The following is a 288358-nucleotide window of genomic DNA, read 5'->3' on the forward strand; positions in this document are numbered from 1 at the left end:
AGGGTATTGGATATAGTGCCCTGTGCTCTACAGTAGGACCCTGTTGTCTATCCATCCTCTATATAATAGTTTGCATCTGCTAATCCCAACCTCCCAATCCTTCCCTCCCTCCCCCCCTCCCCCTTGGCAACCACAAGTCTGTTCTCTATGTCTGTGAGTCTGTTTCTATTTTGTAGATAAGTTCGTTTGTGTCGTATTTTAGATTTCACATATAAGTGGTATTTGTCTTTCTCTGACTTACTTCACTTAGTATGATAATCTCTAGGTCCATCCATGTTGCTGCAAATGGCATTATTTTACTCCAAAAGCATTTTCTATATGATCAGTAATGTGTTAGGCACTCTACATGAATGATCTCACTTAATTCTCACTGAATGTCTAAGGTAGGCTCTATTATTACATTCACTGAAGTTGAAGTTCTAAAAGACCCAGTGACTTGCCTGAGATCACTCTGCTGACTAGTCAGCAGAGAATGGGGATTTGAACCCAGCACACCGATTGCAGGGTCTGGGCTTGCAATCAGGATGGTGCTGCTTTCTTCAAAACCTGTGTCCAATGAGTGACCTAGGTTGGGAGGAGAAGGTAAATTAAGAAATATTTATAGAGGGGACACAAGAGGGCAAGAGACAAGAGAAAGCATCTCCCTTTTGTCTTTAGAAATACGTGTGGTTAAGAAAACAAGAAGAGTTTTTTCCTGGTAGGAACAGGCCACAGTAAGTGTGGCTGAGGAGAGTCAAGCACTTTATGAATAAGGCAGCTGGAGCTTTTCATTTCCAGTGTTCATCTCCATCAGCACTGCTGCGACTGACCGGAAACGCATTCCCCAGTGAAACATCAACAAGGTAGGAAATGTCATAATTATATTTTCTATTATTCCCCAAAGAATACATTAGCATGGCAGACATGGCTAAAATTTGAAAGAAAAGTGATATGTAGCAAACACAATTGCTGATTAAACAAGCTGAGTTCTTAATCCTCTGGTATGAACAAAAAGGCCAAGATAAGAAAGGGAGTCTCAGTTTTTTCTGTGCCTGTTCTCATGTGTAGTTGTAACTGGGCAAGAATCATGCTCAATTGGTTTGCTCTATGCTTTTTTCTAATGAGTAAACGTATATTCATCATGTTCTGGACAACCCCCTGGAGGTCAGGTTGACACCTGAATGGTCCAAGCAACGATTTGGGTGCCACCACCTACCTGCAGTTCAAACGAACCAACAAAGAGAAATCCAGACATTGTTCTTGACTCAGCCCTTCTCACACTTACTTTTCCACTAAGTTTCCAGTTCTGTCCCCAGAACCGTTCTCAAGTTCACTTATTTCACTCTCTACTGCCATCCCACTTGTCTTAGGCAAAATTATCTTTTGTCAGGATCAGAGACAGAAGCCTTCTAAAATCAATCTCTAAAATCAAAATGCTTTAAGCAAATACCTATAAACCACGTGCCTGTTTGAAACCCGCCGGCCATGGCTTCCTAAGTACTCCAGAAACAGAGTCTAAGCCTTCCTCCGTGTGCCCCAGCCATGGAAGCGCCTCATTCCTCAAAAGGCTCAGGCTCTCTCTTTAGGCTTTTCCATTTTCTGAACCTTCTGCCTGGAGACTTGTCTTTCCTCCTTATTCTTTATGCCTCAGCACTGACCTCCTCTCTCCTGGAGTCTTTCTTGGGGTGAGACTGGCAACCCTCCCCAGCCACCCTCTTCATCCTTGTTTCGTTCATAATTCTCTTCATAACATTTATATGGTGTCTCGAGCCATTTCTATTTTCTTTTTATCTTCTTAGTCAGAAGGTAAGCTCTATAAGGGCAGGATTCTCAAATGGATCTGGCACATTTGTAGAAACATTAATGGATAGGCTATTATTTATTTATTTATTTATATTATTATTATTATTTTTTTTTGCGGTACACAGGCCTCTCACTGTTGTGGCCTCTCCCGTTGCAGAGCACAGGCTCCGGACGCGCAGGCTCAGTGGCCATGGCTCATGGGTCCAGCCACTTCGCGGCATGTGGGGTCTTCCTGGACCGGGGCATGAACCCGTGTCCCCTGCATCGGCAGGTGGACTCTCAACTACTGCACCACCAGATAAGCCCCTGGATAGGCTAATTATTTTGAGACATTCCTCTGGATGGGAACGTGCAGGAATTTCTTCTTAATAACACTGAGGCAAAGAGCCTAATAAACTTGGTGTGATCTTTTCTGTCTCAATCATTCATAAATCTTTGCATCTTTGGAACCCTAATGAGACTAAGAGAGGGGAATAAATAGGAAGTTTTTTGTAAATACGTGAAGATATTCTTGTAAATCTTCATTTCTTATTTCATATGGTCAGTCATTTATAAGCAGGAAGCGAAATTGATGAGTTATCCTTTAGTAATCAAATTTATTGCCATCAATTACATTTTCCAATAGCTTTTATCTAAATGGAATGATTATGTATAGGAAGCATGAGGTTTGTATAGGGAAGGGCAAGACTTCTGTTCCGTCTGTCTACGATGATCATTGCAAAGATAAAGCTCGCGTCTAACGTGGTTCTGCCATGCGCACAGCGGGACCCCTCTCTCAGCTATGCATCAAGTCTGTTCTCTTAGTTCCCTTTAAAGATGTACGTATCAAAACCATCAATACTTTTTGGTCACGGATTCTTCTTTATTCTAGTTTCAATTTTCATGCCTGTACCGTCAGGTGTGCGGCCCCACCTTTTTGATGAGTCAGCACAGTCTGGATGTGTTAGTGTCATTGTGTGTGTTTCTCAGGATGTAGGGTCTGTGCTCATTTTGGGAGACTTAGTCTAAAATTTGGCAATGAATACCACTAGTGTCAAAGGGGTAAACTTTTTTTTTTATCTTTATGGTGAAAATGAAGATGAAATAAGTCCAGTCCTGAGTTGATTCAATATTAATACCAAATACTTCTTTTTTTTTCTGTGATACGCGGGCCTCTCACTGTTGTGGCCTCTCCTGCTGTGGAGCACAGGCTCTGGACACGCAGGCTCAGCGGCCATGACTCATTGGCCCAGCCGCTCCGTGACATGTGGGATCTTCGTGGACCAGGGCACGAACCTGTGTCCCTTGCATTGGCAAGTGAACTCTCAACCACTGCGCCACCAGGAAAGCCCAATACCAAATACTTTTAATTATTTCTGGAAATATTTACAGAATTTATTTCTGTATATCAAAGCAAATATTATATTCTTAGGCAATTTGCTTCTTATTTTGTATTATAGCTTCTTGTACATTTTTGTAATAAAGGGTTTCTACATACTGGATTTTCCTAAAGAGAGGAACATGGCTTGTATTTCTGATTTAGTTTCTTGGGATATAATAACCATGCCATGGGTTTTGTTATCTTTAAATAAAAACAACTTGTCTACAATACATAGATTTGTTAATATTATATCCTCAGTTTGCCAAAATGATGTAAAATAATTTGATTTTATGTATTTTTCTGATTTTCCTTGCTACTCTTTGAGCATTAGAATGCCATGGAGATTTTATTATACAGAGATTTTCCGTAGTCTAACCTCAGGGAAAACTTATTACCTCCTTTATAGTTACTCAGTGGGTATAAGAAATACCTGCTCAGTGATCCATCTCATTAATAGATCTTGTCTTGACTCACTTGAAAAGAACCAAGGAAAGGATTTGATGGATTTGTTCAGTCAGGTACTGTCCTTGATTTCTCTGAGTGACTTTCTCTCCTCTCCACCCCCTTCTACCTGTGCTTATGCCCAATAATGAAAAGCTCTTACCTTCATTGCAGAGGAGACCGGACCTTCCATACGGACAGAGGCAGACAATGTCTGTCCCGGATTTAGGAACACAGGTGGCACCATTTCTACATGGGTTGCTTTCACAAGTTGCAAACTGGCACTGCTTGCCCGAGTACAGCCTTGGACAGTCACAAAACCAAGTTTCACTATCACTGAGAAGGGAAAAGCAATTTTCAAACCAATAAGAAAACAAAAAATGATCTTTTACACACACACATACCCACACACACATACTCCCCCACACACAAATAAAATTAACAATTGTGTCTTGTCTAGTAAGTGGAGTTTTTTCTTCTCTCTTTCTCTTTCTGTGATTTTAAACTTATGAGTATTTTTAGCTGTGTACTTTACATTGAAAGAAGATTAATGGCTTTTTAGGTTGTCCAAAGCCATACATTCTATTTTAAGCAGTCTATTTTTATTTTTTATTTAAATCATCTTTTATTTCACCTAAGTGCCTTTTCAGGGCTTCATTAAATAGGTGTGGTGTTGCCTCAATAAAGTGCTTCAAATATCTACTAGAAAAATCCATTTTAGGCTCCAAGCTCAGAGGAGAATTTCAAGCTGGGGCTAACCTTCTCCACAGAGGACAAGTCCTCCAAGAGACACCATTCTGGTAATTAGGAAAGAAAAGCACAGTGGGGAGCTGTAATGACTGCACAGCTCTCCAGCTTAGACTTTGGTTTGGTGGCCCCAGGCCCAGAGTCACCTGTGAAAGAAAAGCTCAGGAAAAATACTCCTCTCACCTGCTGAGGAAACACTCTCCAGAGGGGAGAGTGACTTAAATCGGTGGTTTCTGCCTTCCCTGCATCTATTCCCCTTTTAAAGTAACAGTAGTTTTAGTTTTCCCTTCCAGACCCCCAGCCCTCAAGAATCTCAGCCCCCTTATTGGGAGGGGCAAACCACCTCTTGGTGTTCATCACAGTGATTAGTGCAGGATGGACCCCAGGGCCAAAGTGCTGGTCGCATCTGCCTATCCAGAGGGCTGAGAATAAATAACTAATATGTAGCAATGAAAATATTAGAGACTGGGGGAGACAGATAGATTATTGATGATATTAGTTGGGTATTAGATCCAACCAATACACAACAGTTCTATAAGCTAGGTATCGTAACCCCCTTTTAGCTTTTAAGCCAATATGAGTTGTGGTTTAGTCACTTGCAGTAAAATGAAGTCCATTTAATATTGGTGTCCTTTCCTTCCATTTTTTTCCCTTTCTCCTTGTTACCTCGGTCCACCACGTACCTTGCCATATATGGATCTAGGTTTTTATCTTTCCTGCTTTCATCTTATCTTCTAAACATGACTGTTAACTCTTAAGGGTAGGTGCCAGGACCACCCTGAAAATTAGTTAACTAACATATTTTGTCTTCATGACTCAGACTCCTCCCAATCTGGTTTTAGATTTTACCCACACTATGGAATTGTTCTCTTGTCCTTCTCATCTTTCTGGTCTCTCGATAGCTTCTGTACAGCTTTTAATCCCCTTAGTCCAAAATATATTTGCTCACAGGAAAGTATCATATTCTTTCATACTAATGAATACCCGACTTGGAAATCTGGTGAGGTTTCCCTTTCCTAAAATGTCTATTCTTTATATTATTTATCAACTTTAATGGGGTGAAGCACTATGGAGAAGGTATGTATCATGTAGCTGGTAAAGTTGGCTTTGGTGGGGTGAGGCTTTGAGACCTTCAGATTTTGCCAACACATAGGTGATCCTGTAAGTGATCAGTAATTTACTCATTTTATAACTTTCAGGGCAACTTGCTTAGCAGTTTACAAATAGTAGAAAATAGTAGAGTTGGGAAAAAAATTAAAAATCAATGTCACCACCCTAGACAAACTCTTCTGTTTGGGGGCGACAAAACAAAGTTTTGAGGACTCTTGAGCCAATATTGTGTCTTCTTGCCTGATAATAGTGGTGAAAGAATAGCCAGACCACCTGGCAGGTACAGAGATGCCTTCTGGTGTGACTTAAAGGTTAATTAGGAGCTTAATGTTGTTTGGGGCTATGGATAAATCTAATGTAACTTTGCCCCCACCCACCTAACTTGGAGTTAAAAGCTCAGCATTAAGCATATGTTTTCTAGGACAAAGTGTAGGAGTATAACACTCTTGAAAGCTGCATTCTAGATCAAATTTTTCTTTCTATAGTAAAGGAGAACACCACATATATGAAAGTCAAACAAATCTAAATACTGATTGATTTAATATAATCAATCATATAGACTTAACCTAAGATGCTTTTATGTTAAACCAAGGAAAACACTAATTTTAATCATGTTCCATTGATAAATCAAGCCTCATTTCCTTTTTGTTTTCATCAGCTGTTAGGAGAATTTGCTTGTATAAGTTCATGGGAAGATGACAATTGTGTGCATTGTACATCAGTAGACAGCTAGAGCAGAGAGTGAACTAAAAATTCTCTAGAAAACAATCTATGAAAGGGGAAAATGCCTCCTCTGGCTAACCAAGGGCAAGGGTCCAAAGCCCTCTGGCCCATCTTGGTATTTCATTACTACGTTATTAGAAAGTGTCAGCTTTAACAAATTGAGATTTTGCCAGATGATGGTACCTGTATAAACTTCACTTCAAATTGTACCTTCAAATCCCAAAAGATTTCCTGGAGAGCCGGATACTTCACCAATAGTTTTAATAAAATAGATCTTTGCTACCAGCTGTGTTACACCAGAATCTAAAGGTTACTCCTATTTAGATCTTGCCAAAGATCTCATTCCTAAATCCCAACTTCTTCAGAAGCCAGAAAGTCAGCTGTTTTTGCTGTCATGTAACTCACTTCAGTGCCTCTCTATACCCTGAAGCAAATGGCAGTGTCGACCAGGAAAGTGAGTGCCCTGAGGTTGAAGGACCCTATGTAACAGTCGAGTTTTGGATAATGATTAAAACAATGTCACCCTCCCTCACTCAGTTTACTCCAGATGTTGTAATGTTGCTGTGAATTTATTGGGCACTGTTTAATTAGTTATGGAAGAATTATCCACATGGAATATGCAAACCATCTAGAAAACTGCTTTGCAAATCTTCCTCTAAGGAAGCCAGGACATTTTCTGAATGGAAACTAGCTCTGGGAGAGAACTTAGATGTTGGGGAAGATTTTACCTGTACTCCAGAATACCGTATTTATTGCCAACTGCTGTCAACCAGTATCTTCTGTCACTGACAGAGCCATGTGCCATGGGATAAATAAGCGTTACTTCTGCTCTTGTTGGGGAGACAACATAAGTGCATATACTAGTCTCTGTAAGACATAGCATGTGTATGTGACAAGAGAATTTAGGCAGTAGCAAGGATTTTAAAGTCTTAGTTCTGTAATGCATGGATTCAGATGTCGGTGGCTTCTAAAAGCTGGCCTGAACTGCATAATGTTACCAGTGAATCTCCCATGAGATCTTAAAATGTGCATTCCTGAGCTCCCCTTGCTCTCTGAGATTCTGATTTAGGAGATCTGGGGTGAGGTCGAGATTCTGCAGTTAAAAAATGTTATCAGGTGATCCTCTTGCATAGCCTATTTGAGCTTAAACCAGCTCTCCAGAGACTAATTTTCTCTCCAGAGTAAAAGCTTGATGGGCACTAGTTACTACTGTGTTCTTAGCAGGATGCCAGGGCATTATAATTTTCTTTCTTTTTTGGGGCAACATTTTGACTTTTGACTAATGTACATCTGAAAACATGATATTTACCCATCAAAGTACAAAGATTAGAGGGTTTTTATTTTACTAATGCCATATAGGGTCTATTGCACTTATATTTTACACTTGACAACAACATGAAGCAGAAAAAATTTCACTCATTTTAAACGTTAAAAAAAAACACCCATCTAAGTGTATGCAAACATCTGTATATTTTGCACTATAACTGCTACAATGTATTTGATTACAAGTCACAATACAGTCAGCATATCAAATGATTGTCATTAAGTTTCTATGGTTATTAAAAATTACCTTTAGAAAATTTAGCTGACTAACAAAATCAAAGACGCTGACTTGAAAAGGATGCTCCCTATTTACATAGCATAGCCAGATGCCTGAAAACCTTCTAGAACTAAAAGGACTCCTCATGTATTAACTTAAAAAATAAATAACTCTGCACTCTCTGTATCTCACAGATCATTAGTGGATTTCAAAGCTGACCACCCACAGTGTCAAGAGAGGGAGATTCTCAGCAGGAAAGTGTGCAGGAATGAATCCTTATGAATAATGTCTCTAGACACTTCTGAAAAATAAAATGACTCTTGGCAAAAAGAGCCCATCCCTCTTCATAGGCTCTTCTATTTATAGCACACATCACAGGCTTAGGGAAGAATGCAAAAGAGATCCTGAGTAGCTGTGGTTCAAGAGGGACTGCCATTCTGCTTTCAGGAATTTCCCAAACTACAACCACAGAGCAATCCCCCCACCCCCAGAATTCCTTCACATTTTTGAATTCCTTTCAAAGAAGTTTTCAGCTGTGTGTGGAGACTTGCTGTCCCAGCACCACACATAGTTGTTTTGTCTGTCTCTAAGACAAAGCTGCCTAAAAGATGCTATTTCTTGCAACAAGGCATGCCATCATACTGGACATTTTTCATTAACTTTTGCTTTTTAAAAGTAGCCAAACCTGAAAATAATAGAAAAAAATCAAAATGAAAATTATCTTAAGGTGGTCTGGAAAGTGAACTAGGAGAAACATCGCCTGTATAATCTACCCATGAACAGAGAGGCCGGAGAAAATGTCCTTCTGTTTCAGGAGCTTTTTACTTTATATGGAAAGAATTTACTAAAGGCAGAAACAAAGAAAATGGAAAATGATAAGAACAATAATAAAAGTCACAGACTCACATGTGAAGAAAATATAAAACATACCTAAAACAGGAATAATTCACAAAAGATGTAAAATATTTTTGTTTCTTCCTGTTCTACGAGCTACAGATTCTATCTCATGGGTATTTTGTGAAGAAAATTTGAATTTATGTTATAATCTCTCTCTTTTTCTCCCTCTTTCCCTCCTTCTCTCTCTTAAAACCATGGTTCATTTTACAAAAGTTCTTCATTGATAAAGAAAAATGATCAGAAATTCCTTCCCAGCAAGAGACATCTTTTCCATTTCTTTTGCTTTGGACCCACTTGTCCTTATGAAATGGAGTTAAAGCCCTGCTTCCAAGGGAGGAGACTCAGAAAATATCAAACCCCAAACAGAGAGCTAACATAGTAAAAGTAGCCATAAGCTAAATAAACTAAATGAGATATGCGTGAAAATGTGCCTAGCACAGTATGTGACACTGATCAGCTATTCATTATATTTTAGGGAAAAGAGGGCGCACAGGTGAAACATAAAATTAATTGAGCCTGAATCAGTTAATGATGGCATAGAAGCTATAGAATGGAATCTGATACAAAGAGAAGTGGTCTGATTTGACCCAACAATTTGACTCCTAGGCAAAAAGCCAATAAAAATGAAAACATATGTCCAAACAAAAACTCATAATGAATGTTCATCGCATACTCATGATAACCAAAAAGACAACAACAACCAAATGTCCATCAACTGACAGAAAACAATTTATATGAAATTTTCAGAATAGGGGAATCTATAGAAACAATAGATTAGCGATTGTCTAGGGCTGGGTTGGAGGTGGAAGGATTAGGAGGTAATAGCCTAACAGTACAGGTTTTCATTGTTGGGTGATTTTCAAGTTCTGAAATTGATTGTGGTGATAGGTATACAACTCTGAATATACTAAATATTATTGAATTGTCCACTTTAAATGGGCAAATTATATGTGAATTATATCTTAATAAAGCTGTTACCAAATATAAAAAAAAAAGATGCAAAGAAGTAGGGAAAAAAACAATAAAGAGAAATGGGCTGGGAAAGAAGGATATTGATGGGTGAGAAAATAAAATAGTGCATTAGAATGCATCATTTCATACATCCCCCAATTAAAAAAAGTATCTTGGGGTCTTGAGATTAGACTTTGTGTCCAAGAAATGATTTCAGACTAGTTTTCTTACTCTGTGTTCATTGCAAAATTAGCCAGTTTCCAGTCCCGTGCACCATACGGGCACTTGGGGCAGGATTTAATGTAATGTTATCAGTAAATGCAATGTTTATGAAGCTCTGGAGTTCTCAGATAATTTCCTGTAAAGATAATATGCCTATTTGGAGGCTATTTAAGGCTAGGAGAGTTGGTATAAGCTTTTAAAATGCTATTTTAACTCCTACTGAAAAGAAACAAAAAATTCTCTTAAAATGTTTAAACCAACAAATTGTTGTTTTACGTGCTCCCCTGACCTCAGTCACGTTCACACACATACAGTTTCTACTCAGCTATTTCCATAGTGAGTTCAACTGTTGTCGGAAGGTGGAAGCATGGCCTGCAATGTTGATGGTTGTTCTTTTCTAATGTTAAGGACTATTTACAAAATTGCTGTAGGGGAGGATTTATTCCTCACAAACATAAGGAATAGTAAATAACAACTCTAAAGGACACACATTTATGAACACTGAAACATTTTTATGAGCATTGCTACATTGTTGAATCTGTAACAAGAAATGTAATTTTTTTTTTTCAGTTTGTCACTTATTTCAGGTCCTCTTTTTCCTCAAATCTTTATGCCCTAATTTTGGGTTGGGAAAAAAAGCAAGAAATTTAGAGGAGTTCTTCCCTTTTATACTCCTATACTTATGCAGGCTTGCACTTATACTACAGTTTGCATCTCTGCCACTAGAGCAAGAAGGTGATGTCTGGAACTGTCCCAGATCTCCTTATGCAGTCAGTGTCCTGAACCATACAGACCAGATATTATTGACTGGCAAGATGTTTAGTGTCTATCTCTTGAATGACATGGTATATTAGCTCATAATTCTGAAGGTCATATACAAAGTTGGGCACACAGTTATGAGGAGTTTGCCGTTCACTACTGACTCTGTACAAGAGGTCATTTCCTCAGTCCCAAGCCCAGTTCAAGTCTTTGTCTTTTGCAGCTCCCTCGCTGTAGCATAGCCTGCACATTTACGTTAGTCCAGATCACATTCTCTGTTCATCTGACTCCTTTCCTCCTTCCACAAAACGGTTGTTCAGATCTTTCCCAGTCTCTAAGCCCTGTAACCCATACTCACGTGAGATGACTTCGTTTCTGACTCAATAATTAAAATTTCAGATATCAACATCAGTGCTTGACTTTCCACATCATCTCCTGCACTTACTTCTCCACGCTTCTCTCCTTTTACCCAGTTGAAGGATTTGGGGCAGGGAAGTAATCATATTATACTTTAGAATTTTTATTCTAGGGCTGTTACTGTCCCAAACGTGAAAGCCCATCTACTGACACTGGGTTGTGGTGAAGGAAAATGCAGCATTTGTTGCAGGGCACCCAGTCTGGCACCAAGCAAGGAGAATGGGCAGCTCATGCTCAAAAGACCCAAATTCCCTGATGGCTTTCAGGGGAGGGTTTTTAAAGGCCAGGTGAAGGAGAGGATTGTGGGGTGTGTGATCCATTTGCATACATCCTTCTGATTGGTTGGTTGTGAGGGAACAGGATGATGTGTTGGGAATCTCGATCATCAGCCTTTTGGTTCCAACCAGTCTGGGGTCTCCGTGCTGGTGGTCAGCAGGCAGTTAACTTCTTCCACCTGGCGGGGGTTTTAGTATCTGCAAAACAGCTCAAGGACATGGCTCAGGATATTATCTATAGCCCTTGAGGAGAAACTAAAGGTTCTGGACTTTGTTCTATGATGAAACTATTATTAATTTGTCTTGTTTGAAAATTTTCCTTTGTTTCTGCATTTTCTCACGTCTCTGATTAACCTTGCTCTTTGGAACTCGGGGAAGGCCTAGGAGGCTAAAGCTTTTCTACAAACAAGATGTGGGGGACATGGAGGTCTGTCCCTGGGAAGGCCCACAATCCTGCTAGGTTTCAGGGCTACAGTGTGGAAAATGTACTGGGGGGACACTGAGGGAAAGAATTTTTTTCCCCTCGTTCTGATGTGCTTTCTTCTTCTTACTCCGGCTGGGGGCACCCAGTGGTGCTCACTCCCAGCAAATTTCAGCAGTGCTTCTAAGTATGGTTTTCCAGTGAGTTCTGCTGGCCCTTTGGTGTTGTGGGCAGCACCCTAGTGACTCAGCAGCAGCCCTGTGGGTGGCTTCTCGGGGAGGTCCTCACATCCCAGAGGATGAGTCAGCAGTGCCCCTGCCTGGTTTCCTGGGAGCCTCTTTAGCACCCAGTGGGTAGCTTCCTCTCTCATTTCAGGTCTGTGGCACCTTTGTGAACTTTTCTACATCCAGTGGCCACACTCTCTGGAAGGTGGTCTAAATACCCGCCAGTGTGTGTTTGTGTGTATGTGTGTGCTCCAAATTTGTTCCTTCCCTGAGTATTCTTCCTCAGACCTGGAAGAAGGGAGTGGTCCCTACATTCACTATACCTAAACTCTTTAATGCACTGTTTACCTTTTAGGAGTTAATACTCTGTTATTTGTTAATAATTCTTCATATTCAACTTTCTTAAGTTAGTATATGGCTTCTGTCTCCTGCCAGACCTCGAGTTATACACAGATTAGCCAGTTGTGTAGGTTATTAAAGAAATCCGAGCAGAAGTGTAGATAAACCCAATGGAAGTGGGCATGGAGAGAAATGGCTTGATACATGCTTAGAGGAAAAATATTTAGCTAACCTGATGATTGGTTTCTGGTTTGGGCAATGGCATAGATTTTGATGCCATTCTTGGAATTGAAGTATACAAATTTGGAATATAGAGGGAATATATAATGAGTTCATTTTTACCTGTATATTATTTGAAGCATCCATGGATATCCTAGTGAATATATGATGTAGTGTCAAAATAAACTATATGAATGTAAAAATAATTTGAGTTTTATTAAAATTAAGAGAACCTATGGATTACAATGTTAGTTGGTGTTGAGGGAGAGGCAGCTGAAGGAAAATAAATTTTGACTTAAACACTTAAAGAATTTAAAGTGCTGGATCAGCTACTTACCATGTCAGTGAAATGAGAAAGGTTGCACTAAAGTATTTGTCCATTTTACTTTTGTTATCACTGCATGAAAAGATACCCGTGTGTGTGGGAACATGGTATGGGAAAGTTCTTTTTAAGCTTGAATGGACACATACTTTTTTCTTAGAGAGATACAGTTAACATACATGAAAAAGCTGTTGTTCCCAAGATCAATTTGGTGAGCTTATTGGGGATAATTGTGAAAGTGAAAGCTATGCCCGTAGGAGAGAACTGACCAGATAGAAAGCATTGCAGCTCCTTTTCACACTACTGTTCTGCAGACAATGGTGATGATGATGATAATTCATTATCAAATGAACCATCTGGGAGGAGTACTAAGAGGACAGCAGGAGTAAACAGAGACTGACCCTAGCAAAGTGTCTTTTGTTTGGGGTCATAATATTTCACCTTAGCTTATTGTTATACTGAATGTATGATTAAACATAAAGCGTTCTCACCTTAAACTAAGTCTGAAGTAGAAAGGCTGTGGTTCTATTTTAACTGCAGTACTATCTGGAAACTCATTCTATTAGGGTTCAAATTTACATATATTTAGGGCATGATTATAGAGTATTATTTTGTATTAAGTTGATAAAACTGAGATAAAAAGGTCAGAGAACTGAAAACAGCTTTCCTGAAGAAAGAACTACTGATAATAAATCACTGCTTTGCTACCTTTGATATAAGTGTGCTTCTTTTCTTTTTCTTTTTTCCTTTAATCCTGAAAAGGATAATTTGAGTTTTAAATACAAGAGGTTGAAAGTGGCTTCAGGCTTTTTCAATTAAAAGTTTAAGTTTTCAAGTTCTTTGTCCTGGAAAAGACTAAATCTCTTCTTGGAACTGGTTGACACATTAAATGGACTATTTCTTTGAAAACCCTGTACAATGGCCAGCCTTCATCAAAAGGTGCTTCAGCTAGAGGCGAGCTTCTCAGTTCAGTGACCTTACGGACGGTAAAGGGTAGTTTTAAAAGGAATTGATGCCTAGTTAACACTTTTTTTGGACACTCTATTAGATGTAACAATTTTCTTTTACAGTAAATGGATAAAAAAACAGAACAGTCAACTTTCCTGCTGTTTCAATAGTTTCAATTAGTTTCTCCTCCTCAATTATTCCATCAGATTGGCTCCATAACATTTTGCTATTTGGGGAGATCATTTTAAGCCCCTTTCCCAGGAGTTTATTATTTTTAAAACAATGATTCACCATAAAATGCATCTCCATCTGCAGGAAGCAATTCCTAAATTGCTTCACTTGACAAATCCAAAACTGCTAGGCTCACTATAGCACAGAAATAGAACTGGTTTGGAAAGGGATTACCTATTGGGTTCAGAAAACCTTCTTCTGACACAGGTTATGGCACGGAGCAGATCTCTGAAAGCTAGAGGCTACTTTTCTTTTTATTTTTTTAGTACAATTTATTTGAAGTTTTGTTTCATTTGTTTGAAATATTTCCTGGTAAAAAAAGTTAGATTTCCTGGTGACTAACATATATGAGTTATTTAGTTGGTGCCAATTCTCCATTTAGTTCAAACTGAATGACATTTTTCTATGCAACTTAAACTAGATTTGAATCGACACATATTTTAATACTTTTTTTCTCAGAATGTATAAATCTTGAATTCAATTCCAAATTCATTTCATTTAAAGTTAATTCCTCCCTCTGCTCCTCCATGGCACATATATGCAAAGTATTAGTCTTCAGTGTGAAGTTATTTCTATTACTCATATAATAGAGTTATATTTTTGGCATAGGTTTTATTTACAGGAAAGTGTACAATGGGTTAGAAAATCTTCATTTATCTTAGTTGTTTTAAGTCTAATCAAAGTAAAATAGAAGCCAAAAAAGCAGGTCAAAGACTTGTTTGCTAGTTTAATCACATGTAGGAAGCTATTGTTCTCCTTGGGACTTAGAGAGGTTGATTATTCTACAGGATTTTAAAAGACAAGGCACAATTTATCTTAATCCTATGTCAGCATGTTCCTGAAACTGATTAGCCTTTCACACTAGAAAGAAGAGACACATTAGAACTTTCAATCGAAAAATCCTGCAGCTACTTTCAATCTCTGATATCTAAAATCAAGTTATCTGTTTTTTTAAAAAGTGAAAAGAACTAGCTAATCTGTAAATTGTTCAGGAGTCATTTGTTATCAAAAAGTATTGTTAGTGACTATCCCAATTCCTTCATGAAACCTCTAGGTATGAAGGTGTATTGTAATATATAAAACAGAACTATTTAAGGAATGCTTTGTTTTTTTTTACAAAATGTGTCACTCTTCTCCAATAAAAAACTTCATACAAATATTTTTCAGAGCTATCCCATCTGCCAAAAGCAAGGCTGTCACATTGTGTTTGGTTTTGCACTGAAGTTCCTTGAAGACAGTCCATAAGCCTCCTTGAAGGGCAAAAGGACAGGCCTTTTACCCAGTCTGCTGCACCTCAGCCAGAGTTAGTTTGTTTTCATTTTGAATCATTCATTTATTCACTCACTCAACAAATATGAACTCTCTATGCCAGACATTGCTAGGCACTGCGGGGAATAAAATAGATCTTGCCCCACTTTGTATTGAATTTACAATCTGAATGGGGAGACAGGAATTAAGAAATTAAGTATAAATTTACAAATTATATTAAGTGCTAAGAAAGATGATCACAGATGCTTCAGGAGAGGACAGGAGGAGGCTTTTTTTAGATGAGTGATCAGAGGGGAATTTTCAATAAAATTAATAATTAAAGAGAAATATAAAAAATAAGGAATTGGCCTAGGTGAAGAGTGGGGTGTGTTTCAAAGAGTGAACAACATATATGAAGGCCAAGATATGAGCAACAGCCTGACGTATCCCAGGACTCAAAAGCAGCCATTTTTGTCTAGAGTTCAGAATAGGGGAGGGGGTTTGAAGAACCAAGCAGAGGCTAGATCCTACAAGGATGTCTCTGATTTTATATCCAAATATACACAACATTTAACTTAAATATAATAGTGTGAAGTTTTTCCCCCTCAGTTGAACAAGGTGATACTCTGTAAAAAAAATCCTGCTGCACATCATAACATAATATTCATCTTTCTCTCTTCAATGGATTCCTTTAGCTAGTAATCAGTCACAACCCTCCCCAGCTTTTAAAGCAATGGCTTCCTCTTATATGTGGAACAAAATTCAACCTTTTTTTTTTTTTTTTTTCTTTTTAACCAGAGCTCACAGGTCTGGACATGATCTGGCCCCTCTTCCCTCTGATTCATTGTCCTCCTACTTTAGCCGCCCTGGACATGCCATGTCAAGTCCCCTGGACTCCACTGACTGGAGCAGCTATCCTAGGCAGCTCCCTGGGAGCCCAGGGTCACCACACTCTGCCAATTTCTCACCACAAGAGTGCAAATCATTTTGCCTTGGGCTCAGAGGTTCACACAGGCTCCTTCTTGCCCTGGGCAGACGCAGCCTGAAAAAGCAGCATTAACGCCTCTGGGACAATCTTCAACCAGTGGTGGTTGGAAGGAGTGGAAAAATGTTTCTTCCTTTCACCCTTCAGTTGCCCACTTCTTGGAGAGCTTCTGTGGGCTTCTCAGGAGGCTCCAGCCGAATTGAGCCCCTGTCACCTACAGCAGCGATGCAATAACTTCCCCTTCCCTTGACCTTGCCCTGCTCTGTCTCCTGGTCCCCAGTCCTTCGCTGGCTCCTTGCCATCACTTCTGATAAGTTGCTTGTACCTAAGCCTGTGATACAACCTCTGTTTTGGGGGGAACCCAAACTGTGGTCCTGACTTTGCAAACATTCTGTGTTTGCTCTCCATTTAGGCTCTTTGTGCTCTTCCTGGAACTCTCTTCCTCCTTTGTATAGCTTTACGTGGGTCTTCTCATCATCAAATTTCAGCTGGAATGTTATCCTCTGACAGGAGTCTTTAATCTAATGCTGCCCCCACACTGCTCATTTCTGTTCATTACATTACTCTTAATATGTTTATTACAGCTGATCACTTTTGAAATATTCTTATTTATTTTCTTATTAATTTAGTTGATTATTTACTGTCTACTGCCTAGAACGTAAGCTCCAGGAGAGCAGAATCCTTATTACACTACGAAGTTGTGTTCTCAGAGCTTAGAACAATGGCTGACATGTAATGATTACCCAATGAATGTGTGTTGAGGAATTTAAAAATAAAATTTTATGCATTTTCAAGGGGAAATAAAATATAGAATGTAATATTTTTCTTTTAAGAACACACGCCTGAAACAACCTCCTAAGTGTTTCTATTGCTTAGGAGAGATATGTAAAACTTGTATCAAGTAAATGAAAAGATCTGAGTTGATCTGAGTTGTGAATACTTGTGTGTATACATATGTGAAGATTCATTGAGGGCACACTTGAGATGCATGTGCTTTACTGTATGCAACTTATCTTTAAATATAGATTTTAAAATGTTTTGACCTGGTTTGGTGCTTGGTGAACAAAAATATAAACCACTTCTGCATTATTAAGAATATAAAGGCTACTTTCCTGTCAATTTATTTTCAGATAGTCCATCAAATTCTGATTTTTGAAATCTTAGTAATCAAAGAATACTTTGGGTACATTTTTACATTTAAACGATCAAATTCACTTTATTAACATAGCAAAAGATCAATCTATACCACATAAATTCCCGGAGAGAAGGAGTCTTTCTTCCATGAGGACATTTTTAAAAAAATAGGACTTTTGGGGCTTCTCTGGTGGTGCAGTGGTTGAGAGGCCACCTGCCGATGCAGGGGACACGGGTTCGTGCCCCGGTCTGGGAGGATCCCACATGCCGTGGAGCGGCTAGGCCTGTGAGCCATGGCCACTGAGCCTGCGCGTCCGGAGCCTGTGCTCCGCAACGGGAGAGGCCACAGCAGTGAGAGGCCCGCGTACTGCAAAAAAAAAAAAAAAAATAGGACTTTTGATAGTGGAGAATGCATATTAATTTAAATTACTTTGTCAGCGGTTATGAAAATGATATATCTTAAAGTCCTTAGCGTCGGTCCTATGAGGAAATGCTCTATTGGTTATGTGGACCACTTCTATTTTTACTAAATTTGTATTTGCCTGTTCTTTCTATGTGTGTCTCATGCTAAATTACATGGCTAAATTAACACCAATTTAAGCGTAGTGTCAAAATGGAAATGTAATATCCTCCAATATCTTAATCACAAATTGTATGTTTTATAAATGGCAATTAAGCTTTTTTGTGGTACAGTGGTGATGCACATATACCACGAGGCACTGCAAGCCTCAGCGTAATTCAGTATCACTAGGGTCGACCTCAATTGCTGGCTGAATAGGCTGATAATTTTGTGGTATGGACTGAGAGGCTGGATGTTTTCCAATACAAAAATTTCTGCCCATTTTCCTAGAGCTACTCCATGAAAATCTACAATCAGTGCTTCATTCTTTTTGGGTGGAGAACTAAACATTCCTCTCATACTTTAAGGACTACTTCTATGCCACCTTCTCAGTGATATCTATGACCAGAAGTCATTCCTATTTCATTGATACATTGATGCCATTCTCTTATCCATTCAGACATTCAAGAAATATTTATGAAGTCTTGACATGTGTCAGGCACAGAGTAGCCTTGAGAATAGAAAGACACATAAGTCTTGACTATACCTTAGTTTAGATTAGCAGTTTTTAAAATTAGTTTTGCTATAGTAGCTTGTCAAAAATAAAGATCCATAGACTCCACCATGAAGCCTTTGGATGCAGAACTTGTGGGTGTGGGAATTGGGCTTGTGTATTAACAAGTTATTAGATGATTATGATACACATCTCTGGTGACCTGGTTTCCACATTTTCACAATATTTCTACTGTACAAACCTAACCCACTTTGGGAGTAAGAAGATAATATTTTGAATGAGTCTGTCCAACTTTTTAAAAATGGAAGCATTGGTTATGGTTGTACACTTTGGGTGGAATATTCTTCTTCCAATGTGAATGATCTATAGTTATATAAATATTTGTCCATCAATAAATGATGACTGACAGTCTTTGCAAAGTGAGCTGTCTTCAAACAAAACATCTTTTATATGGCATGGCTTTAAGACCTAGAAATAAACTTAAAAGTTAGCATCCTAGGGCTTCCCTGGTGGTGCAGTGGTTGGGAGTCCGCCTGCCGATGGAGGGGACGCAGGTTTGTGCCCCGGTCCGGGAAGATCCCACATGCTGCAGAGCGGCTGGGCCCGTGAGCCATGGCCGTTGAGCCTGCGCATCCGGAGCCTGTGCTCCGCAACGGGAGAGGCCACAAGTTAGCATCCTAGATTCCTAGTTTCTAGGTAAAAAAGGAAAAGATGCTCCATGTTTCTTGTCATGCCTTGATTTAAGGGACTAAATAATCTATACACTTTTTATTGAATAAAAGAAAACAGCTCTTTATCTACTGTCATGGGTCATACAAGGATCATCTTATGCCTGTTTGATTTCAAAGTGCATTGAATTTTCTTTTGAGTACATTTTACAGGATTAAAACTTGACGTGTTTTAAGTTTGTATTTTAAGATATCTTGTCTACAAAGACCTATTCTCCAGTTTGTATGTTAGATAATATGAAATCAAGTCACAATTGGAAATGCCATAGTCTGTATAGACAAAGCAAAAAGAGAAAAAAATACATACATACATATATATATATATATATATATATATATATATATATATATATATATATATATATATGGTTGCAGTGAAAAAAAATGGTATTATTTTAGGCTAATGTGTTAAATATTTAGAAGATTCCAGAAGTAAGTACTGTCATGGAAACTGCAACATACTGCATTTTGAAAATGATAAATTCCTTAGGAATTTGGTAATAAGGTGATAAGAAGATGATGAGGTGTTAAAGAAGTTAGTTTCTGCTATGATTTTTTAAGTCCATTTTATATTTATTGATGGCTTATAAGACTTCAATCTATATACTGACCTTTTATTCTGACTGCTACCTTAACTGTGCCTATCACACAATTTTGGGAGATGAGTATAAATAATGAAAGGTTGAAAGTGCCCTCAAAATGTTATAAAATTGAGGGTTGACATTTTTCAAAAGTGCAAGAGTGAGAGTTTCAAAATGTTGAATATTACCATGGAAGGAAAGTGTGCTTGGGAAAATTAAATCTGAGTGCAGAAAGTGAGACAACTTTTATATTTGGCAAAAAAGGTTGTTTTCTTACTTTTGGTAATGGAGTATAATTAAGCACTTAATTGTTTTATTTTCCTTCAAATTCAGACATTGGGGGGCAGGTAGGTCAGGACACTGTCTGGCTCATTTATTGCAATAAAATACAAACAGTTGACACAGCAGCAAATTGATGAAACAAGCAAGGGCCTATGAGTGAGACAGCAACTGCAGGTATAAGAACAAATTAGATATTAACATAAGCTTGAAATATGTAAATGCACTACCTTGTTCTAAGGAAATGTCAATACATTTTTATTTATGCTGATTCTTGGGTATAATAAGAATATATCCAGACTATTATGCAGTCCAAACTGAGAGGACCTTAACTAACTAAAATGAGATTAAAAACTATTTTTGTTGGATTTTGAAAAAAGAACAGGGGTGTTGAGCATAAATATTTGAAGATATATCCTATTTAAAATTTAGATAACATCTTTTCCCACAACGTCAGTGATTTCATTTTGCTTCAGTTGTTAATCAAATCAATTAAAATTGTACCAAGCTATTGTAATATGAATTGTATTATCATATTCATTATTGAACGATATAAGAGAAAATGGAGGCATAATCATTGAATCAGTAGTTTGGATTTTGGAGTCATAAAAATTCATTTAATACATGTTTTATCTTAGAGATGAAGGAAATAAGAACTATGAAGTCTTTACAGCTTGTTAGCATCAGAGTTGGAACCAGAAACGAAAGCCCCTACGAATAAAAGCAATAACTTTAGGACATAGTTGGTTAACCTGTCCTAATCATTCTATGAATCTCCATCCTGTCTGAATGACCTTAACAATAATGTTGGTATTTATCTATTCTGATTTTAATCCTATTCTGCTCTCAGTCTCCCTGGCATCTTTCAGTAAGATGCATCTGCCAACCAACCTGTCACTTACAAGGTAAAATCTAGTCTGTCTGCTTGCCCTATGCACTTCTCAACCTCCAACTCTGCTACCTTGAACCAGACCCTTAATTTACCATCAGTGACAGATTCAACCGGGGCAGTTCCTTGGACTTACCCCCACCTTTGCACCTTTTAAAAAAATTAATTTAATTAATTTTTTTATACAGCAGGTTCTTATTAGTTATCTATTTTATACATATTAGTGAATATATGTCAATCCCAATCTCCCAGTTCATCCCTCCACCCCCGCCTTGCCCCCGCCTCTGCACCTTTTCTACTGAGCTCTTTCCTTTGCTTAGTTTTCCCTTCCCCTAAACCCTCCTCTTCTTGACATGAGTAATTCTGATTTAAGTTTCAAGGATGAGATCAGCTTTTCCCTCCAGAGAAAAATGTTCCATAAGCTTGACAGGCCTTCTGTTTGGAAAGGCTGTCTCTTCAATGCGGTCTTTCAGCTCCCACGGGGCTGCATAAAAATGGGCCCTGGGCCTGGAACACCTCCTTTCCTAGAGGTAAAGAGCTCACATAGCCTGTGCTGGGCACATCACCTCCTGGGAAAGTGTTTTTCTCTGTTTCATGCTTAATGACTGCTCTTTTGTTCTGTTGAAGTGTGTGTCAAGGACCCATAGGCATGTATTTCAGATGTTGTGGGGAGGAGTTGGGTCCTGTTGCAGAAGCACAGGAGAGGTTTGTAGGCCAGTTGCCCTGCATCAGCTGCCGGGGTCGGGGGAGAGGGACTTGGTCCACGAGAGGAGGATGTGCACCATGGGAACTGATTTTGTTCTGTCTCTTCTATGGAGGAGAGTAAGGAAAGAACAAGTAAAGCCCTATTCCATCCAACACAAGGACTGTTGTGTTGTCCTTGGCAACTCCAATACGAGATGCCACGGGTAGAAGTGTGTAGAGTCCTCCGTGGGATTGGTAGCTGGTGTACCATGTTCTGCTCCCCTGGGACTGGTACTCGGTGTAAGGCGTTCTGCTCTAAACTTCCATGAACTTGGGGTAACCGTGTCTCTCTCTTACCTTAAAGCCTTTGGTGCATATTTCTATGTTAGTCTTCATCACATTACTGGGATGTGTGTCTGTTGGTCCAACTCCAGTGTAAAATACTTGAAAGACCATGTACGCTGGATTGGAACAGCTACCTTCCCTTATCTGTTAAACTGTCTTCATATTTTCATAACTCTAACCATTTCCTACTTGATTATGAACCCCAAGTCTATATGTCTATTCTGGATCTTTCTTGTGAGTACCAAGGTTTTATTACAACTGTACCTTCTAAGCAGTTCTTCTGTCGTTATATGTATCACAGTGTGTTGAATCATTTGTCTGTAGGTCAGGCCTCCCAATATCAAATACTGCATCTTAAATCATTTTGTATACCTAATTCTTATGTACTAAGTAATTATTAAGTGCTAAAACTGTTTGCTTAGTTATTTTTCTCATACTTTATTTTTTAAGGCAATTTTAGGTTCAGTGCAAAATCGAATGGGCAGTACAAATAATTCCCATATACCCCCTGCCTCTACACTTGCACAGCCTTCCCTGTGATCAACATCCCACACCAGAGTGGGACATTTGTTATAATTAATAAACCTTCACTGACACATCATTATTACCTAAAGTGCATAGTTTATAATAGTGTTCACTCTTGGTGTTATACACTTTATGGTTTTGACAAATGTATAATAACATATATTTACCATTACTGTATCATACAGAATAGTTTTGCTGCCCTAAGAATCCTCTGTGTTCCACCTCTTCATCTCTCTTCCTGAATTCCTGTTATTAGACTGTCATATAGTTGGAATCTTACAGTGTGTAGCCCTCTCAAATTGCTTCTTTTACTTAGTAATACACATTTGTTTTCTCTATGTCTTTTCATGGCTTGATAACATGTTTCCTTTTAGCGGTGAATAATATTTAATTGTTTGGATGGACAAATTTATTTATCCATTCATCTGCTGAAGGTCATTTTGATTTGACAATTATGAATAAATCTGCTATTGCTTGGTTATTTTTCATAATGTAAAAAAAGTGTCTTTGCAGATATAATTAAGTATCTTGAGATAAAGAGATTATATCTTGGATTATATGGGTGGGCCCAAAATGTCATTACAATTATCCTTATAAAAGAGAGGCAGAGAGAGAGAACTGCCTCAGACAGGAGAGGAGAAGGCCATGTATCCATAGCAGTAGAGACTGGGGTGATGCACACAGCTGAGGAATGTCGGAAGCTGGAAGACACCAGACACAGATTGTCTTCTACAGCTTCCAGAGGGAGTGTGGCTAGGAGCTGTCCTTGATTCCAGCCCAGTGGTCCTGATTTTGGACTTCTAGCTTCCAGAACTGTGAGAAAATAAATTTCTGTTGTTTTATGTCACTAAGTTCATCGTGATTTGTTGCAGCACTCAGAAGAGATGAATATAAGGTCTTACTGTGTTTCTGCACTCGGTCATATGGTGCAGGTAAAAAGACAAATAGGACACTGGCCTTGACCGTGAAAAGTGGGAGTGGGGTCTGTAGGATAGGCAGGCTGTGACGTGAAGGACTATGTGGGAAGCAAGGTGTTTTCATTTCCCAGAGACAACAAGAATACAGTAGACTGTTAAAGTAGGGGAGTGACACCATCACCTTTGTCCTTGAGGGAGATGGAGAACCTGGAATTAAGAACACTAACTAATGAGATTGTTACTCTGATAAGAGTTTGAACTGCACCGAAGAGGAGAGGTTTGAATTTAAGAGATTTCTCTGAAGTGGTGTTGGAGCTATTTGGTAATTACATCATTTTTGAGACATGTTGCCATCTGGGCTCAACATTAGAGACAATTCCCTAGTAATGGTTTCTGCTCAGAAATTTGGGATTTCCCTACTTAAATCATATAAATTCTTCTGAAAAATGATTTATTATTTTGAAATTATTTTTTATCAGATATAATAGTCTTTTAAAAATGTGCCTCTAAACAATTGTTTCTCACATTCTTGATAGTTTTTATAAAAGTGTGAATGAATCAACCCAGAAATTTATACCACACACTACTTCTAGTAAGTGAAGACTACTAATTAATGTAATTATTTAATTTTAAGTGAACTGAAATATCACTTGAATGATGAATCAAATTATTGTGAATTGACATAACTATCTTTTCAAGTATTAAGTTCCAGAAAAAAATGTAAGATCAAATAAATAGCATTCTAAGTATACATTGATGTAATAATTTTGCTAATAATAAAATAGGTTAGTCAGATTAGGAAGCAATGAGTTTTTAATACATCATTCTGAAGAATAAGTTCAATTCTTACATAAATGAAGTGAAAAAACGTGGAGTCACTGCCAGGTTGCTCTGTACTAGCAACAATTACTTTTTAAAACGTTAATGAATGTCAAGTAAAATCAGTTATGACCTGCCTAAGGGTTAAGCTGAAAACAGCTAAAATTAAAAAAAAAAAAGGAAGTGCAAATGATTACATTTATTGACTGACATTGACAGAGAATAGACAATTCTGGAATGATTAATTGATAATTAAATCTCAAACAGGTATCTTTAACCTCTAAACATGAAGATAATTTAAGGTCCCTACAAGACTCTTTCTGTCCAGTAATATATTTCCTTTCCCCCTCCTTCTAAGGATCAACAAAATCAGTGGCTAGTTTCATTTCTAAGTATCTTCATCATATGTGTTGAGTTAGTGGAGAAGATATCCACACCTGGCACAGGGGTAGGGGGGCAGCACCCTGAATGTCACTCTCCTCTCCAACATCCCCCATCAGTATTTTACAATGTGGTCCTGCCTCTTTTGCTCTTCCTCTCACCACTTCAAAATCACATGCTTCAGCTGGTCAGCAACATGCAGTTCCCCTCCTCCATTCCTGCCCCAATACCCAGCACTTTTGACTATACCCAGAGTACCCGCTCCCTTCTTCAAATGGTAGCTAATTCCTATTCATGCTTGAGGACCCATTCATGTTCTCTCTTCTGGGAAGCATACATGATCTCTCCAGATGAGATTCCTTCATCATAGTATTGACTACAGTGAAGTCACATTGTGGGTTTACTCATTACACCCCCTTGCTCAGCTGTAAGGCTCTTTGTGATGCAGAGCCTAACTCATATGCTCTATACCCAGTACTTAGAGTGTCTGCTCCAGAGCAAGTACTCAACAAATGCCTGCTGAATAAACACTCGAATTTATAAGGGGTAAAGACTATTTGGTGACAGAAGTCTAGACAGGTAGACTTCTTGTTATCTTTGGCTGAAATGTACATTTTATAGCCTGGAGTCATGAGAATGACTCAATATGTTTATCTATTTTTGGTTGATTTTAGCCTTTCTTTCTCCTTATTGCAATAGTCAGATATAGCTATGTAGCTCTATACCCTTCTATGAAATCATACTTGTTTAGATTTTTATCACCTGCTACTTCCTCCTGAATGGCTATTTTAAAAAGTCATAATGGTTTTATGACACTGAACAGTCTTCAGAGGTCATCCATGTTTCTTTGTTCTTTTTATTTATTTTTTCTTAGCACAGAATAACAGCATTAATCAATGTATCAGTCTCCTCTTGATGTAAACATTTACCATACTAAAATATACACAGTTTTTGGTGGTGTCCTGTTGTAAAATGCCCTTGCTTGGTAATTAGCTTTATTATCTGTCCAAAAATTGTATAATGGGAGGTGTGTCATGAGAAATCAAATTACACTTAATCTGTCTTAATAGAAAATAAGAAAATTCCACTTTTGTATAACATACAACTTTCTCATATGTTCAGGTCTCAGACAGACTTAAAGATTAAGGCTGTGTACATGTGCAGCAGTGATCAGAGAGGTCCCAAGTCACCCACCTGTCCCTGGCTGATACAACATGCACATAGGTGCAGAAGTTATGTGAGAGAACGTGGTAGAAATTTAAAAGCAGGGGAAGAGTTGAAAATGATCTAAAGGTTTAATATTTTCTCCAGAGCACACACAGATCTATCAGCAGAAAATGGAAACCTTAGTAACTTGAGGTGTTGGAGAACAACCTTTGTACAATCTTTTACTGGATGCTAAGCTATGCAAATGTAATCTCTAGGAAGGCAAGCTTAAAAATAAAAACAAGGAAAATAATAATTGAACAGAGATATCAGTGGCTGTACATTTTCATATATTTAGTCTAGGCAGGTTTACTAAGCAAACATAAAAAAAAAATGACCCTCAGGGAGAAAATAGTCAGAATCCAGGGTTGCTACAATGTATTATCCAAAAAGGCCAATATTTAAAAAAAAAATGAGACATGCAAAGAAATAAGAAAGTACGAAAAAAAATAGTGAATAGAAGCTATCTCAGAATGTCTTCAGATGCTGGATTTAGCATAGAAAGAACTAAAAACAGCTTTTATAATTATGTTCAAAGAACTAAAGGAAACTGTATCAAAGAATTAAGGGAAAGTATGATAATCATTCAGTGTATAGAAAATCCAATAAAGAGATAGAAACTATTTTAAAAATAGAGAGCCAAATGAAAGTTCTGTAACTGAAAAGTACAATGACTGAAATGAAAAATTTACTAGAAGAGTTCAACAGAAAACTTGAGATGCTGGAAGGAAGAATCAATGAGCTTGAAGATAGATTAATAGAAATTATCCAAACAGAAAAATAGAGAAAAAAACAACACAGTCTCAGAGACATGTAGAGCAATATAAATCATACAGACATATGTGTACAAAATGAGTCCGACTAGGGGAACAAACAAAGGGGCAAAAAATATTTGAAAAATTGGCAAAAAACTTCCCAAACTTTATGAAAAATATCAATTTAAAAATCCAAGAAGCTCAGTGGATCTCAAGTAGAATAAACAGAAAATTACCATACTTAGAAACATAATAGTCAAACTTTTGAAGGTCAAAGCCAAAGAGAAAACAACTCATCAGATACAGCCGAACAAGAGTATGATATTTAGCTGACTTCTTATCAGGTACAATGGAGGCCAGAAGACACTGGAATAAGATATTCACATTGCTGAAAAAGCAGCCAACCAAGGATTCTACCCAAAGAAATTTAATTGGTACACTGAGAAATAATTATTTCCCATAGAAGATGTCAGTAAAGGAGAAATAGAGGAATAGTTCATCTACTGAAAGAGGAGGGTGAGAGTACATGGGTAAAGAGTGTGTTGCTTGGAGAGGTTTAGTGGTACAAATATGTGTGAGTTCTCTTCTAATTGCTTCTGTCAGGGTAATCTGCTAAGCATTAAGCAGGGGAAGAGCTGCTAGATATTTCAGGAAGAAAGAGGAAAGTGAAATGTCACCTAGGAAAATAAAAGAGTGAATAGAGTTGGGGAATGTGGTAGGATTTTGGAGTTGCACTAAGGAATTGGAAGTTAGTGATCATGTTTTTAAAGTTTAACCAGTCATAATGGTCCTATGTTTTGCCTGATCTCAATTATACCCCTCTTTCTTTTTTCTTTTGCAGTTTTTTCTTTTTCTTTTCTTAAATTGGAATATAATTGCTTTACAATGTTGTGTTAGTTTCTGCTGTAGAACCAAGTGAATCAGCTATATGTATACATATATCCCCTCCCTCTTGAGCTTCCCTCCCACCCTCCCTATACCACCCCTCTAGGTCGTCACAGAGCACTGAGCTGAACACCCTGTGCTATACAGCAGCTTCCCACTAGCTGTCCATTTTCACATGGTAGTGTATATATGTCAATGCTACTCTCTCAATTTGTCTCACCCTCCCTTTCCCACTGGGTCCACAAGTCTGTTCTCTACATCTGTATACCACCTTTCTAATCTGGGTCAGCATCCAAGTTACCCACTGAAGTTTCAGAGAAAAAACTATTTTCCCTTGATTTTAGTGAGAATGTTTGAAAATAATATGTTCTCTTCTAAATTCCTGGGGTTCATTTGAAGTCTGCTTTCATTTTTAAAAAGCTGTATTTGCTGCCTACAGGTGAAAAATAAATGCTGTGTTCACCAGTGTTATCACTATACTGCCAACATTTAATTTGTTATAAAGTGTTAGAGAATATTCTGAGTAAGAGAGATTCTATATAAACAAAGTTATATCTAATTTTTCCTGTTATGAAGAAGAATTACTTTACATAGCTATAAAATACCATGCAGCTTTTAGTAATTTCTTTGGCATTTTGTTGACTATTTTTAGTCTACTGTACTGAGGTGCCATACACAAATCACTGCACCCACTATGCAAATGATGCCTGCAAAATAAGTCTGCTGCTTTTATATTAAGGTAGCCTATCAGCACTCTGTTTGATTTTCTTACACTTTGCTGCTTACCTCTGCCCATAACTATGTCCATTCTCAGAGAGGTTAATATAATCTTCCTGTTTATTGAAACCAGATAGTCTCTAAATACATATCTTTTGGATTAAAATGGTGGCTTTATTTAGTCTTCTGTTGTAAAATTTTATCTTACTGAATTCTTTTGAAAAGCTTTTAGGTCTAATGTTATACTTAAACATTATTTAATTTCATTACATTTCACTTACACATAATTTCAAAAATATTCTGACTTGCTTGGGTAACAGAGGTGTGCTAATAAAATCAACCCTTGTTTCTCTGGCTCATGTACTCTCAACAGGGCAACATTATTCCTAATGGGTGAAAATTGTTTCTCAGGGGTGGCAAAACTCTTACTCATCTATGTATAAAGCATAGATATACATGCATTACATAAAAGATACACAGTATATCCACGGTATTAAAATTTCATGGATGGGGTCATTAGGAAAAAGATGTCTGAAAAAGCACTTGGGGGCAATATTGAAAATGTGACTTGAGAAACACTGTTCACGTGGACTGGGGCTCGGTGAGCTCTTCCTCATTACCTGCCCTTTCAGGACTGACTCATAAATTAACAGAATGTATGTCCCCAAATGTAACAAATTTATTCACAATTTCCCTCTTTCTGTCTAGACATATACCTCTCCCTTGTCTTAAGACTTTAGACTTACTTGGGCCATAGACAAATAAAAGTGTAGAATCAGGGTTGGGAGGATTGTTTCTCATCCCTGTGATCCAAACCACTCTGGATCTAGAGGGTCAAGGATTCCTAAAGCTTTGAGGTATCCAATTTCTGTCTGCTTTTCATCTTTCTCACCCTCAAGATCTATTAAGTCAGCCTCTGATTTTAGTAATATGGGTTCTAAGAAACCATAGGTACTGGTCTTTCTCTGTATTCATGTTTATCAAGCTCCAAATATCTCTAAGAATCTCTTCCTAAAGTAACTTGGATATATTAGTGCTAAAAACGTTCATTTTTTAAACTACTATTTTCAACCTAAATGGCAAGTACCATCAGTGCTGACCTCACTGCTCAACTAAGGGCAGAAAAGGGAGCAGGAAAAGATATTTCCTGGAATGAAAGAAAATTTCTATTTTATATAATTTGTTAGAAAATAAGAGACAGCTCCAGAGGACTAAGGGGATCATTGAAGACCATTTTTTGGAGAGAGGAAGAGATTATAAGATGTGAACACCTTATTATTGACTGTGCTTATAGTGGGAAATGTGAGGTGGGACATGGGGGGAATGAGGCTGAAAGGCTTCGTGTGGTCAGGTTGTGAAGAGGATGCATAGAGGGAAATGAGAAATACGGGCTTTGTCTGTGGGTCAGTGATTCTTCAGATGCCCTCTTTGTAGCCTTCTGGTATCCATGGAAGACCTTTAGATAGCAGCACCATGGGGGCAAGCAGAATAGCCAAGTGGATGAGATTCTCTAGCTCATTTTATCAGAGACATTCAGCTTGTGTCTGTTTTTCTATCTATCTATCTATCTATCTATCTATCTATTGATCGATCTATCATCTATCATTTACCTATCTTTAATCAACTGGCTTCTATGTAACACTATTCTTTTTTTTTAAAACAAAGGATAGTTTACTACTCCCAGAAGTAGCATGATCCAGAGGAGAAATATTTTTTTAACAACTTTATTGGAGTATAATTGTTTACAATGGTGTGTTAGTTTCTGCTTTATAACAAAGTGAATCAGTTATACATATACACATATCCTCATATCTCTTCCCTTTTACATCTCCCTCTCTCCCACCCTCCTTATCCCACCCTTCTAGGTGGTCACAAAGCACTGGGCTGATCTCCTTGTGCTATGCGGCTACTTCCCACTAGCTATCTATTTTACATTTGGTAGTGTACATATGTCCACGCCACTCTCTCACTTTGTACCAGCTGACCCTTCCCACTCCCCGTGTCCTCAAATCCATTCTCTATGTCTGTGTCTTTATTCCTTGCCTGCCCCTAGGTTCTTCAGAACCATGAAAGACTATCTTTGAAGAGGAAATCTATTGACACATGTACCCCAGTGAGCCATCTGGCTAATGTATCAGGAGGAGATTGGATACAATAACACCCTAGTTCCAGTGTGTGCTGGAGTTGGCTCAGTCCATCTTGTTAGTTGAAATTCAAAAATTCTGGTTGAATTTCAGGAATTGGGGAGCTGGTTGATATCAGATTTATAGCTTGAAATTGATGTGAATCTTCAATTCATGAAGCTTCAATTCATGGTTGGGGTATTAAACCAGTGAAATCAGCAAATGCTACAAATCAGATTCTCTGACCCCCTCCCCAATCCCTGCAGATAGCTTGTTTTTAAATGTTGACCAGCGCATCACTGCCAGTTCTCAAACTTTAGGAAACATTAGAATTTATCTGGGAAGATGTAGAAAATTCTCATGCCTGGGCACCACTTCCAGGAATTTCAATTAAAATGGTAGAAGATGTCATCTGTGTATCAAGACTATTAAAATATCCTCAGAGGGAGGACCTTCAAGACGGCAGAGGAGTAACATGTAGAGATCAACTTCCTCCCCACAAATACATCAAGAATACATCTACATGTGGAACAACTCCTATAGAACAACTACTGAATGCTAGAGGAAGACCTCAGACTTCCCAAAAGTCAAGAAACTCCCCACATACCTGGGTAGGGCAAAATAAAAAAGGAAAAAACAGAGACAAAATAATAGGGATGGGACCTGCACCAGTGGGAGGGAGCTGTGAAGGAGGAAATGTTTCCACACACTAGGAAGCCCCTTCGTAGGCAGAGACGGGAGTGGGTGTGTGGGGGGGAAGCTTTGGAGCCACAGAGGGAAGCACTGCAAAAGGGGTGCAGAGGGCAAAATGGAGAGATTCCCTCACAGATGATCAGTGCTGATCAGCCCTCACCAGCCTGAGATGCTTGTCTGCTCACGCACCAGGGTGGGTGGGGGCGGGGAGCTGAGGCTCAGGCTTCAGAGGTCAGATCCCAGGGAGAGGACTGGGGTTGGCTGTGTAAACACAGCCTGAAGGAGGTTAGTGTGCCACAGCTAGCTGGGAGGGAGTCCAGGAAAATGTTTGGAGCTGCCAAAGAGGCAAGAGACCATTGTTCTGGGGTGCGTGAGGAGAGTGGATTCAGAGTACCACCTAAACAACCTCCAGAGTTGGGCATGAGCTGTGGCTATCAACACGGACCCCAGAGATGGGTATGAAAAGCTAACACTGCTGCTGCAGCCACCAAGAAGCCTGTGTGCAAGCACAGGTCACTATCCACACTTCCCCTCCTGGGAAACTGTGCAGCCGGCCACTGACAGGTTCCTGTGATCCAGGGACCACTTCCCCGGGAGAACACACAGTGCACCTCAGGCTGTGGCAAAGTCATGCCAGCCTCTGCCACTGCAGGCTCATGCTGCATTCATTACCCCTCCTTCCCCGTGGCCTGAGTGAAGCAGAGCCCCCTAATCAGTTGCTACTTTAACCCCATCTTGTCTGGGTGAAGAACAGATGCCCTCAGGTGACCTACATGTAGAAGCGGGGCCTAATCCAGAGTTGAACCCCAGGAGCTGCGCAAACAAAGAGAAAGGGAAATCTCTCCCAGCAGCTTCAGGAGCAGTGGATTAAATCTCCACAATCAACTTGATGTACCCTGCATCTGTGGAATACCTGAATAGACAATGAATCACCCCAAAATTGAGGCAGTGGACTTTGGGAGCAAGTGTAGACTTGGGGTTTGCTTTCTGTATCTAATTTGCTTCTAGTTTTATGTTTATCTTAGTTCAGTATTTAGAGCTTATTATCATTGGTAGATTTGTTTATTGATTTGGTTGTTCTCTTTGTGTGTGTGTGTGTATATATATATATATATATATATATATATATATATATATATATATATATATATTTCCTTTTTCTCTTTTTGTGAGTGTGTATATGTATGCTTCTTTGCGTGATTTTGTTGGTATAGGTTTGCTTTTACCATTTGTCCTAGGGTTCTGTCTGTCCATTTTTTTTTTTAGTATAGTTATTAGCACTTGATATAATTGGTGGATTTTTTTATTGGTTTGGTTGCTCTCATCTCTTTTTCTTTTTTAAATTACTTTTTAATTTTTTATATTAATAAGTTTATTTTATTTTTTCTTTCTGTCTTTTATTTTTTCTTTTCTCCCTTTCCTTCTGAGCCATGTTGCTCCAGCCTGGTGACAAGCCTGAGCCTCTGATGTGGGAGAACAGAGTTCAGGATATTGGTCCACCAGACCTCCCAGCCCCTTGTAATATCAGTTGGTGAAAGGTCTCCCAGAGATCTCCATCTCAATGCTAAGACACAGCTCCACTCAAGGACCAGCAAGTTCCAGTGCTGGACATACCATTCCAAACAACTAGCAAGACAGGAATACAACTCCACCCATTAACAGAGAGGCTACTTAAAATCATAATAAGTTCACAGATACCACAAAACACAACAGCAGTTGTGGTCCTGCCCACTAAAGAGACAAGATCCAGCCTCATCCACTAGAACATAGGCACCAGTCCCTTCAAACAGGAAGCCTACACAACACACTGAACCAATCTTACCCACTGGGGGCCAACACCAAAAACAACAGGAACTATGAACCTGCAGCCAGTGAAAAGGAGACCCCAAATACAGTAAGTTAAACAAAATTAGAAGACAGAGAAATATACAGCAGATGAAGAAGTAAGATAAAAACTCACCAGAATGAAAAGAAGAGGAAATAGGCAGTCTACCTGAAAAAGAATTCAGAGTAATGATAGTAAAGATGATCCAAATTTTTGGATATAGAATGGAGAAAATACAAGAAACGTTTAACAAGGACCTAGAAGAATTAAAGAGCAAACAAACAATAAGAAACAACACAATAAATTAAATTAAAAATTCTCTAGAAGGAATCAATAGCAGAATAACTGAGGCAGAAGAACTGATAAGTGACCAGGAAGATAAAATAGTGGAAATAACTACTGCAGAGCAGAATAAAGAAAAAAGATTGAAAAGAATTGAGGACAGTCACAGAGACCTGTGGAACAACATTAAAGACACAAACATTCACATTATAGGGGTCACAGAAGAAAAAAAAAAGAGAAAGGACAGAGAAAATATTTGAAAAGATTATAGTTGAAAACTTCCCTAATATGGGAAAGGAAATAGTCAATAAAGTCCAGGAAGCACAGAGAGTCCCATACAGGATAAATCCAAGGAGAAACACGCCAAGACACATATTAATCAAAGTATCAAAAATTAAATACAAAGAAAAAATATTAAAAGCAGCAAGGGAAAAGGAACAAATAACATACGAGAGAATCCACATACAGGATACAACTGATCTTTCAGGAGAAACTCTGCAACCAGAAGGGAGTGGCAGAACATATTTAAAGTGATGAAGGAGAAAAACCTACAACCAAGATTACTTCAACCAGCAAGGATCTCAATCAGATTTGAGAAATTAAAACCTTTACAGACAAGCAAAAGTTAAGAGAATTCAACACTGCCACACCAGCTTTACAACAAATGCTAAAGGAATTTCTCTAGGCAGGAAACACAAGAGAAGGAAAAGACCTACAATAACAAACCCAAAACAATTAAGAAAATGGTAATAGGAACATACATATTGATAATTACCTTAAATGTAAATGGATTAAATGCTCCAACCAAAAGATGTAGACTGGCTGAATGGATACAAAAACAAGACCCGTATATATGCTGTCTACAAGACACCCACTTCAGACCTAGGGACACATAACAGACTGAAAGTGAGGGGATGGAAAAAGGTATTCCATGCAAATGGAAATCAAAAGAAAGCTGGAGTAGCAATTCTCATATCAGACAACATAGACTTTAAAATAAAGACTATTACAAGAGACAAAGAAGGACACTACATAATGATCAAAGGATCAATTCAAGAAAAAGATATAACAGTTGTAAATATTTATTAACCCAACATAAGAGCACCTCAATACATAAGGCAAATGTTAACAACTATAGAAGGGGAAATCGACAGTAACACAATAATAGTAGGGGATTTTAACACCCCACTTTTACTAATGGACAGATCATCCAAAATGGAAATAAGTAAGGAAACATAAGCTCTAATAACACATTAAACAAGATATTATTAATTTCTATTTATAGGACATTCCATCCAAAAACAACAGAATACATTTTCTTCTCAGTTGCTCATGGAACCTCCTCCAGGATAAATTATATCTTGGGTCACATATCAAACATTAGTGAATTTAAGAAAATTGAAATCATATCAGGTATCTTTTCCAACAAAAATGCTATGAGATTACATATAAATTACAGGACAGAAACTGTAAAAAATACAAACACAGGGAGGCTAAACAATACACTACTAAATAACTAAGAGATCACTGAAGAAATCAAAGAGGAAATAAAAAAAAAACCTAGGAGCATATGACAATGAAAATACGATGACCCAAAACCTATGGGATGCAGCAAAAACACTTCTAAGATGGAAGTTTAGAGCAATACAAATCCTACCTTAAGAAACAAGAAAAATATCAAATAAACAACCTAAACTTACTCCAAAAGCAATTAGAGAAAGACGAACAACAACAACAAAAGAAACCCAAAGTTAGCAGAAGGAAACAGATCATAAAGATCGGACCAGAAATAAATGAAAAAGAAATGAAGGAAGGAATAGCAAAGATCAATAAAACTAAAAGCTGCTTCTTTGAGAAGATAAACAAAATTGATAAACCATTAGCCAGACACATCAAGAAAAAAGGGAGAAGACTCAAATCAATAGAATTAGAAATGAAAAAGGAGAAGTAACAACTGACACTGCAGAAATACAAAGGATCATGAGAGATTACTACAAGTAACTATATGCCAAAAATTGGACAACCTGGAAGAAATGGACAAATTCATAGAAAAGGACAACCTTCCAAGACTGAACCAGGAAGAAATATAAAATATACATAGAACAATTACAAGCACTGAAATTGAAACTATGATTAAATTCTTCCAACAAACAAAAGCCTAGGACCAGATGGATTCACAGGTGAATTCTATCAAACATTTAGAGAAGAGCTAACACCTATCCTTCTCAAACTCTTCCAAAATATAGCAGAGGGAGGAAAACTCCGAAATTCATTCTACAAGGCCACCATCACCCTGATACCAACACCCAACAAAAATGTCACAATAAAAGAAAACTACAGACCAATATCACTGATGAACATAGATGCAAAAATCCTCAAAAAAAGACTAGTAAACAGAATCCAAGAGCACATTAAAAAGATTATACATCATGATCAAGTGGTGCTTATCGCAGGAATGCAAATATTCTTCAATATACACAAATCAATCAATGTGATACACCATAGTAACAATTGGAAGGATAAAAACCATATGATCATCTCAATAGATGAAGAAAAAGCTTTTGACAAAATTCAACACCCATTTATGATAAAAACCCTCCAGAAAATAGGTATAGAGGGAACTTACCTCAACATATTAATGGCCATATATGACAGTCTCACAACCAGCACCATACTCAATGGTGAAAACTGAAACCATTTCCACTAAGATCAGGGGCAAGGCAAGGTTGCTCACTCTTACTACTATTATTACATAGATTTGGAAGTTTTAGCCACAGCAATCAGAGAAGAAAAAGAAAAAAAAATGAATCCAATTCGGAAAAAGGTAAGTAAAGCTGACACTGTTTGCAGATGACATGATACTATACATAGAGAATCTTAAAGACTCTACCAGAAAACTACTAGAGCTAATCAATGAATTTGGTAAAGTAGCAGGATTCAAAATTAATGCACAGAAATCTCTTGGATTCCTATACACTAATGATGAAAAAGCTGAAAGAGAAATTAAGGAAACACTCTCATTTACCATTGTAACAAAAATAGTACAATACTTAGGAATAAACTTTCCTAAGGAGACAAAAGACCTGTATGTAGAAAACTATAAGACACTGATGAAAGAAATGAAAGATGATACAAAAAGATGGAGAGATATACTATGTTTTTGGATTGGAAGAATCAGCATTGTGAAAATGACTATACTATCCAAAGCAATCTACAGATTCAGTGCAATCCCTTTCAAACTACCAATGGCATTTTTCACAGAACTAGAACAAAAAAATTCACAGAACTAGAACAAAAAAAAATTCACAATTTGTATGGAAACACAGAGAAACCTGAATAGCCAAAGCAATGTTGAGAAAGAAAAATGGAGCTGGATGAATCAGGCTCCCTGACTTCAGACTATACTACAAAGCTACAGTAATCAAGATATTATGGTACTGGCACAAAAACAGACATATAAATCAATGGAACAGGATAGAAAACCCAGAGATAGACTGCCACAGATATGGTCACCTTGTTTTTGATAAAGGAGGCAGGAATATACAATGGAGAAAAGAGTACCTCTTCAATAAGTGGTGCTGGGAAAACTGGATAGTTACATGTAAAAGAATGAAATTATAACAATTCCTAACACCATATACAAAAATAAGCTCAAAATGTATTAAAGACCCAAATGTAAGGCGAGACACTGTAAAACTCTTAGAGGAAAACAAAGGCAGAACACTCTTTGATATAAATCACAGCAAGATCCTTTTTGACCCACCTCCTAGAGAAATGGAAATAAAAACAAAAATAAACACATGGGACCTAATGAAACATAAAACTTTTGCACAGCAAAGGAAACCATAAACAACACAAAAAGACAACCTTCAGAATGGGAGAATATATTTGCAAATGAAGCAACTGACAAAGGATTAATCTCCAAAATATATAAGCAGCTCATGCAGCTCAACATCATAAAAACAAACAACCTAATCCAAAAACGGGCAGAAGACCTAAACAGACATTTCTCCAAAGAAGATATACAGACTGCCATCAAATACATGAAAAGATGTTCAACATCACTAATTATTACAGAAATGCAAATCAAAACTACAATGAGGGGCTTCCCTGATGGCGCAGTGGTTGACAGTCTGCCTGCCGATGCAGGGGACACGGGTTCGTGCCCCCAGTCCGGGAAGGTCCCACATGCCGCGGAGCGGCTGGGTCCGTGAACCATGGACGCTGAGCCTGTGCATCCGGAGCCTGTGCTCTGCAACGGGAGAAGCCACAACAGTGATAGGTCCGCGTACCGCAAAACAACAACAACAACAACAAAACCTACAATGTGATATCATCTCACACTAATCAGAATGCCCAACATCAAACGAATCTAGAAACAATAAATGCTGGAGAGGGTGTGGAGAAAAGGGAACCCTCTTACACTGTTGGTGGGAATGTAAATTGACACAGCCACAATGGATAACAGTATGGAGGTTCTTTAAAAAACTAAAAATAGAAATACCATATTGCCCAGCAATCCCACTACTGGGTATATACCCTGAGAAAACCATAATTCAAAAAGAGTCATGTACCACAATGGTCATTACAGCACTAATTCCAATAGACCGGACAAAGAAGCAACCTAAGTGTCCATTGCCAGATGAAGGGATAAAGGAGATGTGGCCTATATATACAATGGAATATTACTCAGCCATAAAAAAAGACAAAATTCAGTTATTTGTAGTGAGGTGGATGGACATAGAGTCTGTCATACAGAATGAAGTAAGTTAGAAAGAGAAAAACAAATACCATATGCTAAGACATATACATGGACTCAAAAAGAATATATACATATATAGTTCTGAAGAACCTACGGGAAGGACAAGAATAAAGATGCAGACGTAGAGAATGGACTTGAGGACACGGGGAGGGGGAAGTGTAAGTTGGGACGAAGTAAGAGAGTGACATGGACATATATACACTACCAAATGTAAAATAAATAGCTAGTGGGAAACAGCCACGTAGCACAGGGAGATCAGCTCAGTGCTTTTTGACCACCTAAAGGGATTGGGACGGTGCGAGGGCGATGCAAGAGGGAGGGGATATGGGGATATATGTATATGTATAGCTGATTCACTTTGTTATAAAGCAGAAACTAACACACCATTGTACAGAAATTATACTCCAATAAAGATGTTAAAAAAGATAAAATGAAATATAGGAATAGCTGGATGGAAAAAAAAAAATCCCCATAAAGGACCTTAGGAGAAACCGCTGTTTAAGGTGTGGATCAAAGAGGTGGAGGATCTTACACAGCCTGGGAAATGGGAGAAACAGAAGAAAAAATATTATAGAAATCAGTGAATTAGGGTTTCCAGCTCCATGAAGTAGAATTAGAGCATGGCAGGAATATTCAGTCTCACTATTACGACTTTCTCAAATAGATGGACCACTTTCAGGGGACACCTGGGACCTGGGTGATTAAATGTCTGTGCTGTTGTTAAAAACATCTCTCATTGGAGGGGGGTATTGGGTCGACAAAGAATCTTTAGATGAGAGGGATACTAAAATTTAATGACTATCCAATTTGGATAGTTATTAATTAGATTGAGACATCAGATTCTGATTTAATTTATGACAGAATTCCGTGTACTAAAATAATCTTGCTAAAACATGGGAAAAGAATAACTATTCAGATCTTTTGGATTGCATGTTCTGGCTTTCTGTAACTAAATACTTCTGCTCATATGGTCCCCAGGAAAGCCTTTTCCTTTGGATCAATGTAGTTAATACTAGTTTTTATAGTTTTTGTGCCCTATGGTTTTACTATCATTGTTCTTATGTTTTTAATTGTACTATCATACAGAAGAAGCTTCGCCTCAATATCAGGACTAAAATGCTTTTAAAACATGTTGATAGTTAAAATATGTTTAGAAACTTTAAAGAATTGTTCTGCTACTATTTTCTACATTTGCTTGATTTATTGGCTTAAAGTTACGGTGAAATTATTTTAAATTGCAACTGTTAGTTACTCAGCATTGATTGAAGTGAAAAAATAAATCAGTTGTATTTCCCAACATGATTTCTGCTCATGGCAGGTTACTTGATTCTGATTTCCCCAAATAATATGCAATAGCAGTAAGAGAGGCACGCAAGCACATTTGGTTTGAACTTGACTGTTCACAGATTATGATTTTGCCTAGCAAAGCAAAACATTCTGAAATCTAGGTTGAAGTCATTGGTTAAAACAAGTCCTACTGTAAATGCATCTGCACACATTTCAATTGCAGCCAGTTTCCCCACAAATCAGCCTTATCAATCCCACTGGCACTTGAAGCAGATAAAAATCTGAAGACAACTTCCTGCTGCTTAGTATCCTAAGTGTCAGAAATAACATACTCTGTGTCACAAGTGTCCAGGGGGTACACATGTCTGCTGCTCCCAACACAACTATAACTTATCCTCCAAGCTAAACATCTGTCTTTATGCTCATTAAAAATTGCATTTTAAAAATAGGACATTGAGTAAAACAAACTAATAAGTGAACAGCTTGACACAGGCGAATTGCCAAGAACAGATTCATTCTGTATCCAGAACTCCCACTGATATCAGACTTGACTTGGCTGGTATTCATATTATTTTCCATTCACTTACTTATTTGGTCTTTTACATCATAATGGATAACCCTTGAACAGTAAGACTAAAAATTACTGAAACTTTGGCCAATATGACCCTGAGTTATTCCTTTGCTTGTTATTATGATTACCTTTTTACTTTCTTCATGTGAAGACACATTCTGACATAGATTCAATTTTTTTAGGTTGGACTAAAGATCATTTTTTATTTGAAAAATGTTTATTTTTCATTGTACTCTTTGGAAATAACATGGGGTTTTACAAGTCCACATTTAGAAAGAAGTAACATAACAGCTGATGAGGAAACACAAACCGAATAGTGTGTGACTGGCCAACTATGTTCTTTTCTATATATCTCAAATTTAGCAAGTATTTATTGAGCAACTACTATGTGCTGGGTGTGTGCAGAGATTAATAAAACATGTACACTGTCCTTAAGGAATTAATAGTTTAATGGAGAAGGTAGATGTAAACTAAAAATTCTGATCAGCACAATCATAGAGATATTCAGAAAGCCCAAGGTTTAATCAAGGTACTATTAATGCAGGTCCAAGAAACCGTACAGCAAAGTGTGTCTCTTGGGATTTGCAAAGTTTTAGAGATGAAGGGAGAGGGAAAGGGTGGGGGAGAGAAGGAGTAAGAGCACCAGCGACAAGCTTGACTTACTGTTTCCTACCTTTCTCTACCTCTATTTTGGTACCTTAGTGGTGAAGCATTCTTTTTGTTCCCTGTCTCTCCATGCTGCTAGGATTTTTGATTGGCCAGTCTTATAGCATCATTTAGTATTCAAGGTTCTAGATCAGGGCTGCCCAATATAAATATCATCTGAGCACATATGAAATTTAACAATTTCTAGAAGCCACGTTATAAAAAATAGGAAGAAATAGTTGAAACCAATTTTAATACTATGTTCTATTTAATCCAGTATATCCAAACCATTATCACTTCAAAATATAATCCATATAGAAAAATTTGTTTATGAGGTATTTTACTTTTTAAGAAAGTCCAGGTGTATTTTGTACTATAAAGCACAACTCTGTTCAGATTAGTGGCATGTCAGGGCCTCAGTAGCTGCTAGGGTGTTGGACAACCCTTGCAGATGGCTCACTCTTTAGGGTTCTGCTTTATCCACTCAATCCTGTGTGTATAAGAATCTTGAAAACTTATCAGATACTTTTGCTCAGGCTGAACCAGGGCAAGTCATTTTTTTATTATACCCTCAGGGCAACCAGAAAGCAACTCTGAGGGAGTTATAGATGGCTCAGTTGTTTTAACTCTAAATTCTTGCAAACACTGGGGAGTTTTCATATTTCCGTTTCCAAACCATGAGATTGCTCTAGGGACTTGAGAGTGAAGGAAGGAAGAAAACAGACAGGTGAGTCATTCGTTAAATATATATATGAATATATATATATATATATATATATATATATATATATATATATATATAATGTATGTATATAAATAGCTTTACTGAGAGGTACTTTATATACAATAAAATTCACTCCTTTGAGGTGTATAATTAATTCAATGATTTTTAGTATATTTTTTAGTATATTTACAAGTCTGTGTAACCATCACCACAATTCAATTTTATTTTTAATTTAATTTCTGGTTAAATGTGACATTAAAACCATATAGTTCTTAGGAGTATTTAATATTTGCCATTTTCCCCAAACTCAGGACTGATAGTCTATCACTACATATTTCAATATAGTTTAGTTACACTTGTCTGTATTTTTTTTTAATAAGTACTACTGGAGGAATCTCAATTAAATATTTTTCTAAGCAGTCAGTTCTGGGCTTTGCCTGAACATGGATATTGAGCTGAGGTGAAACACAGGATATAAAGCCAAGAGGACACTGAGTGGGGCTTCTGAATCATCTTGGGGCTCAGCTGCTTACAATGTACAGCTGGTGACCCTGGGGGGCAGGGCCTACCTTCCATGGCCCACAGTGCAGAATGCCCTGCTTTCAAGACTTTCCATCCTCTCCTTCACATCTACTCTTTAAAAATGTTTTTTTTCGATTTATTTAAAGAAAAACAAAACAGTTCACCCATTTTTCCCACCCCTCACCTCTTGCAACCACCAGTCTGTTCTCTGTATCTATGAGCTTGTTTTTCTTGTGTGTATATATATATATATATATATATATATATATATATATATATATATATATACACATATATACATTTATTTTGTGTGTGTGTATATATATATACACACATTTAGATTCCACGTATAAGAGAGATCATATAGCATTTGTCACTCTCTGTCTGGCATTTCACTTTGCATCATGTCTTCTATGTCCATCCATGTTGTAGCAAATGGCAGGATTTCATTCTTTTTTTATGGCTGAATAATATTCGTTATATATGTACCATGATTTCTTTATCTATTCATCCATCAGTGGACACTTAGGTTGTTTCTATACCTTAGCTATTGTACACAATAGCTTTAGAACATTTTAGAACCTTAGAACTTTAGAATATTTTCATCACCCTGAATAGAAACTCCATTTCCGTGAGCACTAACTACTCATTCTTTCTCAATTCCCCAGTTCTAAGCAACAACTAATCTATTTTCTGTCTCTATAGATTTGCTTAATCATGATATTTCTAATAAATGGAATCATGCAATATGTGGTTGTTTGTGACTGGCATCTTTCATTTAGTATTACATTTTCAAGTTCCATCCATGGTTGTAGCATGTGTCAGTACTTCACTCCTTTATATGGCAAAATAATATTCCATTGTATGGATATACCATATTTTGTTTGCCTATTCATCAGCTGATGGACCTTTTCACTTTTTGGTTATTATGCATAATGCTGCTATGAATATTCTTGTACAAGTTTTTGTGTGGACATATGTTTTCATTTCTTTTGGATATAAACTTTGCAGTGGAAAGTGTTCTCCAAAGTGGCTGCATGTTTTATATTCCCACCAGCAATGTATGAGGACTCCACTTTCTCCACATCTTCACCAACACTTGTTATTTCTTATCTTTTTACGATAGCCATCCTAGTGGGTTTGAAGCGGTATCTCACTGTGGTTTTGGTCTGCATTTCCTAAATGCTAACAATGTTGAACATTTTTCATGTGCTTATTGGCCATTTTTGTATCTTCTTTGGTGAAATGTCTGTTTAAATTCTTTGCCCATATTTAATTGAGTTATTCATTTTGTATCTGTTGAGTTGTAAGAGTTTTTTTAAATAAATCTGCATAGATTCCTTATCAGATATCTGATCATTTTCTCCCGTTTTATGTTATCTTTTCATTTTCTTGATGGTGTCCTTTGAAGCACAAAAGTTTTTAATTTTGATGAAAAGCAGTTTATATTTCCTCTTCTTATTTTTGCTTTGGGTGTTGTAGCATGCATTATATTTTCAACACCTTTGTCAGTGAACAAAATTAGGTGTTGCCTCTGTTCGCATAGAGCCATGTGGTGGGAGGCCAGAGAAGGTTTTAGAGGGAACTATGTAGAAACCAAGAGGTCAAGAACTGTGACTTAACACCGAGGGGAAGAAATAATCCATTCATGCTTGTTCATAGATGTCATTTTTAAAATACTTTGAATTTGATGAAATTCTCAGATTTCTGATACAAGGCAGAGTGTCATGTAACATGTTTATGTGTGTTTAGAGATTACACACTTTAGGATCCTGCAGCCTACCTTAGGCCATCTTTCTGGAGGTCAGTTATTACCTGGCTAAGCATAGAAGTGCTGACTGATAGAGGCTGCTAGTTGATAGAATGGTGGATAAGGTCATACAAGGACAAAGCTACCTAATCAGCTTGCACTGTGGTTAAGTCCTTAATATTTAGACCAAAGCCAACTGCAAACAACCTCTGTATTCAGAAAAAAATATACTGAGTTCAGGAGTCTCTTGAAGGCTTTGCAGATTCCCTCTGTCCACACCAAAGAGAAATGGCAACAGGAAAAAGAACACTTTCAACTTCAGCTTTTGCACTTGACCAAGCCCAGTTCTTACCTTTCCTTTTGTATTTTAAAGTCTTTTTTAGGTAAATGGATAACTTATCATGAGCACAGTGCAAAATGGTAGGTAAAGTGTTCTTAAAATTATTGCTGGTACCAAATGTCAAACAGCAGGAATTGAAATTAAAGCAGACATGAAAGAGGTAATAAAGGTAAAATCAATAAAGTTGATTTCACAAAAGCCTGAGTTACACAGCTTTTAGGACGAGTCCAGGTTTTAGAGTAGACTGAACCCTGGAGATGGATTCTCCCATCGGTGTGCATGCCTCATTCCTATTGGCTTCAATGAGCCTTATCTGTTGGAAACAAGGAAAGATGGATTCTCCAGCTCTCCTTTCCTGTTCCTGGCTCCAGAGAACTTCACAAAGCACAAGGCACGCATTCGTTTTACATACTATTCCGATAAGGAATACCTGACTAAGAAAGTATTCGAAATTCTGATCAGTCTTTGTTCATATTGTCCAGGAGTTCTTGGATAAATGATGAGAATTACCAGATAACGGTTACGGGATTCATACAATCCTTGGCAACCTGGTGCTCTAGGATGCCAAGAGAGTTTGTGATTTGCTTGAATTAGCAGAATTACTGAAATATTTTATAGTTGGTTACCATAGAAAAGGGAAATGGTATCCTAAAATCTGGTATGGCCTATTAAATATGAATGCATTGACTGTAATTTTGGATATTGTATGGTGTGCCTATTTATTTATTTATTTTTTTGTTTGTTTGTTTTTTATTTTTTGCAGTTCGCGGGTCTCTCACTGTTGTGGCCTCTCCCGTTGCAGAGCACAGGCTCCGGATGCGCAGGCTCAGTGGCCATGGCTCACGGGCCCAGCCGCTCTGCGGCATGTGGGATCTTCCTGGACTGGGGCACGAACCCATGTCCCCTGCATCGGCAGGTGGACTCTCAACCACTGCGCCAACAGGGAAGCCCTGGTGTGCCTATTTAATACAGTAATTCCTCTTGCTTCTTTGACTGCTAGTTTAATTCAACAGTTGAAAATTGTGTCTCTGCCATGGAACATAGATACTGTGTTAATTGCTAAGTCATGAAAATAACACTATCCTGGAAATATTTTCGGATGTGTGTAGGAGTCCAGAGAGGGACACTTGGCTCAGGAAAGAAGGGTAAAGCATTAGCAAAGGCTTCAAGGGGCCGAGTGGATCCCAGCCTTCAAGCCTAAGGAAGGCTTAACCAGGAGGCAGGAGGGGTCTTCAAGGCCAGAAAAGCCACCTCAGTTATTATAAGTGCTGTATGTAACTTTTAGCTGAATAGTACTTTTGGAAGAAAGAAGAGAAGCAGATAATCATTACTCTCTTTATTAAATCATATAGAAGCTCTCAGAAGTGGCTGCTACAGTCCATTTCCCAGCGTTTGCAGAGAAGCTTCCTGTGGGCCACTGGGTTCCTAGGGCTATAACTACACTGAACGTTAGGTGGTTACTTTCTCTGAAGCTGTGCTCTGGGACCATTTTTCCACTCCAAGCAGACTAGGTGGAGGGAAAAACTACCTTCTCGGGAGAAAGGAGCCGAGCAGGCTGGCAACCGTTGTTCCAGTGGAAGGTGGCCATGAGGTTGGTGGGGGGAGACCACAGAGGGGTGGTGACCAGAAGTGGGCATGTGAGGGGGGCTCAGAGGTGGGGGGAGGAGGGAGAGAAGGAGCAGAGATTCTTGGTCCCAAATGTCAAGTTTCAGAAAAGAGAGTTTGGAAAATAGGCATAAAATCTTATCAAACGATGACATAGACTTAATCTTTTCTTTGTCCTGGGAGGAACTGGTGGAAGGTTTGAGCATCTTCATCTTGGTCATCTTGGTCTGGTCAGGACCCTGTGTCCTGGGATGAGTCCCTGAGGTGAAGCGAGAATGTCAGAGGCACGGCTCGCCATCAGACGGTCTCCTCTTACCACGCTCGTCCGCTCTGTTTGCCCTACATGCATCCCAGGGCCTTTCACTTCCCGTAGTTTCCCGTGTGTGGCAGTGGCCTATCCTCTTTGCTTAGCAAGGATCTACTGTGTGGTCGGTCAGAATCCACATTCCAGGGAAAGGTGCAGCCAGATATCCACGTTTCTAAATATATGGATGCTTGGTGCTAAATAAATTGGGTAAATCATTTTTGCTGCTTGTTTGCTGAATCCTCTGGCAAACATACACCTGTTTTATTCTTTACTAGTTACCACCTGAAGAAAAGTCTATCGATCTATACCTATACCTCTCTCTCTATCTCCCCCTATTTATCTATATTTTGTGTGTGTGTGTGTGTGTGTGTGTGTGTATAAAATCACTTCTACTTTTAGTAAAATATGGAATCACTAAAGGTTTGATTTGTAACTTTCCAAAGCAGTCCATTTTGTATAGAAAGTACTCTCAGATGCCAAAGACGAGGGGTGCGCTGGCTTACTGACCCCCTCTCGCCCCTCCCCCTTTTCCTTCTCAGTCCTGCTCAGTGTGCAGGAGGCTGGCCCTGCTGGCTCCGCCCCCTGGGAACTCCCTGCTGGGTGCCTTCTGATTGGGCTTAGTTAATGGGAAACACGGCAGAATCCTGGGGGGGTTGAGGAAAAAGAAGGCGGGGCATCCATCTCCTGCTTCGGCCACACTCTCGGGAGGGTGCTGACCCTCTGGACAGTGCCCCCTTATCAGCGCCAGGTCTCACGGGGCTCCTGAAGACAGCCCCCCACACACACACATCCTGTCCTCAGGAGGCAACAGTTTCCCTCTTGATGGCCTCCAGGTGCCCAAGCCTTCATAGCCCTTCTTGGTTTTCTCAATGCCTCAACACCTCTGAAAATAAAATCCATTAGAGTCTCTTGAACCAGCTGATTTGGAATCTGTTTCCCGCCAGGATCCTGACTGATATAAGGGAGGAGTTTTCCAAAAGCATACTTTCTGAGCTTTCAGAAGAGAATCACTTGTTATGTTTTTTAATAAATAAATAAATAAATAAATAAATAAATAAATAAATAAATTTATTTTTGGCTGTGTTGGGTCTCCGTTGTTGTGCCCGGGCTTTCTTTTACTTGCAGCGAGCGGGGACTACTCTTTGTTGCCGTGCGCGGGCTTCTCATTGCGGTGGCTACTGTTGTTGCGAAGCCCTGGCTCTAGGCACGTGGACTTCAGTAGCTGTGATGCATGGGTGCAGTAGCTGTGGCTCACGGGCTCTAGAGCACAGGCTCAGTAGTTGTGGCGCACGGGCTTAGTGGCTCCGCGCCATGTGGGATCTTCCCGGTCCAGGGCTCGAACCCGTGTCCCCTGCATTGGCAGGCGGGTTCTTAACCACTGCGGCACCAGGGAAGCCCCACTTGTCGTGCTTTTAACTGTGGGGGAGCTCTGATTTTCCTTTGGAGACGGCTGGGACAGACTGTGGCCTGTCCCAGTGTGAGGAGTGCTGGAAAGAGCGTGGGAGGAGTCCTTCTGTAGCCTCTGGACCCAAGAGCGCGGGAGCTGGGTGCAGTCCTTTGAAAGCTACGAAGCTTTTGGGCGCGACCCCGATGTCCTGCCTCCAGGGCTGCTTCCCATCACGCGGCCTATCCCATTCTCTTCTGCCCCCTTCCATCTGCTGCTCTTTATGATTCTGTGTTTTCATTTGTCATTAATTAATGTTTAGATTCTTAGTTTTGTTTAAATTAACTATGAATATCCTGGTGGTGGGTGTCTGTGGTTGGATGACGGGGTTTGGATGTATCTGGTGGACATTTCTGTTGGTTCACCCTTCTGCTCACATATTCACAACTTGACCCTCGGACTTCAGGGCCCAGAGGAAGCTGCATGGCCTCCGGGGGTTTCATTTCCTTGTTGATGAAATCATAAAGTAACATCTACCAAGCCTTCCTCACCAGGATAACTAAAAACATAATGAAAAAACATGGGAGCATTTTTAAAATCAATAGGAACAGTTTTATTACTATGAGCCTCCGTGGGTTTCAGTTTCCTCTTCTATAAAATAGGAAATACTGGAATGGGACTGAATGGTGTTTAGAGGCTAATTCAAACTTCAAAAGTTTTTATTTCTAAGAATTCATATGGAGCCTTAAAGCCAAATGAAAAAAGAAGATTTGTGTCCTACATTTTGGAGACAGTTTTGCCCAAGACTAAGACTAGATTTAACACACATCTTATACTGGCAGTGCACAGAAGAGGTAGCTCTTGGAAAAGATGAGAAACAACTCTAAATAAAAGGTATTAGAGCGATGAGTCTGAATATTATTATTTTCCCTGTCAAGTGAGTTTGTAAGGTTCACAAGATTTCTAAGTTACCTAATTTGGACAAACCTCTCAAAATCATATATGGCATAGCAGTGTTTTGAATCAGTTAAATAGTAGTTTTTCACTTTAGAGAATCAAATACTTGATGCTATGGACTGAATTGTGTACCCCCAAAACATATATTGAAGCCGTAACCCCCAATGTAATGTGTGTGGAGATTACCTAAGAAGTAAGTAAGGTTGAGTGAAATCATAGGAGTGGGGTTCTAGTCCAGTAGGGCTGTGGCTCTTTCCACGAATGTACATTGAGGAAAGGCCAGTGAGGATACAGCAAGAAGGTGGCCGCCTACAAGCTAAGGAGAGAGCCCTCACCAGAACCTAACCATGTTGGCACCACGATCTTGGACTTCCAGCCTCCAGAATTGTGGGAAAATAAATTTCTGTTGTTTAAGCCACCCAGCATATGGTATTTTGTTCTGGTAGCCCAAGCTGACTCATACACTTGAATCAGCTTTAATTGTGACTATCATAGAGTATGGACAACTGGTAACCATAATGAAATTCTTTAGGTCTAAGGAAGGAAGATAATTAAGCATGGCCAAAAAAGATAAAGCACTATGTTTTAGAGAGTTTAAATAAAAATATAACTTTTCCTGGGCTTCCCTGGTGGCGCAGTGGTTGAGTCCGCCTGACGATGCAGGGGACACGGGTTCGTACCCCAGTAAGGGAAGATCCCACATGCCGTGGAGTGGCTGGGCCCGTGAGCCATGGCCGCTGAGCCTGTGCGTCTGGAGCCTGTGCTCCGCAACGGGAGAGGCCACAACAGTGAGAGGCCCAATTAGCTAAAATATATATATATATATATATATATATATATATATATATATATATATATATATATATATATATATATATATAACTTTTCATACCTTACTTAACATGGTCCTTCATAAGAAGCATCATCATTGACTGCTCATTGTGGAAAAATCTGTTAAATTTTGTGAACAAGTAGAAATTTGAGATAGTGATTTTATAAGGCAAAATAAAGATAATTTTTCTGTTAACCTAGCATTGGTCATTTTACAACATTAATTCTGACATCTACTCATAAAAAAACAGTATGTATGGCACATGGCACCCTCTATAGGGAGCTGGATGACCTCCTTTCTAGTCCTGTCTTGACAAGTAGCTGGCTCTGTGACTTTGAATAAGTCATTTTATCTCTCAGTGTCCTCATCTGTTTTTAAAGAAGGAGAATGGTGCTAGAATAGTGTCTGTGATCCCTTTGAACTCTTACACTTTATAGATGTATTTGCCAATGTGTTGTAAGTTTGCTAAACTTTCATTTATTAGTCTGAAAATTCTATGTAGGCTGTTAGAGAATGCTGCTAAAACAGCACTATTAAATCTTTTAATGATAGGCAAATAAACTTACTATACTCTTAATTTTTCAGTGTGGTCTTTTCTTTCTCCCCAGTGTAGAAAATAAAATACTGTGAGTTTTAAATAACAAGACAAATAAAATGAACAAAATATGTGTGTTATAAAAACCAAGATTCTCTTTCATAACATTTTATGCAAATAGGCCATTTAAAAACTTGTTATACTAGCAAAAGTACACTAGGTGGAAGCAAAGAGTAAGATAAGAAAAGTTAGAAAATGATATTTCCTGTGGTGAATGAACCATACTTTTCTGGATAGTAAAGGTCATTAAAATTATAGGTTACATTCCTTTTGAAAAGACACTAATTAGAGAAGAAAATAGCAAATAACACTGCCTATTAAAAGCATTGAAATGATACTAAAATGGACCACTGTTTAAACCTAATCTTTACCCTCCTTCTTATAGACTTTTGCTCGTATCATGAGAAATCAAATATTGTATCATTTCTCTCAATTTCTTGGATCTGATCAATCTGTTTGCATAATACAATAACCAAGCTGTTCATAGACCTCTTTTTTTCAAAAACTTACAGGGGTAAAATATGATAAATTGAAAAACTTGTTTAAAACATGTACTATTTTGAGCTCAGCGATGTGAAATTTACATTATTGCATATAATTTTACATGTCACTTCTTTTAAAATTGTATTTCTTTTCCTTCCTTTCAAAATTAATTGGGTCCTTCACAGACATAGAAAACAAACTTATGATTATCAAAGGGTTGGGGGAGATAAATTAGGAGTTTGGGATTAATATATACACACTATTATATATAAAATAGATAAACAACAAGGACTTACTGTATAGCACAGGGAACTATTCTCAGTATCTTGTAATAACCTATAATGGAAAATAATCTGAAGGTGAATATATATATTGGGTTGGCCAAAAAGTTCGTTTGGGTTTTTCTGTAAGGTGTGTATATAACTAAAATCACTTTTCTGTACACTTGAAACTAACACAACATTGCAAGCTAACTATACTTCAATAAAAAAATTAATTGGGTCTTATAATTCAGTTCTCAAATGTGAAATGATGTGATTTCCATGTCTAGGCTTATAACAAGTCACAAGTCACTTTATTACCATAGATTTTATGCGAAGCGAATTGCTTAGCGTGACTCTTGAAATGCACTGCATGGAGAAGGAAAAGACCTTTTATTCTAGAAAGGCATTTTGAAGTTGTTAGTGTAGGTGGTAAATCACAAGGGATACACTCTGTGCAACGATAATGCCTATACGGTGTTTTAGACAGAATCCATTGTTAGATCCGAGATGGCACCAGGGCTTGAGAAACACCTGACGATAAATGCGAGGTGCAGGAAATGGTGGTGAAGCTGAGGCTGAGGAAGTCTGGGCACTGAGAGAATGCTTTGAGTCACCATCAGTAAAAGCAGCCCTTCACAACCTTTGTAATCTTAGGGGCGATCTTTTAACCTTTACTGGGGAGCAGACTTCTGGGGAGCAGTCGAAACTATGAAGGTGAGCTCAGACAGTCTGGATGCTGCAGTGGTCACTTGGGAAGATTCTATGACTCGTTGCACTAAGGCCAAGCTCGAATGAATTAGGCCTCCTGCATTAGAATTTCTGTTCTTAGCTTTGCTTATTTCCCGCCATGGCCCAGACAAGTAAGAACAGAAAATCAATGATATATATGCAGAGGTATGGGCCATCTCTATGTTCTTTGGCTAATGCTGTCACTAACTGCCTGCAGAACTGGAAAATGAGATTTTCTTCTCTCACCCACACTCCCCACAATGTTGACACAGGACCTAAGGGAATCGGCCACCATGATCTGTATGTGTGTTTGGGGTGACAGCAGCATCAGGCACTGGGCATGTAAACATGTACCATGCCACATCTGCATAGCGAAGATGTCAATGACTTAAGAAAGCAGTGTAGAAGATTAAACAAAAGATGCAAATGTTCACTAACATGCCCTGGGTGTTAAAGGGAGAATTTCTGGCCAGAGTTGTCAAACACCTCTGAAAAAAAGTATGTTTCCATAGGAAAATGGCATCCCCACAATGTATTCATGTCCTCCAGGTGTAAAATGTCATCTAATCTGTTCATCAGCAAGAACAGTAAGAGAAAAAGAAGGAAAATATAATGTCAGATGGAAGAAAATGAGCACATTTTACCCACCCTGGGCAGTAGATAAATCAGAGAATTTTTCCATGAAATAATTAGACTAATTTTACTGGCCTGGATAAAATAGAAGTTGAAATACTTTTCACTTGGTATGAACTACTTTCACATATTTCTAGCATCTCTGTCGTTGTACTTTATCCACATGGATCATCTCACCAGAATGGACATGTCAACAGGTACATAATTCTTTCAAAGTTCCCCTTAGCTGTCACCTTTTAACATGTCTAGTTACATTCTGTGGAAATTGGGAATTAATCTAGTCAATCATATTCTTAGCTTTCAATAACTCCAGAAAAACGTTATAGAATGAAAGAATCCTCACCACATGCTATGACAACCTGTATAAAGAGAACAATTGGATTTTTCTTCTTAGAGTGTAATGGCCTCACAGAAAGGCCTTTAACATTTTTATTTTCTGTGCAGTTGGCATACGGGATGTAAAAGTTAAGTATTAACACCATCTGGGACTTTCCCAAAGTCTATGTTGGGTTCAGCACGTTTTACACCTCATCCCTGAAAGCTGAGGCATCTCAGGACACACCTCATGGAGGGTTAGCCTTTCTCCATGATATGAAGACGGATGGACAGGGTAAGAGGCTTATGAAGGATTAACAGGACTGGAATTAGTATGAAAACATGGCTCACATTTTGACAGCCCAGAAACTAAATCACAGCCTTTTGGGTGAGCGTTGATGCCCAGGACAGTGACAACTTCCTAGTAACATCACGGGTATCATGAGTACCTAGTGGTACCGCTGCTGGTAATACTTCTAGAGACCTTGGATACTTAAAACATTAGCAATGTGTAGAAACTGACAGTGACAATAGCAACCTACACTTGGGCAGAGGCTGTACCTTATACTTTGTAATTCAACTATTATATAATACTTAGCTCAGTACTAAACAGAAATAAGATTTCAATAAATATTTGTGTATTTGCTAAAATATTATTATTATTTTTTTTTGTGGTACGTGGGCCTCTCACTGTTGTGGCCTCTCCCGTTGTGGAGCACAGGCTCCGGACGTGCAGGCTCAGCGGCCATGGCTCATTGGCCCAGCCGCTCCGCGGCATGTGGGACCTTCCCGGACCGGGGCATGAACCCGTGTCCCCTGCATCGGCAGGCGGACTCTCAATCACTGCACCACCAGGGAAGCCCAAAACATCTTTTGAAATAAATATTAGCTCACTTCATTTCACAGAAGCTCTCTGAGAAAGATTGGATGGGTGTCATTATGTGCATTTGGCTGTGAAAAAGATGAAGACCAATATAATAGTGAGGGATTGTGGAGTCAAGTGACTTGGGTTCTTAGCTTGGCTCTGCCCTAACTAGCTGTGTGATGCTGTGAAGCTTACCTGAACTCTCTGAGTCTCAGTTTTCTTAACGGAGAAGTAGGGATATTAACACCAAAGAGTTATTGTTAGGAATAAATGCACTTATGCACACAGTGCATCTGGCCCAGTGTTTCTGATGTGGGTCCTGCACTTGATGAGAGACAGAAATGACATGAGAGCTCAGGCCTCCTGACTTTGGGTCATATGCTTTTTGCATTAAGTCAGATTTAAGACAACCATCTACCAGCAAGTATATCGTGAGCCATGACCCAATCACCTGACAGACAGGCTTGGAAGATTTGTTATTACTTTGCCTGATGGAAGCTTAAAGTCACGATCATAAAACAGTTAGTGATTCTGCTGATCTGGAAACAATGTCATTTGAATTGAGATGGATTTTCCTCTTAAGTTTTTTCCCTTGCAGGCTGAGTGTGGTCCCCCTGAGTCTTCTGAGGTGACATTTCTTAGATATCACTTCAGCTCAACAGTCTACATCCCTCCTGTGGCCAGAAATGCCCAGTAGATTCTTAACTTTAAGTCTGACATATTATCAACATCTCACAACTGAAACCGGTTGCTGCAGAATCTCTGGCACAAGAGAGTGTTAAGCAGAAGCTAGAAGTAGAAGCTAGGCTTCGTGGTAGATGCCACGCTGGAGCCACTGCAAACTCCTCACTGGGGGTAGGATGTCTGTTAGGTCATGTGCAGGTAGTGGTGAAGATATCATTTTTTTTCTAGTTGTGATTGTTGAAGGTCATCTCCATGCATGAATTTAAATGAAAACATATGAATTGTGGCGGTTATAATAAACTGCCTGGACTTTTGTTCTTTTGATGCTCAGACTGGTTTCTCTATTCTGGATTGAAGTGTCACACATTTGCCGCTGATTTTAGGAAAACAGCATGGCACAATGGAAAAAGCACAGGTCTCTGATTAGGTGGGTCACTTACCCCCTCTGTGTCTTTTTCTCAACTGCATAATGGGGAAAATAAGAATACAGAGGTTGAGAAGATCAATTTGTGTTGACGTGTATGAAATGCTTTGAAAATTTAAAGTGTCAGGCAATACTGGTTCGTAAAATAACTTTCATTACTAGTAGAAAGGGGAGGCCCATGTTGATGGCTTGGTTGATGGACCCCATGCCTCTCCCTCAGTGCTGACTGTCCACAGCATGAGGTGCATGCCCATATAATACCTCCCAACTTCACTCTCCACTTTGCTCAGGACTACATTAGAAAGTAAGCTCCGTGAGGGCAGGAGTTTTTGTATGTTTGGTTCACAGAGGTTTCTGAAGCGCCTATGACAGTACCAGAGAGACAACTTGTGCAATTGTTTGTCAAATTACTGAATGATGTAAAGCAGGGAGGCACAGGTATCTGCTTTTGCTCACCTTTCAGCTGAGTGTATGTGTGTAGAAGGGAACTGAGGAGAGCTCGGCAGTAAGTATACATCTTATGTATATTCCACAACACCTTAAATGGTAAACATTTACCTCCTAATTTCCAGTTTGGGGTCAGGTAGTATCTGCTTAAGGACACGTTTCCTCCTGACATTCCAACTCAAGTCACAATTCAAATCCCACTGGCTCAAAGTTTTCCTGGATCAACACATTAGTGCCTTCAACTTAATGATACCTCACCAAACTCCAAGGGTCTTAGAGAGATACACAAACCCACCAAGGAGGCCAGCACATTCAAGGAATCACTAATGGGATTCAAGAGAGAGTGTTGGCAATAAAATCAGTCTTTAAATGAAGAGTTTCTTACGTCGGAGCTAAATCCAGACAGAGAAGCAGGGAATGGCTTTATGATTTATACAAATCTACAAGTACCTCAGTACTTATTTGAGGCTGGCTGAAACATTGAATATCCAATTTCTATTGAGTCCTGGAAAGATGTTACCTGGATGTACTAGGCAAGCAGGCGGGGTCAAATGGGATCCAGGAGCTTGTCATCAATGATGTTTACTGATCTGTTATTTAAGGGATTTTAATGAAAATGAAGTCCGATGAAGTGAACTGTTTGTGATCTGATTTCACTGCATGAAGCTAAACCCTGCTCTACTAAACCAAAGCCCAGGGAATCTAACAAAAAAAGCGAATAAGTGGTGATTGCAGATTGTGGGGAGATGCAGTCTGCAGGCCTGTGTCAGCTGCTAATTGAGCTGGAGCCCTTGCTTTTCACTCGCTGCCGCCAAACTCAATGCTGTTGTGTCCCTAGGAGAGAAAGCCACGGACGGAACTCTCTCTGCTTAGATCAGAAAGTAGATCTAAAGACTGGACTTATCGAAAGGGATGCGTATCCCTCTAATCTTGTAGAATCATTTACTTCTCCGGGTTACTGAACGTAAGATTTTGTACAAATAAATTCTGGATGATTTTAGCACGCATGACTTGGAATCCTAAAATCACAGACTGCAGCAGGGTGACACTCTCTCAACTGCTTGGAGAGGAAGAGAGTTCTGTCATCTGCTATTACTATTAAGTTTTTTCTCTGTTTAATATTTTATCAAAGTAATACGTGCATAGGGTAAAAATTTAAGTAGATTAGAAGGACTTATAATGAAAGATAGCAGTCCCTCACTCGTCGTTTCCCACCCTCTTGCTCATTTCCCACAGAAAGCAGCTTGTTCTGCTGTTTATAGTTCATCTGGTCTTTTTCTCCCATCGTATGAATATAAGGTTGTTTCTTGATTAATCACATGCAGACGTGACCTGTTATTTCTCTACAGAGAATTAGGGTTTAGTTAATTTAAACTACTCTCTTCCAATATTTGTGCCTTGTGCTTGACTTACCGTATGTTATCTTTATACCATTACATTATTCACCCAAACCTATGTTTCTTTACATATCTAATTTACCCAGTATCTCACCTTCCTGCTCTGTTAGATTAAAATACTAGCGCCCTGCCCACTTGCTTTCCTCCATGCTCACAGCCAGCTCCTGTCTCCAGTTAGTTCCACCTTGACTTTAAAAGTGTCAAGGTTGATCCTAGTACATTCTGTTTTGTAACCATGTTTCAGTTTTATATGTTTTACTGAGAGGCAACTTCTAAAAATTGGACACCAATAGGCCCTCATTACATCACTATTCAAATGTGTTCCCTGCACAGATTAGCAGTGTGCTAGGATTCGAGTTGTCAATGGAGGACCAGTGCCACAACCTCTGTTCAAACTAACATATCAAAGGGGTCTTCATGACCCAAAGCAACAAATAGATTGATTTCTAAATAATTGTTTAAATCTTATTATCAAAGCAATGCTCCTTCAGACAAAGCATGTGAAAAAGAAAAGTGTAAAGGATTTAAAAAATTAAAAAAAATTCCACTTGATAAAGGTATATTAAGGGCTTCCCTGGTGGCTCAGTGGTTAAGAATCCACTTGCCAGTGCAGAGGACACGAGTTCAAGCCCTGGTCCGGGAAGATCCTACATGCCGTGGAGCAACTAAGCCTGTGTGCCACAACTAGTAAGCCTGTGCTCTAGAGCCCGTGAGCCACAACTACTGAGCCCGCGCACCTAGAGCTCATGCTCTGCAACAAGAGAAGACACCGCAATAAGAAGCCTGTGCACTGCAACGAAAAGTAACCCCTGCTCACCGCAACTAGAGAAAGCCCATGCATAGCAATGGAGACCCAATGCAGCCAAAAATAAATAAATAAGTGAATTTATAAAAAAAAATATGTCAAAATCTTAACATGAGTTATTTATCAATCTGATTTTTTTTTCTCCACTGAAATAGCAGGTGAATGAATCACACTGGTCACTCCAATTCAGCTTCAGAGCTCAACAGGGAAATGGTGGGTGTTCCCAGTTATTACAGGTACACCTTAAAGAGGCTACTTTCCCAAAGCCTGCAACCCACCCCTTTATCCTATTCCATATGCTATTGACTGAGTCCCTAAGCACCTTTGATCATATCAACATTTCTTCATGTCTTCATCAAATTTCTTCCCCTTTCTTGCTGTCTTAGAGAAAGAGTGTTCATCCTTTGCCTTGCCAGGCATTACCAAGGGTATTCTGCTAGCTGCTTATATTTGAGGAGTGAAAGGGTGGCCTTTAATCATTCACCTGAAGCAACAAATATAACTGGGTTGCTCGAGATCAGTCTCGTTAAGGAGCCCTTAACAAGATCACTGCCAGTGTTACACTGGTGCTCTCCACCCTGTCACTTCTTTGAAGAAATCTGCTTCACCAGCTTCCTAACCTCTCATCCCTGTGCCACCCTATCCTTCTGCTTTCTGTGGTCTCCCTTATAAACTTACTTCCTTGAGAGTCACAAATAGATTCTTTGAGATGCAGGAGTAATAGCCCTGTCCATCTCTTTTCCCCACTCACTGCTCTGCAGCTTCTTCCTCACCTTCCTGTCTGTCCCTTTGTTTCTGACGCTTTGCTTTTCTAGGTCTCCTATGGTCTTAGTTAGCTCAGGCTGCTATTGCAAAACACCACACACTGGGTGACTAAAACAACAGATATTTATTTATCATAGTTCTGGAGGCTGGCAAGTCTGAGGTCAAGGTGCTGGCAGAGTCAAGTGTCCTGGTTTGTAGATGGCCACCCTCTTGCTGTGTCTTCCTGTGGTGAAGAGCTATGTTACTTCTCATTATATCAAGCTATGATATACCACTCACGAGAACCCCACCCTCACGACCTGATTATCTTCCAAAGTCCCCACCTCCAATTACTATTGAAACGGAGCAGGACCCTATGTTCTTTGCCCCCCGCCTCCCATGTCCTCTGCCTGTCTTTTGTCTGTGGAAAAATTTAGCCAAAGAATAAGTTTAATCAGAGAAGTGTGAAAATGCAGAAATAAAGGAAAACAGTCAAAAGAGACCAAATAATATTAGTTTATTCATTAAGCAAAGTCAAGGACCTTTATTTCCTTCTCAAGGGCTATAGCTAATATTCTGAGCCGTATCCTGTGAGCTGTCTTGTAGATACTGAAACCCCCACCAGGTGGAAGAAGTTAACTACATGATGACCAGACTGTAGCCATGACATAAGCTGTCACAATTCTAAGAACTGGCCTTAAGGAAATGGGAACAAACTGGCCCTGGAACTGAAGATTAACTGTACTTAAAACAATCAAGATGATGCTGGTCAGACCACCAGTGACCAAATTTCAAGATGACTGTCAGAGCTGACTGTACCATTTCTGCATGCAGCCCCCTACCTCTGTCTATAAAAGCTCTTGTCCCTGATTTTTGGGGGCGGTGGGGAATTGGCCTTTTGACAAGTACCTTCCCTCCCCCTCCTGGATGCCAGCATCCAAAATAAAGCAAACTTTCCTTTCCACCAACCTGGCCTCTTTATTGTCTTTTGAGTGGTGAGCAGCTGGACCCCACTTTTGGTTACAGTTCTTGGCATCCAACATGGGTGGTTTCTGCACTCTTGTGACATCTGGGTTCCCTGGGTTTTCCAGAGTAGAGTCATAGCCATGACAATGCACTGGGATGGCTGTGATAAGCCTGCTGCTCGTAGCTACCTGGCCCTGAGAAGGGGATTTTGGGAGACGTTCCTAGCAGCTGCCAAAACCATTTGTTTTGGGTATCCTCCCTATTTCTCCCTTGCTCAGCACCAGCTGCCAACTTAAGCTTTTCCTTGGTGGAATGGAAAAATGCATCTGGATGAGCTGACAAGCTTCAAGACCAAGTAAGTCCACCAGTGTGCACCCGGGAAAATATCTCTTTTGAGCATGAAATGCTCCTTGGGCATTTTTCCAATCGGTTCTTATGTCTATCTGCCATTGAGGACCATTGTCAGCATGAAGTGCTATTTGGACATTTTTGCCAATTGGTTCTGAAGTCTTTCTACCGTTGAGGACTGTGTTGGAGAGGTGTTTGTTTGGGACTCCATATTGGTAATCCTCTCACAGGATTTGTGACAGTTCTGTCTTCTGGTGTGTGAATATGTATTCCATTTGTGTGATTGGTATTCTTATTGCCTTTTGTAAAATGGGAAATTCAGTTTCAATTCATTAAGAAAAATTTAAGCTATAAAACTATGATTAAAGAAAAAGAAAGGTTTTTTTTGGACAATGTATGGCAACAATATTCTTTAGACTCTGGAGAAAATTGGTTAAGATGAAACTCTTTGGAAACTCCAAATCTGATTCTTTTTGCATATGCATTTAGAGAAAGCTAGTTAGATAAAATACTGTTTTCAGAATTCTGACCCTGAGAGAACAAAAATAAGCATAGGAAAAAGCTCGAAGTTAACTCTTATCATGCCCTTGAAATACAAACACAGCCCACTTTGCCTGGGACTTCAGCCTTGGATTAATTAGTAAAAAATTCAAGCCAAGGGGTAGGGGGAAGGAGGAAAGAAAAAGAAGCCTTTTAAAATCAAGTGTGTAAATTTGGCTATTCTTACTGTTATTCATAAACTGACAAGTTTACTTGCAATGCCTAATTCATGAAATGTAAAAAGATGAAAAAATGAGATCTCTGTTTGTCTGGATGTTTGTATGTCTCAATATGTGTCTTTGTCTTTGGATAATATTGCTGAGGTTAATTTGTAGAGGAGCTCTATTTAATTGGCTTAAAAACATAAGTGCTTACAAATCAAACAAATCTAAATTTACCTACTTTTGTCTTCTTGCAAGAACAAGAGGGAAACTAAAGATGTTGTGTTTATTAAACAAACACACATCTTGTACTACATTAAGAAAAAAATGTGCTATGAGAAAAATGTATGTTTTTAGAGGTTATGGAATATGTTTTTAACTTTGTCAATCAGAAAATACTGATATAACAAACAGCTCAATTACTGGTTTCTTGGTTTTGTTAAGGTTTTCAAGGGTTAAAAATTGTAATATGTAAAAATGATAAAGGAAGAATTTTGATGTGTAAAGCAAGTAAGATATGTGTTGTTGGTGAAGGGAAAGTGTAAAGAATGGAGATATTTTTGTTGAGGGAAAATGATAATAATTTTGTCCTACAGTTGGTTGTTTCTGGATAGGAAAGAAAGGGACAAATTTGTATGGATCCAGAAAGTGATAAAAGGTTTGTGAAAAAGGAACTTTGAGAAAATAATTTTGTACATTGCCAGGATTAAGGTTAGACTGAACTGAATTAGGTAAATGAATTTTGTTATCAACAGTAAACTGATGCAAGGCTGAATTTGTTTTTTTCTCTCTCTGTTAAGAAAACAAAGTTCTCCTGGAATATTGATCTGATTTTGATAACAGAATTCTAAGGAAAGTTATCATTTTGCTTCTAACCACACTTTTGTTTTTTTAACATCTTTATTAGAGTATTATTGCTTTACAATGGTGTGTTAGTTTCTGCTGTATAACAAAGTGAGTCAGCTATATATCTCCATATCTCCTCCCTCTTGCATCTCCCTCCCATACCCCCATCCTACCCCTCTAGGTGGATACAAAGCACCGAGCTGATCTCCCTGTGCTATGTGGCTTCTTCCCACTAGCTGTCTATTTTACATTTGGTAGTGTATATATGTCTATTCCACTCTCTCACTTTGTCCCAGATTACCCTTCCCCCTCCCTGTGTCCTCAAGTCCATTCTCTATGTCTGTGTCTTTACTCCTGTCCTGCCCCTAGTCTAACCATACTTTTGACCCCAATGTTCAGGATGGAAATAATTGTTTAATAAAGTTGTCACAGCATATAACTACTAATGATCTGTATCACTGCTGGCTTTAAGTTTACTGCTTAAACCACATGTACAATGTTTGTGTGACAATTAGGTGTAAGTGATAAAATGTATGGCCTATAAAGCATTTCCCCATTAACATACCTCAGCCTGTTCATGATATCTGATTAGTTTTCCCCCAACATGGACAACTAGGCCAAAGAGAGAGAGAGAGAGAGAGAGAGAGAGAGACCTTGTACCGAGGGACATGAATGGACCCAGAGCAGGCAACTGAGCCACTCTGGCAATACTGGAAAATATACTGATTATCAATGCTTTCTATGGAAAGATTTGCAATTAAAAGGGAAAAATGATAGAAAATTTCACATATTGAGGTATGGAGAAGTCATTCTGGTTTATACATAATTTAACTTGAATTTTAGGCTAACCAAAACTGCCTGTTTGTGGCCTATTAAACATGCATTGTACATCTGCTTTAATCATTAAAAAATACATTCTGGGAATAATACAAAGATATATTTTGATTATTATCTTCCTTGTAATACATCTACTAGTTTTCAAACGTTTGTCCAAGTACTATGATAAAGTAATCAAAGAGAGAGGTAATGTTTCCATAATACAAAATATTGATGCTAAGCTTGGAACTCGAGCTTATTTCCAATTCTGTGTCCATTCCCCAAATTAGGCAGCACTGTATCCCACTTCAGCAGGAAGTAGCCAAGAGCTGTTGTCACCCCATTCCCTCAAAGAGTTGGGGAAAATTAGAATAGAAATGGAACTAAAACCAAGTTCCTCTGCCAAGTTTATGATTAACCTCTCTATCCAAACCTTTATTCCCTTTCTTGTTCTATACCTGTCTCTCCTCAAGATTCTTCTCCCCAAAAAAGGGGAGATTGAGACAGAGCAGGCCCCTGTGGTCCTTGTCCCCCACCATGTCCTCTGCCTGCCTTTTGTCTATGGAAGAACTTGAGCCAAAGAATAAGTTTAATCAGAGAATTGTGAAAATGGAGAAAAAAAGGAAAACAGCCAAAGGAGTCCAAATAATGATAGTTTAGTCATTAAGCATAATCAGAGACATTTACTTCCTTCTCAAGAGCTATAGATAATATTTTGAGCCATATCCTGTGAGCTGGCTTATAGATATTGAAACCCCCACCAGGTGGAAGAAGTTAACTACATGATGACCAGACTGTAGTGATGACATAAGCTGCCACAAATCCAAGAATTGGCCTTAAGGTAATGGGAACAAACTGACCTTGGAACTGAAGATTGACTGTACATAAAACAATCAAGATGATGCTGGTCAGATCACCAATGACCAAATTTCAAGATGACTGTGAGAGCTGACTGTACTGTTTCTCATGTAATCCTCTCCCTCCGTCTATAAAAGCTCTTGTTCCTGATTGTCAGGGGAACGGGGGAGTCGGCCTTTTGACAGGTGTCTGCCCTCCCTCCCAGTTGTTGGCATCCAAAATAAAACAAGCTCTCCTTTCCACCAGCCTGGCCTCTTTATTAGATTTTGAGTGGTGAGCGGCTGGACCCCACTTTCGGTTACACTGTCACATTGGGCTTACAGTTTGGGGGACACATTTGGTTCATAACACCTACCTCTGATGGCCTCCTTCATCTTTTCTACTCCTTTTTAATTGCTCTACTACTCACTCTGCTCCCTTCCCACAACAGCAGAGGTAACTTCTACAAAATGCCTGCTTGCTCTACATGCTTCTCTTTTTGTTTCCTTTCACTGATTGTGTGGTTCAACATTAAGCTCTACATAGTTGACCCCACATCTGTGAGTTAGCCCTGACTATTGTTAACATTTGCACCTGTTTCTGGATATCCTCCTTTGGAGTTTTTTTTTTTTTTTTTTTTTTTTTTTGCGGTACGCGGGCCTCTCACTGTTGTGGCCTCTCCTGTTGTGGAACACAGGCTCCGGATGTGCAGGCTCAGTGGCCATGGCTCACGGGCCCAGCTGCTCCGCAGCATGTGGGAGCTTCCTGGACCGGGACATGAACCCATGTCCCCTGCATTGGCAGGTGGGCTCTCAACCACTGCGCCACCAGGGAAGCCCTGGATGTTCTTTTGACCGCTGAGGACACAATGATCCAAACTGCACTCATCCTCTTGCCTCTTCCTCCTGCAGTTATTCCAGCCTTCTGGTGACCTGGTTCAAAACTCAATAATCATTCTTTAACCTTCCCTTGCTCCCTGACTTCAGTGAATTCTTCAGTCCTGTTCTTTCTGTCTCATAATATCTGATGTTCTTTCTCCTCCTCTCTCTGCCCACTGCTGCTATGTTTTCTTAGTTCTGATTCTAGGAAAAATTCTAGGATAAAGGGTACAATACTCTGTGTGAAGACTTGAGAGAGAGACACACTACGTCATACTGTGATATAATGAGCTGTCTCATCTTAATCATTTTATTAACATGTACCTGCTCTTTCCCTGAGCTCCTCTGGAAGCATAGTTCCACATTTTTCCTTACTCAGAAATATACATTTCCCTTATCATCTCCCTTATCATCGAATTAATAAAACCCAAACGTCTAGATTAGTGTTTATATCTATATTTAAACCTTATATTCTGCTACATATGCAACAGAAATAATTTTTCAGTAGTTTGTCTGGCTTTCCCCTCCCAACTCCTCACCCAGAATGGAAGTGGCTGAAGCTGGAACTTGGCTGCCTGTGCTTTGCTGTATTTCCGGTGCTGAGTAAAGGACCTGACACATAGTGGCTCTCAATATTTGGGGAACAAATAAATGAATGAGTGAATGGATGGATAGTACTGTCCTCACCTTATGCTTTCTGGCCTCTGTTCCTTTCTGGACAACTGTCATATTTATTGAGTACTTACTGTTATGGACTGAATTGTGTTGCCCCTAAATTTATATGTTGGAGCCCTAACCCCCAGTACCTCAGAATGTGACTGGTTTTGGAGATAGAGCCTTTAAAGAGGTTATTAAGTTAAAAGGGGCTGTTAGGGTGGGGCTTATCCAATCTGACTGGTGTCCTTATAAAAAAAGGAAATTTGGACACACACAAAAAAAGAGACACCAAGGAGCTATGCCCATAAAGGAAAGGCCATGTGAGGACATAATGAGAAGGTAGCCACCTGAAAGCAAAAGAGAGAGCCCTCAGGAGAAACCAACCTTGCAGACACCTTGTTCTTAGACATCTAACCTCTAGAACTGTGAGAAGATAAATTTCAATTGTTTAAGCCACTAGGTGCTCTTTTTTTTTTTTATGGCAGCCTTTGCAAAGTAATACATGTAGTCTTGTCACATAACCTGTTAATTTTTATTTATTTTTTTGATATGTGGCCCTCTCACTCTTGTGGCCTCTCCCATTGCAGAGCACACACTCTGGACGCACATGCTCAGTAGCCATGGCTCACAGCTGCAGCCACCCCGCGGCATGTGGGATCTTCCCAGACCTGGGCACGAACCCGTGTCCCTTACATCAGCAAGTGGACTCTCAACCACTGCGCCACCAGGGAAGCCCCCCCTGTTAAAATTTTTACATGTAATGCTAATAAGAACCCTGTGATGTAAATAACTGGAAAGGTATCTCTGAAATATCCAATTCTGAGAAAGTAGAATAAATCAGGAGGCATCACACTTCCTGATCTCAAGCTACACTATAAAGCTCCAGTCATTATAACAGTATGATACTGACATAGAAACAGAAAAATAGACCAATGGAACAGAGAATCAAGAGCCCAGAAATAAACTTAAGCATATATTATCAGCTGATATTTCACAAGGGAGCCAAGAATACTCACTGATGAATAGACAGTCTCTTCAATAAATGGTGTTGGGAATAACTGGTTATTCACAAGTAAAAGAATGAACCTGGACCCATATCTTACACCTCTCACAAACTTAATTTGAAATGAGTTAAAAACTTAAGTTTAAGACCAGAAATCATGAAACTCCTTGAAGAAAACATTGGAATAAAACTTCTTGACATGGGTCTTGGCAATGATATTTTGGATATGACACATAAAATACAAGCAACAAAAATAAAAAAAAATAAACAAGTGGGGCTACATAAAACTAAAAATCTTCTGCACAGCAAAAGAAACAATCAGCAAAGTGAAAAGACAGCCTACAGAATAGGAAAAATATTTGCAATTCATATATCCGATAAGGGATAATAATCCTAAATGTATAAAGAACTCATACAACTCAATAGAGAAAAAACAAATAATCCAATTAAAAAATTCAAGCAAAAGACCTGAATAGACATTTCTCCAAAGAAGATATATGAAAGGCCAACAGGTACATGCTTAATATTACTAGTCACAGGAGAAATGCAAATTAAAACCACAATGAGATATCACACCTGTCAGAATGGCTGCCATAAAAAGTTAAATGCTGGCATGGATGTGGAGGAAAGGGAGCCCTTGTGCACTGTTGGTGGGGTCGTAAATTGGTTCAGCCACTATGCAAAACAATATGGATGTTCCTCAAAGAATCAAAAATAGAACTACCATATGATCCAGCAATTCCACTTCTAGGAATCTATCCAAAGGAAATGAAAACACTAACTCGAAAAGATATCTGCAGCCCATTGTTCACTACAGCATTATTTACAATAGCCAAGACATAGAAACAGCCTGAATGTCTGTCAGTGGATGAATGGATAAAAAATTGTGAATGAATTCAGCCATAAAAATGAGGAAGTCCTACCATTCGTGACAACATTGATGGACCTGGATGGTATCATGTTAGTGAAACAAATCAGTCAGAGAAAGACAAATACTGTATGATCTCACTTACATGTGAAATCTTAAACAAAACAAAACAAACCAATAAAACCTGAACACATAAAAGAAGAGATGAGATTACCAGAGGAGGAGAGTGGGGAGGAGGGGGAACTAGAGGAAGATGCCCAAAAGGTATAAACTTCTAGTTGTAAGATAAATAAGTCCTAGGGATGTAATGTACAGCATGGTGACTATAGCTAACACTGAAGTATGGTATGCAGGATATATATATTTTTTCTTTTCTTATTGCTTTTCTTTTTATTGTATGTATATGAAAAGATGGATGTCAGCTGAACTTATTGTGAAATAATTTCACAATATATATAAGTCAAATCATGATGTTGTTTGTCTTAAACTTTTACAATGATGTATATCAATTATTTCTCAATAGAACTGGGAAAAATAAGCTAAAAATCCTGATTCTGTGATGTAAATATTTTTTATGATTTCTATTTCACAAATGAAGAAATGAAAGCATTGAGATGTTAATTAACTTCCTTATAGTCAAACAGCCAGGATTTGGAATGTAGGTAACTTGACTCATGCTATTCCTTCTGCCTGGAGCACCGTTCTCATTTCTGAACATTCAAACTCTAACCATCTGTAAAGCCAGAGGAAATGTCTTTTCACTGAATTCCTGTACTCTGGCTCTGAACTTGCATGCTAACAATTGTTCTTCTGCTTTATCTTCTGCCTTATGTTCTACGTGCCTGCTGGGAACCTGCCTAGATCCCCAGGACTAGGGTTCTACTTTATTCATCACAGTCCTGTGACATTAAACCTGGACCCCTTTTGGGATGAGAGTCTCTCCACATACCTGGAGCCTGGCTACTGGCTGACAGGTGCCCGTGATGATAAACACATGCCAGTTACTGTATACTTATAAATCCATTTGTCTCAGAATTCCATGTTGCTATTCTCTGTTGGATGCACAGGAATTCCTGCTAGCCTGACATCGATCACATCTCTGCATCACCACTCTTTATAGTTCCCCATCACCTTCATATCTGGTGTTCTACCCTGTATGTGCACCTTTCCCCAGAATCAGAGGCTGAATCTCTCCTAAAGCATCAAATTACCATTGAGTCATTTCTCTTTCTGTGTTTCTGCTTATCCTAGAAATGATAACTGTCCAACAGGGTATATCCAGGCATGATCTGTGATAGATGATCCTTAGATTCTTGCCAATGATCCACTTATACATGTGTGATTCATTCATACATGCACCCATTGGTTCTTTTACTTGTCCATCTGATTGAGAACTGTTTATATTCCAGTCATCATGCCATGTGGTAGGTACACAATCTCTTTGATTTGATACTAAAAACAGCTACAAGTTTTGATTCTTCTAGTAGCCTATAAGGAATCTTCCCCAGAGTAACCTACACTAAAATGCAATTTGAAGACATGTTACCTATGAGATTCCGTTGTCTTCCTGCATGTCATCAGGAAGCAATCTAAAATAAAATCAATGAAAACTAAGCTTCAAACTGGAAAATTGTAACATGTCATGAGGATATGTTAAATTAAGCAAAGTGATGGCACAGTGATGGGAAAACTGAAATGTCTGAGGGGCTGGAAGGAATGCTGAAAAAGGACGTGGCTGAAAGGGATCCCATGAGTGCCACTTTAGTACTGCCCACAAGAGAGGAACTCCAGCCAACACTAGGGTGTCAGTAAAGAGTGTCATCTTAGAATAATTAGTCTGGTTTGGGAAACCTTTCTCAGTAACCACTACATGCCAGATAGTTGTAGGAGTACAAAGGTGAATCAGATGTGGTCCCTGCCCAGAAGGGGTGAAAAGAACAGACCCAGGACACCCTGACTGTCCTGTGGGAGGGGTGAGGCTGTCGTGGCTGTCATCCACTCTTCAAGGGCGTGTTATCCAGCGGAGTTCCATCAGGCACTGCCAAGCCCTGGATTTCCTATTCTCTACTCCTAATGAAAAGAAACACTTGGCCCAATTCCCAGAATTCTGCTTCAGGGTGGGGGACAGAAAATAGAGACCAATCAGTTTTGATGAGTGACAGGGGAACTGTACTGGATATTTTACATTTTCCTCTCCTAACCTACTCCATTTTTCCTCACCCTCTCTCTGCTGTGAAAGGTGACCACTGTGAAATACATCAATCGGTCTTCCTTGCTCTTGGGCTAAGGAGGAACCCCCCGAAGAGGATCAAAATGAAGGAAGAGATGACATCTGAATATTGTTCCCCGGCTCCTTTTTGCTAGGTCATGATAAAATGGTTACATCCCTCCACCACAGTTTACCTCTTCTCACTTTACAGCTCTTTCCTGCTTCATCTCTGCCTTTCTCTGGCCTTAGAGTGGTGACAGCCCTGCTCTCCCTGCCTTGGGTCCTGCACGGTCCTTATGGCTCCCCTACACCCTGCTCATATCTTTGTATGTAGTCCCTCTGTCAAGCCTTCATTGCATTATCCCAATTTGAGAGCATATTCTTTTTCTTCTTGAAATTCTCACCTGATTCAGGAACCCATCAAAAGGACTAAGATGGGGAGGATTAGAAGCAGGACTCTCAACCTGATGATGAGACAATGTGGAGATGGTGGTCTAGAAAGATAAGGAGGTCTGTGGCTCAGGCACTGTCCAGATCCCTGGGGTTTATCTCTGGATGCTGCATTGGGAGCCCAGAACCTGAGAGACCACTATTCATAGGCCTGGAATTTGGTGATGCCACTGTTTTACCTTCCTGGCACCACAAATTACTTCAAATCTCACTAACAAGAGCTGTCAGTGTTCTGGCTCTTTCAAAGGCCATGGGGTAACTTAAGTCCTTAAACAGGGACCCACAAATGGCATCAGCTTTTAGAACCAGATGAAAGCAGGAGAAGTAAGACAAGTTCTCAACTTAGATGGAATAACCTCAATACCATTTAATCTCCTTTCTAAAAGTTTCTGTATTCAGCATACCATCATCTGAATTTAGTTGGGCTTCTACTGTATGTCTATGTTCTGACTAGCTGATAAAATTACTACTATATAATTGGAATTAAATTTCTCACTACAAAATAAAGAGATGGAAATCTGATTGATAAATCAGTCACATGCATTTAGACTTCTAAATCAATTGATTGTCTCAGGGAAAACCAATAAAATCAGTTTTCTGAACTCTGCATGCTTGAGATGAGGCTAGCAGAAGGCAAGCAGGTGACCAAATTCAGCTGGCACGTCACCCGCTCTGTGGGAGTCCACGTGTTCAGAACTGCTTTCCAGTAGTGGCCATGCTCACCCAGCCACAATGTAATCGCAAGGCTGGGAATGGCATCTGCCACTGTCTGAGAAATACAGTTAAAATAACTCGTCCTTACAGGGTTTCAGGATTGTTAGTCCTGTGCTGAAACAGGCATGTCTTCCAGGTGTTAAGCAAACAAGGCTCTTGTAGAGTTATCACTAAGTTCCAGAGGGGACCAAAGGTTGTAACATTTAAAGATGACATTGATCAACCTTGTCAACTGTTCAGGCAGTCCCATTGTCCAAAACTTATTTTCTTCAATATGTTTTCTAAAATAGCTTAAACTTGATAGAAATATTGAAATGTGGTTTAATTCTCTTGGTTGAAAGAGGAAATGTATGTGATCTATAAGTGATTGTGACATAAATTACTGACTTTGTTTCCCTTAATTTCTCTCCAGTGTGTCAGATATAATTTATTGGTTTAATTTATATGCTTTGTGAATTAACACACCTATTTCATCCAAATATCATAGCAGAATGTGTTGGATATGAAAGCCTTGACAAGCAAGTGGATTCAGTAAGGAAAAGCCTAATGTCTAAGGTGCACACGTGTACCCAGCAGTCCTGTGTAGGATGAGCACATATTTTACAAAGACCCAGACAGTTCTGGCCCTTGTTTTATCAAAGGTCATGAGCACAAAAGTGAACTAAATAACAGAAATAAAAAAACAAACATTAACATGGGAAGCTCTAAAGACTTAGCAAGAAACACATTCTAAAAAGTCATTAAACAATTTTGAAAAGAAATTCAAGCTGTGGGGACTGAGCTCTGTGATCAGAACAATAAGCTCCATGAATTGGAACAGAGGCTTTCTGAAAGAAATGTCTGCAGTTTTGAAGAATACTTTCCCAGACAAGCTTCTTTGTGAGTTTTTTTTTTTTTTTTTTTTTTTAACAAACATGCCTATTTTTGACTTGGCTCAGAAATGAAATATTTCAAAAGCTCTTTCAAGCTCAACATCTCTAAAATTACTCCTTCAAAGTTACACTTTAAGGGGCTGCAGAGTAGTGAGATTAAGAGGAAGACCAAGTTTGTGAAATTTTCATCCGTGTGATAAAGACACACAAAAATCCTCTCCACCCCCATTAATTTCTTTAGTGTAACAAAGAAACAAAATAAAAATAAATACCATTTGGAAAAGATTATAATATTAGCAGGACTGGGAAAGTGTTTCGAAGTTTGCTTTTTTCTAGATTTAAGAATTTTTTTTTTTTTTCAGTATGCGGGCCTCTCACTGTTGTGGCCTCTCCCGTTGCGGAGAACAGGCTCCGGACGCGCAGGCTCAGTGGCCATGGCTCATGGGCCCAGCCACTCCGCGGCATGTGGGATCTTCCCAGACCAGGGCACGAACCCGTGTCCCCTGCATCGGCAGGCGGACTCTCAACCACTGCGCCACCAGGGAAGCCCTAGATTTAAGAATTTTAAAGGGGACTTTTTATGAGAAAATTTTTTATGAATTTTGTTTTGAAATAACATTAGTTTTCCATAATTAATCGCAGTGAGGGTCAAAAATTATCTCCAAATAAAAATACTTTCTAGAGAAATGAAGTCAAGCCCAGTCAAACTCAGTATTAATTTATTTAGTTAGGTAACCACTGACGGGCTGACCCACATGTCCCAGTTAGACTTAATCATTCTAATCATAGGTTTAGTGGGTTTGATTTTCATCATGTGCAAAAATGCCAAGTGAGGTAGTTTACACCAATGACTCAGAATCAGGGAAGGTTTAGTCCAGCTTGATTCTGCATGGACATACAAAGAAACCTGTGAAGACACATATTCATATATATCTGTGAACTAGAACATTATAAATATGAATTAAGCAAGTTCTTTTTTCGTGATTAGAAGACTATGCAAACAAATGATATGATTTTTGAACAATTCCATTCCAAAGTTCAAATTTAATTAAAACTATGAATTAGACCAGAATGGTCTTTTGTTTTGAAAAGCTAGATTTAAAGTGGTTCAAGCTTGTACTGTTCCTATTTTGGAAGGTACCACTTCCCACTAATTCTCAGGGTCCACTGTTCTCATTTCCCTGCAGTATTTTGTGTTCTTGAGCTAGTGACCCAACCACATCACTCTTCTGTCCATGGATGGACCACATGTGTTGCTTTGCATGCCTGGTCCCCTTCTTTTGTGGATACCAACCCAGGACAGCCAATCAAAAAAATCTACCTTGCCATAACAGGATTTCAATCAGTGTTTTCCCTAACATTTGAAGAGTGGATGGAGAAAAGGGAGAATTTTATCTTTGTCCTGGACCACACGCTGTGAAGATCATCTAGCTGGAATGCCAAAAGCCTTCTTTTCTAACTGCATGGACAAAAAGCAGCAGGATGAAGCCAGAGAGAAAAGCAGAGTAAAGATGGCGTGGGATGCAGAGCCATGACCATCCCAGCCCGAAGCCTTGGACTTTTTAATAAGAGACAAAGAAAGACTCCCTTTTTTTTTTTTTTAACCTAGTTTGTGTTGGATTTCTGTCCCTTGCAGCCAAAATAATCCTGGCTAATCCAACAAATAAGCAATAGAAAAAGCTGGAAAGGAATAACTTACATCAAATTGTAAGACAGTGCCTCTTGTTCTTACAAACATCTGGCAAAAATGGGCTTTTTATGTGTCCTCACGTACATAGGGAGAGAAAAATAAGAAATTTTTCCTGTGATATATCTTGAATTCAGAGACTGTTAGTATATTTTACAGAATGTGTTGGTGGGTGATGTGCTTTACTCTGCTAGTTAATTTATAAGGATGATAAAAAGAGCTACAGTTACATATTAAAGGCATGATCATCTTAGCAAAACAATATAGTTAATGACGCATATTTTCGCTTATTTGACTGAATTATTTAATGACGCTTAGTATGATCTGGCCATATTGATGGGCAATGGTAGGTAAAGATCAGAAGTTGAGGGAGGTTCTGGGCAAAATATTCAGAGTAATTTATTTGACACTAAACCATCCCCCACCTCCTCACTACCTACACAAAACACATGCAAATACACTTAATTACTGTACATTACAAATAACATAATTACTGGGTTAACTACAAGTTTATAGTCAATAAACCAAGAAAATTAAGTTGGGTGAATATGTTCGGACATAACTGTACATCCATTGTAAGAAATCCTTGGATCTCCGGCTGTGTCTCTGCAGCAGACTTGTTTGACTCTTTCGACTGAATTGAATATTAGCTCAATTTCATCAGAGTATTTGTCTGAACTAATCTTTTGAATGCAGAAATCAAGTGAGGTGAACTGGTTTGTACAAGTAAACACCACCTCAGTACTCAGAATAACATATCCATTAGATCCTCCTGTAATGGCTTTATACATATTTGCAGCAACTGCCCTTTAGAACTGAACCCAGAAACAGATCCTGAAGCCTTTGACTTTGTGTCTGCTGCTCTGCCTAACTGTTCAGTGTTCTCTTTATAATTCAAACTTTAACTTCAGATAAATCCAAGAAATGTAGAATTTCACAGTTGGAAGGGATCATAAAACACCTCCTTCACCTACCAATGGAAACTCATGTTCAGAGCTCTGATGTATCTGTCCAAGGTCTCAAGTGGCAGAGTTGGGCCTGGACACAGTTGTTAGAGGTCTTCTATTGGGAAGCCATTCTTCAAATACTCTGCAAACCACTTGGCACTTTTTATTGTAGTGATTTGGTTTTATGCTTGATTTTATGTTTCAACATAGTATTATAAATCTGGACTAGATACTCAAATTATCTCAATAGATTATTGTACTAAATAATTAAAAAGTAAATATTATTGAAGAAAAAGGATTCTTTATTGAGTTTTATTTCCATTAAGTAGTACAAAATATACTAATGATTCTAGATTCTTTAGTATGAAATCATACTAATCATTCTTCCTGGTAATCTCATTTATTTTTCATTAAGTTCTTTTTATCTACAAGGTATTGGGCTACATTTTGTGTGTTTGCTTGTTTGTTTTTGAATTAACACAAGTAAGATGAACTGGTTGTAGAAGGAAACATCACCTCAATAACATATTAGACATAGTAAAATGTGTTAAACAGAATAAAGAGTTTTGTGTAAAGTCCTGAATATAGTTTAGTTTTATTTGTTACTATTCTATTTGGCTACATGAGAGAGTTAGAAGGAAGTCTTCTGTTTTCCACAATAAAATACTTTTGTAAAAACTGTAAAGCAATAGACTTTCAAGAATTCTGAATAAAAATGTTTGTAATGGAAAACCAAGTGTGCCCTAAAGGTAAAAGTTTATTAAAATTATGAAATATAACTTTGTGGTTTTTAAAAATCCTTATTTTTAAAGATGAGGATGATGGTACTCTGCAACATGATTTTTGAAGAAAATCTATTGAGTCTGACCAAAATATTATAATAAAATTAATGTATTTTAGCAGCTGAGAGCTTGCTGATGGAACCATTTGGGCTTAAATCTCATTTCCCAAATTTTCTATCTTATTTGATCTTGGCAAAAATATTTAACCTTGTTGTATTTCAGTTTTGTCATCTAAAAAAAAAGGAGATAATAAACAGTTTTTATCTCAAAGAATTGTTGGGAAAGTTAAACAAATTAATGTATGAAAAGCACTAAAAATACTCAATAAAAATGTTTGTTATTTTTATGAAAAAAAGAAAATTACTTCATATTACTCTTAAAAATGACATAATTACTGCTATCAGCTTCATTTGGCTGTGTTTCTACTGAATTGTTTGAAGCAGAAGTGATAATCTTTAGAGAACCAATGATTTTTCTTGATAAAAAAAGGTCTGTGATTTACTATTAGGACTGTACATGTACGCGTGTGATTGGTCTGTGAATGCTGCCTTAATATTTTTGAGATTTGCTTGATGTGATTCAAAGGTCTAGTCTCTTGCCTTTTCCTACTCTTTTAATCAACTCTTTCCTGGATACCAGCAAAGATGTTAATCGGTAATATAACAAGCAGGAATATTGTCATAACAGCATAATAAGCAATTAATCAGGAAAAAATGCCCCCTGCAGAAAGCACACCTTGAGTATGTTTTTTGTTCAGCTCTTCTGTTTTGTGGAATTGATTAAATGGTTCTTTTCTACTGAGTCACTAGAGAGAAAACAGACCTGTTTTGAAGTGAGGGTTGTGACATATGTTAGTAGTTATTTAGGCGAACATGGTAAAGTTTTCAGCAATGGGTCTTATATAGAATGTTCATTCAAAAGTGCTTTCTTTGCTCACTTTGCATCCTCTTGTGGTTTCACCAAGATGGAGTGTTTAACAGAGTACTAATGACTCAGGAGTAAAAACACATTAATCAAATGGTGCAAAAAATGCATCGACATTTGATTAAAACAATGTTAAATACATACGCTCAGCCCAAAGACCAAGAGAAAATGCAAAAGGTCTTGCTTTTATATTGGTTTAGAGTTTCCAGCCTTCTCCTTTCATTATTAATCCTCCTTGGCTGCATAGAACACGTGTGCTCCGTCATTTCTTTGTAGTAGCTGCCATTGTGTGAAGATGGATATGCTTTTGTCCTCTCCTCCCCAGAGATGAATTCTCAACCTCAATCTTTTCCTCTTAGCTTGTGCACTTGCCTTTGCCGTTTGTGCACTGGAGGAGAATGTGCTTCTCCATTTCTTTGTCTCTCAGAAATGTGAGACAAATGTCTTTTTCTCTATCATGCACTTTCTCTTTACAGTGACAGCCACACTGGCATGTGGCCTCCAGAAGCAAGCTAGTGACACCACAGACAAATAGCTCCCAACGAGGTGTTGTGCACCTGTGTGCACTCTCTCTCATTCTCTGTCTCTCTGTCTCTCTGTCTCTCTCTCTCTCACCCCCCTCCCAACTCTCCCTCCTTCCTTCCCCTCCCTTTTCCCTCTCTCCTCCTCTCTGTCTCCTGAACCAAGCTTTCAATTAAGACCATACTGTTAACTTAGTTCCAAACAGAGACAAAATCACACAATGTTGAAGGGGCTAGAGAACTAAGGGGCTAGAGTTAAGCTCTTTACTGGTTAAGGAGAAGATCTTTCTGCATCTGGGTATTTAAGTAGTGTTCCGTAATTCCTAACATATATGCAAATATATATGTATGTGTGTGTGTAGATATGTATATACACCACATATTTATATGTATACACATTCTCCTCTTCTACTTTTTATGGTGTATCTATCATCCCTGCTCTCTTATTAGTTCTGTATTTTCAGAATTGTCCAATGAGAACAATGTGCTACCTACAGTAACTCGGGTTTTTTAAAATATACTAAAATAAAGTGAAGTATTTTAAATTATACTCCTAGTGAAGGTTCCATACAAATATATCTAATCAATGAAAAACTAAGGGCTCATCAATGGATTCTTTTACAACCAGACAGAAGTAGATGCAGTTCCATTAGAAAAAGAGAAGAAAATATCTATGTTTTACACATTCCATTTCCCTATTGCCTTCAGCACACAATTTAAACTCTATTGTCTGGTCCCTGACTCCTCACTTACACCACCCTTGTCATTCTCCTGCAAGTATCCTATATTCTAGCCAAACGAGAGTTCCTTAAACTTTCTAGTTAACTTCCTTCCATACTTTTGTACATGTAGCTCCTTTATTTTTTATTTATTTACTTATTTTTTGTGGTACGTGGGCTTCTCACTGTTGTGGCCTCTCCCGTTGTGGAGCACAGGCTCTGGATGCACAGGCTCAGTGGCCATGGCTCACGGGCCCAGCCGCTCCACGGCATGTAGGATCTTCCTGGACCAGGGCACGAACCCATGTCCCCTGCATCGGCAGGTGGACTCTCAACCACTGCGCCACCAGGGAAACCCCATGCAGCTCCTTTTTTTAGGTAAATTTTTTTGTCTGTAAATATTTAGGAAGATATTCTCCATTTAGTTCTCAGGCTAGGTTAGGTGCCTCCTACTGCTGTTATCTTACCCATATTTCTTTCATTTCTTTCATTGCCTTTCTATTCACTCACCCACTCATTCAGTCAACACATATATATTCCGTGCTTCATGGATGCCATTTATATAATTGTCTACAGACATGCCTCTCTCCACTAGACTGTGTCCTCTTAAAGGTAAGAGACATACAGTTGATTCTTTTTATTTCTGGTTCTTATGTTCTATAAATTTGCTGTGAACTCTAAATTAGCAAATACTGACCTATTGCTCCTAAGGGAAATAAAACGTTAGGTTCCTGCAAGGCTCTGGTCACATTTCCCTTAACCAAAACACCATTTACATTATATAGATTCATTTGTTAATGTCCTTGTAAAATGAGCCAGTCTTAATAGTGTCAAAAACTTGCTCTTCCACATAAACCTTTTCCTAACACTTAGTGGTTATTTAAACAAATCATTCCACAGCTTCCTGATCTGCAAAACCTGTCTTGCCTGCAAGTTTAAATATTTTCCGTGTGTATCAAAGGTGATATGTGTACCCGAAGTCAAATGTGCAAGCCAGTCAGCACAAGTCGGAGAAGGCCTAACGTTTTCTGACCCTGGATAAAGTGACTAAATTTTTTTTGGCTTTCCGCCTTATAACAAGGCTGTTCACTACACTTTTTTTAGTGATCATCATCCCATGAATCCACATAGTCACATGTCCATCTTTTTCATAGCTTCATCACGCCATATAGCTGTTACTTTAGCATTTTCTGGAGTAGCCCTATGTACAGATCAATGAGTTTCCTCCTCTTCTTTCTGGATGTGTTGATCCATTAACAATTAGCTCATGACCATCAGCACTCTAACTCATATCTGAACAAAGCTTATCTAACACATGACCTCCTTGCACTTAGGAATACTAGGCAGTGTGTCAGCACTATGCTTGTGGGCCCATGTAAACAGTGAAATCACCAGCAAAAAGTGCAAAAAATGTGACACTAAATAGACCACAAAAAATACATTTGTTTATATTATGAGAGCCGAAGCAAGAAGGCAGAGGGTCACCTTGTTTGGGCTTCAGCTGAAGTGTGCACATCAAGTGACTCACATGTTTCACCACTCTGCATATGTTGGTGGATGACTGTGAAAATGCCACCAGTGTTGATTTTGGGGTTACAAATAAGTTTTACTGAATAGATGAATTTGCAAATATGGAATCCACCAGTAATGAGGATCAATGCTATTTTTCTTCTACTAAATAGTGGGAGCTCAATAAATGTTTGCTGACAGGATGAAGAGTGCATGCTATGTGTGAAGCTATTTCTCAAGGTGCAATTAATTAAAACTACTTATTAGAGACTATAAATTTGACAAAATTTTATGCCAAAAAGTCTAAAATTCAGAGAAAAATCCTGTGTGCATACTATATATATATATTATGCTCCCCACTTACAAGTTTCTTAATGCTTTTTTCAAGCATGGTCTAAGCAATCTTCATTCCATATATTAAAGGATTTGTGTGTGTGTAAAACTATAGGATATATCTGTAAGTGGCAATCACCTCTGAAAGAAAAGCAAACTAACAATGCCAGCGCTTTCTGCTGCAAACTACCAAAAGGTCCTGTTTTTAATAAAGAAACAAAGACACTTGAAGGTCACCATATCCACAATGTACATTTACCATAAAATCTAATTAAGACATATGGAGAAACAGTTCTTTACCAAGGACAGTGTGAAATTTTACCCAGAAGTCAGCACAACTTGCTGACATATGTACACTTCAGGTTACTTTTCAATTAGCAGATACTTTGAATAGACCCACACTTACCCTCTTGCTTTGTTCTCTTTGTGTCAAGGACAAAACCTTTCAAATGTTTGTAGATCTAGTGATATGGTCTAGAAACATGACTAAATAGCAAAGCTAATGTTCTAGTAGGGGTACTCAAATCTACTGTCATCACCAACTAATATAATTTATTTAGTCAACAAATTTTCATGGAGTGCAAATATTCATTGAAAACATTCCAGGCCTGTATTAAGTGCCAGGAATAATTAGTGACTAATACAGGTATAGTTCCATCCCTACAGAGTGAGTAGTCTACCAGAAAAGACATACCATTAACAAGTAAAAAGATAAATAATAATATAAATATAGATTGTAAGGGGCATCACAGAGGAAGTAAGTCTAGAGAAGGGAGAGAATAATTGTTGTAGCGATGTGGGGGCAGAAGTTAGATGGATTTCTGTAGGAGCTTCGTTAAGAAGGGGATTTTTTGAACTGAAGTTTAACAAAAGGATCCTCCTATGGTAAGAGTTATGGGAAGCCTACAGCAGGTCCAGGGAACAGCAAGTGGGAAGGTTCTGAGGTTGCTGTGAACTTGCCTTGTTTTAGCAACTGCCAAGCAGCCACAGTGAGCAAGAGTAGTTGACACAAAGAGCTGCCGGAGATTTGGCCATTGGTAGACCACACAGGGCCTCTCAAGACACAGTAAGAGGTTTGAAGCTGATTCTAAGTATATTTGGAAGAGCGTTAAAAATGTAGTTTAGGGCTTCCCTGGTGACGCAGTGGTTGAGGGTCCGCCTGCCGATGCAGGGGACACGGGTTCATGCCCCGGTCCGGGAAGATCCCACATGCCACGGAGCGGCTGGGTCCGTGAGCCATGGCTGCTGAGCCTGTGCGTCCGGAGCCTGTGCTCTGCAACGGGAGAGGCCACAACAGTGAGAGGCCCGCGTACCGCAAAAAAAAAAAAAAAAAAAAAAATGTGGTTTAAAGAGACTATTTAGGTTGCTGGCTGGACAATTCATGGGAGGGTGCAAGTTAAGAGTCAGGGAGACCAGTTAGGAGCTGTTGCAGTAGTTGAGGTAAGAGAATATGGTGATATTTTTCCTGATTGTCTCCAAAATGATTTTTTAAAAATTGAAGTATAGTTGATTTATGATATTTTATTAGTTTCAGGTGTATGGCATAATGATTCAATATTTTTATATAATATACTACATATAAAGTTATTACATGATAATGGCTATATCCCCACGTGGTGTACAGTATATCCTTGTTGCTTATTTATTTCACACACAGTAGCTTGTGTCTCTTAATCCCCTACCCCTATCTTGACACCCTCCCTTTCCCTCTCCCCACTGGTAACCACTAGTTTGTTCCTATATCTGTGAGTTTGTTTCTGTTTTGCTATATGTAATAGCTTCATTTTGTTTTATTTTCAAAATTCTACATATATGTGATAACATACAGTATTTGTCTTTCTCTCTCTTACTTCACTAAGCATAAGACACTCTAGGTTCATTCACGTTGTTGCAAATGGCAGAATTTCACTCTTTTTTATGGCTGAGTAACTTCCATTGTATATATATTCTTTAATCATTTGTCTGTTGATGCTGCTTAGGTTGCTTCCGTACTTTGGCTATTGTAAATAATGCTTCTATGAACATTGGGGTGCATGTACCTTTTCTAATTAGTGTTTTCATTTTTTCAGGTATATACCCAGTAGTGGATTTCTGGATCATTTGGTAGTTCTATTTTTAGTTTTTGAGGACCCTCCATACTGTTTTCCACAGTGGCTGCACCAATTTACATTCCCACCAACAGTGCGAGAGGGTTCCCTTTTCTCCACATCCTTGTCAACATTTATTTGTAGACTTTTTGATGATAGCCATTCTGACAGGTATGAGGTGATATCTCATTGGGGTTTTGATTTGCACTTCTCTAATAATTAGTGACGTTGAGCATCTTTTCCTGTGCCTGTTAGAGAGGATGGTGATCTTTTTTTTTAACTGAAGTATAGTTGATTTATAATGTTGTGTTAGTTCCTGGTGTATAGCAAATTGATTCAGTTATACATACATACACATATATATATATACACACACATATATACACTCTTTTTCATATTCTTTTTCATTATGGTTTATTACAGAATATTAAATATACTTCCCTGTGCTATACAGTAGGACCCTGTTGAATGACCTTGTTTACGAAACAGAAACAGACTCACAGACATTGAAAACAAAGTTAAGGTTACCAAAGGGGAAAGGGGGTAGAGGGGGTATAAATTTGGAGTTTGGGATTAGCAGATACAAACTACTATATATAAAATGGAAGATGGTGATCTTGACTTCATTCATGGCAGTGGAGGTGAAGAGTGTGCGGCCTTTGATATATTTTAAATGTTGAATGAAATGGATTTACTGCTGGATTTCAGTGGCAGAGAGAGAAGGAGAGGGGATAGAGGGTTACTCTTAGTCTTCTGGCTTGGTTAGCTGGGAAGATGGTGTTGCTATCTACTAAAGAAGGAAGATAGCAGTCTGCCTTTCAGACATCCAGCTCAAGTTGGCAATCAGTTTATACAACAAGGATGATCAAAATGGGCATTGCGAGCAGGTAGGTGACTCTTGCACTTACAGGAATGGATGAGATCATCTTGGAGAGGAAGTAGGGCATAATGAGAAGAGGACCTAGAAATAGTTCAGAGCAACTTCAAAGTTTAATAGAGAAGAAGGATCCCAAATAGCCATGGGAAGCTGAAACAGAGGTATAGGAGCAGGATGGTATAAAGGAAAGCGTTTCTGATTCCACTAATTGTTTGGCAGTCTGAAATTGAGTTCTAGCCTCATCTCTACCATGAACTAATGAGAAGCAATGAGTTCTAGATGGATCGTCTGATTTGGAGTCGTGTAAATCTAGGCTCAGAATCCAAAGCTAAAATTTACTGGCCGAGAGCAAGTTTTCCAGCTTTCTTAGTCTGTTAAACTATAGGTTTTACTTGCAGGATTGTTATAAGAGGTAGATACAATGAAGATAATTCTCTTACTGTGGTGTTTAGCACATAATATGTCCTAATTTTTTTTCTCTCTCTCTCTCCCTTTCTTTTTCTTTCTTTCTTTCTTTCTTTCTTTCTTTCTTTCTTTCTTTCTTTCTTTCTTTCTTTCTTTCTTTCTTTCTCTTTCTTCTTTCTTTCTTTCTTTCTTTCTTTCTTTCTTTCTTTCTTTCTTTCTTTCTTTCTTTCCCTCTTTTTTTCCTTCCAGTTTTATTGACATACAGAACTCTATAAGTTTAAGGTGTTATTCTGTTCTCAGCCATTACCTTTTACTTCTTAGATGATCTGCAATGTTTCCTCAAAAATGTCTCCCTGTATATTCTATTTATCTGTTTTTCAACTCAACATTTAGACTTGGAAAAATGTAATAAATACTTGTTTGAAATGCAAAGCACCAAGTGAAATAGCAAAGCCATATGAACTGATTTTATGAAAGGAAGTGAGTGATTAAATGGACTACAAAATAAGAGCAGGGATATTTTATACAAGGGAAAAGAAATGTTCCAATTAGTTACACACTGAGAAGTGTGGGCAAGGACGTCTGCGATACTTCAAATATGACCCCCCAAAATTATGAGTATGTGGCTCCAAGGAGTAGTGACCCAGAGATGGCACAACCCTGTGCCCCAGAGCAGCCTGTCCCCAGGGTGGAGAAGCAGCATTCTGACTGTGGCAGAGGTGACAGCTTGCTGCAGACGTTGGCTGGCACAGGGCTTGTCACAGATCAGAGGTTTCCTTCCTCTCCTGTAGTAACTAAAAACTCACAGCCATTAAGAAAAAACCTTTAGGAGAAGAAAATGACTTGAACATACTGTTGGAGAATCTGCTTTTTAGTAGCTCTGATTTCATTTAAATCTCATAAACTACAAGCACAATCCAATTACCATGAGTGGGGAAGTATTCATCTCCTGCACCTCATACCTGTGAGATCTTGTTCTGTGACGTGTGAGGTTTCAGTGTGAACCCCAGGCTCACCTTTTTTGCTACCAGCAGACTTATCTCCCATCTGTAGGTGGCAATAAGTTATTGCCAGTTTTGTTACTCTGCTCAGTGGGAGATTCAATCCAGTTTAGAGAAATAGAATATAAAGAGAATATTGTTCTACCTTTGGGCCAATTTAAAAAACAATAACTCTCAGGTTTTTTTCAAGGGAAGTTTGGTTCCTTCTCCCATTTTAATTTGAGGTAAAATCGAAGTACTTATGTACTCTCAGTGGACTCTTTCTCTAGAATAAACTTATGTTCACATCAGGTTAAACAAACCTAAAATGAGAGAGTAAAGCTCAGCAGCTCAGGAAACCCACTGTTTCTTAAGGTGATGTGTCGAAGCAAGATTAGTTCAGATCTAAAACCTGTTGTTACATTAAGCAAAAGCATTTTGCTTTTAAGCATATGAATATAGAACATCAAATAATCATTCTTCCAATTCCATAATAAAAATAATTTCTTTCTAAAGCACTCACTGATTTCCATACTCATTGTTTAAAATAAACAAAAAACACCACGCATGAAAAAGAAAAGGGATTGTTGAATTGCCTTCCTTTTCTGCTTTGTCCTCTGCCCTGTGGTTGTTCATGTGCAAGGCCTGCTTCCTCTCAGATGGAATCCACCAGTCCTGCCATTCAGGGGGACACAGCAGGACCTGTACAGGATTTGTTGAAGCTGAAACCGACTTTACAATGTAGCTCTGAGCCTTGAAGCAGCATAAGTCACACCAGAAACACCAGATCCACAAGTATAAGGCAACTAGAGTGAAACATGAATTTCCCACTCACACTTCTCCTTTTGTTAGTACAATTAAAACTACAACCAGCTCCTTTATTGCTTGTGATTTACCAGTTAGCCAAGTAAAGTGACAATTTCAGGCTACAGTAGACAGAGCCATAGAAAAAAGAAAACACAGCCAATCAGGTGAGGCAACTGCTGTCATGTTATGCCAGCAGAGGCTGCCAGGTTTCTAAAGGAAAAACAATCTTTCCAGCACAGTGAATACCTTGCACTTCCACTTAGCTTAGCTTCATGGACACTTCCTATTCCAGTAAGCCTGCTTGTATTGCTTTTATTACCTGGTTTTGGATCCTTCTAAAAGCATTTACTAGGGTTGGCTATTTTTTCTTTTTAATGGCTTGGGGATAAATACTTAGCATCCCCTTGCCTGGGCTAGCAGAATGCCTATGAGAGCCTTTCTATTCATGTATTTGCTACGTATAGTGTGGGATTCTTCCTTTGTACTGGGTAGCTACTGTCACAAGCTTGGTTCCTGTACAAGAGTCAGGAAGACAGGAATTCTGCCATTTTCCAATCTTTATTGCAGCAACTGGAAGAAGACAAGACAGGGTGATACCTATGTGTTCAAATGTAGGCTTTTCTGCCCCAGCAATCTAACAGGTAACATTTATGCACTGTTTTAATTCTTATTTTTAAGTGGTTTGTTTTTCATTTTAACAGAATGGTTCAAAAGTTCAAAATTCATTTCAGTTTTGATGAGAAGGGAAGGCCTGATCTTTTACCAAGCACTCAGGCACCAAACTGTCCTTCTTTCTTAAGAGTCGACTGGTCACCACAGGGGTCTGCAGGGCAGTGTGTAACTACCCGTTCACACTTGGAACATCTAGTCATCCCAGCTCCAACTACTGCCTAAATCGTTTTCTTGTGGAGAAGATCATGGTAGCTGTGTCAGTTAGATTGATTGATTGACTTCAATAAAAATGTAAATAACTCCATGTTTTAGCTTTTGGAACTGCCTTGGTGTTTGTATGATCCGAGGAAATAGCCAGAATCTTCTTGTCGTAGGGAGCTAGGAAGATGGGGTACGTTAGATCCAGAAGATGGAGCTCGTACAGAAGCTGTCATGTGTACCACGTGAAAAGGATCATGAGGATTTAAGAAAACATTATTGAAAGAACAAGTGGCATAGGATTCAAACAGACTTGGGCCAAAATCCCAGCTAAGTCACTTATGACACTTATTCTACAAACTTCAACAAGTTGTTTAACATCTTTGAGCTTCAGTTCCCTTATTTTGTAAAATAGAGGCTGTAATGTCTCCTCTAAAAAGGTACATCAACTAATGAGATAGAGTACCCAGCACCATTCACAAAACATAGTAAAGCATTTCAAAAGTGGTAGCTGCCCAAACAACAGCAACAGCAATGAGTCATTTCAGTAGAACCTCTCATTGGCTGCAGTGTAGAGCTGAGGCTAAGAAGCCTGCCTGAGGCAGAAACCCACCTCCACCACTGGTGTGACCTTGGATAGATGACTTAACCTCCCTGTGCCTTAGCTTTTGCCATTAATACCATGGAGAAAACCATAGAAGGAACTTTAGTGCATTATTGCAAAGGTAAGTTGAAACAATGCATATAGAATAATTAAGACAGTGTAAGCAATTAAAGATGCCAGTTATTTTTACTATTATTCCCTCTGCCCCCCAACCTCATGGTCATCTGGAAATAGTATAGAGGTAATCCATGTGGTGGGAGATGACAACAGGATATGTCTTTAAAACCCAGGTGTAGCCACACCCAGGGATTCCTCTGGAGGGAAGAGAGAGGCAGTTACTCAATGACACAGGTGATATTCTAGGAATCACAGGAAACTACCTTGCTCTGAATATTTGCATCAAAGCATGGATGTGAGTCTGACACAAGTGAGTTTTAAGCAAGGCTGGATAAGTTTTTTGGACTTCTGAACAACTCACTATGTTTCAGTAGGTTCTGACTCTCACTATTTAACTAAATCTGTGAATATTTGGAGATGTGGGAAGTCTGTAATTAATCCCCATGGGCAGCATAGAAGCTGCTTGTTCAAATCAAAAAGAGTCTTCACATTCTCTCTTTTTCAGCATCCTACACCTATATAATAAAATGTCCCTGCATCTGGATGAGGCTTTGCAGTTTAAAGCATTTCCACACATGTAACTTTGTTTCAGCCTCTTATAGCTCTGGAGAGTTGACCCAGCCAGCATTTAGATCTTCTTCATCTTATGGGCAAGAAACTGAGGATTTGGGAGGTGAAATGACTTGCCCCAAATCACATAGCTTTTAAGCAGCAGAATAAGTTAAAAAATTCCTCAGTAGCTTTTGATGAGATTGATTTGGTTGTTTACTTTTAGGTTATATAAGATTGTATTGTCACAAGTGCCATTGGAATTACTGCCACATTCTATTTCTTTTTTTAATTCTGCTTTCTCTAATTATAATAAAAGGAGACTTTTCTAATGAAGAGACGTGCATGCCTTCTATACATATCTTCCATATTTATATCTGCTATTTGGTGCTATTTCAGTTTGACATTTCTCTGTTTTCTTCTAGGAATATTCTCTGAAAAAGACTCAGATATCAGAAAAATATTATGGATGCAGAGATTAGACAGGAGCTTTAGTTTAAAACAAAGATGTGGTAGCTCACACCATCATATTTTCAAGGACAAATAAAATCCTTTATTTTTGTAGTCTTGCTTGTAGCTTATTTGTCTACATCTGAGAAATAACAAAAGAATTACAGCTGGGTTTGCAGATGCATCAAAAAGGGGAAAAACATACGGGTATATATGGAAGCATTTTTTTTTCTTATTCTAAGAAGTGAATGAAAAAATAAAAGCACCTATGTTATTGAGATGGGAGCAGGAAAAGCAAGTGTGGGAGGATGGATAACCTTTGATGTCAAGTTGATTTCTCATATCTATGTGGTCCAATTTCAGTTTGAATATTAGCTGTGAGATCTGCAGTCCCCTGTTCTATAAGGGTAGAAAGATGAAGACAGAATATTCCAGAGGTTTCTCAAAACTTTAATAAATATCTCTCCTGCTAGATGACCCCTGATAAACTGCAGTCTTCCTTCCAGTAAAAAGCTCCCCAAGATGGGCTCAGAAGGGATGATGTTCACCACTATTGAGTCTCCAGTCAGCCATGCCAGCCAGTTGAGAAATTTCATTGGAGTTTTTCCTTACTTGGCAGTTTTAGATGTTTTTGTCAGTAATGTAAATTGAAGAGGAGAGGAACTCAGTAGGAATATGTGAAAACTAAGTCTATATTACATGAAATGTGCTTTGGGTTGTGCACGAGTTACACATAACAGTTACCTAAAGGTGCAATGTATCAAAACTGAGCTTGCTGTGAAAGTGTACAGCATGAAGTCCATGTATTCCACTTCTGTTTATGTTGTGCTTGTGCCGTGGCTTCACAGTGACACATTTCTCAGTAGCATATCAATATGCACAGTTCTTGATACCAGCACTTATACATTATATTGTGGCATTTTCATCCCCTTAAACTTCTTGAGTGTTAAGGTTTATGATTTATTTATTGTGCTACTTTTTTTTTTTTTTTTTTTTTTTTTTTTGCAGTACGCAGGCCTCTCACTGTGTGGCCTCTCCCATTGCGGAGCACAGGCTCCGGATGCACAGGCTCAGCGACCATAGTTCACGGGCCCAGCCACTCCGTGGCACATGGGATCTTCCCGGACCGGGGCACGAACCCATGTCCCCTGCATCGGCAGGCGGACTCTCAACCACTGAGCCAACAGGGAAGCTCCTATTGTGCTATTTTTTGATGTCTTGCAAGATGAGTAGCATATAGTAGTTGCTCTGTATAGATGCTTGTTAAACAGAACTGTTCCTTGTCTGAGAACAATTTCATAACACAAAATCCATGAAAACTTCAGAAAAGGAAATTTAAGATATTTCTAACTTGGTTTTTATAAGTCTGGGCTTTAAAAGAGAGCCTGAGGATTTTTTTTTTTTTCCATTTCTGATATTTAAGTTCTGGGCAAAAAGAATATCCCAATGGTTTTGGTATTAACTAACAGAGGGTGATAAATATTCTTAATCCCTTATCCCTTTCATTGTTATGGGCTCCTTAAATTACCTCATGCAGAATTATTTGAATTTATTTTGTTCTCTAAGCGGTATCATTATGATAAAAAATAAAACAAAGATTTGAAGCTAAACAAAGATTGGAGGATCAATGACAAGTGGAAAACCCTGCCTTTCCCATCATTCTTGGCTCAGTACATTTGCAGCGGTCACTCCAAGTATGTGGGGATTGGACACCAACCAGCGTGTCTTTGAGAACCCCATACCTCACTCCCATAGGGCAGCCACAAAATTTGTGGGGTCCTGTTCAAGATGAAAAGGCAGAGAGCCTTGTTCAAAAAACAGAAAAAGAGCTTTGCACTTTCTCTGGTAGACTCTCTCTTGCGGTTACCATGTTCTCTGCTGTCTAACGCTGTTGTGTACCCAATCCTGATGCTCCCTGCACCCACACCCAGGGCCTTGCCAAGAGTGGAGGCGGTGGGGACCGGCTGGACGGGGACCGGGAGTCAGGTGCTGGAGAACTCTTCCTGGAGACCTGGGGAGTGTGGAAATGCAGGACTCCAGGGCCCTGGCACATGCCCTGCTCTCTCTCCTTACTTCACTTACAAAAGCCAAAATCAAAAACAATATGTGGAGAGTTTCAAGACAGCAGCATCAGAGCATCAAACCTCTGGTGCAGACCCTGTCCAGCGTGCAGCTTGCTGTGCAAATGCCATGGCCTCACGCCTGGGATGCGGGCTGTACGGCCCCCAGGAGAAAAGATCTATGGGATGATTAGCACAGCTTGCTAGTAGGAAGAAGAGATGCTTCTCTCCTCAGTCCTGGGGCAGGAGGGTTGACATTGCCTTTCTCCTTCTTCGTTGTGACTATTTCCTTTGTTGGTCTCCATTTTCATCTACTTTGTTTTCTATAAAAATGATGAGGGAAAGGAAAGTGAACAATTCTGATAAAGTATAGTTTATACCAGTGAAGTTATGACTCTCATGTTAATATAATATGAATTCATGCCAAGGTTTTCTTTAACTCAGTTATTAATAAGGGAATCAGTAAGGTATCAAAACTAAAGAATATTTAAGAAGCAATATTAAGGTAAGATTGCTTGATTAGATATGAAGCTGGCTAATGTCCATTTAGAGTACTTTTCCGTTGGAAAAAAAATATTTTCATCTCTAGCTGACAAAAATCTACAAGTTAACCTCGGCCCCTACAAAGTTGTAAAATAAGACCAGACAATAGAAAGTCAAGTCCAGCACTAGCAACTGAACTCCCAGAACATCCAAATAATCTTTTCAGCTGTTCAACATTGAGGATGACTTATCTGTCAATGTAACTTGCCCCAACCTAGCATTACCTGAATTTTTACTTCATCTGACCACAATATTTAAAGATCTTCTTAATTGTCCTCCATCTGCACAGAAATAGATGTTCAACATACACAATGGTAGATTATAAAATAAGAGAATATTTCTCAATATAATTAAATCAGCAGGCATTTAGATTTCCCTTAATACTTAAATTAGGTATTATACTTCTAGACTTCAAACAACAGCATCAGAAAGACCTTTAGATTCTTAGACAAATTTTACTTAGAAACGTCTGGGTGATCTCTAGTCAAATGAGAAAAGACACTCAGGGAAGATAAATGTACACACATCACACAGAAGAGCAGATATGAAATTGAGCCTTGGGGTTAGGCCCCCCTGCTCCTAGTACAGGGGTGACCCAGTGGCTCTGAGCAGTTCCTCCTCATCTGGACATCAAGTGTCCATTCACGTCTGCATCCCTGTCCAGGTGTACAAGTGGTTCACCCTCTGCTCAAGGGAAATTTCAGGCTCTCAGGACCCCTGAATCTGATAGTTGGTGGTCCACACCCAGGGCCAGTGAGGCACTGAGTCCCCTCCACTGCATCCTGACACTTCCCTCCCCACTACCCTTCCCCAGTGCTGTCCTCTCTCCATCTTGGGAGCAGAAAATGTTGCTCTGCCATCATGGATATAAATGTTTATGGCTCACATTTAAGACTAAAACAATTTTGAGGATTTAGCTTTTATTTCTGTGTGGATGGGTAGATTAGGGAAGGAAATAAAAAGCCCCAAAACATTTGTGAGAGAGCAGAGGGGAAGGATATGAGTTAGGTGAGTATTCAGGTGTGATCTTACTAGAGAGTTCTAATGGATAATTTCCTAACTCAACACTTAAACTCCAAAATTTAGACATGATTTTCTGTCAGTCCTATTGAATTTAAACTGTATTTATCATTAGACCTATTAATGCCAGACTAAAAAGAGAAAGTTGCATACATTGAAACCTATGGAAAGGTGAGTTAGGCATGAATAAGGATTCTTGGTATTGTAGCATACAAAACCTACTTATAGTCCCAACTATTGTGCAATCTTCTGCTTTGGAACTCTTTGAAGAGTAGAAAAAAAAATCCCACTTGTTGAACATTGTATCATCAGGCAATCACATTGCTTCTAAGAAAGAGAATGTACTGTGTGATGGGAATAGGTATTTCTGGAAAAAAATATTTTTGGGGATGAAATTATTTTAGAAACTTCTATGAAGTAGAGTTAAATGGGCTATATTCCATAGGACTTCTTTAACATCTTTAAATATGTTGTGAAACTCCAAGAGGGGAATATGAAATGGGATATTTAATGAATGTATCTTAAAAAAATGCTGTCTCCCCTTCTTTTCCTAAGGAATGCTTATTAGTATATCTTGAAAAATACTTTTGGAAATTCCCATCAGGTTTAATCCCTTCTTTACAAAAATGATGGAAGTGATATCCAGAAATGCTTGATGGCCTACTTAAGAGTAACGGTGAGACACAGACCTCCTGCCTGTTGGGCTGGTTTGCAACGGGGAAGCTGTAATTTTTATAGATAGCTGAGACTTTAATTGTAATTCTCAAGTCAGAGAACTGCTGAAAATGGTAACTGAATCACTTAATTTGGACAACTATGTTTTTTGTGTGATGGAGCAGGTAGTTGATTTATATTGCAAAGCTTGGGACAGAGCATTGATTTAAAGTCTAGATGGTTGTGATTTATCCTGTCTCTATGATCAATGTTGTCTTGAACAAATCTCTGAACTCACATAACATTTTTCCATTTGTGAAACAGAAATCTAAATCTATCTTCCAAAGATACTTTAAGTATTAACATCATTTTAAAATGAAATCACATCAGAACAATGCCATTATATCATTTTCCAAAAGAAAAAAAAAAACACTTGGTGATTGTTAAGTTAATGGCAATTAGCAGTGTTAATATGTGGACAGTACTTTCTTGAAGCCACTATTGCATTTTAATCTCAATAAACAATAACCAAATTTATTTCCCAGTGTTTTTCCATCTAGTCTTTATATTCTCAAGTCTTTAGCAAGTTTTAACTTTCGGCTCCAAATCACTTGGGGTTTAGGTAGGCAGGTGGGAAAAAAGTTTCACTTCATTTTCTTAGACTAAAGGTTAAGCAATTTTCCTAAGGTACATAATGTGTCAGCAAATGGGCCAGGAACAAAATGTAAGGCTTGGAACTTTGTCTACTGTTGAACCAAAAGGATTGGTTTGTTTCTTTCCTAAATTAATTATTTAAAGCATTTTGTAAATCTAAGCCAAGGGAGTCTGGAGCTCTCACATTTGATTCCAGCTTTAACTTTACTCTGTTTTTATTTTGTTTGTCAAGGTTTTCACACAATTTTAAGTGTGATATCTAATTATATGTAAAAATCATAGAGATTAGCACAGTTTACTAAATCTCTGTGTGTGTGTGTGTGTGTGTGTGTATGCATGCACGTGTGTATGCATGGATGCAATCTGTAAGGATGCAATCAATCTGTAATCTAAACCATGTAGATTTAAATAAGAACAAGTACTTCTAGTTACAAAACAAACAGGTTTTAACACAAAATTCCCTACTAAAAACTCATTAACAAATAGTTATTTTAAGTAGAACAGTCAAGGATAGCATCTTAGCAGCTCATATTTTGCTTGCTGTTGCTTGAAGTAGAGAAAAAAATGTTAGTATTCTATAATAAAAGGAGAGGAAAGATGGTTTTCAGATGGGATTTAAGCCAGAGAGGTCTCTTTTGCCCAAGAAGATCAATCAGGGTAAATGAATTCTCCATGTATTGTTACCTAAAGGTAGAGAAAATTGAAGATGAGATTTTTTTCCCTCTACCTGTTTGACCTTGCTGCATAAATATGATGTAAAAACTATGTGTGGAATTTGATAGTGGTCTTTTCCCATTGGTCAAACCTTGAAGCATTTAACTCTTTGAGACTTTTCAAATTTAGTGTAAATGATACAATTTTTTCCATGTTTAACCTTACTTGTTCTCATTTAAATACCATTGTATTTGGAATCATGACTTTAATGAAACTCTGCGCAGGACCAAAATGCTTTCTGCCCCAGAAAAGCAAATGCCCAACCCTTGTTGCTACACTCAAGGATGGCAGTAATAAAAGTGGTTAGAAAATCAATTTAAACTGCATTTGTACTTTACCAAGAAACCTGTGACACTTACAGTGGTACATTGGCGAGAGTTATGCTTTCCAAATACGTGATTTACTTTTGTAAGCAGCTAAAAACCCTGCAGCTTCAGTCACACTCTCCAAGCAAAATAAATGACCCCAAATCAATCCATTTTCACTATACCTGGCACTTGTAGAGTGGGGGAAATAAATGATATCAAAAAGATAAACAACAGGCTATGAAACCTGGGCTCTTTTAACCTAAGATTGCACTTTGTATGTATAAGTGAAAAAACTCATTTTATTCCACAGCCCTTAGCATAAGCAAAAGAGTATGTAGACAATGATACCATGTCTTATCCTTCTTTGTAAATCCCATGTTCACACTACTTCACACCAAAGAGGTGCTCTGCCATGCTGGTGGCGTGAAAGAGACACAGATCATATTTTAATCAAGTAGACTCAAATTAAAATAACTTCTAAACATGGGTATTCCAGGAAAAAAATAGAAAAATAATTACCAAAATACTATGTTGTGATGCATTACATTTAGTCTAAGTGATAAGGAGACTGTTTTTTCTTTTTTCCTACTCATAGCATTGGTATATTTGCTTTTCATGTCATGGAAGACTAAATGAGTTTATTCTTCTTAATACTGTCTTGCTTATGGTCACCTCCAGCTTGCTGAACATTCAGGATAGTGGGGGGGTAGTTAACACTGAAGCACCTGTGACTCCCATCTCTTGGTGATGTGGAAAGGGGCTGGTGTTTAGAAAATGTTCAAAACTTAGAAATAAAGCAAAAAGATAACTACACGTTCTATTAATATCATACTAGGGTGTTTTATAATAGGCCTGCTCAAGGATTATGTAATTTTCTAGAAAAATGAATTTTTATTTGGCTCACTGTTTACTATTGATTAGGCCCAGACTCTGGGAAGTTACATGCTAACTTGTAGAATTATGTCTGATGGAGATGCAAATGAGTACAGATTGGTAGAAAAGACAACCACAAATTTACACTTTATTCCTTTGTAGGATACTAATGAGTTTTGTCTCTAACCTAGTGATCTTATTTCAGCTTTCATTCTGTGCCTATATATGCTCAGCCTCCTGAATTCTCTTTGAATCAACCTTACCAACATACTGGGTTTGTCATTAATGAGATAAATAATTTTTGGCATGTGTTCACTATACACTTGTATGAAAGTCAGGTTTATAACTTTTTGAAAATTAAGCTTTGTTACATACCTTGAGTTACCTCCTTAGCCAAGACCCTGCCTAAGAGGGGCAAATGTTAGTGTAGATTTTATGGGGCACACAGCTTATATAATTTTTGATCCTTTATAACAAAAAGGATTCAAAAATACATATACAAACTTATGTGTAAAAGAGAATATTTATTTACAGTGAGAAAAGAAATCACAGTGAATTACAGGGAAACAAAAAGATTTAGCTCTCTCTCTGAAATCTCCTTAGGCTCTTCATAGGAAATGCTTACATGGAAATGGTTCCTGATTGCAGCCTGGTTTCTGCTCTGAAAGAGGACTATAAAAACGCCCCTGCAATTCCTAGCAACTCTTAGGTCTCAGAAGGACATGTGCAAGGGTGGAAACCTCTATGCTTCATTAGCTTCAGAGTAAACCAGCTCTGCTACTGGGCAAGGGAGCACCAGCAGGTAAAATGTAAGTCTGGGAGGAGCAAACCAGAGAAATTTGCCCCTCAGGAAGCTGTGCCAGGGAGTGGCCCCTTGGGCAGGGCTTGATGAATACTCACACATGTGTGTCAAGAGAAGCAGGACTGAACTTCTGTTATAGGGAGAAGATACAAAACCATAATGGCACCAGTTAATCAGAAAACGTTTGTACATTCTTGCCTCCTTTGTCATAGATTAATTGACCATAAGTGCCTGGGTTTATTTCTGGGCTTTCTATCCCGCTCCATTGATCTCTATTAATTTTTGTGCCATTAGCATACTGCTTTGATTACTGTAGCTTTGTAGTATAGTTTGAAGTCAGGGAGCCTGATTCCTCCAGCTCCATTGCTCTCTCTCAAGATTGCTTTGGCTATTTGGGTTCTTTTGTGTTTCCAGAAAAATTTAGTATCTTCAATAAGTGGTGCTGGGAAAACAGGACAGCTACATGTAAAAGAATGAAATTAGAACATTCTTTAACACGACACACAAAAATAAACTCAAAATGGATTAAAGACCTAAATATAATACCAGATACTATAAAACTCCTAGAGGAAAACATAGGCAGAACACTCTTTTTTTTTTTTTTTTTTTTTTTTGCGGTATGCAGGCCTCTCACTGCCGTGGCCTCTCCCATTATGGAGCACAGGCTCCAGACGCACAGGCTCAGTGGCCATGGTTCACGGGCCCAGCCGCTCCGTGGCATGCGGGACCGTCCCAGACCGGGGCACAAACCTGCGTCCCCTGCATCGGCAGGTGGATCCTCAAACACTGCGCCACCAGGGAAGCCCCCAGAAGAGTCTTTGACATAAATTGTAGTGATATTTTTTTGGAACTGCCTCCTAGAGTAATGGAAATTAAAACAAAAATAAACAAATGGAACCTAATGAAACTTAAAAGCTTTTGCACAGCAAAGGAAATCATAAACAAAACAAAAAGACAAGCCACAGAATGGGAGAAAATATTTGCAAATGATGCAACTGACAAGGGATTAATCTCCAAAATATACAAGCAGTACATACAGCTCAGTATCAAAAAATAACCCAATCAAAAAATGTGAAGAAGATCTAAATAGACATTTCTCCAAAGATGACATACAGCTGGCCAAAAGGCACATGAAAAGATGCTGAACATCACTAATTATTAGAGAAATGCAAATCAAAACTATAATAAGCTATCACCTCACATTGGTCAGGAGGGCCATCATCAAAATGTCTACAAGTAATAAATGCTGGAGATGGTGTGGAGAAATGGGAACCCTCTTACACTGTTGGTGGGAATGTAAATTGGTACAGCCACTATGGAAAACAGTATGGAGGTTTCTTAAAAGACGAAAAATAGAGCTACCATATGATCCTGCAATCCCACTCTTAGGTATATATCTGGAGAAAACCATAATTTGAAAAGATATGTGCACCCAAATGTTCATTGCAACACTATTTATAATAGCCAAGACATGGAAGCAACCTAAATGCCCATCCACAGATGAATGGATAAAGATGTGGTATACACACACACACACACACACACACACACATACACATACATACAATGGAATATTACTCAGCCATAAAAAAGAATGAAATTATGTAATATGTAGCAATATTATGGACTTAGAGATTATCATATTAAGTGAAGTAAGTCAGACAGAGAAAGATAAAAATCATATGCTATCACTTATATGTGGAATCTAAAAAAAATTATACAAATAAACTTATATGCAAAACAGAAATAGACCCACAGGCATAGAAAACAAACTTATGGTTACCAAAAGGAAAAAGGAAGGGAGGGATAAATTAGCAGTTTGGGATTAACATATACACACTTCTCTATGTAAAGTATATAATGAACAAGGACCTACTGTATAGCACAAGGAACTATGCTCAATATTTTGTAATAACCTATAAGGAAAAAGAATCTGAAAAAAAATCCCCAGATATATATGTATGAATAACTGAATCACTTTGCTGTACACCTGAAATTAACACAACATTGTAAATCAACTATACTTCAATAAAATAAGCTGAATAAAAAAATAAGCAAGCCCTTTAATCCTTAAAATTAAATCGCTTCTGCCCCAAGACAGCCCCAAATCTGGAGAAACTGGAAACAGAAGAGGGATAGAGAGGCATCAGGCAGAACACATCACATTCTTTCCCTGTTCAATTTCTTAAGCTGGGGGTCCATCCAACTAGGCAGGGGATAGGAGACAGCCCAACTGGATATGAGTTAGAAGTTTTAAACTGGAGGAGGTTGAACCATATGCTTTTAATATGTGAACATGAACCTGCATGATATTCTGTTAAGGGAAAGTAAAGAGAACCCATAAAGTACGTTTGACATCAGTGAAAGGAGAAAAATGAAACTGTTTATATTTGCACCCTATAAAGGTTAAACTGCTTTCCATGAATGGAGTACATGGATAAATGTTGTAAATGCACAACTAATTAACACAATTAAAGAAATGAGAACACCACATATGCTTCTAAGTTTTTACCTGAAACTTGGTGGGACGTTTTCCCTTTTCCCCTTGTTTGAGCAGTAGGGGTCACCTACAGCTGAGATGTTTTGATGCTCAGCAAACTTTTACACATGAGAATAATCTAACCAAATACAAAGTAGTCCTCTAGTACAAGAGACATTTAAATACTGAGGACAATTTCAAACATGTTGAATGCAGACAGAACAGCAACTAAGAAGAGGGGTTAAATATTTGAAGATGTTATTAGTCTAAATGTGGGGTGAGAAATTGTCATGAAATAGGCACTTTTCCCACTTGGTATTTAGAGGACTTGGGTAGACTGCTGGACTGGATTAGAGGTAATCTTTCGGGATACAGAGTATTAACTAAAAGTTCTCAATAGTGTTGCCTAGTTACATGTCACTGTGACATGACGGTGAAGACAAGTGGTCATTCGTGGGGTGTCATCACTCACTATATAACAGATGCAAATATTAGTACACAATACCCAGATTCATTGTGTTCTATAGTAGTTGTCACTATTGCAATTTCAAGTTCAATTTATGACTCCTACCTCATTTTGAAGTGCTTAATGATTTGAAAACTAAATAACTCAGAAATCATGAAAAATGACTTCTTTTCACCTGACAATATAAAAAAAAGTCTATGAAATGAGATAATAGGGACAAATGTATTGAAAGAAAAGAATGAAAGAAACGAGCTTTTACTTCTATTCTCACTGGACACGGAGGGCAATGAAAGTTACCTAGTGTTAAGAAACACATATACATTTTTCTGAGATTCTTGTTGCAGTTAATTTTATGTGTCAGCTTGATTGGTCACAGGATGCCCAGATAGCTGGCTAAACATTATTTCTGGGTGTGTCTATGGGTCTGTTTACAGAAGACATTAGTACTTGAATTGGTAGACTGAGTAAAGCAGATGGCCCTTCCCAATGGGGTGGGTCTCACCCACCCCCTGAGGGTCTGAGCAGAACAAAAGTGGAGGAAGGCTGGGATTTCTCTCTGTCTGACTCTGAGCTGCGACTTTGACCTTCTGCCATCAGCACGCTTTCGAACTCAAACTGGGATCTACACCACCAGCTGTCCTGGTCTCCAGCTTGCCGGTGATATAATGGGACTACTCAGCCTCCATAATTAAGTGTCAATTAATTGACTAAAACTCTATTATCCATCTGTTGGCATAGTGCAGTGATCTGCAAACTATGGCCTTTGGACCAAATTTTGCCAGACACTTATTTTTATAAATAAAATTTTATTGGAACACAGCCACGTACATTTATTTATATATAGTCAATGGCTGCTTTGATGTTATAGTAACAGGGTTGAACAGTTGTGAGGCAAAGTCTAAAATATTTGCTATCTGTCCCTTTACAAAAACAGTTTGCTGAACCCTGCCCTAGCACATGGAGGGCAGTACTGGCTAGTGATGAATCAAAGCTAAGAGAACAAGTAGATCCAGAAAGATCACATTCATTCACATCTAGGGGTTATTGACTTTCAAGGCATGGTCAAATCCATTCCTAAATTCTTAGCTCCTGGCATGAATTTAGACTAAGTCTAAAATTCATGTCTCAATAATTATTCACTATAATATCAGTGACATACATTCTTGGTGCAGTTGTTATACAGGGTATATTCCCAAACTTGATGCTCCATTTTAATTATTGTTTAAGCTATTTTAAAATATCTGACACAGAAAGGAGAAAGTGATTTAAATGTCATCTGTTTAATTTGCTAACCTTCCCTTGCCTTTTGGAAGCAGCTTGTTCAAAGTCCACAGAGATTTGGGTACTCAGAATTACCCTTCCGTATCACTTTTCTAAAGTGAATTTTGGTACATGCAATTTGGATTTCTCTGAAATGAGCAACCCCTGGGGTTTGAAAATTCTAACACAGATTTATAACAAAATGAAAAACACTGGATACTGTCCAGAAACATGTGATGGTACTCAAAGCAGAATGACATTTGCTCGGTAAAGCTGCTGAAGTGTCACTCCCCTTAAGACTTTTCAACGTGAAATTTGTCTCTTGTAAGCAGATTATTTTCATAGACAATGTACGATAGAAACAGCACTTAATAACAGCAAATTATATTAACCAAGCTGCTAAAATTAGTGAAGATTTTGTTTATAAATAGCTATATTGTTGTGTTTTATTTTGTGAACCCTAAAGTTTAGCTCTATCTGGTACTGAGCCTTTGTTCACTCACCATTTTACTCTTGTCTAGAGCACACTTTTTTTAGGGTTATCTGTTGTTAAACCACTATTATTCTTTACATGTTGGGAAAAGTGGGCTTGTATTCCCAGAAGACACCCATTAGAATGCTCAGTGTGTGTGTGTGTGTGTGTGTGTGTTTGGAGACTGAAACACTTCTCCCTCATTAGGATACATTCCCCAACCTTTAGATGAGAGTCCCTGGACTAGAACAATTAAACAGTGATGAGAAATTATTATTTACATTTTCAACTGAATGCATCATGTGCACATGCTAGAGTCTTAAAATACTGGTGTCTTTATATCTTGAGACAAGAAAGCAGAAACTTACAAGTCCTTTCTTCTTGTCTTTGTAATAATGACTCTTTTATTATGAACATAGATGATTTATTACTTTGGAAATAAAATAATAAAACTTGTAGACATAAAAAGAATTCCATCAGGTCATTTCATCCATCCCCTTTGAATCCAGAAATGTTGAATACTAATATAACTTATATAAATTGCTCTGCTATTTGGAAAGCTGTCTTGAATCTAATCTCCCTTTCTGGGAAAGTAGGAGAAGAGAAGGGAAGTTTAGAAGCCTGCCTGGCTAAGCCCAGGAGTGGGATCAAGTCAGATGGTGTGGACAGACTCAAAGGGTGAAAAGGTTTGGAAGAGAGTTTGGAAGATGTTGGAGAGATTCATTTTATCATGTGGCAGCACACAGAGGAAAGGAGCCTTTGGCTTTGGCTGGCAACATAGATGAGAAGTAAGTTTCCAAAGACATTAAGCCAATTCAGATCCATGTTTTCTATGCTAGAAAACATGGCTCAGTAGCAGTTTCTCTTGGTTTTTTGGCTGGAAAACTTTACACCACTCATTGTATTCCAAGTGTGAGCAGGCTTCTGCTGGGGGCAGATTGTTGGTTGTGGTAGTGGTTCTTAGGACCTACTTCTTTGATCTGTGTTCTTCTCGTTGTATGGAACATACTCACAGCCTCTCAGAGATCTCCTTCAGTACATATTCTGGTTCTCTTTTTGGGTTGCTGCACAGACTGCTGAACTGCTCTGCTATGATTGTGTGCTGATGTTTTAGACAGAACAGAAGGAAAGCAGCATTCTCGTTCTGATGACCTTCCCTGTGGACCTATAACTATCTGTGCTCTTTGCTCTTCTTGTATTAAACTTTTGACCTCCTAGGGGCTGTTCTTATGATCCTTCTGAGAAGTCTTTTTTTATTATTGTTGTTTGGGAACTGACCAGCTCCAGTGTATGATGGTGTTGGCATGTACAGGGAGATGCTGAAATGAAGTCACAGTTACCATAAATCAGCATGTTCTGGATGCAGTGATTTAAAGGGTGGGTTATGGAAGTTCAGCATTGGCAACCAAGATAGAAATCTTGTTGTTCATAGAAAAGGAAGAAGTGTTTTATTTGTTGGGTACACAGCTGGTAAGTCTCCATTTTACTGGCCATAAGAAAGCACGTACAGATCTGGAAGACCTTAAATAGTGTTTGCCAAATTCTGTTGACATTTGAGTGGATTTCTCTAGAGTAAAGTTTGAGAGTTTGAAAGATTGAGAAATGGATATGGAAAGCCAGAATAATGTATGTGACTGAAGAGAGATACATTTCTGTGGGACGTTTCACCCTAAGGTTTGAAGAGCTGGTAAACTTCTACGCTAGAGTGAAAACTCCTTGTGTGCAGGACAGTCTTGACCTCACATTTTTGCTTCACAAAAACCTTGGTTATTAGTTGTCCCTCAGGAAATATTTGCTGAAGGACATATAAGAGAATGACAGGCAAAGTATAATTCAACCTAGGACTGCTTATAACTATCTTAGTAGGATGACTATCCTGACTTTTATTTTCAAGTATATATTAAATAACAAGATTGGAAGTAATGTGAGGTTCTTTTAATTTATGAAAATGAGAGGTTTATTTAATTTAACATGTACCTGGTTTACAATATCTGAGACAATTAATGTTCTAAAATAAAACAAACCCTTCCCTACTTCTCCAAGTTAGTAATGTTAGATATTTATGCAGAAAATTAGAGGGTATTTATTTTCTATGCTGCATAACAAAAAATTACCACATAATCAGCAGTTTAAAACAACACACATTTATTATCTCATTGTTTCCGAGTGAAGAGTTTGGGAAGGCCTCACTGGGTCCTCTGTATAAAGCCTCACAAGCTTAGTCAAGGTGTTGGTCAGGTTGGGGTCTCATCTCAACATTCAGTTGGGGAAAGACCTGCTCCCAAGCATATGTGATTCGTGGTGAAGTATAGTTTCTTGCAGTTATAGGACCAAGGACTTCAGATCTGCTGGCTGTCAGTCAGTGGCCATTCTGGTTGCTGCTGCCCCCACTGCCTTGTCACATGGACCTTCCCCAGATTGCTTCACACTTTGTCAAAGCTGGCAAGAGACAGAGTCTCCTTGCTCACAATCCTGTGTGACATAATCATGGAAGTGACATCTCATCACCCTATTTTATTGGTTATTCTGTTGATCAAAGGCAAGTCACATGTTTCAGTTATTAGAAAGTCAAGAGGAGAAGACTTTATCCTGTTTCTATTTCACTTAGTTAGGCAAAAATGCATTTTTTTTTCTGCAGAGTTCTGAAGTTTGTCCTGCTGGATAATTTTTGCATTATTACAATTAAAAAATAATCGCTATTAATGAGTTCCTTATAAAACAGAATACTTACTAAGTAAAGGCTTGATTTTGTTTCCTTCAGACAAGCGAACATAGCCAAGTAAATTTCATTCATTTAAAATCCTTTAAATCTTTATCTGTTATACTTTACCTATGTGAGATAGGTTGTTATTTTACAAATGTGTAAATTAAGTCACAGACTTAGACACAGTTAATCAGAAGCAAAGGTTTTAGACACTCTAAGAGCTGATACCTTCCTTTCTCACTATGTGTTTTCTTCAAGCTTATTATGGTCAGTTTGTGATTGTCTGGTAAATATATCACCCTGACTTTACCACATCTGTCCATTCCTCTGTCTTGCCTTGCCATTTTGTTCTCTCCATCTGTCTATTTTCTTTTTCTAATTGAGTGATTACTTTCAGATCCCGTCTCTGTGTACCATTTCCTATCCTACTTTTTTGATAGAATTTTTCTCTTCGTCACATTATGCACATAGATATTTACATTTATAGTGTCATTAACTACTTGATAACTTGTCCCTTAGAAACACTGACGTGAATTAATTAAGATAATTCCTGTGAGATTTGGTCAATTTCTCCTTGACTTGAATTATTATAATCTGTACATGTTTCAGCTTCCACTCTGTCATTATTTGTAGCCCTGAAATAAAGATATCTCAGAGGATTGAAGAAATTGGAGAATATTTTCTACACTGCCCAAATGAGACTCCCTCAGGGTCAATTCACTTAAGACATGTTAGTGGAACAGAAAGTAATTTTAATTAAGATCTTCTTAAGCTTATAAGCATCATGAATCTTTACTTCCAGGTGGAAAAAGTCTATGTAAGATATTTCCTCCTTGAAGTAAAAGTTGCCAATACAGAGAAGAAATGGATATAGGTATTCTTTCTCCATCTCTAATCTTAGAGACCTAAGTATATTTATTTTTAAGATGAAGCAAAAACAAACAATAAAATTAATGCATCAAAACCATTATCAATGAATAATCTCTCATTCATGTTTTCAAAGAGCAGAACACCTTGGTAAAATTACACTTAGATCCATTTAAAATTGCCAAAATCAGGTCTAGTTACCTAGTGTTTTCAGAGTTCAGAAATTTCTGACATTGGAGCCACAATATATAAATTTCTTTGAGCAAACCTCATTGTCTAGGTGATGTATACAAAAACTTGGAAGTTCCCGACCTTTCTTTTCTATCACCCAGATGACAGTGCTGCTGGTTTTGTTGTTCTAAGAATTTGGCTGGAGGGCAGGAGGCTAGTACATACCTGACACAAGTACCATTATTGCGGCACAGATGATGCTCACATCGAGGGATGTGGCAGTTCTCAATGTTTTTCCCACTCAGGGCTTCATCGATGAGGAAGAATTCTTTGTTGTTTACTTGAAGCTCTTGAATGCAGCCCTTGAATCCATAAACCTGGCCTGCATTGTTAGGAATCTTAACATTTGCAGGGATATGGCCAAGGAACAATTTTTCAAAATATACCTTTAGGAAAAATAAAAACAAAAAATATTTTTATGAAGTGTTATCAGATTATATGGGAAATACCTAGATGTTTTGTTCTGTAATTACATGTATTGATGTGTTTTTCTGCATAAAACAGGCTGTAATTTCTGCTTAATTTTGTCATCACTAGTAAGTGGTAGGATAAGTTACTTTAGAAAAGGGCATTTATTTTGCAAGTTTTTTGTACCTCTCACAGTATCTAATAAAATTTAGTAAAAAAAAGAGGGGTATTGAACAAACCTTGCTGATTGATTACTTTGAAAGGTAGTTTGAAATGCAAGGTTTTTGCATTGAAAGGTATTTTGTTTGCATTTTAATGCGAACATTACCAAATAATAATGGATAAGGAAAATGAAGCGTTGTTAGTTAACTACTGTTAGGGATTGAATTTTCTCCCCCTAAAATCATATGTTATAAAGTCCTAACCCCCAGAACCTCAGAAGGTGACTTTGTTTTTCTTTTTTAAATTTATTTTATTGAAATAGAGTTGGTTTACAATGTTGTGTTAATTTCTGCTGTACAACAAAGTGATTCAGTTATACATATATATACATTCTTTTTTTTGATAGTTCAAAAAACTATAATAGCAAAATTAACTAACAACTTAATGTCTATCAAAAGAACAGTCTATTTTTCATATTTTCTTCTATTATGCTTTATCACAGGATATTGAATACAGTTCTCTGTGATATACAGTAGGACCTTCTTGTATATCTATTCCATATGTAATAGTTTATATCTGCCAATCCCAAACTCCCAATCCATTTCTCCCCCTTAACCACAAGGCTGTTCTCTATGTCTGTGAGTCTGTTTCTATTTCATAGATAAGTTCATTTGTGTCATAATTTAGATTCCACATATAAGTGATATCACATGGTATATGTCTTTCTCTTTCTGTCTTATTTCACTTAGTATGATAATCTCTACATCCACCATGTTGTTGCAAATGGCATTATTCCAGTCTTCTAAATGGCTGAGTAGTATTCCATTGTATATAGGTACTGCATCTTCTTTATCCAGAATGTGACTTTATTTGAAAATAAAGCTTATGCTCATTGGCTAGAGTGATGATAAAGTCATTTGCACAATGTTACTGCTACTTGATCTCTCCTTTCCCTCCCCGCAGCAACATATATAAATTGAACTCTCATCATTTAGATGTGTGTAAAATGCAACTCCCCTCAGTAGGAATTTATGAGCTGCAATTAGAGTCTGGATGGACTGGTAAATGAGACCCTGACCTTCAAGGCTGTTGGGCATATGACAGACAGATGTAGCAGGATTTGTGCATTTATATCTCTGACATCTTTATCTCTAAAGCACACTAAAACACTCCAAGCTGATGTCTGAAAAGTATTTAAATTGATATTACAGATTCATTAATATGGAAAAGCATGATTCTAAGAATTAAAAAACTAGAAACAAATAAATAAGTTAGGCCACTAGGGGGAGGAGAGAATGGGAGATGCCCAGTAATACCACTTAATATTTACACTAATATGTGCTGGTTTGATGTACGTGTGTTTTTAGAGAACAGAAGCATGTTCAATTCTAGGAAAACCAAAGCATCTCCACGACCCATAATAGATCAAACTAACTATTATTGGAGCTCTTGTTCTTATTTTAGTAACTCGGGCTCTATTCCAAAGGGCAGTCCTTCAGTTTTTCTCTGAATACTTCATATAGGATTCAGATATGCAGTCATCCAGAGGATAGCTCTCTTTGAGTACAGTGGGGTGGAGTGTTCACGGTGTATTGATAGAGCCCTTATGCAGATAGGAGTACATCTGTTTGTTTTCACATCTTTTCTCATATTTAGGTGAATTACTGTAGCAACCAGTTATCAGAGCTCTTTTATCAGCTAAGATAAGTGACTCACTGCTAATGCAATCTGGGATCCATCGTGAATTTACAGACTCAGCGAATCCAAGGCCATGGCCTTCCTCTCACTGAAGACCTCTGACATTTTTGTGTATTGATTACACACCTGGAAGAGCAAACATTTCACTGCTTTGACAAGTGTGCTGTTTTAGCACAAAACTGATAGAGAACGGAAAAATACCTTCCTCTTCTGTCAGCTGTAGACAGATCTGTGGCAGAGTTTACAGAGCTGTCTATGATTTATTAGGTCATTAAAAGCACCCAAACAATGGAAGTAGATGGCTCTGTATTTCTTCTGTTCTGAAGCCTAAGCTTAGTTGGAATCCTGAAACGTCTAAAAGAGCAGCTGCAATTGACTGCACATAGATAACCATTAGAATGGTTGACTTCCTCCATCCTGGGCTCTCAATTATCCAAGAGCTGCCTTTTGTGTGTATAATCATTCCTAAGGAGACAGGTCTTTAAATAAGTCTTTTCTAATAACTCCTTGTGAATCCGACTATGGAGAATAGAGTCTGACATCAAGATATCATCTTACAAGATAAAACCACAGAGAACAGACATGGACAATCAAGGAGGGATCATCAAGATAATGAAAAATATGAATAGTGACTGAGGGATAAAGGCTCCACATCTGACAGGAGAGAAATGAACATTCTTTTCCCCCTCAGAGTGTATCTTTAAAGGAAAAATATAGTCTCTCTTTTACAATATGTAGGAGTAAAATAAGAAAATAGGCAAAAGACAAAACATGTCTAAAAACTGGAGGCTGGGGAGTGGTGGACACAGAGGAGAAGCTGCTTTATCTCCTTTTTGTTTTGTTTTAATTTAATTTTAGATATTGGAATACTACATATATTTCTGTAGTGATGTCACGATTCAATGTATAGCTTTGTCTTACAGTTTCAAATCTTTTTGAAGTCAAATAACTTTTATGTTAACGGGAAGGTAATGGCAAATGTACCTTTTACTTAAGATTAACTATTGAAGTGTACGTATCTTTAGCCAAGAATATGATGACTTATAATTGGAATTAACTGACTTTTACTTGTGTTGTTACCAAATTTTTGTTTTTAATGTTATCTGAATTGTATGCAGACAAATTCAAAATCAGAAACATCAGTAAAGATGGATAAATGATGTTAGGTTGTGTTTGTGAAGAAAGTTTTATTTAAATAACTTTCACATATGATTTGTCTTAAATTCTTAAACACTGTTTGGAGACATTAAATGAAAGGGGATTAAAAGGAAGAATCAGTATTTACCTAAATCAGTATTTATCTAAATTCTCCATCCCTTTACAGTTCAAAGATTACTCCCCTCCCCCATAGTATGATAACCTGCGAGCATAGTCTCTTCTATATTAAGCTATAGCCCTTTTTAGGTCAGGGTGTCCAACATGGTCATCCTAGGGTTCTCTCACTGTCCACAGAAGTGGTTTGCAAATAACAGGTTTAATACAAGTCTGTTACAAATGACCTGATTCATGAAACTCAATCTTGCTCTTCTTCAGTCTCCTACTTGTCTTTTAGGCCTCCTCTCCTACTTTACACTTGCTTAGAACCTTGCAATTTGCCAAATTCAGCATATGTGAGGTCTCACTGGATACCAACCAAGAAGGAATATTAATATGGCTTGAATTCTAATATAGCTCTCTTTATTTAATATATATGGCATAGGGTACAGAGCAGTGCTTATATGAACTGCTCAAATTTCTTATAAGATTAATATGAAGTAGCTCACATTTTTTTTAAAATTTAATAAATATCAGTGAATACCTCATTAGCCCCATACTTCACAGTTAAATCTTTGATTATTAAGACTTTCTAGGATAAGGAATGTTCTCAAAATAATATCTTCTCAATTTGTTGAAGAACTGAACTTTAGTGAAGCAATCAATAGACTGAGTTGCTGCCTGTGAGCAAGTGGTATAAGGAAGTGGAAATACAAAAGGAGGATGTAGGATGACTCTTGTTCATAAGAGAATGAAATGTAATCATGGGAAATAAACATAAAGAAATTAAACAGAAAATAACATCATACAGATCATCAAGATGGCAGAAAAGGAAGCTCCAGAAACTCTTTCCTCCATGGAGACACTGATTCAACAACAATACACAGACCAAGTCTCTTTGTAAGAAATACATAAGTTCAGTTAAGAGACACTTGTACCCCAGGTGACTGTGAAACCAGCTGTGTTGAGACTGGCAGGAAAATCTTTGACACTCACTCACCATAGCTCTCCCACAGACTCAGTGAGACATAATTGGGAGAAAACTTCCAGCTTTGAGTCTCTCTCTGGTGAGGGAAATAGAAGACTAAAACATATATCCAATGTGCAGCCTTTTCAGGGTGCTGCCCAAGAGACTAGTTTCTGTCTTGATTGAATCTAAGTGCTGACAGGAAAGGGTGCAAGGTTGGGAAGCCCTGAGAACAAAGGTGAAGGTTTGGACTAGCACACATTCACTCACTATAGACATCCCCTTCCCCACCCCCAGCTCAGTGGGAAAGAATGGGCAAATCCCGCAACCCATGACTTCTCCCTGTGAATGGAGTGTGCATTCAAAATAATGTCTTTTCAGGGGGGCTACCTGAGAAATGGTTTTCCTGTCTCTTTTGTCTTAAAGCACTGACAGTACCTGGCATACAGTCAGCTCTTTGTGTCCACGGGCTCTGAATTTACAGAATCAACCAACTGCAGATCAAAAATATTTAGGAAAAAATTCCAGAAAATTCCAAAGAACAAAACTTGAATTTGTCACATGCCAGTGATTATTTACATAGCATTCCAACTGCATTAGATATTATGAGTACTCTAGAGATGATTTAAAGTATATAGGATGTGCATAAGTTATATACAAGTATGGCATCATTTTATATAAGGGACTTGAGTCCATGGATTTTGGTATCTGTGGGGGGTCCTGGAACAAATCCCATGTGAATACCAATGGAAAACTGCACTCCAGATGCCTGTGGGGGGGGTCACTGAAAACAAAAGAGAGCTGGACAGTGTGCTGCTGCTCTTAAGGCAGCATGGCCTCTTCCTGGGGCTGGGGCAGGGTGGAAGAGTAGAGAGGCATGGAATATGTTTCCAGCATTCTGGCTTTTCAGGGGTATTCCTGAGGGACTGGTTTATATTTTGCCTGATTCGGAGTTCTGACACAACCCACATACTCCATAGAAACTTTGGGGTTGCTGAGAATGAAAGAGAACTGGTTGGCCTGTAGCAACTCCAGAGAACCTGTTGTACTGCAGACAGACACCAGATGGAGCAAAATATTATAAGCAACTATAAAAAGAAACTGGGAAATTCCTATAATAGAGAATTTAAAAGATAGGCCCAGAGAAGACACAACCACAGAAAAGGTTTGAAAGGTTCCCAGAACCTCTCACTGGGATGATTAGTGAAGGACCTTTCCTATACAAAGCAAGTCCATGTGGCCGGGAGAAATGGCTATTTCTTCAAAGGTGTTGATTCCATTACAAAGTTACAAGGCACAAGAAGAAACACAAAAACATAGTCCAATCAAAGAAACAAAATGTCTCCAAAAACCAACCCTAAAGAAACAGAGTTATATACATTACTGACAAAAAAATCAAAATAACTGTCATAAAGCTGCTCAATGAGCTCAGGAAAATGAAACATGAAGAAAATGTTTATTTTTTAACATTTAAAATGTTTTATATTCTTTACTGAGAATATCAATAAAGAGATAGAAAATATAATAAAGAATAAAGCAGAAATTTTGGAGCTGAATATAGAAAAGCTGAAGTGAAAGTTCACTAGAGGGGTTCAATAGGAAACTTGATCAAGCAGAAAAAAGAATTATCAAACTCAAATAAAGGTCATTTCAAATTATCTGGTTAGAAGGGTAAAAAGGAAAAACGATTGAAAAAAAGTGAAGGAAGCCTAAGGGACTTATGGGACACCATCAAATGGACTAACATATGCATTACGGGAGTCCCAGAAAGGGGAGGGGGGAGAGAGACAGAGAAAGAGAGAGATGTAGGATGCTTATTTAAAGATATAATGGTTGAAAACTTTCCAAATCTGGGGAAGAAAATAGACATTCATAATCAAGAAGTCCAAAGGACTTCCAAGAAAGAACTCAAAGAAGTCCATACCAAGACACATTATAATCAATTTGTCAAAAGTCAAAAGAAATACAGAATTTTGAAAGAAGAAAGAAGAAATTGAGCTGTCACATACAAGGGAGCCCCATAAGACTCCCAGTGTATTTCTTATCAAAAATTTTGCAGCCCAGAAGGGAGTGGGATCATATGTTCAAAGTGCTCAAAATAAAATGATACCAAACATGAATACTCTATCTGGCAAAACTCTCCTTTAAAAATGAAGAAGAGATAAAGACTTTCTCAAATAAACAAAAGCTGAGCAAGTTTATCAGTACTAGACTTACCTTACAAGAAATGCTAAAGGGAGTCCTTCAAGTTGAAATGAAAGGACACTAGACAACAACATGAAAGCATATGAAAATATAAAGCTCACTGGTAAACGTGGCTATATAGACAAATATAGTAATGTAATGCTGTCATACTGGTGCATAAATCACTTGTAATTCTGGTACTGAAGTTAAAAGACAAAAGTCTAAAAACACTATATAAAAATGTGTTAATTATGCACATATTATCTGTATCTATATCTATATCTATATTTATATCTATATGACATCAGTTACATAAAGTGTGGAGCAGGCAGAAGTAAAAGTTTAGAGTTTTTGTATGTAATTGAAGTTAGGTTGCTAACAGCTTAAAATAGATTGTTATAACTATAAGATGTTCTGTGGTAACTTATGATAACCACAAGAAAATGTCTAGAGAAGATACAAAAAAGAAAATAAGAAAGGAATCAAAGTATGTTATAAAAAATCAATAAAACACAAAAGAAGAGAGCAAGAGAGGAAAAGGTGGGGGGAAAGCTATGCAGAAAACAATGATTGAAATGGAAATAGCAAGTATTTACCAGTAATTACTTTAAATATAAACGGAGTAAACTCCCCACAAAAAACATAAAGTGGCTGAATGAATAAAAAAAGATTAGAAAAAAAAAACAAGATCCAACTATATTCTATCATAAGAGACTCACTTTTGATTTGAGGACACACAGCCTGAAAGCAAAAGGATGAAAAAAGATATTTCATGCAAATTGTAATCAAAACATTGCAGCAGTGGCTACACTTACATCAGACAAAATAGACTTCAGTCAACAAGGAACAAAGAATGACATTATATAATGATAGTAGAATCAATTGACCAGGAACATACAATAATTATAAATATATATGCACCTGACACTAGAACACTAAAATATATGAAACAAACATTGACAGAACTAAGGGAGAAATGGACAGTACAATAATAGAATGAGATTTTAATATCCTACTTTCAATAATGGATAGAACATTCTTATAGAAAATAATAAGAAAACAGAGGGCTTGAACAACACTATAGAACCTATAGACCTAACAGATATATAGAACATTCCATCTGACAGCAGCAGAATACACATTCTCCTTAAGCACACTGCAATGTTAACCAGGATAGATTACATGTTAGGTCACAAAACAAATCTTAACAAATTTAAGAAGATTGAAATCATTCCAAGTATTTTTTCCATTCACACTGGAATAAAACTAGACATCAATAGCAGAAGGAAAAAATGGAAAATTCACAAATATATGCAAATTAACAATGTGCTCTTAAACAACCAATGGGTCAAAGAAGAAATCAAAAGAGAATTTGGAAAATATCTTGAGACAAATGAAAACACAACATACCAAAACTTATGAGATGTAGCAAAAGCAGTACTGAGGGAAGTTTATAACAGTAAACACTTTCACTGAAAAGAAAGATCTCAAATCAACCCAACTTTACACTTCATAGAACTAGACAAATAAGAACAAACTAAGTCCAAAATTAGCAAAAGGAATGAAATTATATAACGATTATAGCAGAAATAAATAAGAGAATAGAAAAACAATAGAAAAAAATTAACAAAACTAAGAGTTATATTTCTGAAAAGATCAACAAAATTGACAAACCTTTAGCTCACTAATTAAAGAAAAAGAGAGAAGACTCAAAATCAGAAATGAAAGAGACAACATTACAACTGATGTCATAGAAATAATACAGATTATAGAGATGACTATGAACAATTATACACCAACAAGTTGGATAACCCAGGAGAAATGGATAAATTCCTAAAAACATACAACATACCAAGACTGAATCACAAATAGAAAAGCTGAACAGATCAATACAGAGAATGAATCAGTAATCAAAAACCTCCCAACAAAGAAAACCCAATACCAGATGTCTTCACTGAAAAATTCTGCAAAATATTTAAAGAAGAATTAATACTGATCTTTTCCAGACTTTTCAAAAAACTGAAGAGGAATGAACACTTCCAAACTCATTCTATAAGGCCAGCATTATCCTGATACCAAAGATAGAAAAAAACACTATGAAAAAAGAAAACTACAAGCTCATACACCTGATGAATATAGATGCAAATCTTAAATAAAATACTAACAAACCAAATTCAAGAGCACAGTAAAAGAATCATATACCGTGAACAAGTAAAATTTATCCCTGTGATGACAGGGTGGTTCAACATACAAAAATCAATAAATGTGATATACCACATTAACAGAACAAAGGATAAAACTCACATGATCATCTCCGTAGATGAAGAAAAACCATTTGACAAAATTCAACCTAGTTTCATGATTAAAAGACGCAACAAACTAGGAAAAGAAGGACTTGAAGAGACATTTCTCCAAAGAAGACATACAAATGGCATATGCAAAAGGTATATGAAAAGATGCTCAATATCACTACTCATCAGAGAAATGCAAATCAAAATCATAATGAGATATCACCTCACATTTGTTAGGGTGGTCATTTTAAAAAAACAACCAAAAGTAACAAGTGTTGACAAGGCTGTGAAGAAATTGGAACCTTTGTGCACTGTTAGAGAGAATGTAAAATGGTGCAGCTGCCATGGATAACAGTATGAGGGTTCTGCAAAAAATTAAAAGTAGAACTATATGATCTACCAATTCCATTTCTGGGTTTATCCAAAAGAATCAAAAACAGATCTTGAAGAAATATTTGCACTTTCATGTTCATTGTACATTATTCACAATAGCCAAGAGGTGTAAACAATCTAAATGTCCATCGGTGGATGAATGGATAAAGAAAGCACGGTATATACATGCAGTTAATATTATTCAGCCTTATCAAAGAAGGAAATCTTATCATATGCTACAACATGGAAGAACCTTGAGGATATTATGCTGAGTGAAATGAGCCAGCCTCAGAGGGACAAGTACTGGGTGATTCCACTTATATGAGGGCTGTAGGGTAGTCACAGTCTTAGAATCAGAAAGTAAAATGATGGTTGCCACAGGATGGTTGGAGAGGGAAATGGGGAGTTGCTGTTCTATGGGTATAAAGTTTCAGTCATGCAAGATGCAACGATGTGCCTACAGATAACAATACTTTACAGTATACTTAAAAACTTGTTGAGGATAGGGGCTTCCCTGGTGGCGCAGTGGTTGAGAATCTGCCTGCCAATGCAGGGGACACGGGTTCGAGCCCTGGTCTGGGAGGATCCCACATGCTGCGGAGCAATTAAGCCCGTGCACCACAGCTACTGAGCCTGCGCGTCTGGAGCCTGTGCTCCGCAACAAGAGAGGCCGCCACAGTGAGAGGCCTGCGCACCGCAATGAAGAGTGGTCCCCGCTTGCCACAACTAGAGAAAGCCCTCGCACAGAAATGAAGCCCCAACACAGCCAAAAAAAAAAAAAATTAATTAATTAAAAAAAAAAACTTGTTGAGGATAAATCTTATAGTATGTGGTTCTTTATCACCGTAAAAAAGAAAATAATAGCACACAATAAGTGAGAATTACATAAAAGAGTTACCAGTTGCAATAAAATGATTAAGGGAAAACACCATTTCAAAGCCCAAGGAGAGATTTTTATTCTTTACTTTCAAAATTACCCCAAAAAATTCTCTCTAAGTTAACGTGTGCTTTTTTTATCCAATCTATAGTATAATTTTGAGATTTAATCCTCTTGGTTTTGGTCTGGCTTTGTTATAGGTTTATGTTCTGAAAAGTACCATTCTGTACATAATGCTAATTTGTATACATAACAATTCCTACTAGATTACAATGAGCAGAGACAGAGCTAGAACCTGTTTTTAATTGTTTTGGCCAAAGTCTATGATTAAAATTTAAGTGGCTTCAGCTCACAAAATCCTCAATGCTTATATCCTATTCCACAACTTTCCACCATCCTCTCACCATAATAATAGAGGAAAAGGGAGTAGCAAAATGTATAACTCACACACAAAAACTGGGGAGCTGGCCTAGAGGCTGCTGGGGACAAGTCCAGGAATGGGGTCTAGTCTGTGAGAAGCTCACCGCAGGGGGTGTCGGGCTATGGGGTTAACCTGCTTTCGAAGGTGGAAGTGATCCCCTCAGACTTCTGGGCACTTGAGTTGGGATGAACATAAAGAGGCAGAGTGCTGTAAACAAGCTTTAGAGAACCTAAGTGCATCTCTGTTTACCACCCTAAAACTATCCAAATTCTTTTCGGTTTAAATCATAAACTGTAGTCTCTGTGTGAGGATGGGCATTCAGTCAACCTAAACTGTGAGGAGACTTATTTGTCACACATGTATCTATCGTTTTCAACAACAAATGACATTTATTGAACAAGTTGAATTCTATGAATTAAGATATAATTCATTAATATTTATGTTATAACATATATGTTATTCATAAGAAAATATAGAGTTCTCAATATAAAAAGTGGATGACTATAAGGAATTAATAAAGATAAATATTGGATTTTTCACAAAACTATGAGTGTTTCATATATTTTCCACCACTTGAATATTCCATGTCATGAATCTAAATATTTGGTCATCTTGGGCTCTAGCATTACTTTTTAAAACACAGAAACTAATTTTATACCTATCCTGACCATCCACTCGACAGTTTTGAATCACTGCATCAGCAAATGAGGAGCTGTAAAGTGTATTATAAGGGAACAAAAAGGTTGGGAATCAGGAAATCAGGGATCAAGTCTCTTGCTTTTTCACCATGAAATTTTAGACATCTGACATTCAGTTTCCTTAGCCTTATAAAGAGGATAATCATTCTTTGGAGTGTTCTTGTGAAGATAGATGAGATAATATATATGGCCATAATTTGGAAAATGTAATATACTTATGCAAATGTTAGAAATTCCTATGTGCTTCTTCTGGATGCCTGTATACACTCAACAGGAGACTACCCAAAAAAAATAGAAATAAAAGGAAATTTCCAGTTCATTAGGGCACTACACATTGCCAACTTTACTGTGTACCAAAATTAGCACTTTGGAGCTCTAATTATACAAATTAACTCTCCATGATGATCAAATGGACCAGAAATTCTTTATCTTAAGTGTATTTCTGTAAAGTCATACTAAGAAGCATGTAGTAAACCACATCATTAAAATGAAAAGAATTCAGCAAATTGCCTTGTCTCTGGAGGGACAGACATCCTCTCTTCTTTCAATTTAGCTTCATTCACTGTTTCTAAGAAGTTTCCTGTAAATCTAAAACTCTGAGAAGGGACTTTAAACAGCATAATGCAAGCACTAGCATAGACTATAAAAATGTAAGTTTTTAAGCACTGTTTTGTATCTTGCTAATCTTTCCCCATTCCTGAGCTGTTTTATTAAAATAAAGCATATTATATGCAAAGTGTGAGAGTTGTTAAATTTAATAAAACTTTTATAGTGACAGGCAGTATTAAATATATTTAATTATACCTAAAGTATCAGAGATGAATATTCTGGTGTTTTGTTGACAGCTTCTTACAAGAAATCTGTTCTCTAAAGAAATATGACAAATACTTAGTAACTTAAACACTTTGAAATATTGAGGACACACTTAGTAATGTTTGAAACTGGATATTTGCATATCTACCTGGGACACATGAGGTATCTTGGTGTCTTCTTTCCGTATTGGAGGTTTTCCATCTGCAGCCATTTCAATCATACAAGCAACCCTACAGCTGCCAACAGGCATTGTGTAGCTAGAAATAAAACAGAAGAGGCCATTACTGTATGTGTTATTGGTAAGAACAGGATAACTTTGCACATAGATAAGTACTCTAAAGAGAGAGGTACATTCTGGATCACAGTAATCCTAAAATATTGTCTCAACCAAATCTGAACATTTTAGGATAGATAAAGATATATTTCTTTTCTAACAGAGCATTTTATTTTCCTTCTCTCCTCCTGTCTTTAAATCAGGAGTTGAAATGCTTTCAGAAAGTTAAACCCACACAGAACAAAAAGAGTTTTCTGTGTATGAGTAGTTATTGATAACTTTTAAGTGCTCACTATGGTTGACATATGTTCTCAATCATTTAGGAGATTTTTGGACACATAACGCTGATGTTAAATGATGCTAAACTCCCTAGGTAGAAATTTCCCCTCCCTAGCCTATGGGGGAGATAGAAATGGAATAAGAAATGAATGGCTGCATACCTGGGAGCTGTGAGATTACACTGTGATACAGTTATCAGAACTCAGAAGGCAAGCTGCTAATATACCAGCTAGTACTGTGTCTCAGAGATAACCAAGAGTGTAAGGTTAAGGGAATTTGTAGAACGAGTGGCAGAAATGGTCAATACACAGTTGAAAATTTATCAGAGTTTATAGAATGATGCAATCAAATGAAAAGGTACACATATGGAAGTACTTGACATACTTTTAAAACAGAATTTCAAAAGACAATTCAGTGGCTATCTCTGCATGATGAAAGTATGAATACTTTTTTTTTAACTGGGGTATAGCTGCTTTATGATGTTGTGTTAGTTTCCACTGTACAATGAGGTGAATCAGCTATATGTATACATACATCCCCTCCCTCTTAGTCCCCCCTCCCACCCTCGCATCCCTCCTCTCTAGGTCACCACAGAGCACTGAGCTGAGCTCCCTGTGTATACAGCAGGTTCCCACTAATAATTTTAATGCACATTTTTGCTTAGTTGTATTTTCTAAATTTTGGACAGTGAACACAATTAGTTTTTATTTTAATTTTGACCAATGGCCTCAGTATGCTCAGGATTGAGAGGTGTTCCAGATCACAGGAATTTTCAAAGCTAAAATGAAGGAAGTCCCTGGCAAACGAACATAGATCGATCACTGATCAAAATTCTTAAGTTCTAGGAATAATCTCTTAGAGTCCCGTTTGTGTGAATTTTATATCGAAGGGACACAGGAGGCACATTTGCCATTGTAGTTGATGTGGGCCTATTTAGACATTTTATACTGGAGATGGGGGAATAGCTGTCAGGGATGCACATGTCCTTATTAAGAAATAATAAGCTCTCTTATTACTTCACTGAGAACTTGTTAAAAGCTAACCCTGAACTGAAGTTCTACAAAAGAAGTCACTTTACTCCAGCTGCTTTCTCTTACCTCCTGCCTTTCTTCCCCTGACCCTTCCACCAAATGGCTGATTCTATTAACTGCTTTGTCTATGTACTATTTTGGAAATTGATACTCTAATTTAACCAGAGATTTTCCCACATGTGGATTCTTATCACGTTCATTTTTATAATGCCTTATATCTGCTTACAGACCAAATTGTGTCATAAGAACCAAAAAATAAATAAATAAATAAAAGCTCTATAAACAAATTAGACTTTATGCCACATAAATCATTTGAGGAAAAATCTACGTGCATATACATTATGTCTCGCAAGTATTACTGAGGCCAACTGAGTCTAATGATTTAAAGACTCAAGGATTATATTTTGATATAATCCATTGACTGGCTGAATGACCTTAGGCAAGACACCTAACCTCTCTTCCCTGAAGTGTGATTATCCACAGAAGGGAGATAATCATTCTTAGCTCATAAATGGTTAGTGAGAATCACATTATTTAATGTACACATAAATCTTTCAGTGCTAATACTAAAATCCAAAGTTAAAGCAATTATTTGCTGGCTAGACAGGGATCTCTAAAGAGATTTTTTTATGAAAAAATTACACAATTAAGCTGAAATGTTCATCTACTTTTACTAATATTGCTTGTAATGGAATCAAAATCAAACACTTAGGTTCAATTATTTTAAAAATTAAAATTTGGGGCTTCCCTGGTGACGCAGTGGTTGAGAGTCTGCCTGCCAATTCAGGGGACACGGGTTTGTGCCCCGGTCTGGGAAGATCCCACAAGCCGTGGAGCGGCTGGGCCCGTGAGCCATGGCCGCTGAGCCTGTGCTCCACAACGGGAGAGGCCACAACAGTGAGAGGCCCAAGTACAGAAAAAGAAAAATTAAAATTTGATGCAACAGACATTTTTTTTCAGTATCTTTAACATTCTTATTTTTTAGACTTATAGTCTTTAGGTTTGCTTGCTAAACAATTTGGAAGAAAAACAGTCTGATTTGGAAAATACAATAAATAAAATACAATAAAAATGTTTAAATAAAAACATTTTTAGAAGATTCTGCTCAAACTGGAAGTTCAGGATATCCAAAACCAAGGAAAGGTTGTAAAAATGTAAACAACAGAGCGTGGATTTAATTACCAACCAAGAAATTTTATATAATTGAATGTTATCCAGCTTTTCAACAGGAGTTGTAGAATAATAATGAATGGCATAGAAGATATTTGTATAAAATAGAAGAAATAAAGACAATTTAGGTGATATATTATTTTTATGAAAATATGTATGGAGATAATATCAGAATTACTTTCACTAACATTATCTGTGTCTATCTCTGTATCCTGGGAATGAGAATGATTTTTCAATTTGTCTCTTTTGCTTATTTGTATTTTCTAAAATTTGGACAATGAATATACAATATTTTTCAGTTTCACCTCTTAAAAGATAAGTTCAGTTTTTATAAAAGGCAATCAAGAATTAAATACTTTATTGACATTTTTCTGTTTTCCTGGATTCCATACCTTCCTTCTAGGTATACCTATCTCTATCTATCTATCTTCTTGCTAAATACAACTTAAATAGTTCTTGTAATGAGAATTTGTGGATAGTAAATTCAGAGTCATATCACCCTTGAATAATAGTTTAAAAATGTATAAAATTTTAGATTTTTTTTAAGAACTTTAAACAGTAGCTAATTATTTGTTGCATTCTACTGCTGATGTGAAGTCAGTAAAAAAAAAAGCTTAAAAGCTGTTGTTACTTTAGTTTTTCTTTTTGGCAGCTTTAAGATCTTCTCTTTAATTGTGATAATGCATCTAGGATGGATTAATCATTATTTATCTTTCTTAATACTCTGAGTACATGTCTGATCTCAAGAATTATGTATTCCTTCAATTTTGGAAAATTCTCACCTGAATCACCTCAAATATTGCTTTTTGACATTCTCTGAACTCGCTTATTATAGAGTTTTTCTAGAACCCATATTAGACATTTTTTGGGAGCCTATTAAAATGTCCTCTAAATTTTTAAATCTTGCTTTCACTTCTTACAACATTCTCTTAATTCTCTGTCCTGTCTTCTCCCTAGACACCAGTTTTACCCCACCAGTGGTCTTCATATTGAGTTTTAATTTTCAATAAATATAATCTTTTATTCCCAAGATTTTGAGTCTTTTCCACATTTTTTGGTGTTTAATTTATGCCTGTTTTGCTTTTGTAATTTCTCTTTTTTAAATGAATGTTATTCATTTGTGCTCTCTAGTATTCTAAAAATACTTAATTTTAAGTTTTTGTCAGACTTTTCCATAAAAGTAATTTTATCTAGAGTGATTCATGCTCTATTTGCTGATTTGCTTGTTTCCTTTCTCAATGTTGTCATGTGTTTTGGTATTGTGCTGTTTAGGCTCATTATGAGTCAAAAGTATTTTTGTTTTTCTCTCCTTTTCTGCACTCCTATTCTCTTTCTCCTGTGCTCTTGTGTTGTACTCAACTCTGCCTGCCCTAATGAGAATGCTACCTGGTCCTCTGAGCACCTAAACTAGAATTTTGGATTCTGGATATTTGAGTAGTTCTGGTCTATGGTGATATTTATGGTCCACAGGTCCATTCACAGAGCTGAGAGAGATTGTTTGGTGCACTTCTGCTCACGATACTTCAGTTGCATTCTATTTTCTTCCTGAGCTGGCAGTTTACTAAAAGTCACAATTCCATATGACAGTCTCTCTCTCTCTCTCTCTCTCTCTTTGTATATATGTATCTGTCACATATGTTCTTTTTTTTAAAATGAAATATGGTTGACATAGAATGTTATGTTAGTTTCAGGTGTACTAAGTGATTTGACATTTGCATATGTTACAAAATGATCACCATCAAAAGTCTGGTAACCATCTCTCCCCATACAAAGTCATTACAATATTATTGACCATATTCCTTAGGTTGTTTATATCTTTGTGCCTTATTTATTCTATAATTGGAGTTTTGTACCCCTTAATCCCCATTTAAAATAAAATTCATCTTAATGGCACATAATTGTTCATAGTAATCTCTTATGATCCTTTGTATTTCTGTGGTGTCAATTGTAAATTCTTTTTCATTTCTAATTTTATTAATTTGGGTCCTCTCTCTTTTTTTCTTCATGAATCTGGCTAAAGTTTTATCAATTTTGTTTCTCTTTTCAAAGAACCAGGTCTTACTTTCATTGATTCCTTTTTAATTTTTTTTTTTTCTCTGATCTCTGTGGCTTCTTTCCTTCTACTAACTTGGCGTTGGTTTTCCTTCTCTAGTTCCATTAAGTGTAAGGTTAGGTTGTTTACTTAAGATTTTTCTTGTTTCCTGAGGTAGACTTGTATTGCTATAAACTTCCCATTTAGAAGTGCTTTTGTTGTGTTCCATAGATTTTCGGATCATTGTGTGATAATTTTCACTTTTCTCTAGGTATTTTTAAATTTCTTCTTTAATTTCTTCAGTGGCCCATTGGTTATTTAGTAGCATATGATTTAGTGTCCACATGTTTGTGTTTTTTGCAGCTTTTTTTCTTGCAGTTGATTTCTAGTCTCATTGACTTGTGTTTGGAAAAGGTGCTTCATATGATTTGAATTTTTTAAATTTACTGAAACTTGTTTTGTGACCTAGCATATGATCATCTTGTAGAATGTTTCATGTGCAATGGAAAATAATGAATTCTGTTGTTTTGGGACAGTATGTTCTGTATATAACTATTAATACAATCTGATCAAAAGAGTCATTTAAGGCTAGTGTTTCCTTATTGATTTTCTGTCTGTTCATTGATGTAAGTGGGGTGTTCAAGTTCCATTCCCTATTATTATTGTATTACTGTCAATTTTGCTCCATATTTGTTAATATTGCATTATGTATTTATGTACTCCTATGTTAGGTGCATATATATTTACAATTGCTATATCTTCTTGTTGGATTGATCCCTTTATCATTATGTAATCTGTTATGCAGTTGATCCCTTAATCATTATAGATTTTTATTGGAACATTTATACCATTTACATTAAAAGTAATTATTGATACGTTTGCACTAATTGCCATTTTGTTAATTGTTTTCAGGTTGTTTTTGTAGTTCTTTTTGTCCCTTTCTATTTTTTTTGCTCTCTTTAGTGATTTGATGACTGTCTTTAGTGTTATGTTTGCATTCCTTTCTTTTGTGTGTGTGTGTGTGTGTATCTATATAGGTTTTGGGTTTGTGGTTACCATGGGTTTCATATATAATATAATTTGTGACTGTTTAAATTTGATAATCTGTTAAGTTTGAGTGCATTCTAACAACCTGCATTTTTAACCCCCAGCGCATTTAATGTTTTTTTTAAACAGTGTGTTTTTTAAAATTAATTAATTATTTAATTAATTTATTTATTTTTGGTTGCATTGGGTCTTTGTTTCTCCATATGGGCTTTCTCTAGTTGTGGCGAGCGGGGGCTACTCTTCATTGCAGTGTGCGGGCTTCTCATTGCAGTGGCTTCTCTTGTTGCAGAGCATGGACTCTAGATGCGTGGGTTTCAATAGTTGCAGCATGCATGCTCAGCAGTTGTGGCTCATGGGCTGTAAAGTGAAGCCTCAGTAGTTGTGGTGCACAGGCTTAGTTGCTCCACAGCATGTGAGATCTTCCTGGACCAGGCTCAAACCTTTGTCCCCTGCATTGGCAGGTGGATTCTTAACCACTGTGCTACCAGGGAAGTCCTACATTTAATGCTTTTGACTTCATATTTTATGTCTTTTTATTTTGTGTATTCCTGGACTATTTATTGTGGATATAGATTATTTTACTACTTTTGTCTTTCAACCTTCCTACTGGCTTTATGTGTGGTTGCTCCACTACCTTTACTGTATGTTTGCCTTTATCAATGAGTTTTTTCCTTTCATCATTTTTGTATCTCTAGTTGTTGCCTTTTCTTTCCACTGAGATAAGCTCCTTTTAACATTTCTTGTAAGATTGGTTTAATGATGCTTAACTCTTTTAACTTTTGCTTGCCTTTAAAATTCTCTCTCCTTCAAAGCTGAATGATGACCTTGCCAGGTAGCATATTCTTGGTTGTATATTTCTTTTTTTTTTTTTTTTCATCTCTTTGAATATATGGTGCCACTCTCTTCTGGTCTGCAAAGTTTTTGCTGAAAAGTCACCTGATAGTTTTATGGGAGTTCCTTTGTACATAACTAGTTGTTCTTCTCTTGTTGCTTTTAAGATTCTCTTTTTATCTTTAATTTTTGCCATTTTAATTATATTGTGTCTTAATGTGGACCTCTTTGGGTTCATCTTGTTTGGGGCTCTCTGTGCTTTCTGGACCTGATTTCTTTTCCCAGGTTAGGGAAGTTTTCATCTATTTATTATTTCTTCAAAATATGTTCTTTGTCCCTTTCTTCCTCTCTGCTCCTTCTGGTACCACTTTATGCAAATGCTAGTATGTTTAACATTGTCTCAGAGAACTCTTAAACCAATTTCAATTTAAAAAAATCTTGCTTTTTTTTTCTGTTCAGCTTGGGTGATTTTCACTACTCTGTCTTCCAGCTTGCTGATCCACTCCTCTGTATCATCTAATCTACTGCTGATTCCTTCTAGTGTATTTTTTATATCAGTTATTGTATTCTTTAGCTCCACTTGGTTATTTTTTTTTTGTATTTTCTAACTCTGTTGAAATTCTCATTGTGTTCATCCAATTCTCTCTGGAGTTCAGTTAGTGTCTTTATGATCATTACTTTTATCACGTAGATTGCCTATCTCCACTGTTTAGTTCTTTTTCTGAAGTTTTGTCTTGTTTCTTTGTTTGAAACATGTGCCTCTCTCTTCTCATTTTGCCTAATTCTCTGTGTTTATTTCTATGCATTAGGTAGGTTGGTTACATTTATCAATCTTGGAGAAGTGGCTTTATGTAGGAGGCCTCATATGGGGCCCAGCAGCACACTTTCCTCTATAGAGCTGTAGGGATGACCCTATATGGGCTGCCTAGGCCCTTCTGTTGTGGTGGGCTGAATACTGTGGGCATGCTAGTTGGGGGGTATGTCCCCTGACTAATTGGATGCAGGCCCGTTGATGGGGGGAGCTGGGTCCCTGTGCACTGGCTGTGCCATCTAGCAGCATCACATGCTTTCTTGAGTGAGTCGTTTGTACCCTTTGTCATAGAGAAGCTGAGCTGCCCTGTTTCTAGATCTAGATCTTGGCAGGTCTGCAGTATTAGCTGTTTTGCTGATTTGCATTTTTGTCCATTTCTCATTTGGGAAGATATTTATCCTGTTTTTGAGCTAGACTTTATATTTTCAAAAGCCTATTTTAAATTTTCTTTATTGATGCTATGTGTTTGACACTAAGGTGGTGTGTCAAAGTATGAAGGTAGAGAGTCATTGTGACTAGAAGTCCCACTTTACTTTTTATAAAAAGAAAACAATGACAAAGATCAAACTAAGTCCCTGCCTTAGAAACACCATGTAAATATAAAGTTATCTTTAATTTTTGAGAGGCAGAATGAAGAAAATTTAAACAAACCATTTGGAAATACATTTATGATTTTGCAGGATATAAATTCATTTCTTTGGCTTTTTCCATCTCTGGTTTGTTTTCTGCTAAAGACATTTCAGTGCATCTGTCTCATATTTTGTCTTTCCTGTGGCATATTTCATAAGCACATAGGTAAAATAGTTTGTTTTCTGTCCAGAGACAAATATGATGTATGGGTTTTTTCTTCTCCAAGGTATCTATGTTTGATTTCTCAAATTTGGAAGTTATAAGTTACTGGCATTAAATCATAATGAAATTAAATGCTTTAAAGGGCTATTATAGTGCTGTGTTGTAAGCTCACAGAACAGTGCTCATGCATAATTGCAGTAGCTACAGAGTTCTGAAGCCATGATATAGCAATAACAAAACTGGACAGGACAAACTGTTTCTAAGGAATATTGCAAAATTGATGACAATACTGAATGCTTTCATATGTGCAAAATATAAATGTGCTTTTCTCTTGTTGTTAGGTTTTGCTATTACCCAGCAATGATGTTAGCTTGTCAATTTTAAATTTTGGACATGAATTAACTTTGCCAGTAAGTTTATTTCTTTATTTACCTGAATTAGACTTTAAAAAAATAATGCAAGATCAGGTTCTCTATGTGTATAACTTGCAGTATAGATAGCAGTTAAATGAATCTCAAACTTCATAACATTTGACCATGTTTTTTACTATTTTGACTATATTTTGAGTATTTTTTCAATTAGACAACTCTTAATAAATGAGAAAACTACATTTAAAATGTGCTTTAAAACATAATGGAATTATAAAAAACGACATATGCATTTGAAAAATCTTTTCACTGTGCTGAAAAAATCAAATCTCTTGCAATAATACAACATGCCAATTTATAACATGTAAGTTAATAGACTCCTCAATTTAACATTTTCAAAGATGATATTAAGGTCAAGAATTTCACATCTATGGTAGCACATATAGAAAGGCATTCGTTATAAATATGATGCCCATCTATATGAAGCTTACAAATTTGACAATGCTCAACAAAAGCTTTTTAGAATCACATCCAAAAGTGTTGCATCCAAAGAATCACAAATCTATGTCCTTAAGTTCTCATTCTAAAACCTTTATTTTGAGTTTCCTATTCCTTGTCATTTGTTGATACTAACCCTTAAGAAAACAAGAGGAAAAGGAGTGCTGCAATAAACCCTTGATCATGTGCAAAAATTATTGCTGCTATAGTTCATTACCAAGCATGTCTATACAATACCAGCCTTAATATTTAGCAACTGTGATTATTGCTCTGAAGAGAATGGATAGCATACACACTGAGCTCCAGCTTGGAACTCTCATTAAAAAATCTTCTCAGGCTAGACTCAGAACTGGGAGAAGTTAACTTTGATTGTTAGCAGCTATGATTTCCCTGTTCAGTCCAAAGTTTTAGTTGAATCGTGACAGTTAGCTCTGAAGAATAGCTGAGTTGGAAGACTCATAACAGCAGATGGCAGTAAATGTACATGGCAGAGACAGGGGCACCGAAATGTATCTGTCCCGAAAAAGACAGGATCTAATTGATAGTGTGATTGTTTTAGCTCCCTGTTTGCTACAGGAAAACATGGGAAATATATTTAAAAGATTACACATCCGGTAATATGGAAGAAACTGTCCAGAGACATACAGCTTTCCTTACTGGTTCCTGTGTCTGATGCTACTGTCATGGCTTTATGAGCAAATTTAAGAAGATGCTGTTGAAGAGTATGATGGTTCCATACAGTCCTATCAACACAGCCATACATTTCACTCACATACATGCTGAGTGAGACTCAGCAAACCTATATGTGAAAACTGTAAAAAAGATCAGACACAAAAGCTGAAGTGTAATGCCCTTTGCCAAATAAAAGCAATGGAAACACACCAAAGCATCCTGAAGCATCCCTTTTTGTTTAGAGCATCAAGCACGTGGCCAGGCTGGCCACACAAAGAGCTTGTGCAAGGAAGACTGCATGATTGTCATGAGGACTTCCTGTCTCTGGATGATTGCCATGAGGTGGTCATTGTTTTTAGACTGTTTTATTTAGCCTTCCCTCTGACTGACAGACGGCCCAAATATACTTCCTAATAAAGTGCAGGGAAAACCAAGTCATTATCCTGTGAAGCACTGATATTAATAAAAGGATATGTGATGCCTGAGGACCACTGAAGCAGGAGCCTCATTTACACCCTTGATTATCCAGAGCAGTCATTAAGGGGCTATCCAGCCAACTGTCATGAGATATCAGGGATACCCAAAGAACTGTGACTGTATTCCTGACTACACTACCAGTCATATACAATGGAACCCACAGCATATTCTACAGATTTCATGGCTTCCTTGTAGTTCCTCTGAAAGGGAAGATGGCCAAAATTCCCTTACGTTCTTTGCCTAATACAAACTTTCACACAATGACCATTACAACTACACAAATTGAAATTAACATCCAGAAATGTTACTATTTTTTAACATGACATCTCTCTTTAACCTATCTGAATGTAATAGTAAGAACCTTCTCTGTATGCTGGAGCAGGCTTTCAATGGCTCATGAGAGCTGATGCTTTCCTGTCTTCCCAACTCCATATCAGTGAATTCATGTTGATAACTTGAAATTGGTTATGGTGAGAGTATTTATGCCGGGGAATTGACAAAAGCTACAGCTCGTATCAACCCACTATCTCACCCTTTTTCCTCTGAGAGCTGATTGTTAAACACTTACGAGCACACCACTGAGTTTCTTGAATATTTCTTAGTAGGGTGTAAGCATTCACTTGGAACAAGGGCATTTTGAAAGTCGCAAAGCTCAGCTTCACGGTTGGCATTTCATTTGGAATTTCAGTAGAAAATCTGCTTTATTCATAATCTATTAGTTTATAGATCTAGGTTGGATCAATTTACTCTGATGATGAATGTAGGTTCCAAGAATATTACACCTAAAACATAAACTTATTCAGTTTACAAATACCAGGTAGTACTTAATTTTACCCTCATTTCTAATACTTACTATTGTCTTAATTCATTTGTTTTTAGCAATTTTGGTGGTATATTTGTGTTCAATCCACTGAGAAATCAATCAAAACTCAGGAGTAAAATATATTGATTCCTGATTCTTTTCTCTGCAACACCTGAACTCTCATACACATTTTATTTTGAGAGACTAAAGTTTCCCAAGTTGAAATAGCATATGAAGAAATTCAATTTGTTGAAAATTAGATTATTTTACCAAGTTTGAACAAATAGCAATTCTGAAGATATGGGCATGTGGAGATTCACTTCCATTAGATTATGAGTGAAGCTAAAGACACGTTTCCTTAGGAAAAGGCCACATGTGTCCCATATTTTAGAAGTGGTACAGTGAATGATGATTCTTTCTTATGTTAATGATGAGTGTGTAGTTTTCCTATATTCTAAATACTCCAGTTTCCATATGGTTAGTATTATTAATACCATGTGATTTTTCTGGTAGTGCATTTTAACTGAGATTCTTTAAAAAGAAAATATTTGGGGCTTTCCTGGTGGCGCAGTGGTTGAGGGTCCGCCTGCAGATGCAGGGGATGCGAGTTCGTGCCCCGGTCCTGGAAGATCCCACATGCCGCAGAGCGACTGGGCCCGTGAGCCATGGCCGCTGAGCCTGCGTGCCCGGAGCCTGTGCTCCGCAACGGGAGAGGCCACAACAGTGAGAGGCCCACGTACGGCAAAAAAAAATAAAAAAATAAAAAATTTTGATCTTAAAATATTTGTACTATATTATGTTTAATCCAATTAATTCATTAACAATTTCAGTTTTTATTAAAAATTATGATGTGAGAGTAGATTAATAGAGATGCACAGGATTTAAATTTCAGAAACATTTTCTGAGCCAAAGTTGTAAACATTCTCATCACTCTAAATGTAAAAAGGCTGTAGTGTGATCCCAGTGAGCTGAGACTCAGATCAATCATATTTTATTTTCATATATCTCTGCCAGCTAGCATACCATGTAAGTGTCCCTTGTCTTAGCTTATTTCGTTTTTTTCTGGACAAGTACACCTATTTTTCATTTATATATATAATTTTTTCTTTATGATTTCTAAGACTTTATGTATGCCACTTCCCACTCTAATTGTCCTTCTTATACTCCCTTGCCACACATGGCTTCCTATCTTTAAAATTTCTGATAGGAAGAGAAGAAAAGTCAAGTCAATTTCTTACCCGAAGGAAACGTTCAATTTGGAGACAACCAGACAAGTAAAATTTTAGAAATTCAACCAGTATGAAAATAAATGGAACTGATGAATGTCTGTAACCTAGGCTTAATGGTTAAAAGAATAATGACTAGTCCTTCCTTTATGTTGAGTCTATTTCTTATTAATAGCTTCCATGAGAGCACTTCTAATTTAAAGATTGGGGGTATTTACTAGGATAAGTGATCAGGATGATGAAAAAAATGTATTTTTTCACCCTAACAATAGAGATAACACATTTCTGGAGTTGTTTCTGACAAGAAAAACAATTACACTAAACCCTTTGGAAATTTTCCAGAAGATGATAAATGAAATTCTACAAGTAGAACCAAAATTCACATCATCTCACATAGAGATAAAAATCACTGATAGTTAGAGATGGTTTGAAAGTTTTGTATTACTGCATTCAAAAAGAAAACTAAATTATTACAAATCTCAGAGGTCCAAGATGACAAAGAAATTTAATAAGTTCTAAAGCCTATGATCTATGTTAATTTTATTATGTAATCTTAATCCAAAATTGATTTAAGGCAGCTTTTAATATGAGGTAAAATATTGAGGAATAGAAGAAAAAGTTGCCTAGGGAAATAAAGCATAAAAGAAATTAGTGTTCAGGCAAATTGTCTTAAATACAACTTCAAATGGATCTGTTCATTCAATAGATGAATGAATGAATGTCTATTATGTAAGCTGTTAGGCAGTGGGGAGGTGGAGGTGGGTAAAGCAGTTCTTTCTGAATGTTGTCACAGAGGGTAGGGAGCAAAGATACTGCCGTTCCCTGAGAGGTCAATTTTCACTGAGACCAGAGGAATCAGGACCAAGGCACCAGATCAGCAGTGTAGGTTAGTGCTAAGGGGAGCTGACAGATTTGTGCTACATCTTCAAGGGTCACTCAAACTAAGTTAGGAGGTAATGCCAGGGAGATCTTACTCATAGAACACATGCTGGGACATCTTGAGTGCCAGGCTCATGAGGCAAAAATGAAAGTACAGAATTCAAAGAATGCCTAGCTTTGTTGCTTATAGAAACAAAAAAAAAGGGGGAAATATCATTTTCTAATCTTTAGCTTTTTTTCCTCATCTTTTTGAGCCCCAGTCCAACACCTGGTGCCTTCATGCTGCTTTGTCCTATCTCCTATCTATTGTAAGAACACTTACTCTATTAGGACAGACTGGAATACGTCATCGCAAAGGGTAGAAACCTTCATGGGGTGTCCATTGTTATTATGAGCAATGGTTTCTTGCATTGAAACATAATGGAATTATTTGCTGTAATAAACATTTACATCACATTTATTATGAACCAAGCATTATTCCAAGTACTTTAAAATATTAAGCAACATCCACCCCATGAGTTAAGTAGAAACATTTTTTTCCCATTTAAAGTCGAGGAAATTGAGTAACTAAGGAGTTAAATAATTTATTCAAGTTTACACAGTCCCTGAGTGACAGGGGTGGACTTTGAAGATGGAGGCGGAGATTGGAGTGAAATCAGGAAACACCAAAGAGGGCTGGCGGTGACCCAAAGCTACAAGAGGCAAGGAATGCATTTTCCTAAAGCCCCAGAGGGAGGGTCATTCGACTGCTACCTTGCTTTCAGACTTCTGGACTCCAGACTGAGAGAACAAGTTTCCGTTGTTTCAAGCCACTAAGTTTGTGGCATTTTGTCAAAGCAGCCACAATAAACAAATGAAGAGCAGAATTTTTTTTTTTTAATGAAACAATACTAAAAACAAGGGGCAAGAGTTTGACTATTAGCAGTGTTCAATGGTTAAAATGGAATTCAGGCATGAATGAGATTAGAATGTATATATGGCGCATTAGCCGTGGATATTTTATCAAGATGTAAAGGCAATCTAAGTGATTTGATTTAACAAACATCTCAGCTGTGAAGTGGCTAAAAAGAGACAGATCAGAAAGCAATACAATATTTCCTTCTTAGCATTTTCATAGTGTAGTCTAATTTGACAGGAAACATTGATCTAAGCAACATAAATCTGTTGGAAACATCTAACTCTAGTACCTGCATTTATTGCAATTCAAAAAGGGAAATAAAAACATTCTAACAGTCCTCTTTAAAGTGCAAAGGGGATTATGCTCACTATTTAACCAATATTAAATCAACTATTTAATTGATGTATATAATTTTTAATATCTTTATTGGAGTATAATTGCTTTACAATGGTGTGTTAGTTTCTGCTGTATAACAAAGTGAATCAGCTATACATTTACATATCTCCCCATATATCTTCCCTCTTGCGTCTCCCTCCCACACTCCCTATCTCACCCCTCTACTTGGTCACAAAACACGGAGCTGATCTCCCTGTGCTATGCGGCTACTTCCCAATAGCTATCTATTTTACATTTAGTAGTGTACATAAGTCCATGTCACTATCTCACTTCATCCCAGGTTACCCTTCCCCCTTCCCGTGTCCTCAAGTCCATTCTCTACATCTGTGCTTTATTCCTGTCCTGCCCCTAGGCTCTTCAGAACCATTTTTTTTGTTTTGTTTTAGATTCCTTATATAGGAATTAGTTTTCTGACTTACGTCACTCTGTATGACAGACTCTAGGTCTATCCACCTCACTACAAATAATCAATTTCATTTCTTTTATTGGCTGCGTAATATTCCATTGTATATATGTGCCATATCTTCTTTATCCATTCATCTATTGGTGGACACATAGGTTGCTTCCATGTCCTGGTTATTGTAAATAGTGCTACAATGAAGATGGTGGTACATGACTATTTTTGAATTATGGTTTTCTCAGGGTATATGTCCAATAGTGGGATTGCTGGGTCGTATGGTAGTTCTATTTTTAGTTTTTTAAGGAACCACCATACTGTTCTCCATAGTGGTTATATCAATTTAAATTCCCACCAACAGTGCAAGAGGGTTCCCTTTTCTCCACACCCTCTCCAGCATTTATTGTCTGTAAACTTTTTGATGATGGCCTTTCTGACCAGTGTGAGGTGATACCTCGTAGTTTTGATTTGCATTTCTCTAATGATTACTGATGTTGAGCATCCTTTCATGTGTTTGTTGGCAATCTGTATATCTTCTTTGTAGAAATGTCTATCTAGGTTTTCTGCTCATTTTTGGATTGGGTTGTTTGTTTGTTTTTTTATGTTGAACTGCATGTGCTGCTTGTATATTTTGCAGATTAATCCCTTGTCAGTTGATTCGTTTGCAAATATTTCCTCCCATTCTGAGGGTTGTTGTTTTGACTTGTTTATGGTTTCCTTTGCTGTGCAAAAGCTTTTAAGTTTCATTAAGTCCCATTTGTTTATTTTTGCTTTTACTTCCATTTCTCTAGGAGATGGGTCAAAAAGGATCTTGTTGTGATTTATGTCATAGAGTGTTCTGCCTATATAGTTCTCTAAGAATTTTATAGTGTCTGGCCTTAGATTTAGGACTTTAATGAATTTTGAATTTATTTTTGTGTATGGCATTAGGGAGTGTTCTAACTTCATTCTTTTACTTGTAGCTATCTAGTTTTCCCAGCACCATTTACTGAAGAGGTTGTCTTTTTTCCATTGTATATTCTTGCCTCCTTTATCAAAGATAAAGTGACCATATGTGTGTGAGTTTATCTCTGGGGTTTCTAAACTGTTCCACTGATCTATATTTCTGTTTTTGTGCCAATACCATACTGTCTTGATTACTGTAGCTTTGTAGTATAGTCTGAAGTCAGGGAGCCTTATTCCTCCAGCTCAGTTTTTCTTTCTCAAGATTGCTTTGGCTATTCGGAGTCTTTTGTGTTTCCATACAAATTGTGAAATTTTTTGTTCAGTTCTGTGAAAAATGCCATTGGCTGTTTGATAGGAATTGCATTGAATCTGTAGATTGCTTTTGGTATTATCATCATTTTCACAATGTTGATTCCTCCAATCCAAGAACATGGCATATCTCTCCATCTGTTTGTATCATCTTTAATTTCTTTCATCACTGTCTTATAGTTTTCTGCATACAGGTGTTTTGTCTCCTTAGGTAGGTTTGTTCCTAGGTATTTTACTCTTTTTGTTGCAATGGTAAATGGGAGTGTCTCCTTAATTTCTCTTTCATATTTTTCATCATTAGTGTATAGGAGTGCAAGAGATTTCTGTGCATTAACTATGTATCCTGCTAATTTACCAGATTCATTGATTAGCTCTAGTAGTTTCTGGTAGCATCTTTAGGATTCTCTATGTATAGCATTATGTCATCTGCAAAGAGTGACAGTTTTACTTCTTCCTTTCCAATTTGGATTCTTTTTTTTCTTTTTCATCTCTGATTGTTGTGGCTAAAACTTCCAAAGCTATATTGAATAATGGTGGTGAGAGTGGGAAACCTTGTCTTGTTCCTGATCTTAGTGGAAATGTTTTCAGTTTTTCACTATTAAGAACAATGTTGGCTGTGGCTTTGTCATATATGGCCTTTATAATGTTGAGGTAAGTTCCCTCTATGCCTACTTTCTTGAGGGTTTTTTATCATAAATCAGTGCTGAATTTTGTCAAAAGCTTTTTCTGCATCTATTTAGATTATCATATGGTTTTTATCCTTCAATTCATTAATATGGTGTATCAAATTGATTGATTTGTGTATATTGAAGAATCCTTGCATTCCTGGGATAAACCCCACTTCGTCATGATGTATGATCTTGTTAGTAGGCTGTTGGATTCTGTTTGCTATATTTTGTTGAGGATTTCTGCATCTATGTTTATCAGTGATATTGTCCTGTAGTTTTCTTTTTTTTTTCATGACATCTTAGTCTGGTTTTGGTATCAGGGTGATGGTGGCCTCATAGAATGAGTTTGGGAGTGTTCCTCCCTCTGCCATAGTTTGGAAGAGTTTGAGAAGGATGGATGGTAGTTCTTCTCTAAATGTTTTATAGAATTCACTGGGGAAGGCATCTTGTCCTGGGCCTTTGTTTGTTGGAAGATTTTTAATTACAGTTTCAATTTCAGTGCTTATTAATCTGTTTATATTTACTATTTTGAAGTATAAAAAGGTCCCTGTGAAATGTAGAGGGAAGGACAAAAAGGTGTCCACAGTGAGGAAGCCTTACTAAAGACTCCTAATTATTCTTTCTACCCAAAAGCATTTTCTGAATTGAGAAATGTTTATTTGTCTGTACAAGAGCCAGAGCCTAGAATCTCTTTTTTTTTTCTTCTTCTTCTTTTCATTTTTTAATATCTTTATTGGAGTAAAATTGCTTTACAGTGTTGTGTTAGTTTCTGCTGTATAACAAAGTGAATCAGCTATATGTATACATATATGTCCATATCTCCTCCCTTTTTTTAATTTTTAAAACTTTTTTAAACTTTATAATTTTTTAACATCTTTATCGCAGTATAATTGCCTTACCAATGTGTGTTAGTTTCTGCTTTATAACAAAGTGAATCAGTTATACATATACATATGTTCCCATACCTCTTCCCTCTTGTGTATCCCTACCTCCCACTCTCCCTATCCCACCCCTCTAGTTGGTCACAAACCATCGGAGCTGATCTCCCTGTGCTATGCGGCTGCTTCCCACTAGCTATCTATTTTACGTTTGGTAATGTATATATGTCCATGCCACTCTCCCACTTTGTCACAGCTTACCCTCCCCTCTCCCCGTGTCCTCAAGTCCATTCTCTATGTCTGCGTCTTTATTCCTGTCCTGTCCCTAGGTTCTTCAGAAACTTTTTGTTCTTTTTCTGATTCCATATATATCTGTTAGCATACACTCTTTGTTTTTCCCTTTCTGAGTTACTTCACTCTGTATGACAGTCTCTGGGTCCATCTACCTCACTACAAATAACTCAGTTTCATTTCTTTTTATGGCTGAGTAATATACCACTGTATATATGTGCCACATCTTCTTTATCCATTCCTCTGTCGATGGACACTTAAGTTCCTTCCATGTCCTGGCTATTATGAATAGTGCTGCAATGAACATTGTGGTACATGACTCTTTTTGAATTATGGTTTTCTCAGCGTATATACTCAGTAGTGGGACTGCTGGGTCGTATGGTAATTCTATTTTTAGTTTTTTAAGGAACCTCCATACTGTTCTTCATAGTGGCTGTATCAATTTACATCCCCACCAACAGTGCAAGAGGGTTCCATTTTCTCCACACCCTCTTCAGAATTTATTGTTTGTAGGTTTTTTATGATGGCCATTAGTTTTCAAAGAAAAAAAAACAGTGGATATAATAGGAATATTAAGTGAATTCCCTGGTGGTCTAGAGGTTAGAACTCAGCATTTTCACTGCTGGGTCCCTGGTTCAATCCCTCATTGGGGAAATAAGATATCACAAGCTGCTCTGTTTGGCCAGAAAAAAAAAAGGAATATTAAAATACATAAATTATTAAATGTTTAATTCCTAATCAATACTTTAGTAGAGTGTTATAGGGGTCAATTTATTTTCCTTTCTGGCCCTTAGGGCAAAAAAAAAATAGTACTCCTTCCCCCTTCTCTTTTTATGATCTTTTGCAAAACATCATAATAGAATGCAGTTCCATGCACTTTTTTTAATCAGCCGAATAAAAGAATTTGATAAACTTTACAAAGAAGAATTTTTCCCAGTCAATTTACAGTCCTATATCTGTAAATGTCAACATGGAACAGAGTGAACCATAATCAGAACCAAGGAATCTTACTGGTGGGAAGGACTTGAGATGCACAGTCCAGTCTTCCACTCAAAGGAAGACCCTTCTTTTTTATTTTTTTCATTTTTTATCAACAAAGTATTTATTATTATTATTATTTTTTATTAGTTTCTGCTTTATAACAAAGTGAATCAGTCATACATATACATCTGTTCCTACATCCCTTCCCTCTTGCGTCTCCCTCCCTCCCACCCTCCCTATCCCACCCCTCCAGGTGGTCACAAAGCACCGAGCTGATCTCCCTGTGCTATGCAGCTGCTTCCCGCTATCTAACTACCTTACGTTTGGTAGTGTATATATGTCCATGCCTCTCTTTTGCTTTGTCACAGCTTACCCTTCCCCATATTACTCAGCCATAAAAAGAAACAAAACTGAGCTATTTGTAATGAGGTGGATAGACCTAGAGTCTGTCATACAGAGTGAAGTAAGTCAGAAAGAGAAAGACAAATACCGTATGCTAACACATATATATATGGAATTAAGAAAAATGTCATGAAGAACCTAGGGGTAAAACGGGAATAAAGACACAGACCTACTTGAGAATGGACTTGAGGATATGGGGAGGGAGAAGGAAGACCCTTCTTAAAGGTTTTGTAAAGAATGGGCTTCAAGCTATGACTATTCCATTGAAGGGAGCTCATTATGTCACAAGACCTTTCTTTTTTTTTCTTTTTTTTGTATTGTTTAACTGCTCTGCTACCTTTTGTACAGAATCTGCTGTTTTTTTTTTTTTTTCTTTTTTTTTTCCTTCTTTGAAGATTTTCTTAAGCCAGGTACTGGGTTCAACACCATACATGGACTATCTCAAGGCAGTGGTTCTCAAGTGGGGGTTTTTGCCCCATCAACCCATCTATCCCTGGGGAACATTTGGCAATCTCTCGAGACATGTTTTTCACGGCATGGGGAGGAGGATGATGTTGATGTTTAGTAGGTAGAGGTCAAGAATGCTGCTTAACATCCTATAATGCACAGGACAACAAAGGATCCAGCCCCAAATTATCAACATTGCTCATCCTGAAAAGCTGATTTAAAGTAAAAGCAGAGTGAATGTCCCATTAAATAAATGGTTGGAGTTGTAATAAAAATGAGGGACAAAGAAACATGTTTTTTTCTGTATACAGATCTTCCTCTACTTATGATGTGGATTATGTCCCAATAAAACCATCATAAATTGAAAATATTATAAGTCGAAAGTGTGTTCAATACACCTAACCTACTGAACATCATAGCTTAGCCTAATCTACCTTAAAAGTACTCAAAACACATTAGCCTACAGTTAGGCAAAACCATCTGACATAAGCCTATTTTATAATAAAGTGTTGAATGTCTTATATAGTTTACTGAATACTGTACTGAAAGTGAAAAACAGAAAGGTTGTCTAGGTTATAAGTGTATCAGTTGTACACCCTGAGGATCACAAGACTGACTGGGAGCTGTGGCTTGAGCCCAGAATCACCAAAGAGTACCCTGCATATCACTAGACAGGGAAAGATCAAAATTCTAAATGTGAAGTACAGTTTCTACTGAATTCGTATCACTCTCACACCATCCCGGTGTTGAATTTTATGTCGGGGACTATCTGTAGTCCAGAGTCTTCCTTCCACCCCATCCCTGGTCCACCCAAGTTCCTTCCTGGTGGAACCAGTGTTACCAATTTCTTCTTTACTTATCCAGGGGTCTTCTTTGCATCTCTAAGAGATTGTGTGTGCACACATGGTATACACATTGTTTGCATTGTGCTTTTGTTACTTAATCCATCTTGGAATAGTTTGTTTTCTATCATGACACAAAGAGTTTCCTCATTTCTTTTTAAAATGGCAGAGTACTTCATTGTATGGATGTTTTGTACTTTATTTAACCACTCCTCTCTCTATTGATATTTATGTTATTTCCATTTTTTTCTGTTATAAACACTGATGCGATGAATATCTCTTTATTTGTATAAGACCCTACAGATACAATTGCCAAATAAAAAAGTTAGTGTGTTTAAAATTTTTATTGGATATTTTCCAAATTACCCACCATTGAAATTGTACTTGTTTCCATCCCCACTAGCAAAAAACGTATAAAAAGGGTTTGAGTGATTTTGTAATGTTTCAAATTTGTTTTCACTGCTTATATCTTCTTATCAAAAACTTTCTGGGAATAAATAAAAGGTGGGCACACCATACAATATTTTGGGCCTATCATTTTCTTAGCACTCAGCCATGCAGAATCTGTCTGCCAGAGATTTTCTAAACTGTTTTTAATTGTGGTAAAACATATATACCATGAAATTTACCATTTTAACTATTTTAAGTGTAGAATTTAGTGGTGTTAAGTGTATTTACAATGCTGTGCAACCATCACCACTATCTACTTCCAAAGTTATTCATCACTCCAAACGGAAACTCTCTGTATCATCAAGCAGAAATTCCACATTCTGCCCTCTCAGCCCCTGATAACTTTGCATCTGCTTTCTGTCTCTCTGAATTTCCCTATTCTGGATATTTCATGTAGGCGGAATCATGTAATACATGCTCTTTTGTGTCTGGCTTATTTCACTTTAGTAGAAAATTTTCAAGGTTCATCCACATTGCAGCAAGGATCCTTCATAAAGCTGAGTAACATTCCATTGCATGTATAGACCACATTTGTTCATCCATACATCTGTTGATGGACACATATATTGCCAGCTTTTGGCTATTGTGAACAGTGCTGTTATGAATACTGGAATATAAGAATCTGTTTGAGGGGCTTCCCTGGTGGTGCAGTGGTTGAGAGTCCGCCTGCTGATGCAGGGGACATGGGTTCATGGCCCAGTCTGGGAAGATCCCACATGCCACGGAGTGGCTTGGCCCGTGAGCCATGGCTGTTGAGCCTGCACATCTGGAGCTTGTGCTCCACAACGGGAGAGGCCACAACAGTGAGAGGCCCGTGTACCACAAAAAAAAAAAAAAAAAAAGTTTGAGTCCCCAATTTCAATTCTTTTGATTACATAACTAGGAGCAGAATTGCTGGATCATATAGTAGTTCTAAGCTTAACATTGTTTTCACATGAGATTTTTTTTTTTAAATTGAAGTATAGTTGACTTACAATGTGTTAGTTTCAGGTGCACAGCACAGTGATTCAGTTATACATACACACATGCATGCACACACACACACACACACACACATTCTTTTTCAGATTATTTTCCCTTATAGGTTATTACAAAATATTGAGTATAGTTCCCTGTGCTATACAGTAGGTCCGTGTTGGTTATCTATTTTATATATAGTAGTGTGTATATGTTAATCCCAAACTCCTAATTTATCCCTCGCCTACCTCTTTACCCTTTAGTAACCATAAGTTTCTTTTCTATATCTGTGGGTCTACTTCTGTTTTGTAAATAAGTTCATTTGTATATTTTTTTAGATTCAACATATGAGCAATATCATATGATATTTGTCTTTCTCTGTCTGACTTACTTCACCCAGCATGATAATCTCCAGGTCCATCCATGTTGCTGCAAAAGACATTATTTCTTTCCTTTTAATGGCTAATAGTCCATTGTATATATGTACCAAGTCTTCTTTATCCATTCCTCTGTCGATGGACACTTAGGTTGTTTCCATGTCTTGGCTGTTGTAAACAACGTTGCAATGAACATTGGGGTTCATGTATCCTTTCACATTATAGTTTTCTTGGGATATATGTCCAGGAGGGGGATTGCAGGATCATATGGTAGCTCTATTTTTTGTTTCTTAGGGAACCTCCATACTGTTCTCCACAGTGGCTGTACCAATTTACATTCCCGCTAACAGTGCAAGAGGGCTCCCTTTTCTCCACACCCACTCCAGCATTGACCGTTTGTAAATTTTTTTGATGAGGTGTGAGGTGATACCTCATTGTAGTTTTGATTTGCATTTCTCTAATAATTAGTGGTGTTGAGCATCTTTTCATGTGCCTCTTGGCCATTTGTATGTCTTCTTTGGAGAAATGTCTGTTTAGATCTTCTGCCCATTTTTTGATTGGATTGCTTTTTTGATACTGGGCCACATGGGCTGTTTGTAAATTTTTGGAGACTTGTCAATCACATCGTTTGCAAATATTTTCTCCCATTCTGTGCATTGTCTTTTTGTTTTGTCTATGGTTTTCCATGCTGTGCAAAAGCTTCTGAGTTTAATTAGGTCCGATTTGTTTATTTTTGGTTTTATTTTCATTACTCTAGGAAACGGAGCCAAAAAGATATTGCTGTGCTGCTTAACTTTTTAAGGAATCATCAAATTGTTTTCCACAGTGACTGAACCATTTTACGTTCTCACCAGCAATGTACTAGAGTTTCATTTTTTCACATCCTTACCAATCCTTGTTATTTTTTCATTAAAACATATATGCAGTCATTGTAGTAGATATAAAGTGGTATCTCAGTGTGGTTTTGATTTGCATTCCACTAATGAGTAATGAAGTGAGCATCTCTTCATGTAATTATTGACCATCTTTGGAGAAATGTTTATTCAAGTCCTTTGCCTGTTTTAAAATGGGGTTGTCTTTTTATTGTTGTTCTTCCTCCTTGTACACTGAGTCAAAACCTTCCTCAAATTAATTTTCACCCATTCGTCATAAGGCAGCTTCCTTGAAAGAATCCTTTTACTCTAATAGGCATTAAATGTGCTTTCCTGCCCAATTCTTGCAAGACTTATTTTACCTTCTCAAGAGGATTAAAAGTATTAAGGATTTTATTTTCTAAAAGGTTTTAGGTAAATTGTTCAAGGGATAATTTTATTTCTGAATTGGAGAAAGAGTATTAGCAAATACAATTTTAAGAAAGAAATGATTATTCTAATAACAAGGTTAATTATCTGTCTAAAATATTTCAGAAATTATTTTGCAGCTATTTTTAAATAATTCTAGCCTAGGCATAAAAGTTACATTAATTGTAAAATTTCTTGTCTATTTAAGTTCACATTGAAAACGTTTAGTAGGTTAATTTAATTACATTCAGATTGGGTATGATTAACAAGACAAATAAACTAAATTTAATCAATGTAATAATTAAAAAGTGTAAGTTTTCTAGAACCCCCAACTTAGTTATATTGATGATGGTTTATATATGTAAATTCAATAGTTAAAAAGTAATCTGGACACAAATGAGATCAGAATATGTATATATTGAATTGTGAGTTGAACCAAACTTTTAATATGTAGAGATAATCTAAATGATTTGGCCTTAACAAATATTCAGTCATTGAGTGACTGTGAAAAAAAATAAACAAAACAATAGTATTTTTCCTCTTGAATATTTTCATCATTCACTTTGATTTGTTAGGGAAATTGATTTGATCATTATAAATTTAACAAAGTGGAAGTAAAATGGTTCTAGATTCCTAAAACATTGTCGTTGGTCATGCCTGCATTTTGTAATGGTCTACATAAGATTGTATCCAAATTAAATGCTAGGTCAATTCCTGGGTCCATTAAGTGTTAAATTAAACAATAGCAACAAAACAACAACAACATTGAAGAGAGAATGGTTGAGGGCAATACAAAGTATTGATATTACTAACACCACTACTACTACCATTAATTGCTAATGATTGAATAAGACTTACTAAATGCTAAAGACCAAGTGCTTTTATATACTACATATACTAATTCTCAACAACCTCCAGAAGTGGGCAATGTTAGCTCTGAGTATCCATTTTACAGATAAGGGAATGGAAACCCATAACCGTAAGTGATTTTCCCAGGCTCACAAAGAACAGAAGCAGGAATGTGACCCCAAGTAGCCTAGCCCTGAATCTGCATACTTAACTCCTATGCCAGTAGTCCCCACACTTGTCTCCATATTGGGATCACTTGGTCTTACAAATCGGGGACCAAACCCCAGACCAATTAACTCCCAGTCTCTGGGGGTGGAAAACAGGCTCATGTATTTTTTGAAGCTACCCAGGTACTTTCAGTGTGCAGACAAATTTGGGAATCCTAGGCTGCCTTAAACTGTAGAGGTAAAAAAAAAAAAAAAACAGTTATCAAGCCAGGAAAACTACAACCATTAAGCAGAAGGGACAATCTTAAACATAAGTGAACTACAACAAGCAGCACATGTCATTCTTGTACTGCTAAAGAAAACAAAAAGAAGTTATGCTGCAGCAAGATGAACTTGGGTATTTCTTTTTTTTAATTTTAGAATTTTATTTATTTTTTTATACAGCACGTTCTTATTAGTTATCTGTTTTATACATATTAGTGTACATATGTCAATCCCAATCTCCCAATTCATCCCACTACCACCACCCCGCCACTTTCCCCCCTTGGTGCCCATGCGTTTGTTCTCTACATCTGTGTCCCTATTTCTATTGTTATTATCCTACTCATCAAAGCAACATGAAGTAATGAGAATTTTACAGAAAAAGTTATCTACTCTTTGTTTGCAATAAAAGTGGTATTATGTTTAGAAATAGGAGGATAGGTAGACAATTTAAAGCTTCTTACCAGTCTCTGAATTTCAATGTGTAATTACAGTTTAAGATTTATGATATTCTCTAAAATTAAGTAGGTAAAAATCCTGATTCTAATATTTTATATATGTAAAGTATTAATTTTTATTGAGTTTTTCCCAAACAAGTTATAAAAATGAAACTAGAACAAATGTTGCATGGATTCCTACTGTACAAATCAAATAGTAAGTCAGAAAAGGGAACAACAGCTGTAAACTAAGCATATGTAAGATAATCACTTTCCTTGCCTTGCTCCTTACTGGGAACCTTATTTTGAACCCTAATTGTACTGTGTAACATACATTGCAGAAATGGAAGAAGCTGGGGGTAGTGAGAGAGCTGGACATGATGTCAGAATGTGTGAAACTGGGCAGGTTACTGTTGTTTCTGGAGCCTCAGTTTATTCATTTCAAACATCAGAGGACTCTTATTCTAGAGTTCCGAGTAATGGATATTTTAAGCTTTGCAGGTTACCTACAGTCTCTATTACACTTCCTTCTCCTTCCTCCTCCTCTTTACAATCCTTTAAAAATGTGAAAACCATTCTTGGATCATGGACTATATGAAAACAGACTGTGGCCAGATTGGCTTGTGGTTTCAAGCTTAGCAGCCTCTGATGTAGATATTGTACTTGAAAAATAGCACAATCTAATGCACTGGTTCTCAACCAGGGGTGATTTTCTCATTCTCCTGGGGATGTTTGTCAATGTTGTGAGACATTTAAGGGCTGCATTATATACATCTAGAGTGTAGAGGACAGAGATGTTGCTAAACCTCTTACAGTGCACATAGCAGGCTCCCACAGCAAAAACTTACCTGGTCCAGAGGGTCAATAGTACCTAGTTTGAGAAGATCTTCACTAATGGCTATTTTCTCTTAATTACAGGGAGACTAAAGAGATTAAGTATATTTCATCTTCTTTTATGCAGGATTGTGGTTCATTTCTGTTTTAGTCTGTGTGACAGCTACATAAAAGTGTTGGCACAATTTAAGCAACTCCCTAGTTCCTGCAAAAGTACTGCCATGGAGAAAACTCATAAAGATGAATTTGGTGAAAATCTTTAGCCATGAGAGTAAGTGTAGTTTCAGCATTGAAAACCTGTGTTTCACAGCGAGGAGAAGCGAAGTAGGTAGGGCAGAAATGGATAGGGAATTGTGACATATCAAACATGTTCAGACCACTGAGTAAGAGAACTAGAGACAGGCAGGCACTCTGATGATGGTTCTTTTGTGCTTAGAATATGTTTATTTTCACCTGCCTATGGAGTAGTAATATATCTTCTGAAATCAAGGTAAAGAATCATGGAAGAGAGATGCAATGGATCATTGAAAATGTGAAGGGAAATTTCACACATTACTCAAAGTAACACCAGTAAGAGGATAATCCTCAAGTTTATGACTCTATTTTTTTCTTACTATGTACAAACTGCATCTTCATGACTTCGCTGTATTGCTTTTAAAGAAATGCTCAATTTTCACCTCTTTAAATTCTATTATATTTAACATTGTATAAGAAAGGGCTTATTAGGAAATCTGATTATAAATTCTTAGAAATCTACTCTAGAAAGTCCTATTAAAATTGGATTCCAGGCTGACCTCTGAAGTTTTGCTTTGGAAAGTCCTACCTTTGAACTTGTTGAAGACATTTGTTTATATTAGCAATAAAGAGCAGGGTTGCATGTCTGAAAATATTTTGAAGCAGTATTTTCTGGTTTATGCTTGCTATTTCTGTAACAACAAAACAAATAATCTTTTAAGAAATCTTACATAGAAAATTCTGTTGCATACACAGTAATGTAAAGTGGCAATTTAGATCTATCTGGAGACATACGTCTGTTGTCTTCCTGTCACTCCAGACTAGGAAGCAGCACATGCAATTTTTTTTACACGTTGTTTTTCCTTTACATGTTTTTTACATGTTTTTACATGCAAAAACATGTAAATATGATACGTCTGTTCAGTGATGGGGTTGGGGGGAAGATGAGGAGGCACTAATGCTGACCATGTGAGCAGGAGCTGCATCTCAGCTCATGGAGGGCTTTGAAAATCATACAAATGGATTCAGTTTAGGCTATTGAAAGCTTAATTTGGGAAAGTGAAATAATCAGATTCGTGTTGTAGTGACATTATTCCAGACATTTCGTGACCTTATTCTGAAGATATTGTGGAAGATGGATTGGAGGGGCTTAGAGCTTAAGCCAGAGACCATGGAGAAGGACACAGAAGTGATGCAGAGGAGCAGGGAAGGCCCACACTGAGGCTGCCATGGCGGGTGAAGAGGAAGGGGCAGATTAAGAGATATTTAGATATTCAAGGAGTAACAAAATTTGAGGCTGGATTGGCTGTAAGGGGGTCACTGAAGAAAGAGACTAAGTACGACTCTTAGATTATTGATATATGATGCTGCAAAACACTTTACCTTCATCATCTCTTTTAGTCTATGATGTAATAATTATTATCTACATTCTGCAGATGAAGACACTTTGGTTAAGTAACTTGCCTAAGACCACACAGAAGATAGTGGCAAAGCTGGGATTCGAACCGAGGGTCATCTGACCTTAAAGATGCTTTCAACTGTTATCAATAACTAGGATGCATAATACAGGAGGAAGAGAATATTTGTGAAATTAGGTAAGATAAAGTATTATGTTTTAGAAATGTGGAGCCTGAGATGGCTATGGAATACTGAGCTAAATCACATAAGAGGCAACTAAATTATTGGAGTTTTAAAGTTTAGTTTTACACTACCCTCCCATATTGTATCTTAGTTTACTGCATTTTACATTGATAGTGATGGCAAGTGTATATTATGTCAAAATCTAAAAAGGCCAATGATAATTCAAGCATGTTACAAAACTTATTGGGAAGTAGACTGTGGAAAATGGTCCTATTAACTTCTTCATTAGTCATTTTTGACCATATTACACTCCAATTAACACTTCAGTACACTTCACAAAATAGAAATTCAGTTTTTTAATCAACCACATTTACTAGAAAAGTAGAAGTGAATTAAATACAATCTAGAAAACAAATAGTGCAAAAAATATCATGAATAGTAATAGAAAATCAGACAAATATGATGTATTGGAGTTTGTATCACAAAATGTACTATTCATTATTTTCTGGAATTGCTATTTCCAAACAAGATAGATTGCTTTAGTCACTTTAAAAAATGTAAAATGTGAAACATTCATGGAAAAAAGATAGGCTTACTTTATGAGAAATATGATAGATCTCTTCATAAAGAAATGAGGTTTTGAATAAAATACTCCCTTTGGCATCATCTTAACACGATCATATTTAGCGAATATGAATCATTCGTAAACTATGAAACAGTGAACAAGCATACACATCCAGATGAGACTGTAGTTGCTCTGGATTTGCTAGAAATTCTTATCTGTCATTATTCTGAATTTTTACCTTGTTCTAAAATCCTTAATAGGGTACACATAGTCACTGTGAACTGTATGCCTGCTTCAAAACACATCAGGGTTTAATTTATTGAATGATATTTCTTTAGTTGAGATGAGTTGAAATGTGGCATTTCATTTTCTAAAACTGTGGGAATATTAATCATGTAGATATTTAAATTATAATTTAGGTACTGAGTAAAGTTTCAATTTGTCTGAATAAAACTGAATAAACATCCAAAGTGAACTAACATTCATTTAAAATCAAACCGACTTTTTCTGATTAGTGGTGGTTTAACATATCTCTATGTAATTTCTTTTCTTTTTTTTTTTACCATTTTTATTAAGTGGTATGAGACTATTTCTTATTCATGGAGCTATTTTCAAATAGTAGAATATTTTTAGTAGTTTGATTTATTTACTTTATTCTTCCTGATTTTCAAATACCTGCTGGACAAATGAAGAACTCAGTAATTCAGTTGGGTACTTCAATCTATACAAAATTAAATTTTTAATAGACCATTCGTTCATTCATCTGTATCGAATTCTTACTTTAAGTATTATTTACTTTATATCGGTATTATTGTGATAGTTACTAAAGAAGAAAGCTGTTGTGACCACCTGGAGGGGTGGGATAGGGAGGGAGGTGCAAGAGGGAAGGGATATGGGAACAGATGTATATATATAACAGGTTCACTTTGTTATAAAGCAGAAACTAACACACCATTGTAAAGCAATTATACTCCAATAAAGTTGTAAAAAAAAAAAGAAGAAGAAAGCTTAACTCTTTTGGACAGGAATCAGGCTTGAGTCAAATACTTGGAAGAGAGTACAGCTTCTGCTGCATCATTCCTGGGCCACTGGGAGTTTTGGGAAATAGCAAACTGCTCCCTGTTACTCAAACAGCAGCCATAAAATCTGCTAAGATATTTCTGACAGGAACCACAATTGGTTGTGACGTTGGTTGTGAAGCATATTAGAATACATTCAAAAATAGTAAAATCTCTTAATTTAAGATCAATTGAATAAAGTCTGGTTGGATTTAATGAATTATGAATTCTCTTAATTTAAAATATAGGCATTGGTTGAAATGCTTATTTAGGATTCTCTTATACAAGGAGAAATCTATACCCTGTCTCACATCTAGGGAAGTATCTGTCAGCTTTTCTTTGTTTTCCTTTGGTTCATTTTAAATTTGAAATGCTGATTATTCATTACTTGTAGATTAGAATTATTGTCATTTTATAATATTAGTAAATTTTCTTTCCTCTTTTTTATAAACAGACATAGATTGAGTTTTGGAATAGTAATCAAAAAGTATTAAATTTGATCTATTAATTTACTGATATTTCTGTGGAGCTCTAAGACTATGGGTAAGATATAATGGTAGTTGATAAAGTTTTTGTTAAAGCAATGAATTATATGCATATAGCTAATCCTACTGTACTGTATACTTAACAAGGGTTAAGATGGTAAATTTTATATATTCTTTATCACAAAAAAGCAATGAATTATGTTGTTTACATTAGTATAAATAACTCATTCACTAGTTTTTGATTGCCTTGATACTTCACTTATTTATAATCTTAACCACTGCATTAGAGTAAGCTGTCAGCTGGTTTAGTTTATCTTTTGGTACCAAACCCAAAGCCCATATAATTTTATCTGAAAAAGTAACTTCAACCCAATTGTGCAATAAATACCTGGAAGCATAATGGAATCTCTCCTTCTCTGCTGTCTCCTTTAGGCCCTCTTTCTAAAACCATATCAGTAGCACCAAGTTGGGGTTAGTGTATCTGTCAGAGGGCACAGGTTTTCAACAATCGTTTCTTCATTAATTCAACACAAAGACACATGAAATAACATTGCAGCTACTTATCCAGTCGCTCTGAAGTGAAAATACATTAGATTCAACTGTATGAAATTGCTAGTATTTGAACATTTTTAATGTATAAAAATGCCATTTCGTGTTTCAATTTGATAGTCATCACAAGTGTTTTTTTATTGACTGTGTACTACTCTATTCTTAGAATTAAACATAACAGAAATTATTATCCCCATTTTATAGCTGAGGAAATTGAAGTTCAGAAAGGTTAAGTGCTTGTCAATCACCACAAAATCAGGGAAATTTCTGGCTTTCAATTATATATTTTCTGACTAACAACAAGGAGATGAATTTTCCTGCTCTTCCTGTTGCCCAGAGGGAGGGATCACCGGGGTCTGTGGGGACCATGAGAATCCCTCGTCCTTGTTTCTCAGCCACTTCTTAGCATATCCAGTCGTGGACCCTAGATGACAATTTGTGGATGCCAGAAATGGTCACTTGCATGAAGGAGACAACTTTCCAGTTTGGTGTTCAGTTTCTTCTGTTTTTGGAACTCAATTCTTCTTTGGGGTTCAAAGCTACCAGTTCTCAAGATGGAGAGAACAAACAGGATGCAAGAGAGCTGGGGAATGGACCCGACCCTTCCACATGTGGAATCTTCCTTTACTGGGAAGTGAGAGAAAACTTTGAAACAGAGGTAAAAGTATTGCAAAAAAAGAGCATCAATGTTAAAAATATTAGAAATGATAACATGAGAGTAAATTTGTGAAAAACTAACTTCAGTAAACATCTAGAAGGAAAAATTAAAGGGGAAGCTCTTTCCAAGTTAAGTTTTTGTTTATGAGTAATTCTGCTTTTAAATAGATTCCCTAGTAAAAAGCTTTGGGTTTGAGATTCTGGAATTTGTGCAAATATAATGAGAACTAATTGGGATAAAAATATGTCTTGAGGTCTAAAAGTTTATTTAAACGGTGATATAAGGATGTCCCTGTTTATTAAAACACGTAAAGAATTTTACCCAAAATTTATTTATGAAATGGGTGTGTGGCTGTGGCCTGCAGGGCAGGAGTTTTGGTGACAAGATAAAAAGTTAAGGAGCTATACCTTTCCTTATTGTGGGATTTTCCACAATTTTTTAGGAATTCTGATGTGCAGAATTAAATGTTAATGCTAGTAGAATAGGGTCTCTTTCTAAATTCCCAATTTCCGTGTTTCAGACCTAAATTTCTCTTAGAAAGATAACTTCATAGCACTGGGAATAAAAGAGATGGGAAGAAGAAATTCTTGCATGGCAATTTGCCCAGAATAGTGGCTATCTATGAATTCTCCAAGAAAAACTTTTTGGAAAATTCTTCCTTCCTTCCTTCCTTCCTTCCTTCCTTCCTTCCTTCCTTCCTTTCCTTTTTTCTTTATTCCTTTCTTATTGTTATTTAAGATTTTTGTCTTGATACTATAATTTCTCAGTGGAGAATAAGCCTGGAAAATAATCACTTTTTATTAAAATACGCTTTTATAAAATTTATATTTAGATTGTAAATGGTTTGTATTTGCAGATTTTTGGATAACAAGCATTACTGAAAGTAAAAAGAAGAGACAATATAGACATATGGTGTGATAGAACTTGCAAAGTTAGTTTTTCTTAATTGGCAATTTCATATCAGATGTTCCAAATTAGAATTGAAAAAATATTTTTGGTAAACTAAAGATTTTTGGGGAAAGTATTTTTTATTAACATCTTTATTGGAGTATAATTGCTTTACAATGGTGTGCTATTTTCTGCTGTATAACAAAGTGTATCAGCTATATGTATACATATATCCCCATATCTCCTCTCTATTGTGTCTCCCTCTCACCCTCCGTATCCCCCTCTAGGTGGTCACAAAACACGGAGCTGATTTCCCTGTGCTATGCGGCTGCTTTCCACTAGCTATCTATTTTACATTTGGTACTGTATATATGTCCATGACGCTCTCTCACTTCGTCTCAGCTTACCCTTCCCCGTCCCCGTGTCCTCAAGTCCATTCTCTACATCTGTGTCTTTATTCCTGTCCTGCCCCTAGGTTCTTCAGAACCATTTTGTTCTTTTTTTAGATTCCATATATATGTGTTAGCATACAGTATTTGTTTTTCTCTATTCTTCTTAATAACTGCTTTCACTTTGCAATTACCATTGTATGAAACTTGGGAGTTCAAACCTGCTATATTTAAATTCAGTAAAAAATTTGGGTATTTGCACTAAAACTTTCTTTGTTTCTAGTCTCTGTGCTTGGTTTAACATGATGATGTATGAAAGATGACTCAGAATTACTTATAATACTATGGAGTGGGGAACAGAGAGAAAAAAATTACTTAAATGTAATGTGAATATGTAATTGTAATTGGAAGGCACTTTTATTTAACTGTGAGTGTGTATTGTATTTGCTAACTCACTGCTTCTGAAAACAGTCAACCTTGTGAAAATTAATGGACTTTTATAAACTGTCCTAAGTAAACATTTAGGTAAAATTTTAAAATTTGTAATATTTGGCAATGTCTATTGATTTTTGAATGTTAATTCAATTTTATATTCTGACATTTTAAATTGGTTTCGGAAATTTCATTGTGGTGCATAACTGAGATAAAAGGTGTTAGTTTTCACTCCAGGATAGGGACTCACATTGGAAGGACAGAACTAAATCCTGCATGCAGAAAATTGTATTGGAACTTAGCCATGGCCGTTTCCTTACACATTGCCTATGGCGGTTTTAGGGCTACAAGGATAGAGTTGAATAGTTGCATCATAGGCTGACAGTATGGCCTGAAAAGTCTAAAATATCATTAGCTGGCCCTGTAGAGGAAATGTTTGTCAACCCATGCCCTAAATCTCACGAAAAGCTGGAAGCAGCCGCAGAGCACAGGGAGATCATCTCGGTGCTTTGTGACCGCCTGGAGGGGTGGGATGGGGAGGGTGGGAGGGAGGGAGATGCATGAGGGAAGGGATGTGGGAACAGATGTATATGTATGACTGATTCACTTTGTTATAAAGCAGAAACTAATAAAAAAAAAAAGCTGGAACTGAGCTTTATAATTGTCTATGACAAAGAATGGTTAAGAGAACCAGGGAAAGGAAGAACACAAACAAACAAAATCTGAAATCAGATTTTGAGCCATGGGGATAAAAATAATGAACATTCAGAATAGACCCGAGAGCAGGCATTTGTCTACATTTTAAGTTCAACCATGTCATTTACTAAATGCATGGTACTATATTTGTAATTCTAACTGACCAAAGCCTTAAAGTTTTCTGGTCCTTTGGGGAAGGAATGGTGGCTGGACTTGCTTTTGCCTCTTCAGTTAGTGGGTGATAGGCTCGGATGACTGGTGATTACATGGATCTGCCCAGTTTGAAGCCAGTTCCAACATGGATCTGTGTATATATATATTTTTTGTGTGTATGACAAAACACATTTCACTTAAAAGGAGAATGTCAGAAGAATGTCTGCTAAAATAGCTACAGGCTAATAGGAAAATAAGAATCACAGTGCAAAAATTTAAAAGTTGGTTGAGAGTGGGGAAAATATATTCTTCTTTATTGAAGTGGTCTAAAATGCAGGCTTTAATGTTACTCATCAAACAGTGAGCTAAGAGGCAAGTGCCTTGTATGTAGAAAATGGTCAGTGCTTTGCCCTTTAAAAAAGGAATACAGAATATGTTGCCCTTTTAATATGTCCTGTAGCTTGCCCTGGATTTGAGGATGAACAGAGATGGCACTAAAAATGATAAAGCAATAAATCATAAAGCTCCAAAGTTCCTTTTTTGTCACAGCTCGTTCATGTTCAGAAGGCAATCTTCAGTACATGTCAATTTCCCCACATGGGATGGAAACTGGAGAAACTGTGAGAGAAGATACTGAATAGGAATAAAAATGTTTTTGCCTCTCTTTCATTTTCCTTACTTTGACATTTCTGCTGTCCACATGTTAATTGGAGATCTTAATAGTTCTAGCTGTAAGTTGATATCTAAAGCAGAGAGAAAAAAATCCCCACTGGTCTGTATCTCAGCTGGAATCCAAAGTAAACATAATCTTTTTTTTTAATGTTCAAAGCATTTTAGGTTCTTTTTACTCTCTCCACGTGTTACCTGTCTTTTCTTTTCATGCATTTGGAACTCACCAACTCTCCTCTGCAAGGTTCTCTTTTAGTGTCTAAAATGTCAGCATATGTGAGAAAAGCTAAAAACTGTTAGAAAAATCTCTGCCTTAGAAAGTTCATCAACATGCAATTTAACATCTTAAAGATGAGTGAGAACAGAAAGTTCCTGGTTATTATAAAATAAGAATTATAAGGCAGCAGGTCACTTTCTTAGTTATTGATGGACTGCACTTGGGGTCATTTGCAGGTTTAATTTGAGGACCTGGTTAGAATCAGGGGATAACAGTAGTTATTTCACAATTGTGAAAATTACATTGTTTTTCCTTTAGTAACAAGATTTAACTATTTATTGTACCACTTCAGGGAAACACTTGACTGGTGACTGGAAAATGGGGAAAAGAATGCCATGTTCTATTCCAGAAGCATTTAACTTTGGGACTAATTTTCATGGTAGAGTCAAGACAATATGCATTGCTCATGTAAACATGAGATGCATCCTTCTCTGCAGTGTTTAGAAGACTGAGAAACAACTGTCCATGAACAGCCCAGACAGTGCCCCAGGAATGAAGCTCTTGCTTATTTTGTTCACACAGTGTGTCTTGCATGTATGTCCCTCTTAACCTTCCCAGATGTGCTCCTTGGGACTGAATGGAAACCACATTCCATGTGTCACTTGAGTTCAATTTAGTAGCTTCTCTCTATTTCTCCTTGGACTTCTTTATCAAATTTTTACCCTATATACATTTTTTTCGGTTACTGGACACCTACTAGTTTACTCTTCTTGATTTTTTAAGCTTTTTGCAGCTTTTCTCCAGTCAGTTCACACCTTCCTCTTGCCACCCCTGGCAGCTCTATGACCAGCATCTATCATTTATCTGAGCCTCCACTCGACTTTCCCTATGTTGCATACTTTTCTTTTAAAATAGCTTCCATAATAACATGGAGTGCCAGATCTGGGGCAGGTGGTCTGCACTTGAATCCTAATTTTCTGAGTGATATTGGACAAGCTATTTAACATCTCTGTGCTTAACTTCTGTAAAATGGAAATGACAGTAGCACTTTTCTCATGGGATTGTTATGATGATTAAATGAGATAATACAGGCAAAACATTTGGAATAGTGCTGGAGATATAGTGAGTACTAAAGAACATTTTTATTTTTAACTTTTTTTCAGCATTTTATTTTCAGACAAATAAAATTGTAATATATTTAAAGTGTACAATGTGATGGTTCGATATACATACACATTTTGAAGGGATTCCCACCATTAAGTTAATCAACACATCCATCTCCTCACTTATAAACATGATTTTTCTTGTTTTGGTAAGAACACTTTAGTTCTAATTTCTTAGCAAATTTAAATTATACAATATAGTATTATCATCTATAGTCACCATACCATGCATGAGATCCTCAGACCTTACTCAGCTTACAACTGAAAGTTTATATCCTTTAACCAGCCTCCTCCATCTTCCCCCCACTTCCCAGGTCCTACCAACCACCATTCTACTCTCTGTTTATACGAGTTTAACTTTGCCCCCCCCAACAACTCCACATATAAATGATACCATGAAGTATTTGTTTTTCTGCTTCTGTCTGGCTTGTTTCACTTAGCATAATGCTCTCCAGTCTCATCTATGTTGGAGCAAATGGCAGGATTTCCTTTTTTTTTTTTTTAAGCTGAATGATATCCCATTGTGTGTGTGTGTGTGTGTGTGTGTGTGTGTGTGTGTGTGTACATTTTCTTGATCCATTCATTGGTCGACCCAGGTTGTTTCCATATTTGGGTTATTGTGACTAAGGCTGCAATGAACGTGGGAGTATAGATATCTCTTTGAGATATTGATTTTGTAAACTCTGGTTACATGCCTAGAAGTTGTATTGGTGGATCATATGTTAGTTCTAGTTTCTTGGGGAAACTCCATACTATTTTTCATAGTTGCTGCACCAATTTGCATTCCCACCAATAGTGCACAAGGATTCCCTTTTCTCCATATCCTTGCCAACACTTATCTCTTGTCATTTTGATAATAGCCATCCTAATAAGCATGAAGTGATACCTCAATGTTTTTTGTTTTGTTTTGTTTTGTTTTTTTGCAGTAAGCAGGCCTCTCACTGTTGTGGCCTCTCCCGTTGCGGAACACAGGCTCCGGACACACAGGCTCAGCGGCCATGGCTCACGGGCTTAGCTGCTCTGCAGCATGTGGGATCTTCCCAGACCAGGGCACGAACCCGTGTCCCCTGCATCAGCAGGCAGACTCTCAACCACTGAGCCACCAGGGAAGCCCCTCAATGTGGTTTTGATTTGCATTTCTCTGATAACTAGTGATGCTGAACATCTTTTCATGTATATGTTGACCATTTGCCTGCCTTCTTTGAAAAAATGTCTATTCAGCTTCTCTGTGCATTTTCTAAATTGGGTTAGTTGTATTTTTGCTATTGAGTTGTACGAGTCCTTGTATATTTTGGATATTAATCTCTTATTGAATATGTGGTCTGCAAATATTTTATCTCATTCAGTAGGCTGCCTTTTCATTTTTTGCTGGTTTCTGTTGCTATGCAGAATCTTTTTAGTTTGAAGCAGTCTCATTTGTTTATTTTTTTCATTGCCTTTGCTTTTAGTGTCAAATCTGAAAAAAATATTTCCAATACCAATGTCAAGGAATTTAACCTCATGTTTTCTTTTAGGAGTTTATGGTTCCAGGTCTTATATTCAAGTCTTTAATCCATTTTTGAGTTGATTTTTGTGTATGGTGTAAGACACAGGTCTAGTTTCATTCTTTTGCATGTGGCTGTTCAGTTTTCCCAACACCATTCATAGAAGAAACTATCCTTTCCTCATTGTGAGTTTTGGTTAGTTTGTAAAAAAATAAATGAACAATATGCATGGGTTTGTTTCTGGGCTCTTTATTCTGTTCTATTAATATTTGTTGCTGTTTTTGTGCCAGTACCATACTGTTTTGATTATTATCAGCTTTGCAATATAGTTTGAAATCCAGAAGTGTGAGGCCTCCAGCTTTGCTTTTCTTTCTTAAGATTTGTTTGGCTACTTGGTGTCTTTTGTAGTTTCATACAAATTTTAGGACAGTTTTTTTCTATTTCTGTGAAAAATGCCTTTGGAATTTTGATTGCATTCAATCTGTAGATTGCTTTGGTTTGTATGGACATTTTAACAATATTAATTCTTCTAATCCATGATCACAGGATGTCTTCCCATTTATTTGTATGTTCTTCAACTTCTTTCATCATTTTTTAATAGATTTCAGTGTACAAATCTTTCATCTCCTAGGTTAAATTTATTCCTAGGTATTTTATTCTTTAGATGCTATAGACTATCTTTCTGTTAGTTCATTGTTAGTGTATAGAAATGCAACTGATTTTTGTATATTGATTTTGCATGCTACAACTTTACAGAATTCATTGATTATTTCTAACAGTTTTGGGGTGGAGTCTTCATGGTCTTCTCTATGTAATATCATGTCATCTGCAAATATAAACAATTTTACTTCTTTTTTTCCATTTTAGATGTATTTTATTCTTTTTTCTGGTCTAATTGCTTTGTCTAGGACTTCAAATACTATGTTGAATAAAAGTGGTTAGAGTGAACATCCTTGCCTTTTTCCTGATCTTAAACATAAAACTTTTTTTTTTTTTTTGCACTGATGTTGTGTATTAAACACTCCTCCCCACTCTCAGGATATGTTTACATTGCTATAAATAGTGCAATTTTAGCAGTGGGAAAAAAGAAGAAACAAAAGAAGTACCCACCTCCCTCTCATATATGTTTTATCCATGTGTTTCCTTCCTAGGTACCACCGATCTCGCCAGGTGCTGGATGAGAGACAGGATAGGGGAAGACATCTGCACATGGTCACTTGCCCTTTGGATTTTGGAGGTCCTGGAGAGTTTAGCAAACACTGCCCTCATGTTTCTACAGCAGACACTGGAGAATGAAGGGCTACCTATTGGGCCTGTTCTTGCTCTAAGGTAACATCCTAGAAAGTTAGGGTCTGACAAGTGAGAAGCATGGTCATGGAGCTGCAACCAGTGACTGACTTTTTCAGCTGACATTCAGCCATCTGTAAACCTCCCTTCAGCCTCCACTGCTAAGGCTGTGCCCTCATTCTAACTGGCAAGAAAGTAAGGGAAGGCTGAACAACAGAACTTGTGCAGAGGTGCTGCCCTTGTAGCCCCTTCCTTCCCTCACTTTGTCTACTCCTGGATGCAGCAGCTCTGGTTTGGACCAGCCATGTATGAGACACAGACATCAGGCACACAAACTCTCTCTCAAGTCCTTTTCAGCACCTCCAGTTCCCCCACTTTGTGCTCTCACTTTATGGCCACTGAGAAACACACTATCAAATAATAGCATCTAGTTTATCTTGAGCCTTCACTCCTGTGTTGGGTGCATAATAGTGTTCCCACGAGAGACCTTCTTATCACTTATGAATATGAGTTGGTAAGGAGGTGAGGAGAATGGGTGTCTTTTCCAGGAATCTAGGTCAAAGGCCAGATCTTTCACCAGAAAGAAAGTTTTACTACCAGAAACTCTAAATACTGTCTGAACACTCACTCTGCAGAGTTCAGCTTGGAAACATGCAATCACAACTCTTCAGTGACATTCAACTAAAAGGCAGCATCTTAATTAGGCAGTTGTGCTCCAAGGAAATGAGCAAAACAGAGTCATGAACAAAAGGAAAAGAGAGAGAAGACACTGAAAGGAACAAGCCAAGGGGCAGGACAGGGAGACAGAGGCAGAAAACCTGGGCCAAAATAGAAAACACCAAGTGGTATCAATGGCTCAGGCCAGTGCTCCTTTTCACCATTGCATATGATTTTAGCTGTGGGCTTGTCATACATGACCTTTATAATGTTGAAGTATGCTGCTTCTATATCCAGTTTCTTTATAGTTCTGATCATGAAAAGACTTTGGATTTTCTCAATCACTTTTCCTGCATCTATCGAGATGATCATGATTGTTATACTTCATAATCTGCAGATGTTGAACCATCATTGCATCCCTGGAATAAAACCCACTTGTCATGGTATATGATCATTTTAATGTGCTACTAAATTCAGTTTGATAATATTTTGTTGAGGATTTTTGTATTTATGCTTATCAGGGTTATTGGCCTGTAAGTTTCTTTTCATGTAGCATCCTTATCTAGTTTTGGTATCAGGATAATGCTGGCCTTATAAAATGAGTTGGGAGAGTTTTCTCTTTTAATTGATTTCTAGTTTCATATTAATATGGTCAGAAAAGATTGAAATCATTTCCATCTTGTTAAATTTATTAAGATTTGTTTCATCGCCAACATATGATCTATCTTGGTGAATGTTCCTTGTGCATTTGAAAAAAATGTGTATTCTGCTGCTACTGGATGGATGTTCTGTGTATGTCTGTTAGGTTCATCTGATCTAGTGTGTAGTTTAAGTCCATTGTTTCCTTATTAAATTTTTGTCTGTATTATCTATTCATTTTTGAAAGCAGGTTATTGAAGTTGCCTACAATTATTATTGCTATTTTTCCCTTTATATCTATTAATAATTGCTTAAATATTAAGATATTCCAATGACGGGTGTATAAATATTTACAATTGTTAAACCCTCTTGATGAATTGACACCCTTATCATTGTATAATGACCCTCTTTGTCTCTTGCTATAATTTTTGGCTTAAACTCTATTTTGTCTGTTATAAGCATAGTTAGCCCTGCTGTCTTTTGTTTTCCATTTGTATAAAATATCTTTATTCATCCCTTCATTTTCAGTCTATTCATGTCTTTAATGTTGAAGTGAGTCTATCATAGGCAGCATATAATTGAGTCTTTTTTTATGTTATCCATTTAGTAACTGTGTTTTGGTTATAAAATTTAGTCCATTTATATTTAAAGTAATTATTGAAAGGTATAGACTTACTATGGGTGTTCTGATAGTTGTTTTCTGGCTGCTTGTAGTACCTTTGTTCCTTTTTAAATTGTCTTTATTTTTGATTTAAGGATTTTCTGTCATGGTATATTTTGATTCCTTTTAAAAAATCTTTTGTATATCTATGAAAGGTTTCTTTCTTTTTTTGTGTGTGCCAAAAGTGTTTACCTTTTGGCTTACATAAGACATCTTACAGTTATAACAGTCTATTTAAAAGTGATAACAACTTAACTTTGAATGCTTACAGAGGCTCTATAATTTCACACTTTCCCTACATTTTATGTTTTTGTTGTCACAATTTACATATTCTTATATTGTTTAACAAATTATTGTAGTTTGTAATACTTTTGTCTTTTAACCTTTATGCTAGAGTTAAAAGTGATTTATCCATCACTTTTACAATATTAGATTACAATATTTTACAATATTATAGATTCAACTATACATTTACCTTTACCAATGAGTTTATACTTTCATATGTTTTTATGTTGTTAGTCATCATCCTTTCATTTCAGCTTGAGGAACTACATTGAACACTTCTTATAAGGCTGGTCTAAACGTGACAAACTCCTTCAGCTTTTGTTTATAAAGAAAACTATTAATCTGTCCTTCAATTCTGAAGGACAATTTTACTAGCTATAATATTCTTGGTTGGCAGTTGTTTTCTTTCAGGACTTTGAAGATATCATCCCACTCCCTTCTGTTCTGCAAAATTTCTGCCTGAACACCTACTTATAGTGTTACAGGTGTTCCCTTGTATGTAACAAGTTGTTTTTCTCTTGCTGCTTTTAAGATTCTCTTTACCTTTAATTTTTGACAATTTAATTACAGTGTGTCTCTGTGTGGACCTCTTAGATTCTTCTTTTTTTGGTACTTTTTGTGTTTCCTTTATCTGGATGTCTATTGATTTCCTCAGGTTAGGAAGTTTTTAACCATTATTTATTTGAATATGTTTTCTGCTTCTTTCTCTCTTTTTTCTCCTTCTGGGACCTCCTATAATGGAATTTGGTCTACTTGTTGGTGTCTCATAAGTCCCTTAAGTTATTTTCACCCTTTTCCTTTTTTTTTTTTTTTTTTTGTGTGTGTGTGTGTGTATACAGGCCTCTCACTGTTGTGGCCTCTCCCGTTGCGGAGCACAGGCTCCGGACATGCAGGCTCAGTGGCCATGGCTCACAGGCCCAACCACTCCATGGCATGTGGGATCTTCCCAGACAAGGGAACAAACCTGTGTCTCCTGCATTGGCAGGTGGACTCTCAACCACTGCGTCACCAGGGAAGCCCTCCATTATTCTCTATTTTTGCTCCTCTGTTTGGATTATATCCACTGACTCATCTTCAAGTTCACTGATTCTTTCTTGTACTTGATCTAGTCTATTGTTGAACCCTTCTATCAAATTTTTCAGTTCAGTTGTTATATTCTTTAGCTTTGTGATTTCTGTTTGGTACTTTTTAAAATTTTCTTTTTTTGTTGTTGTTGAAATTCATACTTTGTTCCTGCATTACTCTCCTGAGCTCAGTGAGCATCTTTATGACCATTATTTTGAACTATCTATTAGATAAATCACTTATCTCTGTTTCATTAAAATTGGTTTCTGATTTATATTGTTCTTTTGTTTGGCACATATTCCCTTGTTTCTTCACTTTATTGCCTCTCTGTGTTGGTTTCTATATATTAGCTAAAACAGTCACCACTCTTAGTCTTGAAAGAGTGGTCTTATGTAGGAAGTCAGCCTTGTCAATCAGCCCAGAATGAGCTCCTTGTTCTTTCAAACTTTTGTGATTGTCCAAGCCATTTTCTTTGTTCTTAGTGGCTCACACTAAGTTGAGGGTGTGCCATGGCCCATCAGTATCCCTAGGGCAGGATAAGAGTCATCTTATCCTTAGTAAATGTAGGCTGATTAGAAGCCTGATAGCAGCTGGGAAGGTATGTAGTTAAGCTCTCTTCAGGGAGAAACTGGGGGATGTGTGTTTTTGCTTTCTCCTTCTGTGCTGAGCCTGAGTATATAGCCATTGGGAGGTGCTCCTGTGCCTGTTTAAAAGCTAGTTTTTTGCTATAGTCCTATAGGACCCATGAATGCAATCCCCATTGGCTACCAGAGCAAGGTGGTTTGACAGTCTGTCTCTTAATTGGCAGCTGCAAAATTTGGGACATTAATTATATGTAGAAGTTCTTTCCAGAGAGATGTTGGTAACATGATTTTATTGTTGGAGTGCACCAGAAGAAGAAACCTTCTGAAATGCCCTTCAACCCTACTGGGCTCTGTGAAGAATCACAGCCAACTCCTAGAAGTGTGCAAAGTAGAAGCTGGACCCAATAGCAGCAGCTTGTAAATTATGCAGTCAAACCCCTTTTTGGGAAGACTAGAAGGTGGGCATTTTTTCCTGCTCCCTCTGCACTGAGCCCTGGGGGAATAGCTGAAACAAGCACTCACATACCCATTAAGAACTCTTGTTTTCTATACTCCTGTGAGTCTTAATTCACATGCCCCATTGGCTTTCAGATCTAGGTGTTTTGGGGGCCCATCACTCAGTGGGAGACTTAGAAGTTAACATGTTAGATGTGTGATCCAGATGCTTTGCTTCTCAGTGGGAAGATGAGAGTTAGCTGTTCCTTTCCAATTTTATGTTGCTATGCCAAGGATGGGGTTTATAGTGAGGGTGTGTCTCAGCCTTTCTTACTTGTCTTGATGTATTTTCTCATTTACCCAATGTGTAAGAGTTGCTCAGCCAGTTTCTGGATTTCTCTCAGAGAGAATTGTTCTATGTGTTGCTGTATATTCATTGCATTCATAGCAGGAGAAAAGTTCAGAAGCCTCCTGTGTTACCATCTTGGTCTCTTGAGTTACATGAACTGCTTTTTTTTTTTTTTTTTTTTTCTTTTAAATTTGGCCTAAGAAAGGCCAATGACACCAAGTGCTGAATTAAAATCTTTAAAAAGTATGATAAAATAGTATTTCCACCTAATAATTTAGCAACTTAAAAAGGCTGAAAACATCTAGTGTTGGGGAGACTTTGGGGAAACTTATACTGTCAGTAGGGGTGTAACTGGTACAGCCTTAATGCATAATATAAAATGCACCACCATAGGGCTCAGTACTCCATGTGTAGTTCTGCAGCACTTGGAAATGATCGTAGCTATAGAATAGATATTCCTTTAGTGCCTTCCTGAGGAGCACAGGAACATTTAGATGCTTGCATGCCACACACAGGTCATAAGCAACCAGGACTGCTGCTTCTTCCTGTTCCCTTTGTCAGCCACCTCTCACCATTACCTCTGTGCCATCCCACCTGCATCATGTGGATCTGATGCAGGAGCTCAGATTTGGGGTTCTCCTGGGTGCCTAGAGGTTCTGTTATAAATATGCCCATTAATATCGAGCTCCTCATCCTCTCTGAATCCTCCTACAGTACCACCTCTTTTCCTTCCTCAAGTTATGGATATGTCTCTGAGGGTGTGAGGAGGCAGAGGACCTTGGCATTATTTCATTACTCTGCCCCAAACCTCCATATTATGTCCACCCTACAGCAGTGTGGAAGTCATGGGCTTCCTCTTCCTGCCATGTCTTGAATTCTCTCTACCTTAGGCATACAGTAAAGATCTAAGATTTACTCTGGTAGACCTGACTCTTGATATGTTAATGGAGTCTGAAGGAGTTAAGTTTCCTTCTTCTCTCCTCCAAGACCATTTTCCTACAGAGTCAAGAAAGTTAGCTGCATATCAGAGCTGTTTAACAGCCTCTTTGTTCAGGGCAGCAACTGCTCTCTTTTTCACTGGGCAAGGAACCTCAGCATTGGAGGTGGATGAATGAAAAGTATTTAAAGGGTAAATAAATTGCATTACTTTATTATCCAAGTATTCTTCCCTTCATATTGTAAAGGGGGAAACACAAAGCAAACTTATTGTTCACTGTTATTTTGTCTTCTAGGCATGCACAAAGAACTTCTTATCAGGAACTTGTCCTGCAGCCCCTGGACCTGGGTAATGGGTTCATCAGTTATGCTAATGAGGGCAGGTTCAGTTAGTTTTTTAATGTAATCTTCTTCCACGAAAATATGTCATATTCCTACATTTTCTCAAAACAAACAAACAAACAAACCCTCCAAGTATTTTCAAGGATCTTTTCAGCCAAAAAATTACTTACTTTTTACGTTTGGTTGAAAAGCACATCTTTCTTATTTTTCTTCCAAGTGGTCTTTATAGCTCCTACTATGCTTCAAGATATTCCCATTGATCAATAGAGAGATTTGCTGATTTTTTCAGTAGAGGTTTTGATTGATCTGCTTTTTGTTAACATGTAGATTTGCTAAAGTTCTTCTATTACTGGCTTCCTGACCACCAGTATTACTCAAGATGATTCAGAGCAAAGTCTTTCTGGTTAGAAATGCAATGAAAGCTGCTATCAAAAAGGTAGGGAGCCAGGGAACCCTTCAGGTGGAATGTAAGTTTGCTTATAAGGTAAAGCACTCATGTAAGGTGAGGGCTGCACACTGGTGTTGCTCAACTCAGCTTGAATTTTAGCTGAATAATTCCATGCAACTCCATTTGTTACTTAATGTAACTGTGCAAATGTATTGGCCTTTTGGTCTTCGACATTCACTATACATCTCTTAGAGTACTTAACATTCTTTCTGTTCCTTTTAGGAAAAATGTTCACTTTTCCATTTTTACTGTTGATATAGAATATTTTAAATGACTTTTTACTTTAAAAATGCGATAGAACTCCATGGAGTGAACAGGTGATTTACTGTACCAAGCAGTTTTGTTGATTTAGCTTCCAGGTGAGCAAGAAAATAAAAGGCAGAAGTGAACAGTTTAGACCAGATAGTAGATATTATAAGCCAAATGACAAATATAACTCCTTAAAATGTGAAATAAAGTGGCTGAGATTAAATTTAGATTTCTTAAATCCCATAGGGATTAACCATATATGGAACATTGTATAGAGAACATTGAGATAATCTTTGGCAGAAAATTAATGTTTAATTGTATTCAGTCCAGTGGAAGAGGGCTTCCCTCTCTCACTCCTCTCTCTGTGTGTTCACAGGGGATTAATGGGACAACTATCACTTTCAGCCCAGCAGCTGCAGGTGACCATGTGAGGACCCTTTGTCCACAGATATTTGAAACTATTTTTAAAATGGACTGAAAAAATGTCAAGAGCCAAGTTTTAGTAATCCAGCCTCCATCTGATAATGAAAACTCTTCCTCACCTTTACTTTTTATCAATGCAAAACCTTTCTTTAGGAAAACTTTAAAAAAATGTGAAGATAAATATTTTAGGATTGTTGTCAGATTGTTTTTTCTGTTTTTCCTCAGAGTAACTATTTCTTTTATGTTTGAGAAAAACAAGTTATTAAGAATAACTTATTAAATATATACATTTAATGTTATATGTTTATATGTAGTGTATTTTGGAGATTTTAAATATAATGGAGAACTTAGTTCCCTGAGGTTGGAGATTAAGACCTTGACTCTTCTTTTTTCTGCACAGCAGTAATAGTAACAATTTGAGTTGAATAGTGACAAGTTGAGGCTAGATTTGAGTTGAAATACAAAAGGAATCTAAGGGAAAGAAGATTTTTAAAATATGGTTTAATATCCCAGAAGTTTTAAGAATAGTTATCACCTATCTCCATCTATCTATCTATCTATCTATCTATCTATCTATCTATCTATGTATGTATCTATCTATCTATCTATCATCTATCTTCCCCCAATTATCTACATCCATCCAACCATTTGGATTCTCGTGGGAGGAGAAAGTGTTCCTCTCCATGACCATCCTGCAGTGAGCTGAGAGGACACACACTAGTGCCTACACTCCTCTACATCTAAATTTAATTCTGAAGTGTAAACTTGAGTTGAACAGGGATCAAATATTACTCTCTTTTTGCAAACAGAAAAATAGCAGAATTTATTTCTTTTTTTAAATGAAAGAAAAAATGTCCCCTTTTAGGAGAGTAGTATATTTTAAAAGGTGCCTAAACTTTTTTAAAAACAAGAAAGGACTACATTGTAAGCCTTGCCTTTCCTCCTTACAAAATTAATTTATAAAATCAAGTCAACATTTCATACACTGACATTTGCATTTGATTATGGTATAACATAACATCACAATTTTTAACATCACAATTTTTCTTTGCCTGAAAAATTGCTTTTGTATTTACAACCTCCCAGAAATGAGGTGCAGTGTGTCAGAAGGTCATGATTTCAGTGACTCCTCACATTTTCTATTCTCTTTGTAAGTTGCAGGGCAGAGGCCAGGCTTGGACTTTCTTCCTTCTCCTTACTCCATATTTGAAATTAACCAAGCACAAAAATTGGTGCCTCTTTTACCAGGTAAAGAGGGTTTTTAAACTCACATTCTAATTTTTTTAATTGTAATTGATTTACAATGTTGTGCTAGTTTTTGGTGTACAGCAAAGTCCTTCAGATATATATGTGTATAATATATATTCTTTTTCACAGTCTCTTTATTATAGGTTATTACAAGACATTGAATATAGTTCCCCGTGCTATACAGTAGGACCTTGCTGTTTATCTATTTTGTATAAAGTAGTGTGTTATCTGTTAATCCCAAGCTCCTAATTTATCCCTTCCCCCCTTTCCCCTTTGGTAACTATAAATTTGTTTTCTATGTCTGTGAGTCTGTTTCTGTTTTGTAAATAAGTTCATTTTAATCGTTTTTTGTGTTCCACATATAAGTGATATCATATGATATTTGTCTTTCTCTATTGGGCTTACTTCACTTATTGTGATAATCTCTAGGTTCCCTCATGTTGCTGCAAAAGGTATTATTTCATTCTTTTTTATGGCTGAATAATATTCTCTCTCTCTCTCTCTCTCTCTCTCTCTCTCTATATATATATATATATATATATATATATATATATATATGTATGTATGTATAATTACTTGCTCTGTGACAAACTCTGTGCTAAATATTTCACAAATATTATATATTAATATATATTATATATTAATATATATATATTAATATATATTATATATTAATATAATATATATATATTATATATTTATATATATATATATATATATATATATATATCACATCTTCTTTATCCATTCATCTCTTGATGGACACTTAGGTTGCTTCCATATCTTGTTTATTATAAATGCTATGAACATTTGGGTACATGCATCTTTTATAGTTTTTTTCAGATATGTGCCCAGGAGTAGGATTGCTGGCACATCTCTAATTTTAAAGTATGCCATTATGCAAATAAACAAGATAAAATTGTGGTAAGGATATTAGGACATGTTCTTGCAGAAGGGGTATTAATAGGGGATCAGAGCTTGTTAGTAAAGGTTGGTCTTCAGGCAAGGAGAGAGGAACAGATGTGAACAACACTATAAAAAAACCAAAACAACCTGATCATATCAACATGCAGTAGGGAAAAGGGTAAACGAAGGAGGATCTCTACAAAAATGAGAACTGGGAAGACGAGGTTCAGATTTTCAAGTGGAAGCTTTTCAAAAGATGTCCTTGATGAGCATTCAGAGCCCAGGCAAAAAAGTGCCCGACAGAACAAGAAGTGTTTCTTGTCAATTTTGAGTTAAATTTTAAAATATGAGCTGCAAAGTTAATAACAGAAATCTCAAAGAGTCATTATTAGGCTTAAGTTACCTAATATTTGTGAAACAGCACAGTGTTTGTCAAGTGTACAGCAAGCACTATATGAGCTCCTTTTTATTGTGTTTATTTCCGCTGGTCCTTGCACAATCCTAGGAGGTAGATACTACCATTACTCCCTTTTCATGTGTGTCTCCAAGGGTCAAGTCACTCTTGGAGAAACTGCATGTCCTCGCTGAATACAGTTTTGGTGGGGTTCTCATTAAGGTGACCACCCTTCTGTGGCCAAAGGGTAGGCTGCAACACAAGCTGGCCTCCTCAGATACACTCTCTTTTGATTTTGAAATTTAAACGGTGATGAGAACTGTTGGAATTTATCCACACTGCACCCTGAAGAGGATGACCTTGATCCTTGTAAGATACACTGTGCTTTCTGAGCCTGGTTCTTGAGATTTTATGTTAGTTCTTGAGATAAGCTGTACCTTTCCAATACATTCTGCTGTTTCCACTGTGACTCTGCTTGGGCGAGGGCCTGGGGTGCACTTGCCAAGGCCGCTCCTCTGGGTCTGAGATGGCCCAGAAGAAAGGGGAAGTGCGGGAATCATCTGTCTTGGGAAAGGGAGGACTTGGATGGTCCAGTACAGGCACAGCACTTGATTTCTCTAATACAATAAAATCATGCTGATAGAGGTGGCCTTAAACTTTTTCATCCAACTGTTTGTGTTCTCAGAGGAATGATTACCTTTAAGGTCTGTAGTATTTGTGCGAGTGCCTCCGTTCACCTGATAATTTTTTTGTAAATTTATATAAGATTGACCATTTTGTTTGTAAATCTGGTTTTATTTCCTCTTATTGAGCCCAAATATTATCCATTCCTTAAGAGAAGGGACCATGTGTTTTGGTACCCATTGCAACCTGACATGTGTATCCAAAGTCATTTCTGAATACTCTCCGCCAGGCCTGGCTGTCTTGTTCTCCTGAAGCACTGCTTTCTGCTCCATCCAACACGTATTCACTCCTGCCGTTTCCCTCCCTTGAAATGCTCTTCCTCTCCCACTTCATCTTTTAAAATCTTACACCATCATGTTTCAAGTGGTCCTCCTTCCTTATGTGCTAATCTATGTTAATTTCTCTCTGAATTCCCATTGCTTTTCCAATCAGTGCCTCATAGTAGAGTAATTATTTCAGGTGTGAGTGTTTAAGTTCATACTTGAGTGGTAAGTCCAGGTACACAGTGATCAACTGTTTTCCCCCCAATATTTCATTATCAGAAGTTTTAAACATACAATGGTTAACGGAATTTCACAGTGTGAACAGCCATATACCCACCTTGACCCTACAGTTAACATTTTGCTATATTCACTTTATCATGTATATACCCCTCTATCTATCCTTCCATCCATCCATTGTTTCACCTTATTTTTTGTAATATATTGAAAAATAAGTTGCAGAAATCAGTGCATTCCATCCCTAACACTTTAGCATGCCTCTCACTAACTAGTCACTAATTTTAATGATATTTTTGTTACTAACTCTTCTGTACTTCATAGTCTCCAGCTGAGTATTGACCACACCATAGAACATCAGTATGTCCACCTTAGATTGCATTTAGATACCACTTTGAAATCCATTAGAAAGTAAAGATGTGGAAGCCCAGATAAATAGTTTATGGAGCCACAGAGACATATGGAGGTGGGTGTGTCTTGTGGAGCTGGGATGAGACATACCTATCGTAGCTTGAACCAGCCCAACCTGTGACCTGTGGAATACATTCCAAGGGTGTCCAGGAAAAGTTTTGGGACGCATTTGGCAGACAGACCAGACAGGCTACCATCCAACTGACTGGAGTACTGACTTGGGGGCTGCTTACACTGTGTGCTTAATAAGCAAGAGAGGGACAAACCAGTTTCTCTAAAGATACATTGAAATGAGGTGATAAAACAGCCATAAAAGTAAAAAATGGGCTTCCTGTGCAGCAGCCTGTGGAGCTCCATTGTACCCAGTGGGGGGACTCAGTTCCTCTACAAAGCAGTACAGAGAGACTGCTCTGAATGGTGTGCATGGTGACTTTCTGACATCCTTTCAGGGGAAAGAAAGTTGTAGTGCTTCTCAGAGCTGGTAGCACCTTTTAAAACATGTTATTACAATAGCCATTATTCACCCCAAGTTATTTAGCTGAGAGAGGTTTATATCTATGTCCACATACACCCCTCCATCTTTCATCCATGTATATCTGGGCATCGCCTCCTTGGAGAGTCCTCTCCTGACCCTTTTATTGAAAAGAAATGCCACTCTCCCTATGACACTCTATCTCTGCCTTCTATTTTTACCTGGAACACAATTTCTAACTGTATACTTGTTAACTTATTTCTTATCTTTCTACCTTAGTAGGCTAAAATTTTATGATGGTAGAACCACACTTTCCCCTTCTCCTGTATAATGAGAGGCTATCAGGTGATCCATAATAGACTCCTATGAAAAATTTTTAATCATATATATTAAAAATCTGTAAATCTGGAAAAATTTGTTTCAGTATTGTTGCAAATGTCTTTGCTGTGTTTGAGGCGTACCCTGGCCCTCTTCCTTCTCCATTTCCTAATATCAATACTTTTTATTGAGGTAACATAGGTTTATAATATTACATGTTTCATACATACAACATTATATTTCTACTTCTCTGTAAACTACAGCATGCTCACCACCAAAAATTTAGTTTCCATCTGTCACCATATAGTTGATCACTTACCCATTTTGCCCTCCTCCCCTCTGCCCTCCTCTATTCTGGTAACCACTATTCTGTTCTCTGTATATACATGTCTGTTTTTTGTTTGGTTTGGTTTGGTTTATTCATTGATTTTGTTTGTTTTTTATATTCCATATAAGAGTGAAATGTTATGGTATTTTTCTATCTCTGACTTATTTCACTTAGCCTAATACCCTCAAGGTTTATCCATGTTGTAGCAAATGGCAAGATTTCATCTTTTTAATGGCTGAGTAATATTCCATTGCGTGTGTGTTTGTTTATGTGTATATATATTACATCTTCTTTATCCTTTCATCTGTTGATGGACACCTATGTTGCTTCCACATCTAGGCTGTTGTAAATAATGCTGAAATGAACATAGGGATGCACGTATCTTTTCTAGTTAACAATTTTTTTTCAGATAAATACTCAGGAGTGTAATTGCTGGATCATATGGTGGTTCTATTCATCATTTTTTGAGGAACTCCCATACTGTTTTCCATAGTGGCTGTACCAATTTACATACCCACTACAGTATATGACGGTTCCTTCCTCTCCACATCCTCGTCAGCACCTGTTATTTCTTGTCTTTTTCATGATAGCCAGTCTGAAAGGTGTGAAGTGAAATCTTGTTGTGGTTTTGATTTGCATTTCTCTAATAATTAGTGATGTTGAGTATTTTTTTCAGGTACCTGTTAGCAATCTGCATGTCTTCTTTGGAAAATATCTATTCAGTTCCTCTGCCCATTTTAAAATGTAGTTTTTTGTTGCTGTTGTGTTTTTTTTTTTGAGTTGTATGAGTTTTTAATATATTTTGTATAATAACCCCTTATCATATATATGTTTTGCAAGTATCTACTCCCGTTTGGTAGGCTGTCTGTCTGTTTGATTGATGGTTTCCTTTGCTGAGCAGAAACTTTTTAGTTTGATATAGTCTTTCTGGATATGTCTCCTCAGACAAGGGAAACAAAAGCAAAAATATAGAAATGGGACTACATTTCCTAATACTTACCTAATATCTACCCAGGCCCCTTTACTGAGGGCTGCACTCAGACTTGACTTTCTGGGCAGTGCCACAAGTTACAAAATCATCTACCACATCTCTGAGAACTCCCATTCCTTTAGTATGCTGCTCTCAGCTAGACGTTAGGAGAAAATTAGATCTGATGGAAGAAATTCTTCACAAACTGTGAATGGTTGAGAGCCTTGCTTAATGTGTTAAATCTCCTAAGGATGTTTACATATTATGAGAGTGATAAACTCTGGCAGTGTGACTAAGCAACTTAAATAATTTACATTTATGTGAAAAAGACCTAGGGATTTAGTTAAATAAAAACACAATCTGAATGACCTGAAAATTGAGAAAAGCTAGTTCATTCTTCTTTGCGTGCATTATAACCTCAACATTTGCTTCACACTTTTACATTACACAGGAAGTACTAACTTCTATTGTCTCTGACAGCTTATATGGTAGCTGATATACTGAAGAATGCAGAGAATGATTAGTATGTGAGGCTCTCCCAGATCATGTCAGTTAAATAATCACTTAGGTGTTGGGAATATTTAGTTTACAGAAGAAGAGACTTAGGGAAGATAAGTAAACTTGCTTCATTCATTTGAAAAGTATCTAATGAATGCACAGTATATGCTAGCACTAATTAGCTGTTGGGGAAAAATACTGTTTAAAAACAAAAATAATCCTGTTCACACAGAATTTAGATTTCATGGTTAAGGAAATACTTAAGGACTATTAAGCAGAAAATATTTCTAATTTTCTGTTCTTTTTTTTTTCACAAAAGAGCAATCCTATGTTAAAAAAATTAATTACATGGGACTGAGTGAACTGATGAGGATGATTATAACTTTTTTGACATTCTGTTTGAATAAAAAAAAAAATCCCACAAGGACTCATAGGTAAAAAATATACAAATCAGGCTTCCCTGGTGGCGCAGTGGTTGAGAGTCCGCCTGCTGATGCAGGGGACACGGGTTACCCAGAGAAAACCATAATTCAAAAAGAGTCATGTACCACAATGTTCATTCTAGCACTATTTACAATAGCCAGGACATGGAAGCAACCTATGTGACCACCGACAGATGAATGGATAAAGAAGATGTGGCACATATATACAATGGAATATTACTCAGCCATAAATAGAATGGAAACTGAGTTATTTGTAGTGAGGTGGATGGACCTAGAGTCTGTCATACAGAATGAAGTAAGCCAGAAAGAGAAAAACAAATATCGTATGCTAACACATATATATGGAATCTAAGGAAAGAAAAAAAAAAGAAGGTCATGAAGAACCTAGGGGCAAGATAGGAATAAAGACGCAGACCTACTAGAGAATGGACTTGGGGATACGGGGAGTGGGAATGGTAAGCTGGGATGAAGTGAGAGAGTGGCATGGACATATATACACTACTAAACGTAACATAGATAGCCAGTGGGAAGCAGCCGCATAGCACAGGGAGGTGAGCTCGGTGCTTTCTGACCATCTAGATGGGTGGGAGGGAGGGAGATGCAAGAGGGAAGAGATATGAGGAAATATGTATATGTATAACTGATTGAGTTTGTTATAAAGCAGAAACTAACACACAATTGTAAAGCAATTATACTACAATAAAGATGTTAAAAAAAAAAAAAGTAGGAGGGACCAGGGTGGAATTTGATATCAAATACTGTAAAACAGGAATTTACTCTGTCTCATGATGGCACTAGAATAAATTATCTGAAGAAATATTGAGTTATTGTTCTATATTTATAGAGTTGAAACACTTTGGCTCCAGTACCAGTGCCTAGCTATGAAACCAGCTTTCCATTTAAAAATTTTAGTAAATCCCTTCAAAAATCTTAAACTAACACAAATTTAAATGAGTCTGTGTTTGGTGGAACAGAGTTCACAGGTTTTAAGTTGTGAAGCATTTTATCTCAATATATATCTTCTTTTATTCAGTGTGTTGATGAAGTCATGGGCAATTTGTTGATGAGGAAGCTGGTGTAGTTTTCTTTAGCTTCATTAGGAAGCTAGGTGGCTGGTCATTTTTTAAAATATATAAGATTGTCTATATTTTTAGTCCACTCTGTGAGAATTGTTTTAAAGGAGTTAATTAAGATAAATATGTTGTTAAAGATTGAGTCTTACAACTACGAATAGGATTTAAAGAATTTTCAAGGTACAATATGTTTCCTGGTAGTTGTTTTAAGGCAGTAATCGAATACTCTCTTAACCACGAATGATAAGTGTCAATTAGAGCACGGGGTCCACAGATGTGTGTTGGAAAACAGGTGCAGTATGAGTCCATATCTTTAATCACAGCTCCTTCACTTAAGGACAAACAATCCCTCAATATTTCCTCATGAATCCTGTTTTTCAACATGTTAAATCCCTTTATTCAACTGCCTTATGCGGCAAAGTGTTTTCTTACACTATTAATTATTGCTTTTCTGCCTAAATTCCTATATTCAGTTTGTCCCTAAGTCTTCCTTTGCTTCCTCTTACTTTCTTATATAATCTTGTCCTAACAATGATATAGAAGACACATTTTAGAATTACACAGGCGGAAGACTTTTAGGGCTTGAAGTCTATTTTGCTGTACACTCTGCAACCACACAAGAGTAATTCAAACTTCTTCAGTAACCCTTTCTGACAGTCGGAGAAATCTACCACTGACAGTAAAGGATGAAGAGAGTGTGAAGCCTTCCCTCAGTGTACATTGCTAATCCTCAAAAGAATTTCCTGCGTTTTATTTTAATTTATTGTGATTCTCTGCATTGGAAATTATGATGTTTGATGACAATTTGCTGAAGAGGTAAACATACTGGCACCTTGAACTTTATGTCCGCATTATACCTCATCTCCATACAATTTCCACATGAGTGACGGTATTACTCTACACTGTGATGTCATTGCCTTTTCCATCTGCTGCCCCTCTGGTAAATTCCTAATCTTTCTTCAAAATTCAGTTCATTTCCTACTCCGTGCTATAGATGTACTTGCCAAGTGCATCCCCATTCCTCCTCAGTGGAGCTTTTGCACTGCTATCAGAACTTGACGGTCAACCAGTTCCCTGGTCTGTCTTGGTTTCTTGACACACCAGAGATGAGGAGTTGTGGGCCTGAGTCTTCACTGTTGTAGCTTTGTTAATAGCCATTTCATTTTGGATAATCTGAACTGAATTGCACAATTAAGAAGAACAAACCTGATTACATAGTCAAACAATCACTTGAAATTTTTTATATTAAACTGAATTTATTATAGACTAGTCAAATCTACTGACATATTCAGTGAACATACTGTGACGACTCAGGCTTACATTCAAATTATGATATCTTTGCTTAGAAAGCTCTCTTTTTGCATCCCCAAGGACCAAACTAATACTTAGCATCCTTGTTTCTCAAGATACATGCGAATGTTAACAGAAGAGTCTATGCAATAATCTTAATCCTCTTTCACCAACTCCTAGACTCACAGACAGTCTGTAAAGATTTTCTTAAACTTACTTGATGGAAGAAATTTTCATTTTACAGTTGATGTTCACAATTAAATACAAATAAACTGCATTATAACTTGCTGTCCAGCTTGTATTGATGTATGTTATGTATGGACTGACATATTATGTATGATTAATGTGTTATGTATCGATAAAAGAGCAAGAGCAAAGTTTGAGTTTATGTATTCATGTACTTAATGTAATATAATAATAAAGCATTATGGTATATTTCCCATATTAAGCTCCAGTTTTCCTATATTTCCTCTAAGAAATACCATATGGAGGAGTTGATGGAAAAGATAAAGAAATTAATATTTAAGTGATGACGTTGGACATTTTTAAGATAAAAAGCTTACCAAACTTTCCATATAGACATGGCAATGTTTATCAATAAATCTAATATCTTATAGATTTAGCACAGTTCAAAAGTCACCATCTGTTTCAAGACGTGAAGGTTCTCACTATTTCATAGTTTCTTGGCCCTAAGACTAAAGGCATGTAATCCTTAGTTTGTATAATATTAACTATCAGAAACATGTGGAAAAGTTTTGTATATTTTAGAAAATCAGAAACATAAAGGACATTTTGAGTTATTCTTAAAATTATAGCTGACAATACATTATGAATATTCTTTCTTCTTACATGAACTTCGGTGGTCCTCTGCTCAGTCTCTGTATGGAGTTAGTGGTCAATACCAGCTGAGTCATAATACAGAACATTTATGTGGGAAAATGGCAAAGCACTGCAGTCTGATTTTGAGCAAAGCTGTCTGAAAGGCCTTTGATGATTAAATATCAGTATTATGAGAAGTTGTTTGTTCCTTTCTTAGTTTTCATAAATTATGTGCTAGTAAATCTCTTCATTTGATATAACTGAAATCAGTCCTACTCAGAACCCTTTTTACTTCCCATTCTTTTGAGGTTAATGTTGGTTTTGCATTATAATAAATGTTTTATCCACTTTCTTGATCAAACAACTGTGGGAAATGACCTAATAAAATAAATAAAAAGTAATTTGCCCAGATACACACACACACACACACACACACAGATATACATCTATCTGTATGAGGTTTTTATCTCATAGAAATTAATAAGATGAAACGAGGTAAAAATCAGTCCATTTATATAACTCATCAGCAGTTTTTATTAATTTACTTTGTTTTCTGTACCAAATATCTAGGAGAGTAATGTGATGAAAATGCTTGCAATGGTTTTACTTTTTGTTTGTTTGAATTTTCACAAGTACTGAGGTTATTGCTATCCAGCTATAGAAACTTTTCCTGCCTCTGTTCAATTGGTCTTAAACCAAGCATGAGTTCCTTTACACTGACCCGCTATACTAAAAAGTGGCTGACAGGGATGTATAGTTCTGGCAATCAAGCAATTCTTGGCCAATATCCACTTGGCTTTGGCTACCCTGAAAGTTTGTTAACCAAAATGAATTATTAAATATTAGAGTGTGCCTTAGATATACACAGATGACTTTATACCTCTGGATAAATCTTTGAGAGAATGTTGTCCGGCATTTGGGATGGCGGGAACTAAGGAAGGTAGAAGAGGCTATGTGGCTTTAAAACATGCAGATAACACAGTAAATTCCCTAGAGGAAAGGACATGGGGGTTCTTTAGGGGAAAAAAAGTAATGAATAATGTGTTAGCTTTTGTATATGACAGACACAAAAGATACTAGAAAAATTTAAACTTCAGAAACTTTAGAAAAAATATATACAGTAAGAATTTTTCTGAACTTCCCCAATGGAGAATAACCCTTGTGAAAACCAATATTCTCTCTATGTGATCCCTTTCAAAATTTGTTGAAATGAAAGAAAAACTGTGCATGAGTATGAATTACAATGTATCTCTAGAACTGTGATCTCTGCTCCATTTCATTTAAGAAGAACTTCTATCTTGATACTGAATTGACTTCAATCACTACAAGTGGCTTATTCAAGTTTATTCTGCCCTGCCATCTCCTTTCATCTCCTATAATGCAGATTTAGTAGGAGGAAGTACTGACATAACAAAATAAAAATCAAAGCCATCTTTTACATGTTTACTTTAGAGCTCATTCCATTAAGTTTTGAAAATAAGTTCTTATCAAGTATGCTATGGTATTTTATTGTCAAGAACCCTTAAATATGGAATAAAAATTCCATCAACATTCATATTATGAGAAATGAATCTAATTCCCATGCTTTTTAGGGAGATGTCTGTTCTGATTTTGCATAGAAAGAGTTCTGTTAGTGAGAATTTAAATTTTAATTCCAAATTATGCCTGGTTAAGGATGGAGAGATAAGTGGAGCACGCAAGACAGTGAGAAGGAGACATAAACAACTACAACTAGATAAATGGAGGTAAAGCAAGGCAGTCACAGGCCAAAGGATTTACAGGAAGATGGAAATCAGAAGCCTCAATGTCTAAGTCTTTCTCCATTTTATCTCCCCTATGCCAGGAATCTTTAGTCATGTGTATTGTATCTCCTGGCTTCAAACTTCTAAGGGACTTGCTGTTCTCAACTATTTTTTTTTCTATGTATGAACACCTTCCACTCAACTAATAATTCCAATCGACAATTAAACATGCTCAAGTCTCTTTCATCTTACATTTTTTCCTCTTGACCCCTCACCTCTCTCTAGATCTCACCTTACATCTTTTTACATTTCACAGTAAAATTCTTGAAAGTTGTCTACACTGGTTATTTCAATTTCCTTCAATCTGGCTTCTTACCCTATCCTCCTGGAATGATGCCTTCAGTGCATGGAATCATGTGGACTGTTCAATGGACTATCAGATCATTTGATAAACCTTTCCTCTGCTCTCCCTGATTACCCCTTCTCATACTTTTTATGATGTCATATTCCTCTACTCAGTCATAGAATGTTAGCTCCTCAACACTCAATACCAGGCAATTTTTTCAACACACCCTATACGCTCATCCACACTCATGGTTTCAATTACCACCTGCACGCTGATGACTCATAAATTATATTTCCCATCCAGACCTCTCCTCTGAGTGTTACATCCGTAGATTCAACTTGAAAACTCCACTTTGATGTACCAAAGGCACCTAATCTCATCAATGCTCAAGCCTGAACTCATTCGCAATCTTCTCTATGAAAAATGCTTTCCTTGCATTGTTTGCTAAAATCTATCTAGTTGCACATCAGAAGATGAGTATTCATTTTTGATACCTCTCCTTTCACTTCTCGTATTAATCAGTCAATTTTACTCCTAATTAGGTTTTTTTTTTTTCAGGTTCATTGAAATCTAGTTGACACACAGCACTGTATGAGTTTAAGGTGTACAGCATAATGATTTGACTTACATACAACCGGAAATGATTATCACAGTAAGTTTAGTGAACATTCATCATCTTGTATAGATACAAAATTAAACAAATAGAAAAAAAATTTCTTTGTGATGAGAACTCAGGATTTATTCTCTTAACAACTTTCATATATAACATACAGCAGTGCTAATCATATTTATCAGGCTGTACATTACTTCCCTAGTATTTATCTTATAACAGAAAGTTTGTACCTTTTGACTGCCTTCATCCAATTCCCCTCCCCCATACCTTGCCTCTGGAAACCACAAGTTATTGACTATATTCTCCACACTGTACATTACATACTCATGAGTCATTTATTTTGCAACTTGAAGTTTGTACCTCTTAATCTTCCTCACCTATTTCTATCCTACCCCTACCCTTCTTCCTTCTGGCAACCTACTGTTTGTTCTCTGTATCTATGACTCTGATTCAATTTTGCTATGTTTGCTCATTTGTTTTGTTTTGTAGATTCCACATATAAGTGAAATCATATAGTGTTTGTCTTTCCCTGTCTGTCTTATTTCACTTAGCATAATACTCTGTAGGCCCAAGTGTGTTGTTGCAAATGGCAGAATTTCATTCTTTTTTTATAGCTGAGTACTATTCCATTTTGTGTGTGTGTGTGTATGTGTGTGTGTGTGTGTATGATTTGTTGTCTTTTTGATAATAGACATTCTGACAGGCGTGGGATGATATCTCACTGTGGTTTTGGTTTGCAAATTTCTGATGATTAGTGACATTTAGTATCTTTTCACGTGATTGTTGGCCACCTTTATGTCTCCTTTGGAAAAAATGTCTATTCAGACACTCTGCCCATTTTTTAATCAGATTGCTTGTTTTTTTTGATGTTGAGTTTTATAAATTTTTGTATATTTTGGATATTAACCCCTTATTGGATACATCATTTGCAAATATTTTTTCCTACTCAGTAGGTGGCCTTTTCATTTTGTTGATAATTTCCTTCATTGTGTAAAAGCATTTTAGTCTCATGCCGTCCCATTTATTTATTTTTGCTTTTGTTTCCTTTGCCTGAGGATACATAACCTACAAAAATTATTACTGAGACCTATGTCAACGAGTATACTGCTTATATATTTTTAACCATTTTATAGTTTAGGTCTTATCCATTTTGGATATATTTTTGTATATGGTGTGAAAGAGTAGTCTAGGTTGATTCTTTTGCCTGTAGCTGTCCAGTTTTCCCAACACCATTTATTAAAGGGACGTTCTTTTCCTTATTGCATACTTTTGTCTCTTTTGTTGTGGAATAAATAACCAGGTAAGCCTGGGTTCATTTCTGGGCTCTCTATTCTGTTCAATTGATTTTGTTTTTTGCTCTTTTTTGGTGCCAACACCATACTGTTTTGATTTTAGTAGCTTTGTTACTACAAGTTTGAAATCATAGAGTATGATACTTCCAGCTTTGTTCTTTTTTCTCAAGATTTTTTTGGCTATTTGGGGTCTTTCATGTTTCCATACACATTTTAGAATTCTTTGTTCTAGTTCTATGAAAATGTCATTTTTAAAATGCATTTAATGAGTTCTTATCTTTATTTTTTAAACATCTTTATTGCAGTATAATTGCTTTACAATGGTGTGTTAATTTCTGCTTTATAACAAAGTGAATCAGCTATACATATACATATATCACCATATCTTCTCCCTCTTGTGTCTCCCTCTCACCCTCCCTATCACATATATATGGAATCTAAAAAAAAAAAAAAAAAAGAAAAGAAAAAAAAAGAAAAAAACTGGTTCTGAAGAACCTAGGGGCAGGACAGGAATAAAGACACAGACATAGAGAATGGACTTGAGGACACAGGGAAAGGTAAGGGTAAGCTGGGATGAAGTGAAAGAGTGGCATGGACTTATATACATTGCCATTGGTTTTTTGATAGGAAATGCACTGAACCTTTAGATTGCCTTGGGTAGTATGGTTATTTTAAAAATATTAATTCTTCCAACCCATGGACACAGTATATCTTTCCATCTGTTTGTATCATCTTCAATTTCTTTCATCAGGGTCTTATAGTTTTCCAGGTACAGTTCTTTTATCTCCTTAGTAAGATTTATTTTTAGGTATTTTATCCTTTTTGGTATGATTGTTTAAGTGTGATTGTTTCTTAATTTCTTTTTCTGTAGTTTTTTATTAATGTATAGAAGTGCAACAGATTTCTGTGTATTAATTTTGTATCCTGCAACTTTACCTAATTCATTGATGGGTTCTAGTTGTTTTTCTTTGGTGGTGTCTTTAGGATTTTCTATTTATATTGTCATGCCATCTGCAAAGAGTGACCATTTTAAATCTTCGTTTCTAATTTGGATTGCTTTTATTTAGTTATCTTGTCTGATTGCTCTGGCTAGAACTTCCAATACTATGTTGAATAAAAGTGGTGAGAGTGCAGAGTGAAGTAAGTCAGAAAGAGAAAGACAAATACCATATGGTAACACATATATATGGAATCTAAGGGAAAAAATGTCATGAAGAACCTAGGGGCAAGACAGGAATAAAGTCACAGACCTACTAGAGAATGGACTTGAGGATATGGGGAGGGGGAAGTGTAAGCTGTGACAAAGTGAGAGAGTTGCATGGACATATACACACTACCAAATGTAAAATAGATAGCTAGTGGAAGCAGCTGCATAGCACAGGGAGATCAGCTCAGTGCTTTGTGACCACCTAGAGGGGTGGGATAGGGAGAGTGGGAGGGAGGGAGATGCAAGAGGGAAGAGATATGGGAACGTATTTATATGTATAACTGATTCACTTTATTATAAAGGGCCAGATCCCAGGGCAACTGGTTTAGGTGCCCATGGTGTCTCAGAGCTGCTGTTGGCCTGCTGATGCATGGGGTTGAGTCCTGGAGAGGCTAGGCTCAGCAGGTCTAAGGCAGCCAGCCTGCTTGTGGGTGGGTCTGTGTCCCTGCCAGGCCAGCTCCTTGGCCTGAAGTATCCTAGTACTGGTGCCAGGAGGCTGGTGGGCCAGTTTGGGTCCTGACACTAATAAGCTAGAAAGAGGATTCCAAAATGGTACTTGCCAGCATCAGTGTCCTTATGGTAGAACAAGCTCCCTAATATGGCTGCCACCAGTGTCTATGTCCCCAGGGTGAGAATCAGTCTCCTCCTACCTCTCCAGGAGGCTCTCCAAGATCACCAGGTGGGTCTGACCCAGGCTTGTCTCAAATCACTTCTTCTGCCCTGGGTCTTGAAGTGTGGGATATTTTGTTTGCACCTTTAAGAATGGAGTTTATCTTCCACAGCTCTCTGGCTCTCTTATATGCAAGCCTTGCTGGTTTTCAAAACCAAATGTTCCTATGGCTCATCTTCCTGGTGCAGGACTCCTGGGCTGGGGAGCCTGATGTGGGGCTCAGACCCCTTGTTCCTTGGGGAGAACCTCTACAATTGTAACTATCCTCCTGTTTGTGGGCCACCCACACATGGGAATGGGTGTTGACTATATCGTGACTCAGGCCCACCTACCCATTTCCTTGTGGTTCTTTAAATCTTTACCTGTAGAAGATCTTTTCTGCTAGTCTTTTGGTCTTTCTGATCAATAGTTTTTTGTAATTAGTTGAAGTTTTCTGTGCTCATGGGAGGAGGTGAGCTCAGAGTTTTCCCACTCTGCCATCTTGGCCACCAACCCTAATTATTGTTTTAACCTGTCAATTTCTGTATGACACCAACCTAGTCCAAGCCACCATATGTCTTATTTGGACATATAACAGACATCTATGTGGCCACCTTAAATCACTCTTTAACCCAGCTATAGGGCCCTACAGTGTTTGCCATCTGGTGGACCCTCAGTCTTCACCTTCCAATCCTCAGCCATCCCCCTCTGTTTCTCTGTTCCATACACAGTTAGTCTATTGGATCCCTTAATATACTGTGGCTCTTTCCACCAAAGCCTCTTTCCTCATACTCTTTTCACTGCCTGGAACTCCTACACCAGTGCTTTGACTGTTTCTGCTTATTTGTTTTTACCTAGTTCACCACGTCTACCCACTTTTCAGAGAGCTTCCTTTGACTATTTATCCTAGGCCAGGCTACTTTGTAATTTGTTTTCCTTGCACCATTTTTAAAAAAATTTTCCCACACATCTTGAATTTTAATTATTGATATTTCCTCCTTAGTGTGACTATTTGTCAATCTGCCTCACCAAACTTTATATAAGAATTAGGATTTTGCCTGTTTGGGCTTAACTTTGAATTCTAGGAACTTAGTATAGTACTACAAACATAAAAACAAAAAAAACAAAAAAAAATTTGTTGCATGAATAAATAAAATTAAAAACAGAGGAAAAAACCCAGAAGAAACAAAGAAAAATGAAAAACAAAAATTAAGAAATATTGAGAGAGCAGGTGGGCACTCAACTTTTCTAAAATTAATTTTTAGTTAATTTATTTTAACTAACTTATTTAAATTTATATAATGTTTTAAAATTATATAAATTTAAATAATTTAAGTAATATAATATGTAATGTATAATATAAAGTATACTCTATAACATAGTTCTAGGGTCAGCCTTTAATGCAAACTATTGTCATCCTGAGGTCTTGTAAGATATGGCTGACAATACAAATCAGATTTACATTTCTGCATCAGTAAAGATGGCTATATTCCACTTTCTAAATTTTGGACAAAATTAATCCAAAGTCCTTTGTTTTCAGTTTTAATAAAAGTGTCTAATTTTTTTCAGGATGCTTTCAACTTGAGGCTACCTAAGGATTTGAGGGGTTTGTTTGAGGACTGCCTGACTAGGTGCTCATTAGTTAAAGGCAAAACATGAAATCAGTCCTTCAAGAAAGTTTGACTAAAAATAGAAATTACTTCATATGTTATAGACTGTATAAAATGATGACATTGTTTAAAATGATGAGGTCATCAAGAAATGCCTTTTAAATTGGTTTTAAGTTATTCACCTTGTCATCTGGCTCCTTTTCTGTGATCAACAACAAGCCTTTGTAAGAGAAATGATTGAAATTGGAGTTAAGTCCATTGCTCTCAAAGTTTGCTTTTTTCTGTACATAACTCAGTGTTCCAAAAGGGTAAGCCTAACTTATTAATAACAATTTCATTACCTTAGGGTAATTTCATTGCCTTCTTGTCATAACCAGCTGAATTTCCCAGCCCAGACACTCTCATTTCTTCATTCATTCAGACATTTATGAGAATCTGTCAGATGCCCTGCTAAGTACATTAAAGATGAGTAAGATACTGTTCCTGCCTGTACATAGTTTCCATTTTCAGATTGGTGTCAATTTCTTTGATTCTATTTTCAGATTGATTCAGACTCTGGGAAAGATTATTCGATTTATATAACTTTCATAGGTTAGCCAGGATTCCAGATGATCAGACCAACTTATCCAAATGTCATCTAATACATAAAGTCAGACACAAAATGTTATTTTTAACTGACAAGGAGTAACTTTGGAGAACGTTATCACTAGATTGCTATATTGATGAGCAATTTTAAATTCTTGGTTGCTACACGTAAATTTTGTTCAGTAGTGCCCTTGGGATGTGATCATCATATTTAGCCATTTCTCTTTTTGGGATTTCCTAATTCTGAAGCATGAATTAATTTCAAGACTGCCTTCCAAAATTTTATATGCTCCAGAGAGACATTTCCATTTAATATGCTATTGTTTTCTACTGAATTTCCTTTTTTCTGTTCTGTGCGAATGATGTTTCCCCCCCTCCATTTCCTAAGAGCTGTGCTCTTTTCACTCAATAGATATTTTGTTGAACAATTAAACTAGATCTTAATTTCAACTGAACCACCCAATTCTTTAATCTATTTATTTGCTCAAGATATTTTCAGAGAAATTGATTCATTTTGTCTACAATTTGATTGATACTGGATGGTATCAAATTTGTAGTTTATTTCACTAAAGTGAAAAAAAAAGATTGGGAAAACAGTTTTCAGAGAGACCTTTTTTTTCTTTCTTTCTGTATTTAGGTGGCTATTACACAGGTAAAAAACATTTAAAAAATATGCCCAACACTATAGTTAAAACAACTACTGTGGGGGTACTTACCGTATTGTTATAGGGATGAATGCATTTCTGTTAATGCTGTAATTAGCAGAAAGAGTCAAGATATTTTGAGAATTTCCACATCCATAATTAACTGTGGGCTTTCCTTCCACAAGAAATAAATGAAGAAACTGTTGTCCAGAATTCTTCTCATTACCTTTAAGAACAAATATTACATTAAATTAGCAATTAATGTAGATTTACATTTTATTCAATAACAATCATTCTTTTAACAAACACCATCTTAGTTCTCAAGGAGTAATCATTCAGTGAGATGATAGGAGTGTTATTAGATAATTATGCAATGTAAGAAGTACTATACTAGAAATATACATTATTTTCCACAGGCTGAGGATAGCATAGTATTAACAGCATTAACAGGACATGAGATTTTAACTTCTGACTTAGTTTCTTAATAACTATGACCTTAACTATTTTCAACCTCAGTTTCCCAATAGGTTCTAGTGGGATAATGAGAGCAACTAATTGTTAGAATTACTGTGATAATAAAATAAGATAATAAATGAAAAGTGCCTGGCACCTACTGAGTATTGATAACTTGATTTATTATTATTAATTATTTATATTTTAATTTTAATATGTCTCATAAAAATTGAAATGATAAAGAAATATATAAAGAAAAACAAGATAAAAATTCCCCTTTCTGTCAGCCCATCCTTCATCACCCTTTGAGGTATCCTTTACTATCATTTATACACATACAAATATTTGTATAGCCCTAATTTTATTTTGAAAACAAATAATATAATAAATAGCTTTGCTCACTTGTCTTTTCACTTAACAATAAATTTTAGATATCTGTCCTTGTAGGTACATAGATTTCTCTCTTTTTTAACATTCCTAATTGAAGTATCACTCACACAGAAAATCACACAAATTTTAAGCATATAATTTAGTGAATTATCACAAAGTGAACCCGCTCACACAAACACCACGAACTTAAGAAAAAGAAAATTTTCTGCATTGTCAGAATTCCTATTGATCAGTGCTCCCCTCTTCCCTCCACCAAATGGAACTGAGATCCTGATGTTTAACAATAGCAATAGTTTTGCTTGATTTTTTTCATCTTATATTAGTGGGATCATACTTATATGTTCTTTAGCATCTATTTGCTTTTGCTCAATATTATGTTTGCGAGATAGCATTCACCCTTCATTTCTACTGCTTTATAATATTCTATTAAATGAATATTCACAATTCAGTTATATTTTCTTCTATAGATGGAAATCCATCCACCTGTTTTTGGTTTTTATGAATAATGATGCTATGACAATCTTATATGTGTCTTTGGTGTTGAAGTGCATGCATTTCTGTTTTGTATATACCAGGAGTTAAATTATCTGTCACAGAATATGCTATGATTAATTTAGTAGCTACTATCAATTTCCTGAAATGATGTTTTAACTCCTTACCAACAATATATGAATGTCAGCTGATCATTTTTTTTTTTGCCATTAATTGGTTTGATCACCTTGTAGGTTTTAACTATTCTGTGTTTATTATTCTGGCTTTAATTTTTGTTTTCCTCATATTAGAGAAGTTTAGCATACTCTCATGTTTAGTGGCTATTTTGATATCCTCTTTTGTGAAGTGTCAGTTTGTATGTCTTTCTCTTATTTTTGTCTGGTTGTTTGCTTTTTCCTTATTGATTATAGAGTTATATCTATGTATATATGTAATATTTATATACATATATATGCATACACATAAAAGAGCATACAAACAAGCTCTTTGTCAACTACATATATTGAAAATATCTTCTCCAATCCTGTAGATCATCTGACCATTCTCTTAGGGGTCAATTTTGATGAACATATGTTCTTAATTTTAGTATGGGTAAATTTACCAGTTGTTTCCTTTGTGGTTATGATTAGTACTTTCTGTATCATCTTTAAGATGATATATATATCATCTTAGATGATATATATATATATCATATATATATCATATATATATATCATATATATATATGATATATATATATGTGACTGCCTCAAAGTCACAAAGTTATTCTCTTACTTTATCTTCAGTAATCTTTATTTAAGAGCTACTCTCTCCTGAGAATTGACTTTTGTGTATGATGTGAAGTAAGAGGTTGTAGTAGGTTGAATAATGGCTCCAAAAGATATTCATGTCCTAATTGTTGGAAACTGTGAACATTAACCTTATATGGCAAGGGAGACTGTGCAGATGTGTTAAATTAAATATACTGAGATAGGGAGATTATCCTGGATTATATGGTTGGGTCATAAAATTAGTCATGTGTCTTTTTAAGAGAGAGGCAGAGGGAAATTTGACAGTGGAAGAGGACAAGTTATGTGACTATAGAAGCAGAGATTGGAGTCATGCAGTCACAAGCCAATAAATGCCAACAGCTGCCAGAAAGAGGCTGGAAGAGGCAAGGAATAGCTTCTCCTCTGGAGCCTCTGGAAGTAACCAGTACTGCTAACAACTTGATTTTATTTGTATAAGATACATTTTATACTTCTAGTTTCTGTGGTTTTAAACCACTAAGTTTATGGTAATTTGCTGCAGCAGCAATAGGAAATTAATACAGGGTCAATTTTTATTTTTTCTCTTTTGATTTCCAATTGATCCAAAATCATCAAAGCAAATAATTCTCATGATGTATTTACTGAATTCTCAGATATTTGTGGAATATATATTTTTAAATCTTTCATATCCCCATTCTCTACTCTTTACTTTTATTTATTCTTTTGAATATATACATTTAAGATTATGATTTTGTTGTATTTTTACTCAAGCAATATAAAAAAATACCTGTGAAAGTACACTAAAAGCTGAAATTACAACCCTTAGAAATGGCCAGCAATTGCAGAAAGTGTGAAGAAAAGGGAACCCTCCTACACTGTTGGTGGGAAGGTAAATTAGTATTGCCACTATGGAACACAGTATGGAGTTTCCTTACAAAACTAAAAGAGTTATCATGTGATCCTGCAATCTCATTCCTGGGCATATATCTGGAGAAAGCCATAACTCGAAAAGATACATGTGTCCCAATGTTCACTGCAACACTATTTGCAATAACCAAGACATGGAAGCAACATAAAAGTTCATCAACAGTTGAGTGGATAAAGGTGTGGTGTATATATATATATATATACACAATGGAATATTGCTCAGCTATGAAAAATGAAATAATTTCATTTGCAGCCACATAGATGGACCTAGAGATTATCATACTAAGTGAAGTAAGCCAGACAAAGGCAAATATCATATGATATCACTTATATGTGGAGTCTAAAAATATGATACAAATGAACTTATTTATAAAACAGAAACAGACTCATAGATATAGAAAATAAACTTTCAGTTACCAAAAGGAAATGTGTGTGGGGGGGATAACTTAGGAATTTGGGAGTAACATATAAACACTACTATATATAAAATAAATAACAAGGACCTACTGTATAGCACAGGGAACTATATTCAATATTTTTAATAATGTATAAGGGAAAATAATCTGAAAAAAGAATATATATATATATACATATATATATATGAATCAATTTGCTGTATACCTGAAAGTAACACAACATTGTAAATCAACTATACTTCAATAAAAAAATAATTAAAAAAAAGAAATGGCTAGCACTAATATTTGGCAAACACTACTATAGATACGAAGGCTGATAACTGGATAGACTAATATGTAGAGAGAAAATTTTTCTTTTTATTAGAGCAAAATCATAGTGTACATGGATTTTAAAATGAAAATTATATTAAATCAGTAGTTCTCAAACTTTTAGGTCTAAGGACCCTTTAGCACAGTTAAAATCTACCAAGAAGCCCCCAAAAGCTTTTGTTTACATGGTTTACATCTTTTGATATTTACTGTATTAGAATTTAAAACTGAGAAAGTTTTCAAATATTTATCAATTAGTTTAGTTAAAAACAACAATAATAAAATCCATTACCTGTTACCTAAATAAACATATTTTGTAAAAAGTATTATATTTAAAAAAAAAGAAATAATCAGAGGAGTAGTGTTATTCTATTCTTTTGCAAATATATTTAATGTAATGATTAATAAAAGACAGCTGGATTCTCATATCTACTTCTGTATTCAATCTGTTGTGAATTGTTGGCTTTGGTTGAAATATACGAACTCTAGCCTCACAAAGGATGTAGTTGTAACGGAAGCCTTTTTAAATACAGGCAAATTGGACAAATGGTAGTTCCTTAAATTTTAGTTGCAAAGTGGAATCTGAAACTATATTAATGACCTTTACATACTCTGTTACATTAAAATTCCATTGATCTTTCTTGCACTTTGAATGGATATTCTACCGGTGCATGATTTTGAAACATCGTGCATTGACTATTTGAAAAATGTTGGTTCACTGGGTTAAAGAGATCTTTCAAATACTGACATATTTTATCATATAATATATTAATAAAGCACATTCATTTATATTACTACTGAACTCATCAGAAAGTATTGGGAAGCTCATTATAGAGAAGGTAAATTTTCTAAAATTCAATTTTTCTTAGAAAGCTTGATTTTTTTCTTTGTGAACAAATATTGTTAGCTGCCTAACTTGAAATAACAGGTTTACTGTTAATTTTTGAGAAAAACTATCTGTAAAATATGCCAGTCTGAATAACCATAGGTTATCTTTTAGTCATTTTTCAAGTCATGTTTTCATAGTACTACTTCAACCAGCAACTTAAAAAAAATGCAAATGCATTTTCCTCAAGTCAGTTATTATACTTTAGTGTGTAGTATGTAGTATATAGCAGACTTGCTTTATGTATACTTTCCCTTTTGTACATAGAACATTAAAGAGTTGTATATACAAGGACTGAGAATTTTAAAAGTGAATCTGTTTTCCTGCAACATGAAGAAAAAATTTTGTGTCGGCTTGTGCTTTGAGTGCATAGCGGAGTAGAACAAAATGACCGAATACAATTCGGTGCCACAGTCATGACCCGAGGTGCCAGAAGTTTCATCCACTGTGACTTTTTTATCCTAAGTACAACTGTCAACACAGTGAAAAGGCAAATGTCTTAGCTTTAGTAAAAATAACAAAAAAAATAATTTTGATGTTATGGAAACCTGAAAGGGTCTTGAAGATACTCAGGGATCTGGATAAACTTGAACAATCTCTGTACTAGAATTCACATCAATTTAAAAGAAAAAAAAAAAGAAAGAAAGAAACCAGAGTGAAACTAAAGGTATTGATGAACCTCAGATAAATGTTTAACATCTCAGCAAGAATGCCAGGAAACCTAGGTTATCTCTCCCTCCAGGCATCAGGATCTAGAGAATGGAATAAAATCAACACTCAGATCTCCAGGAATGGTTCAGAGAAAAGTGTCAGAAAAGACTGAAAGAATTTTAAAAAGGAAAGAAAAAAATCTAGTTCACCCATTCGGTTTCTTGTCACCTTTCTTTATCTGTGAGCTATTTTGCAAGTTTATAAGTTGGAGAAAATAAATAATAATTCAAATAATTCTTGTCTATAGAAATGCACACTGTGTCTGATAAAATGCAATTGGTTAGTACACGGAGGTAGAACTGCTTTCCATTCCTTTGCAAGTGTGCATCAGAATTCCTTAATGTTTTTGTATGACTTTCCTCCTTGTATTCTCCTTTGAACTGGTTGTAGTATCTTACCAGACCCGTCATCAATTAATAGCTTAAATAAAATCTCTGACGTGTTCATTTTATATGCCTTTTTGAAGGCTCAAGTCTTGGGTGATGTTGTTACCTCCTTATACTTGGATCAGAACTGCCTGTGGCAGCAGCTGATGGTCTCTTCCTTCTTGGTACCACCTTGGTGGCATGTGATGATTACTGTTATCCCAGCTTGCCCTGGGTTCTCTGCTGAACCCAGGCTCTTGCTGCAGCTCTGGAACTCCACTTTCCTCACTGTCCTGAAAGGTTTGTGTTTGTCCAGAGCAGCAGCAACGCAACAACAACCTCAGTAGCTCATGGTTTGCAGGCTTCGTAGAGCAGCATGTATGTAGGATGTACTTGGGGTGAGTTGGCTGGTCCCTGGATAGACAGTAGGCAGAGCAGCTCTGGGGAGGGTGAAAGAGCCTGGCAGCAGGCTGGCATACATAATTCATTATTACATGTCTCCCACGTGCTGCTGCAGAGTGAGCCAGTTTCTGAAATTTACAGAAAGCCTATTTTAATTTTTCCTAGCCTGCTAACTCTGCTTAACCAGTAAAACAAAGTCGCAATACCAGAGTCTTAGAGGAATGAATCCTCTTCATTTAGATGAAATGGACAAGAATGAAAACTAAAAATTGCACCAATTTCATCCAACTGCTGTTGCAGTCCTGATTCTAGACTTTTTCATGGTCGAATTTTTCTTTTCCACAGTGGAGATGTCTAATAAACGGATGCAACATGAATGACACCCATTTGATAAAAATATCCTGGGCCTCCCATTTCTAGAGTCCTTGTCTGGCAGGCGCGAGGGAGGAGGGATTAAAGCATATCTGAACAAGATGTTTGAGCACTTAATGCACATTGCCGTATGCCACACTGTTTTAAGCAGGTTAAATGTGGTAACTCTCAATCTTAAAGCAACTTTTTAACATCTTTGGTATTGTTATTATTAATATTATTCTATTTTACAGAGATATTCAGTAATGTGCCAAAGGGCAGAGCCAGGTAGAGTAGCTCCAGAGTAATTTTCCTAATCGCTGGTTGACACCATTCTTGAGGTGGGCACAGTAGCAAGTTCAGTCTTGACTAGGCTCATTTCTTTGTTTCTGCCCCTTTGTCGACCAGGAGTAACCTTGTTCCATTCCCTTATGTAATTACATCAGAAGCAGAGTTGAATTGCTCACTGATTTATTTCTTCATAAATTTAAGTCATAGAAATAGAATCTAGTTGTTTTTAACACAATCGTCTATTTCAAGAGAAGTTTAATGAATCATATCGTTCTAGGTCAAGGGTTGGCAAACTCTGCCTCATAGACCAATCCTGCCATTGACTGGTTTTGTAAGTAAAGTGTTTGCGGAGCACAGCCACATTCATTTATTTACTTTTTCTATGACTGCTTTCATGCTACACTGGCGGAGTTGAGGAGTTATGACAGACACCGTCTGGTCTGCCAAAAAAATTTACTTTCTGGTTGTTATGGGAAAATTTGCCAACCCCCATTCTGTTCTTAATTGTTTAAGCAGACCCAGGAAAATGTTACGTTTGATTCAAACTATGTTTTGACTAAACCCTGAAAAATCTATACCCTTTTGTTGGAAGAAAGTATAGCCATGTCTAACAGAATAGTTCCCTAAAATAAAGTTTCAATAACTACTAATTCTTTATTGTAACCACCAAAGTTGAGTAACTCACAAACAGAACTTTGAGAACTATTCTAATCAAGTGCTGATCTATGCAAGGCCCTGGTTGAAGTACTGAGGGTGTGGGTGGAATAGATGTAAAACCCAACTCAGACGATGAGGTGTTCCCTAGTTAGAGAAGAGATATAAGCCCAGATTCCTGGTATGATGAGTCTCCACTCAGCCCCAGTCCTTACTGTGTACTCCTGTTGGAAAACTGTCACAGTCAACTTTCTCATGGAGTTAGGCTCATAGGATCTCGCTATTGAATGGTGAGAAGCAGGACACAGACCACATCTTGTTCATCTTTGTACGCCTCCCAGGGCCTGACAGAGTGTAGTGCACTTTGTGGCACTCAGTTACTATTTGTTGAGTTTGACTTTGCTGCTGCATAACGATGATACAATAAAGTGATCTCTAGATGCCTTATGAGTGGCCATGCATGACTTCCTCCATCCCAGATCTCAATCCCACTCTGTTCCTTCTCTGTCTGGAGCAAGTTCCGCTGGAAGCTAGTAACAAGGGGCAAAGGCATTCAGAGAAATTTATGCTACACGTTGTAAAATTGATTTAAAAAAATGGAGCAAACTTTTTCTATGAGAAAATATGCTTCTTAATAAGACGTCAGGAAATGCTGTGGTATCTCACTGGTCTTGGCATAGAAGGTGTCTAATGAAGATATTGTCTGTTTTGCTGGGGAAGTCATTTTATAGAGGAAAACAGAGGTTATGATTCTTCAGATTTAATTTTTTTTCTTCAGCAATATCAGATATCTCTTCTACCAGTCTTTCCTAAATGCACCAGAAAGGAGGCTTCAATAATCTTATCTGTTCTATCAATTGCTACCTGGAATAAAATTCTAAGGCCAGTCCTTTTGCTCTCTTTCTTAAATACAGACACTAAGTAATATAAAGATTATTTCTGAATTCTGTTCTTCCACTGGAGCTGCTCATGTAATTTGCCTCCTGCATCTCGGTCAGATGTCTTCTCCTAATTCTCAGATCACATCCTTCCAAAGGGCCTGCTTATTTCTTCTCACAGAAATAGCACAGAATAGTTTCACCTGCATAGTAATAAATCCCATGACAAAACCTGACTGATGCTGCTCGCTGAACAGAGCTCATTTTCTGAGAGTGCACCTAAAGAGTTTTGTGTGGTCTCACCCCTTCTCCCGTGACCTATTAGCAGCTCCTTTGACTGTGTTCCAGAATTCTGAATTGGTTCAGTGGCAGATTCAAAAAGCCTTCTTTTCATCTTAACTGCTGTTCTCAGAGCTGTCTCTCTCCCACAGAGAGTTCTTTTAAAAACTATCCTTTCTAAGGAATTTTACTGTTACCCCATGAGGATTCAAGCTTTATCTCTCTTTTGTTCCCTTTTCAACATCAATTAGTTGTTGAGGCAAACTGAGAAAAGATAAAGCTACAGTTTTGAACTAGGAATATAATTCAAAACTGTCATTGGCTTATCAATCTAATATTTCTCTCTATCATTTTCCCTTTAATAGGTGATGATACAAAGCAAAAATGTTCAATAAATGTTTGTGAAATGAAATTCAATTTTTGCTAAAATGTTCAGGAATAGGGAAAAATAGCAAAGGTAAAAAACAACCACTCTACCCCCCAAAAAACCCCAAAACCCTTACACTCTAACATCTATTTTAATTTCCTCACGACTTTTAATTGTTCCTACACATAATATACTGATTTCAAAGGAAAGAAAATTAGTCCTGAAGTCAAGTTAAGGGACACCTTTAAAATTGCGGGTGTCTAAATGAATCACGAAAATCTTTGTGTTCATCTGTTGTGAGGCTTTTATGAGGTTGACAGATTCCACCAGGAGTGAAGACAGCAACCCCATAAACCATTCTGCTGAGGTCTTCCCAAGAGTGTGGGATTAAATTACCATTTACACATGAACAAAAAGAACGTGCTACAGACAAAAAAGATTTTCTCCCTTCACAGGCTATGAAACTCCCTTGAGTAAACAGCTTGCACACATCCAGGGCTGTGATAGCAACAATTATGTAAGACAAAGACACAGGCTGCTCATTATTCCAAGGGAACTCTTTTCTCATTAATAATTTATAGTTTGACTTTTTTGGTAGGTCATTGGCTACAAAAGGCAAAAGTAATTGTATGGCACTAACATCAGCTTAGGTTTGACTGGTTTAGAGCACCAGCCTGAACAGAGTGGACACACGTGGCATGTATGTCTATGGCCTTCAGAAAGACAACGTTGAGAGGCACTTTGGATGTGGGCCTGCAGCACGGGCCCAGGGTAGGAGAATTCCCAGAGGTTGGCTGCTTCTTTGGCTATGAGCTATTTTCAGTTGTTAAAAACACACTTTTCACAAGGAAACACCTTCCATATCTAGGTAACTTAAAACACTGTAAAGCCAGAAATGACTTTTCTTTCTTTGTGGCTTTAAATTATTATGTTTATATCTTTTGTTTTATGTTTTGTTTTGTTTTCCCTGAAATGAACTATTACCTCCATATTTCATGGTCACCTATCACCACTTAGGTTTTCCATATAAAAATCAATTTTTCTTTTATTATTTTCTTCTCTTTTTTTTTTTTTTTTTTTTTTTTTTGCTGTACGCGGGCCTCTCACTGTTGTGGCCTCTCCCGTTGCGGAGCACAGGCTCCGGACGCACAGGCCCAGCAGCCATGGCTCACGGGCCCAGCCGCTCCGCGGCACATGGGATCCTCCCAGACCGGGGCACGAACCCGTATCCCCTGCATCGGCAGGCGGACTCTCAACCACTGCGCCACCAGGGAGGCCCTCTTCTCTTTTTTTAAACATAAATAAATCAAATATTTTAAAGCTATCATTTAAACATGGGGGCACTTATACTCCTGGAAAATAAATAATGCTGGCCTAGTTCTGACAAGTTAGTTTCTTTCTAAATATAACATAAATTCCCAGTTTTCACTTAATGTTCAAAGATTTTAACTACAGCCGGTTTTCCAAAAATGCTTCTTTTAGGTATTTTTCTCATATTCAAGTAATAAAAAAGTTGAAGTTTTGTTTAGAAAGTACAGTAAGATAAATCAATTTTGCAAAATATTTCAAAGTGGAAGAGAAAATCATTTGGGAAATAATGAGTTGACTTGAAGTGGATCATCGATCCAAGTACTGAAGATATTGTATCTCCAATATAGGGAACTATTAAAACTATGGTGTATTCATTTCAAAAGAGAAAAAAGCAATTGTCACATTTGTAATATTGCAAGCAATACACTTTAGTGGTATTTGCCCATGAGTGAAAGAGACCAAAATGTAGAGAACCCTGCACATGGAGGTATTTCCTTAAACAAATACTGTTAATACTACTTTTTTTTTTGTCAGCTAATTTTAAGATAATGTTTAAAGAGTGATGAGAATTTTCCCAACTGTCAAATGAATACCAGCTTTGAAATACCTTTTTCCAAGTTACCAATTATTGAATGCAATTCATGTTAGTTATTTATATTATAAAAATATGCTATCTGAAACATTTGCAGCATTACTGTTTCACTGCTATAGCCATATGCTGTCAAATTTATATGCTTGCTGAATTCTTCTTTGCTGGTTCAGAGCCTCTTTGTAAGTCATGTTTCATTAAGTGACTCATAATTTAAAGAAACTGCTAAAGAAAACTAGAAAGAAACAAGATTTCTTTTTGGTAATACTTCATTCACTGGGCTAGAAAGATTTTCCCAAAATATTTAAATGAATAATTCATTAATTCAGTAGGTTAATATTTGAGAAAGAAACATGACATATAGGAGGTCAAACATTTAATACTCACTGTAGAGAATTGTTCCATTCAAAGTGCTTGTTTTTATAGTCAAGTAGATGTTAACAATTCTGTTACGTTCCTTCCTCAGGGTTGTACAAAAAGGCAGTTCTAAGTAGGAATTCCCGTTGAAAGATGGAAAAAATAAACCTGCATCTAAAAAAAAGAAAAGTCATATTAATATATGTTCTGATAGCATTCTATTGCTAATCAAGTAGATGAGAAGATAGCATTTATAGTTAACATTCATATAAAATGATAACACTGGTATTTATAAATATTTGGCCAAACTTCAAGAAATTTAGGTATATAAGTATAATAAATTTGTAAAGTCATTGTCTCAAATAATTAACTGCCAGTCCATAGGAAAAAACTTTAAGCAAAAATTTTAGATGGATGAAAAAATTCCCCTATATTGTATTAAAAATGTGTCCCTGCATATGTGAAATAATAGTTTTCATTAGACTCTTAAAATATCCTGTGATACAAATGGCAGTACATCAAATTACACTCTTAAAATTCATGAATTTTATTTGATGTAATCATACATCAATAAAAAAGTTAAAAAAAATAGTCTGTGACACAAAAAGATTAGAAATTTGCCTCATAGAGGTATTTTATTAATATTCATTAACATTTAGTGCTTGTCAATAATACTTAGATATTTTATAAGTAGTATTACTATAATATGCAAGGTGATTAATAATTTTTACAGTTATCCTTTTAAAATTATTCTTTAAATGAATTAATCTCATAAAATCTGGAGGCACATAAAATTTGGAAAGTATTTTATTGTCATATGTATATATTTAGATCTATAGACTTGATACATTGAACAAGTGTAATATAGTATATGGGAGGCTAGAACTTTATTTTTGTCTCTCTCACAATGGGGGGAATTTTCTCTGCCTCTGGATGAAAACTTGGCAGTCCCTATGAGTCCTACTTTCTTTCTAAGTTATACAATGATACAGAAGCTAATCCAGGCTAAGAAGTTTATCAACATTTAAATCTTCCTTCAGAGATATGACTTCCCCAGCCCCCTCCAACCAACTAAGGCCTTCAGGGCACCTGTCACCCACTGCCTGTTTTCCGGGCAGGAAGAAGCTGGTTCCCCTTCTTTTTCTGTTCTTAGAGCCTCCTCTCAAGCTAGCTGCTGTTTCAGATACTTTTGAGCTTTGCAGAGAGGGCAAAGTGGGCAGAAAGGAGAGAGAAGTTCATAGTAAAGTGTAGCTATTACAGCTGGCCATCAATACTGTTGTAAGCAGTCCTTTGCTCTCCAGGAAGAACAGATGTTTAAAACTGTTTTTCTCACAGTAGGAATGTCAGATAAAATATAGGATGCTCAGTTAAATTTCAATTTCAGATAAACTGCACATAATTTTTTAGTGTATGTCTCAAACTGCATGAGTTAAGCTTATACTAAAAAATTATGTTGTTTATTTGAAATTCTAATTTAACTGAATGTCCTATATTTTAACCCTATGACTCGTGAGCATTTGTGTAATCTTTAGACACCCTTTGCCAGCTACAGTTCCTAGGATTTTGTCTCCTCATTTCAAACTTGGTCCCCTCTGGTTTTTTACGTTATATACAGACTCTTGCTACCGACAACTACTTGCTGTGTTGAAGCAACAGTTACACTGGACAAAGTGAAAGAGGCAAGGAAGACTTTATTCAAGGCTATTGCAATAGGGGAGAGAGGCCAGAACTCAGCTTTTGCTCAACTCCTCTGAAACAAAAGGTGACAGATTTTTTAAGAGCTGAGGTGGGGAGCCCATGGGCTACCTGTGTCGCTACTTGTCCTTACCCCCTAAAAACATAAACTCTCTCATGTCTTCATCACAGAAGATAGTTTACAGCTTGGAACAAGGCTCCTATCTGCCCACGGAGAGGGCTACTATCTTTCTTGATGATTGCATTTCAAAGAGATGATTCTGGGTCCTGAAGAAAGGCATCTCTGGTTGTCAAACTGGCAAGAAGATTTTAAAAAGATTTATATCTCAAAAGATGCAAAGAAATAATTACAACAGAAAGTTTTTAATAGTAGATGCTCTGAGAAAGGTGAGATCATGGGCCTAGAGTCGGGAAGAAGCTTCTCGAAAGTTCAGGACAGCTGAGGAGAATGCTAAGGTTGTCTTGAGCACCTGACTAGGAAAATCACAGGGGCAGAACATCAAGTGAATCCAGGCCAAATGGCTTTCCTGAGGAGTTCACATCTAGACCATGGTAGACATTTCCTTCCCTGCTGTCTATGGAGGTATAGTTAGTGGTCAGTTTCTTCCCTATCTCTCTCTCCACACACACAGACACAGACACAGACACAGACAGACACTCACGCACACACACAGGCTGCTTTGGCTTTTTCAGATATGAATGCATGACTCTGTTGTTCCATTATGTTCCTTTCCGAATGATAGGGTTTTAACTATCCTTAAACACTGTCAGATATGATGGGTGGGAGAGGGTGCAGGGTGAGGTCAACAGGACAGCTTTCTACAAAAACATTTTTCTCAAAATCGTGTCTTCTTGTCTTTAAAATCCTTCCTCCTCTTCAAATGCTGCCTCTTTTTATATGAAGAGTATTTCCTAGTCAAATCTTGCTTTTAGATATGATACCTCATTTTGTTTACAACATTATAATCTGGTGTGTGAAGGTTTATTTTTAACATCCTGATTTTGTCTATAACTTTGTATTGTCCGATACAAATTATATACTTTATCTATTAGCAAACTGATTTAAGGGAAAAGGAAAGAGGGGGAGGTATATAGAATTAACAGATACAAACTGCTACTTATAAAATAGATAAGCAACAAGGATATATTGTATAGCACAGGGAATTATACCCATTATCTTATATATTAACATATAATGGAGTATAATCTACAAAAATACTGAATCACTCTGTTGTACACCTAAAACTAACAATATTGTAAATCAACTATAAAGTAATAAAAAATAAGTTATGTGGCATCATATATTTTACCATTCCTTGGCCTTCCATGCACAATCTTTATCTCATTAAAATTTACCTTTCTGGCTCTGTATTTTACTGGATCTGTTTTGTCAAAGGTTTTAGGCCCAGTTAGCAAATCCTTCCATAGTGCTCACCTGCCTCTTTAATACTTAAGACTTATTTTTATAAAAGTTTTCTCCTTCCTTGTCTCTTATGACACCACTACATGTTGACTGTCTTCCTACCTGCCTGACAGCTCGTTTCCAGATGGCCCTTTCAACCACTCCATAATGCTTAGTTTTTGAGGTTCTGTTCTGTGTCATCTACTCCATCTCTGTCTTTCCTGCTGCTCCTCTTCTGTTTTTTTGCTCTTGGCACCTACTCTCCCAGGCCTAGAAACTCAGCATTGTTGTCCCCCCATCTCTTCTCAAACTAGTTGCTGCTTCCTGTCACCTCTTTCTTAGATCAAAACTTGCAGTGTTCCTTCTGCTGCCATTGCCCTTGTTTAAGTTCTTATTACATTTCAACTCAGTTGTTGGCAATGGCTCCTTTCTAACTGGCCTTCCTTCCTACTGTGTCTGATAGTTGTCTTCATTGTGACATCATTGCTGTGACAACGACATTAGTTGTAATTATCTAAGATCTTTGGTCAAAAACCTTCAGGAACTTCAGAACTGCCCTGTGCCCTTGACCATTTTCCCTGACATTTGTTGTCACCAAGGAGCAACAGTGAGATGTAAGAACCAATGAGAGCAGGGGTGGGGGGATGGACATGGGATGTCTAAAAAAACCCACCCCATCTGCCTTCTGTACTGCTCATTCTCCTGTGGCTAGACTTGTGTTTGATTTATCTTTGCAGCTCCCTATGGCATGATGAGTTTCATACATTTTAGGCAAAAACATTCTTAGACAAATAAAAATATAGCTAAAACTTTTATTTGTGGTAGTTTTGGAAAGAAAGGGACAGAAAGACATTCTTATAAGTAAAATGGAATGAGGAAACTCTATAGAGATGGGGTTCTAGCATTCTTCTTGTGGTTAAACTTTTCACATTGTTGGTAAGTCCACAAGAAATTTTCTTTATATAAGGGTTCACATATGAATTAAAATATTTGGATTCATAATCAAGCTTACCTATTCTGAGAAGTAGTGAACTCACCAAGAGCAATAAAAATATAATTCAATTTGCTAAAAAATGAATTCTGCATTGCTTTGCAGGAGAATAGCTACTGTATAATTTAGGTGCACGTGTCTAGCTTACATGCTCCTTGAGCCTTTTTTTCAGAGCTGACAGGTTTTACGAAAATTGTGACAGGAAACAACAATTATGAACTATAAACATTTGTTATTGAATTGCTTTCTAACCATATTAATTTTCATTATCATCATGTTTAGAGGATATGTTGAAAAACAGAACTGCCCTGAATGTAGAAAACAAGACTAATTGGGGTTAGGTTGAGTGTTTTCCTGCTGCTTCCAAAAGCTTCTTCAGCAACGCTATTTGAATACACTCTAAATTTATTTTTCTTCCAATTATAAATGGAAAAAAAACCCCAAGGTTTTTATATGGAAATATGTATTAAACATCTTACAAAATATGTCATATAGTAATTAATTAGTGGCTTCTGATTACAACATAGATATCTGTAATGTTTAAATGTATTAAAAATCATATAGATTGATATAACAAAGTATATTAACTTTAGCATGCTTAAAAAATTTAAAATCAGTCTGAGTCATGGGCAAATCCAATAAATTAATCCAGGAGAGAGATCTTTTAAATCTCTTAAATTATATAAAACTCTCAAATTGTCAAAGGAAGCTATGGAACCTCTGTACTGAGTTTGAAGCACATTATGTTAAAAATATGGATGAATTTAATTTTTATTGCCAAATGTATTTCTAAAATATGACTCAGAACTATAGTCAGTTAATTGAAATTTATCCAGGAGGGTACCATGGAGTACTTTATGATAAAGAAAACACAGAAGAGATTAATACCTTTACTCTGAACACAGTGCAGCTGAGAGCACAAGTGTTATTCATTCTGAATAGAAATGGAACACCTTGTCTACATATGAGGCACACTCCTCTCATGTTGTATAAAGGTATCCTTGATCTAACAGCAGAAAATGACATACTAACATACAAATAAAGCTACAAATGCAGTGAATCACAAATTACCCATATACGTTTATTGTAATTCTTGGTATTAGAAGAAACATAATATTGTTTGCTATTGCTCCTTTATAATGGAAATAAATTTCATTTACACAATAGACATTAAAAAATATTACTATTGAAATGTTTTTGTTCAGTTTTTCTTACTTTCTCCAGAAAGAACATCATACAAATGCATTGAAATTATTAATATTGTTTTTAGTTTAAAAATATTACATTCCTTTTATTATGATCCTAATTTTATTAATTATGGGATTAAAAAGAGTATCACCAGTCAATAAGTCCATGTATCTCTCTTCCTGAAGAAGGATTCATCACTAAAAAATAATATACCTAACCAATAATATTCAAAGACACAAAAGTTATAATCATCTATATTATTCCAAAATTAAAAAAAAATAAGTTCTAAGGCCAATGAAATAGAATTAAGTGTTATACATATTAATCATGAGAAACTACAGTGTCTTAAAGATTTATATATATATATAAAAGTATGTATAGTACCTATACTATTTATATATGTAAAATCATCTTAGCACTGTAGAATAAATAGCATATAAATTAAACTAAATATTTTTACATTATATATTTTCCTATTTTAGAATTATAAAAATTATTTTAGATTTGGATAGCCCAAGTCTCATGGACTAAATTATTATGTTTACTTGGATAATTTCCCCATATTAGACATTCACATTTATATTAATTCATAAAAGTTGATCAATTTGTTAAGCGCCTGATGAGAATTATCAATTACTCTTGTTGTTGCTGCTAACACAGCTGCTGTTTTTACTGCATCTACTTTTCTCCCCCATAGAAAGCACTTGCAAAAATCAGGACAGAGCTAACATTTCTCCTTTTGACCACTGCTACTTCATTCCTCAATTTGAAGCCTGAGGAGAGTTGCTCTGCATGTGACCAAAGCAATGCACAAGGAAACAAGATGTGAAAAAAAAAATCTCATCCTTCACTGTCACAGCTAATCTAGGAATACTATTCTTTATCCCTTGGTTTCTCTGTCAAAGAAGGGTTGATCATCATGATCTGCCCTTTGACCCTCTCAAAAATCTGAAGCTTTAAAGCTATAACCCTACCTCCCTCAAAATAAAACCAAGTAAAACATCATTTAGCACACCTAAAATACCTTCCACGTAGTAAAAATAAAACTAGGACAAGAAAGATACAAAGACCCATCAATATCTCACACTGTACTTCACATGTTGTCATAGTAGCCCCCAATCTTTAGTCTATTTCTATACCTTCTCCTTCACTTAGTTTAGAAAATTTCCCTGCATTATCTCATTTGTTCCCACAACTTTAGCTACTTTCTAGCTTCTGAAAACTCTCAAATTTTTATCTTTAACACAGATAGCTCTGACCTTATATATCCAGCTCTCTACTATATAGATCCATTTGGAAGGAAAATAGGCAAACTGAACTCAGTATATCCAAAACAGTTTGTTGCTTTTTAAAAAAATTTGATCCTCCTTCTCAATATCAAGTTGACAATAGCTTCTTTATTATTATCACAAATACTTGTTATATATTCCTATTACAGCCCTTATTAAACTGTACAGTGGCATTTCCCTGTATGACTCACTATGTAATAGCTGTGAGTTCCTTAAATGTAGGCATCATGGCTTAATTTTTTTCTTCCAGTGTTATTGACATATAATTGACATATAGCAACTGTATATTTAAGGTGTACAGCACGGTGATTTGACTTACATATATCATGAAATGATTAACACTAGAAGTTTAGTGAACATGCACCAGCTCATAAAAATATAAAATTAAATAAATAGAAAAAAATGTTTCTTGTGATGATAACTCTTAAGGTTTGTGCTCTTAAAATCTTTCATGTATAACACACAGCAGTGTAAATTATATACATCATGTTGTACATCACATCCTTAGTACTTATTTATCTTATAACTGGAAGTTTGTACCGTTTGACTGCCTTCATCCAATTCCCCATCCCCCACCTATGGTGACCACAAATCTGATCAATTTTTATATGAGTATTTTTTTGGGAGGGATTGTTTTTGACATATAGTTGACATACAACACTATGTTAGTTCCTGTTACACAACATAGTGATACCATATTTCTATACTTTTCAAAATGATCACCATGATAAATCTAGTTACTCTATGTCACCATACAAAGATATTACATTATTATTGACCATATTTATACACTGTAAATTTCATACCCATGACTCATTTATTTTGCAGCTAGAAGTTTTGTATCTTTTATTCTCCCTTACCTATTTCTCCCCTCCCACCAACGACTTCCCCTCTGGCAACCACCTGTTTATTCTCTGTATTTTTGACTCATTTCTGTTTTCTTTTTATTTTGTTTTTTATATTCCACAGTAGATGAAATCATACAACATTTTGTCTTTCTCTGCCTGACTTATTTCACTTAGCATAATGCAATCTAAGTCCATTCAGGCTGTTCCAAATGGCAAGATTTCATTCTTTTTTTTATGGCTAATGTTCCATTGTATGTACATACAAGTACTTTTTAAAAGTTTTAGTATTTAGTACATCACATTTATTAAGACATGTAGATGGAGTAGAACTTTTGACTGGTCTCTTTTCTGCTTTTTTGTTATGTTGTTATGTCCTGAACTTTCCACATCAAAGTCATTCAAAGAATCTAATATACCAGTACTTCTTTATCCATTCACCTACTGATGGCACTTAGGTTGCTTCCATATCTCTCCTATTGTAATTAATGCTGCAGTGAATAGAGGAGTGCATATATCTTTTCTAATTAGTGTTTTCATTTCCTTCAGATGAATGCCAAGGAGTGAAAAGGATCATATGATAGTTCCAATAATATTTTTACTTTTTTGAGTAATCCCCATACTGTTTTCCACAGTGGCTGTACCAATTTACATTCTCTTCAACCATGCATAAGGGTTCCCTTTTCTACACATCCTCACCAACACTTATTATTTGCTGTATTTTCAATAATATAATTCTGACAGGTGTAAGGTGATACCTCACTGTGTTTTTTTGTTTGTTTGTTTGTTTTTATTGTGTGTGTGTGTGTTTTTTTTTTTTTTTTTTTACGGTACTCGGGCCTCTCACTCTTGTGGCCTCTCCCGTTGCAGAGCACAGGCTCTGGACGTGAAGGATTAGTGGCCATGGCTCACGGGGCCAGCTGCTCCGTGGCATATGGGACCCTCCCAGACCAGGGCATGAACCCGTGTCCCATGCATCGGCAGGTGGACGCTCAACCACTGCGTCACCAGGGAAGCCCTCTCACTGTGGTTTTGATTTACATTTTCCCAATGATTAGTGATGTTGAGCATCTTTTCATGTGTCTGCTGGCCAACTGTATGTCTTCTTTGGAAAAATGTCTGTTTAGATCCTCTGCACATTTTTAAGTTGGGTTGTTTGTTTTCTTTATATATTTTGGTTATTAGGCCTTTATTGAATATATCATTTGCAAATATCTTCTCCCATTCATAATGTAGCCTTTTTGTTTTCTTGATAGTTTCCTTCACTGTACAAAAACTTTTTAGTTTGACGTAATTCCATTTATATATTTTTGCTTTTGTTTTCCCTGCCTAAAGAGACATATCTAAAAAAAAATTACTAAGATTGATTTCAAAGAGCATACTGCCTATGTTTCTTCCTAGAGGTTTTATGGATTCAGGTCTTACATTTAGGTATGTAATCCATTTTGAATTTATTTTTGTGCATGGGGTGAGAAAGTAGTACAGTTTGATTCTTTTGATGTAGCTGTCTGGTTTTCCCAACACCATTTATTGAAGGGGCTGTTTTTTCCCCATTGCATATTTTTGCCTCCATTGTGATAGATTAGTTACCTATATAGGTGTGGGTTCATTGCTGAGCTCTCTACTCTGTTCTATTGATGTATGTGTCTGTTTTTGTAACATATTGTTTAGTTTCATAGTACAGTTTGAAATCATGGGTTATGAGACCTCCAGGATTGTTCTTCTTTTTCAAGATTGTTTTGGATACTCTAGGTCTTTTGAGTTTCATACAAAATTTTAAATTCTTTGCTCTGGTTCTGTGAAAAGTGCCATTGATGTTTTGATAGGGATTGTATTGAATCTGGAGATTGCCTTGTGTAATATGGTCATTTTAACAATATTAATTCTTCCAATCCATGAACATGGTGTACCTTTCCATCTGTTTGTGCAAACTTCAGTGTCTTTCATCCATGTCTTATAGTGTTCTGAGTACAGGTCTTTTACATCCGTATTTAGATTTATTCCTAGGTTTTTAAATTCTTTTTGATATGATTGCAAGTGGAATTGCTTTCTTAATTTCTCTTTCTAGTAGCTAGTTGTTAATACATAGAAATGTAACATATTTCTCTATATTAATTTTGTATCCTGCATCTTTACCTAATTCATTAATGAGCTCTAGTACATTTTTTCATGGCATCTTTAGGACTTTCTATTTACAGTATCATATCATCTGCAAACAGTGTTAGTTTTAATTCTTCCTTTTCATTTGGATGTCTGTATTCATTTTTCTTGTCTGGTTGCTGTGGCTAGGAATTCAAACACTATGTTGAATAAGAGTGGTGAGTGTGGGCATCCTTGACTTGTTCTTGATCTTAAAGGAAATGCTTCCAGCTTTTTCACCATTGTGTATGATATTACCTGTGGGTTTGTCATACATGGCCTTTATTATTTTGAGATTTGTTCCTTGTAAACCCACTTTGCTGAGAGTTTATTTTATTTATTTTTATCATATATGGATATAGAATTTTTTCAAAAGCTTTTTCTGCATTTATTGAAATTATTATATGATTTTTACTCTTTAATTTTTAATGTAAGGTATCACACTGATTGATTTGCAAATATTTAACCATCCTTGCATCCCAGGGATAAATTCCACTTGATTGTGATATATGATCCTTTTAATATATTGTTGAATTTGATTTGCTAATATTTTGTTGAAGATTTTTCATCTATATTCATCAGTGGTATTTTCTTTTTTTGTGATATCTCTGTTCAGTTTTGCCAAACTGGGTGATGCTGTCTTTATAGAAAGAGTTCAGAAATGTTCTTTCCTCTTCATTTTTTTTGGAATTGTCTGAGAAGGATATGCATTAACTCTTCTCTAATAGATGGATAGAGTTCACCTGTGAAGCTATCTGGTGCTGCACTTTTGTTTGCTGGTTTCTTTTCTTTCTTTCTTTTGTTCTTCTTCTTCTTCTTCTTCTTTTAATTACTAGTTCAATGCCACTACCAGTAATCAGTCTGTTTATATTTCCTATTTCTTTCTGGTTCAGTCTTGGAAGACTGCACATTTCTAGCAATTTGTCTATTTCTTCTAGGCTGTCCATTTTATTGACATATTTGTTCATAATAATATACTGTGAACCTTTGTATTTCTGTGGTATCTTGTAACCTCTCCCTTTTCATTTCTAATTTTATTGATTTGGGTCATCTCTCTTTCTTTGTTTCTTTCTTTTCTTTCTTTTTTTTTTGTTGTTGTTGTTGAATATGGCTAAAGGTTTATCGATTTTGTTTATCTCTCCCTAAAGCCGTTTCTTAGTTTCATTGATCTTTTCTATATTTTTAGTCCCTTTTTCATTTACTTCTGCTCTGATCTGTATGATTTCTTTCCTTCTACTAACTTTGGATTTTGTTTCTTCTTCTTTTTCTAGTTCCTTTAGGTGTAAGGGTAGTTTATTTATCTAAGATTTTTCTTGTTTCCTGAAGTAGTCTTTTATAGCTATGTGTCCCTCTTATAACTGCTTTTGCTGCATCCCACAGATTTTGAATCACTGTGTTTTCATTTTCATTTGTCTCCAAGTGTTTTTTCTTGTTTTTTTTTTTTTTTTTTTCAATTTCTTCTTTGGTTTAGTCAGTAATCCATTGATGTTTTAGTAACATATTGTTTAGACTCCACATGTTTGTGTTTCTTTCCAGTTGTTTTCTTGTAGTTGATTTCTAGTCTCATAGTGTGTGCTGGGAAAAGAAGCTTGATATGATTTCAATTTTCTTAAATTTACTGAGACTTTTTTTTCTAGAATGTGATTTGTCCTGGAAAATGTTCCATGTGCAATTAAAAAGAATGTGTATTCTTCTGCTTCTGGAAGGAATATTCTATACACTTCTATTTTTTTTTTGGCCACGTCATGCAGCTTTCAGGATCTCAGTTCCCTGACTAGAGATTGAACCAGTGCCCCCTGCAATGGAAGCATGAAGTCCTAATCACTTGACTGCCAGGGAATACCCGTTATATATATATATTAAGTTCATTTGGTCTAATGTGTCATTGAAGGCCAGTGTTTCCTTATTGATTTTATGTCTGAATGATCTGCCCATTGATGTAAGTGGGGTAGTAACACCCCCAACTATTATTGTGTTACTGTCAATTTCTCCCTTTATCTCTGTTAATATTTGCTTTATGTATTTAGGTGCTCCTATATTGAATACATATATATTTACAATTATTATAGCCTCTTGGGTTACTCCCTTGATTTTATGTGATGTCCTTCTTTGTCTCCTGTTACAGTGTTTATATTTTTTTTAAATTCTTTTTTAAATTTTAAATTTTAAATTCTTTAAATTCTATTTTGTCTAATGTAAGTATTGGTATCCTGGCTTAAAAATTTTTTTTTTCCATTTGCATGGAATATCTTTTACCATCTCCTCACTTTCAGTCTGTGTTTGTCTTATATCTGAAGTGATTCTCTTGTAGGCAGCATACATCCACTCCATGACTCTTGTTTAGTCTATTTATTGAATTTACATGGAATAAAGTCATTATTGATAAGTATGGAATTGTTGCCATTTTGTTAATTGTTTTTGGACATTTTATAGTTCTTTTTATGTTCCTTTCTTCTTCTTTTGCTATCTTGCCTTGTGATTTGATGACTATCTTTATTGTTATGTTAGGATTCCTTTATCTTTTTTGTGCTTAACTATTATAGATTTTTATTTTGTAGTCATCGGGAGATATATATATATATTATATATATATATTATATATATATTATATATATAATATATATATATATAATATATATATAATATATATATATATATATATATATATATATATATATAATTATTGTAAGCTGCTGACATCTTAAGTTCAAATGAATTAAGAATCCTGAATTTTTACTCCCCCTCAAGATGTTTACGGTTTTTGACATCAGACTTTACATCTTTTTGTTTTGTGCATCCCTTAATGGTTTATTGTGGATATAGATGATTTTACTGCTCTGTCTTTTAACCTTCCTAGTAGATTTATACATGATTGATTTACTACCCTTACTGTATATATGACTTTCCTATAGATTTCATATTTTGTAGATTTCATATTTCTAGTTGTAGCCTCTTTTTTTCCTTAGAGAAATCCCTTTAACATTTCTTATAAAGGTGGTTGGTGGTACTGAATTCTTTTAGCTTTTGTGTGTCTGTAAAATTTTGATCTCTTTATCAAATCTGAAAGAAAGCCATGCTGTGTAGAGTGTTATTGGTTATAGGTTTCCCTTTATCACTTTAAATATATCATGTCACTGCTTTCTGGCTTGTAGAGTTACTGCTGAAAATCAGCTGATAGCCATATGGGAGTTCCCTTATATGTAATTCATTTTTGTGGTATGTAAATAAACATTTTAGAACATGACAAGAAACTCACTGTGCTTTTTTATTTTATTTTATTTTTTATTTATTTATTTTTAAAGATTAAAAAAATATATTTATTCTTGCTGTGTTGGGTCTTCGTTTCTGTGCGAGGGCTTTCTCCAGTTGTGGCAAGTGGGGGTCACTCTTCATCGCGGTGTGCAGGCCTCTCACTATCATGGCCTCTCCTGTTGCGGAGCATAGGCTCCAGATGCACAGGCTCAACAGCCGTGGCTCACAGGCCTAGTTGCTCCACAGCACGTGGGATCCTCCCAATCCAGGGCTTGAACCCATGTCCCCTGCATTGGCAGGCAGACTCCCAACCACTGTGCCACCAGGGAAGCCCCTCACTGTGCTTTTTTAGACTTCTGATATAATTTGCTACTGTACAAACTTTGTTAAATAAAGATTAAAGACCTACATGGCAGATTTCTTTCAGTGTTCACATTAGTGACTTTTTATACAAAGATTCTGTGATGGAGCTGTACACTATAATTTACTGTAAAAAATTGGTAAAGTGTCCATAACCTTTTGCTTCCTTTTGTTATTGCATTTTGTTTATGAAGTGGGCATGGCTGGTGCTTGTGAGCATGGCTGGTGCCCAGGGATCCCAGGGCTGGTGCTACCTTGCTGGTGGGTGAATGGTGTCCTGATACAGCAGGCTGTGCCACTGCAGTGTCCTGGGGCTAGTGTCCACATCCTGGTGGGTTGAGCCAGTGATCAGGGGATCTCGTGGCTGCTGCCCATCCAATCGTGTGTGAGCCTGGGTCCTGGGGTTAGTGCCAGTACACTGGTTTGCTGAGCCCTCTGGTGGACAGGCCTGGGTCCCAGGGTGGCTGTGGTCTTACTGTGTCTTAAGGCAGCCAACTGCTGGTGGGTGTGGCTGTGTCCCGCCTTTAGCTCCTTGGCCTGAGTTGTCCCAGTACTGGTACAGATAGGCTGGTGGGCAGGGTTGGGTCCTAGCATAATAAGCTAGAAGAAGGATTCCAAAATGACACTTGTCAGGGCCAGTGTCCATGAGGTAGAATGATTTCCCCAGAATGCCTCTCTCCAGTGTCTATGTCTTCAGGTTGAGCTCCAGTTACCTCCTGCTTCTCCAAGAAGTTCTCTAAGATCAGTGGGTGGGCCTGATCCAGGCTCCTTAAAATTACTGCTTCTGCCTTGGGTCCTGGAGTGTGTGAGATTTTGTGTGTGCTTTTTAAGAGTGGAGTCTCTTTCCCACAGTGCTCAGGCTCCCCTGAAATTAAACCTAACAGGTCTTCAAAGCCAAACGTTCTGGGGGTTCATCTTCCTAGTGCAAGACCCCTGGGTTGGGGAGCCGGATGTGGAGTTTAGACCCCTCACTCCTTGGGGAGAATGTCTATAATTGTAATTGTCTTCCCATTTGTGGGTTGCCCACCCAAGTGTGTGGGTCTTGACTATTCTGCATCTCTGTAACTGTGATCCATCTTGTTGTGGTTTCTTCTTTATATCTTTAGTTGTAGAAGATATTTTCTTCAGATCTTTCTCATCAATAATTTATATGTAAGTAGTAGTAATCTTGGTGTGTCCATGGGAGGAGCTGAGCTCAGGGTCTTCCTACTCTGCTGTCTTGGCCACTCTCCCTATCACAGTTTAATTTTTTAGTGTTGCCAAAAAATAGTATAATTTTGGCAGATATCAATACATGTTTGATGAATGAATGGACATACCTCTAATATTTTGTTTTGAATTTTAATTTTAGAATTTCCATCTACCTAGTTGTTCAAATAGCAATCTTGCATAGTCATCCCATGTTTTTCTTTTGGTCCCTATCCTCCCACACCCACATCATTCATCTTATCAGTTATTTAATTCTATTGTTTATCCTTCAATTGTAATGCCTTCTTAGTCTCCTGTTTGTATTCTTCCAAGTACTTTCTAACCAGTTCTCATGGCTTCAGTTCCTCCTTTGTTCAATTCCTGTTAAATATATCTTATTCAAACACAAATTTCATCATATTATGTTAATGTTTAAAAGAGTCTTCAATGGTCCCTCGTTGCTAGCAAAATAGTCACCTTTTAGTTTGGCATATAAGGTCATTCTTAACTTACCTTCCAATATTTTATAATTTTCCAAGTTAGCTATATGCTACCCACACTATTCTGTTCTGCATTTTGAACATTCATTATTTAATTTCACTTGCCTCCTTTAATGCATCTGCTAATTGGGCTTTGTCCTTCCTTGAATCGTTTTGGTAATTTTATTTTTTCCAAAAATATCATCTCTTTCGGATGTCTTCAAACATGTTGCCATTGACTTACATAGAACATTATAAAACTTTTAATGTGACTTTGTCTATTGCTATGTCCCTATGTTCTTATTTAGTCTCTAGTATATGTATTTTCTCCCTTCCCCCTCAGAATAACCTTGCCCAGTATTTGATGGCAGAGGAAGTCTGGGCTCCTGTGATGCTTCAGTTATAGTGGCTCCACTCTGTTCTGATTTCTATATAAGGTTTATGAGTAACAGTTTACTCAATATGTTTGAAAATCATTAATCTAAGGCAAGGTACATAGAAATTCACAAGTAAATCTACAATTAAGCTTCCAGTTCCCAGGACCCAGACCTCCACTTTGATCCCCATACTTGCTCTTATCATTAGTGGGGTGATCAGGCACTGAGTATACAACTCATGCTGTCTAAGCATGGCCATAAGATGGACATAAGAATGATAATTTATTAATTAAAAAATATAAATATCATATGGATTGGTATACTAAGTTTTTTTAAAACGTTTCTTTTTAATTTAATTTAATTTATTTTTTTGGATTTAAAAAAATATTGGAGTATAGTTGATTTATAATATTGTGTTAGTTTCAGGTGTACAGCAAAGTGAATCAGTTCTACCTATACATATATCCACTCTTTTTTAGATTATTTTCTCACATAGGCCATTACAGAGTATTGAGTAGAGTTCCTTGTGCTATACAGTAGGTCCTTATTAGTTACCTATAAGTTATCTATTTTATATATAGCTGTGTGTATATGTCAATACCAATCTCCCAGTTTATCCTTTCCACCCCAACCCTTTCACCCTGGTAACCATAAGTTTGTTTTCTACATCTGTAACTCTATTTCTGTCTTGTAGATAAGTTTATTTGCACAATTTTTTAGATTCCACATATAAGCAATATCATATAATAGTTATCTTTCTTGTCTGTATTACTTCACTAAGTATGGCAATCTCTAGATCCAACCATGTTGCAAATACCATTTTTTTTAATAGCTGAGTAATGATCCATTGTATATATGTACCGCATCTTCTTTATCCATTCCTCTGTTGATGGACATTTAAGTTGCTTCCATGCCCTGGCTATTGTAAATGGTGTTGCAATGAACATTGGGGTGCATGTATCTTTTCAAATAATGGTTTTCTCCAAATATATGCTCAGGAATGTGATTGCAGTATCATGTGGTAGCTCTATTTTGTTTTTTAAGTAACCTCCATACTGTTCTTCACAGTGGCTATACCAGGGTACATTCCCACCAATAGTGTAAGAGGGTTCCCTTTTCTCCACACCCTCTTCAGCATTTAGTGTTTGCAGACTTTTTGATGGTGGTCATTCTGACCAATGTGAGGTGATACCTCATTATAGTGTTGAGTTGCATTTCTCTAATAATTAGTGATGTTGAGCATCTTTTCATGTGCTTTTTAGCCATCTGTATGTCTCTTTAGAGAAATGTCTATTTAGATCTTCTGTCCTGACTTTTTTGATTATTATTTTTCCTAAAGTCATTTCACATTGAAAGAAAATTATAATCTGCAAGCAAGTCATTGATGATCATGGAAATCAGAATCCAGAGAATCACAAAAAATAAGGATTTTTGCAAAGATATTTTCATAAAATGAAACACTTTAAATAATGCCCCACCTCATTATTATTCAGGAAAATGCACATTTATATTGATCTTAGATACATAATTTTATAGCTTTCAGATTAGCAAAATATAAAGTCTCATCATTGGAAGTGTTGGTGAAGATGTGTAGTAATTTGAACTGTTACATATTTACTGGGGTGAGTAAAAATTTGGTATAAACACATTAGAAAACAATCTGGCACTATCTGGTAATAACTAAGAAGTACATAAACTATGAACCAATTGCTTTCCTAGATCTTTCAAGAATCACTTGAATATGAACTTAAGAAGGCATGTATAAGAATATTCAGAAGAGTATAATTCATACAATAAAATAATGACAAAAAAGTCTAAATTTTCATGAATAGAATGTGGAGAATATAAATTGTGATAGATGCACATAAATTAATACTATACAACAGTGAAATAAGTTACTCCTACAAATATCAACATGGATGAACTTCTAGAGTATAATATTGAACACAAGGGGCAAGCTGCAAAAGCACACATACTGTTGGTATTATATTTTTAAATTTTTATTTATTTTTTTTTATACAGCAGGTTTTTATTAGTTATCTATTTTATACATATTATTGTATATATGTCAATCTCTGTCTCCCAATTCATCTCCCACCACCCTGGCTTTCCCCCTTTGGTGTCCATACATTTTTTCTCTATATCTGTGTCTCTATTTCTGCCTTGCAAACCGGTTCATCTATACCATTTTTCTAGATTCCACATATATGCATTAATATATGATATTTTGGTATTACTTGTACAAAGTGTTTTAAGACAAATAAAGCAATATTATGTTATTTAGTGATATATACTAAGAGTACAGACAAATGCATGGGGCTGAGAAAGAAAAATTCAGTATTGTGTTTTTTTTCCTGAAATGGTAGGAATGTTTACACAATGGCTTCAAATATATTGGTAATGTTTTACTTCTTATACTGTAAAGGCTATGAAATGGTTGTTATGCTATTCTTTATATCTTCTTGGAAGACAAATCATAATCTTAAAGTCATTGGTGGTCATTAGAAATAGAACACAAAAAATTTCAGAAATAACTTTTGTAAGACTCGAATGATAGGATATTTCCAATGTCCAAATACTTTCTAATTGTCTTCTATCCTCATGGCTCTATCAAAGGAGCTCTGACTAAAATTATCATTGAGTTCAACGTCTCCATTGAGATTTAAAAGTACAAGCCTGATGATTTATATTATATGCCCATTATTTTTCCCTTCCATGTGGCTGGTACAGAGGTCTTTGAGAATGAGTTTTGGAGAATGACAGTGTATAATGCTAAGCTTACATAAGCATAATTCCAGTGTTAGCACTGTTTCAGATGTGATCACTTTATTAGACCAAATAAACAGTCTCCTGGCATCTGGTATGTAAGTATCAATTCAGCAAAGCCTATATATCTATTCTAACAAGCAGAGAACTCTTGAATTAGTTTGACTTTACCTGGTAAGGATAACATTATGCCTTCATAGTCCTGCCTCAATGTTACTTCAATTCTCCAATATGATAACACAATTTAATCCATGAAGAACTTGTATGCTTTACTCTCCCATAAAATACTTTATCTATTCAATGATTTACTATTTTTGGTGATATACTGCTGATAATAACTGTTACATAGTACCTGGAAAATAGAATGTATCTAGCTGTCTTGATTAAGTATATGAGTGCTAAAGAATGGGAAATATGTTCCTGTGAAAATTAAGCATCCTGACATTTATGAATTTTTTGTGGATTCTTTCATCCAGAGCATATAGAACATCCCTGTCCAAAGCAAAAATCAATTTACAGCTGACTGGCAGATAACTTGCTACCATAAAGGAGAAAGCTGAGGATAAATTTAACTCACTAAAAAGCATATCATGGAGAATTTGAAAGAATTTGCATTTTTTATGTACTGTTTTGTTTCAACTCAAGGAATATATTCAAATTATTGTTTTATATAGACAATTTTTTTCCTTTTTGATTTTCTGATTTTAATTCTGAAATCATTTTCCTTACTCTGGAAGTACTTCCTTTTCAAGTTGCTTTAGTGAGTATCTCTTGCTGGTAAAACCTCTTACTTTTTTTTTTTTTCAGAATGTATATTTATTTGGATTGTATTCTTCAATGAAACTTCAACTGTGCAAATATTTGTAAACTGAAATTTAGTTTCTCTCCGCAATTTGAAGATATTATATCTCTCTTGGTTGGATTCCATAGTTGATGTTTTAAAATAATCAAAAATGTGCTAGAAAAATTATGTTACACATTCTCTTTCTATTCAGCATATTTTAAACTTCTCTTGCATATTTGCTTTGTCTCTCTGTATTCAAATATTCAGGTCCAAATTCCTGTACTTAAATTCTTTTCTCAGCTGTATCTAATTTTCTATTTAATTTATCTATTATATTTTTTAATGATCATACATAACTTTAACACACTTCAGAAAAAGCTGGGACTTCCCTGGAGATGCAGTGGTTAAGAATCCTCCTGCCAATGCAGGGGACAAGGGTTCCATCCCTGGTATGGGAAGCTCCCACATGCCATGCAGCAACTAAGCCCTGTGCCACAAATACTGAGCATGCACTCTAGAGCCCGTGAGCCGCAACTACCAAAGCCTGAATGCCTAGAGCCCGTGCTCTGCAGCAAGAGAAGTCACAGCAATAAGAAGCCAGCACACCACAACAAAGTGTAGCTCCCGCTCCCCACAACTAGAGAAAGCCCGCTCAGAGCAGTGAAGAGCGAACACAACCAAAAATCAATCAATCAATAAATAATTTTTTTAAAGAAAAATCTTAGGAGAGAACTGCAAATTATTGAAAAGTAGGTAGCTATCATTTCAAGGGTGAACTTTAGTAGCACATTCCTACTATTAAAATGATAAATATCGATAATAACACTGCTAACTAATAGACATATCTTAAATTATAATTAATTAAAAAGCTTTCCATATGGCAATCGACCTGCAAATCAGAGAATATTGATTGTATCAAATACTTTAAAATTTTGTTCATTAAAAATAACCATTGCTTGTGATAAGCTGTAGTTTCATGAAGAATATATTTTTCAAATATATTTACTACACCAAGTACAAATGCTAGCTACCATGAATTTAATGTTTTATTTGAGAATAGCTAGAGTATAAGCAAAAACAAAAAATCTGAAGTTTTGCATCATGATTTTTTAAATGTTACAAAAATTCTTGAGTATCTAAATTACATTATTATGGTCATCATAGAGATTATTTTGGGAACTGTTAAAAGTGACATTACCAAACTGATATATTATTAATTTAATATTATAATTTCATATTGATTAAAATAATTCATATTTTTAGTGATAAGTCCTTTTATGTTATCAACATACCTCTCAGAAATAAAACTATCTCTTTTTGTCAGATATTTCAAATATTCCATAGTGATTTCTTTCAACCTAAAATTTAGTAGGTTAGTAGAGGGCAGGACATTCACATGTGACAAAAGACATCCTTGTCTAACAGACAAAATTTGAAATATGATGTAGAAGGAAGTAAATATGGTAGTTAGAGAAAAAAGCAACCTATATGATGCCATGACAATAGGAACAGTTTGAAGCCTGGATGGTGACAAGACAGAGTGGTTTGGATCAATTTCCTGGAAGCAGAAAGATGGTGGTCACAAGAGAAAACTTTCCTACAATATGGAAAATTGTAAACTAGATGAATAATGTATCAACAAAAAATCACAAAACTATAACCTAACATGAGTATTATTGTTAAAAGCATGCAGTTAAATGACTTTAGAATCCTTAACTGAGATAAGGAAGCTTAAAAACTCATCTGTTTAAAAAATATTTCAAGTCAACTTTGCTGAAGTCACAAGGGGGATCCAAATGCATCAGATGTAGATCCTTAATTTACTGAGTTTCCATTCCAACTGGAAAAATTAGTGAATTAATTAATTGATTATTTCATTCAGCAAATAATGAGCATGTTATATCACAAGAAAGATCTAAAAGCATGAGTCAGGGGAACAGTGGAACAGCCTGGTAAGTATACAGAGAAAAGTCTAAAGTTCAAGTGGTCAGGAGAACAGAATGCATGAAGGGGCGTAATAGAAAATACACCTGGAGAGGCAGGAGGAGGATCATAGGGGCTGACATGACAGAATAGAGAGATTAAACTTCATTCTGCAGCCAGAGATACTAAACCTTTCTGAGCAGAGAAGCAGCAAATTAGAATTGTCCTTCAGGGATGCAAAGCTCCCAGCAATGTACAGATAGCTTGCATTAGGAAGAGTGAGACATTGCAAATTCAGATTAAACAGCTATGTCAATAGTTCAGATGGTGAAATTCAGGGTCAAAGCAATGATGCTGGCAATAGCAAAAGAAAGGAGGGACTAGGTGGGGAAGACATTCTGAACTAGGAGGGACAGGAGTTGGCAATGAGTGGACTGTGGGTTAGGGTGAAATTAGATCTCAAGAGGGAAAGTAGTGTTTTCAAGTCTGAATAACCTGTAATAATGGAAGGGACAGAAACTAAAACAGGAAACCCAAGAGGAAGAGGAGTTTAGCAATGGGAGGGTGATGGAGTCAGTTTGTACACTTGACTTTGTGATGCGAATGGGATATCTGTGTAGAAGTAACCAGCAGATGATAAAAATATATGTGTACACTGACACACACACATGCATACATGCATGGGGAATAGCACAAGGAAGAAAACAAAATGTTACTCTTATTTTCTGGACTCAAACCTTCTCTCAGGTTGTAGGTGCATTGTATGTGGGAGTGAGATGAATTTAGTGACAACCAGTTGACTTTGTTGGACCTCTTTGGGAACTATTACTACAGAAGGCAATTCAAAGCCTCTGTTTTTGACAACAGCATCGTAGGCATCTGCCAATTTCCACTCTTTCAAAATATGGTGACATGTTTCCAAAAAAGTGAAGATGTTCTGGGTAAAACTCAGTTATCTCTGGTCCGCTAAGTTAATTAATTAATTAACAACCGTTTCCAAACGGTTGTTAGTCCACAACATTCCCACTAGTTCCCTTCAGTCTTCATATTATCACCAATATTTTTTTTTGCAACCATGACCCTCAACAGTTTAATTTTTAAGTCAATTCTGTGTATAAGCTATTTACATTGCCTGTTATTTCTGTGTCCCAGGCTTAGATAGAAAAATATGATCAACGTCTATATTCATCTCTCCAACACAGATAATTTGGTGAGCGGAATGGAGGGTGGAGAGAGGGAAGGAGTGGGAGAGGATGGAAGGGGAGTGTGAAGACTCAGGATCATCCTCAATACAAGCTAGCTTTTATTGATCACTACTATGTGCCAAGCAATGCTCTCAAAAGTACTATTATTATCTCTGTCTTTATTTTTAAAAGAAGGCATCTGAGACTTTTAATCCTCTTTTTAATAAAGCAATTTTTTGAATGTTGCACAGTTAGAAGTATTTGATTTGAGAATGACTCTGCTGTTTATGAATTCTAAAACTAAGACTCTTAAACATACTGCCTGATTCTCAAAGAGTTATGGAAGACTGATTGCCACAGAGTGCTTCCATCCCTGACTGCCATGTTTCCCATTTTCCACCCGATTTCTCCTCCTTGTTAACCCTGTAGCTCAGAAGACCCTGTCCTTTGAACCCCATCATGCCTATGACATCCCTTCCATACCACTCTAACAATGATGATGTCTAACCTGTTCTGAGCTCTCATTTGGTGTAAGAACTTTGTTAAGAACTATTTTTATATGAATAATCTATTTTAATCCTCAGTGCAGCCCTATAATTATCCCCTTTCACAAATAAGGAGTCAGAGGTTTGGAAAGGGTAAGTAACCTGTGCAAAGTCACACAGGGAGGAAAGGTCAAGCAAGACCTTGAATTTCAGAGGTCCTCTTTTTAATCTCTAAAATATACATAATACATATTACTGCCATTGCATTCAACAAAGCCTTCACACTGGCCCTTTCATGGGCCAATAAACTGTGTTTCTGTGCTTTCCCAGCTTTGAATATGAAATACCTACCTCTGTAAACACTGTTCATTAGCCTAACATTACTACATCTTTCCTCCTCAAATTTAAGCCCGTGATATTGTTTTACAAATGTATCCCAAGAATGAAGTCATCTGTTCTCCAAAACTTACTACAGCCTGGCATTAATTGTTTCTCTAAGTCTCTCATTTAGTCTTCATTATTCAATGCTTTGTCCCATTCATTTGTTCTTCTATTATTCCTCTCATTTTTCCTTATAACTTGCATAGCCATATTCAAGAACTAGATATCTACATAATATAAAAATAATTTTTAGCCTTCTATAGTCATTTTGAGGTCACTAATGCAATATCAATGATATAATTAGGAAGTTATCTCAAGCATTGAAAATAATAACAAATTCTGAAAATGTTAAGGAATAAGTTACTACAAACAGTAGGAAATTGACTATAATTACATGAGCACACTATTTCACTGGTTGAAATGCCTCAAATGCAATAAGAACTTGGACACATGAAGGTCCAAATCCAGAGATAAACTTAAAAAAGTTCAGAAATTTAGTCCAATAAGCTCAAAACTGAAAAAAAAAAAAAACTACATTAGGAAGTCCACGAATTACCTCCACTTATGTGCCTGGTCTTTTTATCCATGGCCCATATGACAGCACAGTCTCATTCAGCTAAACCACTTTGATTCTGGCTAAGAACTGTGAGTACAAAAGCACTTGAATATATGGGAAATTGTTGGGTTCAAGTGTGGGGCAAGCAATTGGTATGAAAATAAGGGAAAGTTTTAAAGTTCATATTGTAAACCAATTTTCCCTCTCCTTTAAAAACTAGTGGGATAGAAAACTGCTTCCAAAGAAACCTCTTTGAAATCACAGCTAGAGATTGCAAACATACTCTTTAGCTGGTAGGCCCACTTTGTCTTCTTTCTACAGCTGGATATGTACTTCTTTAGAATTAAAGATAAAAATACCTTGTAAAGTGCTGCACAGTATGAACTTGGTGATTAATGGCATTTTGAGCACACAGAATCTAAAGAATCTTTATAAAAAATATTAGCACACACACACACACACGCACACAGTAAGTCTCCTACATACAAACGAGTTTTATTCCAAGAGCATGTTCCTAAGTCCAATTTGTTCGTAAGTCCAACAAAGTTAGCCTAGGTACCCAACTAGCACAATCGGCTGTATAGTACTGTACTGTAATAGGTTTATAATACTTTTCACACAAATAATACTTAACAAACACAAAAAATAAAGAAAACATTTTTAGTCTTACAGTACAGTACCTTGAAAAGTACAGTAGTCCAGTACAACAGCTGGCATACAGGGGCCGGCATGAGTGAACAGGCAAGAAGAGTTACTGACTGGAGGAGGGAGAGGAGGAGGGAGATGGTGGAGCTGAAGGATCATCAGCAACAGGAGACAGAGGGCAAGCTGCAATGTCACTCATGCCTGATATTGATGGCACAGCTTCAGGTTCCTTGCTGGATTCAATTCTATCTACCCTCTTGAAACAATGATCCAGTGCTGTCTGGGTAGTAGCTCTTTTTCTCTTGTCATAGATGACATGGTAGCACTGGATTGCGTTCTGAACGGCTGCTGCAAACTTCATGTACCGTTCTAATTTCGGGTACTGTGCCTCAAAAACTAACAGTGCCTCCTCAAATAAAGAAAATCATTTTGTCATTCCCTACACCATGAACCTCTTCTTAGCAGTACCAGCTATGTCACCCCTGCTTTTTTGCTTGCTTCTGGACATCCTAGGCTTGGAAAAAAGATACTGTACTACTGTATTCTATACAGTACTCGGCAGTAAAGTACACAAAAGCACAACCACTTGTAGAGGATGCACACACGTGACAATGTATGCCAGACATGTGAACTAACTTATGTGATTGGACATGCAAATGCATCTTTGAAAGTTTACAGCTTGAAGGTTCATATGTAGGGGACTTAGTGTACATATACATATACACTAAATCCTTTATCTGTATATCTATATCTATATATCTACCTATATCTACATCTACATAATACTTAGATATACTTGTAGATTTTTCCACATTGACCACTGCTTGTCAGACTTCTTGGGTCTGGAACTGGGGGTATGTAAGTAGGCCACATATAAAAAACACTGGCAGAAGACTGACTTTGTGAGTATGTGTGTAGGTCAGGAATTCAGTTTTGATCATTTGACTTTGATACTTGAAGACGAATCCAAATGAATGTGTCTATATGATGTGTGTTGGCTATATGGTCCTGAAATTCAGAGGTATGGTCTATTCTGAAGATATAAAATTTTAAATTAAGGGAATATTGCTAGTGAAGCTGAACAATGAAAGTGGAAGAGATTGCTTATGGAAAATGAGTAGATTATAAAGAAAATGAAATTTAAGATCAAGACCAAAGGAATTGTGAGGTGGGAGAGAAAATAGCAAAGGAGACTGAAAAGGGACAGTTAAGAAAACAGGTATCACAAGGGAGTGTGGCATTATAGAAGCCAAAAAAAGAGTCTTCTGGTAAAAGAGAGCTGCAGAATGTAGGTTCTCTGGATCAGCCTGTGTTATGGCAGAGTTAGGAAGTAAGGAACTAGAAGTACTAAAGCAGACCCAATAGATGAATGTTTTCTTTGAGAAAGGGAGAAAAGTCATGGGGCAGAAGCTACACACTAATGGGATTCTTGGGATGATTTTATTAAATGGGAAGACTAAAGTGGTTTAAATGCTATTGAGAGGATCTAGCAGAATTGAAGAAATTGAAGATACAAGAGAGTGAATACTTTATAGTTTCCATAAAAGGGAGAGGGAATATGTGCTGCATATCTTAGGGTTCTTAGTTGCAAAAAAACATAATTCTCTCACTAGTTCAAGTAGAATAAAATAATTGCTCCTGATTGGTAGAGCCTCTGTCATGTTTATGTCCTAGTTGTAAGGCAGGTGGAAATTGAGTCACATGTTATGTTACAGAGGCAAGTCTCATAACATGGGATTTTATAGAATATAGATAAGTTATTAAAAATGTAATGGACATCTGCTATAGGATATCTACTATAAAAGCCAACACATGGGTGGAAGAATTAGCCTTAGTTAGTAGCTTAGACATTTCCTCTGTGGTATGGAAATAATAAATAATAAATGGATGATGATCTGAAAGTCAGTTTTGAGAGATGACATCTGAGGGCAATAATTTCTCTCAGAGAAGTAGGACATAAATTCATGTTCTGAGACTGAAGGGAAGAGTGGAGTTCTGAGGCTTGAGAATGTGGAGAAGATTTAAAATGATCACTGTGGAGACTGGAAAAGAAGGCTGAAAAAGCAGACATAATATTTATGAACTGTGTAGAGGTTTTCACTGTAGGATGGTGACTATGAATTTATAGTGGTACCAATTCTTCCAGTTAGATGACTTTATTTATAAAAAACGGTCAGGGACTTCCCTGGTGGTCCAGTGGTTGAGAATCCACCTTCCAATTCAGGGGACTTGGGTTCGGCCCCTGATTGGGGAACTACTAAGCCTGTGCACCACAACTACTGAGCCCGAGTGCCACAACTAGAGAGAAACCCACACACCACAACTAGAGAGAAGCTTGCAAGCTGCAATGAAAGATCCTGTGTGCCGCAACTAAGATACAGCGCAGACAAATAAATAAATATAAAAAAATAAAGGACAATCAGAGGCAGGGGGATGACATGGAAAAGATGGATACCCAGGTTTGAATTCTGTTTGGAAGTCGTGTGAAATAGTAGCGAAGAGTTGGGAGGTTAAATATATTAGAAAGAGATCTGCATAGATCTACAAATACCAAGTAAGTTTGCATAGCCGTCATGGCCATTGGCTAGTGTTATCATATAAAACCTGAAGTGTACTTGAGCCATTAGTATCTGCACAGATCCTGTATGATGTGAGTTGGCCTATTATTCCAGCCCGTCAAGGGTTTTTGGTTTTGATTTGTCATCTCTCATACTCACTTTTCTTCCCGGCTTTGTTTAGCCTAGAAATTTGATAAACTGACTACATCTCCATCCAAGTAACTGATGAAAAAGTTGAGCAGGACAGGCTAATTATATGGCCCTGTAATATGCTAAGAAATTAACCTAAATGCTTAGATATGTGGACTTCAGTAATCCTTTTTTTCAGTGATAGAATCATATAATTTTATAGCTACTCCCCCAACCCACTTTCCTAATTCTTTCACAGCTGAGCAAGATGATGCTTAAGGAATTTTTTAATAATTTTCCCGAAGTCACCAACTAGGTGGTAAAATTCAGTATCAGAACTGAATTTTCTGACAGTGGACGCTTGGGTTAGTGACTCTTCCCACACTACTTCTCTGTTCCCTTATATGAATCAAATTCTTTTCAAATTCGAAGATTTCTACATTTTAAGTAAATTTTTATTTTCTGTTAATGAACATAGAATACTATTATTATGTCTTCAGTCAAATTGATTCTCCACTTGTTAGCAATTCTTTTTGATACAACTGTTACTATGGATGAAGTCTCAGAGAGAATGTTACATTCATATGATCTGTCTGTCCCCCAAGATTATACTGAGAAGATAAATATTGCTTTGGCATCATGACAATACAAATGCAAATTAAACTGAAATTAGAGTTCTGTAATTATAAGTAAAATTTGATTCTGTCTGTTCCTTAAGGGTATGTTGATTGGAATCTGCAAACTATCGTTATAGCTATTGGATTAATAAAAACTAAGTATTCATTCACAGTCAACATTTAAACTGTAATGTAATAATACACAAAATTTTATGTGAAAATATTCTCCAAACTGTAAGTTTAATTATAAATAGTGTTAGACTAAGCTATAAACTTTTATAAGAGTAAATTTCTCTCTTTTCTTTTTCCAATGGGGAACAAATAAAAAATTAGATTTAAGAATGTTTTCACACTCATTTAATCACTGCAGTACTATAGCATAAGTTTTGAAAACTATTTTGGAGTTTGAATTTCAGATCTGTCACCTTATACTTGTGGTAGTTGGAGAGGGCTATGTAGTCTTTTTGGCTTCAACTTACTCATATGAAAAATGGGATTGTACTACCTGTCTCATTAGGCTGTGAGAAGTAAATAGCTATATTATATATGTATGTATATATATATATATATATATATATATATATATATATATATATATATATATAAACATCTTTATTGGAGTATAATTACTTTACAATGCTGTGTTAGTTTTGCTATATAATTAAGTGAATCAGCTATACATATATGTATATCCACATACGCCCTTTTTCTTACGTCTCATTCCCACCCTCCCTATCCCAGCCCACTAGGTGGTCACAAAGCACTGAGCTGATCTCCCCGTGCGATTCAGCTGCTTCCCATTAGCTCTCTATTTTACATTTTGTACTGTATATATGTCAGTGCTACTCTCTCACGTAATCCCAGCTTACCCTTCCCTTCCCCGTGTCCTCAAGTCCGTTCTCTATGAGTGCACCTCTGTTCCTTCCCTGCCCCTACATTCGTCAGAACCATTTTTTTCCATATTTATGTGTTAGCATACAGTATTTGGTTTTCTCTTTCTGATTTACTTCACTCTGTATGACAGACTCCAGGTTCATCCACCTCACTACAAATAACTCAATTTTGTTTCTTTTTATGGCTAAGTAATATTCCATTGTATATTTGTGCCACACCATCTTTATCCATTCATCTGTCGATGGACAATTAAGTTGCTTCCATGTCCTGACTATGTAAATAGTGCTGCAATGAACATTGTGGTTCATGACTCTTTTTGAATTATAGTTTTCTCAGGGTATATGGACAGTAGTGGGATGGATGGGTATTTTGGTGGGTATAATTTTAGTTTTCTAAGGAATTTCCATACTGTTCTCCATAGTGGCTATATCAATTTACACTCTCACAAACAGTGCAAGAGGGTTCCCTTTATCCACACCCTCTCCAACATTTATTGTTTGTAGATTTTTTTATTATGGCCATTCTGATTGGTGTGAGGTGATACCTTATTGTAGTTTTGATTTGTATTTGTCTAATGATTAGTGATGTTGAGCATCCTTTCATGTGTTTGTTGCCAATCTGTATATCTTCTTTGGAGAAATGTCTATTTAGGTCTTCTGCCCATTTTTGGATTGGAGTGTTTGTTTTTTTGATACTGAGCTGCTTGTATATTTTAGAGATTAATCCTTTGTCAGTTGTTTCTTTTACAAATATTTTCTCCCATTCTGAGGGTTGTCTTTTTGTTTTGTTTATGGTTTCCTTTGCTCTGCAAAAGCTTTGAAGTTTCATTAGGTCCCATTTGTTTATTTTTGTTTTTATTTCCATTTCTCTAGGAGATGGGTCAAAAAGGATCTTGCAGTGATTTATGTCATAGAGTGTTCTGCCTATGTTTTCCTCTAAGAGTTTTATAGTGTCTGACCTTACATTTAGGTCTTTAATCCATTATGAGTTTATTTTTGTGTATGGTGTTATGGAGTGTTCTAATTTCATTCTTTTACATGTAGCTGTCCAGTTTTCCCATCACTGCTTATTGAAGAGGATGTCTTTTCTCCACTGTATATTCTTGCCTCCTTTATCAAAAATAAAGTGACCATATATACGTGGGTTTATCTCTGGGCTTTCAATCCTGTTCCACTGATCTATATTTCTGGTTTTGTGCCAGTACCATACTGTCTTGCTTGCTGTAGCTTTGTAGTAGAGTCTGAAGTCAGGGAGCCTGATTTCTCCAGGTCCCGTTTTTCTTTCTCAAGAGTGCTTTGGCTATTCGGGGTCTTTTGTGTTTCCATACAAATTGCGATTTTTTTTTGTTCTAGTTCTGTGAAAAATGCCATTGGTAGTTTGATAGGGATTTCACTGAATCTTTAGATTGCTTTGGGTAATATAGTCATTTTCACAATGTTGATTCTTCCAATCCAAGAACATGGTATATCTCTCCATCTGCTTGTATGATCTTTAATTTCTTTCATCAGTGTCTTATCGTTTTCTGCATACTGGTCTTTTGTCTCCTTAGGTAAGTTTATTCCTAACTATTTTATTCTTTTTGTTGCAAAGGTAAATGTGAGTGTTTCCTTAATTTCTCTTTCAGATTTTTCACCATTAGTGTATAGGAATGCAAGAGATTTCTGTGCATTAATTTTATATCCTGCTACTTTACCAAATTCATTGATTAGCTCTAGTAGTTTTCTGGTAGCATCTTTAGGATTCTCTATGTATAGTATCATGTCATCTGCAAATAGTGACAGCTTTCCTTCTTTTTTTCCGATTTGGATTCCTTTTATTTCTTTCTCTTCTCTGATTGCTGTGGCTAAAACTTCCAAAGCTATGTTGAATAAAATTGGTGAGAGTGAGCATCCTGGTCTTATTCCTGATTTTAGAGGAAATGGTTTCTCTTTTTCGTCATTGAGAACAATGTTGGCTGTAGGTTTTTCATATATGTCCTTTATTATGTTGAGGTTTCCTCTATGCCTACTTTCTGGAGAGTTTTTAATCATAAATCAGTGTTGAAATTTGTCAAAAGCTTTTTCTGCATCTATTGAGATGATCATATGGTTTTTATCCTTTTGCTTGTTAATATAGTTTATCACATTGTTTGAGTTGCATATATTGAAGAATACTTGCATCCTGACATAAACCTCACTTGATCATGGTGTATGATCCTTTTAATGTGCTGTTGGATTCTGTTTACTGCATGATATTTTAAAGTGTAAAGAACAATCTCTATTTTATGGTATTTTACAGTATGAAGATGTAATTTTTGAGTTCCTAGAATAAGAAAGAATGGAGAAAAAGAATCCTACACATGAAATCTGTTCTCTTTTTCTGAAAGGAGTTAGTTTCAATTATAAATTTCACCATGGTAATGCATCAAAGATAATTGTGGTATAATAGTTTGTACTGCAAAATGTGATTATGACTATATATTTTATAAATATTCTATATTCTATATATATTCTGTTTATACTATATTCTTTATTCTTGTATATTGTGAACAAAAAGAAGAGAGAACGTTGTTCACCACCCAGGTCTACAAGGGTCAACCCACTGCAGTTCCCCCCTGACAGTGCCCCCTGAGTGGAATTCAGGATGAAATCAGGATGAGGCTCTCTGTGCTTTGGATAAACAGTCTCTATATAGTTAGAATAATATCTCAGGAAGGACTCCATGACCCCAGATTCTTGCATATTTTTGTACATAGAAAAGCACTAAGATAATAAACTTGAGATGTCTGTTTTTTTATGACTAGTAATAATCTTTTACCAAGATGTGTGCTTGACTACATGTATTTCCCAGCCGAAGAATTCACTTATATATACTGATTTTTCCCCTACATCTTCAGAGCAGTTCCTCAGAGAAGTTTCCCAAGCTATAATCCTCAGTAAGACGTTAAATAAAACTTAAACTCACAACTCTTATGTTGTATGTTTTTCTGTAAGTAGAGAACATCAACTATTAACTGTGAAGATAGTTTCTTATAGTCTTATTTAAAAATGGTTATCAAATTGCTAATATAAGTCTACAGTAGGAGTTGGAAAGTGGGCCAAATCGGCATGCGTCCTCATTTTGTAAGTAAAATGTTACTGGAGTCATGCCCATTCATTTACATTTTGTCTATGGCTGCTTTCACACTACATAAGCAGAGTTGAATAGTTGTGTGGCTTGCAAAGCCTAAAATATTTATTATCTGTTCCTTTGCATAAAACTGTTTCCAACCCGTTTTATTTGACTAAAATCAGTAAGGCTGTGAGGAGATGAAGTGTAATTACTTTAAAAAAATACCTTTAAGATATCAACATTTGTAAAAATGTTGACAAAATGCATACAATTCTGGACTTTACAAAAGAGCTGTTATGATAATTGAAATTGTCCCTAGTCTATTTTTTTAACTTCTGCTATTATACCTTTTTTCTTAAAAAAAAATATTTCTAGTATTTATTTTTACTTTTATTGCTTCATTCTCCATAATGCCTTTCTAATTTAAAAGTATACCACCCTTATTTAGACACTAACTTTTTCCCTGTAAAATTCAATAAACAGGGGGACTGCCCTGGTGGTCCAGTGGTTAAGACTTCGCCTTCTAATGCAGGGGTTGTGGGTTCTATCCCTGGTTGGGGAGCTAAGATTCCACATGCCTTGTGACCAAAAAACCAAAACATAAAACAGAAACAATACTGTAACAAATTCAATAAAGACTAAAAATGGTCCACATTAAAAAAAATCTTAAAATTCAATAAACATGGAGACTTTTGTAGACTTATCATAGAAAGGATCTAAAATAATACAAAGTAGGCAATGGGATAAAAATCACTTGTTTAACAAATATTGATCATGTGTACATCACTAAGTGGTAGAATTATCCCGATTGAGAGATAAGATGTTTTAGGTAATTATCATACCATGTATGCATTCTATGAATTGAGTTTAATTTTTTAAATATGACTTATACAATTTAGTTTTTATGTTTTTGAACTGATTTTCCTTTATCACTCAAATTATATTCCCACATCTAGAAGAAATAGGTTTTCATTCATACAAATCTAAAATCTTATTTAAAGGCTGTGTTCCCTGAAATCACTATTATACTGGACATGTTTACATAATATGAAAATATTGTAATCAGAAAACTCTTTCAACAAAATTAGAATAATTTTGCCTTATGATAGTTGTACCACTTGATTGATTGAATTTTCTGTGTTTTCCTGATGGCCATTTTGATACTGCATAGGTATCAAAATGTTATTATTTTGTTATTATTTAGTTATTACTAAAAGTTATTTAGTAATAACTTTTAGTTATTACTAAAAGTCACCCACAAAAATGTTATTAAGACTATCAACTTACTAAGTCACATTTTTTCAACTACTAGAAGAATATGGAAATAATACAGTTAATTAACATGTGACCTAATTTTGCTAAACAATTATTTAAGCATGTTAATTTGTGAGTAAAGTTTCATTAATGAAACTGTGTTTAATATGCATTTATTGGGTTCATATCCACACCACTATCAGGAAGTGCAAAAATATATTTTCTCTGAAGAAACCCATGATATAGCAAAGGACAGATACACAGGGATAATTTGTTATGCCTCTGTTTATTAATAAGGGGGAGGGCTTCACAGAAGTAAAACTGGTTATAAAAGGCATTCCAGGCAGAAGGCACTGAGTAAGCAATGCAATAGAGGAGTCTGGAAACACACAGGAAAACCAGCTCCACAGCTTTAATGTCACAGAAATAAAAGTGTATCTTAGTTTTCATGGTAGTTTCTCAGCTTTTTTTTTTTTTTTTTGACCATTACAAAATTAAACTTTCCCATGATTAACTTTTTTTTTTTTTTTTTTTTTTTTTGGTACATGGGCCTCTCACTGTTGTGGCCTCTCCCATTGCGGAGCACAGGCTACGGACATGCAGGCTCAGTCGCCATGGCTCACGGGCCTAGCCGCTCCGTGGCATGTGGGATCTTCCCGGACCAGGGCACGAACAGTGTCCTCTGTATCGGCAGGTGGAGTCTCAACCACTGAGCCACCAGGGAAATCCCCATGATTAACTTTTTCTGCTTAAATTTAGTTTGAACTTAGTTTCCACAAAACATTTAACAAAATAAAAATCTCAGTGATTTAACATTATATTTGGACCTGAGCAAATTTACCAGTATTAATGTGTCCATTCATTTTTTTAAACTCACATATTCTTAGACAACAAAGCAAATAACAACCAAAACAACAACAATCAAAATCTTACTAATAATGGCCTATTTGAAATATTTTTTTGAGATCTTCCTCTAGATAAATTTTAATGAAATCAAATAAAACCATAGAAAAAATTAACATTGATCAAAATTTTTTAGAACTACTACACTATTGTCATTAAAACATTACTTCCTGATGAATTTCTTTAAGCCTTTGTAAGTAAATTGGTATTTATTTTCAATTCTAGCAAGATAAATAGGATTCAGGAGGAATTTATTTTCAATTCTAACAAGAGAAATAGAATTCAGGAGGATTCATAACAATGCTACCAAGGTAGCAATTACTGGATATCATTACATAGAAAGTACTATAATAGACATTTTACAGTTATTATTACATTAAGTCATCTAATCCTATCAGCATATTAGTTTTCTATTGCTGCATAATAAATTATCACAGACCTGGTGACTTAAAACAAGGCAAATTTATTTTTTAGAGTTTCCACTAGCTGGGTTCTCTGCACAGGGCTGCACTAGGATGTAATTAAAGTGCTGGTGAGGGGTCGTTATCTCATCTGAGCCTCAGGGTCCTCTTTCCAGCTCACTGGTTATTGGTAAATTCATTTCCTTTTGGATGTAGTAGTGAGATTTTTTTTTTTTTTTTTTTTTTTTTGGCTGCACGGCACGGCATGCGGGATCTTAGTTCCCCTACTGGGCATCCAACCCAAACCATGCTCCCTGCAATGGAAGCGCAAATTCTTAACCACTGGACCACCAGTGAAGTCCATGAGATCCTTGTTTTTTCTTACTGGCTGTCAATTGCTCTGGGCTCCTAAATAGACATCACTCTTGGTTCCCTGCCTTGTGACCACCATGTTTGTTTTCCTCCAGACCTGCAGGCATGTCTCCCTCCAGTTTCTCCATCTAGACTCAGTCTTACAAAATTTATAATCCTGCAGGTGACAATGCCATCATCTTTTGCCTTATAACACAAACGCATTAAAGAATGACTATCTTACACTTACAGGTTCCACACATATTCAAGGGGAAGGGATTCTACAGGTCAGGAACCCCAGGGGAGGAATCCTGAGGACCATCTTAGAATTCTGCCTACCACAGTTATGTACATATTCCTTCCATTTTATGGATTAGGGAATTAGGATTTAGAAAGGTTTAGTGATTTGCTTAAATTCACACTGCTAACATGTAGAAGGGATAATAACAGTCTGATTTAAAAGACAGAGTTCAAAACTATTATATTTAACATCTCTTAGGTATAGTAATCAAATTTTCCTTAGTATGGTTAATTCACTTTCTTAGTTTCAATTTTTCAGTCTGTACAGAAGACTTTCAAATTTATGTCTTTAATCCTGATGCCTTGTTTGAGCTATAGGTCCCTATCTCTTAGCATCTTCTGCAGTTTTATAATTGTATGACCCCATTCAAATTCAACTCATCCAAAACCAATTACAAGAAATTTCCCCTCCTAAAGTTCCAATTTCTATTAAGTGCATCATCATTTTTCTTGCCCGTACTGCCATCTTTGTTCTTCACTCTTGACTGCACTGTGGCCTAATTGAAGGCTAATATCCTTCTCCTACCATAGAGCTCATCTATGGACAAGGCTCAGTCGATACTTATGTTTTTCTTTTCTTTTTTTTTTTTTTTTTTGGTACCCAGGGCTAGTCAGTAACCAATTCTTTCATTTCTTAATTTGAAATATGTCTGATATCCATCTGTTTTGCTTCATTCTCATTGTCATTACATTTAGTAATAACAATGCATGATTTGCCCTTTTTTTAGGTAAGCATTTTTTTGCAGTCATTTAGTAAATATATTAGATGTTTTCCAAACGCTGTAAACACTCATGGCTTTTACTCTGTCTGCAGTAGCATTTCAAATGCATTTAATTTACTTAAATAAGTAGAATCCAAAAGTAAAAAAAAAAGTAGTAAATAGTAGTGAATTACAGAAATGTTGCCAACAGTCTGATTAGAAAAATTACTATTAGCAATTAATAAATTATTAAATTACTATTAAATATATAGAGCCCATTTTCATAACATAAGCATTTCCCCCCCAGAAGAATGATGCTTTAAAAATAATTGCTTATGGATATGTTAGTAAAGTAATGCCTTAGGTAAGCTTATAGAGCGCTAGACTTCTGAGTACCTACAAGGACTTCTTGAGTTTAATGTTAGCTGATATGAATCAACACACATAACCTGCATAAGCATTTTATTGTATTAAGGTAGAGCACTGGGGAGTGGCTATGTTTGTGGAGCCCAGAGCCAGGCTGCCCGGGAGTCCATCTCATTGTCTCCAGTTTCCATTTTGTCACCTTGTGGAAGATACTTGACCTTTTTGTGTCTTTTTTTTTCTAAAATGAAATAATAATAATAGCATCTATCTCACAGATATGTTAGAAAAATGAAAGGAATTAATATTCAAAGAATTTAGGACCTTGTCTGGTACTTTGTAATCACTATAAAAACAAACAAATTATTGACAGTAGAATATTTTGGATATTTTAAAGATTCATTTTTCTAAGACTATGCAAATATAGTTCTAGTTTGAGGATATTTAAAAACATCCATATAAAAGCATTTCATTTATGATGCAAGAAATAATGTAGAAAATTTTATTAATAATTACCCAGGACAGTTAATGTTTACAAAGCATTTTTTAGAAATAGAGAAAACAGAGTCTCATACTATTATTATCAATATCATATTAAAATTACTATGCTATCTCTTATTATTTTCTATTATTATCATTAATTTTTCCATACTAGGTCCAACTTCTACTTGGGAACAAATTTCTTGAATTGCCTTATCTTTTAGCAGATATATTTTTGAAGAATTTTGCCATGGTGGTTAAATTTCTCTGAACAACAAGCATAGTGAAATAAGCATAGGAGCAGGAGTCGAATCTGTTTGTAGGAAGAGAGACTGTGGCATGGGAAGTGAGACACAGATGTGGTCTGAACCTTTTAGCAGCCTTGCGTTAGGAGAGAGACAGCTTTATCATTCCTAACTGCCAGCTGTGTGCTTGATGTGAGCTGGATATTTTTGAGATTAAATCAAAAGGCAAAAATTGGGTCATAAATCCTATGGAGTTTTGTTCTGGAAAATATACTAGGAAACAAAGTGTGGTGGCAACCTTGAGTGTCCCCTCCAGGGCCTGGCAAAAGCGAACACAAGACAGAAATAAAAAAAATAAAATGGATACAATTAAGTTACAGAGTGATTTCAGGCTTAAGATCCCCATTCAAAGATGATGCCTTTGGCTTAAAAGTTACCACAGCAAAATCTCTTTGCAGAGTCCCCATTGCCAGGATCCACTGAAAATTCTTTCCTTGGGCTCAGTAAGGCCAGAAGGGATTTGTCAGAGCTTTCTAATTTTACAACTATAAGATAAAATGATAAGGCAGCTGGGTCACTGGAAGGCAAAACATCCTAACCAGGATTTTGCTGGCTTAGAGAAAATAAAAGTAATGTATAAAATAGCAAGTCCCATGGAGCAATATCAAGAAAAGTGAAGAGAAAGTATACGACTACAAAAGATATTTAAAGCAAGGAGTCTCACAGTGTCTTATTTTCATTTGAAAGCTGGAGCCAAGAGCAAATATTCACTTTGAGCAGGTTAGAAATATCTTGCTAGTTTTTATTTTACTCAAAATAAGTATGAGAAACATATTGATAATGTGAGTTTCTTCTTACTCTGTCCACCCCACATTCTGGCCTTTCCCTTACACTTGAATGCTCCTCCTCTCATCTCCCTCATCTTGTCTCCAGGGGAAAGATTTGAAAGGTAGCTAAAAACACAAGAAAAGGATATTCTCCCTGACAAGTGTTAAGCATATTGCTCACAGTATCCAGTACAACATACATAATTGAGCTCTGTGGGCGTGAACCAAACATCCATTGACTGAGCAGTCATTTCCACAGGGCTGAATTTTAACACAACATTTGATACTGGAGTAACTTCAGTTCAGCGGAAAACAAATGTTTATGCCATATATATTTTTGAAATCTTCTAGGCCTCCTCAGGACCATGATTTATGAATTACTTAAATAGTCTGTCATAGAGTGCACCAGTTGTCTTCTAACATAAGGTGCTTTTAGGCATTGTATCAATGGCCATTAATGACAAGTTTCTTGATCACTGCTATGTTCCAATAACTCATTTTGTCATGTAAATAAAATTCTTCAAATACTCAAATATAATCAGAAATCAAGGCAGCATGGCATTAGCAAAAAGTGGGAAGGAAGGTATAGCACAGGGAACTATAGTCAATATCTTGTAATAATGTAAAATGGAAACAAATCTGAGATTATATATATATTATATACTATATATATATTTAGAGTTTCATATATATATATATATATATATATATATATATATATATATATAACTGAATCACTTTGCTGTACACCTGAAACATTGTAAATCAACTCTACTTCATTTTTTTTTAAAGGGGATGAAAGAATGAGGTCATGAGCAGTGAGAAAGGAGATGAGGGGAGAGAGGTGGAGGGAACCAAGCATGACTTCACCTCAGTCCTCAGTGGTGCCTGGGTTTGTGACCAGTGGGTGAAGACAACTCTATGCAATGAACAAGGAGGTCTTTCCTTCATGAAAGTGGTTAACATTGTCTTTCATTGAACAAAGACAAAACTACTTGTCTAAATTCAAGTATGTTTTGGAACATGTTTTGTGGCCACTCTGCATGAGCAGGATGCACTCCAGCCCAAACTTTGGTTCCTGTGTACAGAGCAATGATGGCAAGACACAAGGGGTAGATGAAAAGCTTGTTCTCACATGACGAGTCCCTCTGGGGATAACAAGGCAGGCCTCCCAAGTTGGTATGAAATGTTTTGAGAGGGCAGGGAAAGAGCCTGGCTGAGCTTTTATAGTGGTTAGTGGGTGGGACTGGGCTGAAAGTTCCTGGGTATGGGCCTGGACTTGTGTGACTTGAATTTCCCAGTTTCAGAAGAAAGGAGCACCCAATATTTCCTATCAGCATGCCCAGATATAGGGCATCAGGAGAAGAGAGAGTGAGGTTTAAAAGTTGTCAGCAAACATCAGAAAATGGAATCAGACTCCTTACTATAATACTCAGCAAGTATTGCCAATTGGTGTTTGTGTATTTGCATTATTCTCTTCTATGTCAGCTTACTTTTTTTTTTTTGTCAGCTTACTTATTAAGTTGCCTCAATATTTGGGCACTGCCCATCACTCTAGCATATTCTTCCATAATATCTAACTATTTATGGATATTTCAAGATGCTGCCACCAAAACATTCTGTTTAACACTACCAATGCCTTTCAAATCTTACTTTCTCTGCTGAGTCAGCCAGCTCTCTCCTCACTGTCCCACCCTCTACCAGCTCCTGCACTCTGCCCTACTAGAACTATTCTTCTTTCAAAAAGCAGGTCAAGTCCCTTCTTCTATAAAGTCCACTCTAATCACTTATGTTCTTGTAAATTTCTATATGTAGTTTCATTATGAAACTGAGCAGGACCCTATGAGGCTTCTGGACACAAAAGCCTTTCTGTGTTCCCTTCCCTGAGTTCCAAAGGGCAGGTTCAAACTGTTGCTAATCAGGGAAGAGAGGGGATGCAGAGACAAGGGAGGAACAGTCAAGAAACAATAGTGCAACCAGGGTCCTGGTTCCTCCTCAAGGGATATACATAACAATATCTTTGAGCTCTTCTGCAGAAGAGCTCATTAAATGGAAGATGTTCCAGAGAGAAGGTACAATAACATCTAGAAGATCTCTAGATTGAAAGAACGCAGGCCCTGCACACACCCTGATCATTTTCAGCAACCCCAACCCTTGACTATAGAACTCTTTACATCCCTTCCCCTCAGGTTGGGACACAAGGTTTCGAGGGCATTACCCTGCTGTGGACCCCTTTGTCTGGCAAAGCAATAAACCTATTCTTTTATACTTCACCCAAAACCCTGTCTCTGAGATTTAATTCGGTGTTGGGATTCAGTATCAATTAGTAAATCCCCGAAACAACTGATGGTAATAATTGTTTGTTTATTATTTTATCCAAATAAGTATTGAGTGTCTGGTGTATACCAGATGCTGTTCTAGGTTCTGAATAAGACAAAATTTCTGTATCATGTCATGTTAGAAAGTCACATTACAAGCAAGCTTTCATAACAGTGGGCAAATTTATGGAAGTCTTCTTAAATGGGGTATACTGAAGTTTAATTTTGAATGACAAATACATTTATTTATAATAGTTAATCTATCTTTCACTATTGATGTAAATCTTAAAACTTTATACTTTTAGAAGTCATGTAGTTTTGCACTGTATAACCTGAATATTGTTTGTATTGTTTGTATCTACATCTTTTTAAAACTTAAACACAAATTCGACATCAATTACATGGAAGGAAAAAAACTTTCACTAATTTACCTGAACAGCATTTTATGTGTGTGATTCTTAGACCAAGTGACTGTTCAAATGGTAGTAACTGAAACACAATAACTACAATTACTTACAATCATCTAAAAAATTATAAGAAGGTAAGTTGTGAAAATTACTTTTCACTGAAAGATGCTTTTCAACCAAAAGGCTTAGCTTTTTTTGGCCAGATTTTCTCCCTTTTGTTCTTTTTAAATATTAATACAAATTAGATTATTTCTTTTCTCTATAGATGTTTCATATTGTGTTCAAATGATTTCTCTATATTTCTATTTATTTAGAGAGAAAAAAACTTGTAAAATTTTCACATTTAATTTTCTTAACAGTTCACAGAAAGTAATTGTTTCTACTGAAACATAATTTACAAGATTTTGAGATTGATGTAAGCTGTATTTTTGGTTCAATACATAGAAAAATAGTTTAAAAATCAATAGAATGAAAAACAAATGTATTAGGGGCACCCCACCGAGAAGAAGTACACTGGGGAGAGCAGCATTGAAATTGTTTCAAAAAACCCTGACCATCACAAACATCATGGCGATTGCTGTCGTTTGCATATAATATAAGGTAAGGAGCAACATTTGCTACCCCAAAATGTGTCTCTTTGGCATGAGAATTAATAGGCTGATTATTTTTAAGAAACAGAAGACTCAGGAGGAACTTGAGACTTTTCCTCTCACTGCCTAAAAATTTTTAGATAGAAGGCTTATTCCCAAAATAGAGTTATCACCAGAGGCATCTGCAAAGAATATGGGCTGGATGTGGTGGGAGAAGGGGGCCTAGAGATCAGAGTCCACTGTGTGTCCCATTGTTTGTTAACTTTTATTAAAAAACATGGGGGCTTCCCTGGTGGCGCAGTGGTTGGGAGTCCGCCTGCCGATGCGGGGGACGCGGGTTCGTGCCCCGATCCCGGAGGGTCCCACGTGCCGCGGAGCGGCTGGGCCCGCGGGCCATGGCCGCGGAGCCTGTGTGTCCGGAGCCTGTGCTCCGCGACGGGAGAGGCCACAGCAGTGAGAGGCCCGCGTACAGAAAAAAAAAAAAAAAAAAAAAAAAAAAAAACATGTATTTTTCCATCTCCATGGGAATTGCCTTCCTCCCCTTTGAAGTTCCAAACCACTACCCACAACATTCTCTTTGTCTTTAGTTGAAGATGGTATTTAAGGTGAGGGTTTCAGGCATCTTGATAAGTTACTCATTTCTCTTAGGTCTCTCCCAAGTATACATGTTATCAAACTTCTGTTTGACTTTCTCCTGTTTATCAGTCTCATGTCAATTTAATTCTCAGATCATCCAGAAGAACCTGCAAAGCTAGAATAAATTTCTTCTTTCTCTATAATAGAAAAATAGAAAGTTTAAACCCACCAAAGAATTGTGTCTCAAAACAGTGATCATGACAGTTCAGTATAATTTTAACAAGAGATATGAAATATAGCAAATCAGAGATTAAGCAGATGTGTGTAATTATAAAAGTTGGTATCTAAATATTATTTGACAGTATCACCCAAAATCTCATCTCATATATACTGGATATGAGATCTATCCATCGAAGTCAAAGGCCTCGATGAAATTTGGAACATCTGAGGAGCTTCACTGAAAACAACTTTCTCTAATGTAACTTCTGCTATGTACAGATCTTATTACATTGTTACAGATTCTCACCTGAGCAGTATGATCTTTTATTTTTAGCTCCTTAGATGTTTCAATTGCATTTCTAAAAATAATGTTTTCTTTGCACATGCAATTTTGTGCATTATTGCCCTTAACTGCATCTTTAAAATGCATGCTGTGTCTCTTTAGTCCTAAAGCAAACCATGAACTTTTTTTAAATGGAGCATGCTTTGATTACTATGATTTCATTTTCTCCATGAAATGAATATCCCTCATGTATATACTATGAAATGAACAATGCTAGAGGAAGACTCTATCCTCCAGATGGCTTGTCCGGTTCTAATTTTCATAACACCCATATTCAACAAAAATGAGGTCATGCTTATCTCTATTCCTTAGGCAATCCCAAGGCAGCAGAAACATAACGGCTATAAACATTCCAAGATCATAGGAGCTCGGGACAGCAAAAGGGGATTTCCCCCTCCTCTACATTCTTCAATAAAGCTTATATAAAAAATTCTTTATAAAGGATGCATTCCTGCAATTTGTAATCTATATAGCTCATTCAGCAATGTTCTACTGATTTGATTTTCTTGAATCTCAACATCAAATATGATGGTATTTATTTATTCATTCAAAATTATTTATTGAGCACCATTTAAGCAACAGACACCATGTTAAATGCTACAGTTGAGTATATGTGGAGAGTTTCACAAAGAACAGTAAACAAGTAAATATATTAAATGGTTATACATTGTGATATGTGCTATGGAAAAAACAATCACAAGGCTGAGATGCAGAATAATAGCAGAGTCAGTAATGCTGTCTCTGAGGGATAGCTTTTAAATTAGGCAGTGAAGGATTAGATTATAGTCATTAGGAACTATAGCCCACTGGCCAAATACTGCTCACTGCCTGGTTTTGTAAATTAGGTGTTGTTGGAACATAGCCACACTCTTCTTTTATGGTTGTCTCTGGCTACTTTTGCACCAGCAGAACTGAGTGGTTGCCTACTCATTTAAGTCTTTACTATTGGTCCTTTTACAAAACAAGTTTTCTGATCTTGGTAGGAGGTTGCATCCACACAAAGAATGGAGAAGAAGATTTTCAAGCAAAGGGAATCACAGAGCAAAATGACTGACATGAAAAACAAAAACAAAAACAAAAACCATGACATATTAAAGGAATTGAAAGAAAGCCAGGTAGCAAGAGGTGAAGCAGGAAGACAGTGGGAGCCAGGTGACCCTGAGCCTCAGAGGCTGTGGTGAGCAGTTTGGGTTTTTAATTCTTAGTATTACAGAAAGCTGGTGGAAGGTTTTGAGAGGGAAGTGATATAATCTGTTTGTTCAGAGATTTTGCAGCTGATCCTTACTATGTGCACATTGTAGGCCAGTCATATTCATTAATCTATGTCATTCTTACATATTATAAAGTAAATAGTATTATTTTCCCTGTTTTACCAAAAAAAAAAAAAGCTGTTTAGTTTGTTCAACAAGATACTCTTGCAAATGGTAGAGACCGGGTATGGATCCAAACCTTTGTTTTTAAAAAGTTTATTTTATTTTAATGAAGTATAGTTGATTTACAATGTATTAATTTCTATTGTACAGTGAAGTGATTCAGTTTTACACATATAAACACATTCTTTTTTATATTCTTTTCCATTATGGCTTATCACAGGATATTGAATATAGTTCCCTGTGCTATACAGTAGGATCTTATTGTTTATCCATTCTATATATAATAGTTGGCATCTGCTAATCCCAAACTCCCAAGACTTCCTTTCTCCACACTCCTCCCCCTTGGCAACCAGAAGTCTGTTGTCTATGTCTATGAGTTTATTTCTGTTTTGTAAATAAGTTCATTTGTATCATATTTTAGATTCCACATATAAGTGATATCATATGATGTTTGTCTTTGTCTGACTTACTTCACTTAGTGTGATAGTCTCTAGGTCCATCCATGTTGCTGCAAATGGCATTATTTCATTCTTTATGGCTAAGTAATTTTCCATTGTATATATGTACCACATTTTCTTTATCCATTCATATGTCAATGGACATTTAGGTTGTTTCCATGTCTTGGCTATTGTAATTAGTCTTGCTATGAACATAGGGGTGGATGCATCTTTTCAAATTATAGTTTTGTTGAATCCAAACATTCTTGATGTGGATTTCATGCTTTTAACCTCTTAGCTGAACAAACCACACTTGTCTGGATGTCTGGAGTGTCGTGTCTGCTGTGATGCCTAGGGTGGTCGTGTGGTGTTTGTGTGTGTGTACAGAACAGAATTGGATAAATGAGTATCTTGGGAGACTGTGGAAATAGTAAAGGTGTAATAAATGTAGTGTCCTGGTCTATGGGACTAAACACTGAATGAAAAATGTTGAATGACTTAGAGGGATGTCTCAGAGGGAGAAGAGTTTGGGGAAAGAAGCAGTCGCCCACATTCAGTGCTGAGGAATCGTGAAATTGTAGGGGAATTGAAGAGTGCATCCTAGAGTTTTCAGCCTGGAGACTATGGTTCTCGACAGACCTGTTAATCAGTAATTAACAATTGTATTTAACCCTATATTTCTATTTTTCCAGAAAGATAACATGAATATGACTGAACTATGGTAGAAGACTATTTCCTTCTGAGTCTTCATTTAAATTTTTTATTTTCCAGTTTACCAAAAATGTCACCTACAATAATGTACTCTATTTCTACATTAAAACTTTTTAGAAGATTAAGATTACATTACATAATATATTCATTTTTATATTATATTAATATAGTTGTCTTTTTCTGAGTAAAATACCTGCCAAAGAAGACGTTATCAGATAGAATTATAATTTATGTTCTTGGAACTAGGTGATTTGTTTTCACATATAGGTCAAATAAACCATTTTGATAGCATTAGAAATAAGTTATAATAGGGTAATATATATATATATTTCTTAAATATAGGTGGCCCATCATTGAATATACTGAGTTAGAATAAACAAATAAGAATTGAATGTAATGAATTGTTAACTATCCTGGTGAAGTAATAACAGTTGCAATTCTCTTATTTAGGAAATAACTATCTCCAACAATATAAATAAAGTCAAAAAAGGTAATGGAATAGTGGAATGGTCTTTAGAGAGCATAAAATAAATCAAGAGTCTCCTTTCTCTCAAGAGTTTATGTGTGCATTTTCATCTCTGAAAAGAGAGATAGTGTATATTAATACAATTATTCAGTATTACAAATTCGAGTTAATTATAGGAGAAATTTTCTCTCCTACAAGGAGACAATTACACTTGCATTATGAGCATTAAAAATACCTGCAACTCAATCTTGGCCTCCCCGCTTTTTTTCCCAAGGCCTAGATATACAGGACTCTTAGAATTATATATTAAAAAATCTTCAATATATTCAATATTATTCAATCATATTCAATATAATATGTATAGATTTTAAAAACTACTGTTTGCAATAAGATAAACCAGGGAAATAACTACAAATTAATTTTAATGTATTTGTTGCTTAAAGATTAATAAGTTAGTACACAATAGGGAGAACCATTATTATAGCTTTTAAAGTAACAATTATAGTGAGGTGTACATGACACAAATTTAGATTTTCACTACAATGTAGTATTTCATTTTTATGTTTACATGCAAATAATGTTGAATGTACTAAGTTTAATTTTGTACACATCTTGTTTGATTGGATGTTTTTCTTCTAACTCTGTATTATAATTTTAAATCTTCTAAAATTTTGCAAAATATGACAAAGAGAAGTTAAGAGAGTATTATTTTAAAGTCTGTCTTGAGATGAAATGTTTAATATATTTTGTAACTGAAAAAAGAATAAAAAGGTAAAATTTTATTTAGATTTTCAAATAGGTGCCACATATTAATATTATTGTGATAAATTTTAGACTATCATTTAGATGAGCATTTTCTCTGAAGATTTTGTGCATAATTTTTAGTTATATTGAGTTTTACCAATAGAATACATTATAATAAAATAATGTCTTGAATACAAATATTCATGTTTTTTTCTCTAGGTATATTTACACACACACACATGCACACAGATTAATTTATAATTTGTCACCCTCACCAATGGCAGGACTGTAATAAAGAAACCACAGTCTAAAGTTATTTATTCAAATGGGCACACTCTTAAAAACCTCAAAGATAAATGACACAGTATTTGAAAAGATTGTGTAATCATTTAAAAAATTATTTACCCTTATTTTGGAAACATCAAAGATTTCATTAGCCAGTCACAAGCCACTTATGTGGAGTGAATCTACTTAAAACAATATTTGAAGGGAGAGAGACAACATCAATCCTTCCAAGCAGTCATAAAGTAATTAACTGAAGGTAAATTGTAAACAGGAAGAATATTTTCTTCAAACAAATCATGTTTCTACAAAGGTGAAATAAATAGCTTTGGATTTATTCTACTGCTAAAAAATGAGGAGTGAATTGGGTTTAGAAGTACAGTTTAGAGTAACATCTAAAGTAAATCTTTTACAAATTTACCTTAACACTGTTTTGTTATATCTATCTATATCTATATCGGTAACTCCAAATCTATATACTGCACTCCAATATATTTGCCAATACTGCCAAAATATAATGTCAAAAAATTTCTTAAACGTGTAAAATAATTTTGAAAATTTCTTGACTAGAAAATCCCCTCACTATCCAAAACCTTATTCTAGCTTTTCTTATTCTGCTATTGTGAGACAATATTCTTTTACTTCTTTCACTCTAGAGATGAGATAATTTATATTTGGAACTGATGGTGTATTTTCTGAATCTATGGAAAATTTTGGAACTAAACAAACTTTACCTATTTTTATCCTACCACTTCTTCTTTTCTCTCATTTATTTGAGTTAATGGGTTTCTTATTTCTCCTATTTTCGTTTTGTTTCTTGAATTGTTTTCTCATTTTTTTTACTGTTGAAGAAGTAATAGTTTAATATTGTTAATTAATGCTACACTTTCATCTTCTCAATAACTCTTTAATCATTGCAATCTCATGCTATATTTTTAAAAATTTCTTCCACTTAATTATAAGCTAGTGAATTTTGAATTATTTTATGAAAAATGGTTATGGATATTTACATACATAGATATGTGTATATATGTATACTTATTAATTTACTTATTAAAGGAAAGTGAAAATGTCCCAACGTAGTTTGGCTTGAATCAGGACTGGTATCATGTCTGTGGTAACCATAAGTCTATTTTCTTTTACCTCAGTTTGGTCTTGGAGATCTAAGAAACTCAAGACAATGATTTTTTTCAGTGCTTTGATCAGGTACGTGCTGCATTTTCACTCACTTCTGAAAAGTTCTGGTGGTGGTGGTTGAATGACAAACCCTTATGTCCTGGCTAAAAAAAAAAAAAAAAAAAAAATTCTACCTTCCTTGGAAAACTGAGCCCGAGGGCCTACACGAACAACTCTACCACTCTACTTCTCTGTCCTGCCACTGAGAGAGTTTGCCCTTATGATCCTGGGCAAAGTGGAAGAAGCACTTTGTAAACTGTGTATCTCCTTGGCTTATATTGGCTACAATTTTAACTGCAGCTCTATGGCTGACGTTTCTCATATTAATTTATAATTCTTATTCTTGTTCATTATTCTTTATTTCAATTAAAAAATTAGTCAAAGTCGTACGTGTAAGTTTTTTAAAAACATCAGGCGATGCCAGGATGTTTACCATAAAACTAGCAGACGGAATGGCAGAGCTTTGCACAACTCAGGCTCATTCCCAGAGTCAATTAAAACGACACTTTCAGTTCTTTCATCTGGTGGCTTTCTCCATAGCCCTAAAAATATGTATACTGATTTTTTAAAAACTTACCAAGTTTAGCCATTATTTGTTGATTTGTTAAGAAAGAGGAGGACTTGGCTTTTTTTTTTAATATTACTTCACGTAACCTATCTATATATCTGTATCTCTTAATCTATCTATCTATATCTATCTATCTATCTATATATATATATGTCACAATTTGAAACTATTTTGATCAATCCAATTACATTCTTTTAACTATATCAATAATGCTCATTGCAGACAAAGGTATTTATTTATAATATTTATATTCAATTACCAATTTTCATTGTGTTTTTCAATTTTCTTTTCTCTGTATCTTGCAATTATTTTAGCCGTTATCAGACCCTCAGCTCTGCACTAACACATCAGTTAGTCCTCCATGAGAACCTGTCCTCCTTTTCCCCTAGAGCTCTTTCTCCTGGAGCCTTACACCCCTCAGTTCCCACTGCCCTGTTGATCTCTGGGCTTAACTGAACAGCTCTATGATAGGACTTGCCTTCCCTGCTCTCCTATGGCTACCCCATTCCCCTATATCCCATGTTTTCCTTTTCTTTGCTTACTCTCTCTCTTTCCTGAGTTTTATCCTTTTGTATCTCATAAAGAATGACTGGAGTTGGAGATGGTTCCTGACACACAGATGGTCAGAGAAACTTCCCTGAAGAAGCAATCTTTGATCTGAAGCTTAACCCATCAAAGATCTAGAAAGAGTGACTTGTTACATTAAAAGCTCCTAAGAAAGTAGTGTTTAGTGAGTGTTTGTTAGTAACGGAGGGAAGGGTACAGCCTACTTATGGGAAAATTTGGAATGGTATATTATAAGGTTCAAGATTTATTCAAACAGGATCCAGGCCATTTAGTGGCTTGTAGTTCATGATAAGAGTTTTGGAATTTAGTTTCATTTCAATGAGATGCCACTGGCCAGTTTTAAGCCAGGGAGTGATAAGAGATATTATTATATAATATAGAAATGATGAGGGCAGGCCTTTTTGATGACATGTATTTCTTCATCTGAAGAAGAAAAAGCTGGTAAAGTAGATAGAAAAGAGATTAAATATATTTCAGTGATCTGGACTAAAGGGATAGGTAGTTCTAGTAAAAAAAAATATTTTTTAAAATAATAGCAAATGCTAACACATTATGTAGGATAACAGCTCTAAAAAATATGTTTAGTGAAAATATATACCCAGATTAAGAAATATGTAGATGGTGAAGAAATGAATGAAAATGCGGAAGACAATTTCTAAAGTTTTGACAATGAATTAAAAGGTAAAAATAAATTTGGCTTGATGGGGAAGAGCAATTGAGGAAGGGATTGAAAATGTAGATGCCAAGAAGGTTAGTGCAGGAGATAGAGAGGAAGCAGGAAGCAGTGAAAGGCTGAAGGTGAAGGTAGCAAATGGAGAAAATGGAAACGCAGGTAAGTGTGTGGACAAGAGGCCACACAAAGATTGAAAGATTGAGGATTCAGACTACCTGAGAACGAGGAGCCCTGCATATTGATCTAGAGAGATTTCAAGGATGGAAGAACAGAGGAGGAAACAGATGTCCATCAAGTAAGGAGTGAAGTCATTTAATGTCTCTGATTCATTTAACAAATACACTGAGCATCTATTTGTTAGGCGTATGTCAGGTGCTAGGTATGTAATGACAAGACACGTTCCCTGTTCTCAAAACGTTCCCATTTAGTAAGGGATACAAAGAATTAAATATGTTTCATTGCACTGGAAGCATCTACAAGAAAGTATTGGTACTCAGGGATGGAGCAACTCTTCAGATTAAGGTGGGAAACTGAAGGAGGGTTGCACAGAGCAGGTGGTGATTTGCTAATTTACTGAAAAATAAATATCCACCCAGTAGTAGACACAAAGAGGGCCAGAGGGGAATTCATGACAGAAATAATACTCTGTGACAGAAAAAAAAAATGGTTAGACTTTGGAAAGTGCAAGTTTTACAGTATGGGAGGCCCTCAGAACGTTAAGAAAGTGAGAGGGGAAAGCAAAGCCTAGATCATGAACTCCGATGCTCAGGATTCTTCAGCATTTAGGTATTTTCATAGACAATCTTGAGTAACAATCATATTTTTTATTCAGAAATATTCCTATGATAAAAGTAGGGTGATGATTTTCAGGGCTGAGTGGGAAGGGATTCAGATTGGAGACAAACACTGTAACATTATAGGGATATTTTAAAATAGAATAATTAAACATGAGCAGTGGGAAGGGAAAGAAAGGGCATGAGTAATATGCAAACAAAATTAATAGGACCTTGGATTGATTGAGTGTGGGTGAAACTGACCTAAAGAAGGATGACAATGCCAAGATTTCTCTTATGGGCAACTGAGAGAACGACGACTTCATTAAGCTAGGCTGGCGATGTAGGAGAAAAAGCTGGTTTTGTGGTCCAGACAAATGACGGAACTGGGATTCAGGAGAGATGTCTGGGTGAGGGAAGGGGGTGGGATAATCAGAAAGAAGGAAGAAAATGGGTCACCTTTCTTGAGTGCCTACTACTTACTAGGAGCTGTGCTAACAATCTTGTAAGTGATATGTGTGGCTGCTTTTACTTCTCACTTTTACATTTGAGGAGTTCCTGGTTCAGAGAAGCTTTTGCCCAATTTGCTCTGGCTATGAAGTACCAGAGCTGGCATTCAACTACATGTCTGATTCATTAGTACTCTGCTCCCATTTTGTTGCATAAAATTTGGGGGATAATTGGTATATAGTTAGTATTTGAAGACATGGGAATGTATGAGGCATATGGAGGCAAAGGGAAGAGTATTTGGAATGAAGAAGACTTATGTCTAACAGTGTTGAGGAGCAACTAGAAGAGACTGAGGTAACAGTTGAAAGGTGAGAGAAAACAAACAAACAAAAAAAACTATAGTTGTGTCAAAGAAGACAAGAAAGGAGAACATTTAAATGAGGGAATATAATTAGTGTCAAATGCCATGGAGAAAGGAAGCTATGTTAATAAACTCACTGGACTTGAAAATTCCTAAACCCAAGCACAATTTATGTGCTGGTGGGACAGAAATCCATTTGTAAGTATTACTGATAGATATTAATAGTAGATGAACTATAACTGGTAGATGAAAGAACAGACTTTTAGTTTAGGCAACTCTTAAAGAACGTTGACTACAAAAAGAAAGAGAGAAATGACTAAAAATGTATATAGAAGTGAAAAAGATATTTCTAGGGTGGTTATTTAATAAAGAAGAAATTTGGGGGAGTTGTGAAGTGAGAAAGAGGGAATATATGGGAGAGAGGGGTACATAATACAGCAAAGTCTTGGAGGAAGAGAGAAGGAAGGGATGGGATATAAAACCCAGGCAGAGGCAGGAATTCATTTGAGTGAGAGTCAGAACATTTTATTTTCAAAGGATCTGAGAGCAGGGTGAGTAAGAACAGATATAAATAAGAATGTATGTGTGTGGTATGTCAAGAGCGGTTACTCCTCTGGCTTCTATTTTAATCACGAATTTAGAGGTAAGATGATCTTCTGGGAGGGAGGAGATGACACTTTAACAGTGTGGTTAGTCTAGAACAGCTGTTCTGAGAAAAATGAAAAAAAGGAGTGGACTAGAGAAAAGAAATGGTGTCCTCAGAATTATGAGAAATCACACAAAGACATGATGGCATCAAGTGAGGGATTTGACTAAAGTATAAGGAAAGTATTTGAGCTCTATCACAGGTAGTTAAAGTTGGCAGGCAAGGAAATGAAATCAGAAGAGAGCTGATAGACAGGGTTATCAACCCAATGAAAGGTGAAGCCAGAGTGGAGGGGAGCTCTGGCAACAGAGCCAGAGTTGTTAACGCCCAATCTGAGAGGGAAAGAATTGTAGGTCAGGCTAGATGTGAGAGACTTATCATTTTGTCATAATAATAGAAGGAAATTTATGGAGAATAAAGAAGAGATGAATAAAAGAGACTTCAGAAGGTAAAAGTCCAGTTGAATTCTGAATTCATGTTCACCCAACGTGGGCATTTTCATATGACTTTCCCAAGGAAACTCTGGCAACTGGGAAGTGGCCACAAAGAGTGGACCCTGAGTGGAGTCTCTAAAGGGAGGTATAAAGTAGTCAAAATGGAAATATAATCCAGGGGCAGCAAGGGCTTCCTGAGATGGCCAACCACCATATTCAGTGGGTAGGAGTAGACAGCTAAGCAATCACAGTGAAAATTAAGAACAATTTAAAACAAAAGAAAAGACTATGGAGGACTGATTGTTGATAAGTTGTGGTCAGAAGGGTAATTACAGATTTTAAAACTTGAGTTTTGAAAAGTTTCACACTTTTTTGTTTGTTTGTTTGTTTGCTTGTTTCCAGAGTTTGGCTTTATTTTGAAGTACAGAAATCATTTGGAACCATTGTGAGACAGACATCATTGAAGCAGAGGCTCTGTCAAATCAACACTGCATTGCAGCTTGGTTGGTTGTAGAAGCCACACCTGAGATACAAAAGAAGCTTCTACATTTACTGGCTTTATGATAGGTGTCTTTCCCCTCTGCTCTCATCAGCTTTGTTAGGTTGAAACAGCACAAACAGTCTTCCTCCAAAATGACTCTCCAAGTCTGGAGTTTGGTTAGAATTGGAGGCACACACAAACCAAGCTTGTGGCTGTACTGCCTGAGTACTGTCGTAACACTTGACGTAAATGTAAAGGGGTGGGGAAGAGTGAGAGATGCTGTCCCCAGTCACGGACCATTCGATTCTGAATCTCCTTACTGTCAAGAGGACAGATGGCACGCAACCTGTACTGACCCAGATCTTGAGTTGCAGAATCTCATAACTCCAATGGCTACACGGATTAAAAGATACAAATGCTGTGTCAAGTTCTCTGTATCAGTATCAAAATGTGTTAAAACTGATCCTTCACTAGAAAAACAAGCCAGTGTTGGTTAAATTGAACAGAATGTGGGGACCTACCAATTCTGAAGAGCCACTCCATGAAAGCAAGTTAGTACATAATATTAGAAAGGGGAGGAATATTTACTGGTAAAGTGTTCTGCAATCTCTCAGTTTTGATTACAAAAGCAGCCTTACAGTATTGATTTCATAAAATATGCATCAAGATTCGTCACTAAAGTCTAATGTGTTAGAGGGCCTTCAGTATGTGTATTGAAGAGTTTGAGCAGAGAGAGCACAGAATTAGACTGATTAAATATTGTGTGAATGAATAAGCAAATAAATGGACAGATGGATATGTGAGTGGACAAACAGACAAAAGCATGGAAAAACGAAAGTTTAGGTGGCTGATGATGGACAACACAACATCCAGACCAATTTATCTTCCATTCCTGGGGTAACACTCAGACTGTTTTGTCTGGGTGTTTATACTGGTTAGTAAACCTGAATCACAAAAATATATTTTGCTAATATCGGCAAACGTTTAACAAGAAGACATTCAATATATTTTTTTAAACTTTGAGGCTTTAGATGATGTTGATTTAATTTCCTTTTCTATAGATTGAGTTAAAAATTCTCTAAGTGTGGTTTGTGGTTTATTTTCAGAACATATACTCTTTAATATTGGTAGCTCTACTGGATATTTCTTATCTGTCTCTCTAGACGTACTCCCCACCCCCACATTTCCACTCTGCTCTCAGCCCACGGTGGCTGATCTGGACGGACCTCATCAGTGGGCCACTCTTCCTTCTGATGCCCTACTGGGTTCAGTCAGTGGGGACCCCAAGAAAGAGCTCCATAGGAAGGGGCAGAGTGAGCCTGGGCTGATATGACACAAGCTTCACCCTGTAGAGCACAGTCCTCTGTTCAGGCTGGGCCCCCCTACTGAAGGTCAGAAGCCCTCTCTACACAGCTCTCTCCTTCCAGGTTTTGGTAACTAACTGCTAGCACCCTTGTCCCTGTTAGAGCCTAGGATTAATAAAAGCTCCTCTAACACTAACCCTAGGATATCACACTGTCCTTCGTGGTTTCTCTATACCTTGACCATATAGTCCTAAATATCCCTTTGAATCATCTTCAAATTGCCCTAATTTGAGTGTGCCATCTGTTGCCTATTGAGATCCTGACAAAGACAGAATCAAAAACACTATTGTTAACACCATTGTTATTAACCTGTTTCAAAGTGTGATTTTATGAACTTGTCTTTATTCATATCCTACTTTTGTAATGTACTGTTCTATTTTCAAAGGTGCATTTTATCAATTTTTAAAAATAATTTCTATTCTCATTTTAATTTCATTTAGCACAAGGCAAAATTCCAAATGTACATGATCTATGTCTCTTAACTAGTTTATACTAAGTAAGATTTTTGGTAGCACAATGCATTCTGTGCTCCTTGGCTTGAGAGATACCTAGAGATTTCTAGCAAAGTTCTTTAGGTATAGATATATGTGCCCATCTTCAAAAACATTTGAGTCAGTGGTGTTGGTTGGAATAGTTATGTTGAATTACCAAAAGGCCAGAAGGCTTTTGTCTTGGCAGGAATGGAGTGATATTTGAATATGGGACATAGTATTTATTATAAAATAAATAAATTGCTTCTCACAAGCACTTCCTTAAATGGAAAGCAGGTTGGCCACTTTTAGTATTGCAGATGATTGACTAGAAAGAAAGCCAACGTGCCAGAACAAAAGTGTTAATACTTGAAATAGCCTCTTTTTCTTATTTTTGGCACCCAACTAAAGGACAACTTTGAAAATCATAAAAAGCAATGAAAACAAGCCTTTCTAACAGAATATCTTTATTTTATGCTGAAATCCATTAACTTTGGAACATATTGTATTTAAATTCACAGGTTATATAATCATATGCAGATTGTGCTTCTAGTTCATTCCTAATTGATTTTAATCACGTAGAGTGATCTACAGCCTAAAATGTTATTTTTGTTTTAAATGGGAATTTTTTTCCTTCAATGTAAGAATAAGGTTAAACATTCAGATCTCTAAAACCTGTATTGAATGTGTAGCAGTATTTTATATCTAGAAGTACATTTTTCATGTTTTTGTGTACTTGTACTCTCCACCATGCTGTCATTGACACCTCCAGAGCAATTCTCCTTTCTTGATCCTGTGCCAAAAGCAGAAATACAATACAACATCAGTGAAGCTACCAGCCTAAGTTTGAGTCAGACATATTCAGATTTGAGCTTGAAGTGTAGTGTTTCTATCAGATCAGGCTGGTCTTGCAGGAAGAGGGAGCAAAGTGAACTGGATAATAAATGGTGAGGAACTGGGAGTCCTCAAAGTGGGGAGGAGAAGAAAGGTCTTCTCCTTTCTTCAAGAAAAAAGGAGGCAGCTGAAAAGAGTGGAGAAATCTTGCACCTGTAAACAGCCTCCTGTTTATGGTCCCGGATATTTGAAGCTCCAAGCCAGGCAAATGAAGAGGTTGCTATAACGGAATATAACAAAGGGTCTGGGGTGCTATGGAAACACACAGGATGGTCTTTAACACAGACAGGTGGTGTTAGGAAAACCATTCCACAAAGGGCAAGCTCTGAGCTGAGCTCTAAAGGAAGGCCCTGACTTAGCCAGCTGGAAACTGCAGGAACAGTCCAAGAAGCAGAAGCATCAGGTACAGAGACCCAGGTTGGAAAAAACAGAGCCGGTTCAGTGACCAATAACAATACAGTATGTCTGGAGCCTAAGGTATAGAAGGCAAATGCATTCAAGGGAAAAGAAGGTTGCATAGAGCTGAAACTGGCCAGGTGTCCTGGACCAGGTCACAGCACAGCTTGAACTTGTTATATATGGAAAGGCATTGAGGATTAAGGAAAGGAGGGGCAATGATCAGCCTTATGATTTATAATGATAATTCCTGCAGTAATGTAGGGTAAGTATTGGTTGGTTAAAAAGTAGAGAGTATGCTAGGAAGTGAACAGAACTGTTATGTTGCCTTACTTCAAATAGAAAATGATGAGGGCCTGAATTAGTTCAGAGAAAAAACTAATAGTTACCAATGGGGAAAGAAGTGAGGGAGGGGCAAGATAGTGGTAGGGGAGTAAGAGGTGCAAACTACTATGCATAGAATAAATAACCTACAAGGATATATTGTGCAGCACAGGGAAATATAGCCAATATTTTATAATAACTTTAAAGCGGGTATAATCTATAAAAATATCAAGTCACTATGTTGTACATCTGAAACTAAACAAATATAAATTAACTATACTTCAATTAAAAATAGAGTGGATCTAGCATGACACTTAGAGATAAAACACAAAAGTGTAATTCTATGTCAATTATATATAAAGTGTTTGAAAAGACTTTGTCACTTTGAGTTATTTTCTCCCCTGAAATCCTCTACTTGTCAAATTCTTCCTTTCGTCCCACAGGCATATATGAGAAATCACAAGCATAAAATGAATTGAGTTTTACTCTTCTTCTTGCTCATTTCCAATTAACTCCCCAGAATAAGTACATGCTTAAATTTTAAAACCTTTTATTCTTTACTCTTAAAAGAAAGTTCTTCATGCATTTTTAAATAAAGATTTTAATAATTGAGGGAAAAAAATAAAAAGCTTACCATATGACTCCTGCCTATATTCTCCACATGGAATACAAAATGCTTTATAAGAAGATCTGTTCTGGACTTCCCTAGTGTTGCACTGGTTAAGAATCCACCTGCTAATGCAGGGGATGTGGGTTCGAGCCTTGGTCCAGGAAGATCCCACATGCCGTGAAGCAACTAAACCCATGTGCCACAACTACAGAGCCTGCACTCTAGAACCTGCAAGCCACAACTACTGAGCCCATGAGCCACAACTACTGAGCCCATGTGCCACAGCTACTGAAGCCTGCATGCCTAGAGCCCATGCTCCACAACCAGAAAAGCCACTGCATTGGGAAGCCCGAGCATGGCCACAAGAGTAGACTCTGCTTAGTGCAACTAGAGAAAGCCCGCACACAGCAACGAAGACCTAAGGCAGCCATAAATAAATAAATAAATAAATAAATAAATAAATAAACTTATTAAAAAACATCTATTCTTCCTTATCCTCATTCCCTCCTAGTCCTTCCATCAGCCAGTAGCCAGGACCTGAGCGGATGGTCATGAATTTAATGAAGTTCAAGCTTCAGGGCCCCTCACTGGCATTGATCCCTCCGAGGTCCTGACAAAAGTTCCAGCAGGGTGTCTGCATGGCCTTACATTTGTAAGTCTTCTCAAGTAAGTGAGTATAACTCTACAATGAGCTACACCATTTTCTTTTTCTATTCTGAAGTCCTCTGTCACACTCCTCCTTGGGTTGCATAATTTTGAGTGGCCAGGGGCATTTTAGGGACCTAGTTAATGGTGGTTGACTTGGGAATATATTATTTTGGGTTTTATAAGCAGTTATTTATGAGGTTCACAGTGACTTTTGTGAGTATAATTGGCTGATTTCTAGCTGTCCAGGTGCTCATCCAAACTGGGACATAAATCAGAGGTGAGCCGAAGACATGTGATGTGGGAGACAGAAATATTTTACAGCCATTTCTCCGATGAAGAAATTGAAGCTCAGTGAGGCTAGTCAGGTGCCTAAGATTGCATGATACACCAGTGATAGAAGGAAGATTTCAGTGTGCACTTGTTTGATACCAAAGATCATTCATTTTCCATCATATCCAATAACTCCTCAGGGACAGAGGACATCTAAGCCAATGGGTACTGTACACTCAACACTGTTCACTCATATGATATGTATGGCGTGAGTGACGGGAGCGGATGAAGCCAAAATGACGGTAAAGGGCCCTGCTAGTATTTTCCCAGTGCCTGCTGTGTGAGGTGAATGGTTGGTCACTCTTTGCTTGTAGAAAAGCAGCCTGATCTTTATGAACACATCACCAATTCATAAAGACCCATTGGAAACCCTGGATTAAAAGGTATAATACAGGGATCGTCAACATGGTGGAGGAGTGAGAAGTGGAGATCACCTTCCTCCCCACAAATACATTAAAAATACATCTACATGTGGAACAGCTCCTATAGAACACCTACTGAATGCTAACAGAAGACCTCAGACCTCCCAAAAGGCAAGAAACAACCCATGTACCTGGGTAGGGCAAAAGAAAAAAGAAAAAACAGAGACAAAAGAATAAGGGTGGGACCTGCACCTCAGGGAGGGAGCTGTGAAGGAGGAAAAGTTTCTACACACTAGGAAGCCTTTTCACTGGCAGAGATGGGGTTGGCGGGGGGCAAGCTTCAGAGCCACGGAGGAGAACACAGTAATAGGGGTGCAGAGGACAAAGCAGAGAGATTCCTGCACAGAGGATCAGTGCTGACCAGCATGCACCAGCCTGAGAGGCTTGTCTGCTCACCCTCCAGGGCAGGGTGGGCTGGGGGCTGAGGCTCGGTCTTCGGAGGTCAGATCCCAAGGAGAGGACTGGGTTTGGTTGGGTGAACACAGACTGAAGGGGGCTAGTGCACCACAGCTAGCCAGGAGGGAGTCTGGGAAAATGTCTGGACTTGCCTAAGAAGCAAGAAACCATTGATTCAGGGTGCGCGAGGAGAGGAGATTCAGAGAACTGCCTAAACAAGCTCCAGAGATGGGCGTGAGCTGCGGCTATCAGCGCGGACCCCAGAGACGGACATGAAATGCTAAGGCTGCTGCTGCGGCCACCAAAAAGCCTGTGTGCAAGCACAGGTCACTATCCACAACTCCCCTCCAGGGAGCCTGTGCAGCCCGCCACTGTCAGGGTCACGTGATCCAGAGACAACTTCCCCGGGTGAACACACGGCATGCCACAGGCTATTGCAATGTCACACCAGCCTCTACCAGAGCAGGCTCGCCCCGCATTCCATGCCTGGTCTGTGTGAGCCAGAGCCCCCTAATCAGCAGCTACTTTAACCCTGTCCTGTCTCGGCAGGAAAAGACACCCTCAGGGGACATACATGCAGAGGCGGAGCCAAACCCAAAGCTGAACCCAGGGAGCTGTGTGAACAGAGAAAGGGAAATTTCTCCAAGTGGCCACAGGAGCAGCAGATTACATACCCATAATCAACTTGATGTACCCTGTATCACTGGAATACCTGAGTAGACAACGAATCATCCCAAAATTGAGGGGATGGACTTTGGGAGCAATTACAGACTTGGGGTTTGCTTTCTGCATCTAATTTCTTTCTGGTTCTATGTTTATCTTAGTTTAGAATTTAGAGCTTAGTATCACTGGTAGATTTGTTTATTGATGTGGTTGTGCTCTTCCTTTCTTTAAATATATATATATATATATATATATATATATATATATATATATATATATATATATATATATATATACATATTTTTTCCTATTCCTCTTTTTGTGAGTGTGTATGTCTTTGTTCCTTTGTGTGATTTTTTTATTAGTTTCTGCTTTATAACAGAGTGAATCAGTCATACATATACATCTGTTCCCACATCCCTTCCCTCATGCATCTCCCTCCCTCCCACCCTCCCCATCCCACCCCTCCAGATGGTCACAAAGCACCGAGCTGATCTCCCTCTGCTCTGCGGCTGCTTCCCACTATCTATCTACCTTACGTTTGGTACTGTATATATGTCCATGCCTCTCTTTCGCTTTGTCACAGCTTACCCTTCCCACTCCTCATATCCTCAAGTCCATTCTCAAGTAGGTCTGTGTCTTTATTCCCGTTTTACCCCTAGGTTCTTCATGACATTTTTTTTAATTCCATATATATGTGTTAGCATATGATATTTGTCTTTCTCTTTCTGACTTACTTCACTCTGTATGAGAGACTCTAGGTCTATCCACCTCATTACAAACAGCTCAGTTTCGTTTCTTTTTATGGCTGAGTAATACTCCATTGAATATATGTGCCACATCTTCTTTATCCATTCATCCAATGATGGACACTTAGGTTGTTTCCAGCTCCGGGCTATTGTGAATAGAGCTGCAATGAACATTTTGGTACATGTCTATTTTTGAATTATGGTTTTCTCGGGGTATATGCCTAGTAGTGGGATTGCTGGGTCATATGGTAGTTCTATTTTTAGTTTTTTAAGGAACCTCCATACTGTTCTCCATAGTGACTGTACCAATTCACATTCCCACCAGCAGTGCAAGAGTGTTCCCTTTTCTCCACACCCTCCCCAACATTTATTGTTTCTAGATTTCTTGATGATGGCCATTCTGACTGGTGTGAGATGATATCTCATTGTAGTTTTGATTTGCATTTCTCTAATGATTAATGATGTTGAGCATTCTTTCATGTGTTTGTTGGCAGTCTGCATATCTTCTTTGGAGAAATGCCTATTTAAGTCTTCTGCCCATTTTTGGATTCGGTTGTTTGTTTTTTTGCTATTGAGCTGCATGAGCTGTTTATAAATTTTGGAGATTAATCCTTTGTCAGTTGCTTCACTTGCAAATATTTTCTCCCATTCTGAGGGTTGTCTTTTGGTCTTGTTTATGGTTTCCTTTGCTGTGCAAAAGCTTTGAAGTTTCATTAGGTCCCATTTGTTTATCTTTGTTTTTATTTCCATTTCTCTAGGAGGTGGGTCCAAAAGGATCTTGCTGTGATTTATGTCATAGAGTGTTCTGCCTATGTTTTCCTCTAGGAGTTTGATAGTTTCTGGCCTTACATTTAGGTCTTTAATCCATTTTGAGCTTATTTTTGTGTATAGTGTTAGGGAATGATCTAATCTCATACTTTTACATGTCCCTGTCCAGTTTTCCCAGCACCACTTATTGAAGAGGCTGTCCTTTCTCCACTGTATATTCCTGCCTCCTTTATCAAAGATAAGTTGACCATATGTGTGTGGGTTTATCTCTGGGCTTTCTATCCTGTTCCATTGATCTATCTTTCTGGTTTTGTGCTAGTACCACACTCTCTTGATTACTGTAGCTTTGTAGTATAGTCTGAAGTCAGGGAGCCTGATTCCTCCAGCTCTGTTTTTCATTCTCAAGATTTCTTTGGCTATTTGGGGTCTTTTGTTTTTCCAAACAAATTGTGAAATTTTTTGTTCTAGTTCTGTGAAAAATGCCAGTGGTACTTTGATAGGGATTGCATTGAATCTGTAGTTTGCTTTGGGTAGTAGAGTCATTTTCACAATATTGATTCTTCCAATCCAGGAGCATGGTATATCTCTCCAGTTATTTGTGTCATCTTTAATTTCTTTCATCAGTGTCTTATAGTTTTCTGCATACAGGTCTTTAGTCTCCTTAGGTAGGCTTATTCCTAGATATTTTATTCTTTTTGTTGCAATGGTAAATGGGAGTGTTTTCTTGATTTCACTTTCAGATTTTTCATCATTAGTGTACAGGAATGCCAGAGATTTCTGTGCATTAATTTTGTATCCTGCTACTTTACCAAATTCATTGATTACCTCTAGTAGTTTTCTGGTAGCATCTTTAGGATTCTTTATGTATACTATCATGTCATCTGCAAACAGTGACAGCTTTACTTCTTCCTTTCTAATTTGGATTCCTTTTATTTCCTTTTCTTCTCTGATTGCTGTGGCTAAAACTTCCAAAACTAAGTTGAATAAGAGTGGTGAGAGTGGGCAACCTTGTCTTGTTCCTGATCTTAGTGGAAATGGTTTCAGTTTTTCACCATTGAGGATGATGTTGGCTGTGGGTTTGTCATATATGGCCTTTATTATGTTGAGGAAAATTCCCTCTATGCCTACTTTCTGCAGGGTTTTTATCATAAATGGGTGTTAGATTTTGTCGAAAGCTTTCTCTGCATCTGTTGAGATGATCATATGGTTTTTCTCCTTCAATTTGTTAATATGGTGTATCACATTGATTGATTTGCATATATTGAAGAATCCTTGCATTCTTGGAATAAACTTCACTTGATCATGGTGTCTGATCCTTTTCATGTGCTGTTGGATTCTGTTTGCTTGTATTTTGTTGAAGATTTTTGCATCTATGTTCATCAGTGATATTGGCCTGTAGTTTTCTTTCTTTGTGACATCCTTTCCTGGTTTTGGTATCAAGGTGATGGTGGTCTCGTAGAATGAGTTTGGGAGTGCTCCTCCCTCTGCTATATTTTGGAAGAGTTTGAGAAGGATAGGTGTTAGCTCTTCTCTAAATGTTTGATAGAATTCGTCTGTGAAGCCACCTGGTCCTGGGCTTTTGTTTGTTGGAAGATTTTTAATCACAGTTTCAATTTCAGTGCTTGTGATTGGTCTATTCATATTTTCTATTTCTTCCTGAGTCAGTCTTGGCAGGTTGTGCATTTCTAAGAATTTGTCCATTTCTTCCAGGTTGTCCATTTTATTGGCATAGAGTTGCTTATAGTAATCTCTCATGATCTTTTGTATTTCTGCAGTGTCAGTTGTTACTTCTCCTTTTTCATTTCTAATTCTATTGATTTGAGTCTTCTCCCTTTTTTTTCTTGATGAGTCTGGCTAATGGTTTGTCAATTTTGTTTTTCTTCTCAAAGAACCAGCTTTTAGTTTTATTGATCTTTGCTATCGTTTCCTTCATTTCTTTTTCATTTATTTCTTATCTGATTTTTATGATTTCTTTCCTTCTGCTAGCTTTGGGGGTTTTTTGTCCTTCTTTCTCTAATTGCTTTAGGTGCAGGGTCAGGTTGTTTACTCGAGATGTTTCCTGTTTCTTAAGCTGGGATTGTATTGCTATAAACTTCCCCCTTAGAACTGCTTTTGCTGTGTCCCATAGGTTTTGGGTCGTCGTGTCTCCATTGTCATTTGTTTGTAGGTATTTTTTTATTTCCTCTTTGATTTCTTCAGTGATCACTTCGTTATTGAGTAGTGTATTGTTTAGCCTCCATGTGTTTGTATTTTTTACAGATCTTTTCCTGTAATTGATATCTAGCCTCATAGCATTGTGGTCGGAAAAGATACTTGATACATTTTCAATTTTCTTAAATTTACCAAGGCTTGATTTGTGACCCAAGATATGATCTATCCTGGAGAATGCTCCATGAGCAGTTGAGAAAAATGTGTATTCTGTTGTTTTTGGATGGAATGTCCTATAAATATCAATTAAGTCCATCTTGTTTAGTGTATCATTGAAAGCTTGTGTTTCCTTATTTATTTTCATTTTGGATGATCTGTCCATTGGTGAAAGTGGGGTGTTAAAGTCCCCTACTATGAATGTGTTACTGTCGATTTCCCCTTTTATGGCTGTTAGTATTTGCCTTATGTATTGAGGTGCTCCTATGTTGGGTGCATAAATATTTACAATTGTTATATCTTCTTCTTGGATCGATCCCTTTATCATCATGTAGTGTCCTTCTTTGTCTCTTCTAATAGTGTTTATTTTAAAGTCTATTTTGCCTGATATAAGAATTGCTACTCCAGCTTTCTTTTGATTTCCATTTGCATGGAATATCTTTTTCCACCCCCTTACTTTCAATCTGTATGTGTCTCTAGGTGTGAAGTGGGTCTCTTGTAGACGGCATATATATGGGTCTTGTTTTGTATCCATTCAGCCAATCTGTGTCTTTTGGTGGGAGCATTAAGTCCATTTGCATTTAAGGTAATTATTGATATGTATGTTCCTATTCCCATTTCCTTAATTGTTTTGGGTTCGTTATTGTAGGTATTTTCCTTCTGTTGTGTTTCTTGCCTAGAGAAGTTCCTTTAGCATTTGTTGTAAAGCTGGTTTGGTGGTGCTGAACTCTCTAAGCTTTTGCTTGTCTGTGAAGATTTTAATTTCTCCATCAAATCTGAATGAGATCCTTGCTGGGTAGAGTAATCTTGGTTGCAGGTTTTTCTCCTTCATCACTTTAAGTATGTCCTGCCACTCCCTTCTGGCTTGTAAAGTTTCTGCTGAGAGATCAGCTGTTATCCTGATGGGGATTCCCTTGTGTGTTATTTGTTGTTTTTCCCTTGCTGCTTTTAATATGATTTCTTTGTGTTTAATTTTTGAGTTTGATTAATATTTGTCTTGGCATATTTCTCCTTGGATTTATTCTTTATGGGTCTCTCTGTGCCTCCTGGACTTGATTAACTATTTCCTTTCCCATATTAGGGAAGTTTTCAACTATAATCTCTTCAAATATTTTCTCAGTCCCTTTCTTTTTCTCTTCTTCTTCTGGAACCCCTATAATTCAAAGTTGATGCATTTAATGTTGTCCCAGAGGGCTCTGAGACTGTCCTCTGTTCTTTTCATTCTTTTTTCTTTATTTTGCTCTGCATCAGTTATTTCCACTATTTTATCTTCCACCTCACTTATCCGTTCTTCTGCCTCAGTTATTCTGCTATTGATCCCATCTAGAGTATTTTTCATTTCATTTATTGTGTTTTTAATTGATGCTTGATTCATCTTTAGTTCTTCTAGGTCCTTGTTAACTGTTTCTTGCATTTTGTCTATTCTATTTCCAAGATTTTGTATCATGGAAATAGAATCTTGGATCATCTTTACTATCATTATTCTGAATTCTTTTTCAGGTAGACTGCCTATTACCTCTTCATTTGTTAGATCTGGTAGGTTTTTATCTTGCTCCTACACCTGCTGTGTGTTTTTCTGTCTTCTCATTTTGCTTATCTTCCTGTGTTTGGGGTGTCCTTTTTGCAGGCTGCAGATTCGAAGTTCCCGTTGTTTTTGGTGTCTGTCTCCAGTGGCTAAGGTTGTTTCAGTAGGTTGTGTAGGCTTCCTGGTGGGGAGAACTAGTGCCTGTGTTCTGGTGGTTGAGCCTCAATCTTGTCTTTCTGGTGGACAGGTCCACGTCTGGTGGTGTGTTTTGGGGTGCCTGTGGCCTTATTATGTTTTTAGGCAGCCTCTCTGCTAATGGGTGGTGTTGTGTTCCTGTCTTGCTAGTTGCTTGGCATAGGGTGACCAGCACTGTAGCTTGCTGGTCGTTGACTGAAGCTGGGTGCTGGTGTTGAGATGGAGATCTCTGGGAGATTTTCGCCACTTGATATTATGTGGAGCTGGGAGGTCTCTTGTGGACCCGTGTCCTGAAGTTGGCTCTCCCACTTCAGAGGCACAGCACTGACTCCTGGCTGCAGCACCAAGAGCCTTTCATCTACCCAGCTCAGAATAAAAGGGAGAAAAAGTAGAAAGAAAGAATTAGTAGAAGAAAGAAAGAGAGAGAGAAAGAAAGGAAGGAAGGAAGGAAAGAAGGAAGAAAGAAAGAAAGCTGGGAGGGGGGGAGTAACAAAAGAAAAAGAGAGAGTGAAAGGAAGAAGGGAGGGAGGGAGGGAGGAAGGAAAGAAAGACAGACAGGAGGTAGGGAGGGAGGAAGGAAAGAAAGAAAGAAAGAAAGGGGCGGAGGGAGGGAGGGAGGAAGGGAAGGTAGGAAAAAAAGAAAGAGAGAAGATAAAGTAAAATAGAATAAAGTATAAAATATAGTAGTGTTATTAAAAATAAAAATGTAATTATTGAAAAAAAAACGGACAGATAGAAGCCTGTGGCCTATTGGGGAAGCAAAGCTATACAGAGAAAATCTCACACAGAAGCATACACATATACATTCAGAAAAAGAGAACAGGGGAAAAAAATCGAAAATCTTGCTCTCAAAGTCCACCTCCTCAATTTGGGATAATTCGTTGTCAAAAAAGGAAAAGGGCAAAAAATCTTAAATCTTGTCCTCAAAGTCCACCTCCTCAATTTGGGATGATTCGCTGTCCATTCATGCACTCCACAGACAAAGGGCACATCAAGCGGACCGTGGAGCTTTAATCCGCTGCCTCCAAGGCTGCACAGAGAGATTTCCCTGTCTCTTCTCTGCTCTCACAGCTCCCGGGTCTCAGCCTTGGACCTGGCCCCGCCTCTGCACGTAGGTCACCGGAGGGTGTCCGTACTTCGCTCAGACAGGATGGGTTTAAAGGAACCACTGATTCGGGGGCTCTGGCTCACTCAGGCCAAGGGGAGGGAGGGGCACGCAGTGCGGGGCAGGCCTGCGGCGGCAGAGGCCGGTGTGACGTTGCACCAGCCCGTGGCACTCCGTGCACTTTCCCGGGGAAGCCGTACCTGGGTCCCGGGACCCCGGCAGTGGCGGGTGCACAGGCTCCCCGGAAGGCGGGGCGGACAGTGACCCGCGCTCGCACACAGTCCTTGTGGCGGTGGCAGCAGCAGCCCCCGCGTCCCACGCCCGTCTCCGCAGTCCGTGCCTTTAGCCGCGGCTCGCGCCAGTCTCTGGAGCTTCTTTAAGCAGCCCTCTTAATGCCCTCTCCTCGCGCACCAGGAAACAAAAGGGAAGAAAAAGTCTCTTGCCTCTTCGGCAGCTCCAGACTTTTTCCCCGGACTCCCTCCAGGCTAGCCGTGGTGCACTAACCCCTTCAGGCTCTCTTCCTGCCACCAGCCCCAGTCCTCTCCCTGCGCTCTGACTGAAAGCCGATACCCGAGCCTCAGCTCCCAGCCCCGCCCGCCCCGGCAGCCAAGCAGACAAGCCTCTCGGGCTGGTGAGTGCTGGTCGGCACCAATCCTCTGTGCGGGAATCTCTCTGCTTTGCCCGCCACGCCCCTGTTGCTGTGTCCTCCTCGGCTACTCTGATACTTTCCCCCTCTGCCACCCGCAGTCTCTGCCCATGAAGGGGCTTCTAGTGTGTGGAAGCCTTTCCTCCTTCACGGCTCCCTCCCACTGTTGCAGGTCCCGTCCCTATCCTTTTGTCTCTGTTTATTCTTCTTTCTTGTGCCCTACCCAGGTATGTGGGGAGTTTCTTGCCTTTTGGGGGGTCTGAGGTCTTCTGTCAGCGTTCAGTAGGTGTTCTGTAGGAGTTGTTCCACGTGTAGATGAATTTCTGATGTATCGGGTTCAGTGACGTGTTCAGTGGCGATGGTCTCAACAACACCTTGCTCTCTCAAGGCTGCATCCCTGGAACAGCTCCCGCTAAAGGAACGGTGGGCAGAGGTACTTGTGAGCCGCCAGGCTGCAGACCCAAGGACTCCACTGCAGGAGCAGTGGCGGCGGCGGCTGTGGCGGCAGCCAGTAGGCTAGACTTGAGGAAGACTGCGGGAAGCAGGTGGATTCTTAACCACTGTGCCACCAGGGAAGTCCCTGGCAAGACATTTAAAAAGTCTGTGCTTCTCTTTTGCGTCTCCCTCCCACCCTCCCTATCCCACCCCTCCAGGCGGTCACAAAAGGGAGGGGATATGGGAACATATGTATCTGTATAACTGATTAAATTTGTTAAATAAAAAAAGAAAAAAAAAAGAAAGGAAGAAAGATGTTGTAACATACAGACTAACCAACATACGGAGTTCACCTTGTCCACGTGAATGAATGGAGCTTAGGATACATATTTTTAGAGGAGAGAAAATGACATTCTGGGGAACAGTGATCTGGGCTCAACCATGGTGTATATTCCGTTTGTCCAATAAAAAAAAAAAAAGTCTGTGCTTCTCAAGCCTGGATGTTTGTAATATCAATATGGTACAGCCCTTTCTTTTGTTTTGCTTTTTCTCATTTATCTGTCACTGACATAGAGGTTATTTTTCAGTTTTTCCTTGGGCCACTGCTCAGCTACCTTTGCAGAAAAGATAAGTGGTGAAATCATGTGAAGCTTAGCCAAGTATAATGGTTCATCAGTATCTCACCATCCAAAAAGTAACTTCTATTCTGCACTTCAAGAAAATGTGCATGGATTTGTAGGCTTGTGAAAGGAGCCATAGTAGAAACTCTGCAGGCAGAAATTCTTTATGTACATGACAATACATCAATAGGCAGCTACCCTGCAAGTTCTCCCACATGTCCTGCTTAAATTGAGACACAATGAAAAAAGGCTCACTGTGGTGTCTAATCCCATCATATTTTTCATGATGGTCAAGTGTTTCAAGGAAGTTAGATATTCCTTGCAGGTGGGCACAAAGATTTTGCTGAGGTATGGGGGAAATTCTACAGAGTTCTGGAATAACAAGGATGACAACAAAACACCAGCAGCAGTTACCATTTATGTTGTGATTACCAGGTGACAGCCACCTATACTAGGAACTTCAGAGATTATTAGATCTAACAAGTGTATGAAATAGGCATATTCAGATTATAAATGAGGGAACTAAAATAGAGATGTTAAGTAACTTGTACGATATTCAAAGATAAGCAATATCTAAAGCCCAGCACTCTTAGCTATTCTGTTACATTGTCTCTGTGTCTGAGAGAACTGCACAGATCACCTTGCCACTTACTGGTTGCATGACTTTGGGCAAGAAAGTTAACGCTCCTCAACTTCTCTTCTGAATAATTAAGGTCCTGCCCCTATCAGGGAGTTATTGTGAATATCAGAAGGAGTTAACAAATGTCAAAGTGCTCTGTCAACTTGAAATGCCATATAAATGTGAACTATTTTATAGTCACCATTATTGGTCAGAGTAATTGTTTTCAGAAGTGGAAACACTCGGCAGTTTCTCTCATGAAAAGAATAAATCTGTAGCCTGGGACTCAGAGCGTGGTCCACAGAACTGCAGTGTCAGCATCTCCCAGGAAGTTTTTAGAAATGTAGAATCTTAGGCACCGACCCTCATCTACTGAATTAGAATCTTCTATTTTTTCAAGATTTTCAGATGATTCTTAGGTGTATTAAGTTTGAGAAGCCTGAAGATAGAGGCTAGGTTATGGATATTTATCTGTTTACAAGTTTTAGAGATTTTAGATTTTAATACAGGTGGCAGATTCTCCAGATCACTGAGATGTCTCCACATGAGTGGATTAAGATATAAGATCTTACTATACCCATCCATCCCAGGCAGTTTCTTAGCACAGGTTGTACCGAGAGTCACAAGAATGGGCTTGCCTTGCTGCTCCCTTATAGCAGCACCTGTGACCGTGGCAATCTATCAGACCGTGGGAATAGACATATGCTTTATTGGCATGATTTCCAAGTGATAATCTTATTTTTTGTTATTTTGCCTGGCTCACTGGTATGTTTGACTTTATGTATGGTGTCTATTTTCTTTTACTAGAGGAGAAATGGTATCTTGCACACTTCAGAAGGATTTGGCAGATGTTGGGAGCTGATATGGGTTACATACATCAAGGTTTCAACTTCTAAAAGTGGGCAATGAGAAAGATGAGACCAATGATGAGACATCTTTGGACAATCAGTCTGGGTGGTTTCTCTTACATCTTTGGATAGGAACATCACAGGAAGCTTTAAGAATTCTAACAAAAGAAAAAAGAGAGTAGTAATTCTCTTTATAAGGCAGTAAAGGGAGTTAGATGAGAGAAATGTGAGTAGAATAATGAAAACAGTCAATTTCAACAATGGACTTGTTGAACTTTGTGGGAAAGAAATGAGAGAATGTGGCAGTAATAATTAATCTTTGAAATTATTTCCTTAAAACAATATTACCTGAAAAAATAGCTGGGGAATCCTAAAGACAATTTGAGGAAAGAGGCAGGATTTTTAATTAAAAAATATAATATAGAATCTGAATACGAAATGGAAGCTAGTAAATGAGTTCAAAGTCACGATATAGATTGCTCAGGAGGAGGAATAATACATGAAACAGATAATTATCTAAAGGGTGTACTGTCCAGCCAGAATTTAAGAGGAGGCACGGTGTAGGGTGGATAAAGGATCTCATTAAATTGCACAACCATTAGATCCACTGGACTAGAACTTGGGTTTTCTAATATATTCAAGTATTCTTTCCAACTATGCATGAAATGTACTTAGTAGGGAAACATTTATCAGATAGTTTAAATCATGAAGAAATTATGATCCTAATTAGAAAATAAAAGTGTCCCTAAGTTGCTTTCACGTAGAATGGTCAGAGACCCACAATGACTAGCAGGTGAATTCTAAAGCTGCAGGGTTAATATTCATGAAGACACCAGCCTGCATGAAGGCTTTGTAGCTTGGATAGAAATAGAATCAAATTTAGGGGTAAAGTCTTTTGAGGGAGCACAAGGTATTTCTTAAGTGATGGTATGAAGGAAAAGGCTTATAATGTTTTATAATATATTACGTATATTCAAAGTAAACAGGTAGGATTTATAGTCACTGAAAGTGTCTTATCTGTGTTTGAAACCAAAGACAAACCTGGGGAACAGCAGGAAATGATTTATTCTGTCTGCATGTGTCACAGTAAGCAAGAAAACAGCAACAACAAAGCTATATATTAAGGGCAGAAAGTACATAAATCTACAAAATATTTTTAGAAGAAAATATTTTATCGAATGGGGTGTCTAAGGTGAAGGTCTTCTAATAATTACACAATCTCAAAAGCAATTTGCATATTTGATTGCATCAAAACTGCAAACTTCCATGTAATAAAATGTTCCATAAATAAAAGCCATATGTACACATAACATATATACATATTATGTATACCTATAGTATGTATCATAATATATAGAAGTTTTTTTTTATTGAAGTGTAGCTGATTTACAATGTCATGTTAATTTCAGATGCACAGCACAGTGATTCAATTATAAATCAATTTTTTTCAGAAAGGTATTTGTATAAATAATAAACATATCAAAGATTCTTAACCTCATTAGATGTCAACAAAATACAAATTGCAAGTTCAATGAGATACCCTTTTTACTTTATCAAATTGCCACAATCTTAGAAAGGCTTGATTACGTCAAACTGACAGTTTTACAAGGGACCCCTCATTCTCACACTCTGCTGGTAGAAGCACAAATTCGTGTGATATATTTGGAAGTTTCCATTGTAGACTCTATGCCCACTTAAAATGACTGTCTCATAACCAAGAAATCCCAATTCAAGTAAACATTCTTACGTGACTTATATATTTTGCTTAAATACACAGATATTTCTGTGTAATGTTTTTCATGCTTGGCAGTAAGAAAAAAGCAAAAAATGCAAATGTCTACCAGTAGGGGAATGGATAAATACATTCAGTGATACATCAGAATAATCTGCTGCACTTACAGAGAAAGAGGTAGTGTATACAAATAGTATTTATGTGACAAATATCCATGATATATGGTTCAGTGAAAATAAGTTTCAGATGATATATGTATACATATACACATTTGTATATGTATATATATTATCACTTTAAATATTTATATAATTATATACTTTCTTATGTATTAAAGCAGGCTTGAAAATAGAAAAGCAAAACTGTTGAACTGGTGCTATGTGGACGTGGCTTTGGAACGGGATGATAAACTGTCAGTTTTAACATAATCATTGCATTATTTGAATTTGAATAGCAAGCAAGGAGATTTATAATGAAAATAAGGATTAAAACAGTTGGCACTTCTCTTTCTGTATCTTTCTCCTTTTCACAAAGAAGACTGTTGTTTTGTGACATTCTGAACCCCTGCATCTTCTTCCAAGGCTGCCTCTCCTCCAGCTGGACCATAACTCTCCCCTCCAGTAACAGCAGCTGTGCAGTCCACAGGTTCAAGATGCTAACTGTTATTCAACAGTGTGCTCAGTTTCAATTCAAAAAATGTTTTTTTTTACCTTGATTGCAACACATTCAAGGACAATTTTTGAATAAAAAATGGCAAGAGCATTAGCTCATTAAGATGCTAATGCAACTTTAAAGTGTGAGAAATAAGGACGGGGAAGCGGACAGGGATTTGTGTGGGACAGCTGATAAAAATAATGATTTCCAAATGTAATGTTTCAGTTATGTGGAAGAAAAAAGAGGGTGGCAAATTTGAAAGTCCATCATATTAATCATTCTGGGTGGTTTCTCTTGATATGAACATGGAAGAAATGTTAGAGACTATTTTAAAATTGTGGTTGAATATGTCTTATTTCAGTTTGTGATTAGATTTCAGTGATCATAGGCATGAGTTGTCTCATGCTGCTCCCATAATTTTCTATCTTGATCCCTCAATTTCTAGTCTCTTAGGGGGCTTCCCAGTCAATTACAAGGGATGTCTCTGGTCTTGAAGCTTTTAACCCAGCTTTTAGTGCTGGGGTCAAGGATATCATTTTGTAACACTGCAATCAAATGACATTTCCAGTTACAGCCAACTTCTAAGATTGTCATTTCTTGCTAAGAATTTGGAAAAGGATATGATTTTGTATCTAGTGATTCACTTTCTTGATTCACCTGAAAATGAAAACCAGTGACATTTTCACAATGTTTTTCATTGACAAGTTTCAAAGCATTTTCATAGCATTCATTAAGGTTTGCAGGGCCATCTACGCAAGTAGAGAGAAGTTTTGTCTGAAATGGAGAATGAAAAATTGCTTAATAGGACAAAAATAGAAAATAAATCCTATGGAGATGAGGAAAAAACATAATGGTTTAAGACATAATTGCATGTCATGTAGAAAGAAACAAATTACATAGACCAAAATGTGATTACTGAAGGCTTTTCTCCCATCTCGATGTGCCTCAGGTGTCATGTGATTTATAATATGCTGTGTCTAACACATCATCACCATCATAATTACTGTGCGCCAGACACTAGGTTAACTTTACATCAGTTACCAGTTATTATATACGCCCAACAATACTGTTGTGTTTAGAATTAGGTGGTTGGAGTTATATTATTATCTCATTTCAAGATGAGGAAACTGAGACCCTGAGATCGGTTTCTTATCCAAAGTCACACATAGAAAGTAATAGATGAGGATTTGAACTTAGAAAGGTTGGTGCTTGTGTTTATATGTTTAATTGTACTTTTTAGGCCACACGAATGATGACTGAGGGGATCAGAATTAGTCCGTGATACAGTCTTTCTCTAAAGCAACACTAGATGTGTTTGAGGGATACTGGGAGGCCCCAGCCCAGTAGGAAGATCTTTGTTATTAAGTTCTGATTACTTGAGGAGTCAATGTTAGATATTTTCATGGGAATAAAGTATTTTTGTCATTACAAAATATAGAATGTGATGGAAACAGGTGATTCACAGAAGAGGAAATCCAAATGGATAATTAACATTTGAATAGATTTTTAACTACACAGGTTATCAGGGAAATGCCAACTAAAACAACTATGGGGCTTCCCTGGTGGCTCAGTGGTTGAAAGTCTGCCTGCCGATGCAGGGGACACGGGTTCGTGCCCCGGTCCGGGAAGATCCCACATGCCGCGGAGCAGCTGGGCCCATGAACCATGAATGCTGAGCCTGAGCATCCGGAGCCTGTGCTCCGCAACGGGAGAGGCCACAACAGTGAGAGGCCCGCATACAGCAAAAAAAAAAAAAAAAAAAAAAAAAAAAAGCAACTATGAAGTACCTTTTCACATCCTAGTGTTGGCAAAAATTAATAAGCCTGACAATGCCAACCGCTGGTGATGATGTGGAGACACGATAGCTCTCACCCTACACAGGGTAGAATACAGACCACTGTGAGGGCAAACTGGAGTTGTTTAGTGCAATCCTGGATGTCTGTATACTCTGACCCAGCAATTTTACTTCTAGTTACTAGCTCTAGAGAAGCCACACATGCACAAGGAGACATTTACAAAATTAAAAATTTTTGGAGCATTGGTTGTATGGAAAAAACCCAACAACAATAGAAAATAAATAAATGACTAAGAACTGCGTGTATCAAAATGGATCAATTACAAAGTAGCTGACATTCACACTACTATATATAAAATAGATAAATGACAAAAGACCTATTCTATAGCACAGGGAACTATATTCAATATTTTGTAATAAACTATAATGGAAAAGAATCTGAAAAAGTATATATATATGAAACTGAATCACTTTGCTGTACACCTGAAATTAACACAACATTGTAAATCCACTACACTTCAATTAAAAAAAAAGCACAAAAAAATAGTTGACCTAAAAAAGCAGATTGTCAACAGATATATACAGGAGAATGGGATTTATACAATGTTAAAAAATTTCCAAAGTGATACTTCTTTTTTGGGGGGCCTATATTTAAATGGTTTAACAATTTATAAAGTAATAGTAAACACTACCTCCAGGAAAGGAGATTCAAAAATGGTCTTAATGGAGGTTTAAATTTTGTCTTTAATGTTATATTTAACATATGTTTAAAAGTAAATATGGAAAAATATGGAGATTTGTTAAAGCTAAGGGTTTGGTACTTGATGTTTACTATTCTCTATCCTGTGAATATGAATAAAATATTTCGCAATAAGTGAATATGAATTAAGAGAATGGAAAATGCAAAAAAACCAAATGACATCTTATCCTATCTCTTAAGCATAATTTTTTAAGCACAATTTTAAAAATTCAGTATATTTTCTTACAGTCATAGGATTCTTTTACAGCTGACAGTATACCATATAGACAATTTTGTGCCCCTGTAGGGGTATGCCATGATAGTTTTTTTTTTTTCCCAGCCTCTGTTAAAGTGCTAATATTCTGGCCATGAAAACACATTAAAATATTATTGAAATCACATGACAAGGCAGCTTATTGTAAGTTATTGTTTTCCAATCACAGCTACCTAATTGGAGGTCTGCAGAGCTGGTGGGCATTTTTCCATGGGGGGAATGGGGAAGTTTAATGAGCTTACTAGAGGTCCTGCAGGGCCCAATGGCAGGTCAGCAGGATGTTTGGGTAGTTGGTGAAGAGACTGGACATCTGCATATGTTATGGAGAGAGAGTCCGTATGTCAGGGTAAACTGAACCTGCTTTACAATTTAGCCTAGGGCCAGCCCTGGAGAGAAGAATGAATAAATACACTAGATTTAATGTCATGCTGTAGCTAACGTGCAATTTGAAGCAATAGCTTGTAACTAGAAACATTGGTCAAAACATAATTTTATTTCATGAGTATATTAAAGGATTTAAACATTCTAAACAGCACAGATCTCTTTTTGAAATGTTCCTGGTGTGACTGATTGAAGAGTGAGCATTACTATGTAGTTCTGGGTGCATTTGTAAAATAGGTCCCTGGTTTTCAGCACAGGCTCAGGAACCCAGCTCTGCTTTGAGAAAAGGGAGGTCATGTTCATGAGACAATTTAATGGTCAATAGAAAGGCTGAACTGAAAAGCGCTGGTCTGACAATATGCAGGTAGAGATTACTTTTGTCATGTACTAACATACCCCTAGGAAGGGTATCCTGCAAACCTTATCATTCATCTCCCTGCTGTGTGGAGAAAGGAAGAATTAAAACCTCAGCCAAGTCCATGACTAGGGAGAGGCAAGTGAGGTATGTAAGTGTTAACATCCTGTTCTTATTTAAAATTTTGATATTTTATTTGTCATGGATTAATGTATTAATTTTGATTTTAAAAATATGTTTTGTATTGGTTACTGAGTTTTTTGGTGCCCCATTCAATTCTGTGTGAGGTGAGTGCTTTACTTGCTACTTCTTAGTCCCATCAGGATAAAACAAAGAGACAGTGAAAATAAATGTGGGACGTTTTCCGCAACTGTGGATGATGTCATATGCTTTATATATATATATATTTGAAAATATATTATATACATTCGTTAAGTTGTACTCTCCCCATTTCTCTAGTCTCAGATGATTTACTAGCCAATTTAAAAAATTACTTTTGCTGAATTCTTACAAGTTTTTGTGACCTTCACCTAGTCTTTTGGACACTTACTTATTAAAAGGAAATGATAATTCCTACTTCACAAATTATTTAAGGGATTAAAAATTACACATAAAGAATCTAGCTAGGGCTTCCCTGGTGGCGCAGTGGTTGAGAGTCTGCCTGCCGATGCAGGGGACGTGGGTTCGTGCCCCGATCCAGGAAAATCTCACATGCCGTGGAGCGGCTGGGCCCGTGAGCCATGGCCACTGAGCCTGCACGTCCGGAGCCTGTGCTCCACAACGGGAGAGACCAAAGCAGTGAGAGGCCCACGTACTGCAAAAAAAAAAAAAAAAAAAAAAAAAAAAAAATCTAGCTGGCACCCTATAATATGGTTGGTTATGATAAATACTTGTAGTTGTTATTATTAAAAGTAAAAAAGGAGTAATTAAGGCTTCATGCTTATTCCTCCCACATAACACGTCTTAATCCATATTTAACCTTGATGGTGAGAACTGGTATCTCAGTATAGATCTCTGTTATTTAATTTCTCCACCTATCAGAACAGCTTTGCCCAGATATTGCAGGACTTAATCTCTCTCTCACTCACCTCTACCTTCCGAGTGTGGTCCACTCTGACTGCCCTATTAAAACTGCTGTCACCTCCCTCCCTCCAGCTTGAGAGGCCCTGTCCTTGTTTCTCTGTTTTATATTTCTGCATGGCATCAGTTGGCCTTTCACCTCATATTTATCTTATTTACAAAATTGCCTTCCTACTGTTAATGTCTGCTTTATGAGGCAAGTATTTTTGTCTGTGTTGTTCACTAGTTTATCCCCAAACTGGTTAGAGGGTAGGCACAGGTGCTTAATAAATTTTTCTGAATAATTGAATAGATTAATGATGACACTTAAATTTCTCATTTTCCCATGTAGATGAGATATTTTTGATTAAGCAAACTGATATATGTTGCTGAAAAGAAACCCTAAGAAGAAAAATAAGTTGTTCAAAAACCTAGTTATTCAGGTAGCTGAGTAAATGCCTGAGCAGTGACTTAGGGGGTTCGCAGCTGTGCCTGCACAGAACTGAGGAACCACTCCCTCTCTCTCTCTCTCCTTTTCTCTCTCTCCTTCCCTCCCTCTCTCTGAATTAAAGCAGCTGTGCAAGAACATCTCTTTTCCTGAGTAATTTTCTGTCACTCACTTGGTCCCGCCCTGCATGTCTTACACTTAAACAATGGTTGCAGTCCTCGATCTTTATCTAAGGTTCACCCTTGTTTAATTTACTCACTCAAATATTCAGGTCATCTCGCAAACAGCAGTAATTAGAGTCATTTTGAGGACCTTCATACCCCCTTGCTAACCATGGACAAAGTAGCCTGTCTTCTGGGGCATTCTGCATGATAGAGCTTGAAGAATTGTGAGAATTGTTGGAATAGGGCGATGGGTGGTGAATGAATGATGTATTCTGCCTTCAAGATACTTAGTGGGAGCTATGAAGATAGAATACGTTAGTTTAGATTTTTTTCGTCATTAAACTACTCTGTTCATGCTTGTTAACTCCCAGCCAAGAAATTCAGCTGTATAATATAAATTAACTGTACTTTAATATATATTAAAAATTCATAGAACTAAAAAAAGAAACTTTTTTTGCCCCATGGAGGTGTCACAATAGTGTGAGCACACGGTTAGTTCATGAATTCATCCAGTTTTTCATTCTATATATTCTATTTACTCATTCTATTTATGCATTTTATTTATTCTATTTATTTAGTGAACACCTACTATGTGCAAACACAGTGCTGGGTGTTGTGGACTTAACTATGAGAATAATTGACCTTTGCTGTAGATGGATTTAAAACTACAGCTATGATGGAAAATATAGTAGTGTATATTCTTAATATCAATCAATTATTTAGTTTCCATTTGAGCAAGTCCTTTTTCCCCTACATCTGTTTAGCCTGCATCACAGGATGTCCACATACCCAGGAGAAGTTGCTATCACAGGAAATAAAATCTCCTCAGAGATGGGAGTGTTCATGCCAGACTGCTGTCAGGGGTTTCTTTTGCTCACACTAACTTTATTTTGGTATTAAGTAACTTATTCCTGACTATAAATAAATAAATAAATAAATAAATAAATAAATAAATAAATAAATGAAAAATAAAGAAAATTGAAGTGGTACTATTATTATTCGATTATCAGAACAATAAAACTGAAGTACACACAGAGGCAGGTCACTGGCTCAGGTTCCCAGAGTGGAACCAGGTTCCTGAACCAGGGGTCTAACACCTCTTGTTGTCTATTTTTGTGCCCAAATGAAAAATGATTTAAGGAATTTTACTAATCCTTGTCCATTCAACAATTGCAACCTCTAGTGAAGAAAGCAATTTAAAAAATAGATTTAGACTATTATTTTCTAGTGACTTCTGGTGTGAGAACAATCATTTCCAATTGAGTAGCACCTAAAAAAATTCATAAGCACATGTATTAGATGACTATAGTACATGCGCTATTACTTTCCTGAAAAAATTGGGCCATTGGCTTCAATTACATGAAATGCCCAAGTTAGCATATTCATCCCCATGAACTGAGGGTATAATTTTTCTACAGAAATTATATTGACTTTTTATTGAACACTGAATAGATTTTAATATTTAACAAGTTAAAGCATTCCTGTGACATGGAGGATAAATGCATTTGCTCTTTACTCTCTGTGTCTGAATCCAGCTTCTTCTGTAGCAGAATGATTGCTTATCCAAGATAGAGTTAAAACTGACTTTTTTTTTTTTAACTATTACACTGTCTGCCTGAATTTTGGGCCCTCTGCTGGATTCATTGAACTGGTTTAAACGTAAACTTAGTTTTTATCTTTCCAATGCAGGCATTTTCTGCTTTAATGTATTTTTGCCTTTCTGGTCATGGACTGTTTCAGGATGAAGGACAGAATATGTGCAGCTATTTGATGTAACACACTATTGACAAGGTGGTATGTGTACCTGCCAGATAGCCCACCTGTATACTGGTTGATGAAAGGATTCTTAGTAACGTGTTCCCTCTTGGGAGTCCCCTCCTAACTTTCGGCAATAGAGTTCTTTGGGAACAGCACCAGCTCTTGTGAATGATGCCAGGACTACTGTTCCATTGCCAACATGGGCGCATGCTCATTTACAGCCACTAGGTGTCCTGGGAAATAAACAAAGCTATACAGGTCTTGGGGAATATTATTATAAATGATTTCATTCATTGAATTAAAAAAATCCGTATAAAAGGAGACAATAAATAAAGGTACTGTTGCTTAAATGAACTAACGTAAAATGTGTAACTTGAAATATCAATTTTAGATCAACACTCCCCCTACCTACCCCTCTTTAGAAGCACTGTGGAAAATGCAGGACTAGTATTTTTTTTTTTTAATTCTCACATGATATAAAGAAACATGTGTTATTAGAGGGGAAGCCTGTGTACTGCTGGGTAACATGACAGATCACCTATGTATATATATAAATAACTGCTATCTAAGGATTTGATTGACCACATCTAATCAAGAACCTGTTGATAACTGAGAATAAGCCAGGTATCAGCAGTTTCTTGGGTATGCCAAACCCAAAGGGGAGCAAATATTTGCTTGCCATCAATAGGCTGCTGCTGTAATGGGGGTAATAAACCAGCTAAGGTCTCTCACATAACAGAAAGAAGGGGTATATCCAATTATATCTTAGTAATTGCATTTAATGCGAGGTGATTTTAACACATGGTTATTTCTCTTGGGAAACAATTTCTTTAAAGGACTAAATAAAGCATATTTTAGGTTATTTTTGAAAGAGGGTAAAATGTATCTGTGATTTTTTAATACCAGCAAACAACTGGGGATAATGTGAGAGAACATTTTTCATATCTTGTTAAATACAAATGGACAATTATTACAAGAATTTTTTTATTATGAAATGATTTAAAAGTGGAATTATATAAAGACCTATGTGGAGGTCTGTTCTTTATAACCCAAGAAAGGACTCATGATCTTTACATGTAGGGGGAGTGCTGGTAGTTGTATGACACTGACATTATTCAAGGATATCTCTGCTTACTGGTAGACCCAATCTCAGAAAGACAAGTTTTAATCTATATTTATGTGACCATTACCTTTCTCTCTTTTACTTTTGTTGTTTTTAGCTTGTTTGTTTGTTAAGTCAAATATATTTTGGTTTATGGTAATTTCCAAAAAGTGTTGATAGGGCAGTTTTATGCTGAGAACTTAAATTCTAGCCCTCCCTGCTCTACCAACATGTAGATTCCAGTCCCACAAAGAAGGGAAAGGAAGCAGTGCTCTGTCCGCCCTGGTCCCCTTCACCCAAATAAAGGGATTCATGGGGAACTAGTCAGGATAAAACATGACTTTGACATTCCTCAAAAGATTCATGGTTTTCCCATGAAATTTACTCAGGGCCTGAGAAACTCTCATTTGCAAAACATCTCACAATGGCAGTTGTCCATCTATTTCTGTGATCATTTAATTCATTTCTACCATCCTCTGTATGAAGGCTCTATGAACATGAGAATCATGGCTTTCCTCTTCACCATGCTTCCATGTATCTTCAGCTTGGCCACAGAGGAATAAACAATTTTGTAATTAAGAGAGACCAGTAATCTGCATCCCTCTCTGCTCCTTCTCCAGAGTCCCTGGGGAGCCTTAGGGCTCTGGGGTGGTGCCCCCTTGTCCCTTAGAGAGGCAAGTCCAGAGCAGTTGTTGACACTGTCCCTCTGATGAAATCACACTGGGAAACTAAGGCTTCTGCTCATAGGCTGTGGGTCAGAACTCAGATTCCTCTCAACACAATTCAGAGGCAGAGAATCCAGAGGCCCCAAGTGTATTTCACTCTTCATACCCCATGCCCCTTTCTTTCTCTTCCTTAATTCATGGAAGCTGTGGCAAGGCTATGCCAGAGGGAGGGCAGCATGCTAATTTTGTGAACACATTACCATTTATAATTGATTAGCATGTATCACCATAATGATTAATTATGCTCTTAACTTATGAAGGGTAAATTAGTTGCCTGTAATTTTCATTGCTGCTTCAAACTTTGGTATGTTCAGTCTTCACAATTTACTGCTCACAAGTAATGTGAACTCATGTATTTGTTCAACTCATAAAGTGTTGATTGAGGGCTGTTCCATGCTAAACACTGCGCCTGCTCCTAGACATGGATGCAGAGGGAAGAAAGCTGGTGGCTCCTGTCCCCAAGGAGCCAACAGTCAAAGAGACCACAGCCCTGTGCTTCTGTGATGTGAGACCTGGAACACTGGTAGGACTTGGCATGAAAAGGGTTTAGATTGGGACGGGACGGTGTTCTAACACAGACAAAAAAGGACTATCAGCCTATACAAAGTTTTCTAGCAAAGAAAACAAACACAAATTAGGGAGACTATTGCACCATTATTTTCATTTTTTGATCTTCTTCTCAAGTTACAAAACTGATCAGCTCTGATTTTAGTCATTTTATTCAGATTGGCTTTTTTTTTTTTTTGTCGTGTTTCACTTTTTGAAAAGTTCGTTCATCCTTTTTTTAACCCTAAATGTTTGCAGAAAGCAAATTTAAGCTAAAATTTAAAATGAGTATTTCTTCCAATGTGCTGATATTTTCTCACACCCACAAGAAACAAAGTAACGATAATCTACACATTAAGTTATTTATTTATCTATCTCTTGCCTTGTATATGCCCATCTATCAGTTTTATCATAATGTGTGCTATCTAATTACAGGATAGGTCTTCCGAGCCGGTGAAGCCTTCTGGAAAATCATTAATAACACCAGAGCAAAGGAAGTGTTCCTGCCCTTTCATCCAAGTTTGGAGTGAGTTACAAAAATTAATCAGGGAAGAGAGCATGGTGCTTATAGTAACAGACTCTAATTTACCTGTTTCTCTGTAAAGGTAGCCTGTTAATAATAATGTTTCTTAAAATCTCATAGTAGCACAATATTCTACTTTAATTTAGTGACATATTTCCTGGATACAATAATGTGTTATTTCTTTGTGACTCACAATGTCATAAAAATTTTGTTAAAGTTGTAGAATCTCAGTTTATAAAATAACGGAGAGCTTCATTTAGATTCCCCACCATGTGCACACAAATAGTTTATTTCATAATTTTCTAAAATTATATGAGCAGTAGAAGATGTCCTGCTGGCTGATCCAAAGTACTTTGATGCGAGGAGTGAGAAAGATTTCATTTAGATAGTCTAAATCTTCCTGTTCTTTCAGTTAATGGTTATGTAAATTTTGTAGCAAGTGATGATTCTAAATAAGAAAATCATAATGTAAGGAATAATTACCATATATTTATTTAGTTGTTTCTGGTATATAAAATTGTGCTTATGATATAAAAGTAAATTACACAGCAATGTGGAACATGATGGACTTTTTGTGGTTTGAGCAGTCTTAAATGTCAGACAATAAGGACTGTGATGGTGATGATGGATTATTGCTATTTAGGCTCATGACAGTAAAATGATATGAAGATGAACTTTTCACAACACAAATATGACAATGTCAATACTTAGAATAGTGCCATCATTTGACTTTTTTCTTCTAAATTTAGTGCATGGGCTAATTTTGGAGAGACAGGTGTACATTCTGAGCCTCTTTAAGTCCCAAAGTTACAGAATTAGACCTTCCAATTTCATGCAAATTCAGGGCAGTTTGGAAGAAAAGATACAGAATCTGGTTTGAATCTGACTGAAAGGTAGGTAATGTACAAGATTCAAAGAGTATGGGCATGGCAAATTTGATATATATAAAATATATATTATTTATATATACACACATATATGCATATATAAATACACACATATACATATACACACAAGCCTATATGTGTATATATATACATACATATAAATACACACACATATATGGTATAAAAATTATATTAAGTAAATGAAATGACAGGTGACAGTTTGGGAGAAAATATTTATAAATCTTATATCTAGTGATATAGAAAAACACAACACAGTAATAAGACAAATAATTTTGTACCCGAAAAAACACAACACAGTAATAAGACAAATAATACAAATAAAAAAGAAGAAAATGTTTGACTAGACATTACAACAAAGAAGATTTATGAGTGATCATTAAGTAACTGAAAAGATGCTCAACATCATTTGTCACTAGAAAAATGCAAACTAAAACCCTAATAACTTATCACTTCATTACAGTCTCTATAATTCAAAGGCAGACAATAACAAGTGTAGATGAGAATGTGGAGAAATGGGGGCTCATACATTGTGTATAGGAATGCAAAATGGTTTAGCCACTTTGGAAAACAGTTCGGCAGATTCTTCAATAGTTAAATATAAGTTTACCATACAAGCCAGTGTTTCTACTCTTAGGTATATACCCAAGTGAAATAAAAATGTGTCTACAAAAATACTTGTACATAAATGTTTATAGCAGCATTGTTCATAACAGCTAAAACCTGGAAACAACCATCTAAATGCTCACCAAGCAGTAAATGGATTTAAAAATTGTGTCATATCCATACAACAGAATGCTATTCAGTAATATAAAGGAATAGAGTACTGAAACTAAATACTACAAAGTATTATGCTATGTAAAAGAAGGCAGAGGCAAAAGTCCACATATTGTACAAGTTCATTTTATAAAATGTCAAAGAAAGGAAATTTATAGACAAATAAATAGTCTAATGATAACCTTGGACTGGGGGGTAAGAATGAAGAGTGAATGCAAATGGGTACAAAGGGATTTTAGGGGGTGATGGAAATGTTCTAAAATTAGATTTTTGTGATGGCTGTACAACTCTGGATATTTACTTAAAATGGGTGAAATTTATGGTATATCAATTAAACCTCAATGATGCTCTTAAGTAAATTATACTTTTAGATACTAATTAGCACTAAAGTTTCAGAGTAGAATCAGCAAGATAAAATATACTCCAGAGACTGAAAAAAATCAACATTTATAGAATTCCTGAAAGGAATTTTTAAAAGATTTTGAATCCACAAAGAGTTGTCTAAACTATATGTTGGTGTCTTGTATCAGTTGTTATTCTCCTTAGATTTGCAAGCTCCATGAGAATAGATATCAATCTTCTTGGTCATTAGTTTATTCCTGGCTTAGAATGGTTCCCGTCTCAGAAGTGTTACTGAACACATATCTGATAAGTGGATGAGTGGCAGGGTCCTCACCTAGCTGGTCAACCTCTAGAAGAGAAATTTCCCATCCACTCAGCTGGGGTTTACAATAAGGCATGTGGATACTGAAAAGAATAAAACAGGAGGTAGCAGAGGGTCTGGGCCCTAAACGGAGCCCCATGAGGACAGGGAGAGCTGAGACCAAGCAATTCTAATAGCAACAAGTTGACATATTCAAATGGGACAATTTGAGGAAAATTTTTTGCCAAAGGATTATTGAAAACTCATGCTCAGGATATAAGAGACTTGTAGGGTTGGAGCAGAAACCTGGGGCTAGAAAATGGGAGGAGCCTCAGGAAAAGGCCCTGAGACAGAAGAGGAGGGAAGGGTTCCTGGAACCCAATGGAGAAAGCTGTGCAGAGACAGCCGCCTGGAGAGGAGTGGGGACTGTTGGTCAAGGTCCCAGCGGGCAGTACCTCTCATGGGGGAAGCAAGAAAACAAACACCCTGACCACATTCTCCTCCCCCCTGCTGATGTCCCTCTGGGGCTTTTCATGGTCCAGCCCACACCGAAGTCTGGGGTCCCTTTGGATCAACTTCTTCTATGAATCATGGCGGAGAGCAGATGCTGAGATGCAAATGGAGGATGCCAGCCCAGGAGTGAGCCTTGGACCACTGGTTGGATGTAAGGAGGAAGGGATTGAGGTATAATGCAGAGGCTGAGGATTAACACCCGTTACACAAATTCCTAGCCTGCACAAACAACCACCTTGCAAAGGCAGACTGAGGAGACCTTAACACCGGCTGCCTTATGTCTAGAATCCTTCGGGTATGGCAGGGCTGAGGTTTCAGAGGGCAATCAGTGGACCACATTGGAGGAGCTGGGAGAGGTTAAAGGAAGGAAGTGTTGATCTTGTCTGCACTGAAGCTCATTAGGCTGGCACCCCTAAACTGTGTCACTCTTAAAAAAGCAAAACCATTTACCACTTCTTCCTGCAGTTAGAATAAATAGCTGCTAGGAGAAAATAACAGATCTTGATTCAGGAGGCTTAGAGCACCAGGAAGCGGGCGCTCAAGAAGTGATGCACCTCCTGAGTGATGTGCTTCTATTTAGATTAATGTATTCATTTCTCAAGGCTTCTGTTATGAATGACCACAGATGGAATGGCTTAAAGCAACACACGTATTCTCTCACAGTTCTGGAGGCTACAAGTCTGAAATCAAGGCATTGACAAGGCCATGCTCCCTCTGAAGGCTCCAGGGAAGAGTCCTTCCATGCTTCCTCCCAGCTTCTGGGGGTTGCTGGCAGTCCTTTCTGTCCCCTGGGCTGCAGCTCCATCACTCGATTTCAGCCTCATTTTCACATGACCATCTCCCCTGACTGACTCCACACCTCTCCTTCCTTCTAGGGGAACCAGGCATTGGATTCAGGGCCCACTCTATCCAGTATGATTTCCTATTTACACCTGCAAAGACTTTTGGGGGTACACCATCCAAGCCACAGGAACTAATGAGAATAATAATAAAAACAATAAAGATGACCTCATTCTTATGAAGCATTTCATATACTATTTTCATACTCATTATGTCCCTTTTCACCTCAACTTTGCCACTTTATTTTTTCAGATCTCTAAACTGAGAGGTGGACAGGCAGGCAGAGGCAGGTTAGGCATAGGGTGCTGTTACTTTCTGCAGCCCAAGGTCTCATTGGACCCTCTTCTGCCACTGGCCCTGACCTTACTTACTAGCACTTCTTCTGCTTGATATGTAGTCTCTGGCTAAAGTTATTCTTTTACAGGTTTAAAATGGTAGGATAACCTACTAACTGCTATGTGGTACAAGGGAAAGTCCTTTTTAAATTGTAGATTTAATCATGTTCACATTAACATTATTTTGTGACACTATCAGTTTAGTTACTGAAATGGTTAAAACTCAAGTAATAATTTCAATAATATCAATTTGCACCCTTGACCATGTCTCTGAATTTATATATCTGTTATATGGTAAGTAAATAAATTGAATATAAAGACAGTAAACATCTTATCTATTGTAGGTCTCTTCTTATCTGTGTGGTCTCTTAAAACATTATGGTTTAAACAATGCCTGGGGTAGTCAACATACAATGTTGTACCTAATAATGTCATTTACGGCTTAGTGTTCAAGTTCTTTAAGCTACCTCTTGTGCTCTAAAAATATTTCTTGGGGACTTCCCTGGATGTCCAATGGTTAAGACCCTGCATTTCCACTGCAGGAGGAGCGGGTTCCATCCCTGGTCGGGGAACTAAGATCCTGCAGGTGCATGGGGTGGACTCACCCCAGCCAAAAATTTCTTAGATGAGTGTATAGATACATTTCCATTTATAGGTATATCTGTGCTTTATTGCTAAACAATCAAACCTTTTACTGATTGAAAGCTAGAATGCACTTTTTTAAAGTACCATTGAGAAATAACTAAGTATAGAAAGGTTTTGAAAGGAAAGAAATCCTTTGAAAATATAATTTTGATTAATGATCATTGTTATATCAGTTAGGATTCTTCACTGCAAATAACATAATTCCCAACTCAAATTGGCCTCAGTGATAACAAGAATTTATTGTCTTAGGTAACCAAAACTCTCCATAGGTAGAAAAAATTTCAGATGGATTTCATCAGGGTCTTAGGTTTATTCCCTGGCTATTTTTTTCCACACTCTCCTCTGTGAGTGGACTTTTTACTAGGCTGACTTTCCTAGCTCAAACAAGAAGGCTGCTACCACTTGTGGTCTGTACAATTCATCCTCCAGATGCAGAGAGCGGGGCTGTCACCTTGTAAGGGTTCTCATCAAGGAATCTGAGGCCCACGCTGATTGGGGTGAGTGTGGTCACAGCCTCGCCCTTAGCAATTTCTCCTGTCAGGGGAATGAAACATGCTGACTGCCTTAGTGAATCAGGGACTGCCCTGGATGAGAGCTAAATGAAAATCCGAATAAATCTTAAGAAGAGGTGCAGCAGAGTGATCAAGTGTCCATAACAAATACGCATACTTTTTTTCAGTAGTATTTCTTGAGCTCTTTTTGGTGTGCCTGTCTCCCCAGAAAAGTTCATATAACCAAATTTCTATAATATGTTTTCTTCTCCATCTATTTTTATTTTTATTATTGTATAAGAACACAACTTTAGATCTGCCCTCAAATTTTTAAGGACACAATGCAGTATTGGGAAACATCAGTACAATGTTGTAGAGCAGAACACTAGAGCTTACTTATCTTATGTAACTGAAACTTTATACCTGTTGACAAGCAACTCCTCATTTCCCCCTCCCCATGCAGCTCCAGGCAACCACCATTCAACTCTTTGCTTATGTGAGTTTGACTGTTTTAGATTCCTCATAAAAGTGAAATCAACACCTTTTGTGGGAGTGTAAATTAATGCATCCAGTATGAAAAAACAGAATGAACCTCTTCAAAAAACTAAAAATAGAACTACTTTATGATTCAGCAATCCCACTTCATTGCAGTATGACTCATAGTAGCCAAGATATGGAGACAACATAAATGTTCATCGATGGATGGATGGATAAAGAAAATGTGGTATATATTCTCTCTCTCTCTCTCTCTCTCTCTCTATATATATATATATATATATATATATATATATATATATATATATACACACACACACACTAGAATATTATTCAGCCTTAAAAAAGAAGGAAGTCTTGCCATATGAAGCAACATGGATGAACCTGGAGGATATTATGCTAAGTGAGATGACTCAGTCACAGAAGGACATAATTGTATGATTCCACCTACATGAGGTATCTAAAACAGTCAAACTTATCCATTTTATTTACACTTTTTAATAAGTTTGCATGTCTTTAGATAAAATCCCTGGCCCACATAGGCAGAAGTCTAATTTTTCCAATTAAAATTAAAAAAAGTTTTCTCTCTGATGTTAATTTTTAATTTCTTAAAATGCAGATGCAGTTTTCTTCTCTCTATTTTTGATAAATTCCTAAGCTTATGTTAGAAGTAAAATGTAATTTAGAGGAATATATGCGATTCATTGTTGAATACATATTTTTCTTAAATATCAAAGTTGTATGACTGTGGGGAATCTTATTATGGTAATTCTACATTTGCAAAATGAAATAATATTATATTTGATTATCACTAAAGACCTTAATAAGTATTTTTCATCTAAAGCTCTAAACTTAAAAATTTTCAATTACATTGGTAGGAAAATAATTTTTTTCATATGTAAAGGCTTACCCTAGACTTAAATATTACAACCATCTTCAAGATGAGGGTGTTCATTCTGTGCAACAATTTAGGTTAGTGTAGAAATACAAATACAAAATATTGGAGATGAGATTTACATGGCTGATAGGAGAGATGCTTAACAAATCTCAGTTATTACACTACTAAAATATATCTGTCTTAAATTAATTGTCTTAAATTAGTATTAATATCTCATTAGATGTGGCACATATATACAATGGAATATTACTCAGCCATAAAAAGAAACGAAATTGAGCTATTTGTAATGAGGTGGATGGACCTAGAGTCTGTCATACAGAGTGAAGTAAGTCAGAAAGAGAAAGACAAATACTGTATGCTGACACATATATATGGAATTTAAGAAAAAAATGTCATGAAGAACATAGGGGTAAGACAGGAATAAAGACACAGACCTACTAGAGAATGGACTTGAGGATATGGGGAGGGGGAAGGGTAAGCTGTGACAAAGTGAAAGAGCGGCATGGACATATATACACTACCAAACGTAAGGTAGATAGCTAGTGGGAAGCAGCCGCATAGCACAGGAAGATCAGCTCGGTGCTTTGTGACCGCCTGGAGGGGTGGGATAGGGAGGGTGGGAGGGAGACGCAAAAGGGAGGGGATATGGGAACATATGTATATGTATAACTGATTAAATTTGTTATAAAGCAAAAAAAGAAAGAGGGAGGGGATGTGGGGATATATGTATATGTATAGCTGACTCACTTTGTTATAAAGCAGAAACGAACACACCATTGTAAAGCAATTATACTCCAATAAAGATGTTATAAAAAATATCTCATTAGAATGCATGCAATAATTTATTCTAATATTGCAAAGCCTGTTTTGACCATATGTATTTTTGAAAACAATAAAACTATGTAGGAAAATGGTAAAATGTCTAATGAATAGATGTCATATAATCATGAGTCAATACAAACTCATGTTGAGTTTAAGAGTATTTTCTGAAACTAGTGGACTAAAGATGGTTGTCTATGCAAGGTCACTAGAAGCTTAAAATAAAACTATTGCTTATACAGTACTGAGGGTTTCCAGATGTCTTATACTAAATATTTATGGCTTCTTGTCTTTACATCCAGGAAACAAATTGAGAAAATATAACACATTTACATCAGTTATCTTGTTATAAGTTAACTCATGAATAAATATTTTCTCATTCTTTAGGCTTGATGTTATAACTATTCCTTGGATGTCCTAGCATAAGTGTAACTCACTCAATATTTCTATTCCTCTTTTGGATATTATAAATTAATATTAATTTATTCAATAAATAAATATTTGTTTAGTAACTACTGTCCTAACCTAGGTTCTTCAGAAAGCCTGACCTGAGATAAAAGCTAGCATGCTGCTATGTTTTCAGGGGGTGAAATCCCATCGAGAGAAATGAGGGAAGAGAGCACTGAGGCAGGAAGGGAGAGAAAACCTACACAGGGGTGCATAAATCACCCAGCCACCACTCAGTGTCAAGGACATGTTATTGCTTAATTTCATACAACTGCCTTCTGAGAGGTCATATAAATGATCACTTCTTCAAAAGTTTAAATAAAGGAGAACTTATTAACCTCCTTCTGTTTCTTCGTGGTGAGGTTGTGAACTCGTCTGCATTCTGGGTTGTGCCTTCACGGGCACGCAGGATGCCAGGGCATGCTGTGGCTCCATCTCAAAGGGGAGCCCTGGAACAGGAGGGCCTCAGGAAAAGAGCTGTCAGGTTGTGCCCTGCAGAGTGTGCCATGTAAACTTGGTCACCTTAGTGACAGCTTTGGGTAGAGCAAGGCTCAAACCCCAGAGACTAGATCTGCAGAGGATCTACAATGAAGACTTGATCTAGTACATGAGAATTGTCTGAGATACATACTGTGGACCGCAGATAGTGGGGAGCGATTAGGGAATTAAACAGAAACTGCTCACTGGAGTCTGTTCTAGCGGGGGTGTATAGACAATAAAACACAATCAGTAACATGCTGTAGATTGAAAGAAAAGTGCCATGGGGAACACTGAGCAGGTGGGGTTGGTAAGGGATTTGGGGCAGGCGGGATTCAATTTTAGATACGCTGGTGAGGGTCAGCCTCACGCGAAGGTGACATCTGAGTGAAGCAGCCAGCAGGAATGCTGAGCAGGAAGGAGCTGGTGTGGCAGGGTGGAGAGACAGAGGGGCAGGAGGGGTAGTGTCCAGAGGCAAACCAGGTCAGGCAGCATCTCAGAGGACACTGCAAAGACTTTTCACTCTGAATGAAAAGGACTTTGCACCAAAAAGGATTATATGAATTGTATAAATCAGGTTTTGGCTTCTGTGCTGAAAACAGGCAATAAAAGTACAAGGTAGAATCAGAAGACCAGAGAGAAGGCAATTGGGATATTCCAACTAATTTTATATAGTTGCATGGTTCCTTAAGATGAAAAACTTTGATAATAAAAATTTTTGATGTTAAAACACTATTTGTAGAGTAGAATAATATAATTTTAACATATCACATCATCATAAATATATCTATATAATCCCTAAATATATGAAAAGTTTTATTTTCTATTGAAATTTGGAATCTGATTTGGTCATATGATTTTGGATAAACATTAAAAATACTTCTCAAATCAAACCTTTCAATTATTGATTGTACCATGGAGAATAAACTAGTAAATTCTCTGAGGATATGGGTGCTTTAAATATGATGCTAATTTTTCTTTAAAAAAACCTCTCGATTACAGACAATTTGCTTCCAATAGCTAACAACTAATTTGTTGTTCAATTTTTAAAGTGCATCAACATTGAATCTGAGTCCTGCTTTGTGTGTTCCCATAAAAATAAATTTTAGTGTCAAGTACCATTATTGAAAAAGATTCAAAAAGTGAACTTGGGTTTTTAGTGTTATTTTCCATTTAGTTTGAAGAGAAAAGTGAATTAAAAATGTAAATGTATCATATCTGATATAAAATAAAAGATGTAATATAGATTTAAAAAAATCTTCCTCTCTTATTTTTTATTGTTGTTGCACAAATGGTTGTAAATGTTGGATATTACTAATAATTTACTTTACATTATACATAACTTGCATTGTTATCTCCTTGGCGTCATCATGGCAATTTCACCTTTTTGAAGAAAAGCAAAAATTTATATTTTTGTCCATAATTATTGAGGTTATTATTTAACAGTTGAATATAAATTACTGAAACACCAGATTTTTATACTCCTTATCGTCTTTCTGTGTTTTTCACTTTTCTACTTACTTTTGGAAAAAAAACCCTGACAATTGTTTTGAAATGAGATAATTTCATATATTATCATTTCTTGCATTTTGTTACCTGATTTTTTCCTGTATCTTTTACTTACTATTTCTCATTTCTTTTTTTTAAAGCTTATTCTTTAAACTATTGTAAAACTAATCAACATTAATGAGATTATATTTTAAGTTATTATTCTAATTAGTTCTCCCTTTTTGAAATGTCATTAATTCTTTGAATTAATTATTTTCATATGAATATGCATTATGTATTTTTCTAGAAGTCCATCTGATTTATTTTGCTGATTGCATTGTTAATCACCTAGAAACTTTTTTGTTATCCTCATCAAAATATGTTTACTGAGGTTTATGTTTATGAAATACTACTATGACAGGTGCTATAAGAGCCCTTTATGGCTTAATCTACTATGACTAACCCTTTGCAAGTCTATTTAATTTTCCACACTTCATCCTCTCTCATCCAAAACTTAATCTCTCTGATACTTCAAATGCAATAAAAGAGGCTTTACTGGTCAGAAGTTTCACTTCATATTTGAGTGATCATCTATGTTTTATTCCTCCAGAAATACCTCCTCTTCTTTAGTAATGTGAATTATTCTAACTTCAGGTAACTACTTCTGCCATATTCTCTATACTACAACTCTCAAATACTTATTGTTGGGTTTGGCCTGTTAATTTTAGCAGTAAATTCGTGATCAGGGGACCCAAACCTGGCTAATCCATGTTCTTCTCTTAAGTTTGCTTTCCTTTCTTGGAATAAAAACCAATGCAGTGAAAGAAGGGCTACAACTGACCAGTTTTCTGGCTGGTAAATTTTTCTGTATTAGTTATTTTGGTGTGAATGTGGATTCCATCTATTTTACTGGGAAACCCTTCTAATTTAATGTGCTGGTTGCACCGCTGTCTATCCAGATAAATAAATTTGATCAGCAGATGAAGACAGAATTAGAGATGGTCAATAAAAAGGCATTATTATGACGTTTCCAGCTCTGGTTATAGTTATCTTTGAGTCCAACTGTACCAGGCTCTTTCCTTGGTTTAGTTACATGAGACAGCAATAGATTACTTATCTAAATTATTTCTGACTGTAATTTTCTACATAGTTGGTATTAGTTTAAGTGTCCCTAACTACAAGAGACCCCTCATGACATAGTAAATCACATTACTGGGCTTGCAAATATCATGGCTGGGGCTAAAGTGTTAACTCTGTAGATGGAAGTGAGGTGGGAAGATAGAGTTCTGTATTTTGCCTCAGCATCATCCCCTTACACTTAGTAGAAATCAGAAAAATGTGACCTTTGACAAATGATACAGTATTAATTCACTTTCTCCATATGAAGGAAGGAACTGACATAACAAACAAAGGACTCTTCAGCATTGCCAGGAGGATATTTAAAAAGCACTTTACTCGCCATGGAAGAAAAACACCAATAATAAAAAAAGAGTCATATAAATAATATAGAATCCCTTATTTCTGACACTAGTAGTTCTCTGCTAATGTTCCTACAATAATATTGAATCATTATTATGAGGAGACCTAGATTTATAAACCATGTTTGTCCTCTGAGTAAGTTCACAATTGCCTTCCTAGGCAAGAGTGTTGGCTTTTCGCTCTTACTTTCCTGCTTGCCTTGTAATTTGACATTATACTCATAGTGTGGCAATAAACTGGTGATAGGTTTTAGAATTACTAGATATCTCCTTGGCATTAAAAAGCAATCCAAAGCCTCAGACACATACTGATTCATTTTAAAACCAACTCAATAGTTTCTCTAGTGAGAAAATGGAATGAATACCATTTTATTTAAGAACTAAAGAACGTATGTCCCAATAATTTCTGATCGTACTTGGGAGCTAGTTCCCTGGGGTACAGTTTCTAGTTTTCAATTGTTTTGGAGTAGGAAATAAAAGAATAAAAGGTAAAGTACAAGCAGATTTCTTCAATATGACATACTTTATTGCTATAAAACTACCTTGGGCTAATTCCACACTAAAACTGCCAGAGCATGACACTCGAGATATTACAATTTTTTTTTTTTTTTTTTTTTTTTTTTTGCGGTACGTGGGCCTCTCACTGCTGTGGCCTCTCCCGTTGCGGAGCACAGGCTCCGGACGCGCAGGCTCAGTGGTCATGGCTCACGGGCCCAGCCGCTCCGTGGCATGTGGGTTCCTCCCAGACCGGGGCATGAACCCGTGTCCCCTGCATCGGCAGACGGACTCTCAGCCACTGCGTCACCAGGGAAGCCCGAGAAATTACATTTTTAAAAAGACCTAAAATGCCAATTCTAAATTACAGTGTAGACCAGCAAACTAACTTGTAGGGTTTTAGAAATAACCAAAATATTCACTGTGTGATGAAACTTAAGATATAAAACCATGAATTGATTATTTCCCTTGAAATTTTAGATTGACATCCCCACAATATATTACATATGTCAAGCATTAGTAAAGGATCTGAAACTTAGTAGGTATTCTAAAAATGTTCAATTAATGATTAAATGAATGAAAGGAAAGACGTTTTTCAAAGTTTAAAAAGTCTTCTTGGTGGCAAGTGTAATTATCATAAAATTTCAAATCCTATGCTTCAAGGACGTGAATCTTTACTTGTGAGGGTCCCTCATTCCTTTTCTTCATCTGCAGTTTGGTCTGTGTTGTAGGTAAAAATTGATACTAGAGTTTGTGAATTGATTCACAAAGCCCTGGGGACAGATTAGTAGACTAAAGTTTTATGTCCAGTTAGTCATTTCAGACAGTGAATTGACGGAATTCAATATACAGCTGATAAATATATGAATCAAGCAGGAAGTGGGCAGAAGGAACTTTCCAAATTGCCTATAGGTGATTCAGTGAATTAGGAAAACATTACAAAATCTGGGTTTGAGATAAAATAAAATGAATGAGGCAGAACCTTGGGTCTATAGAGGCCATAAAATACTGGGGAGAAAGTACATAGGCTTGGATAGATCTAAACCAGTTCAAGATTTTGCTATTATAACACTTTTGCCCTATTAAAACAGTGTACTATCAGCTTAAAAAGTAACTGGATAAATATTTTTTTCTTTTCAAACATTTCAAACTGGTGCATTAAAGGATCACTCTCCCCCTTGTTATGGAACTATACTTCACATTTTATACTTTTAGGCAACTTGTCAAAAATATTTACGTTCCTTACATGTATTATGCTCCTATATGTTGAAATTATCTTTAAATAAAAATTATTATTTTGTCTTCAAATTTTCTAATACCAAGTGTTATTACCAACAAAGAAGGAGTCAATGAAGTTAGGTTTAAACCTCATCGTAGTAATACCTGAACTCAACAATTATTTACTGAAAGTATAACATTGGGATGGGTATTGCAGGCATCAAAAAAGACTCCAAGATTGATACTTGCCGTAATGGACCATGTAATCTTTTGAAGGAGACAAGGCATATCACATAAGACAAGTTAGAGAGGAAAAAGAAAACACTGCCAAAACACAGAGCAATGCATTACAAAATGCTAAATTGTCTATAATCAAAGACTATGGTCTATGGTATAGACAACATCCTTCATTTGATATTAAAGATTTTAGATTAAAAGTTATGGTCCAGTGTATAAATTTTATTATTAAATCATTAGATTGCAATACAGAGTCCCTTCAGTTAAAAACTCTTCCAATATATTGTTTAATAAATAATAAAATTATGTACTATGTAATGACTCATTTTTTTAAAAAGGTTTTATCCTAGATGTACTCACTAATGCCAATAAAAATTTCCTGTAAGAGGATAAAGGCCAAAATTTATTCTTTATTTTTGTTTTCTGGCACCACAGCAACTTCAATTATTATATGTAAACATAAAATGAATATTTATTCACTTTGCCTACTTTATTATTATATATTTCTAGTGGAGTAATGCAAATGAATCAACTTGGAAAACAGGATGCACCTTGCATTTCCACAGAGGCTAAGGAGACATGTGACATTTCCTTAGATTACTTAATCGTAAGAAAATTACCACAAACAGAATTAATAGTAGCATTTCAGACCTACCAAAAAAGATGTATTTTTATCTCTAAAATGCCATAGATGGAGTAAAAAAAAAGCAATTACTTGCTACTTCTATTGCAAATGTTGTAATATTAAACTTACTTTAAATGACAGTTTTTTTTCCATGGGTTAGAAAATTAGCTGCTAAATAGGTCCCAGCTTTTGCAAACAATCCATTTTTGTTACCAATATTCTCAGTTAATTAAAAAAGCTGAAGACTTCTATGACATGAAGTCCGATCTATCAGAATTTAATTTTTGTCTGCCCACTTCTAGTTACGCTGTATTTACAGCTGCCACTCACCCATTATTTCTCTAACTGGTTGAGAAAAACTGAACGTGTCCTCAATTATTAAATATTAATTCCCACTGATATGTTAATTGAATTTTAATATGGAAAACCATGAAGAAGTATTGAATAAAGTCACAAATTTGATCGTCTTCAAAATGTTTCTAATTTTGTCTGTTTGGCTTTATGTAATGCAGCATTTTTTTTTATTTTGTTGAAAGTATTTCTAAAATTTTTATTGCTCTGTGAAATCATTGTGCAGAATAAGTCCTGCAATCTCACTCTTTCCCTAGTCCTTTCACTCCCCCATCCCTGAAGGTAAGTTCATGCCTTGTCTTTCCTCAAAATTGTACCACCTATCCTTTCAGTGAGAAAACAGTTGCTCTGAAAAGGCTCCCAGAGTCCTCCCAGCCACAGTAGAGGAGAAGTCTGTGCTCCTCCCAGGGCCCCCACCCTAGCACACCCTTGAGCACCACTCTGCCAACCCTGCTTTTCTTACAGGTGAAGTTTTATTGTTTCTATTGTACCATTCCCATGAGTATACAACCTTACTGTTGTTTAGCTCCTCTTAAAAGAGACAAAGAAACAAAAATCCCTTCTCTTGCCTCTGCTATCTCCACCCACCGTCAGTGATCACTAGTTGTTCCCTTAAGGCCCCAGAAGCTTCTCCTCATCCTTGGGACAAAGGCCAAGCTCTTCACTGGGCTACTGACCTCTTCAGCCTCAGCTTTACCATCTTAAGGTCCCGTCTCTCTGAATTCATTTCTTCCCACACTCTTGTTCCCAAGATTTTACTGTGCAAGCCAGTCTCCATCACAGCCTGTGCCAGGTCACTGAACGTTCTGTAAGGGCCACAGTTCATCTGTCTTGTTACCTCTGTATTCCTGGCACTTAACACAGGACAGGCAATCTGAAATATTTTCATTTTGGTGAAAGAAGGAAGAACTGACGATGCTCAGTATTGCTCAGTAAATATATGTAGGCTACCCATCAGAAAAAACAGTGTTAGCAATAAAAATATAGTAATTTGGTTGTGAAGTATGACTTATAGATTCTTGGACGATACCAGCCAGCATAATTTCTAACATTCTCTTTGTTTAAATGTAAAAATCTACTATAAAATCTTCCTTCTTAACCAAATAGAAATACAATGTTGTCTTTCCACTACAGTTTACAAAATTATTTCACAAGTTAATTGAAATAGTGACATGTCATCAATGATAATAAAATTTCACAGCCCTCAAAATAAATGTCTGATTTCCTAAAACCTTCTTTTTAATGGCAGGTCTCCTCTACTGAGGATAAAATTTTTCATCATGAGATTCAGGTGTAAGAATTTATCTCTACTTTGTGGGGAAAACATTGTTTTCAAATAAGATAAAATATATAAAACATAAAATAAGTGTACCTCCCATTTTGGTTGGCAGAAAGCTAGTACTTCACATTCCCACTTCACTTCTGTAAGTGGGAAAGAAATCTGAACTCTGCCCGAAAGCCACTTGCTACTCTGGCTTCTCTGAATTTTATTTTAATATAAAGTCGGCATTATGCAAAAAAAAATGCCTTTGAACTACTGGCATATCACTTTTTTGTGTGTGTGTGTGGTGATGGTGGCTGGCATCTGAAATTACTTGAAGAGAAGTAGCTAAATTAACAAAAGACACTGAAAATAATCTAGAAAATAGAAAATTTGCCTTTTGCCCCTTGTTCAGATTTCACAGATTCAAGGACTGAAGAGAAAAATTTCATTAAAAAAAATCTCCAAGATGTATAACAAGCCAGCCAGCTTTTACTCATGTTCAGGGTATTTATAAATTTCTATAAACCCCACATACTCTGAAATCATTGTTCACCAACACATTAAGGCATCGTTTAATGCCCTGGAAACAATTTATCATCTAACACACAAAGTCAGCTACATGTTATTGACGATCATTATTATTCAATCAATAAAAACAACTTTATCAGAGGGAAAATACCTTATTCACTTAATAAGATTATTCTCCCATCCTGTTTTATCTAAGCATATAATTCTCTAAGTTACAAGTCATACTCCTGCAAAATCTCAGGATTTCACAGCAGATTCTTAATCCATCTTTGTTTTTTACAACTAGCTAATGACAAATTAATTGTACTTAATTTTCGCTGAGCTTTATCATAGGCATTGAGAAACCACTGTTTTCCTATGAACATGCTTTAAAAACAATGCAAAGACTCAGAGGTTTATTTTATAGAACTCTAGATTCACAAGGAACATGATTTAAAATCCTATGCTGGACATATTAAGTGCTAAGGAGCTCTGTTGTGACAGATACATATATATACATACACACACACGTCTGTATAAATACAGTGTTCTGAGTTTTGAAGGCAATCAAATACATGTCAGTAAAATAATGTGGATCCAAATACAATATCAGGAGGGTACTTGCAACCTCTGGGTTATATTAATGAGATTAAAGAGTTCTGAATAAATCTGCATACATTTAAATGAACTTGGTACCAGAGCAAATGTTTAAAACTTTGGTGAAAAGGAAGGATATAGTTCAGCCTCTGTCACCTAATTCATATTCCTGGATAAGTGTTTCCATGTATTTTTCTTTTCCTTTGTTTAGAACTTTGTGGAACCCTTAAAAAAAACAGCACCAGAAGAAAAAAGAAGTGCACTAGACGATCACTGCAGGCGTCCTGTTCTCAGGAGCAAACCTGACACCGTTATCTCCTGGAGTAAAAGCAACAGGCGCTCAGACAGGCACAAAGAAGGCTTCCTCCATCACTTGTCAGACCTTCTTCTCTCAGGGAGAAAGCAAAGTGGGGGAAAGGACTCTCTCAGCTCAGTTTTGACCATCTTAAAAATATGAGCACCTGGGGCTTCCCTGGTGGCGCAGTGGTTGAGAGTCCGCCTGCTGATGCAGGGGACATGGATTCGTGCCCCTGTCTTGGAAGCTCCCATATGCTGTGGAGCGGCTGGGCCCGTGAACCATGGCCACTGAGCCTGCACATCCAGAGCCTGTGCTCCGCAACGGGAGAGGCCACAACAGTGAGAAAAAAAATATATATGTATGTATATATATATATATATATATATATATATATATATATATATATATATACACCTGGAAAGTAGGGTATGTTTTGAAACTTTACTAGGAGAAGTCGGTTGAGTCTTTCATGAAGATGGGTTATAAGTGACAGCTCTTTGTGCAGAGAAAAGCATGAGCTGTTTGCCCATCTCCCTCATGCCTCACTTAGGGGCAGAACAGTTCTGCATGAACACGTTGGGATGATTACCAAGTGTGGCTACAGAATGCATTCTTTCCTTCCTGAAATTCATGGCAATCTTTCTTTGATAATTTAAAGAAAATCTGGTCTGGGAATGAACCAGTTGATTAAACTTTGTCTAGATATGGAGATATTTTCACCATCCTTTTCTAAGCTTCCCCTTCACCAAATTTTACTTTATTGGATCAAACTGTGCACTTGTACTTAGTGTTTTTTCCTCTTTTACCATCTCTAAAAAATTTGTCCTTACTTTGTGCCTTGTTTCTGACTTATCTGTGGTACCTAGGAATCCCACAGTGAAATATCTCTTTTCTCAAATCTCACCCTTTTTAAATCTTCTAAAGATGTCTCAAGTAATACCAAGAAAATAAAACAATTTTTAAGCTATGGTGCTAAAATTAAATTGTATTCTAACAATTCTAGAATAGTCTTTGTAGCTGCTGGTGAGATTTCTGTCTTTATATTGGAAAATGTTTGAAATATAAGCTTAAATACCTTGTATTTAACCACTTAATAAATGGTTCAGTGATTAAGAATTAAACATTTTATATCAGTTATAGCAGAGGTTTATCTTAGTGTCCACCTATACAGTTTGGGGAAATGAATAAATTTTTCTACTACACAGCAGACTTTATTTGAAGTTAAGAATTAGTCACATATTGCATTAATCAGAAGTCAGCTGTCAGCTACAGTTATCTTTTCCATATAGAAAAGAGAAACCAGGAAGCAACAGATATTCTTGTTTCATCAACAACTGCCCGTGTGAAATAATTATTTTAGCTCCTTGGTAAGGACTTGTGGCTTTCTTTTTTGATCTACCATGAACTTGTAACAAAGTAACTGGATATATTTTCTTCTTAAATTTCACTTGACCCCTGCATTTAGTATAGTTTATTTCTTCACAAATGATAAAATAAGATTTGAACTTTCTTATGTTGATGATATCTGGAATTAGAATCTTAATAAATATTTGCCAATTCTGAAAAAAAAAACAGTAAAATGTGATTACCTATGGAAAAATTTTCTGTAACACACAGAGTGATGAGTCAAGATGCTAATATTAAATACAGAGAGAATCTTGTAAAGGTGAGCATTATTTTGTAAGGTCAAATAACAATTAAATGGTTCAAATTTGTTTTGATCAATTGATTTTTACTTACACTTTACTCACTTCTTAGCCTTCATTCACACATCTGGCCATATGAAGTTATCTAGATGGAACTAATTTCATCCATTTTGCCTCCCCAATGCACAAGGGTACATCCATTTTATTTTACAATCTGTCTCTACATCTAGTTTTAGTATGGGGAGAAATTACAGGGAATTCCAGATGAATGAACTTGAACAACTAAATTAATCTTCTTGAGCATCACTTTACTCCCATATAAACTGGATAGAGTAATTCCTACTCTCATTGAGCTAGAGTTGCAAGATTTAGCAAATGAAAATGTAAATGTGAATTTCAGGTAATTTTTAGCATCAGTGTTTCCCAATTATTTTTTATTATAAGTATGTCCCGAATATTGCATGGAAAATATTATACTGAAAAAATGATTCACTGTTCCTGTGAAATCTAAATTTAACTGGTTCTGGCTTTCACCTGGCAATCCCTACAGAGAACTGTTTTAGAGAGTAAATCAGATGACTTATCTAGAATGGCTAATAAATGGTAGATATCTAACAAGTTTTTCTTGCCTAGTCCTGTGATTTATTATTAAAGAAACATGACTTCAATTAGATTAATTCTTTGTATCCTGTATCTGGTGAAAAGCCTGATATATTGTAAGCAGATTAGTAAATATATATATTACAGAAAAAATGAAGTGTGTGTGTGTGTGTGTGTGTGTGTATCCATGTTCAGGGCCTGAAGCTGAGGATTAGTTAGTTTGAAAAGGGGAGGTTGATTATGAGAAAGGCTGGCAAGATGGCAGAGCAGAAGGACT

Source organism: Mesoplodon mirus (genome assembly GCF_964341445.2).
Source record: "Mesoplodon mirus genome assembly, chromosome: 10".
NCBI classification, from domain to species: domain Eukaryota; kingdom Metazoa; phylum Chordata; class Mammalia; order Artiodactyla; family Ziphiidae; genus Mesoplodon; species Mesoplodon mirus.